We start from the raw sequence: 278,784 nt of genomic DNA, 5'->3' as shown, positions 1-278,784 counted from the left end.
CACCATTGTGACAGAGGTATGTCCGCACCCTCGCTCCGCTCACCTTATCTTAGGTACTCCCATATACCTACAGCACATGTGGATAGGAAGAGAGGCAGGGGGCCTAGATTTCCCGGGATTGGAGGACAGAGGTCTGGGTGAAAAGGAAGGATCCCGGGACTAATAAACAGGAGCTGAGGGGTTTGGCTCCTTCATGCTCAGAGCCCAAGTGTTCCTTCAACAATCTACCTAGAGATTGTTCCTCGACTGGCACAGTCCCGAGCTCCAGGGATTCGAAATATGTACAGTTCCTGCTCCCAGTGGGGTGTTAGAGCCTTGTTGGGTAGACTCAGTGGGTGAAAACGCCACGTGAGGAAGTGTGAAATGACTTGTTACCTCACACTGTGCAGTGACCTTGGACCGGTTATAGGGACAGGAAGGGGTGGCCGTTGCAGGAAGCCCCTCTAAAGAAACAGCCCTGGAGCTGAGACTGGAACATCAAGGGTTAACCAGACTAGGAGGGAGAAGAGGAACATTCCATCCTGTGTCAAGCTTTGCTGGGGGGCGTAGGGGTGTAGAAGAGAGATTTCAGAGGTTGAAAGACTCCTGAGCAGATCCAGAGGGAGTCAGCCGCTGGCCCGCAGGGGCTATGGCTGCACTTCCCAGCCATCCTTCTTGGGGGACCTGATTCTCTCACCACTGTTTCTAGGAACTAGAGTTAGAGCGAATCCTTCAATGAACTGACAGGCCAGTCAGGAGACTGTGACAGGAGGAAGATGAGGAAATGGGAATCGGTGTTTACTAAATGCCAGCTGAGTGTCAGGCACACGCGGGTGCTTTGCAGACACTGTCTTGTCGCCCTTGAGGGTGAAGCTCTCAGTCCTGGGGAGGAGAAGGGGTTTGGTGCAGTGTACGCGGTCAGTTTCACGGCTGGATCTTAAAGGAAAGTGGCCCTAAGTACAAAGTACAAGGGAGGATTTAGCCATAGATTCCAGGGAGGCTTAATAAAGGGACACCCTGTGAGCCCCACAAGTGCAGGATCCAGACATTGCTTCACTAGAAGACCTTCGCCTTGCAAACACACTCCCAGGCTGCCACTCGGTGGGTCTGGGCTTCCTAAAATCCTAAGGAATGCAGCCTCTTGATCTCCATTTTACAGTCATGACTTTCTTCTGAGGGCAGAGGTAGGATTTGAATCCAAGATCGTCTACACTATCTATATAGTTATTCAAGCAGTTAATGAATATTTATTCTGTATAAAACATTTGTAATATGCCAGACACTATTCTAAATGCCTTCCAAATGTCAGCACTTTTGATCTTTTTGACAGCTATTAAGTAGTTAGTATTCAAATCCCATCTTTCAGATGGGGAGAGGGCTCGGGATGCCAGCATGAGCACTGGGCGCCAGAGCTGTATCCCTGAGCAGCACATTTGCTGTACTCACGCCCCCTGGACCACACCTCTTCCCTGTCACAGCCATTATTTTTCTGCTCTGTGTCAGCCATAGTGTTCAGAACGCATCAAGCATCCAAAACATTGGGCGCATTGGTGTTATGATGCAGAACGCCAAGGCCACAGAGTCAAAGAAGACACTAGCCCTCCAGTAGCTTGGTCCAGTAGCTTGGTGGAATCTATATGGATTCACTGCTGTGTCCCCAACACCTGGAATAATACCTGGCACAGGGGAGGGACTCTGGGAAATAAATATTTGTGGAAGGAATAAATTCCATAATCTTAAGATTCTGAAAACCCAGTGAAGAGGTCTCTAACCAGCACAGGGCCAGGCGGTCCTAGAGGGCCCGTTGGAGTCTCTTGTAAAAGAGAAGAAAGAGGTAGGGAGCGAGCCCACGCAGGCAGTACACCCCAGATACAAGGCACAGAACGTCAAATGCAAAGTCACGGATGCATAGGCTGAAGGATAGACAAGAAGAGTGAGGCGTGGAGGCTATTGGACATGGGGCAGGAGAGGATAGCAGCAGGGCCTGGTATGATCACTAAGTCAAACTCATGCCTCTGTAACGAGGGGTGAGGAGCCAATGGATGTGGCAGTCTTTAAGAAGGTGTGTAGCAGACTCAGGGCACCCTCTGAGGAGCCTCACTCTGCAGGACAGAGAGTGGCTTGCAGGGAGAGTGTTAGTCTAGCAGCAGAGTAAGTTAATAGCAAACTGCATAGGACTCTGGGATGGGGTGACAGATAGATGGAAACCAGAAAAGACTGGGGAATTAGAATCCGAGGACCCGGCAACTGAACAAATGTGGGAGGAAAAGAGCAGATAGGAAATCAAGGACATGCCCAGAAGCTTCCCAGCGTATGCGTGACTTGGTATCCATCACTTTCAGAAACACAGAACCCAAGGAACAAACACCCTAAAGGAAAAGATGGGCATGGTGACACACACCTGTAATCCCCGTACTCGAGAGGCTGAGGCAGGAGTTCGAGGCCAGCCTAGGCTACAGAAAGAAAGAAAGAAAGAAAGAAAGAAAGAAAGAAAGAAAGTTCAAGAAAAGAAAGGAAGGAAGGAAGGAAGGAGAAAGAAAGAGAGAAGAAAGAAGAGAAAATTAGGGAAATAGGGAGGGAGAAAGGTGGAGAAGGAGAAAATGAAGGAAAAATAGGCAGGCTTACAAGGAATACTTAGATAGCCTCATCATGAACACAGTGTGTGAGGACATAGTACCAGATGGGCACAGGTGTATGCATGAGTTCATTTAATCCTCACGACCCTCGGAGTTTAGCGCCTTGATTATCCTGTTTGCATAGATGAGGACATTGAAAGACAGGTCCCTAGACAACAAGGTAAAACATTCACAAAGGGTAGAGTGGAGAACCCAAGTCCCTGAGGTGGAGCTCCAGAGGCCACGCTCCTTAAGGCTGCACAGAACCTGACCGTGAGACTGACTATCCACCCTTCACCCCACTGAGAAGGTTGGGTGGTCTGACTTGTTCGCAGATACCCCAACCCACGCGGCAGTAGCTCCTCTAGGACAGGAACAGTACCTCTCCCACCTACATCTGCCATTGCAGGACTAAGTATGCAGTAGGTGCTTAAGCAATGCTAAAGACAGGATAAGTTCCTCCTATGTCTACATAGGCACTGCTGACCACTGGGAAGCAGTTTCCTTTCCTGGTTGCTCCTTAGGTGGGCTTCTGGGAGCTATGCCAAGGGCAGAGCCTACAGGGCCTCATACCCAGTTAAACATCAGTTCACCTTTATCCCGGCCAAATTTCCAATCACCATTACATTCATTAAGATGACGTGAGTCTGCACAATTGGGGAATAGCAGTTCTCAGGGGGCTGCACCCTTGCCCCTGTCAGAGTTCATTTAACTCTGTGTTAAGCTCTAATTCCCTGGGGATGCAGCTATGGCAAACCCACAAGAAGGTTCTCCTGCCATGTCCAGCTACTGGAACATTAATGGGCAAACCCAACAAGAAGAACAAACACAGAGGCTGTGATATTCTGTTCATTCAGCCATGGCAAATACAGGCTTCCATCTGCTTGGGGTGGGTAGAAGAGAGTTCTGCCTCCCATGTGATAGAAGCGATCAGGACTTTCCAGAAAGAGCTTTAACTAGGACACTAAGAAGAAACAAAGACCTTTCTTTTATGTCTGGAAAGCATGGGAGCCTGGATGCTGATCCCTAGGTTCCCAGGAGTACAGCTCACAGCCGCATACACTGACGAAGGCCACAACCCTCAGGGCCTGGGCCCAGCCTCAAATGAGCAAAGTATGCCTTTCTAAGGCCCCTGGCCTTCCTCTTGGCTGTGTACCTTTCTGTCCTGATTCCATGATCTCTACCCCAGCCAGGACCCTTGCAGGGTCCCTGGCCAACCACCTCTGACCTCTCTAATCCTCATCACCGAATATCCAGTCTACCCAGACTCAGGACACTTCTGTTTCTTGTGTTCAGTCCCGCTCCTGCTCCACATCCCACTGGCTGCCCTCAGCCCTGCTCAGACACGCTCTGTTTCTACCTCTTTCTCAGACTCCGATCTAAATCCTCAGTAAGGATGTGGGAGTGTCACCCTGACTACATTTCTGGCCAGCCTGACCCCAGTGGCAGCCATTATGTAAAAAGTTCCTGATCATTTGCACAGAAGGGGCCTGAGCAATTCTGTAGTTCCCTAAACTCAAGAGCTCACTCGGTGGACATCTACTGCTCACGGGCCCCTGAGCTGCTGCTTCACTCTCCGCCGGTTGTGAGCAGGCTAGTCAGGTACTATCCTTACACAGCTGGGAGGGTGCGCAGGAGAGCCTAACTCCAGAACTGTACCCCATCTGCGGCAGCACATGTCACATTTCACTGGACATGTGACAATAATAATAATACGATTGTTTTGAGTTGAATGCAGTGTCTTTCAGATTTAGGGCTGGGTGCTCTTCATTCCTTACGTCATCCACAGCTCCAAGAAGTAGGCACCAGGTAGAGCTGAGGACTCTGACCACATAGAAGCTAAACATCTGTCCCAGAGCTAAAGAGGTGGCTCAGTCAGTAAAGGGCTGCATAAGCATAAGCATGAGGACCCGAGTGTCACCCCAAACACCCAGAAAAGCTGAGTGTTCGAGCCTGCAGTCCCAGCACTGACAGGATTCCCTAGGGCTGACAAGACATTCATCCACTGCGCAAACAGGAACAAACCACCCAGAGAGGACCCTGGTATTCAGAAAAGATTAGCAAAGGTCAGGCAACACTCCTGAGTAAGGGGGGATCCTAACATGTGGAAAACAGAAAGGAACCACTCGTTTTTATTGACTCAGAGTAAAACCTGATTGTACCCAAGGGAGTCCCATTCAAAGGAAGCACAGAAAACACTCCAGATGTCTTGAATATTCCATTCTTCTGCTACAGATTTTAATGGACCTTCTTAGAGACTTTGCACTGCAGGTTTTGCACAGGGAGTTCCACCAAAAGCATCCAGGATGCTCTAAAATCTTCCTCTTCCATCCCATTTGCTCCACACCCACTTCCTGTGTCTATTCCCAATCCCTTTCCCATCACCACCTATCAGGCCAATAGATCAACACACAGCAGAATCACACATTTATTTACAGCAGAAGTCCCCAAATCAGGTAGCTTAAAACAACCAAGATTTTATCATCTCACAGATTTGGAGGCAAGAAGTCTAAAGCCCACAGCATCAGTATGTTCTCCACACAGGCCCCACAAAGAATCCTCCCTGTCTCCTCTAGCTTCAGGTGGTTGCTCACACCTTGGCATGGCTTGGCTTGTGGGTCCCACTTTTAGCTCCACCTCCATCCTGTCCTGTCTGCACGTCTCTTCTCTTCCTACAAGGGTTCACCCTGCCCATTATGGCCTTGCTATAACTCAGTTAATTATGGCTAAACGACTTGATTTCCACTCTAGAAGGCTAGCACTTCGGTGTGTCTCTTGAGGGGACACAATCAACTCATAATGGCTGCGGGTCTCAGACCTGCACCCCACAGTTTGTGTTGCTCAGCAGAGTGGTCCTAGACACATTTTTCTCATCACTTATGATGAGCTTCATTACTCACGAAATCTCTGAAAACAATTTGCAGTGTAATTGAAGTTCACTTTTTATTTCTTTCTAGTGTTTAACCATAGAGTACTTCTTTTTACTTTTTCTAAAGATCACTCAAGCATGGTACTACTCCAGTGGATGTCATGTTGTATTATGAAGGTATCTCTCCTCACTGACGTAGAGCTGTGTCCTAGACACTGCCCATCCCACCCCACACATACACATCTCACCAAGGAGGCAGCTCTCCTCATAGAATTTGGAGTGCAAACCATGTGACTTGTCACGCATACATGAAAGGTGATACAAACTCCGTTTTCATCAGCAGCTTCTTGTTGCTATAGCAAAAGCTTCAACAGGAAGTCCTGGCTTGACTATTACTAAATAATAATAAAGAAGAGTTCTGAAAAAAGTAGCGTTCCAGACTGATGATTAGATCTACAGGGCCACCCAGGGACTCAGACTGACAGCAGCTCTGCCATCTTCAGGGCTGTAGCAGCCATCACTATGCCCACCCATAAGAAAGGAGAAAGCGATTATGCCCAGGCCAGGGAGTTCCTTTTACGTCAATGAAATACCACAGTGTCTTCAGCTTCCACTTTCTTATCAAGAAGCACATGGCTCCCTGCAGCTACTGCATCACACAGGGAGTGTGCTTTCTCTGTGAAGGAAGGTGAACTAAACTGTGTGAGTAATAAGTCTTTTCTTTAGATTTTCCTGAATGGCTTAAGACGGTGTGTCAGAAAGTACCAGAAGTCTCTCCAGACACTCCTGCCATGCCTCTCTCCATAGGCCCTCACCTGCTCCTGTATTCTGTTTCCTCCTTTGCCACCCCACACCATACCATGTTAGAAATGTCTGCCAGGATTCCTGGACCTGTTGGCTCACCTGCAGCTAGCTGAAGACCTGGAGTCCTCATCCACCCCATCCCACCTCACCTCCAGAAGAGAAAGGTAGAAAAGAACTCCTTGGGCTCTGTGGTCTCTCCCCACACTTTATTTCCAAAACACTTTTAGGAGGCATTTCTAGGGAACATTCTTCACTTCATTACGCAAGCGATTCAGGATGTCTGGAGCAAAGAATGTGTGCTGGGATTAGCAGGAGATTAGAGCAGACAGGTGCCCAGGCCAGAGCGTAGCTGGCCTTAGAAACCCTAGCCAACAAGAGGGAACCAGAGAACATTCCTAGCAAAGTAGGAAAGACTTGTCTACTTGTCACAGCAACCTGTTCGGAGCCCGTTTCCTCACCTGTGAAACGGAAACACAACAATGAATGCTGTGCAGGCTGAAGAAACGAAAGGACAGAAGAAGCTCAACTTAGGACAGTCCCTGGTACAGAGCCTTCAGCAAGCATCCGCTGCCACTATGCATTCAAAGGCAAAATAGTGAGGCCTATATTGCGGCAATTGTGACGAAAAGAGAGGGATTGGAGGATAGGCTCAACAGTGACGAGAGACTGTTGCTCTTGCAGGGGACATAGCTTTTGTTTCTAGCATCCGCATGGCAGTTCACAACCATCCATCCATAACTCCAGGTCGACAGGATCTGACATCCTCCTCTGACCTCTGGAGGCACCAGACACAGACGTGATAGACATACACATATGCGGGCAAAACACTCATACACACAAAAGACATAACTAGAAAAAATAGGGAAATCCAGTTTCAAAAACAAATACAGTTGGGTATGGTGGCACACACTTTTAATCTAAGCACTAGGTAGGCAGAAGCAGGCAGATCTCTGTGAGTTCTAGGCCAACTTGGTTCATATAATGAGTTTCAGGACAGCCAGGGCTATAGAGAGAGACCCTGTCTTATATATATTGTATATACTATATGTAATATATTATGTTGTGTATATTATATAATATATTGCATGTATTATATATATTTGAAACTTTAAGATCAAATGACTGTGGGTGGGGGTGGGGTATCTGTAAACACCAGAGCCCGCAGAGTTTTGATCTGAGGCATTCAGAAGTCTGGTTCAACACAACTCAGTAGTCTGCGTTGGTTCCGATTTATAGAGTCTGATCCCGGGCAGTTTATTTTAGGCATATTTAGTACAGCACAATTTTGGAAAAGTTTTCTGGTGACAATTAGCTCAATCTATATGCACAATAAAGCTTAAGGCATCATTCATCAAAACTCTTAGCACAATCCCTGTGATCTCTTCCACGAAAATGAGTTCTAGAGAAATAATGCTCACGATAATGATAATGGTCTAGGGCAGTGCTTCTCAACCTCCCTAGTGTTGTGACCCCTTAACGTAATTCCTCATGCTGTGTGGACCCTTCCAACCATAAGACCATTGCTACTTCATAACAGTAATTTTGGTACTGTTATGCGCCCTTTGTGAAAGGGTCTCTTGAGCTGACGAGTCGTGATGCACAGGATGAGGGCCCCTGGTCCAGGGTGAGTGAGTAAAGTAAGCATAAGAGTCTGGGGGAAGCTGGGTGTGGTGACGCATGCCTTTAATCCCAGCACTTGGGAGGCAGAGGCAGGAGAATCTCTGTGAGTTTAAGGCCAGCCTGGTCTCCAAAGCGAGTTCCAGGACAGCCAGGGCTACAAAGAAGGACCCTGTCTTAAAAAATCAAAAAGGTGATGGGCAAATTTCCATAGCAGAATTTTTCTTTGCATGTATATTGAAACCATGGCTGTGTTCTTCACAAGTGTCGTGTAATTAAGATTCATCTATTCAAAGTCACATAAATCTCAAAAACAAATATTTTCAAAAGCCAGGGCTTCCACTTGGTGTGCATGGGACCTTACAGAGTTGGGAGGCAAGTCCTGTTAGGTCTGGGATGGTCATGAGATGTTTTCAAGTAGGCCCAGACTCTGATGGTCTGAAGGCCAGAAGAGAGGCTGTGTTGCAAGAAAAGAACTAGTTAGAGGGAAGCTACCAAGGCCTAAGCCAGGTCAGGATGCAGAAGTTCTGTAGTGTGGCTGACAGAGAAGTTGTGAGTGGCTGTAGTGAGCTTGGCGCTTCCGTGTGTTGGTCAGGGCAGAACTGAGAATTGAGTGAAGGGGTGGGTGACAGCAAGAATGGGTTCTCATTCTGGAGAATTGGAGAGAATTTAGAAAGGGAAGGTTATGAGGAAAACCGATGAAGAAGAGTTAGGAGAGAAAGAGAGGAGGAAGAGAGAGAGAAAAGGGGGCAGGGAGGGAGAGACCAGAAGAGTAGACCTTAGGAAGAGGAGAGGTGAGGTCAAGGATACAGGTGGAGGGACTGGCATTGGAAATGTGGGGAAAAGGAGGAGCTGCAGGACACAGATAGACTTTTAGTGGAAGAGGCCGAGAAGAGAGATCAATAGGGCAGCTCAGCAGACTTCAACCATACAATACACTTGAGGGATGTTGTCATCATACAACCGTGGATCAAGGACCTACAGAACCCACACAGGTGGAAAAAATTAGTGCTTGGCAGTCAAAGACCAGGTTCAGGGAAGCCAAGGCATGTAAGTGCCTGCACACATACATGCGAGTGAGCATGCATGCGTGCATGCGTATGTGAAGGTAGGCTGAGCATAGCTGGGGGAACTGGACTGTGTTGAACTGGCATGGCCCTACCTTGATCTTGTGCAGTGGGACTTGGTGTGCAGCTCCAACAAACTGAAGGAGATGGCCCAGTCGATCTTCATGGCAGGCATACTGATTGGCGGGCCCGTGTTTGGAGAACTGTCAGACAGGTGAGGCTTGGGAACACATTCCACATACATTTCCTCATAACTCTGTTCTGACCGTGTACCCCAAAGAAGCAAAAGCTGGGAGAGGTGAGAAGGATGGTCCTCTATGGGCAGACACCATTCCCTTGCCAGACCATAGCCTTCTCTTTGTCCCGAGGTCCTGGTTTGAATTTTCTGGCCTCTCAACCCAGGTTCTCAGAACCAGTTTTGTGGCTACATAGCATAAAGCCAGGGCAGATGAATTGCTCAGAGATACGTGGTCTTTTGACCTCTGCTCAGTCAGCTAAGCTGAGGCAGAGAAAATAACTCATTAACTCAATGCTTCTACTGCAAACTTGTTGAAAAACAGCAATTACCAGCAAGGCTCTGTCTGGTGATGGAGTTATGTGCTCCGCCTGGTCTTCTGGTAGGGTGGGGGTGGGGTGCCTTTAGCCCTTTGCCCCAAAGCCTGAAAGTCACTCAGTTTGGCAGCTATGTAGTGGCTAACCCGACCCTTCCTCTCTTCTGAGCTGCAGATTTGGCCGCAAGCCCATTCTGACCTGGAGCTACCTAATGCTGGCAGTCAGTGGCTCAGGCGCTGCCTTCAGCCCCAGCCTTCCCATCTATTCAGTCTTCCGATTCCTGTGTGGCTGCAGCATCTCAGGCATTTCTCTGAGCACCGTTATCTTGAGTGAGCCACAGTGGGGACCCGAGCAACAAGGCTTTGGGGAGCAACAGTCAAAAGCCGAGAGAGTGGGTTTAGTCAACCCAAAGGCCTACCTTTGGTTTCTCGAGACACTTCTGAATTTTGCAACAATCACAAACATAATGACAGTGGCTAAGAAGCTATAGGACCTGCCTTGTGCCTGGATGCTCTGCTAGGCACATGATTCTGTTCAGTGCATCCATAGAGATGAGCGATACAGTATCTGTTGTAAATGAGTGTTCGCTATATCTGGTGAAGTTGAGGGCAAAGCAAGGGAAGTCACTTTCAGTGGGGAGATATAGTAAGACTGAACTGGGGTGAAGAGAGGCCCCGCTGTGAGTCCTATGTCCTTGAGTTTCAAGAGCAATATCTGCAAACTGGTGATAACTGAGTCCTTGGGATCAGATGGAGTCAGGTAGCTAATGGGAGGCAGAAGCTGATACTACTGCACAGGCAGGTGTCTGGGGCCTGACAAGACCCTAATCTGGTCCTTGGGCTTCTCTCACAGATGTGGAATGGGTACCCACCTCGGTACGGGCCATCTCATCAACATCAATTGGGTACTGCTACACCATTGGCCAGTTCGTTCTGTCCGGCCTGGCCTATGTCATTCCTCAGTGGCGCTGGCTACAGTTAGCTGCATCTGTTCCCTTCTTCATCTTCTCCTTGTTATCCTGGTATGTGGCTCTCTTCTGTTCTCTCTACCCAATTCCACCAGGGACAAATAAGGACTCCATGCCTAACCTGGCTATCCAACTCCACCTGTCCCCAGCTCCCTGGTGCCAGAGTCAAGAACGGCCCTCCAGGGTAGAGGAGTTACATGCGCTGAGTCATGTTGTAGGGGAGAGCAGGTGTTGGGAGCACTGGGAGCTGCCTGTAGCTGAAGAAGGGGCATGAGTTGAGATGGACGAGAGGGTGCTGGTCTACCGTGAGCACAGAAATCCAGGGAGGCCTCAACTAAACATGGAGGAGGATAGAAAAGTACAGAAGGTGCCTGTGGGGCTGGCAGGCCTACCCAAAGTTCTGTTTGTGGGGAAAAAATGGCCCAGAAATACAGACCCACATGGTGAGGCCAGGAACAGAAGGGACGGTACTGTGCAGGCTAGAGGATGTTGGAGGAGAAATCTGAAGGACCTTTGGAAGGAAGTATCTACAGAATTGGGAGACTGTCAGATGTAAAATACAAAAGAATATCCCAAGTGGAGCCTCAGCCAGGAAATCTCTTGAGAATTGAGGTGGTTTGGTGGGAGAAGCAGAGTGTGCAGAGATCTCATTACCAAGCTGTTGAACCCAAATCCACCCAGGAAGACAGCAAATTAGCCCAAGTGCTGGAAGTTGAAAACATTCTGAGGGAAACTGTGAAACTATGAAGTAACTATTTATAAGTTATGCATGCTATCCTACTCTGAACACTGATGAATGTTGCCTCTGATCCTTGCTGCATCTCTGGTTGATGGGAGCATTACTGTCCCTATCCAAAGAGGAGAAAACTGAGACCTGGGGAAGATTACATGGAAAAGTACAGACTTGAGATGGAACTTCAACTTGGAAATGAACATAGAACTGCCAAGAGATGAACAGCAATCTGAAAGGGAAGGGGAAGAGACTAGAGAGTGGGGGCAGAAACATGTACACAACCTGGGGTGGGAGCAGTCAGAGTCGGGGACAAAGGCCGCAGATAGTCAGCAGTGTACAGTCGAGAGATTGGTGCCCTTTGGCCTGTGGCTTGAGGCAGGTCTCACTCATTTTGAGCCTCAATTTTTTTCTAGATAAAATGGGGATGATATTGCTGGTTACCCTAATTTTGTGGGGCTGACCTACAGGAAGACTTGTTGACTGGGAGCCACTGCTGTCATTATTCTCAGGGAGGCAAAGCTAGAGTCCTGGGCTCAGCCATGAAGCATGAGAGGAGCCCCTTCACAGTCTTGATGAGAGCAGGCTCACAGGACTGTCAAGGTAGAAACAGAAGCTTGTAAGTCCATGAACAGCAGACTCAAAGAGCTGGGATCACGAGTCTAAGGCCAGGTATCAGTGTCCTCCCTCCAAAGGCCTTGAAGGAATCCAGACCAAAACCTACTACAGTCCCTAGCTAAGGAAGACATCTAACAACAACCAGCAATCTAGGTGTGGAACATTGGAAGGCTGTTTTAGATGTGGAGGAACAGAATGCTGGAATTTGTGCTAACTAGAAAAAGCCCAAGTACAAAGATGGGCCAGTGTGAGGTTCCATGGAAAGAGCATTAGGCACTTCAGGTTTCTGGGCCTCCTATCCCATGGCTCCAGAGGCAGAGGTCTTAAAAGGGACTCTTGAACAGGAGCCACTATGTTTTGACTCTGGCCCCCAGGTGGGTACCAGAGTCCATTCGCTGGCTGGTTCTATCTGGAAAGTTCTCAAAGGCCCTGAAGACACTCCAACGGGTGGCTACCTTCAATGGCAAGAAGGAAGAGGGGAGAAAGCTCACCATAGAGGTAGGTGGGGAGGGATTATAGCTGGGGCAGGACTATATGTCAGCCTCTCTGGTGTGTTTCCTTGACTGACAGTTGTATTCCATCTGCTCCCCCAATGCATCCTCTGAAAGAGCTAGGCTTGAACGACCTTCCTTTCCAGCAGCTAGGCCCACTAACAGCACCTCTCCTTCTATGTCTCAAGGAGCTGAAGTTCAGCCTGCAGAAGGACATCGCCTCAACCAAGGTCAAATATGGCTTATCTGACTTGTTCCGGGTATCCATCCTGCGCCGTGTGACCTTTTGTCTCTCCCTGGCCTGGTAACCTGCCACCTCTCCCTACTCATGCCCTGCATAGGGTTGATGAACATTGAGGTGTCCATCAGGGCAAGCCTAGGGTACCTGCAAGAAAAATCAAGAAAATACCTCCTGGGAGCCACCAAGACAAGCTTCCAACCCAGAAGTCCCATATTCAGTTGAGAGTGTCTGCTTCCACTGAGGTCGCACAGCCCCACACAGGGCAGGTGCTCTAGTCCCTTCTGAACATCCTGGTGACAGAACTTGCCCCACAGTCTGCCTCTCTGTCCCTGAAGCCTTTTAGCCTAGCTCTGTCCTCTGGAACCACACAGAGGAGAGCTGACCCTGCAGGCTGCAGACTTACAGGGAGCAATTATATATCCAAGTTTCCTCTTCTGACTGATCCTACATCTTCCCCAAAGCCCTTTTATGACCTAGTTGTGAGACCACTTTCCATCCTAGTCTTCCCCAGGATCAAATTTGTCCCACACTTTTCCATGATTCTGAGAGAGGAGGAGGAGTTGCGCTCACATGGTTCACAGTTTGACTTTCACCCCTGCCTTTCTGGACGCTGCATCTCAACTGAACAAACAGAGAGCGTTTCCTGCCTCCTCGAGTCTCTGAGAGTCCCTCCAGTCCTGTTATTCTATGGAATCAATCTTGGGTACCTCTGCCATGAACACCATGACCATACAAGACATGACCAATCAATCCCAGCACTTTTCATTGAGCTCAGACACAATCTCACAAAACTCAACAGTACTCAAGCAGTCTACATCAATCTGCTACAGATGACACAATCAACAAAACTATTTATCATCCTGGGAACCCAAGGGTCACTGTGGGAAGAGATCTCAGTTTGGCTGCAGGTGCTGACCCCATGACTCTCTGTCTCTCAGGTTCTCTACTGGTTTTGCCTACTACAGTTTGGCTATGGGGGTAGAAGAATTTGGAGTCAACATCTACATACTCCAGCTCATCTTTGGTGCGGTTGACATCCCAGCCAAGTTCATCACAATCCTCTCCATTAGTTACCTGGGCCGGCGCATCACCCAGGGCTTCCTCCTGCTCCTGGCTGGAGGGGCCATCTTGGCACTCATCTTTGTGTCTCCAGGTGAGAGGTTGAGGCTACCCTAGGCCCCTCTGGAAGAAGCTGCCACAGGCTGGAAAGTGAACTCCAACTTTGTTAGCCTTCCTCCGATTCACTGTGTTGGCCTTAAACAGATCCCTACTTTTTGTGGGGCTCAGGTTCCTCTTCTAGACAGCAATCCACTTGGCCCATATGACAAAGCATGAAGAGTAGCAGATGGGTTACTACTCACCTTCCCTTTTCCAAATGAGCTTCCGGGCAACCAAGCACAAAGGGAGAGAAAGTCTGCTAAGGAGTGAGAACATTCAGGTGCTCATGAACACCAAGGCCCATCCTCCAACCCCTTCCCATACAGAAATGACGCTCATGAGGACAGCACTGGCTGTATTTGGGAAAGGATGCCTGTCTGGCTCCTTCAGCTGCCTCTTCCTCTACACAAGTGAACTCTACCCCACAGTCCTCAGGTAGGTGGTGCACCTGGGTCAGGGGCTAACAGATGGAACTGTAGCATCCTCCTCCTGCCTTCTACCCAAGGGTCCCAAGAGTGTCCTTTAAAAAGCCCTCTGTAAAGGCTGCCAATCCCTTCTCTGAACCCTCCCAGGCAAACAGGTATGGGTATTAGTAACGTGTGGGCTCGAGTGGGAAGTATGATAGCCCCACTGGTGAAAATCACGGGTGAGGTCCAGCCCTACATCCCTAATGTCATCTTTGGGACCACGGCCCTCCTGGGAGGCAGTGCTGCCTTCTTCCTGCTTGAGACCCTCAACCGGCCCTTGCCAGAGACTATTGAGGACATACAAAACTGGTGAGTTCTCTGCCTCTGGCCCCCAGGGCTCCTCTTGGAGCAAACAGGCTTTTCCTAAGCTCTATGTCTCTAGGCACAAACATGCCAAGAAAACAAAGCAGGAATCCGAAGCAGAAAAGGCATCCCAGACCATTCCTCTGAAGACTGGTGGATCAGACCCCAGCTGAGAACAACAGAATCTGCTTGTCTGCCCTCCAGAGACTGATCCCAAGCAGGACCCTTCCAGTCAAGCACCTTGGGGACTCGGGGAGACCCTGGGTAGGCCCATGCTCTTAGAGCAAAGACTTCTGAGAGTTCAGAAAAGGTATCCTCACCTCACCATCTTCACCATAGCCCACAACCCAGACCTCACCTGTTCAAAGCTCTGGCCACAAGGCTTCCAATACTCACCTCCACACTCATCCTCCCTGCAACCCAGGCCCTGTCATTCTTTTATCTACCCTCTCTGTGTTGGCCACTTTCCTCCATTGTCCCATCTCCATCTCCATTTCCCTTGAGATGTCCTAGAAGTTCTTTCCTTCCCCAAATTCTTTCCTTAGTGGAAAATTTCAATAAATCACAATGAAAATCTCAGCCTATGCTGCTTTAGAAAGGGGATGGGAAAGAGGGCTGGATGCCATGTGGACATGTGAGCACACACACACATCCATCTGTACTGTGTGAACATACAGATATGAGCACTTGGCTGCATGCAAGCTGAGCTACTGTGAACACATACATGTATCCTAGTCTGTTTGTGCAGGTATAATAGATTACCACAGGCTGAACTGTCTAAACAATAGAAATGTATTGCTCATAGTTCTGGAGGCTGGAAAGTCCAACCAAGGTCAAGGTATTGGCGATCAGTGTCTGGTGAGAACATTCTTACAGCGTCCACACAAAGCTGGCTCCTTCCAGCTACTTCATCAGGCACTAATCCATTTCCTGAGAAGAGATCTGTGTTAGTCTGTTTTCTGTAACCATGACAAAACACCTTAAAAGGGAAATTTTATGTGGGCTCTCAATTTGACATTTTGATCCATACTCACTAGGCACCGTTGCTCCAGAGCTAAGGTAGAACTTCAAGACTTCACCCTTCTCCAACGAATTGTAGTCCCAAAACCTGCTAATCAAATAGTTCTGGAACCCTATGTGAGACCCTGCCTCTGTTAGAGTTTTTATTGCTATGGTAAAACACTGTGACCAAAAGCAACTCAAGGAAGAAAGAGTTTGATTCATCTTACAATAATCAGGTCACACTCCAACACTGTGGGAAGTCAGGACAAGGACTCAAGGCAGGAACTAAAGCAGAGGCCCCAGAGGAACACTATGTATTAGCTTGTTCCTCTTGGCTCTCTCAGCCTGCTTTCTTACAGAACCACCAACACAGAGGCCGTACCTTCCACAGCGGACTGGACCCTCCCACATCAATCATTAAGCAAGAAAATACCCCCACGAGTTTGTCTACAGGGCAGTCTTATGGGGGCATTTTCACGACTGAGATTCTCTCCTCCTAACTTGTGTTAGGTTGACAAAAAATGAACCAAGACACTTGATTTGGATCCGCTCCATTCAAGTGCTCGGCAGTGGCTATTGGTGACCATATAGGACAACGCCAACACACTCTATGATCTCCCATTATCATACACAGAGCTAATGACTACTCTCAAGTATGTATTTAGAGATTTGAGAGGGTGCTTAATAAACACTAAGAGAATTATACTGCACCCTGCCTCCACCTTTTGGTGATTTCTCATGGGGATAAAATTTCAACCCTCTTACAAGACCCAGCAGAATCAAGCCCCAGCCTGCCTCAGCAATTTTCAGCACTCTACTTTCACATGCTGAACCCCAGCCTCATTCCGTTTCTTTCTGCTCATAAACTGCCCCGGCCTTTCACTCCGCACTTGAGTTTTCCCCGTCTGACTCCTGCTGCATTTGGTTTACCCACAACTCATCTTGGGTGGAGGTGGGGGGTTCTCAACTATGCAAATTCCTCCCAAAGGACTTCTGAGGCTCTAAAGCCTGGGTTAGGTACCCTACTGATTGTAGAATGAATTGCAGTCTCTATGGCACCTTGGCATTGATTTCCCCAGAAGCAAACCCCCAAGATAAGGATTTGAATGTCAAATGGTTTATTGGGTAGGACAGTCAAGATCACAGGAAGTGGGAAAGTAAGTCTGAGAAAGAAAGCAAGAGCCAGGAGGAGAGGGAGCAAAAGAGCAGAAGGATCCTTCTGCTACTCACCCCAAGCCCCAACCACACCAGCCAGTCATCCATCCCCATAGGAAACTGCCATTTACACTTTGGATGAAGGAGTCTCCCTTGCCAACCTTTAGATAATTTGGGGATGGTACATAGACCATGGAGACCTGACTTTTGCAATAAGGCTATCAAACTTCACCTTACAACTTGATGTCTACTGATGGGGTTTCAACCTTGGTGCCTAAGGTCAGCTGACAATCAGGCCAGCAATGTCTCTTCTTGGTTTAACTGGATCTCCACCAGACAGAGAAGAGCTGGGCTCAGTGTGAATCAGTGGCCTCTGCCTTCTCCCCATCCATCAGTGGTTCAGAATTCAGGATGGCTCGGGAAATGTCCTAACCATGTCCATTTCTGCACTGCTACAAGGTGTTTCCTCAGACACATAGTGAGGTAAAGGAAGATACCCAGAAAGCACTTTCCATTGCTGCTGTCAAGATTCACAGTGAAACGCCAAATTCCATTTCTCCTTCTCTCCATTGCTGCTGTTCCTCAGTTGTCTCTATTCCCTTCTCTCTGTTCCCGAGCAGCGGCAACAACTAACTCAGTGAAATTGCCACCCAATGTGGAACACCCTCTGGGTCACCTCATGGGTGAATGAGCTCATATCTAGTTTGTGAGATTTTGCTGTTTTGTTGAGGCAGGGTCTCTTGTAGCCCAGTGTGCCCTCCAATGTATTGAATAGCCAATTGAATAGCCTTGAACTTCTGATCTCCAGCTTCCACCTCCTTAGCGCTAGGATTACTTGTGTGTCACAATGTCCCATGTTACATGGTTCTAGGAATCCAATTCAGAACTTCCTGCATGCCAGGTGCTTTATCAATAAGTTACATCCCCAGCTCATGTCTAGCTTATAAGCGGTGGCTGTAGATGGGCTTACACTGCCTGCTGGTTGGGATAGCCAGGAACAAGGCACAAGGTTCACTTTGGTTCTGAAATTTCCGGCTCAGATGCTGGCAGGCAGCTGGAGTCTTCTGAACTCTCCGGGTCATTTCAACCCCATGCTTCCAGAACATGATCTGAGCCAAAGTGTCTTCTTTGATCTGTAAATTATTTATTTGAAAGGTGTCACAAAGTAATAAAAATCACATGTAGTCCCACACTTTGAAACCCATTGACTTAACAGACGATAGCAATACAAGTCAGCACTTATCCCAGAAAATCTAACCTATGTGACAGCAACTCACACAGTAGAGAGAACAATGGAGTCAAAAGAGCCTAGCTCCAGACTTGCAGGGTGGTCATGGGCAACACTGGCTCCTGTCTGGGAGTCCGTCTCCTTATCTGTACTATGACATGTTTTCAGCTGAGTAATGGCTCTCAATTCTAGTGGTATGTGGGTCTGAGAAAAGAAATACATTTCTGTCCGATCTCTAAAGTTGACACCCTCCCTCTGAGCACAACCATAATTTAAGCCAATGATCCATTAGCAGAGGCATCCCATCCTGAATTTTAGTGACCCACAAGGTCAACAAGGGAAGTCCCCCTATCTGAAAATCCTGGGATCTCGCCACAGTTCAGTTCCTGGAGTCTCGAGAGGAGGTTTTTATAGACTCAACCAGACTTGGTCAGGAGCTGCACTGGCTAGTTTTATGCCAACTTGACACAAGCTATGGTCATCCAAGAGGAGGGAACCTCTATTAAGAAAATGTCTCTATAAGATGGGTTGAACATAATCCTGTGGGATATTTTCTTAGTTACTAATTGATGGATAAGGATCCAGCCTACTGTGGGTAGTGCCATCCCAGGACTGGTGGTTCTGAGTGCTATAAGAAAGCAGAATAAACACGTCATGAGGAGCAAGCCAGTAAGTATCACCCCTCTATGGCCTCTGCATCAACCTTGCTTCCAGGTTCCTGACATGGTTGAATTTCTGTGCTGATTTCCTTCAGTGACGGACTATGCTGGGGAAGTGTAAAGCAAATCAACCCTTTCCTCCACAAGTTGCTTTGGTCATGGTGTCTGTCACAGCAATAGTAACCCTAACTAAGACAGGGGCTGAGAAAGAAGTTCTTACCCAGAGCAGGATTAGGCACAAGCTTGGAAAGCTTGCTTGCAGGAGGTCACCCCACTACCCACAGCACTCCACCTACTTCCCTACAAGAGGACTAAGTCTTGGCAGGGAACTGACCCCACCGCCTCTGAGCTGTTTGTCCAGCTGTCCTAGCCTCCCCAGGCCACAGGTTCTTATATACCTTGGCCTGGAGAATGTATCAGGCATCTGGACACCCATTGAGCCCAAGCTAGAATCAACACACATTGGGAGGGGGAGGCTGGGATGAATTACAACCGCCTCTCTGGGCCTCTTCTCTACATACAAAGATAGCTCATCTCCAAAACCCCTCTAGCTTGGCAATGAACAGCTCGAGAGCCACAGTTAAGGGTTCAGCTTTTAGCCATATATAGTGGCTCTGGGCCTATAACCCCGGAGTGCTTGAGAGGCTGAGATCAGAGAACAATGAGTTTGAAACCAGCCTGGAACATATAATGAATCCCTGTTGGAGGAGGGAGAAGAGGAAGAGGGGGAAGCTAGCTTTGAAGTTAAGACTAATACCTCATTGCCTGAAGACCTAAGTAGGCAATAAGTCCCCCCCCCCCAATCTAGTGCATGCAAGTATGGTTTGCATAAGCATAGAATCTGGCCTTTTTTTCCTGGTGGGAGGTTCCTTAAGACAGGGTCTCATAGCCAGGTAGTGGTAGTGCACGCCTTTAATCCCAGCACTTGAAAGGTAGAGGTAGGAGATTATCTGAAAATTTGAGAGCAGGCTGGTCTACAGAGTGAGTTCCAGGACAGCCAGGGATACACAGAGAAACCCTATATTGAGGGGAAAAAACAACAACAAATAAAAAAACAGGGTCTCACGTAGTCCAGGTTGCCATCAAACTCACCATGTAGCCAAGACTAAGTTGGAACTACTATTCTCCTGGCCAGGCTGATTTTTAACTTCTGAGCTAATCCCCCTGCCTCAGGCTCCCCAGGAGCTGGGACTACAGGCATGAACCACCATTCTTGGACAAAGCCCTCTTTATAATCTTTACCTGCGTTGGGTCATTTAAGCCTCCAGGAACAAAATAAAGGGGGCATGAAAACTATCTGCATTTTGAAAGCAAGGGCACTGAGGTACACAGGCATTTGCTAACTTGCTCCTGGTCACACAGCCTGAGAATATGACAAGAGGACTGACTCCGGGGTTCAATATTCTACACCAGACGCACCTTGCAAATCAAAGCCATAGAGCAGAAACCCACCCTCAGCCTCCTCGGTCTGTGACCCAACCAATCAGATCCTGCAGAAACATCCAGTTAGTGTCCAACATTCCCTCTGATTGTGAGTAACCACAGTTCATGAGCCAAAACAAGTCAGGTCCTAGATTTGTGGCTAAAAATAAGATAGGTTCATGCTCATTGTTTAAAAATAATAGAAGAGGGTGATAGAGAGGTGGCTTCGTGGTTAGGAGCATTGTCTGTTCTTGCAGAGGACCCCGGGTCAATTCCCAGCACCTACAGAGTTGCTCACAACTGTCTGTAACACCAGTTCCAAGGAATCTGACACCTTTTATGGGTACCAGGCATGTATATGGTGCCCAGACACACACGTAGGCAAAACACCAATACATGTGAAATAAAGTAGGATATTTTTTAGAAATAAAAAACACAGCAAAGGGAAATTTTTTTTATTTAAATTTATTTATTTATTAAGGATTTCTGCCTCGTCCCCGCAACTGCTTCCCATTTCCCTCCCCCTCCCCCGATCAAGTCCCCCTCCCTCATCTGCTCGAAGAACAATCAGGGTTCCCTGACCTGTGGGAAGCCCAAGGACTGCCTACCTCTATCCAGGTCTCGTAAGGTGAGCATCCAAACTGCCTAGGCTCCCACAAAGCCAGTACGTGCAGTAGGATCAAAAACCCACTGCAATTGTTCTTGAATTCTCAGTATTCCTCATTGGCCCTATCATACAACAAAAGTATATGCTCAACTATGTTCATGGCAGCATTGTTTGTAATAGCCAGAACCTGGAAACAACCTAGATGCCCTTCAACGGAAGAATGGATGAAGAAAGTATGGAATATATACATATTAAAGTATTACTCAGCAGTAAAAAACAAAGACTTCTTGAATTTTGCATACAAATGGATGGAAATAGAAAACACTATCCTGAGTGAGGTAAGCCAGACCCAAAAAGAGGAACATGGGATGTACTCACTCATATTTGGTTTCTAGCCATAAATAAAGGACATTGAGCTTATAATTCATGTTCCTAGAGAAGCTAAATAAGAAGGTGAATCCAAAGACAAACACATAGGCATCCTCATGAATATTAACCTTCATCAGGCGATGAAAGGAGACAGAGACAGAGACCCACATGGGAAAATTTAAATAAAGGAGAAAAGAGGGGTCAGTGAGACGGCTTGGCAGGCAAAGTTGCTTGCTGCCAAGCCTAATGACATGAGTTCAATCCCCAAAGCCCACATAAAAGGTGTCAGATTCCTTGGAACTGGCGTTACAGACAGTTGTGAGCAACTCTGTAGGTGCTGGGAATTGACCCGGGGTCCTCCACATGATGGAAAGAGAGAACCCAGTCCTACAAGCTGTCCTCAGACCTCTGTGCACAAGTTGTGGCATGCGCACACACACGGGAACGGGAGAGAGAGAGAGAGAGAGAGAGAGAGAGAGAGAGAGAGAGAAAGAAAGAAAGAATTTAAAGTAGGGCAGTAGTGGTACATGGCTTTAATCCCAGCACTCAGAAAGCAGAGGCAGGTGGATCTCTGGGAGTCCAAGGCCAGTTTGATCTACAGAGCAAGTTCCACGACAGCCAGAGCTACACAGAGAAACCCTGTCTTAAAAAAAAAATAAGGTAAACAGTGCGGTGGTATAGATTTGAAATCCCAGCACTAAGAAGGTGCATCCAGGAGGAATCATTCATGGCCAGCCTTGGCTATGTATTGACCTGGAGCTACATAGGACCCTGTCTTCAAAAACAAATAAAAAAGAATAACGAAGAAAATGAAAACTGAGACCCCAGAAGAGTGATCTCCCATACGTCTGATTTTGCCCTCGGTCCGCAACCTCTGACCACTGCTGCTTCTTCCAGTTGTGCAAAGCTGTGGTTCTGCAAGACGTGAGCTGTCCTTGGAAGACCAAAGGCCAGTGTTACTCAATTTAGCAAATAAGAATTTAAGATTCTCAGTCAGAGCTGAATTTCAAATCAACACATAATTCTGGATATAAACATTGCCTATGCAATATTAGGGCTATACTTTTAAAACATTGATCATCAATCTGAACTTCAGTTTTAATGGGACTTGTCATATTGTCTCTGGTATTATTGCTGAAGATAGACTATGGTGTCCTCAGAAATCCATCAGGAGGCGGTCACATTTCCCGGAGACAAGATTCCTCAATAGAGGGAAGACAGAAGGTGCCACCTTGTGCCCCTTCTGCATCTAGGTGCCCAGATGGCTGCCCCCAGTGAATCCACTCTCAGTCTCAACATTCCCCTTCTGCCCTTTCTACCCTGTTGGAGAGATTCCACTGACACACGGAATACTCACAGGGTTAATCCTCCTGACACCAAGTCACTCTTTAACTCATTGTCTTCAGGCCAAAGATTAAAAGCTGCCTGCACAAGAGTCAGGGTTCCAGCAGACCCTGAAAGCTGAGCTGTCCAGACCCCCGAAGTGAAGAAAAGAGGCGAGGGCAAGGGAGGGCCAGAACCAGGGGAGAGAGAAAGGAGGGGCGGTCCACCAGCCCGCTGTCCCACCACAGAGCCGGCTCACGTCCAGCTCCAGGAGCCACTCAGCTGCGAAGGCAGCAACAGCCCCGCTCCTCAGGCAAAGGGCAGCAGGCGTACAGACAGAAGTCCTCGGACTGGAGGTCTTCAGTCCCGGACCACTCAGCCTGGCCCAGCCCCATGGCCTTTAATGACCTCCTGAAGCAGGTGGGGGGCGTCGGACGCTTCCAGCTGATCCAGGTCACCCTGGTGGTTGCTCCCCTACTGCTGATGGCTTCCCACAACACCTTGCAGAACTTCACTGCTGCCATCCCCACTCACCACTGCCGCCCACCTGCCAATGCCAACCTCAGCAAAGACGGAGGTCTGGAGGCCTGGCTGCCCCTGGACAAGCAAGGACGACCCCAGTCTTGCCTCCGTTTCACTTCCCCACAGTGGGGGCTGCCCTTTCACAATGGCACAGAGACCAATGGCACCGGAGTCACAGAGCCCTGCATTGATGGCTGGGTCTATGACAACAGCACCTACCCTTCAACCATCGTAACCGAGGTAAGGATTTGGGGCTCCCTCTCCATGCAACACCACTTCACTTCTCAGACAGACAGACAGTCCGACATACACACGCACACACACATACACACAAACAGTCAAGTTCCCCAGGGGCTAAGATCAGAAGAAGATAAAAGCATTGAGAGGAGGATGGTATTTGTAGAGGGTGGATGTGGAAGCTGCTGCGTGTTTTAAGTGTTCTTAGCTCCCGGGAACTGTGAAACAAACAGCGGAGGAAAGCGTGACTGAGAGGGTGGCATGGGCTGCAGAAGACCTTCCTAGAGGAGCCTGAGGGCCTTCCCTGCAGCTGGCCTCTTCTCTGTCCACAGTGGAACCTCGTGTGCTCTCACCGGGCCTTCCGCCAGCTGGCCCAGTCCCTGTACATGGTGGGAGTGCTGCTGGGAGCCATGATGTTTGGCTACCTGGCAGACAGGTCAGTCCTGGGTAAGCCAAGGAGCTGGGTTAAGCTGGGATTGGGGAGCCCTGACTGGATTCAAGGCAGGGGTGGCTGATTAGGTCCTCAGAAGACTGCGGCCTAGGTAGCTACTCCTCTCTGTGGCTCCACCTGGCTCCTGGCAGTCCTCAGACCCCTGACACAGGTTTCCCTCCCCCACAGGCTGGGCCGTCGGAAGGTGCTGATCTTGAACTACCTACAGACAGCTGTGTCAGGAACCTGTGCAGCCTATGCCCCCAACTATACCGTCTACTGTATTTTCCGGCTCCTCTCGGGCATGTCTTTGGCTAGCATTGCAATCAACTGCATGACACTAAGTGAGGACTGCTCACCTATCTATGTCCCCTCTCACCACCCCATCCTCCCAGTCTCCTCCCCCAGGCCTCCCCTCCTGAGGCCTCCTGCTTTCAACCCAAAACCCCCCCTTAGATCTGCATTTTCAGTCAACACCACCCTGCCTTCCTCAGCTCACACCATAGTCATATTGCAGACTGTGGTCAGAGCGACCAAGACAAACCAGGTACAGGAGACCTTAGGAGTAGTGAAGTGTATCCAAAGGAAATCCAAAGTCTAGTGAGACAGGCCAGGCATGGAGGCATGTACCCACAATCCCAGGGCACGGGAGGCAGAGGTGGGATGACCGTTCCAAGTATGAAGCCAGATGGGTTTATATAATGAGTTCCAAGCCAGTCTGAGCTAAATAGCAAAGAGAGTGGGGTTGGCAAGATGTCTCAGTGGGTAAACACACTTTCCACCAAATCTAGTGACCTGAGTTGATTCCCGGGACCAACATGGTTGAAGAAGAGAACCGATTGTTGCAAGTTAGTTGTCCTCTAACTTCCACACACCTGCCGTGGCATAAGCACAGAGAAGGAAAAGAAGAAGGGAGGAGAGAGAGAGGGAGGGAGAGAATAAATAAATGAATAAATGTAATTGTTTTAAAGGAAATATCCTGTCTAGAGATACCAAAGGCACTGACAGCCAAGAAGTCAGATCTCACTCCTTTCTTGTTGGTATTGTTTATTTGTTTTGTTATGATACAGAGTCTTATAATATAGCCTCCAATTCATGATACTCAGCTTCTCCCTCCCAAGTGCTGGAATTACAGGCATACACCACCATACCCAGATCTCTCTCAGTTTTTAAAATAAATATAGAATATCGTAATTATTTTAATATTATGGCTAGTCTAATATTTCTAAACAAGGATACTTAGTGACTGAGTTCAACACACACACACACACACACACACACACACACACACACATATTCCCCAGATAATGAATCTGAGACTGGGGAGAAGAAAAGAAATTTACCTGAAGTCATCTCTCAAGTCCAGAAAGAAATCCAGGGATTCACAATTTTCTAGACAAAAGGAATCAACAACAGCTGAGATGGAGCTGAGACATGCCATAATAAATAAATAATAAATAATGCTCAAGGGCATCCCAGCAGTAGCAGCAGGAGCCCACCGGGAACCCAGTGGCTTTTGAGACCTTAACAGAGTAGTGGTGGCCGCCCTGCCTGGACTGATCCTCCAGGATGGAAGAAGGCAGTGCTCTGACCACGGAGGCTGAATCTAGCCTAAGACTGAGGGAAAGGGAAGTGGTTTCTGTTGAGAACAGGCTGAGCGGTCAGAGTAACTCTGCAGGAAAAGGGGATGTAGTCAGGCCCTGGGGGCAGAGCCAAAAGCACGGAGAAGTCAGTTCCTGGGGACCCTACTGTCATGGAATGTCTCCTCTCTCCCTACCCTGGCACCCAACCTCAGACATCTACAGAGTTTTGGGGAAGAACACTCTGGGAGGGGGCAGGAGTGAAGTCTCTTTCCACCAGGCAGCTCAGTTACTTGCGCCCCTACTCTAACCCCTTTCCAGATGTGGAGTGGATGCCCATCCACACCCGTGCCTGTGTGGGCACCGTGATTGGCTACATCTACAGCGTGGGCCAGTTCATTCTGGCTGGCGTCGCCTATGCTGTGCCCCACTGGCGCCACCTGCAGCTTCTGGTCTCTGTGCCTTATTTCGTTGCCTTCATCTACTCCTGGTATGTGGGACCTAGGGTGGGAAGCAATGGCCCAGAACCCTACAGGGCTACAAGGGGCAGGCCATCTCTCAGAGCTGGGCACAAACCTCCCCAGAAACTTCATCCAAGACAGAAAGCTGACCCAATCCAGTGCTTCAGTTGAACAGACTGAAACCAAGGCTGTGGGGAGTCAGTTTTGTCCTGAAGGAGGGAGGCAGTTCTCTGGTCTGACCTGCCTGTTAACACTCCCCTTGCCTACCCAGCACCCAAGAGCTAAGTTCTGGGTTGGGGGTGAGTGATTATCAAACTGGCCACTGCTTGGTGATCCTTAAGGGGGCCTTGGCAAGGGCCCTGGTTCCCAAAACATAAATAAAACTCTATTACATGCCTCTAACCCAGAAGACTGAAACCGAGACCACGCCAACATCCACCCTCTCTCCATCCCCACCCTCAGGTTCTTCATTGAGTCAGCCCGCTGGTACTCCTCCTCAGGAAGGCTGGACCTCACCCTCCGAGCCCTGCAGAGAGTGGCCCGGATCAATGGGAAACAGGAAGAGGGGGCTAAATTGAATATAGAGGTAAGACACCTTTGTCCCTAGATGCTGCCTGAGCTCCCCTAGGAGGAGCTCAGGCCCTGAATCATGCCTGTCCCATCAGGTGCTCCGGACCAGCCTACAGAAGGAACTGACCCTAGGCAAAGGCCAAGCCTCCGCCATGGAGCTGCTGCGCTCCCCCGACCTCCGCCGCCTCTTCCTCTGCCTCTCCATGCTGTGGTAGGCTCAACCGGAAACACTGATGGGCAAGCAGGCTGATCAAAGGACAAAGAGCAGGCTGGGAGAGGGTGTGAATGCAACGGGTAGAAAGGCAGATAAGGGGGAGGTAGAGTCAGCAGATCTGCTAGGAGGAGATGTGAGAACCCTAAAGAAACCAGAGTCCTCAGGCTCAACCAGTTCCCATGCTCAAACTGACCTTGCAGCCTCTCTCACCAGTCCTGTCCCTATAGAAACCACCTCACCAGGACCAATGGGCTCCAGAGCCCCCAGATTTGTATTGTGAGGACAGACTGGTGTGCTTTGAAAGCTCTCAGCGATTTTACTGCTCTAGTGGTGCCTGGGGGAAATGAGCACAGGCATAAGAGGACCCACACTTATCCCCCAAAACACGCTTAGACCAAAGATGATATAAGACCAAATCTTCCTTTCTTGTGCAGTGTTCCCAGTATCTCTCTCATATGCATCACCATGGCAATCCATGACAGTTAAGTGGGGTGTAGTCAGAAAAACAATCTTGCCAAAGAATTTTTCACTGGCAATTTGTGGGTTTATTCTCTGTACTGTTCTATCCCCAAACCTAAGCTTTGTGAACCCCTAAAACTTCATCCCAGAAATACAGATAAGTCCCAGACAATTCCAGTCATTACCAGCACCTTGACGTGGCTTACATAGTAACCTCTGCCCTACAGATAAGATAAAGTCTGAAAGTATATAAGCATTACTTTGCAACTAAATGAAAGTTCCCCTGTTTCCTGGGGTGTCTAGTTAGCACAGGATTGGAGGACCGCCCCAATACTTCAGGTGTGCAGTGTGAGCCTGCAGTGGTTAAGTGTCTGAAGAAACAATAGTCAAAGCAGATCCTAGGTACCAAAGCAAGATACCCCAAGCAATACTGAATTTATGAAAAAGTACACTTGTGTAAGCCTGTCTAACCAACCGCACCTCCATCTCCCTCCTCACCAGGTTTGCCACTAGCTTTGCCTATTATGGGCTGGTCATGGACCTGCAAGGCTTTGGAGTTAGTATATACCTAATCCAGGTGATCTTCGGTGCGGTGGACCTGCCAGCCAAGTTCGTGTGCTTCCTCATCATCAATTCCCTGGGCCGCCGACCTGCGCAGCTGGCCTCCCTGCTGCTGGCAGGCATCTGTATCCTGGTGAATGGGATAATACCGAAGGGTGAGCACCTACCAGCATCTTCGTTCTCAGTCCCACCCACCATGCTCCTTCAGATATAACCCAGCTTCTCAGAAGAAGCCAATACCTCCAACCTCAATCCCTATGCTTCCTCTCTCCTGATTGCTTTCTCTCTAGACCAGACGATCGTACGCACCTCCCTGGCTGTGTTAGGGAAGGGCTGCCTGGCTTCCTCTTTCAACTGCATCTTCCTCTACACCGGAGAGCTGTATCCCACAGTAATCCGGTGAGTGGGAGCCCAGGGCATGGAGCGGGGGGTTCTTAGGGAAAGACAGTCTCCTGCACACACTAAATTCAGAACCCCTGAGCATAGTCCAGTACACAAAACCTTTCCCCACTCCCCCAAAAAAAAGCATTAATCAGGGAAGGACATATAGGAACTTCTCAGCTGCACATGTCAGGGTCTGGCTGGCAGAGATGTGACTGTCCAGCCCTCACCTAACCTTAGAAGGAGTCACCAGCTAGAACAGGGTAGAGAGCCACATCTCAGAAGCAATGAACTGAAGACTCCAGAACACAAGTTACAAGCTGTGGTCACATCTAAACTCCATCTGAAACCAACCAGTACATCTGAAACCAAAGACACAAACATGCATTCGACTTCCCGCAAGAACCACTCCTGACAATGTGCCAGTCGTATTAATAAACTCAGCACCCCTTTATAGCGAGATGGGAAAGGCACTAAGAAATAAAATAATATGTCTACTTTAAGAATTGAATGCAAGCCAGGAGGTAGTGGCACACACCCTTAATCCCAGCACTCAGGAGGCAGAAGCAGGTGAATCTATGTGAGTTTGAGGCCAGCCTGGTCTATGGAGCGAGTTCCAGTACAGGCTGCAAAGCTACACAAAAAAAAAAAACCTTATCTTGAACAAAAATAAGAAAGAAAGAAAGAAAGAAAGAAAGAAAGAAGAAAAGAATTGAATGCAAACGTCACATGAAATCAAAGACCCGAGAGTGCTATGAGGAGAACCCTGAGGCATCTTGGATGCTATCCCTTGCCTTTGTGGGTTTCCAGGCCAAGTGTGTACAGTGTACCAAGCACTCAGATAAAGCATGTACTGTGTACCAAGCACTTTCTTAATTTCACAAATACTAACTCACTATTTCTCAAAGCAGACCAAGGTAGGTCACTCTTCTTCCACAAGTGTAAAACAAAGACACACTGAAGTTAGGTCACTTCTGCAGGATCCACAGCTGGCAGTGAAACCTGCACTCAACCCTCCTTGGTTGCCACCTAAGTCAAAGCTTTTCTTGGTTAGCTCGACTTATTTATTTTTATTTCATGTATGAATGTTTTGCCTATGTGTATTATACACACCATGTACATGCCTAGTGCCACAGGGCCCAGAAGAAGAAGACATCAGATCCCCTGGCAATAAGTTCCATATGGGTATTGAGAACTGAACTTGGTCTTCTGTAAGAGCAGCCAGTGCTCTTAGCCACTGAGCCATCTCTCATAGAGAATGAATGGTTTTAACATACAAGCAATATGTAGCTTCCAGACCCTTCCCCTGGGGATTCTAACAAATAGGTCTCTGTGAGATGGAGACAAATATAACTCATAAGGTAGGCAGGCGTGCTGGGTATGGGTGTGAGGTCCTGAATTCCATCCCTAGCACAGCCAGAAAGAGAAAAGAAGATAAACTTTCCAGATGATGGTAGCCCAAGAATCACCAGTCTTACCCAATGATCTCATGTGACTGCTGGAAACTGGAACCCAGAGATGTAAAGAGATTGGCTGAAGGTCACACAGCAGCTTAAGGACAGAGGCAGAACTCACTTTCAAATTCCCCAAATCTGATGATAGCCCTTCTCGATTTCCCTTTTTGTTTAAAAGTCATCACAATGGCCTTGGGATGCAGGTCAATAGTAAAGGGTCGTCCTGGCTTTGATATCCAACACAACCAAGAGCAAAACACAAAAATGTAGAATCGTTTGCTAATCAAGTAGGAAAAAGGAGACACAGGGATGTCCAGGGCTGTCAGAACTGCCCTGCTCCAAATGTCACCATGGTACCCACACCGGAGCTCTAATCAATACCCCACCTGACCACAGGCAGACAGGCCTGGGCATGGGCAGCACCATGGCCCGGGTGGGCAGCATCGTGAGCCCGCTGGTGAGCATGACTGCCGAGATCTACCCCTCCTTGCCTCTCTTCATCTTCGGTGCTGTCCCGGTGGCTGCCAGTGCTGTCATTGTCCTCCTGCCAGAGACCTTGGGCCAGCCACTGCCGGATACAGTGCAGGACCTCAAGAGCAGGTGAGCACTCTCCCGGAAGAGCAGGTGAGCACTCTCCCGGAGAGGATCAGTGACTCACTCCAGGCCACCTGCCCAGGCTGGAGCAGCACTGAGGCTCAAACCCAGGACACCTCTTCCAGAATAGAGTTTTGTCCCTTTGTCCCTGGGTTCAGGATTGCCCCATAATCCTTCTTTGGGCTCTCAATTCCAGGAAGGAACAGTTGCCATTTAGGGTCAGATAGCAGGTGACTAGTCACAGACTGAGGGGAAAGCCCGCACCATCTCAGACCTGGACAGGAGGCCGCAAACCCAGATGTCTGCTTTCCTCCCTGCAGGAGCAAAGGAAAGCAAAGACAACTGCAGCAGGAACAGCAGAAGCAAATGATCCCACTCCAGGCCGCAACACAAGAGAAGAACGGACTCTGAGGACGGAAGGGGCCCCACACAGCACCAAAGGGAGTGGGGCTCTACAGGTCCTGCCACCTTCCTGAAGAGGGGCAGTGAGTGAAGGAACCAGACCATCCAAGTGTGGAGGCTGCCGGACAGAGAAATGCCTCCCAAGGGTCACTTCAGTAGACCCCAAGAGGAACAATAATTAAAAGTCCTGACTGTGTGCAGTTTCTAAGGTGGCAATCTTCCGGCTCAGTGTTCACATGGTCTGTCCCTCCCCCAGCTCCACGGCCCTCCACCTCCAGGACATGGCACAGAACCCCAGACCATTAAAAGACTTTTCTTCTACTTTGGTTCCCCTCTCTTCTTCTCTGCCTCCACCTCTCCTATCCACACATCCCTGTTTTAGTTAAATGCCTTATGCCCCCTCTGCTCCCCAGAAATCAGAACGCAGTGAGAAACTGAAATGAAAGCAGCCAATCAGAGGCTCTGCTTTGGGCTCGTCTCCGTCTGTATGAGCAGATGTTTCCTAGCAGGAAACGAGAATGATGATCATAGGTGCTGTCTGGATGCTGCCCTCTGCAAGTTCAGATCATTAGCCAACCTAATCCTTCCTGTGTTTGCTGGGTTTTCGGTGTTGCTTTGTTTTCTGTGGGTCTAGGGAGTACTGGAGGGGAAAGACGAGGACTGGACAGTATTGACCCAACCCTGGATGCTAAGTATGTGCCAAGCAATGTCTTAAGCAATCTCCCTTTCAGTCATCCTCTGGAGGGAGATGTTGTCTGAGAGCAATTTGGTTTGGTTTCATTTTTGGTTATTTTGTCAATTTGACACAAACTAAAGTCATCCAAAAGGAAGGAACCTTGATTAAGAAAATGTCTCCATAAGAGGCCTGTAGTCAAGCCTGTGGAGCATTTTCTTCATTAATGACTGGTGCGGGAGGGTCCGAACCACTGGGCTGGTGGTCCTGGGTGCTATAACAAGGCAAGCTGGGCAAGCCTTGGGGAGCAAGCCAGTAAGCAGAGCTCTTCCATGGCCTCTGCGTCAGCTTCTGCCCTGACTTCCCACAGTGATGGAGTGTAACCTGAGAGGTGTAGGTTCCCTTCCAAGCTGCTTTTGGTCATGGTGTTTATCACAGCAAAGGAAATACTAAGACGGTAGCACGTATCTCTAGCTAGCCTTAAACTGACTAAGTAGCTGAGGATGACCTTGACCTCGCTTCTTCTTCCTCCACCTCCCACGCGCTAGTATTATAGGAGTGTGCCACAACGCTCAAATCTGAGAGCAGTACTGTTTTATTCCTAGCTTAGTCTCTTTTCAGTCAGCTGTCAGTGAATTTGTAGCATTCTCTACATCCAGAGCAAAATGGAACATTCCAGAGATTCCTCAGCTACCTGGTCCTAATAGGGTGTTTCTCAAAAGTCCCAATCTCAGGGCTTCACCCTGTCACGCCAGGGCTTACACAGGCTTTAGTCCAGTCCAAAGCCCTACCTTATATGTTTCCATGCCCCTCCCCAGAAGCTTCATGGCCCCAGAGAAATTTAAAGGACAAGCGACTTCACCAGCTAAGCTTCCAGGTCCTGTGGCAGGCTGAATAGAGGAGCCCACAAAGGTGCCTATAGCCAAATCCCTGGAACCTTTGATCGTGTTGCCTGAAACAGAAAGGGAATCTTGCAGATTGTATTGCTTGTATTAAGTATTCTGAGGTGGAGAAACTATCCTGAATTATTTGGGTTAGCCCAGTGTGATCGCAAGGGCACTTAGATCAGTGAACAGGAGATGTAACAGCAGAATGGAGAGGCTGCGGTAACTTAAGAAAGGACAGAAAATAAAAGCCATTCAAGGCAAGACAGAGGCGATAATCTTCAATTAATTGTTAACAAATTAAAGGAGCTTCTTATCATTTTCAGTCAAATAAATAAATTTAGCATTTCCAAAAAAAAATTAAGTGGTGTGAGCTTCCAAGCCAAGGAATGAAGCTTCTTCCCAGAGCTGAAATGAAAGGAAATGGAGTCTTCCTTGGAGCCACCAAGAGAAACACAGTCCTGTTGACATAGCAACCTTAGCTATCCAGCCTCTATCTATATGAGAATAAATGGTTTAAGCTTCTATATTTGCAATGATTTCTTGCAAGCAGCAATAGGAAACTGATAAGCCTTTTGCTAGCTTCCTCCAGGAGACCCAGTAGAGACTTTATTTTCCCATGTACTGTATTTGTGGTTAGGGTAGAGCTGTAATGCCTAGGTAAACAAAGGTCCCTATTATCAAATTCACAAGGTTTGCCTTACCCCCCTGGTTCCTGTAGATATTGTGGAACTCCTAAACTCCCCTTTGCTAAATTCTCACCTGCCTACCCCCAGTCCCACAGTCCCCAAGCCCACAGCCCTCCCCCTGGCCCCACAGCCCCTACGGCCCCACAGCCCCACAGCCTCCCAGCACCCCAGTCCCTTGCTTAGGTGTTTCAAAGATGTCAAGAAACAGTGTCCATCATAGGTACAGGGGCAAAAGAAAAATATTGCACTGGGTCCAGAGGCGTAGCTCAGCTAACAGAGTACTTACCTAGCAGATATGAAGCCCTAAGTTCCAGTCTCAGCATTGAGTAACGCAGGCATGTGGTGTATGCCTATAATCCCAGGACTCAAGAGGTAAAGGCAGGAGGAAACAAAGTTTAAGGTCGCTCTGGCCTACATAGTGAGTTTGAGGCCAGTCTGGTATTCAGGATACACACTGTCTCAAGGTGAAAACAGAAGGAGATGACCAGGGAGAAGGGCAGAAGGGAAGGGAAGGGAAGGGAAGGGAAGGGAAGGGAAGGGAAGGGAAGGGAAGGGAAGGGAAGACTCATTGGGAAGAAAACATAATGGGAAGAAAACCCATTGTGCCTCCTCTTAAGAAAACCCTCAGTGATCTCTTGGGCAGTGGTTCTCAACCCATGGGTCATGTCCCCTTTGGAAGGTCAAATGACCCTTTCACAGGGGTCACCTATCAGATGTTCTGCATATAAGATATTTACATTATGATCCATAACAGTAGCAAAATTACAGTTATGAAGTAGCAATGAAGATAATTTTATGGTTGTGGCCATAACAAGATGAAGAACTATACTAAAGGGCCGCGACACTAGGAAGATTGAGAACCTCTGTCTTATGGCTATCTCCATGCGACTCAGATTGGAGTTGCAGACCATTAGCTGGATCTGTTGCAAACTGATGAAGTGCTAAACTAATGATCTTGAATTTCCTCCACCAACTCTAATTCATTCTCACCCTGTTCTTCTTAAATCCCTCATCAAGAGACGCCCACACCAGTCACATCTGTAGAAGCCACTATAAGTCACATCTGTAGAAGCCGAGCCAACTGTGAGGATCCAAGTCAGCTACAGTTTAGATGTAGGTGGTAGATGATATTGGATGTTCATATGAAATGTCTCCAATGGCAGCCACTAAGGAAAGCAAGGGCGGGGGGCGGGGGGGGGGGGCAAAACAACATAATGGAAAGCTAGAACCACCCCTGTATCAGTGTGTCATTGGCACATAGATTTAAACAATCCCAAAAACACTTGCTGATATCCTATTTGAACTCTCCACCTGCAATTGTACAAAGAATATGGTTGTTCTAAAAGCGTTGAGATTGGAAGAGAAAAAGGCTTCAACCATCAGGGAGAGCAGGGTCCAAAAATACTCTTCTGTTGTCAAAGACTGAAAAACAGAAGGACATGTAGTTAGACACTGGATACTAGGTAGCACCAGGCCATACTTGCAGTGAGAAAGGGAACAAATGATGAGAGAGATACCCTCATCCAGGGACCCCTTCCTGGGAGCAGATTATGGACCTCAGAACAGAAGCAGGATCCAAACAGAGCCAGGCAATCTCGTGAAGCTAAGAAGAACAAACAAAAGAGAAGTTCAAGGTGGCCAAGACAGCTAGAACTTGCAGAAGTGAGAACTATAAAACTTCTAGAGATGAGAGAGGTATGCGCACTGGGTCCCACAGGTTTGCAGAGTCTAAAGAGGATTCCTATTGGTGGAGATGTGGCTCAGTGGGTAGAAGGCAGCACCTACCTCAGAACCACGTACAAACCAGACGTCGACTGGGCCACATGAGACTGTCTCAGAGACTAAATGAATACGTGAAAAGACTTTCTGGGGTGAGTGAGATGTCCCGGGGGGTAAAAGTACTCACCACACAAACTTGACAACACGAATTCTGTCCCTGGAACCCACCATGAAAGTAGTGAACTGACTCCTGAAAGATATGCTTTGACCTCTATATGGAGAGAGAGAGAGAAGAGAAGAGAAGAGAAGAGAATTAAATTAAGTTTTGTTTTGTTTTTTGTTCTGTTTTTTGAAGCAGGATTTCTCTGTGTAGCTTTGGGGCCTGTCCTGGAACTAGCTCTTGTAGACCAGATTGGCCTTGAACTCACAGAGATCTGCCTGCCTCTGTCTCCCTAGTGCTAGGATTAAAGGCATGCGCCACAACCACCCAGCAGAATTAAATTAAATTTTAAAAAAAATTCCTAGAACTCAGTAAACAGAACTCAAGCACCCCAATTCAAATATAGCCAAAAATACATAAGCACAGAATTTGCCATAAAAGAGACAGGAACGAGTGGTCAACCTCAATAGTCATAAGGAAAATGTAAAATCGGATCACAGTGAGATGTCGGTTCACACCCATACAAACAGCTAACACGTAAAATGATGAATTCTATGCAGTCATGCGATGCCCGGGGCCTCACCTTGGGACTCTACAGGATCTCCCCACCACGAAGACTCTCACCAGATGTGCCCTCTTGACTTTGGACTTCCTACTACTCCACATGACCAAGATGCAGCCAGAAGGCTGAGGCTCAGCTAGTGAGACGGAGCCATGCTGGACTTTGACTCAGAGGACAGTGACTTGAAAACAGAGCTCACCAGGGAACTCCCCCATGGTGATAGGTCCACAGTTCAGAGGCAGACGCCAGTGTCTGCTCCAAACCAGTGTGTAGGTCACACTACTCACGTTGAGTTTCCTCTATAACTCTCCCAACTTTGACCAATAGGCTAGCAATAAATTCATTCTCTCCTTGAAAAATAAATAAGACTGACCACACCAGTGTGCTGAAAAGAAGAAACAGAAATCTTAGTTCCAGCCAAAAAAACAACAACAACAAAAAAAAAGAAACCTAAGTTTGTAGCCATTTTTTTAGCAACAGCAATAATGAGCCAAGGCAAACCTTTGCACTCTGTAAGCTGACCTACCTCAGGTGTTTGTCACAGTGGCAGGAAGCTGACTAACACAGAGAGTTCCAAAACAGAATACCCAGGCTAGAGAGCTTACTCAACAGAAAAATACTTTCTCACCGTTCTAGAGGATGAACGTCCATTATCAAAGAGTCAGCAGGTTTGAGCCTCTTCCTTTGGTTACCTTCCCAGTGTGTCCTCACACGGCCTCTGCTACACACACACACACACACACACACACACACACACATCCCTGCTGCTTTCTTCTTATAAGGGCATCAGATGTTTGGATTAAGAACTTATTCTTTTTTAATAGAATACTTTTTATTATTTGGCAATTCCACACATGTGAACAACTTATCATAATCCTATGCACCCCAACTCCCCTTCCCACTCTACCCAGGCACCCCCAACATATTCCCCTCTCTTTTACTTTCTCCACTTCAGTAAGGAGAGGGGCCCTGGAGGCCTGGCTGCCTCAACAGGAATGGCCCGAGTCCTGCATCCTCTTCTCTCCTTCAACAGGAACAATCCTTTCCCAACCACACAGAGGCCGGCGGCCCTGGAGTCACAGAGGCCTGCATGGATGGCTGGATCTTCCTTCCCTTCTGCCAGCACAGCAGTGAGGAAACCTGGGCCACTTTCCATCCTCTGTGCCCCCATCTGTTTCAGGTACCTTCCTCCACACTGTGTCAGAGTAACTGACAAAAGCAAGTGTTTGGTTTGGCTCGCAGTTAGAGAGTACACAGTCCATTCCAGCAGGGGATGCAGGAGCCTGGAGCAGCTGGTCACATAGCATTTGCAGTCAGGAACCAGAGAAAGATGGCTGCCTGTATTCTACTTCTCTTCTCCTTTTTATTCAGTCAGGAACCTCAGGCCATGAAACAGTGCCACCCAGAATCAGAGGGGGTCTTCCCACCTTTTCAGAAGTACCCTCATAGACACATCAGAAGTTTATCTCCCATGTATTTCTAAATCCTGCCGAGATGTCCATCAAGATCCCTTTTCCCCCAATCTTGCTCTCCCACGTACAAACACAGACTGTGTGACCTTGACTTGAGTTTGTCGGAATGAGGGAAGACCCTGAAGCTACAGTGTTTGCCCAAACACAGAGCTGAAAGAGAGGCTCTTCCTGGAGGAGACACAGTGATTCCTGCAGGAAGCAGCTCTCCACCCAGCCCACATCAGAGAAGACAGTGCAACAGGAAACAAATGCTCACCTTCACCTCAGAATGCCAAAGGACCCTGGGAAATCAAACACATCTGAAAGGTGGGTAGGTGGATGCAGAGGAAGGAAAAAGAAAGACGGAGGCTGGAGATTCTGAGCTCAGGGTTTCAGAGACAGAAGCAATTTCCTGACTTCATCTAGAAATTGCTCTCAGTAGCTCGAAGTAGGAGATGGAGCACAGCCAAGGAGCTAAGACGGGAAAGACAACAGGGCTGTGGGGTTCCTTTCATCTTGGTGATTTAGTGCCTCTCCCTCAAACACACAGAGAGAGAGAGAGAGAGAGAGAGAGAGAGAGAGAGAGAGACAGAGACAGACAGAGAGAGAGAGAGAGTGGATTATGCTAGCCTACTGAGCGCCTCACTGGGCTGCATTCTGAACGTCACAGCTGTAACATCTCTGTTTCAGTCAGTGGTCAGCAAGAATAGGGGACTGGAGAGATTGCCTAGCAGTTAAGAGCCCCTGTTCTTCTTCCAGAGAACCCAAACTCGGTTTCCAGCACTCAAGTTAGACAGTTCTCAACCATCTGTGACTCCGGCTGCTGGGGATCTACTTACTGTCCCTGGCCTCTGCAAGCGTCTGCACTTGTGGGCAGGAATTGTCCCACACTACACCCACGTGGCAGACACACCTACATAAAATGTGAAATACTAAAAATAGATGATTTTTAAGACTTCAGGAGCAGTAAATAAAGCACATGCACGATTTCTGGAAACTGGAACCAAGAACTGGAACACCAGAGGTGTTTCCGCATAGTCATTCTGGTCCTCCTCAGCCCATTTCATCAGTGGGCTCATCTTGTTCAGTGACCACCAGTCTTGCTCTGGTCCATTACTTCTCAGGCTTAGGGCTCAACATCAGTCAGAAGATTCTCAGGAAAAGTTCTGATTGGCTTAAAGCAACACACTGGTAAGGCTTGCCACCTGCATTTGGCTCATGGCCATACTTCATCTAATAAATGCACTAGTTGACTTTTTCATTGCTGTGATAACGCCTGACAAATGTGATGTAAGAAAAGAAAGTGTGTATGGCTCACGGCTTAAGGATAGAGTCCGTTGTGGCGAGGAAGCCACGGCAGCAGGAGTCGGAGGTGGCTGGTCACATGGCATCCACAATCAAGGAAGAAAGATGTATGCTGCACTTAACTCACTTCCTCCTTTTGATTCTGTCTGGGACCCCAACCCGTGGAATGATGCTGTCTAAATTTGGGGTGGGTCTTCCAGCTCAATTAGACTAATCTAGATGCCACCTCACAGACAGGTCCAGAGATTTGTTTCCAGGCGGATTCTAAACCTCATCAGATAATCAGTTTAGCCATCACTTGCACCTCCGGCTGTGCTTTGCAAAGAGAGGATTCCCTGAGAAAGAGCTGTGGTCAAGCATAGACCCAGGCTTTTCTCATACAGCATCTGTCTGAAACTGGTAAAAGGTAAATTATGTTCGTACTGGAAAGACCCAACACAGAAGCATCAGATAACGAAGTAAGGCATGCTAGTCCCTCCTCCCTATCACACACAGGTGCCCTGTAGAAGTCCCTCCAGGCACAGTCATAAAGACTTTCTTCTTTTTTTAAAGATTTATTTCCTTTTATTTTATGTGTATGGGTGTTTTGCCTGTGTGTATGTATATGCACTACATACATGCAGTGCCCTCAGAGACCAAAAGATGGTGTCAGAGCCCCTAGAACTGGAGGTGTGAGCCTCCGTGTGGACTCTCGGGGAGGGCAGCAAGTGCTCTTAATGCTGGGCCATCTCTCCAGCCTAGATATTTCTTCTTTATTTTCTGGCCTAAGGTGGTAAACATTCTCTTCAACTCCAGCACATTTTATCAATATTCCCAATTCTGCGTTCCCTTGGCTCTTCCTTTTTAACTTTTTAAAGGTTATTTTGCAGTGTGTGTGTGTGTGTGTGTGTGTGTGTGTGTGATGCAGAGGAAGAGGAGAACATGTGTGGAGGTCAGAGGACAGCTCTATAGAGTTGGTTCTCTCCTTCCACCTTTATGTGAATCCTGCACACTGAACTCAGATTGTCCTGGCAAATGCTTTTACCTCCTGAGTTCCTTGCCAGCCCCTGGCCTCAACTCACAGAAGCCACCTGCCTCTGCCTCTGACTTCTGAGTACGGGGATTAAAAGACAGTACACAACATGCCTGCCCCTTTCCACTTCTGTTTTTTCAGATTTTTTATTTTATTTTATTTTATGTTATTTTATTTTATGGGTATGTGTATTATGCCTGCATTCTTATATATGTGCACCACATGTGTGGCTAGTGCTATGGATCCTCAGTTGTGAGCTGCCACATGGATGCTGGGAATTGAACCCAGGTCCTCTAGAGGAGCACCCACTGCTCTTAACCCATGAGCCATTTCTCCAGCCACCACCACCACCAACCCCTTTTCACTTCTTAAAACTCTACTTTCTTTTTGGTTTGGTTTTTAATTTGGGGGTTTGGCTTGGTTTGGTTTGGGGTTTGTTTAATTTATTTACTTATTATGTATACAATATTCTTTCTTCATGTATGCCTGAAGGCCAGAAGAGGGCACCAGACCTTATTGCGATGAACATTTTTTTAAAAATATTTATTTATTTATTATGTATACAATAGTCTATCTGTGTGTATGTCTGCAAGCCAGAAGAGGGCACCAGACCTTATTACAGATGGTTGTGAGCCACCATGTGGTTGCTGGGAACTGAACTCAGGACCTTTGAAAGAGCAAGTGATGCTCTTAACCATTGAGCCATCTCTCCAGCCCCTAGTTTGAGGTTTTTTGAGACAGGGTTTCTCTGTGTAGCCCTGGCTGTCCTGCAACTCACTTTGTAGACAAGGTGGGCCTACAATTCAGAGATCCTCCTGCCTCTGCCTCCTGAGTGCTGAGATTAAAGGCATGCACTACCATGCCCAGCATTTCTTAAAACTCTGCTTTCAAAGCTGGGTAAGGTAGTGCACACCACCTTAAACTCTGTAAGTTCAAGGCCAGCTTGGTCTATAAAGCAAGTTCCCGGACAGCCTGGAACACAGAGAAACCCTGTCTCGGAGGGAAAATTAAAAAAACAAAACAAAACAAAAAAAAAAAACTCCACTTTCTGCTTTCCAAGGCTGACTATACTCTCTGAACTGTCAACCCACCTGCTGCTTTTCTGTCCCAAACAGCAGGCAGTTTGATTGAAAGCTCAGATTTCTGACCATCGGAAGAATCTCAACAAGTGAGACTAAAAGAAGACTGGATACTAAACTTCTCACCATTTTTTTTTTTTTAGATTTAATATCTGAGCAAAGTCAGACACACATTCCCTGCATTCCCTGAGACAGTTCCAAACACATCTGTATGGATGCCAGGACTGATCTCTCCTACACAGTGAACTGGGCTATCAACCACCAGCACCACATGCAGGCACGGACTGCTAGAAAGTCTGTTTTATAAACAGTCGCAATACTTTTTCCTTGGGTCAGTAATATCAAAGCCTGTGGCTGCCTCCCAAAAACATCCCATTAGGGTAATGGGCAACTAACATGCAAACCCACTGTGAAGCTGGACCTCCTGACATGTGAAGCAAATGAAATGGCTCACAAACCAGCAGGGACTACTTAAGCAAGAAACACAATTGCAGCGAAGACATTCACCCAGGACCACATGGCTGTGTCTGGTAAGTACCACAAACCAGGTGGTCATCTGAGAAGGACAAGTCTCAGAATGCTCCTTGAGAAAAACTCCTAAGCGTGCTCTGACCTGGGAGGGATGACTCAGCAGTCTGCATGCCATGCAATAGATAACCACAACAAGAAAAAGTTGCTAGTTGTAGGTTATTTTTTTTAAAAAAAAAAAAGAAAGGGCAGCACTGGGGCCAATGAAATGGTTCAGTGACTAACAATGCCTGCTGCCAAGACTGATGACCCACGTTGGATCTCTGGAAGCCTTATGAAGGGAGAGCGCCACCTCTTACAAATTGTTCTCTGCCCCTCACATGCATGCCTTGGTGCATGCACACACACACACATACAGTAAATAAACATGAAAGAAAATCTTAGCCCAACTTCAATTATTTTCTTGTAAATTAAAAATACTAGACAAGCCAGGTGGTGGTGGCATACACCTTTAATCCCAGCACTCAGAAGGCAGAGGCAGGCAGACCCGAGTTGGAGGCCATACTGCATATACTGCATATAGATAGATATGCAAGCATGTTTAATGTATGCGGTGCTATTGTATGTGTGGGTACATTCCTGTGTGCATGCCCTCATGTGTAAGTCTGAATTGATGCCAGGTTTCTTCCTCAGTCACTCTCCACTTGATTTACTTGTGGGATATTTGTACACTGTGTGAAGATGTATCGCTGTGGTCGGTGTAATAAAAAGCTGAACATCCAATAGCTAGGCAGGAGAGTATAGGCGAGACTTCCAGGAAGAAAGAAAGGCAGAGTTACCAGCAGGAGGAGCAGTATGGAGATGAGGTTACCATGTGGAAGTACATAGATTATAAAATTCGGGTTAATTTAAATTAAAAGAACTAGTTAGGAATAAGCCTAAGCTACAGCTGAACTTTCATAATTAATAGTAAGTCTCCATGTCATTACTTGTGAGTTGGAGGTCCAGATGAGTTACTGGGTGTGGCTTGAGCATATATTAGACCTCAAAGCCCACCTCCACAGTGACACTCCTACTTCAACAAGGCCACACCTACTTCAACAAGGCCACACCTACTTCAACAAGGCCACACCTACTTCAACAAGGCCACACCTTCTAATAGCACCACTCCCTTTGGAGGTCATTTTCTTTCAAACCAACACACTTGATGAACGTGATATGGTTGGAGAGAAATCCTTGTTTATAAATTTTGTTATTGTGAGATTTGATTGATTTAACTGTTTGCGTGGTGTACACTTTCTGTGTGTTATATATGTATGTGAGTGTGTGTGTGTGTGTGTGTGTGTGTGTGTGTATTTGTTCTTTGTGGGCTTTTGTTGTTTCTTTGAGACAAGGCCTCACTGTGCAGTCCTGAGTGATAGAGAGCCACTTGTCTCTGTCTCCCGAGTACTGGGAGCCTTGTCCTTTTTTTCTATTAACAAAGAAAATGACAATTTTATCTAATCTACATGGGAAGTAGAAAAAGACAAGATCTCCTAAGTAAATAGGGAGCATGAGGATCATGAGAGGGGGCAGGAGGGGGGGAAGGGAGGGGAATGGAGAAAAAGATATAGCTCAAAAAAAAATTAAAAAGAAAATAAAAGAAAATGACAGTTTTATAATCCATCTGAAAGAACACAAAAGTGAGTTCTTAATTTTAGAAAAAAATGACATATCTTTTCACCATTTCAACTCAAAAGTACTGGTACATCCTTTGGCAGTAAATTTTCTGTAGGCTGTGGAACCGTTTGATTGCACCTAGAGAGGAAATAATGTCAGAAGGAGAATTCTTTTCTTATCTTGATTTAAAAGAACAACAAAATTATTCAGTGATTAAAAAAAGAACTGAGCTACCAGGCCATGGAGAACCATGGAGGAAGCTTAAACGTATATTACTCAGCAAAAGAACCAATCTAAAAAAGCTATACACTGTACAGTGTGTGTGTGTGTGTGTGTGTGTGTGTGCACGCACGCGCGCGCGCACGTGTATAAGACAGTGTCAAACCATGTAGGTGCTGGCCTGGCATTCATAGAGATCCAACTGCCATGCCGTGCCAAACCTTTAAAAAAAAAAAGGCAAAGTGGTGAAGACAATAGTAATCAGTGATCCCCAGGGGTTGGGGAGGAGAAAGCGTCAAACAGACAGGGCACAGGGAACTGGGGGACCATGAGTCTTTCTGTTCTATGCTGGTGAATACATACCATTACACACTTGTCAGAATTTATAGAACGTGAAATGTTAAGCATGAACTGTAAGCCGGGCGGTGGTGGCACACACCTTTAATCCCAGCACTTGGGAGGAAGAGACAGGTGGATCTCTGTGAGTTTGAGGCCAGCCTGGTCTACAGAGTGAGTTACAGGATAGCCAAGGCTACACAGAGAAACTCTGTTACGAAGTGCACCCTGAGCTCTGGTGACAATGACGTGTTAACATGGGTCCCACTACTTGTAACTGGTGAAACCCACGCTGGTGTGGAATGCTGACAGCAGTAGAAGCCGCTGCATGTATGTGGCAGGAGCGCACAGCAAATGTTTATACCGTCAGGGAACCTAGAAACGCTTGTGTTGTCTGGCTTGCTGCTTGGCAGTTTTGCTTTATTCTTTTTTATTTTTGTTTAAGATTTATTATTTTATGTGTGCCGAAATTTTACCTACATATATGACCGTGTACTATATTCATGCCTAGTGCCAATGGAGGCCCAAAAAGGGTGTTGGATCCCCTGGAACTGGAGTTACAGGTGGTTGTGAGCATTATGTAGGTGCTAAGAATCAAACCCAGGTCCTCTGGTGGAGCAGTCCGTCATCTTAACCCCTGAGCCATCTTTCAACCCCCTTCTATTTCATTTTTGGCATGTGTGTATCTGTGTAGTATGGTGCAAGGGTGTGAGGGCATATACCAAGGCTGGAGTATGATGTCAGGTGTCTTTCTCTATCACTGCCCACCTAACTGGCTTAAGATAGGAGTCTTTCAAAGACCCGGAAGCTGCTGCACAGGTTAACCAATGAAGTCCCATTGATCAGACTTCAGGTGTGTACAGCCATGTCCACCTTTTTAATTGGATACTGGGAATTTGAACTCAGGTCCTCATACTTGCCTAGCAAGTGTTCTTACCCCCAAGCCATCCCCCCAACCACTGGTTTCAGTTTTTTGAAACAGGGGTCCACGTAGTCCATATTGACTTGAAGCTTGCTACAACCTGAACTTTTGCTTCTGCCTCTCAAGTTCTGGGATTACACGAACCACAAGGCCAGACACATAAAACCGTTTTAAGTAAAAAATCAATTACTCAAACTGAACAGAAATCCCAAAAAGTGCTTTCTATAAGAACAGCATTGTTTAAATGTTAGCTGTGGTAACAATTACTATTTATGTCAGGGCTTCAAAGGACCACAGCCCTCTCAAATGTGGTGTACAAAACTGGAAAGTTAATGGGAGTATCCAGGAAGGGTCCACAGAGCCCTTGATCTAGAACTCGGGCGCAGCCTCACAGGGGCCTGAGGGCCAGGCAGCTGGACTCTCCCTCCCTCTGTCAGTTAACCACAGAGCTCTTGTCATGACTTCTGGTTGAATTAAAATTATAGTTCTACTTTTTCTTTTTTTGAGACAGGGTTTACTCTGTGTAACAGCCCTAGCTGTTCTGGAACTAGCTCTGTCATCCAGGCTGGCCTCGAACTCACAGAGCTCTGTCTGCCTCTCCCTCCCGAGCACTGGGATTAAAGGCATGCACCACCACCGCCCGGTTTTTCCTCCTGATCTTAGTGCTTCGTTCTTCTCTCCCCCTTTCTTTCTCTCTTCACCCCTTCCAGCTATCCTTCTCTCCCCTCCACGTCCCTCTCTCTAGTTTTCTCCGCTGTACTTTTACATTGGCACCATTTCAGCCATCCAGCTCCATCTTTAGATGTCCTTACAAGTCCTGCTTGTCTGAGTCATATTTGCAAATTCATAAGAATGTAATTCGCTCAGACCAACCCTGGAGTCGGATGTCTTTGGTTGTGTCTAAGGAGAGACAGGTGCGCTGATGTAAGAATACTGCAGATGCCCCAGGAGAGTGAGCAGTTAGAGCTCAGAAACAGCAAACAGACTGAGCAGGCATCCCAAACAGCATTTTCTTCAAGCAGATGAGAAGTTATCTGTGGCAGCGAGAAGGTGGGAGGTACTCCTCAAGTGTTAGCTTTAGAGCTCTCAGCCTTCCCTCAGCCCTGCCAGGGGAGAGGGAATGGGGTTTGCGTGTAGCCATGTCGGTCTTGTTGACCCCAGTTCTTCCTTCCTGACAGGAGACTTGTGTGCACATCACCTTCCCCTGATGAATTCAATCATTTCCAAGGCTGTGATGGGAAGATTTGTGCATGGGAGTTTGGCCAAGAGGTGGGTGATGGACAAGCTGAATTGAAGAGCAAAGGCTGCTCTGACTATAGTGTTTGAACTTGTTTCATAATCATTCACATGCATTAGTTTGATCATTTCAAGCATTTAATGCTGATTGGAACAGAAGCAAAGTACAGTCATGTCACTAATGAATGAAAAGAGCAGGAGGGAATTCAAGATTCCTAACACCCATGGCTGGGCGGTGGTGGTGCACGCCTTTAATCCCAGCACTCGGGAGGCAGAGGCAGGAGGATCTCTGTGAGTTCGAGGCCAGCCTGGTCTACAAGAGCTAGTTCCAGGACAGGAACCAAAAGCCACGGAGAAACCCTGTCTCGAAAAGTCAAAAAAAAAAAAAAGATTCCTAACACCCAAAGTCACTCTTCACTTTTGTGTCATATGTCTTAGTAGAATGTCACAAAAACAAGCACAGTTAGCTTCCTTGGGTTGGGGTTTTCCTTCTAGTACTTTCTGTAAGGCTGGGTTTGTGGATACATGTTGTTTAAATCTGTTTTTGTCCTGGAATATCTTGTTTTCTCCATCAATGGTGAATGAAAGCTTTGCTGGGTATAGTAGTATTGGCTTGCATCCGTGGTCTCTTAGTGTTTGCAGCACATCTATCCAGGACCTTCTGCCTTTCATGGTTTCCATTGAGAAGTCGGGTGTCATTCTGATAGGTTTACCTGTATATGTTACTTGATCCTTTTCCTTTGCAGCTGTTAATATTCTTTCTTTATTCTGTATGTTTTGTGTTTTGATTATTATATGGCAAGGGGATTTTTTTTTATTTGATGTTCTGTAAGCTTCTTGTACCTTCTTAGGGATAGCCTCCTTTGGGTTGGGAAAGTTTTCTACTATGATTTTGTTGAATATATTTTCTGTGCCTTTGAGCTGGAGTTCTCCTTCTTCTATCCCCATTATTCTCAGGTTTGATCTTTTCATGATGTCCCAGATTTCCTGGATGGTTTGTGTTAAGAATTTGTTGGATTTAATGTTTTCTTTGACCAACGAGTCTATTTCTTCCTCTCTAGTATCTTCAGCGCCTGAAATTCTTTCTTCTATCTCTTGTATTCTGTTGGTTATACTTGACTCTGTAGTTCCTGTTCATTTACCCAGATTTTCCATATCCAGAATTCCCTCAGTTTGTGTTTTCTTTATTACCTCTATTTCAGTCTTCAAGTCTTGAACTGTTTTCTTCACATGTTTTCATTGTTTTTTCTTGGTTTTCTTTAAGAGATTTATTAATTTCTTCCATTTTTTGTTTGTCTTCTCCTCCATTTCTTTAAGGGAGTTTTTCATTTCCTCTTTAAAGGTGTCCATCATTTTCAGAAATTTTTCTTCTACTTCTTCTGAGTTAGAATGATCAAGTCTTCCTGTTGTGTGATCCCTGGGTTCTGGTGTTACCATGTTATTTTTTTAGGTTGTGAAGAGAGGAAGGAATGAGAATACAAACAAAGAGGTCAAGACCATGATGGGTTCACCCACTGAAACAATTTACCTGAGCTAATAAGAGCTCACTAACTCCAGTCAGACTGGGAAGGAACAAACATAGGACCAAACTAGTGCCTCTGAATGTGGTTGACAGTTACAAGGCTGGGACAGACTGAAAGGCCACTGACAGTGGCACCAAGATTTATCCCTACTGCATGTACTGGCTTTTGAGGATCCTATTCTCTTTTGATGTATAACTTGCTCAGCCTAGATATAGTAGGGAGGGCCTTGGACCTTCCACAAAGCAATGTGCCTTACCCTTTCTGAGGATTAGATGGGGCTGGGGTGGGAGGGTGTGTAGAGGGAATGGAAGGAGAGGAGAGAGTGGGAACTTGGATTGGCATTTTTTAAAAAATAAATCTAATAAATTAAAAATAAAACAAAAAAGAACAACCTGGGAATTTTCAGGTTTATAATAATAATAATAATAATAATAATAATAATAATAAGCACAGACCTAAGAATCAGAGGGGCTGGAGAGACAGCTCAGAAATTAAGAGCACACACCTCTTCCAGAGGACCCACTCACCTGTGTCAGGCAGCTTACAGAGCCTGTAACTCTTAGAGGTCCCCTTCATTCTCCCAAGTGCTGGAATAACAGGTGTGTGCCACCATGCTCAGCTGAAAATAATCACTTAAATGCACAGTTTCCTTTGAAAATAGAAGCTCCTTATTGCTTTTTATAATTACATCATCTTTTTTTTCTGATTCTGGGAAGCAAACCCAAAGCCTCATGCATGCTGAACAAGTGAGCGGTTTCTAGGCTGCATGCTGCCTTAACTTATTTCTTCTTCCTTCTCTCTCCTCCTTTTCCTCCTTCTTCTCATTCTCTCTCTCTCTCTCTCTCTCTCTCTCTCTCTCTCTCTCTGCTGAATGTTAAACCCAAGACCTTTCACAGCCTAGGTAAATAAATGTTCGACCACCAAACTACAACCCAACCTTGGTTTTGTTTTTTGTTTTTTTTTTTTTGAGAAAGTGTCTCACTATTTACCCCAGACAGGCCTTGAACGTGAAATCTTCCAGCCTCCAACTTCCATTACAGGTGTGTGCCCTCATACCGCCATGCTCAGCCCCTTTTTGTAAAATATTCACCTCTGTGTTTCCGATCATGTTCAGAAAGGCCTTCCCAGGGTTGGCAACAGGGCAGTACACTTCTGTATGGCCCTGGGTTTGAATACCAGCACCCCAAGACAAAAACCAAGCAGAAGGAAATTCCTCTCCCTTCAAATTAAAAACTATTTACCCACACTTCCTTCAAAAGCAGCTACATTTGTTTGGGGTTTGAGGTTTTATCATTATGTATATGAAATTTAATGCAAAGTGAAAAATATCTTTTTTATTTCTTTTTTGTTTGCTTGTTTTGGCTTTGCTGTGCCTAAATTAGTCATTTGCTGCCAGTCCATTTACTGATCAGCCCCATGTTTCCTGACTGGCATGAATGCTACCTATCGCACGTTGTTCCTAAACCTCAGCCCTGAGCAAGGTGTCTAATGCAGAGCCACGCAGCACTCTGATGGATTCCTCTTGTGAAACAGCAAGGGCACTCGTCGGGGATGGAGACACCACACACATTCTTAAAAAGTCACGTCTCTCTGGAGAGGAACGTGGCTTATATAAGAATGTCTCCCTGCACACAGATTTTTCTGTGCCCTCCACCAACCCTGAGGCCAAGAAGAGCCCTTCCTCTTGTCACAAAAGAGCAAATCTGTTCCACAAGTGCCGCTAAACAGCATTGACTTTGCCAAGACTCCACAGGGAGACAAAGGAGATGCATGCAGCGTACACAAGCACAGCGAAAAATGCTGAGCACACATTTGTGTTCTCCTTCAAACCCATCCTTGGAAAACAGCCATCGATCCTTCTCCTCCTCTCTGTCCTCTCCCTCAGTAACCTCTGAAGTCTCCTCCATTGTCGAAAAATCCAAGCAGCTATAAATTTACAAATATGATTCAGAAATTCAAATGTCCTATTACAAATGAAATCTTTCTTATAATTCATCAGTCGTTACTTGAGTTCCCTAGAAGGAGGCAGACAGAGAGGCACACACACACAAATGTACTCATACAGTCACAAAAACCACCAAAGAACTCAAAAACTTGTAAGGAGGAACTTGGAGAGATACCACTGGCTACTCTTGCAAAGAGCAAGGTATAGTTCCCAGCACCCACACAATGGCTCACAATCTTCTATAACTTTAGTTCCAGGGGATCCGATCATCCCTCTCCTGGCCTCCTAGGGCACCAGGTATGCACAAGGTACACACACATACATATATGTAAAACACTCATACACATTAAAAAATAAAAATGTTAGCAGATTTGACATGATTGAGCACACCATTAATCCTGGCACTTAGGAGACAGAGGCAGGTGGATCTCTGAGTTTGAAGTCAGTTTGTTCTCTGTAGACTTTCAGGCCAACCAGAGATACACACAGTGGAACCCTGTCTCAGAAAAAAAGGAAAAAAGATAGTATGGAAAAACTAGGCCAATACCCTAAAGAGTGGTTACCCAGATGAGTAAACCAGTCAGCTCAGCAGGGGAAAAAAGTGCAAACGAGGCTGCCTGCACACAATTTCCTCAGCAACAGTCAATTGTTTGACATGAAGCTAGGAACTTAATACATACTCCACTAAAAAAGAAAATTAGGAATTAAAACAGAAGACTTTAAAATGCCATTACTTAGAGGGAATGTGACCACTTACCTACTTAAGCCAACAAAATCAATGAACAATTAAAAATAATGAAAGATCCACACAAGAGTACTGAACTAAAAAATCAGATTATCAAAAGAGCAGTAGCAATAAGTTAGAAACTACTGTCTAAAAACAAAGTCTTGAAAATTAAGATGCAACTTAGAACAGCACCCAAAGCTCAGTGCTATTTAGGCAATTAAGAATACCCAAGCCTTCTAGAGAGAAAAAACTTTAAGGTTCTTTTTTTGTTTGTTTTGTTTTTCAAGACTGGGTCTCTCTGTATAGCCCTGGGTGTCCTGGAACTTGCTCTGTATACCAGGCTAGCCTCAAACTCACAGAGATCAAAGAGATCCTCCTGCCTCTGCCTCCCAAGTGATGGGATTAAAGGCATGCACCACCGCCACCCAGCGTTTTGGTTTTTTTCTTTAAGCTTCTTTTATGATCACAAATATTTCAACAGGTGGGAAGTATTTCATACTCTTTGCAATGACTTACTCCTCAAATTAATTTATAGAAATTTAATGTGCTATAATCAGAATTTTACTTGAGATTATATTTAGAAACGCTAAAACTTTTATGCTAAAATTTAAATTTTACATTGAAGAATAAGGAACCAAGATCATGGAGTCAATTTTGAACAGAAAAGTAAAAAGGCAGCCAGGTGTCCAGGTACTATGGCTTCTATGGTCACTGTCCCAGCACGTGGTGGGTAGGGAATGGGGAGCAGGGCTGAGTTTCAAGACCAGGCTTGGCCATAGTAAATTCAAGGCCATCCTGGGCTATACCTTGTCTCAACAAAGCTAAACAAAAAATAAAAAATAAAAAGGCAACACTAAAGGTTTGCTTTTATATATTATGCATATGTGTATGTCTATGTGTGGGTGTGTCTAAGTGTGGAAGCCCATGGGGCCAGAGATGACAGATCCTCTGGGGCTGAAGTTTCAGGGTTGTAAGCCACCTGATATAGGTGCTGGGAACCAAACTTGATTCCTCTGGAAAAGCAGTAAGAGCTCTTACTACAGAGCTATCCCTCCAGTCCCAACTCTGATGTCTTTTAAGAGATGGGACAAGACAAGAGGTATAGCCCAGTATATACAGTTCAGTGTCTAGCATATCTGAAATCCTGGTCAACATCCAACACACACACACACACACACACACACACACACACACACACTGAGAGAGAGAGAGAGAGAGAGAGAGAGAGAGAGAGAGAGAGAAAGGGCAGTTTAAAATTACTACAGTCAGGTGATGGTAGTAAATGTCTTTAATCCCACCACTTGGGAGGCAGAGGCAGGTGGATCTTTAAGTTCTAGGTCAGCCTAGTTTATATGGTGAGTTCCCGGACAACCAGGGATACATAAAGAGACTCTGTTTCAAAATAATGAAATTAAAATGAAAGTATTAGTGATTCATGTGTCTATAATAAAAAACAAAAGTACTACTGAGTGTGTCCTATTGTGCCCAACATGGTGGCAAATAACTGTAATCTTAGCACTCAGGAGGCAGAGACACAGGAGTCTTAATTCAAGGGCAGTCTAGGCCATTAGCAAGACTCTATCTCAAAAGAAAAGAAGGGGGGAAAGGGGTACCAAAGAAAAGAGAAAAGAGGTCAAGGAGATGTGGAAGAAAATGGGGACAAGTGCGCTACAATGGCAGGTGTGGTGGCACACACCTAGAATCCCATGTGCATACACCTGCAATCCCAGGACTCCTAAAGCTGATGCAGGAGGATTGGAAGTTCCCTGGTGGCATAAACTGTAATGCTAGCAGTCAGGAAATGGAGTCAGGCAGACCAGAAGTTCAAGACTATCACAGACTACATAGCAAATTCAAAACCAGCCTGGGCTACGTGAGACCCTACCTCAAATAAAAGGAACACCAAGATCTCTGAAACAACATGAATGAAGGGAAGGAAAATCTCCTCATAGAAGAGGAAATCCACGAAGCTAACCATAATATGACTATGATGTCACTGTGATGACCACGTTGTCACTGTGATGACCACGCTGTCACTGTGATGATGACTATGATGTCACTGTGATGACTACAATGTCACTGAGATGTCTACAATGTCACTGTGATGACCACGCTGTCACTGTGATGATGATTATGATGTCACTGTGATGACTACACTGCCACTGTGATGATGACTATGATGTCACTGTGATGACCACGCTGTCACTGTGATGATGACTATGATGTCACTGCGATGACTACGACGTCACTGCGATGACTACGACGTCGCTGCGATGACTACGACGTCGCTGCGATGACTACGACGTCGCTGCGATGACTACGATGTCGCTGCGATGACTACGACGTCGCTGCGATGACTACGACGTCACTGCGATGACTACGACGTCACTGCGATGACTACGACATCACTGCGATGACTACGACGTCACTGCGATGACTACGATGTCACTGCGATGACTACGATGTCACTGCGATGACTTCGATGTCACTGTGATGACTACAATGTCGCTGTGATGACTGCGATGTCGCTGTGATGACTACGATGTCGCTGTGATGACTGCGATGTCACTGTGATGACTGCGATGTCACTGTGATGACTGCAATGTCGCTGTGATGACTGCAATGTCGCTGTGATGACTGCAATGTCGCTGTGATGACTACGATGTCGCTGTGATGACTACGATGTCACTGCGATGACTACAATGTCACTGCGATGACTACGACGTCACTGCGATGACTACGGCGTCACTGCGATGACTACGACGTCACTGCGATGACTACGACGTCACTGTGATGACTACAATGTCGCTGTGATGACTACAATGTCGCTGTGATGACTGCAATGTCGCTGTGATGACTGCAATGTCGCTGTGATGACTACACTGTCACTGTATCCTCACCAAACAGTTCTACAGCAAACTCCAACCTGGAACAGACCCAGATTTCCCAGTTTCAAACCCACTTCCTTCTTAGTCAAGTGAAATGCAAGGTATCAGAAAGCCAGATAACGCTGAGAGCGCATAACCACATAGGATTGAGAGCCTGTAAGTCCATATAGGTCACTTGCATGGCTAATAGGAGTTAGTGTCACCGTTCTAGAAAGCAATAGGCAGTATGGAGCTCACTCACACAAACATACATACATACAGACAGACAGACAGACACCTCTGAGGCGTTATCTGCAGAGACATTCACTGCCATGTGTGTGAAGTTGTGGGTGCAAGTGGTCATCTAAATATCCATCATTAGTAGACTTAGGTAAAATGCAGAGAGAAGCATCCTAGGCATCCCACACAGAAGCACACTGTGCTGGAAACAGCTTTAAAACAGTGCTCAGTGAAATGAGAGCGAATGGAATGACTTCTGTGGCCTGTACCATGTGACTGCATTGAAGTAATTGTGCACAAGAAGACACGCAATGTGCACAGACGTACAAATGAAAGTGCACATTTAATGCAACTGTTGACTTAGCAGGAAAGGAACTGGGAGTTGAGCACTATGAAAAGGCAGAATAAACAAGAAGTCATAGGGCCTGGAGAGGTAGTTCAGTTATTTAAGTGCACTGGCTACTCTTCCAAAGGACCTGGGTTCAATTCCCAGCACCCACATTGCAGCTCAAAACTGTCTGTAACTCCAGTTCCAGGGGATCCTACAACCTCATAGGCAAAATATCAATACATATAAAAAATAAAATAAGCAGCTAAGAGCACTGACCGCCGTTCCCGAGGGCCCAGGTTCAATTCTCATAGATAGCGATGAGTAATAACTCACTCGCTATCTATGAATAATCGGGAAAAAATAAAATAAAAAGTTAAATGTTAGTTTAAAAATATGAATGCCTGGAAGAGACTGTTGTGAAGGCCAATAAGAGGGTCCTGAGATGATTAACTCAGCCCTCTGTACATGGGTCAAAAATGAAAAACAGACCATGAAAGTAGAAAGCAGGGTTAAAATTAAGGCAGCCAGTCCGGATCCTTCCCCTCCCTGAAGCAGGGGCAAACATATGGAGCCCAGAGAAAAAGAAGAAGAATGGGGGAGGGGCAGGACCACCCCTCCCGGCCAGGTCCTGCCTTAGAGAGCAGTTTGTCACCTCACACCTCAGCTAGCTCCCCTCACGGTGCAGCACACCGCTAACCTGCACTCCTCATCCATTTCTGGGCTTTTCTAAATTTGTATCTGGAAAGCTCTGAGCGAGTAAGGGTGACACATCAGGAAGATCACAGGGGAGACACAGAGATCCACCTCATCTGACCTTTCCTGACCTTCCTGGGCTGGTAGGAACCAGTATTGATGGCCTTGGAGAGATCAAGTGACAGAGAGATGGAAAAAGGCCATGATCTGCAGCTCAAAGCAGAACCCAGGGTTCCTGGTCCCTGTGCCAGCTCTGTCACTTCAGGAAGGACCCGAGGGTAGAAGCTATGAGGAGCCCTAGCAGTGACAACGACCTGGGTGGGGCCTCATTGCCCATGCACCCCTGCCTGGGCCAACACCATACCTCTCCCTGTTCTTTACCCAGCCAAACGTTTTCTTAGTTCCTCTGAGGCACATCCCAAAGGCCAGGAGCTCCTGTCCAGACGGATGCCACCACCACTCCAGGCCAAGATTGTTCTTCTTCCTTTGCCCTAGACAAGTTCACAGTATCCTTGTCTAGCCAATCTCTCCCAGACCCCCAGCCTCCCTCCCATCCCAATCCAGGAAGACTCTCTTGCTTCATCCTAATCCTAGCCCCAATAGCCCATTAGGTAACTGAGCATTCGTTTTTGTTTTAATATTGCACTAAGGCTTTGATGATTGCTTTCTGCCCCTCATTTGAGTCTGTTCTCAATCCTTCCCTGCACACACACACTTTCATGCAGGCCAAGGACTTTTTGTTTGCTTTTTTAATCTGTGTATGTACACGCTCACATATGTGAGTGGAGGCAGGCATGTGCCAAGAACACATATGGAGGAAAGAGGACAAGTCTGGATGTCGGTCTTCCATTTTGTGCGAGGTGGAGTCCCTTTTTCAACACTATTGGGAGGCTGGCGGGCCCGCAAGCTCCCAAGGGTCTTCCTGCCTCCGTCTCCCAACTTCCCATAGCAACATTGTGATTCTGGATGTGGGCTTCTGCCTCTGGATTTTTACAGATGTTCTGGGGATTCAAACTCAGGTCGTCACACTTTTGTGGCAAGAAATGTACCTATTGAGCCATCTCTGCAGTTCTCAAGGACTTTTGCAATCTGAGCCCTTTGTTTGTATGGTTCACTGCCCCAACCTCCAATCAATTGTGCAAACTCTATCATAATCTTCAGCTGTAGAAACTTAACAATACGGAGCTGCAGAGAGAACACAGCACCTGAGAGCACTGATTGCTCTTCTAGAGGATCAGGGTTTCATTCCCAACTCATTAACTGCCTCTAATTCTAGTTTGGGGATCTGACGCCCTCTTCTGGTCTCCATAGGCACTTTATGTACGTGGTGCACGGACATACATGCAGACAAATACTCATACACATAAAATAAAATTTAAAAGTAGGGGAGAAGAACAGAACAGAAATTTATTATTTAGCTTTTTTAAAGAGAAAGAAATTTGATGACTTGTTTATTCTAGGCAAAAGCAACAGTAGTAGAAAGTCCTTCAGGCAGCAAAGTGTTTGGCGCATCTGATGATAAACATGGTAGAACAGAGAACAGGTGTGGGAAGGAGGTCAGAAGGAAGCCGAGGCAGCTCACAGGCCATGCAGGTCACAATGGAAAAGATGGATGTCAGAGCGTCAGAGGACATGGCTTAGCTCACATATCAAAAAGAGCCTTCTAGATGCTATGTTGAAAACAGCACAGACCAATCAGGATAGGAAGCAAGAAGTGTGGAGGCAATAACTCAGGATGACACCGACAAAGCCACAGCGGCCACACGCTGATGATGTTCCAGGAAGAGATGATGGGTTTCCTAATGAGTTTGATTTGGGATGTGAGAGAAAGAAGGAAGGCAAGATGACTGCCCCAAGATTTTTGTCCTGAGTTTCTGGGAGGCCCCAGTTGTCATCTACAGAGAGAGATAATGCTGCAGATAGCTCAAGTTTGGGGGTTGAGATGAGTCATGTCGGAGATGATTCTAGACATCCAAATGGAGCCGGCTGGCAGGAACAATGACAGTGATAACAGTAATCACAGCTGCACATAGAGCGAGCTCCGGGTGGGGTGCAGTTCAGAAGTGGAGGGCTTGCCTAGCAGGAGTAAAGCCCTGAGCTTCATCCCTACCACCACCACAGTAGTAGTAGTAGTAGTAGTAGTAGTAGTAGTAGTAGTAGTAGTAATAGTAATAATAATAATAATAATAATAATAATAATAATAATAATAATAATGGAAAACTTAAAACCATCAGACTCACTCTGAGCCAGGCACCTTCCCAACACTTCACATGTCTGAATCACTTAATCCTCATAACATTTCTGTGATGTGGAACTGTCATTATCCCCTTCACAGACAAGGAAATCTACAAGTCTGGTGTTCAGTGAAGAGCCTGTACTAGCAATATAATCATAGAATTCATCAGTGTGGGGTGGCATCCCTGGCAGTGGGTGTGAAGGACCACAGGCCGAGGCCAGATTCCCCAAAGTTTAAAGAGTAGGGAGATAAGGAACACCAGCAGGGGAGCAAGGAAGAACAACATCCAGGGAACAGGAGACACTAGAGAATGGTATAAAAAAAAAAAATTGCACAATGCAGCCAGGTGGTGGTGGCACATGCCTTTAATCCCAGCACTTGAGGGGAAGAAGCAGGGGGATCTCTGTGAGTTTGAGGTCAGCCTGGCCTACAGAACTAGTTCCAGGACAGCTAAGACTGTTTCACAGAGAAACCCTGTTTCCAAAAAAAAAAAAAAAAAAATTTAATTTAAAAGGTTATGGGCTAGAGAGATGGCTCAGAAGTTAAGAACACTGACTGCTCTTTCTAGAGGTCCTGAGTTCAATTCCCAGCAACCACATGGCAGTTCACAACCATCTATAATGAGATCTGTTGCCTTCCTCAGGCCTGCAGGCAAACAGTCAGGTAAATCACTGTAAACATAATAAATAAATAAACTTTAAAAAAAATGCACAATGCCTCTGGAAGTTCCTTTATTGTACAGGATTGTTTGGGCTATCCTGGGTTTTTTGTTTTTCCTTATGAAGTTGATTATTGTTCCTTCAAGGTCTTTGAAGAATTTTGTTGGGATTTTGATGGGGATTGAATTGAATCTATAGATTGCTTTGCATAGAATCGTAATTTTTACTATGTTGATCCGACCTATCCAAGAGCATGGGAAGATCTTTTCATTTTCTGGTATCTTCTTCAATTTCTTTCTTCAAAGACTTGTTCTTGTCAAATAGGTCTTTCACATCTTTGGTTAGTGCTACCCCAAGATATTTTTTGTTATTTGTGGCTGTTGTGAAGGGTGATGTTTCTCTGATTTCACTCTCAGCTTCTTTATGATTTGTGTATAGGAGGGCTACTGTTTTTTTTGTTTGTTTGTTTGTTTTTGAGTTGTATCCTGCCACATCACTGAAGGTATTTATCAGCTGTAGGAGTTCTCTGGTAGAATTTTTGGGGTTGCTTATCTTCAAAGACCTTGAAAGAACAATAATCAACTTCATATGGAAAAACAAAAAACCCAAGATAGCCAAAACAATCCTATACAATAAAGAAACTTTCAGAGGGATCACCATCCCTGACATCAAGCTCTATTACAGAGCTACAGTAATGAAAACAGCTTGGTATTGACATAAAAACAGAGAGGTTGACCAATGGAATCGAATCAAAGACCCAGATATTAATCCACACACCTATGAACACCTGATTTTCGACTAAGAAGCTAAAATTATACAATGGAAAAAAGAAAGTATCTTCAACAAATGGTGCTGGCATAACTAGATGTCAACATGTAGAAGAATGAAAATAGATTCATATCTATCGCCATGCACCAAACTCAAGTCCAAATGGATTAAAGACTTCAATATAAATCTGACCACACTGAACCTGATAGAAGAGAAAGCAGGAAGTAGTCTTCAATGCATGGACACAGGAGACCACTTCCTAAATATAACCCTGGTAGCACAGACACTGAGAGCAACGATAAATAAGTGGAGCCTCCTGAAACTGAGAAGCTTCTTTAAAGCAAAGGACACAGTCATTAAGACAAAAAGACAGCCTACTGAATGGGAGAAGATCTTCACCAATCCCGCATCAGACAAAGGACTGATCTCCAAAATATATAAAGAACTCAAGAAATTAGACAGTAAAATTCTAAATAACTCAAATAAAAAATGGGGTACTGAACTACACAGAGAATTCTCAACAGAAGAATCTCAAATGGCCAAAAGATACTTAAGGAAATGGTCAACATATTTAGTCACCAGAAAAATGCAAATCAAAACAACTCTGAGATACCATCTTACACCTGCCAGAATGGCTAAGATCAAAAACACTAATGATAGCTTATGCTGGAGAGGGGAACACTCATCCATTGCTGGTGGGAATGCAAACTTGTACAACCACTTTGGAAGTCAGTATGGCGGTTTCTCAGAAAATTGAGAATCAACTTACCTCAAGATCCAGCAATACTACTCCTTGGCATATACCCAAAAGATGCTCAATCATACTACAAAGGCATTTTTCAACTATGTTCATAGCAGCATATTTTTTGTAATAGCCAGAACCTGGAAACAACCTAGATGCCCCTCAACTGAAGAATAGATAAAAAAAAAAATGTGGCACATCTACACATTAGAGTACTACTTAGTGGGAAAAACAAAACAATGATGTCTTGAATTCTGCATGCAAATGGATGGAATTAGAAAACACTATCCTGAATGAGGTAACCCAGACCCAAAAAGATGAAAATGGTATGTACTCACTCATAAGTGGAGACCAGCTATAAACAAAGGACATTGAGCCTATAGTTCATGATCCTAGAGAAGCTACGTAATAAGATGAACCCAAAGAAAAACATATACAGATCCACTGGGAAATTAGAAACAGACAAGATCACCTGACAAAATTGAGAGCATGGGGATGGGGGGAGAAGAGATGGTAGAAGGAGAAGAGAAGGGGAGAAGGAGAGGGTTGAGGAGAACTTGAGGGAATGAGATAGTTGACATGGAGGAAGGACAGAGATGAGAGCAAGGAAAGAGATATCTTGATTGAGGGAGCCATTATAGAGTTAGCAGAAACCAGACTCTAGAGAAATTTCCAGGAATCCACAAGGCTGACTCCAGCTAAGACCCAAAGCAATAGAGGAGATGGGGCCTGATCTTGTTTGCCCTGCAGTCAGACTGATGAATATTTTAAATATCACCATCGAACCTTCATCCAGTAACTGATGGAAACAGAGATAGAGACCCACATCAGAGCACTGGACTAAACTGCCAAAGTCCAGTTGAGGAGTGGGAGGAGTGAGAATGTGAACAGAGATCAAGACCATGATGGAGTCATCCTCTGACACAGTCTGCCTGAGCTAATAGGAGCTCACCAACTCCAGCAGGACTGGGAAGGAACAAGCATAGGACCAAACTAGTCCCTCTAAATGTGGTTGACGGTTGCAAGGATGGGGCAGACTGAGGGGCCACTGGCAGTGGCACCAGGGTTTATCTCTACTGCATGTACTGGCTTTTTGTGAACCCATTCTCTTTGGATGTATTCATTGCTCAGCCTAGATATAGTAGGGAAGGCCTTGGACATTCCCCAAAGTAATGTACTTTACCCTCTCTAAGGATTGGAGGCAGGTGGAAGGTGGAGGGAATGGGAGGAGGGAAGGGAGTATTTTTTTAATCTAATATTTTTTTTTAAAAAAAAATTGCACAATGCATGAAGCATCCTGGGTGACTCTGGTGAGGGCTCAGGTGACAGAGTAGGGATTTAGTCTCAGATATAAATGGAAATTCACTGGAAATTGAGCTAAAGGTTATACCATGTTATACCACAGAATGAATGTGGATGCATCATGTTCATATCCTAAGACTTTGTAGAAGCTGGTGGTGCACACTTTTAATCTCAGCACTGGTAAGTCAGTAGCAGGAGAAATTCTGTGAGTTCAAGACCAGCCCAATCTACATAGTAATTCTAGGACATTCAGGACTCTTTAGAGAGACCTGTCAGAAGAAGAAGAAGAAGAAGAAGAAGAAGAAGAAGAAGAAGAAGAAGAAGAAGAGAGGAGGAGGAGGAGGAGGAGGAGGAGGAGGAGGAGGAGGAGGAGGAGGAAGAGGAAGAAGAAGAAGAAAAAGAAGAAGAAAACAAAATTTAAAAAAAAGACTTTGTGGAAAGTTAAACTTAGAGATAATACAGTAGGTCACTGAGTGGAAATTCCACAACAGAACACTCTGTCTGTGGCATGAGTATTCCTGGCTATTCTTAGATTTCCAATGAAATGAAAAGCAGAGTGAAAAGATTTAGAAGATTCACAGCTTGGTCAAGGAAAAAAACAAGAAGCATGTTCAGGAGAGATTTCAAAATAGAGACTGACAGAGGTGAGAAGGGTGCATGGGCTAATGGGTGAGAAAACAGGAAAGGCCTCAGTGATGTCTCCCCTCTCCTCATGGGCCAACAGGCCTAAAAGCCCACTTTTGGTTCAAGGACTGAAGGATTCTTCCCACAGGCGCACTGCCTAGGGCTGCCTCCAGAACTCAGCTTTCCAGCCAGTTCCCTCACACAAGCCCAGATGAGTTTCTGTAGATGGCAAACCTCAGTATCCACATGGTTTTGTGGACACACAAAGTGTACAAACTGTGGCAGCTCCCACTTGGGTTTCACGGGAAAGCTTGGGAGGCCAAGCAGAAGTTTGCCACAGCATTGGTTCAAAGAATGACCGGTGGAGTGATATCTTGTAGCGCCATGGGAGTGGAACCACAGTGATGACCCCAGAAAGGGAGCACTTCCAGGCACACCCATCCAGGAAAGCTACCAACAACACATAGCAGTGCCTCCCCGTGCAGTTGTGATTTAGACAGCCACCAGCAAAGCCAGAGGAAGTTCGGCTCAGGGCTGACCCCTTCATACAGTGTAAGGTAACAGACTAGGGGATTTAGGACGCAATGTCTGCCCTGCTGGATTTCAGTCTTGTGTTGAGATTATCATTCTTTTCTGGGACCTCTCCTACTTTTCTGTGATAAAAACTGCCCAAAAGCAACTCAGTGGGGAAGGAATTAGTTGACTTACAGTCCATCATTGAGGGAAGGCAGGGCAGGAACCTGGAGACAGGAACTGAAGCAGACCACGGAGTCACACTGCTTACTGACTTGCTCCCTCAATACCTTTCCTATACAGCCCAGGCCTGTCTGCCAGGGGAAGCACATCCACAGTGACCTGGACTGCCCTACGTCAACTAGCAAGCAGGAAACTGTCCCACAGACAAGCCAACAGGCCAATCTGACTGAGGCAATTCCTTAACTGAGGCTCCCTATTCCTGGGTGTGTCAAGTTGACAACCAAGGCCAGCCATCACGGAGTGCACACACCTTGTGTCTGTCCTACCACTGTGTATTGGAGGGAAATAAATTGGTTTGATTTTACAGGTTCAGAACTAAACGAGATTTGCTTTGAGTCTCAGATGACCTTGAACTCTGGACTCCTTAACTGATGCTAGAACAATTTAAGAATTGGGGGTTATTTGGTGAAATACTTACTATATTTGTTAGGAATTGTGTTAAGGATGAGATGGGTCTCTCTTTTTCTCATCACTATGACAAAAAGTATCTGTCCAAATCAACTTGGAGAGAGAAGGGCTTATTCTGGTTCACAGTGGGGCTGAGGGGCACAGAGTACAGTGTATCATAGCAGAGAAAGCCTGGCAGCAGGAGGGTAGGCAGCTGGTCCTGCCACATCCGGTCAGGAAGCAAAGGGAGGCAATGCTGATGTTCAGCTGTCTCTTCTTAGTGCCATCCAGAAGCCCAGCCCATGGGATGGTGCCTCCCACACCTAGGCAGGTTTTCCCAGCTCATTGACTTAATCTAGACAATCCCTCACAGACGTGTCCACAGATTTGTCTCTTCAGTAATTCTAGATCCTGTCACGTTGACAACATTACAGGGGACCAAGGGCAGAATGCTGTGCTTTCAATAAGGTTTGTACCCTCCAAAATTCAAGTGAAAATCAAACCCCCACTGTGAGGTATTAAGGGGATGAAAATAATTCCGGCTCTAAGGCTTAGAGATGCGAACTTTGGGAAGTGATGAGGATTAGATCATGGCAGGCGGTTGAGATGGCTCCACGGGTAAAGGAGCTTTTACCCAAACCTGATGACCTGAGTTCAGTCCCTGGGCCTCACAAAACCTACACGTTGTACACAGATACACACACACACACACACACACACACACATATAATTTAATTCAAATTAAACAATAGATTAGATAACAATGGTGTGGAGCCCCTTCCCCACAATTTTTTTATTAAATTTATTTTTTTAAACAATGTCTTCTCATTTTACATACCTATCCCAGTTCCTACTCCCTCCCCTCCTTCTGCTCTCCCCACCTTTCTCCCACACAAGCCCCCCATCCATTCCTCAGAGAGGGTAAGGCTTCCCAAGGGGGGGTCAACAAAGTCTGACACATCACTTTGAGGCAGGACTAAGGCCCTCCCCGCTATATCTAGACTGAGCAAGGTATCCCTTCAAAAAGAATGGGCTCCAAAATGCCAGTTCAAGCACTAGGGATAAATCCTGGTCCCACTGCCAGTGGCCCCATAGACTGCCCCAGCCACACAATGTCACCCACTCCCATGATTTAATATTGGCATCTTTATAAGAAAATGGAGACCAATAGACACACACATGCATGAGATGAGACTCTGTGTCTCCTGCTGTGTGATACTCTGGACTGCCTGAGCCATCACCAGATGCAGTCCCTTAACCTTACCTCCAGGATCGTAAGCCAAAATAAACTTCTTTTTTTTTATAATTCATCCAGCCTATAGATTGTGTTACTGACAACAGAAAATCTACTAAAATAACCCAACTCTCCACTCTGACATCACACCTACCTGCCTAAACTGTTCCTGTTTGGTTTTGGTTTTGGTTTTGTTTTGCTTTGGGGCCTACAAGGGGTTCCCTCACCTTGAACCATGCTAGGGATGGGATAGGATTACTCCAAATACTTGTCCTATCTGGCCCAGGTCCAAAAGCCAAGTAGGTTGCAGCTGCAGCTGGAGAGAGAAGGGGACTGCTTCTTAACCCATAAGCACCAGAATCTCAGAAAGCACTTTGGACAGGAAAGCCAGATGCCATGGATAGGAAGCAAGATCGGGGCTTGCGGTGGGGTTAAAGAATAGTTCAGAGCTGGGAGCCAGAGGCTTTCATGCAAGAACCTGATTGAGGACTGCGGCTGGGACTTGAGACTTAGCCTATGAAGTTTGGGGCTAGGGTTTAAGGGCAATGAAACTACAGTCTGGTATAAGGGTGGCCACCATGCGGACCCCTGCCAGGGAACCTCAAATAGTGGCCCTCAGGACACTAAAGGCTCAAGGAAGGACCAGCAGGACTAAAGTCTGAGTCCTCTATGGAGCTAAACAAGGAGGCCACAGGAAGCCTGGCAAACAAAAAAAGGAGCACCCTCAGGAGAGTAGAGGAAACACCCAGAGGGGGGAAGCCTCCAGGAAAGGCAGAGGTCTGAGAAGGAAGCCCTTGAAGGGACAGGAATTCAGGCCTAAAACTATACTGACTATCCAGAGCTGGAGGATTTCTCTGTGCACTAGTCAGGGGTGACCCAACAACGATCCTCAGCAGCCAGGTCAGTGAAACACTCCATATCAAAAATACCCTGAAGAAAGGAAGACCTGGCTCCCACGTCTGTGATCCAAATACTCGGGAGATTAAAGCAGGAAGATCAGAATGCCCAGGCCTTCCTTAGCTGCAAATAAAATCCAAGGACCTCTGGGATCCTGTCTCAAAACAAAATTAATATACATTTGACACTGAAAAGCTCTGCTAGGCTCCCACCGGAAAGAAAGCCCTACTAGTTCCCCAAGTTTATTTGCTTTGTTTTGAGGGGTTTTAATTGCATTTATTGGGGGCCATTCCACAGATCATGTGTGGAGGTCAAAGGACAACTTGAAGGAGTTGGTTTCCTCTTTCCACTGTGTGGGTTCTGGGGATTAAACTCAGGCCATCAGACTTGATAGCAATAGCCTTTGCTCATTGAATAGTCTTGTATGCCCTGGTTTGCTTTTATTTTTAATTATTGTATGTTTGTGTGTGTATATACAATGGAGGGGTGTAGATGGAGCCTGCTCATTTGTTTCCCATCCTCCCAGACCTGAAATAATCACACAGAAACTATATTAATTACAATACTGGTTGGCCAATAGCATAAGCATACTTCTAGCTAGCTCTTACATTTCTATTATTCTGTATATCGCCACAAGGTTGTGGCTTACCAGGTAAAGTTCCAGCATCTGTCTCCTTCAGCAGCTACATGGCGTCTCTTTGACTCTGCCTTCTTTCTCTCTGTATCTCTGTTCAGATTTCTCGCCTATCTCTATTCTGCCCTGTTATAGGTCCAAACAGATTCTATATTAACCAATGGTAATAAAACATATTCATAGCATACAGAGGGGAATCACATATCAGAATCAACCTTATGAAGTCAGCTATCTCCTTTCATCTTTTTCATGGGCTCCAGGGATCAAACTTATCTCTCTAGGCTTACTAGGTAAACATCTTGAGCAACTAAACCATCTAGCTAGTACAGTTTCCTGTGAGGAAAATGATAAAGGCTTTTCCTCCTATGTATAACACATACTAACATCTAAAGTGGGCTTTGCTGGCTGAGCCTCCATTCTACTTCCTCGGAAACTGAAGTTCAGAGAAGAGGGGTCTGAGGAGAGAAAAACTGAGGAACTCAGACAAACCCAGGGAAACTATCTTCAGAGAATAAGAGAGACGGTAGAATACCTTGGCACCAGCTACTGTATCACTGCCTTCATCTGTACCAAGGATATGGGTAGACTAACAGAGGCTGGAAGGCCTAACAGGGGCCATGACTCCTCTTTCACAGCGTTCTCTATGGGCCCCATTTTGGCCCAGTCTGGTCTCCCAATGTGTTGCTCAACTTTTTTATTTTTTTTTAAATATTTATTTATTTATTATGTATACAATATTCTGTCTGTGTGTATGCCTGCAGGCCAGATGGTTATGAGCCACCATGTGGTTGCTGGGAATTGAACTCAGGACCTCTGGAAGAGCATGCAATGCTCTTAACCTCTGAGCCATCTCTCCAGCCCCCTGCTCAACTTTTTTAAATCAGGTCTTCCTCCTCCACCAGGCCTACCTTGTCCTCACTGGATCCAACTTCTACTGACCATCCTCTGGTTTGTTTTGTTGTGGGCTCTGCTGTTCCTGGAAATGTTCCCAAGACCATCTCGTCACACCTAGCTCAGGAAACTGCATGACATCTACCTGGGGCTTCTGTTCCCTTCCCAGTATTGACGGCAGGGCTTGGGCACAGGCTCCAGCCTGTTCTCTTAGGATAGATCCCCATTAGCAGTCCAGAGGATATAGGACATGCTATGGGCCGTACTGTGCGGCTTTTAGGTTAGTACACTTCAGTAGCCTGTTCCCCCGATTAGCAAAGAATAGCCATGAGGATTGTTAAGTCCACAACCTATTCAGGCAACTGTAGAACTACTCCACAGCCATTGTGGTTAAGAAAGCCAGATCAGGATGGACATGTGTGCAAGAGAAAAGTCCTTCACAGATCTGAAAGACATGGAAACACAAAGCCACCCAAGAATTGAGGAGGCTTGGGGCCCAAATACACTGGCCTCTCACAATCCAAAACCCAAACAGACAAAGCAGCTCCCTACATCGCTCCCTCCCTTTGCTGTCTTGTTGCATAGTCTCCCTGGGGAAAGAGCTTTTTTCCTTCTTGGTTAAGCACTGGAGCTCAGACATGCCCAGCCTCTGTGGAAAGGCTATAGGAAAAGCAAGGAAGGTTGCTACCACGCCATTGAGGTGCCACAGGGTTCCTCTCCTGCTGCTAAGCCCTTTGGGCTTACAGTACTCCAGGCCCCTACAAAACTGTACCAGTACCAAAGAGCTGCTGCTCAAGCCTACCCACTTCCGCGCGCCCCTCCCCCTTCCCTAGCCCAGTCCAGGAGCTTCTACCCTAATTTAATTCCTCAGAGTTAATCACCGAGTGTTCAGCGGACTGAGTGAACAGGCAGGCGGCCTGAGGTTCTCTCAGCGCATCCATTTCTGCCCTGGTCAGGCCCCTGTCACTGCTGAAGCTGACAGGAGGCGCCGGGTGAGGAGAGGTGGGGGGCGAAAAGGGGCATGCGAAGGGACCGGGTCTTAGCACAAAGGCAGATGCCCACAGACAGGACAGAAACAAATGAAAGGGGAGGGGGAAGACAATATGGACATATTGACATCTGGGAACCTTCATGATAAAGGCAAAAGCAATAATTAGAATTCAGCACGGCCTTGCCGGGGCCATGTTGGCACAAGTCTTTAATCCCAGCACATGGGAGACAGAGGCTAGCAGACCTCTGTGAGTTGGAAGTCAACCTGGTCTACAAATACTATAAAAATTAAGGGCTGGAGAGATAGACGGCTCAGAGGTTAAGAGGACCAGGGTTCAGTTCTCAGTACCCACATGATGGTTTGTAACCATCTGTAACTCCAGTCTCAGAAGATCCAACACCCTCTTCTGACCTTCCTGAAAATGCACAGTGTGCAGATATACATGCAGGCAAAATACCCATACACATAAAACAAAGTAAAAAACATTCAGTAGTGAAATGAGCCCGATGTGGTGATGGAGACCTTTAATCCCAGTACTCCAGAGGCAGGACCAATAGATCTCTCTAAATTCCCAATCAGGACTACATAGTGAGACCCGGTTTTTTGTTTTTTTTTTTTGTTTTCTGTTCGTTTTGCTTTATTATTTTTTTCTAAACAGGGTTTCCCTGCATAGCTCTGGTTGTCCCGGAACTCACTATGTAAATCAGGCTGCCCTCAAAATCATAGAGATCCACCTGCCTCGGCTGCAATTAAAGGGGTGTGTCACTGCCACCAGGCCAAAAGAAAATACATTTTTAATGAGTTAAAAACGTAAAACTCTGAAAAGTAGGCTGCCACATAAGTGGTGCACAGTTTTCATTAAAGAGCGTGCAGACAGGAGCTGCAGAGCCCAGTACTGTGTGGTACTCAGGAGACCTGGGTTCTGCCTCAAGCACCACATAAACCCAGTGTGGTCACTGTACAGGCCAAAGGATGAGAAATTCAAGGTCATTCTCAGCCACAAAGCAAGTTTTACACCAGCCCGGGAGACATGAGATCTTGTCTCAAAATAATCATTATTGTTGTTATTGTTGTCATTATTATTATTGCTGCAGAAAGATGGACAGTGGGGATTTTGTCTTAGATTTCCTGGAATGCCCTTTCTTCTTGCAAATGGTGAAGAGGGCTTTCAGGTACTTAGGCTCCAAGCAGGGGACAAAAACCGCAAACTGTGAAGGGGTAAAGACAGCAGATTGAATTAACCTAACCTCTCCAGGTCTGTTTCCTATCAGCAAAATAGGAAGCAAATTGCCCTGCGTCATAGGGCTGTTGTGAAGATTAAGTGAGAAAATGCAGCGAGGAGCTTATGAATGTGGGGCTAGAGACAGGATTCCCTGGGGAAAGGTGCTTGCTGCCAAGCCTGGGTTCCATCTCTGGCACACACACAAGTTGTTCTCTGACCTGCACATGGATGCCCTGGCTCCAGTGTGTGTAGTGCACCTCACTCATACACACACAGACACACACACACACATACACACAGAGGAAGAGAGAGAGAGAGAGAGAGAGAGAGAGAGAGAGAGAGAGAAGTTAGAGTGATGAACTGTACAGCCAGCTCCTCTCACCTTCTGAGGGTAGTGGTAACCCACTCCTTATGCACCTCCACCAAGGAAACATGTTATTGTTTTCCTTCCAAGGAGGGAGGAAATGGGGACATTGCACCCAACTCCAGGCACCCACCCAAGCACTCTGGGTACAGCGGACATTGGATGCAGTGGGAGGGATGGAGGACTGCTAGCGCTCCTCTGAGGCGGCTGTCCAACCATGCATGGCACTCGGTCCTGCACAGGACCAAATTCTTGCCCACTTTGGGTCCTTTCCAGCCCTCACTGTCTTGGATTTCGAGTTCTAAACTACACATAGGATTTAATCTACACATTGAGTTGTTAGGAGAAATGCAAGGAAACGGGGAGAACAGCAGGAGAGGACACAGGAACCCACACACACAAAGGGAAATTTTTGAAGACCCTGACGTCTGGTTTCTAGTCTGTCATGCTCCTAAAGCAGTTTCACATGGAGCTAGATCTGAGCCAGGATGCGTCTACGATTTGGTGGGAGCTTTGAGGCCCTGTGTCTAGTAACCAAGCGAAAATTAAACAGTTTCCGCCCTGGTTTTGGCTATAGAGAGCAGAAGGTTCCCCTCAGGCGGACTGCCTCTTCCCTGGATCTGAACAGCGCTTCTAGGTGCGGTCAACTCCAAGGCGGCCGCAAGTGACCTGAGCTCTGAGTCCTGTCCTCTAGGCAGAAATGAGGGTGTTTAGAAACGCCTTTTGAGAGCACAGATCTGAGGTTCAGTCCGAGATTATCTCAGTTCCCAGTGCTCGAATCCCAAACCAGAACCCGGCGCCACCTAGACTCCGCCGCGGGGGAGCGAGGGGCCCGGTAGGGTCAGGGAGAGCTCGTCTGAACCCAGGTCCCACGGGGACTGCTTCCCGGTCATCCCCTTGCCGGGAGCCAGGGGAAACATTGGTTGAGTAGAACTGTGTCTACGTTCGTTCATCTTAAGAACGGACTGTAAAACCTCGATTTCCTGACTAATAATTTTGTCGTGGCTGCGTCTGCCCCGGCCCATCTGCGGTCCCACCCTGGATTATAGCTTTGCCTTTTAAATCTAGAAAGTAGTCTACTGGGGTGGAGAGGAAGGTCCGGGAAGATTAAGGCTGAAGACTGGGCAACGGAAGAGGTGAGGTGGCGGACTGTCAGGTCGTCTGGCTGCCTTCCTGAGTGCTGACGCCTCTGACCCGCGGCCCTCCGCAGGGCCCGCAGGACCACCTGCACATCACAGGCCGGGTAAAACAGGAAGAATGGACCTCCCTTCCGAGGCCTCCGTCCTTTAGCGCAATGGAAGGGGCACCCTGAAGGGAAAGGTTTAGCGAGGTTTGAGATTGTCCTAGACTAAAGCCGGGGGCGAGGATTTAAGTAAGGACCCGGTGCGAGTGCTCTACGTGAACACTCCCCACACCGTGGAAGCCTTTCGGAAAAAGCTATCTTGACCTGAGGCGTGGCACTAGGATGGGAGGCGCCCGCCTCCAGCCTAACATATCTGAATTGAATCCGCAGGACCCACACGATGGAAAGATAGAACCGACTCCTACAAGTGTGTCCTCTGACCTCCACCTGAGCTCTTTGTTACACACACATGCGCCCACACCATACGCGATAAATAAAATTTTGAATTTTTTAAGGAAACTACTAGTCCTTCCTTTCCTCAGACTATAGCCGGCGAGCTGCCACCCGGTTTCCACCCCGAGGATAGAACCCGCCATAAAGCCCGAGGCACGTGAATCTATTCAATCTGTAAAATGGGAGTAATAAAGCCTACCACACGGTGCAGTGGGCGACAGGTTAATTCACGTAAAGCACTTAGCAGCGCCTGGGAGGAGTAGGCTCTTAATGCCAATTATAAATAACAAGAATGGCTTTGTCTTTTAGACACTGTAGAACCACCGTTTGATGTAACTGCCCCATTAAGGGAGGTCCTACTTCCATGTCGCTAATTATACAGACCTAGAAACAAGCTCTAACTTGCCTGGCAGTTCGAATGAACCAACCTAAAGTTGGACTCGAACCCAGGACAACTTCGTTCTTTTTCTACTTCGAAACATTTATGATTGGGCCGAGTCATCCAACGCTGATCAAAAATAGCAACCAGCAGGAGCGCAGACCCGGAGTCCTGCGTCGGCCCCGCCCCCACCTGAGCAGAGACAGGAAAGCTGAAGAGGGTCAGGGCAGCAAGAGAGGGGGGTCAGGCGGGGGCGGGGCCGGACCCCCACGTGCGCCGCCTGCAGCCGCTTAGCGAAGCCCTTTGTCGGGAGCAGCCGCGTTCGTGCCGCACTCGGCGGCTTAAAATAAAGACAATGTTCCCAGCCTCCCTGCGGCTAAATCCGGCTCGAGTGCGGGGGTGGTGAGCGAGCCGGGCGGGAGCGCTTCTCGCCGCGCTACCTCCCTTCTTCCCTTGTGCCTCAGTTTCCCCAGTTGGTAAGGGGAGACCTAGCCAAGTTAGGCAAGGAGCGCTGAAAAACGTGAAACAACAACGGGAGGGACGGGGCTATAGCCCCCTTCTTCTGAAGCTGCACAGACTCAAGAAAGCTGCGTGGGCCAAAGGTGGGGGCCACTCAGGAGGAGGCAGAGGAAAGCTGGACACCCTCCCCTCCCGCCCACAAAATAAGTGTTTTTATTTCTAAAGGGACATGTGCAGAGGCGGTGGGAGAAAAGGGAGACCAAGAAGATTGGGGGAAGGGGGCAAAGAGGAAGCTTGATTCAGACTCGGAAATGGATGTGGAGGCCTAACTCCCCCACTCTAAACCACGTGTACACGCACAAGTACACGCACCCCCACTGTTCTCCCAACCAGCAGCTCGCAACCTAAGGATGGCCCAGCAGGGGGCAGCCCGCCGCAGGGACTCTGAGTTCTGACCTAACCCTGAGGATTTAATGACCCCGAGGGTCCGAGAAGGAGCTGCTCGGATCCCGACCCCCGACCCCGACCCCCGACCCCCAGCTACGGTATCTGACCAAACCCAGAAAGAAGGCACTCCGGGTGCCTCTTGGCACCCTGGCTTCTCAAAAGTATCCATGTTCCCGCATGTACCTGCCACTAGTGCCCCGTGGTTGCTGGCCCAAGCCCCAGAGACGCCAGAGTCTGCCTTCCCTGGCTCCTTAGGCAACTGGGATCCAAGCTCAACACTGGGATAGGATGCTTGGTGGGGAAATGAAATGAGGAGGAAGGATGGGGCGGGTTGCCCCAGACTCCAAAACCCGTAGCTTAGAGCCCCCAGGACCTGACTTCAAACAGTGGCTCACCTAGTACCCACCACGCTTCAGCTTTCTCTTTTCTCACCCATATAAAGGTGATCTTGATTTCAGCCCTTTGCACCTCCCACCCAGGGCTTCATCACAGCCCACAGGGCAAAGAACACCGGCGCGCCGCGTTTATAGCTTTCCCAGTTCTCCTCCGTGGTCAACTCTCCAGGAAGCCTCTACTGGGGCTTTGCTAGACTCAGGTCTCTATGACAAAGGGTACCCCCTAGCCAGGGGTCCCTATCGCTGAGTCAACTCAACACAGGAATCTAACCTGGACTAGGGGAGGCTGCTGGCCAAACTGTAGGCTGAGAGGAGAGGCGAAGTGGCTCACACTCTCCAGGTACACACCTGTGAACCTAGAGTGGGAGTCAGGGGAGACAGAGTTTGACAAGCTGGGAGGAGAGCTGTCTGTCTCCCTGTCTGTCTGTCTTCCAAAGGGAAGCTGGGGGTGGAGCAGGCAAAGAGGTAGATGCTGCCTCGCTTGTCAAAATTAGCCAGTTCCACAGTTGGGCAACACTCAGACACACACTGAGTACAGACACACGCACGCACATGCGTTCTGGCTCGACTGGCAGGGTCACACCTGTATTTATGTAGGCTGCATGGTGACATGAGCACACATGGATGCACACATGTCGGACCCTAAACAGCATATGTAACAAACACACAGCCCCCCCCCACTCCCCACAAACAAGACACCCATATATCCTCACACCGGGGCTCTGCAGACACTAGAGCACGCTGTCCAGCATGTGGGCATGTCACTCAGCCCCAGGGCGGGTGCGCCAGCCCTCTGGGTCTGTTCCAAGTTGGAACCTCTCACGTGAGGCCCAATGTGTCATTTTCAAACAGAAGGAATCTAGCTCCCTCGCAGCAGGGAGGAAGAGCAGGGTGTGTGGCTGGGTGGGTGGGTGGGCGCGTGGGCATGTTCATGGGGGGAGGGCATGTGTGCAAAGGAAGCAGGCATGTGAATAACAGGGCATGTGTGTTGGGACATGGTGCACAGGAGTTGGGGGCTTTCCGGTCGGGGGCTTTCCAGTTGGGTGGGGGAAGAAGCCTAGGAAACAGAGTGTGCCTTTGTGAGGGTGTGTGTGTGTGTGTGCCGCCGGTCTGTGTGCAGTGGGTGTGGGTGTTTGTCTCCCTGTATCCGCCTTCTCTCTCCTCCTGGACTTTTAGCCTTCCAGGGCTCTCCTTCCTCATGTCCTGCCTCCTCTGTCTCAAGGCTCAAAGTGGATGCCCTTGTGGACAAGGGGGGCACACTCCAGGACTTAGTCCAACCCCAGATGCTGCCTGAGGCTTCCCTCCTGCTCCCCCTCCCTTTCTTTCCTCCCTTCCCTCCCTCCCTCTTGTTCCCTTCCTCCCTCCCCCCCCAAGGCTGGCGTGCCAGGGGGTGGGACATGCCAATCACTGGCTGTGCCTCTCCCGCTGCCAGCACAGGGCGCAGCTCCCCCCGGGAGCCAGGTGTTTGGGTCCCAGGAGACGCTGCAGGCCCCCGGAGAAGCAGTGAAGCTGAGGACCCCACAGACCCCTCTCCGGTCCCCTGGTGAGTACATTTGGGAAGGTTTGGGAGGGGCTGTGTTGAGCTGGGTGCAGAAGCAGCAGGGTCCTCTGGGACAGGTCAGGGACAAGGATGAGATGGAAATGGGGGTGGACTCTGGAGAGGGGAGGTGGCCAGGGAGGGGTCTAGAGGCCAAGAGGTCTCTGTAGCCGTGGGCATTGGCTGCTCCAAACACCCTGCCTGCTGGTTTTCAGTGGATTCTTCTGATGTTTTTCTGGGCTTCAGTTGGCAGAAGAGATGGAGACCCTCTTAGCAAACCCAAACCAGAGTTCAGAAGAGATTCGATGGCCATGTAGTTAGCAGATTGCCTAGCACCCTAAAGAGATTAGATGGCCATGTAGTTAGCAGATTGCCTAGCACCCTAAAGCAGAAAGGGAAAGGCAGGAGACAGCCCTTGCCACCAGCACCCCGCTGAAGGATGACCCGTGTACATACTTTTGGGGACACCTCCTTCTCTCCTCCTTCAGGACACCCTGAATCCCACCTCCCCCATCCACCTTCAGCCCCCCAAGATGGACTGAATGAGACTGCTGGCCAGATGGACAAGCTGGATGCCAAGGTGGGTGTTTGGCCAGAAGCCAGCAGGAGACCAGGCAAAGAGCCCCATTGCTTTTTGGAGACAAATAAGCACATGGGTAGCCACATCATCCAGAGGATATGGCCCTGGCGTGTAGGGGACCCAGAGAGCCCTCCCTGGGTTTTTAGTATCTTTGGCTTCCGGAAGGTAGGCTGCAGTCAGTGCAAGGGTCTCAGGCAATACAAGGATACTAATGCACACATGTGTGTCCTCAGACTCCAGGAAGGATGAGTTGAAACCAGGGGCTTTGATTCTTACAGTTGCCACTTCCAAGACGGGTGTCTGGAGAGAGAGCAGTTGGACCATGAAGACCTGGACACCTTAGGGGTTCTTAGTGCCAGTGGAAAGGGCTTCACTTCTTCCTACAGTGCACATCTATCTGCAGCTCCACCCCATTAGCCCAGTGTCCCCTGTCTCACTGGCTGGAAGAATTCAGGCAGTCTCCAGCAGCTGATCAGTCTCTTGTCCCAGGGTCACCAGCCGCTCCATGAGCTATGTAAGGAAAGGGCGCTACCCCCAGACTTTAGCTACTAGGTAAACCATGACAGCTGCTGGGATATGCAAGAGGAGATGATGGAACAGGGCTACGGAGGGTATCATTCTGGCTGGGCTGCTGGCTGCTGGGCTGCTGGCTGTGACTTTGGTGGATCTTGAAGAGCAATGGGGAGCCCTGAGTGTCCAGAAAGGTCTAGGCAGAGCTGTCCTAATGTACACTCGAGAGAATGAGGCTGAAAAGGGAGAGTAGATATGTTTGTGGCCATAGAAGGGAGACATAGTAGTCCCGTTCATACTTGAACCCCATTCCTCTTCACCCTCAGCACATTGCTGTGCTACCACCTCTGTGAGCAGGAAGATAGGATAGAATAGGGAAGGGAAGGACATAGTGAGCTTTGGGAGGCAAGAGCTTAGGCTCCCAAGCAGGCAGGCAGGGAAGAGGTGGGTGAATCGAGCTGAGTTTCTGCTCACTGTGATGCCATGGTGATGCCTAGGAGAATGGGGGAGGGAAAGAGAGAAGAAAGGAAAAGGGGGAGTGCCAGGAGTTGAGGCTCTGGAGACATACAGGGAGAAGGATGAGGGGGCCCAGCATTGCTAATGCCACACTTGGCAGAGCAAAGTCTAGGTTGCAGCCCGCTCACAGGTAGGCTCTTCCCAGCCTGCTCAAAGATGGTCAGGTAGTCAAGGTCCATCACCAGTGAGCAAATTTGGCCATATCTCTAGGAAGGATGCTCCTCTTTCAGATCAGCGGTGTGTTTAGGAAGCATTTAACTGATGGCCACTGACCTCCCAGTGGTGGCTTGAGCCTAAAAAGACCGAGATTAATTCCACTTGTTTACTTCCTTGTTTCCAAGGCCAGGGGGTCAGGGGTGGAAGTTTTGTGAACCTTTAATGAATCAAGAGCCACTTGAAGAGAAAAGTTAACCCGAGGGGAGTCACCCAGAAAGGCTGGCTTCTAGGCTGTGGTCCCTGACGAAGGGAGTAGTCAAAAGCCTGGACCAGAACCTCCTTCTTACTGCATATGTGAGACCCCAAGTTCCCATCCCTCAGCCCTCCCTGAAGACCACCTTCTCCCTAGAGTTATCTCTGCCCCAGCCAGGTTTTCAGACAGCTTCCAGCCCCAGAATAACAAGATGGCTCCACACCTCCTTCTTAATTCTTCCCCCACATTCTCTGTCTCCCCTTCTTACTCCTTGACCAGACTAAGGAAAGTCTCATGTTCAGGAATCCTTCTCCCCAGCCTTCCTATCCTCCCCCAGTGGCTTCTTTCCTTCGCCCTTCCTTTCACCAGCCAGATCCCCTGTCCCTAGGGATTGGTCCAGGGCACTGGCGGTCATCAGTCTGGCCTGCCTTGTGTTAGAGACTCTGACCTCATCTCTTAACTCTTGGAGCCCACATTAACACACACCACCACCACCCACATTAGCTTAAACACACACACACACACACACACACGCACACATATGCACCACCACCACCCACATTAGCTTAAACATACACACACACACACTCACACACACACACACACCACCACCACCCACATTAGCTTAAACATACACACATACACCACCACCACCACCACCCACAATAACTTACACACACACACACACCACCACCACCACCACCCACATTAGCTTAAACATACACACACACACACCACCACCATCACCACCCCACATCTATTCCTGAACCTCAGCCTCTCTTCGCCTCTCGATAAAGCAGGATTTTCTTCAACCACTGCACAAATTAAGAGGCTCTCCGTTTATTTTTCTCCTATGCTCTCATGCCAGACAGTCCTTTACCCAAGAGAACAAAGGCCTGGTGGATAAGGGGTCATAGAAGCAGAGGGGCCCCTAAACTCTGTTCCGGAACTGGTCTTGATCCCCACAGGCTCATCCTCAACCTCCAGAGCCTGGAGTCATTAAGGAGGACCCCCCTCCATGTATACATTCATGTATTTCTTCCACAAATATTTGTTGAACAGTTACTATGTAGCAAGCCCTAAGATAAAGCAGTAAATGAAGCAAGCAGAACCCCTGCTTTGCCTCTCCATCCGTTATGACTGGATCTCCCCCTCCCCCACACCGTTATTCTTCATCACACAGATAAATGACACAGACGCAGACCAGAATCTAAAGCAAGGACTTCTTGGCTGATTCAAACTAGGGTTTGGCCAAACCAGTGAAGATAGGTGGAGAGGCTATTGAGACTCCCCTCAACACCCCGTCAGGAACAGCTTAGAGTCGGGGCTCCCAGAGATGGATCTCAAAGACAGATGAGTGCATCACTGACAAGCTTTAAGGTCACCTCTTTTTGCAAATCGGAGATAATAGAATCTATTTTCAAGGAGTTATAACAAGCAAATTAAATTATACATATAATGCGTAGAGCCATGTCTGGTATACTCAAGCAGCCAGTAAATATCAGTTGCTATGATAATAATAGTAATATTATTAAGGGCTCCCAACAGTCTTCATCGGGAGGCCACAGTTCCAGGCAGAAAAGTACTCTCCCCGTTTCTTAACACCTTCTTGCGTCCAAACACAAAACGTTCCAAGATCCCGCCCCACCACCACCATCCTCTTGCCATTCAACAATGCACACACCCTTACTCACACACGCCTACTAGAAAGTCAGCCCCCTCCTACAAAATGTCGCTTGGGTCAGGATGGTGGCTTGCCTATGGTCAGTGAAACAAAAGATTGAAGCTAAGGGGTCTCTGCCTGACCCACCTTGCAATCCATATCACAGCTTTTTCTGTGAATATTTGTTTCTTGTTTATTTAAGAGTTATTTATTTATGCTGGGCGGTGGTGGTACACACCTTTAATCCCAGCACTCAGGAGGCAGAGGCAGGCATGCCTCTGTGAGTTTGAGACCAGCGTAATCTACAGAGTGAGTTCCAGGACAGCCAGGGCTACACGGAGAAACCCTCTCTTGGGAAAAAAGAAATGTATTTATTTTTATTTTTCGTGTATGCGTCTTTTGCCTGTATGTATGCATCCCATTCCTGCCTGGTGCCCCTGGAAGTCAGGAGAGGACATTGGATCCCCTAGGGCCTGGCATTACAGACTGGTCAGCCGCCATGTGCGTGCTGAAACTTGAACCCCAGTCCTCTGTGAGAACAACCAGTGCTCTTAACCACTGAATCCATCTCTCCAACCTGTCCATGAATGTTTTAACAGGATGTGCTATGTGAATGTAGCATCAAGTTCCCCTTTCAACCAGAGAGCTAACCCTGAGCCCCTAGTTCATAAAACTTCTGGAGCGGCCACTGAACCCCAGCACCCTGTCTCTCAGTCCAGGATGATCACAGTCATGGGAACCAAACTGATTCATGACCACCATCCTCCAGTAGCTATCAACATAGTGAACTCCCCAGTCAAGAGCAGAGATGTCTCAGTGCGTAAACATGCTTGTCAGGCAACCCTGAGGGCCTGAGTTCAAACCCCCAGGACCTACAGAGAAGCAAGCATCTGTAATCCTGGTACTCCTGCAAGGAGATGGAAGAGAGAGACAGGAGAATCCCTGGAGTTTACAGCCCAGTTGGCCTGGCGCAAGCAGTGAAAAAACAACTCATCCTACACACACACACACACACACACACACACACACAAGTTAAGGCTAAGGCCAGGCAAGATAGTGCACACTATACTCCCAGCACTCAGAAGCCTGAAGCAGGAAAGTTGCTGTGACTTCAAGACCATCTTAGGCTAATAGTGAGACCTCAAACTAAATAACTTAAAAGCCCCTATAGGAGGTGACTCACAACCACCTGTAACTCCAGCTCCAGGGCATCAGACACCCTCTTCTGGACCCTACCAACACCCATACATGTAGCTTGCACTCACACAGACAGGTACACACATAAATTTAAACTTTTTAAAAAGCAAAATAAAAAGCCATCTGAAAACGTAATCTCATTGGTAGTCTGCTCATCTAGCAAGCAGAAGCGAGTTTAGTCCCTAGCACCCTAAACTGGGTATGGTGGCACATACCTGTAATCCCAACTCTGGGGAAGTAGAGGTGGGACAATCAGAAATTCAAAGTCATTTTCAGCACATAGGGAGCTCAAAGCTAACCTGGACTACATGAGACCCTGTCCTAAAAATAAATAAATGAACAAACGAACGAACGCACGCACGAATAAATAAATAAATAAATGAAGGGTGACTACTAGAAATCTGGCATATGAAAGGCCCTGGGTTCTAGGCAGGGCAGAAAAAAATGAAGAAGCAAAAGAAATTGATTAAGGATAATAACATAGATGTATCATTTCAACACCTGAGAGGCTAAGGTGACAAAGACCTTCCAAGGTTGCACGGTAAGGACTACAGTAGGTCACTCTGCTCTCACTGTGACAGGAAAGCAGGTTCATGACCATCACCAGGAAGAGTGGAAGGTCCAGAGGTGGTGAGAATTACTCTCTCTGCCCTTTCTCCCTTGCCTCCCAGTGGGAAGCAAACGGTAGAGGGCCACAGAGCAATTAGCCAAGTAGAACAAACACAGACCTTGAATCCAAAAAGTTAGTGTCACAGTCCCAACACTACTGGCTCCTGTGGGATCATCAGAAAGCCACTTACCCCTCTGAGCCTCTGTTGCCTCACCTTACTACAGAGATGAGATTGTCCTGCAGATGAAGAGGAATAGCATATATCAAGCGCCTGGGATAGCCTAAGTATAGTGGCTACCAATTTGCCCATTAAAAAAGATTTGGCAGGGATTTCTAACCATCCAGGCAAGACTGCCAGCTTCCTCACCTCCAAGGATGTTTGGTTCATTTTTCTCTGGAGTCCTGTACTAAAGGTATTTGCTTTAACAAGGCATGATGGTTCATATTTATAATCCCAGCACCCAGAGGTAGAGAAGCAGATGGACCTCTGTAAGTTTGAGACTAGCCTGGTTTATAAGTAAATTCCAGGTTAGCCAGGGTTATATAGTGACATCCCGTCTCAAAAAAAATTAAATGAAAGCATTTGCATTATTCATGGCCGTCACTACAACCCTCTGAGAGGAGCTTGTGATGGCTACAGGTCACCATGTTCCCACCCAGAGTTGATGGTGCCGCAGCTCCCAGTGAAGGGACCTGAGTGAGCTTCAGCTTCACCTCTGAAACTTGGGTCCTCTATATGCAGCATCTGGAGATGTTGCATTCAGGACCCTGAACATCTGCCAGAGATGCTAGGATGGTCCAAATCCTTCTTTGTACAAAAGAGCAGATTAAGAACCAGGGAAGATGTCAGGCAGTGGTGGTTCACGCCTTTAATCCCAGCACTCGGGAGGCAGAGGCAGGTAGATCTCTGTAAATTCAAAGCTAGCCTGGTCTACAGAGAAAGTTCTGGGATAGCCAATGCTGTTACACAGAGAAACCCTGTCTCAAAAAAAAAAAAAAAAAAAAAAAAAAAACAGGGGAAGAGCTGGGGGTGGGGGCTGGAGAGACAGGACACTGTGACAAGTGGATCAGGACAGGGAACCGGGAAGAAGAGCAGGGGCCATGTACTGTGTGTCTGCTCTGGTACCCCACTCATCAGCTGTGGAGTGAGAGGCAGGAAGAGAAAGGGAAAGAATGAAAGGTTGGGAGATTGTGCCGATAACTTGTGGAGGAAGGGGTGGCACTGAGCTTCATTCCAGAACCAAGGGTCACAATGCCAAGACTTGGGCAAGTCAAGTAACACACTCACCTTGAAGCAAAATTTGAGGGAAATGGTACCCCAGTACCAATGAGAGAGAGAGCGCACTTCGTAATACAGAAAGATAAAGTTGCAGCTTTGTTTGTTTTGTTGCTTTTGTCCACCCACATCCCCCAGACAGGGTTTCTCTGTGTAGCCCTGGCTGTCCTGGAACTCTGTAGATCAGGCTGACTTTGAACTCAGAGATCCACCTGTCTCTGCCTCCCAAGTGCCAGGATTAAAGGGGTGTGCCACCACCATCTGGCCTTGTTTTTGTTTCTTAGGGCAGTCTCGAAGTAGGTCAGGTTAACAGCAAACTTGCTATGTAAACAAGGTTGGCCTTGAACTCCACACCCTCCTGCCTCTACCTCTAGGGTGCCAGGATTACAGTTGTGTGCCACCACACCCAGTCTGGAACTTTTAAAAAAAATTAAATAGCAAACCAGACTTGCAAGTAACCCCCGCATTTGGAAGGCTAAGGTAAAATAGTTCTGAGTTTGAGGCTAGTCTGAGCTACACAGGACTACATAGTGAAACTTTGTCTCAATCAATCAATCAGTCAATTAATACTACAGCAGGCTAGCTCTTTTTGTAAATAAAGTTCCATGGGAACTAAGGCCAGGTTTGGAGTAAAGCTAATGAGACAGGATTGCACAAATGTAGGGCTGGATCCTGCCTTTGATATTTTAATCATCAGATTATATTTGTATTGACTTTTTTATATTACATAAAATATTAGTTTATTTACTACCAAGTTTGGAACCATCTTTAAATTTTGTGACCAAGATACACATCACCCTCCCGCTAAGCCTGAGGAGGCCTCTGCAGGGGGGAAGGGCAGCCTCTCCGCCAGCCAACAATTCTAGTCTAGTTCCTTTACAGGTCTTTGCTCCAAAGCTCATGGAGGTGACACACGGGGAACCGTACTCAGTCTAAAAGCAAGGAGACCTGGGCAATGTCTTCTATCCCCTGTTGCTGGGCCTCAGTTACTCCATTTGTGCAATGGGTGTTAAGTGGCCCTGAGTTCAGAAAATCAAAGACAATGATTGCACAGGGCAAATTCCCAAGATAGTGGCCACCAGCCCCCTCCCCAGGGAAGGCCCCAGCCTGATCCCAGCCTCTTGCCCACTACCTGACTTTAGTTTAGAAAAGGGTGTGACAAGACCAGGCAAAAAAAGATAAACCTGATGTGGTGGTAACTCATGCCTTTAATCCCAGAATTCAGGAGGCTACGGACAGAGGCTCAATCGTGAGTTCAAGACCAGCCTGGATAGATGTAGCAAGACTCTGGCTCAGGGGCTGCACAAGGTTCTGGGTTTGAATCCTAATGCTGAAGGGGGCGAAGGTGGAAGGCAAATTGGGTTTTAGTGCTTGCTTTTAAAATTCAGATCAACGGGTTAGTCTCCACTGATGTTTCGTTCTTTTGTTGTGTTTGTTTAGAGTTTCCTACATTTTTGTTTGTTTTTTTTTTCTGTTTGGTCATAAGTTCTTGTAAATGAACTTTCACTTGAAAAAATGACTGGAGTCCAGTCTTGATGGTACATTTCCTGTGTGGTCTTCTGCGGGTTTTCTTGCTGTTTCACTTGGGTCTCACTCAGTTCTATTATCTGTAAACTTGTGTTCAGGTCATAGGTTCCTGCTGAGATACAGCTCAGTTTGTACAGTGCTTACCTAGCATAGGGTTCCATCCTCTATGCCATGTAAAACTGGCTTGGCACCCTATGCCTCACATCCCAGAATTCTGGAGGTGGAGGATCAAAAGTTTAAGATCTTCCTTGGCTACACAGTGAGTTCCAAGCTAGCCCACACTGCATGAGATAAGACTATCTTAAAAAAATAAAAAATAAATAAAAATAAAAGACTCTATCTTAAAGGAAAAAAATAAAAAGGAGGTGGGCAGAGAAATTAACCATGACTGCAGATCTTTGGCAGAGTGTTTGCTGAGCATGTATGAGGCTCCATGTTTGAGTCCTTACACCGCACACACACACCATACACAGACATACACACACACACACCACACACACATACACACACACACCATACACATACATACATACACACACACCATACACATACACACACACACCATACACATACACACACACCATACACATACATACATGCACACACACCCCATACACACCCCATACACATACACACACACCATACACATACATACATACACACACACCATACACATACACACACACCATACACATACATACACACACCCCATACACACACACCATACACATATATACACACACACCATACACATACACACACACCATACACACACACACCATACACACACATACATACATGCACACACACACCATACACATACATACACACACACACCACACACACACACCATACACACACACACATCACACACACGATTAAATAAGATAATGCATGGATGTATAGAAATACTTCAGCAGTGACTCGGGGTGAGTTGTCCAACAGTAACATTGCTATCCACCACCACTACTGCACTATCAGAGATTTAGGGCCCTGGGCTAGGGATGAAGCCCAGACCCTATGAGAGCTGGACAAGCTAGACAGGTGATTTACCACAACATGTACCCAAACCCTCTAGATTTTTTTTTTTTGAGACAAGATTTCTCACTGTAGCTCTGGCTATCTTGGAATTCACTACATACACCTGGTTGACCTCAAATTCACAGAGACCTGACTGTCTCTGCCTCCAGCATACAGAGTACTGGTGCGTTCCACCACACCCAGTCTTAGGAGAGTTTTCGGGTTGTTTTTTTTTCCTGTTGGTGTTGGTGTTGGTGGGTTTTTGTTTTATTTCGTTTTGTTTTTGATTTTTCCAGACAGAATTTCTCTATGTAGCTTTGGAGCCTTGAACTTGCTCTGTAGACTAGGATAGCCTCAGACTCACAGAGATCCACCTGCCACTGCCTCCCAAGGACTGGAATTAAAAGCATGTGCCACCACCACCAGCCTGAGACTATTTTTAACTTAAAATACAATTACATCATATTCTCCCTTCCGTTTCTTTCCTCCAATATTTCCTGTGTACCCCCAGAATTTTCTCCCTCTCGAAATCATGGCCCTTTTTTCTACATGTATGTATGTATACCCAAATATATAAATACAACCTGCTCAGTCCATTTAATATTATTTGCATGTATATGGCTTCAGGGCTGACCCCTTGGTATTCAATAACCAATTAGGGCCTCACCCCTGGAGAAGAGAATTACTTCCAGTCCACTCCTCAGCAGAAGGAAGCCCTCATTCCCACACAAACCAAATAATGTGGACCCAGTGCTCACTGGACATCAGGAGACATTCTAAGCACTTGATGTTCAAAACCTCATTTAATCCTCTTAACAATTCCTTGAGGTATTAACTTAAAGGTCTTAGCTAATCCCTATATCTCATTTGAGGAATTTATGGTTATAGACATTACATCACTTAATAGTTAATAACAATAAATAATCATAAATAAATAAATAAGGTAATAAAAAAGAAAAAGAAATAAAATAAGATATGGTGGTGCAAGGCTTTAATCCCATTACCTGGGAGGTAAAAGTAGGATCAAAAGTTCAAAGTCATCTCCCCTCTGCTATACAGATAGGGAAGCAGGCCTCTGCTACATGAGACCCTGTCACAAATAAATGAATGAATGAATTTTAAATATTTCTTTAATTTTTGAGATATATCATTTCTCCCTTCCCTTTCCTCCCTCCAAGACTTCCCAGATATCCCTCCTTGCTCCCTTGCATATTCATGGCCTCTTTCTCTTTTTCCTTAATTGTCATTGCATGTGCGTCTGTATGTGTGTGTATATGTATGTGTGTACCTAAATACAGAAGTGCCACTTGCTCAGTCAGTATAACGTTACTTTTGTGTATGTCTTCAGGGCTGACCATTTGGTACTGGACAACCAATTGGTGTGCTCTTCCTGGGAAGACGATTTCTCCTGCTCTCAGCATTCCTTAGCTGCCTGTAGATCTTTGTGTGGTGGTGAAGCCTTGTGGGCCTTCACACCCATCCTAGCATGTCTGTGGCTATTTTCCTTCTCCAGCTCATGTTTAGACAGTCACCTTGATGAGACATTATGGTGTAGCTTCTGACATTTCTGTCTGACACCATCTCACAGCAAATTCCCTGATTCTCTAGTTTATACAATCTTTCTGTTCCTCCCCCGATCTTTAGGTACCGGAGTTGTACTGTAATGACTTTTTTTTAGGATTTACCTATTTTTATTTTATAAATTTGAGTGTTTTCCTGCATGTATGTCCAGGCACCACTATGTGCAGTACCCACAGAAGCCAGAGGAGGGTGTGGGATCCTCAGAGACCGCAGTTAGAGACATTTGCAACCTGCCATGTGGATACTGGGAACTGAACCCAGTCCTGTGGAAGAACTGTAAGCACGCTTAACTGCCGAGCCCTCTCTCCAGCTCCTATGGGTGATTTTTTTCAGTAAATGGTAGATCATGAATTCATATCCAGACAGGCCTCACCTGCCATCCTGACACTCGGGATGGGAAGGTAAGGAGGAACTGGAGCTCAAAATAATCCTTGATTACATAGAAATTCTGAGACCCTGTCTCAAAAAAACAAAACAAAACACAGCAATACCAGTTTGTTATAACTTCTCCCACAGCCTTTTAGCTAATATCAAGTGTAGTACTAAATGCAGGTGGCCTAGCTTTGGAGTCTAGGTTCTTTAACTGTGGTGTCACACATACTCCCTCAAGTGTAAAGTGACTCAGACACACGTGTGCACACTGACAGCCACAGACCTTATTGCTCATATTGTGGCACACTGGTCTCCTTCCCTGTGCTGAGAGCTCTACCACAACAGTTCACCGAGAGCCATGGAGATGGCCTCAGCCACACACGGGTCATACATGATCACAGGCACAACACATAAGCCTCTCTGTCACAGACCAGGTCCCCACGCGACACTGGGGTTCAGAAGGCTTTTGTTCAACATTTCTCCCTTAGGATCTTCCCAACAGTATAATCCTAAAGGCCATAGCTCTACACTAGGAAGACCCTAAACTTCTTCTGTGGACAGATGGGGACACAGAAAAGGACCCACCAAATCACACAGCAGCTAGGCCATTGCTGAGTGAGACCTTCAGCCTTCCGGCTGCCTTTGCTTTGGCTATGGGCCTTCCCTGCCTCCTGGCCTTTCATTTTGCGCAACCTTAGTGCCTGGGCCAGACTCCAGATCCCAGAAAAGTCTGAGGGATCTTCCCGTTCCCCATGCTGCCCTCTTCTCAGCTGGGGCCCAGGAACAGAGCAGAGAGGGAGGGAAGCCTCCCACATCCCATCTGGGGCCAGACCCTCACCTAACTGGGAGCTGAGGCCATTGTCCCTGTTGCCTGCTTCGCATGCAATCCATGGAAGATTGTGCAGACATAAACACACATACATGCATTTCCATGTACCCACTCCCATTCTGCTCCCTCTCCGGAGCCTCCTGTAGCTCAGGCTCTCCTCAACCGCACTGTGTAGCAGGGGATGACTTTAAAGCCCTGATCCTCCTGCCTCCACCTCCCAAGGGTAAGGATTGCGGATGTGTACCACCACTCCCAACCCTCTTCTCTTCCCTGGAGCCTTCTCCTTCTTTCCATCACTTTATTTAATGAAAGAATTACACTGAAGCAGCCCATGCACAGCTAGTGAAAGAACTGGGCCCTAATCCCACTTAGTATCTTGTCACTATAGCAGAGGCTGAAGCTGCTCAGTCGCCATTGCCTCCAGCAAGAAAGGGATGACAAGGTCCTTCCTGCTAAGGATGAGCAGGACGGTTAAATAGATAACTTGATTAGGTGCTTAGCACTGTGTCTGGATGTAGCAAGCCCTTCTTAAATGAAGGCTTTAATAAGGCTGAGTGAAATACTTGGAAAATCTTGCAGGACTATATACGAAGTAATTCTCCCAATTCCTGCTGCATGAAATGTAAGAAAAACAGGGGTTAGTGGCTGGCTTAGCAGTTAGGAGCCCTGGCTGCTCTTCCAGAGGACTCAGGTTTAATTCCCTGTACCCACAAGGCAGTTCACTATGTCTATAATTCTAGTTCCAGGGGATTTGATGCCCCTCTTCTGGCCTCCCCAAGCTTACACATGGTGCACAGACATATATGCAGACAAAATACTCATACACATAAAATAAAAATAAACGAATATTTTTACTTTTTTTTTGAAGACAGGAATTAGTAGCAATTTTCCAAGGAGAAAATGGAGGTTCAAAGTTTGAACAGTGAAGCTGGAATTGAGAACAAGGCCACCCCATGCTGCTGGCAAATTTCCCTGTGGCTGGGAAGCCATTGTTAGCCACTGTGTGTAGGTGCCAGTGCCTGAGGGTGGTGCTGCCTGGCCTGGAGCTCTGTACCCTTTGACTCTTCCACTCAGAACTGTCAGAGGTGCCCAGTGGCCCAGCCAAAGCTTGTGTCCTCTCTTTTCAGGTGATGCCCTTTCTCTGAGGAAAACTTGTGACTGGAGGAAGGGGCTGCCCCTTCATCCCACCTGGCTGAAATGAACACCTCAGCGCCCCCTGCTGTCAGCCCCAACATCACCGTCTTGGCACCAGGAAAGGGTCCCTGGCAAGTGGCCTTCATTGGGATCACCACAGGGCTCCTGTCTCTGGCTACAGTGACAGGCAACCTGCTGGTCCTCATCTCCTTCAAGGTCAACACAGAGCTCAAGACAGTCAACAACTACTTCCTGCTGAGCTTGGCCTGTGCTGACCTCATCATTGGCACCTTCTCCATGAACCTCTATACCACATACCTGCTCATGGGCCACTGGGCTCTGGGCACACTGGCTTGTGACCTCTGGCTGGCCCTGGACTATGTGGCCAGCAACGCCTCCGTCATGAATCTTCTGCTCATCAGCTTTGACCGTTACTTCTCAGTGACCCGACCCCTGAGCTACCGAGCCAAGCGCACTCCCCGCAGGGCAGCTCTGATGATTGGCCTGGCATGGTTGGTTTCCTTCGTCCTCTGGGCCCCAGCCATTCTCTTCTGGCAATACCTGGTTGGGGAGCGGACAGTGCAGGCTGGGCAGTGCTACATCCAGTTCCTCTCTCAACCCATCATCACTTTTGGCACAGCCATGGCCGCCTTCTACCTCCCCGTCACAGTCATGTGTACGCTCTACTGGCGCATCTACCGCGAGACAGAAAACCGAGCCCGGGAGCTGGCAGCCCTACAGGGCTCTGAGACCCCAGGCAAAGGTGGTGGCAGCAGCAGCAGCTCAGAGAGGTCACAGCCAGGGGCTGAGGGCTCACCGGAGTCACCTCCGGGTCGCTGCTGTCGCTGCTGCCGGACACCCAGGCTTCTGCAGGCTTACAGCTGGAAAGAGGAAGAGGAAGAGGACGAAGGCTCCATGGAGTCCCTCACATCCTCCGAGGGCGAGGAACCCGGCTCAGAAGTGGTGATCAAGATGCCCATGGTAGACCCTGAGGCACAGGCACCAACCAAGCAGCCCCCCAAAACCTCCCCGAATACAGTCAAGAGGCCCACCAAGAAAGGCCGAGACCGAGGTGGCAAGAGCCAAAAACCCCGAGGGAAGGAACAACTGGCCAAGCGAAAGACCTTCTCACTGGTCAAGGAGAAGAAGGCAGCTCGGACCCTGTGTGCCATCCTGCTGGCCTTCATCCTCACCTGGACACCATATAACATTATGGTGCTGGTGTCTACCTTCTGCAAGAACTGTGTTCCCGAGACCCTATGGGAGCTGGGCTACTGGTTGTGCTACGTCAACAGCACTATCAACCCCATGTGCTATGCACTCTGCAACAAAGCCTTCCGGGACACTTTCCGCCTGCTGTTGCTCTGCCGCTGGGACAAGCGGCGCTGGCGCAAGATCCCCAAGCGCCCTGGCTCTGTGCACCGCACCCCCTCCCGCCAATGCTAATGGCCCCCTCTCCTGCATCCTTCCACCCCAGCTCCAGGGAGAGGCCGGTGGAAAGTGTCCATAGGCTGTATCTTCAGTCCCAGGGCCCTGCTCAGGCCTCCCCTGGCTTCCCAGGCCCCTGGGTCACCTTCCTGGACAGCCCAGAGAGACTAACTAGCTTTCCAAACTTTGCTATTCCCAGACAGGGAGTGAAACCCGGGGAACTGGTTTCTTTGTTCCCTGCTGTGTGGGAATAGGCTATTCACCAGGAAGAAGGTCCAGGAGGAGGATCCGGGTTTTGGACTCTGTTTGCGTTTAGGCAGGAAGTCAGGAGCCAGCAGGGCGGGCCAGTAGGTTAACGTTGTTGTCTTCCTTGGCCCGGCAGGGGGCCCAAACTGTCATGGGAAATAGCGCCCCCTGGGTGTATAGGCAGGAGCTGACACAAAGTTTGGGACTATGAGCTGGAGATTCCCCTCTCTGCACAAGCATAGCCCATCCAGGTAGGCCCTAGGCACACTCTTGGGATTGTCCAGCCTCCCTACAAATATCCCCAGGTCATCCCTACGTGAGTCACCTCCAAAGCAAATGTCCAAGTGTGGGGGGGACGATAATGCCAGAGGAGATTAGCTTGGCTAGACACACCAAGTCCAGAAACTGCAGCAGGACCAGATGTCAAGTGTCCTAACTGACCCACTATGTCACTTTCCGGGGTGGGGGGAGATAAGGTGCCTGCTATCCAGTCCCACACCTCTCTCTCTCTCTCTCTCTCTCTCTCTCTTTCCCTCTCTCTCTCTCTCTCTCTCTCTCTCTGCCCCAAAGTAACCTCAGTCCCTCCCTCCTGGCTCATAGCCACCACCTGGGTGGATCTGCTCTGGGCGGATCTAGCCAGGCCTCCTGCATGCTGCCTGCCTCCAGCCTTGCCCCACACAGGCCTGGCTCAGCCAGCAGGTTCTCTTCTGTAAACTCCCCAGTCCAACCCATGCATGGCCTCCCTGCCTCCCTAATCTCCAGACTCTGCCTGGCCCCAGATGTTCTCTCCTTCCATCCTCAGCGTATGCTGAGTCTGTGAATAAAAGCCACGTAACCAGCAGGCACTACGAGGAATTCCTCCCTGTTTTGGCTCAAGGCCCTGGTCCCAAGGCCAGGACTGAATGGGGCACAGAGGCACAAATGCTGCATGGAGAATGTGGGCAGCAGCATTTAAGGTGGATCCGGGAAGGGCAGCACTGAATGGCTAGATCAACTAAGCCTGTGGGCCCCAGCACCCTGGGATCCGTGGCTCAAGTGAGCGGTGCTGCAGAAGGCAGACCTGGCCTCTGGAAACGAGGGGACTAGGTGAAGCACCCTGTGTATCCCACACATAGCTGCTCTAGGACCTTCTCATACCCAGACAGAACACAACTCCTCCAAACTCCCATTTGCAGATGGGGAAACTAAGGCCCAGAGACCCAGGAGGATTGCTTAGGATTATCTCACAAAGCAACACCCAGACTTCTAGGTAGTCCACAACCTCCTGACCCCTAGGCTGTGGAGATGACAGACCTAGGACACCCTCAACCAGAGCAGTCCATCAGGGTAACCCTCAGGCCACAACGTAAAACACTGTATTAGTAAGGCAGGTTTCCAAAGTCTAAGGAAAATGGACCTAAAGAGATTAACTCCACATCCCTGAGCAGTCCAAAGTCTAAGGAAAATGGACCTAAAGAGATTAACTCCACATCCCTGAGTAGTGGCTATCAAAATGTAGCAGTGGCTAGGAGTCCCAAGACCAACCTTAATGTCCGTGGTTTCCTGGGAGAACATACAAAACTCTACAAAGTCACTAGAATCACTGTCATATCAAAAGAATGTCAGAAGAAAATGGGAACAGAAGAAAGTGTGCAGAGCAGAGTCCCGGGGTGACCAGGCACAAGATGCCAATTCTCTTTCCAGGGAGTCACAGAACACTTACTCTCCTGCAGTGATGTGTGATAGCCTGCATAACACACTGCCAGTCAGGAAAGGCCCACCACAACCTTGGTGTCTGGGGTTTTCACTAGAGGCTGGGCATGGGGCATGGCTGACTGTCCACATGGCTGACCTCAGTTAGTGTCCAGCCGCTCTAGAGGTTAAATGGTGGAATGTGGTCCAAGACCTCCACCACAAATCATATAGATTATCTGGTGCAGTCCAGCGTACAAGGATGAGCAAAGATTTTCTTCTAGGTTTGATAGTCCAATGGTTTGTCATGATTCCCAAGAGCCAGACAAGGCCTGCTGAGCTATCAGTGACCCAAACCTGGAGCACCGCTGTCACCTGGGAACTTATATAGGTAAATTCCTGGGGTGACCACAGATTTACTAAATGGAATTCTGAGCATGAAACCCAGCTATCTGTAACTAGCAGCCTCAAGGTGATTCTGGTACAGGCTAAAGTTTGAGGGGGGAAACTCTCCTAGAAGGCTGAGGTCCTAGGTGGGATTTTAAAAAAAAGCTCTGCAGAGGACGGAGTGGGGATTCACCCCACAGTTAGCTGCCTGGATTCCCAGAAACTACTGAACCTTGAGAGCTAATTTGGTGATTCTAGCTGGGAAGAGATTCTCTAATATATCCTGGACCCACAAAGGGTCCTCCTCTATCTGGCAAGGTCATCCTCTTCAGCTGAGCCGACAGCTGAGGACAGGATGAACATGGAGAGGTAAGAGAGGAAGAAGACGTCTCCTAGTCGGCCACTGGGGTAACGAGTGGGGTGACAGATGCCTCAGTCAATCACACTCAGGTCACCCATAACCTGTGGAATGGAATCTTCCAACACCATGGGCAAGGGCAAACCCCTACAGAGGTAGACAAGGAGAAGGTGGCCAGAAGCTGCAGGAGATACAGCAGTGTGGGGATGACCCTCAGCTATGAACCCTATACCCCTGTACCACCAGTACAGCAGCCTCCGCTGAGACCCTGTGGAGGCTGCTTGCTTGCTACTGCTCCACTGTAGCCCTAAGTCCCCTTCAGGGGTAAATGTGCTGCCTGTGTCGAAGGTACGGAGGTGGAGGCACTGAGGAAGGTGAACAGCCTTGGAAGAAGAAACACTTTGGGGTCCGTGTAACTTGCCTCCACTGAAGACCAGGAAGGAAGGAGTGGGACTGGCATTAGGATCAGTAATAGGAGTAGTAGTTCACACTGGTCCCTTGTTCCCTGTCCTGGGAACCTCACCATGGTCCTGCCATGCCCACCATCAAATAAACTTAGGCATGTCTTCAGTGTCTTCATTTCTAAAAAGGGAACAGCCCCTTGCAGGTGTCAGAGGGATGAGGCAAACTGGCAAAAAGCACTTAGTGGTTGTACCGTCAGTGACTCCACAGAAGAGACTGCCACAGTTAAAGGCCAGACTAAGTCTAGTTTCTGAGTCAGGTCCTATCCTGCACTCCCTCCTGGCTTTGGACCCCAGACCAGGAAGAAGAAATCTCATATCCTAACCCGACTGGGTTTGAAGAGAGTCCAGGAGCACCTGGGCAGGAAGGGGTGTAAACTCCAGGTGGAATCTGGGTCCTGCAGGCTCTGAAGGAGTGCTGCAAACCAAGGAGCATATGAACCAGAAGGGAGAGGGCCATTGCATGGGCATCCGTCCATCCCAAACACTGCACCCACTCCTGCCCTGAGGGAGCCTCTTCACCACAGGAGCAAAGACCTTATCATAAGGAGAGAATAAGGTTGCTTTGTGAATACCACCTCTTCCACCAATACCACTAGACTGGAGCCTGCCTTAAGGAGTGCAACAGGTTAGGTTCCCTCCTACACCCAAAGCCCCACCGCAGCTCCATCTCCACCATGTCACTTTAGCGCCACCTGCTGGCGATGCAGGAAATAGGCTACCCAAGAAACCTGATATTTGCCTTGGACCAGGTTCCCCAGACGACAGACCACAACATAAAATGATACAGTACGTGATCATGGTCACCCCAGCAACTACCCCCAAACTTCAGGAGAATCCGAAGACACAGAAGGCTCACAAGGCCTTATCAACATTCAGAAACAAGACCTTCCCTTTCTAACTAGTACGCTATCATCAGTGAAGCCGTGAATACCAGATGTCTTGACATTTGTGAGTAGCTCCATCCAAGTCTCAAAAACAAACGAAAGCAACCCCTTAGCCTGAAGCCTTTGTGTTCTTCCATTTGGGTGACCTACCCCTGCCGAGCCCCCAAGGCCTGTAGAGTCCTTGGTTTCGTTCTCAGCCTAGCTCAGGTTTCATAGGGCTCAGAACTGACTCCAAATTGAAATTGCATTTGGAACCCAGGACAGCTCAACAGTCTGATTATTCCATTAAAAAGGTTCAGCTTTCCCTTTCCTCTTCCATTCCCTGTCCTACCCTGGTATCCGGTATTTCTGCCTTCCTGAAACCACCACTGAGCACAGTTGCTCAAGCCAGAGAGCTGGAAGTCAGCCTAGACTCTTCTGTACCCAGCCTACCTCTAAACAGTTCTCAAACTAATCCTGTTTTCTTCACCTCACTGCAGGGCTCTTGCACAAAGTCCTGAAACAATCCTTCATTTCAAAAGTATCAACCTTTTTCTGTCAAAGGTCAGAGAGCAGACATTTTTTTGACCCTACAAACCAAGAGACAAAATGAAGGATACACATCAGCGCTAGTGTATTACATTGTCTCTGTTACTGCAGTTGAAGGCAGCCATAAATAATATGCTACAGCAGATAAGAATGGCTGTATACCAATAAATTTATTTGAATCTAACATAATTTTCATGTCACAAAATACTATTATGATTTTTATCTTTTTTTAGATTTATTTGTTTCATGTGTATGAATATTTGCCAGTGCTATAAGCCTCTGAGCTATCTCTCTAGCCCCAACCCTCATTTTTAGGCCTTTTAAAAGTCAGGGCCTAAGGAGATGGTTCAGTGGTTAAAAACATTTGTTGCTCTTGCAGAAGACCCAAGTTCAATTCCCAGCACCCACATAGTGGCTCACAACCATTCATAACAGCAGCTCCTGATCTCCACGGCACCAGGAATAAAAATGGTAGCACGCACATATGCAGACACGCAGGCAAAACTCATCCAAATCAAATAAAAAATAAATACATCTTTTTAAAAAAATATCACACACATACACACACATATAGTGATTTCTTAGGATAATCCCAGCATTCAAGAGGTAGAAGCAGGAGGATCAGTAGTTTAAGTCCTGAGCTATATAAGACCTTGTCTTGGGGGGGGGGGGGGAAGCTAACCCAAAGCTAGGCACATGTGATCTCAAATTGGGAAGCTAAGGCAGGAGGATCTCAAGTTTGAGGCCATCTTGGGGTAAGAGTTCCAGGCTAACCCAGGAGGCAAAATGAGACCTTTATCTCCAAAAACCAAAGCACGCCTCTTAGACAAAGGCCTTCGCATTCAGCCTCTTGGGTTGAGCCCTCCTACAGACTCTGTGATTCTCCTGGTCTTTGAGCAGGCTCTAGACTCACTCCTTCATATCTTTCCTCTTTCCAGTTCCTCTACTTGGACTTTTATTCTGCTTTGCTTCAAGATCACCTATGCTTCCTTCAGGATCCAGAAAGAAAAAAAAAACAGCACTTAACTCACACACTGGGGCTCAGGGCACCTCAGTAGGCATCAGCTTTCAGCCTGGAGGAGGGAGAGCTGATCAGAGAGGAACCGGAATGCAGGAGCACTGGAAGACACTGTGAAGATAGCTGGCTGGGAGGAAGGACTTGGCAGAGAAGGAAGGTGATGTGTCGGGATAAGCAGGAAAACAGCAATGAAGGGACAATGAGAGGACTGGGGAGATGTTTCAGTGGGCAAAGTACTTGTTACACAACTGTAAGGATCACAGTTTTGGATTCCTAGCACCTACATACGAGTCTGGCACACCTGTAATCCCAGTACTGGTGGGCAGAGATACTGGGGATAGGAGAACTCTCTAATCAGCCAGGCTAGCCAGAATGGCAAGATCTGGGTTCAGCAAGAGACCTTGTTGCATAATAATAATAATAATAATAATAATAATAATAATAATAATAATAAATAATAATAAGGCAGAAATCCAGCATGATGGTGGTTGCCTTTAACCCCAGCACTCAGGCAGAGGCCAGCTGATCTGCATGAGTTGTAGGCCACCCTGATCTACAGTACAAGTTCCAGGTCAGCCAGGGCTACACACTAAGACCCTGTCTCCAAAAGCTAAAATTAAGGTAGAGTGGTAAAAGGAGATATTCCATGTCAACCTTTGGTTTCCATATACGTGTGCACACATGAATGTATACATACGGTGATGGTTTGAATGAGAATGCCCCCCGTAGGCTCATATTTAAATGCTTGGTCCATATTTGGTGGAACTGTTTCAGAAAGATTAGGAGGTGTGGCCTTTTGAGAGAATGTGTGTCATGGGGGGGGGGAGGGCAGGCTTTGAAGTTTCAAAAGCCAATGCTATTCCCAGTTAGCGCTCTCTCTCTCTCTCTCTTGCTAGTGCCTGTAAATTAGGAAGTAATTTCTCAGCTACTGCTCCACTGCCATGTCTGCCTGACCGCTGCAATGCTTCCTGCCATGAGGATCACGGACTGTAACCCTCTGCAACCATGAGCCACAATAAATATTTCCTCTTATAAGCTTTGGTCATGGTGTCTCTTCACAGAAATAGGAAAGTAATTAAGACATACACATGTGCACACACATATAAATACATGCACACATGCACCCTCCTCTTCTTCCTCTCTGGTCCTCCCTAAAAATCTGTCCCCAAGTGGGTTTGTATGTGTGGTCCTAGAGAGGATGGATCTTGTCTTTCTATAGCTCTCTCTACACTCACCTCACCTCTGGTGCCATTCCACCATGCCCACTATAGACAGTCTCTGCCTTGAAGGAGCCTGGTTACCTGATGTCTTGGTTGTCACTGAAAAAAAAAAAACAATTTAAAAGAAGGAAGACAGTGGCTTCAGTCCATTGTCACTTGGCTGCACACTTCTGTGCCTCTAGTGAGGCAGACTGTCTTGGCAGAGAGGGTATGATAGGCAAAGGTACTCACTAAGAAAAGTCCACACAAGGGACATCCTTCAAAGACAACACCCAATGAATACTTGCTCCAACCAGGCCCCACTTTCTGGCATCCTATTTTTAAAGTTAGCATTCTCTTGATCCAGTTGCTTCTCATTGGAGTCCACTAAGGGTGGACCAGACTTCAATACAAAACAAGGAAGATGTTTCATATCTAAACAACAATATCCAGAGAGACATTTGCTAAGGTGATGTGAATAGAGGTCCACCCTTGGACAAGATGCTTTCTTTTTTTAGGATTTATTTAGTGTGTGTGTGTATGTGTCCTTGTCTGTGCCTGTGTGTGTGTGTGTGTGTGTGTGTGTGTGTGTGTGTGTGTGTACACATGCACAAAGAGACCAGAATCAGATGTCAGATCCCCCAGAGCTGGAGTTCCAGGCATCTACAGAACACCTGGTTTATTGCCTGAGTGCTGTAATCTGAACTCTGATCCTCATAATTGCACAGCAAGTACTCATAACTACTGAACCATCTCTCCAGGCACAGAGTGGTGCTTTCTTGGAACCAGACTGGTCATGGCAGAACCAAGCCAGGAAGGCTTTGTCTCAACATTGACTCCTCTTATGAGCTGGACGACCTGTGTGTTTCTGAGCTTTCATCCCCTTTCCGGGAAAGTAGAGCTGTTTTACCTGAAGAAATAATGACAGGGCCTCCACCCTTGAGAGGCTTGGTCTTAAGACAAACTTCCAAATGTGGATTGTAGCCCCAAGTGCAAGTCAGGATTAGCAATACCCTTTAAATATTTTATTTGAATGGGTGTTTTGTCTGCATGTATGTACATGCACCTGGTGTCCACAGAAGCCAGAAGAGAGAGCTGAATCCCCTGGAACTAGAGTTACATAGTAGTGAGCCACAGCATGGCTGCGGTGAATTGAACCCGGCCCCGCTGGAGGAGCAGCCAGTGTGTTTCACCACTGAGCCACCTCTCTAGGTCATGATTTGTACATGCTAGGAAGCACTTTGTTACTGATCTGCCCTTGAGACTCCAGAATTTTCTCTAAACGCAGCAGTTTAGGATACATTTGCACAGTGTGGCATACAGGAGTAAACAGTACTCTTTGAAGCTTTTGTCTGAGGGTTTTTGCTATATTTATTTATCATGTGTGTGTGCACACCACGTATACATGAGTGCCACGGAGCACATGTAGACATCAGAAGACAGTTTTGGGGAGTCAGTTCTCTCCTTCTAGAGATCAAACTCAGGTTACTGGGCTTAGTGGCAAGCACCTTTATCTTTACCTGCTGAACCTCCTTTTGAACTTACAAAGAGAAAAACACATGGGGTGGTGGTGCACATTTTAATCCCAGCACTTGGGAGGCAGAGGCAGGAGGATCTCTGTGAGTTCGAGGCCAGCGTGATCTACAAAGTGAGTTCTAGAACAACCGGAGCTGTTACACAGAGAAACACTGTCTTGAAAAACAAAGAAAAAAAAACACACACACACACATCAGGCTGGAGAGATGGCTCAGTGGCTAAGAGCACTACCTCCTCTTCCAAAGGTCCTGAGTTCAATTCCCAGCAACCACATGGTGGCTCACAACCATCAGTAATGAGATCTGTTGCCCTCTTCTGGCCTGCAAGCATATATGCAGGCAGAACACTGTATATATAAATAAATAAATAAATAAATAAATAAATAAATAAATAAACAAATAAATCCCACATATCTACCAGGTCATAATTTACACGGTTTTTAATGATGGATATGGTACAAGAAGTCTAAAAAAGTCTTTTGATAAGGAATTACTGAAAAAATTATATGAGAAGCGGTTCATGGGTGACTTCTCTAAGTGCCACACACTGGGTGATTCAGAATAACAGGGCTGATATCCAGGGCTCTGGAGGTCATAAGTCTAAAGCCAAGGTGTTAGCATGTTTGACACAGTCCTTTAAGATAGTCTCCACAGACAGCCATCTGAGAAGACTGACAGAGACACTGAAGCTCCTGAAATCCAGGCTATAGACAGGGTGGTCCAGGGGCAGAGTACCTGACCACTAGGACCACCAGTTTCCTCTTCTTGCTACCCAGTGCAGAAATGGGTAGCACCAGGCAAAATGCTGCATCACTGGGGCTGGAGAGACAGCTCAATGCTAAGAGCAGTGGGTGATCCTTTCAGAGGACCTGGGTTCCAGAGGACCAGTGGGCTCATTGGTTACCAAGCAAGCTAAGCTTGGGTAGAAGGTGTTTCTTTAGTCTGTTGTTGCTGTTCTAGCTAAGGTGAATAGAAATAGCCTTCCCAGAGAAAGTCACATAACACTGAATAACACTCTCAACAGTCTGGGACTATCCCATCTCCAAACAAGCCCACAGCAAGAAGACAAACATCAGATTTTCAAACTCCTTGTTTGCTTAAGAAGTTTCCAGATGCCAGGCATGCCTTTAATCCCAGAATTTGGGAGGCAAAGTCAGATGGATCTCTAAAGTGTGAGGCCAGCTACAGAGACATAGTGAGGCTCGGCTCAAAACACCAAAAAAGCCGGGCGGTGGTGGCGCACATCTTTAGTTCCAGCACTTGGGAGGTGGAGGCAGGCAGATCTCTGTCAGTTCGAGGCCAGTCTGGCCTACAGGACAGCCAGGACTATTTCACAGAGAAACCCTGTCTCAAAAAACCAAAAAAAAAACAAACAAACAAAACAAAACAACAACAACAACAACAAAATCAAAAAAGAAGGAAGGAAGGAAGGAAGGAAGAAAGAAAAAAGGAGTGGGGAAGGGAGAATGGGAAGGAGGGAGAATCTCTTTCAGACCTTCAGTTGATTTTTACTTCATGCACTTGGGAAAGGAGGGTTGTACAGATGTTCCCCCTCTGGCTTAACAAAGAAAATTCACAGGTATTTATACCTTCTAGAAAACAGAGATGAGAATTTAAATGGTATTGCCAAGGCAACGCATTATTAAATAAGACAGGCAATCAGAATCAGAAGCTTTTTAAGTTAAAGGTTACTTTCTTGGGACAAAGCACAGCTTTTTAAATCTGGCTGCCTGACAAGACTCCTGTTAGAAATAACATCCACAAGGATGTTGTATGATGCAGAAAAGAACCTGCTCTTATTTCTGCTACAGAACAAGGTAGCACGCCTTCTTGCTCAGGCTAAAGTGTTTTGTTTGGTTCTATTTCAGTTTGGGTTTTGGTTTTCTGAGACAGCATCTCACTGTGTAGTCCAGACTGGACTAGAACTTGTGGCAATCCCTCTGTCTCAGTCTCCCAAATACAAAGGTTATACAATGGAAGATTTTAGGTTTTTTTGGCGGGGGGAACCATGAGATTTTATTGTTGGCTTAGAGTTTGTTGTTTTGGTTTTAATTTTTGTTTGTTACCAACAGTTAAAGGCAGAGCCAGATAAACAAAGGCAGGTGAGGGCTGAGGCACAGTTCAGAGATACAACATTTGCCCAAGGGGCTGGAGAGATGGCTCAGAGGGTAAGAGCATTGCCTGCTCTTCCAGAGGTCCTGAGTTCAATTCCCAGCAACCACATGGTGGCTCACAACCATCTGTAATGAGGTCCAGTGCCCTCTTCTGGCCTTCAGGCATACACACAGAATATTGTATACATAATAAATAAATATTTAAAAAAAAAAAACAACATTTGCCCAACACCAACTGGCCCTAGTGTTGATCCTCGAGGCTAGAAAGGAGGACAAGTGGAGGAAGAAGGGAAAGGAAAGATTCAAAGTCTGAAAGACTGATCTTGGAGGGAAAGGAGGGGAGGGAGGGGAGAAAAAGGGAAAGAAGGGGAGGGGAGGGGAGCAAAGGAAGCCCAGCCCATGTCTGATGCCAACAGAGGCAAGGTATTATATCCTCTGGAACTGGAGTCACAGATGGGTGTGAACCACCATATAGGTGCTGAGAACCAAATCCAGGCCCCCTGTATTAGAATCCAGGCACATCTAGGCCCTGCCCCGTAGGAACCTGGCACAGTGCATCACACCCTGCTCTTCTGAAGAAGCAAGCAGGTCTTCCCCCCCCCCCCCCCTCTCTCTCTCTCTCTCTCCCTCTCTCCTCCCCTTTACCCTTCTCTCAATAAACTCCACACTCAAGCTCTGTCTGCATGGCTCATTTGTCTCCTGCCTGTGGCCCTCACCCACCAAGGTACTGGCTAGTGTCATAACCATACCAGCCTGCAAGAGCCACGAGTGCTCTTACCTGCTGAGTCATGTCTCCAGCCCCTACATAAATGGATTTGGGGGGAGGGGGGGGGAGGCATAAAGATGACTTGTCAGGTCAAGGTACTTGCTAGCAAGTCTGATGACCTGAGTTGAATCCGATCCCCAGGACCCTCTGGTGGAAGGACAGAACCAACATCTGCCCTAAACCAACACACATTCTGAAAGAAAAAGAAAAAATTCAAATCCAGCCTGAACTATATAGCAAATCTGAGGTCAGCCAGCCTGAGCCACATGAGACTTATCCTGAAAAAAAAACAAGGGAATGGAAAGATGGCTCGGCACTTAGGAGTATTTGTTGTACAGCTGAGTTGGGCGGTGGCGGTGGCAGCGGTGCACACCTTTAACCCCAGTACTCAGGAGGCAGAGGCAGGTGGGTTTCGAGGACAGCCTGGTATATAGAGATAGTTCCAGGACAGCCAGGGCCATAGAGAGAAACCCTGTCTTGAACAACAAAAAAAAAAACAAAAAAGCATTTGCTGTTCTTTCAGAGGACCAGGGTTGGATTCCCAGCACCCACATGGCTGCCTAGAACTGAGTATAATACCAGTTCCAGGGAATCTGATGTAACTGGACTAACACCTTAGCACTCCTCATGGAGGCCCCAACAGGAACCAAGACTTAATCCATCAAAGACCTGGTCTATAGTTCCTAGATCCAGGAAAAGTCCCTAAATATACTTCTTAATCTTGCCTTTTGGCTTCTGTAGTTTTGCTTCTCAATAACTGTTCTTGCTAACCAAGACTACCATAATGTGGTTTTTGCACATAAAATACAAAGAATAGACCAGGTGGTGGTGGTGCATACCTTCAATCCCAGCACTCGGGAGGCAGAGGCAAGTGGATCCTCTGTGAGTTCAAGGCCAGTTTGGTCTACAAAGTGAGTTCCAGGATAGCTATAGCTGTTACACAGAGAAAGTCAATCTGGAAAAAACAAAAACAAAAACAAAAAAAAAAAGCATTTTTGGTTTGTTTGCTTTGTTTTTACTTTTTACATATACTTATGGGGGAATGCAATGCACAAGCACAGGCGTGCACATGGAGCTCAAAGGACAACTTACAGGAGTCAGTTCTCCCTTCCACTCTGTGGGCCCTGCGGATCAAACTCAGGTCATCAGGCTCAGTAGCAGGCACCTTTGCCAACTGAGCCATCTCACTACCCTGATTTAATTTTTAAAAATATTTACTTATCTGTGCAGGCTGAAAGAGGGCTTTGGGTACCCTCCTCTATTGCTTGCCAACTATTCCTTTGAGGCAGTGTCTCTCCCTGAACCTGGAGCTAATACTTTCTTGTCAACAAGCGCCAGTAATCCTCCTCTCTGCTCTCTCCTTGAAGCTGGAGTTACAGGTGTGTGGAAGATACCTGTCTTGTTTCATGGCTGAGTCATCTCTCTAGCCCCTATTTTATTTTGTTTTGTTTTGTTTTTTAAAAAAAATAGAGAGCATTTAAAAAACAATAACCATCTTAGTCCTGAGACTCAGGACATACCAGGGTCATTCAAGCTGAGCACACTGTGAACTCCAGCACCACCCACACCCCACCCAGGGAGGCTATGCCTTTGTGCCCAGCCACAGGGACCTTGGCAGTACATCCTGTGGCAGCATCCCAGGCAGTTCCAGTCAAAAGACAATCAAACTTCCTGCTTCTTGGCGCTTTCTTCCTGCCCATTTCCCGACTCTGATCCTACTTTCTTCTGGCATTTCCTGATTGCCTTCCAATAAATTCTTTTAGTTCTTAGGACAACCAGGTACTCCAACTAATACTATCTAGAAACACATACATTGAGAAAACTCCACTTTTCCACTCTCCCCTGGAGGCTCCAGAGAAGATGATGCCCTGTGGACCACAGTAATACCCTTGCCACCAATCTGAAGGCCACCTGCTCTATCTGACACTGACCTGGCACCTTCTTGCCTCCTTATCGCCACACCTGGGGCTCAGTTTGCTTCTATTCTTCCTCTGTTAGAATCCCTTCCACTGTCTGTCCTATAGATCTGGTCAATCTTGGCTCCGACCTCTCCCTTCTTCCTTCACACTAGTATCATACCCCCACTTCCCGCCCAAGTGTTTCTAGATCTTGCCCTGTGCTGAGTTGTAGACTCTCCCGTAATGAAAACCTCCACCTGCAGGTCCTTCAGAACCTAAACCGAGAATGCCACCAAGGCACTGCTCACCTTCCTGCCTCTCATTGTCGTCTCCCCTAAGCAACTTGACGGCCCAACCTGCCCATCTCCCCTTACAGCCTGTTCACCCCACTTAGGCAATCATAAAAATCTTAAGTTTTTTTTCTATCCAAGGACTAAGGATGTAGCCCAGTGTTAGAGCATTTGCCTCCACAAGGTAATTTATTTTTAATCTTTGGCCAAGGAGACGAATCAGCAGGCAAAGGTGCTTGCTGTTCATCCTGATAACTTGAGTTCAATCCCTGAAACCCACATGGTGGAAAGAGAATAGACTCTTCAAAGTCGTCCTCTGACATACATATGTAGATCCACCTCCCCCTGCCCCTGGAATGCTGGATTAAAGGCAGGAGATACCATATGCCTTTTTTCATTTTTGACACTTAGAGTCTTACAGTACTTCGGTATTCCCAGGTGGCCTCCCAGACAATAAGAACCAGGCCAGGCCTTGCTTAGCTTTCAAGATGATTGCATGCGTCAGGGTCCAGAGCTTGCAGATTTCAGGGGACCGAGTTCCCACTTGTTTTCCCACAACCTGGAGGTCTGGAGGCAGAGTGTTGCCAGGGTCCTTCCAGACAAACTCAGTTTCTGAGGCTTCCCTGCATCATGGTAGCTGTATGGAGCAAAACTAGGTCTCATTTTGTTTTGTTTAGTTTATTTTTTTATGTGTATGACATTTTGGCTGTATGTGTCTACGCACATGTATACCTGGTGCCTATGGAAGCCAGAAGAGTTACACATGCTGAGAATCACACCTGGATCCTCTATTATAGTAGCTAGCGCTGAACTGATGAGCCATTCACCACCAACAAAGACGATAAACTTTTTAAAAAGATTTATTCATTTTTGTTATGTGTATGTTGCTTTATATACATGTATGTATTATACACTGCATGTGTACCTGGTGCCTGTAGAGGTCAGAAGAGAAGATTGGATCGCCTGGATCTGGAACTATGGGTAAACCACCATTTGGATGCTAAAACCCAAGTCCTCTTCAAGAGCAGAAAAGTGCTCTCTCCAACCCATAAAGTAGATAAATTAAAAAAAAAATTTTTAGCCAGGCAGTGTTGACAAATGCCTTTAATCCCAGCACTCAGGAGGCAGAGACAAGTGAATTTCTATGAGTTTGAGGCCAGCCTGGTCTACAGAGTGAGTTCCAGGACAGGCTCCAGAGCTACAGAGAAACCCTGTCTCGGGGAGGAGGGGGATTAAATAAGCAGAAAATTCACAGTAAACTGCCTGTCTTAGTTATGGTTTGTATTGCTGTGACCAAACACCATAACCAAAAGGCAATTTGGGGAGGGAAGGGTTTATTTGGCTTACACTTCCACATTGCTGTTCATCACTGTAGGAAGTCAGAACAGGAACTCAAACAGGGCAGGAACCTGGAGGCAGGAATTGATGCAGAGGCCATGGAGAAGTGCTACTTACCAGCTTGCTTCCCCTGCCTTGCTCAGCCTGCTTGCTTATAGAACCCAGGACCACCAGCCCAGGAATTGTCCCACCTACCATGGGTTGGGCCCTCCCCCACTAATCACTAACTGAGAAAATGTCTAGATTTCATGGAAGCATTTCCTCAACTGAGGCTCCTTCTTCTCTGATGACTCTACCTTGTGTCAAGTTGACACACAAAATCAGCCAGTGCACTGCCATAGCACATACCATAATACTTCAAAAGAGAGCCCATGAGGACTGGGCTTGGTGGTTCCATTTGGGAGGCAGAGGCAGGAGGACCTCTGTGAGGTTCAGGCCAGCCAGGGCTACACAGTGAGACCTTATTGCAGAGTAAAAAGGTAGCCAGCAAAGAGGGGAAAGAGAAATGGAATATCCTGAGGACCCTGTGAGAGAGGACAGAGGGAAGGGGTGGAGAGCCTCAGGAAGGAGTCCAGAATAGACAAAAGCCAGGGGAGAAGGGGGGGGGGCTGAGAGGAAGGTTGGTATGTCTTACTCTCTCAAAGGCCTCAGGCTCTGTCACTGAGTAAGAAGATGAAGAGACAAGGGTGCTGGGTCTTAGTTATTTTAATTTCTTGGGTCTGTCCTCTACACCAGCGTACCCTCAGAGGCCCAGGCCACCCCAAGCCCCAGCCTGCTGTAAAGGATGCCTGCACAGTGTCCAATGTGTTCTTTTCCCCAAGGCTAGGAGAGTCAAACTATCTAGAGTGTCGTTCCTAAGGCTTCAAAGGCCAAAGTTAACCCCAAGTCCTATGGGGTCCACCTAAGAGAGACCAACATGAAATCTGTGGACTGGTGTGTAAAATAATGCAAGATGCAATCACTTGACGACCTCCTCCATCACATATCCTTGGTTACAGTCCCAAACCAGCCTCCTCAACCTCCCTGCTCCCCAGCTAATCACATAACATCAAGCCTGTTAAAACCAGTCAAAAGTCACTCTGCTTCAGGCCCTCCAACTCCTACTCCACTCCCTCTGACCCTATGTGCATTTCAAAATGACACTTGCCCTCAAATCTGGCCTTTGTCCTCAGCTCTAGGTAAGTAATTTCTAGGCCTCTGGAATGTCCTGTCTTGGGAGTTGTCTTTGGGGATATTAGCCAGGCTGCCAAAGTTTAACATAAGGGAAATGGATTCTAAAGTATATGTCCAGAACCCTGGGAGGGGCTGGAGACTGAAGGTGTTATTAAGTAGTCTATCTGTGATTGCGCTCTAGGGAAACAGGAAACAGGAAACAGGCACGGTGATACATGTCTGTAATACCAGCACTCAGAAGACCGAGGCAGAAAGACAGTCTGGACTACATTAATAGATACTGCCTCAAAAAAAAAAAAAAAAAAAAAAAAACAGAAACAAATCCAAGTGAAGCCTGCCTGTAATTCTTTTTTTTTTAATATTTATTTATTTATTTATTATGTGTACAGCATTCCTTCCATGTGTGCCTGCAGGTCAGGAGGGGGCGCCGGGTCTCATCATAGATGGTTGTGAGCCACCATGTGGTTGCTGGGAATTGAACTCAGGACCTCCAGAAGAGCAGTCAGTGCTCTTAACAACTGAGCCATCTCTCCAGCCCCTGCCTGTAATTCTGTAGAGGCAGGAGGATCCAGAGTTCAAGGTCACTCTTAGCTCCCCTGAAACTCTAAGAAAGCCAAAACTCAGCCGGGCGGTGGTGGTGCACGCCTTTAGTCCCAGCACTCCGGAGGCAGAGGCAGGCGGATCTCTGTGAGTTCGAGTCCAGCCTGGTCTACAAGAGCTAGTTCTAGGACAGGCTCCAAAACCACAGAGAAACCCTGTCTCGAAAAAACAAAAAAACAAAAAAAAAGAAAGAAAGAAAGCCAAAACTCTGTTCACCAAAGGCTCAAGTGAGTTTTCCTGCTTCCTTGGTAGGATTTCCGGCAAGCAGGCATCGAGTCCTCAGGGAAGATATGGGAAACCGGGTTCCCCACACTCTCCGGCTCTACCCATGCACCTCTTCCTTTAGCTGGTTGTCTACCCTGTTGCTAATAAAAGTGCTGTGACTCACCCTAGCATACAGCCCACCCGAGGGAGCTCATGGGACCTCTGGCTTCCATCTGCTGCTGAAGAGCAGTCCCAAGGTCTGAGACCAAAGCCCCTGCATGGTCTACCAAACTTTGTACCCTCTGTGACTGCCTTATGAAGCCTTTGGTCATCTACTCACCCCTTGCCGAATATCCTCTATTTCTTACTCCTTCACTCAAGTACCAATTGTTCCCATTCAGATATTCAGATACCCAAAAGCTTCCCCAGACCTGCTGGATATGTCTAACCTTTGATATTGTAATGTAACAAGTGTAACCTACTATTTATGACTTTGTGTTGGGTCACACGCACACTTTGGTTGGCTGTGGGTTAGAAGTTTACCTCCTTGGTGGGATGGACTTCCTCCAAACTCAACCCCAAACCTCCTGCTCCCAAAAATACCTTTCCAGTTTCACTTTTCCTGCTTATTTATGTGTGTTTTGTCTGCACATATGTATATAAATCACATGCATGTCTGGTGCCTGCAAAACCAGAAATGGGTGTTGATCCCAGCTACCACATAGGTGCTGGGAACTGAACCTGGGTCCTCTGTAAAAGCAACTAGTGCTCTTAACCTCTGAGTCCTCTCTTCAGTGCCATTTTTTTTATCACTCATCACCCTATCAATCATATAAATGTTTATTCTTTATTTCTTCTCCATTTGCACACCAGAGACTACATATCCTAAAGAAGTGACAGTTTTGTCCTGTTGACTTCTTCTGGAGTGGGGTGTGCTGCTGGGGAACAGAGTCCTGTGCTCACTGGGTAAAAGCCTCACCACTGAATAGAAAAGGGACTTCTGGCCGGGCGATGGTGGCGCACGCCTTTAATCCCAGCACTCGGGAGGCAGAGGCAGGCAGATCTCTGTGAGTTCGAGACCAGCCTGGTCTACAGAGCGAGCTCCAGGACAGGCTCCAAAGCCACAGAGAAACCCTGTCTCAAAAAAAAAAAAAAAAAAAAAAAAAGAAAAGGGACTTCTGGAGCCGGGCGGTGGTGGCGCACGCCTTTAATCCCAGCACTCGGGAGGCAGAGGCAGGCGGATCTCTGTGAGTTCGAGACCAGCCTGGTCTACAAGAGCTAGTGCCAGGACAGGCTCCAAAGCCACAGAGAAACCCTGTCTCGAAAAACCAAAAAAAAAAAAAAAAAAAAAAAAAAAAGAAAAGGGACTTCTGTATTCTGTTCTCTGCAAGAAGTCCCAGGCCCTGGCACTGTGCAGTCTTCAGGTCATCCCACCCCCACTCAGTCCTTGAAGAGACAAACTGGCTAAATGCGAGAACTAAAAACCAGGGTTAGAGACCTGGTCTACAGAACGAGTTCCAGGACAGCCAGCCTTACACCGAGAAACCTTGTTTCAAAACCAGCCCCATCCAAAAAAATTCAAGAGATGAAGCAGCTGTATAGAACTGGCTGATGTAGTCTGAGGCTGCTCGTTCATTTCCCAGCCCCAGCCCCGAAATAAACACATAGAAACTATATTAATTGCAATATTGTTTGGTCAATAGCTTAAAGCCTATTTCTAGTTAGCTTTTACATCTTAAATTAACCCACTTCTATTAATCTGTGTATCACCACATGGTTGTGTGGCCTACCAGCAAGGTTCTGTCCAGTGTCCAGTGTGACTCCATGGCTTCTGCCCAGCTCCACCTACTTTCTCCCAGCATTCAGCTTAATTTTCCCACCTAGCTCTATTCTGCCCTGCTATAGGACCAAAGCAGCTTTATTCATTACTCAATAAAAGCAACACATATACAGAGGACTTCCCACACCAGGCCGAGACTATGGAGGGGAGAGGGGTGGGGAGGGTAAGCCAAGAGAGAACAGAGGAAAGTCCTGCTTTGATGAGGGATGAAGAGAAGACACAACATCATCAGGCAGGGTGACTTTTATTTGAAGGCAAAAACACCCAGTGTAAGAATTCATATGGAATCTGCAAAAGTTAACAAAAAAAACAAAGAGAGAAAAACTTGAATTCAAAAGACAAGGGAAGAGGGGAGGAAGGTAGTAGGTCCTGGACAGGTATGGTCAAGCAACATAGGGGAAATTCAAGAGCAAGCCCTCATGAGGATTCAGGCTCAGGTTTTCCAGCTTCAGAGAGGTGCCCTCCTCTTGGCTTAGCCGAGTACTGTTGGTACTAACCAACAGGTTAGCACTGGCTGGCAGACTTATGCCACCAGGGAGGTTAGAGGCCCCTAGCCTGGCTGACAGGCTCACATCCTGAAAGTTGAGTACCACCAGGTAACGCTCATTCTGGTCCCAGTGGCGAATGTAGGAGAAGAGGCCAGATGAGGAGGCCAGTGCATGGAAGTCACCATGCAACAGAGAGCGCTCCTTACCCCGAAGGTGACTCAACCGCTTGAACTGGGCCAGGATGGAGCCAGGGTCTTCATTCTGACCCTGAAAATGAAAGACACAGAAGGAATGAGTGAAGGGCTGGCTCTACTGGACATCTGTAAGCCACCTGCCCACCGTGAGGGTCACACCTAAACTGCTTACCTTCACTGTCATGTCGGGGCTTATGGGTCCTGATGTCTGTGGGAGGCTGGATTCATTCCATGGCATGACTGGGGCCTGTACAGGCTAATAAACAGAAAGTGTGGGTCTTTAAAAAGAGGTGGGTACACTCCCATTCCCTATTTTGCTTTATTTTTAATTTTATCTTATGTGCATTGGTGTGAAGGTGTCAGATCCCCTGGAACTAGAGTTACAGACAGTTGTGAGCTGCCACGTGGGTGCCGGGAATTGAACCAGCTCTCCAGCCCCCCCATCCCCTATTTTCATTTCACCATTTTGTATGTTTTTCTGCAGGCAGATGCCTTTGTGGCAGCACCCTATCATGGGACCCACACCTTGTACCTCTCTGCTTGTGTTGACTCTTGATAAACCGTGAGTTCACAGAGGGCTCAGAGTCTATCAAATGGGTGCAGAGTACCACTGTCCAACAAAACACTGGCTGTCATTCTGAACATATTACCAGATGCCAGGCATTACCTTTAAAAATAGGTTCTTGGAGTCTGGCGAAATGGCTCAGTGGGTAAAACCACTTGCCATGCAAATCTGAGTTTGATGCGCAGAACCTACTTAAAGGCTAAAGGCAAGAACTTATTCCACCAAGCTGTATTCTGACCTCTGCGCATGTACCTACACCACATACACAGAGGCATGCACAGATGTATTTCCAGCTGAGTTCCATTCCAAGAGAATACACTACATAGCTCCTGAAGCCAGCTCAGTATATACAGTGAATATGACAACAGGAAAACCCTGTCTAAAACATAAACACCTGCCACATTGCCCACAGGATGACAGACAAGGAATTTAACAAAGTTCCACCTCAGGACTGTTGTCTTTCTGCTGTTATCCACAGATGGCAAGATGTGTTACACAAACAAACACTATTTAAACACTGTGCTGGGCAGAAAACAAGTGGTACCTGTCCAGGAACGACAGCTGCCTTCAGGCCAATCTCATCCCCATAGCTGAAAATAGGCGTCCCTGGCAGAGTGAAGAGCAGCAGCTGGTAGAGTCGGAGGAGCTGAGCCGGTATGGAGGCTGTCAGGAGTCCTGCCTGAGACACCTGGAGGAAGACATGCCTGTGAGGACCCCCACCCCACAACCACCACCCCCACCACCTTCCCCCACACCCATCAGCACTGTACTCACACTCCAGCCGCACCAGCGACTGCCGGTGGCATTCAAATACCGAGTGACTAGCGATTCTGTATGCTCCCCAGTAAAACCGGAATTTGACAGATACGAGCTAGTCAACAGTAGGTTGCTGGTGGATTCGAGTATGCTCAGGATTTGCTGGAGATCAGAGGAGTCAGTCCCTGCAATCAGGAGCCTGCACAAACCAGGACAGGAGAATCATTAGCAAATGGCCGAGATAAAGAATAAAAGTGAAGAAACTCCCCTCTAAGGGCTTAGCACTCCAAGGGGCTCTCACAGTGGGCTCAGGCAGGCAAGGGTGTCAGGTACCTACCTATCCTCACTGAAGCTCTTGGTAATATTCTGCCACTCTGCCAAGTGTGAGGATGCATCCTAGCACAAAAACAAACAAACAAACAAAAAAACAGAATCAGAACAGGGAACATCTCCTAGCCCTGGCTGAGACCCACTCTTCTCACCAAAGCTTTGCTCTCAACATGGAAAAGGCACTCACCGTCAGCTTTCCCACATCCCGAACTTGGAACCCATAAACCCCATCCTGCAACCAAGAACTCAGAGCTTCCTGCGGGGAACAAAAGAATAGAGGAAAGATTAATACACAAAGAAGCTCTCACCTACCTCAAATTTCCCTGAGATTTCTACAAAATAGGGGTTCACCCTCTCTCTCTTCAAATGTTAGCCCTTGGTATGCTCTTAGTATATAATAGCATTTTTCTATTTTCTATTCTTGCCTTTGGCAAAATATATAGCTTCACCTTTAATAGCTATAAAAAAGACTCAAGAGAAAATAAGTATGCATAGTCTGACACCTAACACTTGGTATGTAGAATGAAAATACCCTCAAATTGGAGATGAAGAAACAGGTCAGAGAAGCAAGACTATATAGCCAAGATCATAATCAGGAAACAGATTAAACTGGAAGCAGAGACAGGACCTAAATGCCTAGGGCAAATGTACTTACTCTTTTCCAGTTTCCTGAGGCCTAGAGAGTGTGTGCTCGCCCACAAGAGCTGGTGGGAGCAAGGCCAAGGAGGAAAAGTTTCACATTCAAAACACAGCCTGAGGGCTGTTGAGACATCTGAAAAGAAGCCAGCTCTGCAGAACAGGTCCAGGCCTGAAGATTTAAGCCCTGGTTTCAACTGGCACTGAGCACAAAGCCACATCCCATGCTCCCTTTCTTTCTTTCTCGTCTGCTCTCCATCTTCATCCGAGGCTACCATCTGAAAACATTTTCTTTTTGGTTTAAGACCTGTCTCCAACTCACTACCTAGGCTGTCCTAACTTCTGACAGCTATGACTACAGGCTTTCTCCAGTACTTTGTTTTTGTTTTATTTATTTATTTATTTATTTATCATGTATACAATATTCTGTGTGTATGCCTGCAGGCCAGAAGAGGGCACTAGACCCCATTACAGATGGTTGTGAGCCACCATGTGGTTGCTGGGAATTGAACTCAGGACCTTTGGAAGAGCAGGCAATGCTCTTAACCTCTGAGCCATCTCTCCAGCCCCCTCTCCAGTACTTTGAACTTCCTATGATCCCAGCACTTGGAAGACAAGAGGACTAGGAGTTCAAGGTCATCCTCAGCAACAGTGTTCTAAAACACAAATCTCCCAACAACTGGCAAGAGCCAAACTGGATGATTACAGGCGTCCCACGTACATGCTGGGAATCCAAAGTCCTCCCTCAGAATCACAGCTGACAGCCAAGTGTCAGCATCTCCCTCTACTTTTGTTATACCCACCCTGGACGAGCCAGGGTCCTAAACCTAGGCACCAGAAGCTAGGGTGACATTAGAAGCTTCTCCCCAGCTTGGTGGCTGTACAGTTTAAACCACTACCACAAGGAAAAGCAGGTTAGAAAAGACTCATTAAGACTTCAAATTTGGAACAAATACGCAGACCAGCAACAACAGGGTTTTGTGGTGTTACAAAAGAACATTTTCAAAAGCTAGGAAATACTTGGGATGGGGGCTAGAGAGAGAGCTCAGTGGTTAAGAGTACTTGCTGCTCTTGTGGGGGACCCAAGATCACTTCCTAGCACCCACATGGCAGCTCACAACTGCCTGTAACTTTAGCTGCAGGGGGATACATCACCCTCTTCTGGCTTCCTGGGCACATGGTGTACATACATACATACATGCAGACAAAACACTCATACACATGAAACAAATCTTATTTAAAAACTCATAGGAGAGTTAAATAATAAATACTTGGCATGGTCCCAGATACATAGTAAGACCCTAGTGCTTATAATTGCAGACTGGGCTCCATTCCAAACACATCAAACAAAAACTGGGAAAGCAGTCAGATCAGGATTCCCACAGAGAAAGAAAAGACTTCCTACGACAAAAAGAAAAGTCAAACTTCCAGACTAACATCTGAGAAATTCCCTTCCTGGCACAGCCTTGCTCCTAGAGTAAAGGAAACACACACATACACACACACACACACACACACACAAAGAGCAGTCAAAAAAGAAATAAGGAAAAAAACACTGTGTACTGTGGACTATCCTTCAGGCTATGTATGGGAGGAAGTAGCCTTGCTTGTGAGAGCCACGCTAAGTGCACACAAGGCTTGCTGTGAATGAATCCACACAGTCTGCCACCAACCACAAAACTCACCTTCATTTTGGCGGCTACAACGTCAGCCTGAGCAGGAAGGAACCATGAATTCTGGCCCCGGTAGTTGGGAGTCAGGTCTAAAATGATGTGAATGCCTAAAACAACAACCCGTGGAGAGAAATTTTGAGGGGTAACAAAGGGAAAACAAGGAACCTCACAGAAGGCTACTAAGTGCACCTATGTATGGTTTGTATCTTAGACTTCAATGAACCCCACCAAATCCCTCAACCAATTTTACTGTGGTGAAAATAAGTTTGAGCTACAGGAACTAGGTTCTCCTCACACACAAAAAAAATCTTTCAACATGTTTCCATAGTGAGGTTTTGGTTTCTTGTTTTTTTTGCTCTTGAGAAAGGGTTTTATGTCTACGGGCTGACTGGTGGGATAAACCACCTGTATCTACTTCCCAAGTGTTGGGATTAGAGGTAGACACTTGTATATCTGTTTTCCATTGTTCTGAGGAATCAAACTCAGGGCTTTATGGATACTAGGCAAGCACTTTTACCAACTGAGCTACATTCTCAGCCCTCTATATTGAATTATAAAACAACAGTTAAACTCTTGCTCACAAAGGACTCATATTATAAATTTAAAAGTCATTGTTTTTAGCCAGTCATGGTGGCACACTTAAACCTAGCACCAGGAACCACTGGAGTTCTGTCAACTTTCATCCAGCCAGGTCAACTAACAAGAATCAGAGTGAGACCCTACCTCAAAACCAAAACAACTAGTAAATAAAAATCATCCAGCCAAGAAGAGAACACATGGCCGGGCGGTGGTGGCGCACGCCTTTAATCCCAGCACTAGGGAGGCAGAGGCAGGCGGATCTCTGTGAGTTCGAGGCCAGCCTGGTCTACAAGAGCTAGTTCCAGGACAGGAACCAAAAGCTACGGAGAAACCCTGTCTCGAAAAATCAAAAAAAAAAAAAAAAAAAAAAGAAGAAGAAGAAGAAGAAGAAGAGAACACATGAAACCATACTGTTCAGTGTGAATAGTAACATATCTCCCCGGAGCCTGCCCTAGAAAAACTCTGAACCAGTTAGGAGTAAACCAGACAAAGACTCTGTCCTGCTTCTCAGCCAGAATGCCAAACCCTTTCTGGTTTCTTGGCAAGACCTACTCTTCTTCTTGGCAGATTGCAGAAGGTCTTTAAAATCTTCCTGGGAGCCTAAAGTGGGGTCAATTTGTTTCAAGTCGGTTTCATTGACTTCATCCTTCTGGTTCTTGTGAATTGGGCCCAGCACCACGCCCTTCACCTTCAGGGTGCTCAAGTACTCCAGATGCTTCTTTAGCCCTGCGAGGAGAAGGATGAGTTAAACAGTGAGGCACGAGAAGCCTCAGGCCTCCGCATTCTCTCCACCACTTTCCCACTCCCTCAGAGGGGGCTGGATCAGCGAGACAAAGTAGCTGACGCAAGGAGCCTTGCAAGTTACTTCAGAAACTGGTTTGAACTGGCTCAGGCGCCTCGTGGTTCGGGGAGGAGAAAGTGGATGTGCTGAGTCAGCCACCCTTAGGAAGAAGTAGGAGTAGCGGGTTTTTTTTTTTTGGGGGGGGGGGTTGTTTTGTTTTTTGGAAAGAAAGGAAGGAGTGATTGTCAGGGAGTGGTCCCAGAAAACGGAGAGGTGGAGAACATCTGAGGTCGTCTAGAGAGGGTGAGGAAGAAGGAGGAGGGCAGTAGATGGCCCGGTTAAATGAGAGGCACAAAGGGAAAGGAATGACGGTGTGCCCCCCACTCACCAGCTATGCCTCCAGCGTTTGGGCCTACGAAGGCCTGAAGGTCGCCGACACGATAGAGGGCGCCCTCGTGCCACCACCTCTGTACCGGCAGCTCCCGGCAGCGCGGCGCCCGAACGATGATGACCACGGCGCCCGCCAGCATGCCAAGCCAGCCGAGCCAGAAGAGCAGGAGCAGCGCCCAGCGGGTGCGCACCCAGCCGGGGCTGCCGGCTACTTTCAGCAGCTCCTCCTTTGACAAGCCCGTGAACTTGGTCCCGGCCTCCGCCTCGTCTTCGGCCACCTTGATCTTCACCAGGCCATTCTTCTCCCCGGCCGCCGCCCCGGCCGCTGCATTCATAGGCTGCTTCTCCGGTTCTAGCTCGTTCAGCTCCACCTCCTTCATGTCCACTTCGGTGTCCTGGCTCATGGTGCCTGCAGAACCAGTGACACGACACGGCCTGTGGTCAGTGGGCGGCTCGAGTCCTGCCTGGACCTCCGAGTATGGAGAGACGTCCCGTGGCTCGGCTTTCTTAACTACTTCTGCCGGGAAGTGACTCCGGAGCTCCGCCCCGGCCCACCCCTTAAAGGGATGCAGAGAAATAGTCTCCAGAAGCTACAAAGTGTGCAGCCTGCTACTTGAACCTCGATCCCTAATGCTTCTTCAGTCAGAGTCTGGGAAGCTGAGGACCAGTCAGTCACTTTTAGGATTACAAACTCCAATTTGTCCTGACCAAGTTCCAAAGCCCTTCCTCCGACCTTCAGGCACCACTCCCTGAGAGGTCTCCATCCTCTCCTCTCACAGGATGGCACCAGCCTCCATCCACACCATCATCCCTTCGCCCCAGGCAGGGCTCAGGCTAACACCCGGTCTCCCCAACTTCACACAGACCCTGGCACGCAGAGGCAACTGCATCCCACTTCTGTTATCCCCACACCAGGTCTTCTGAGACTCCGAATTTAGCTCGGGTCCTGGATTTCTCCTCGGGGCTTACTCCCAAGCAACTTTCAAAACCCAGAATTAAATTCCTCAGGCAGCAACTAATTACTGAGCACCCACCCCAATCCTTGTTCATTAATTGCATAGAATTAACTTTAATCCGTTCTTCTCCCGATTTAAAATTAATCTGAGGAGAGAACTGCAGTTGAAGTGGACACTACCTTTCTTATCCTACCCTAGTTACCAGTGAGAGAATGTTGGCACTGGGAATCAGACATCCAGAAGAGACTAATGGGGCTGGAATAAGCATTCCAAAGGCATTCAGGCACTTTTTTGTTGTTGTTGTTGTTGTTTTGTTTTGTTTTGTTTTTCGAGACAGGGTTTCTCTGTGGTTTTGGAGCCTGTCCTGGAACTAGCTCTTGTAGACCAGGCTGGTCTCGAACTCACAGAGATCCTCCTGCCTCTGCCTCCCAAGTGCTGGGATTAAAGGCGTGCGCCACCACCGCCCGGCCTCATTCAGGCACTTTGAAAGTACATGACGGTACCTTGCAGTACGTCTCAAACCCTCCAGTGTGCCAGGCTTCCTACACCATTTTTGACTGTGCTGGGCCCTGGAGGCAGCTCACACTCTGAAAGCTTCCCAAATCCCATACCACCACCACCACCACCCACTCACCCATCCCACCCTACCCCCACCTCCCGCCAAGAGGTCCTTAGAAAGAGGAAAGGTAAATGGTGCAGGCAGGTTTCACAGCAGGAACAACTGGACATCCACACTAGGAGGTGCCAACACTCTCGGCAACTTCTTGTTCTTTACCACAGCCAGCTGAGTTATTTTTAGAAAGGAGCTGAAGAAAACAGGTCCTTTCTCCCTCTCCCACCTAGGCTGGCAGCCAAGATTGCTATATATTTGAAAGAAAGCAGACACCAAGATCTAAACAGTAGAGAGAAAGGGGTGTGAAAAGTCTCATTACCTGCCATTGCCCTTTCGAATTCCTCAAGATCCTCCCCAGCCTCACTAGAGAAAAGCCTACACACCAGCTCCTAGGAAGAGGCAACGTGGGTAGAGATTAAGGTTCATGCCAGTGCTCACAGATGATAAGAGGTCTACCTTGCCCTGGGCGTGCCAGATAAGAAGGGTTCAGGACGGAGTTATACCCAGCACGAAAGCTCAAGGTTTGTGGGCTGTACAAGCAGAAACACTCCTTGAGACGGTTCAATGTAATGCTCCTAGAAACACAGCGTCTCAGTCCAACCAGATGGCTCACTGGGTCAAGCCAACACAATGCTCATTTGGCAAAGGTGCTTGCCCACCAAGCCTGACAATCTGAGTTCAATCCACATGGTGGAAAGAGAACTGACTCCCAAAAGTTGTCCTCCGACCTCCACATGCTCACTGTCCCCCATGAAATAAATTTTTATTTTATTTTATTTTATTTTTTTGAGACAGGGTTTCTCTGTGGCTTTGGAGCCTGTTCCTGGAACTAGCTCTGTAGACCAGGCTGGTCTCGAACTCACAGAGATCCGCCTGCCTCTGCCTCCCGAGTGCTGGGATTAAAGGCGTGCGCCACCATCGCCCGGCTAATAAATTTTTAATATAGTATCTCCTAGCCCCACAGCTCCAGGCAGCAGAAATCAATTGCTAAGTGACTTAGAGAAGTGAACTCAACTCCTCAGTCCTTTCACCCAGCACACCTTTCCAATCACTACTGTCCAGTCACACCAGCCTTCCAGCACCTGCCAATCTCAGAACACGGTATTTCCAGCTTTAAGCCTCATATATGCTGCTGCCCTGCTGAGAGAGAGAGCACACACCTGGGATTACTCCCCTCATCTGTTGTTGATCACTGCTACAACGCAGGGCCCACAATTTCTTGTCTCTGCTTCCTTGTTTGAGTGTCTGCTCTTGAAGACAAGTGGTGAGAGAGCCTTGTGCTATTTGTCAATCACTTTGTCTTCTCAGATACCATACTCTAGGCCCTTCATACGTGTTTGTAAATGAGGGGATGAACTGTAGGATTCAAACCCACTCATCCCTTCCTAGAAGAAACTAAACAAAGTCAAGCACTACTATATCAAGATGAAGTGGTTTGTGTAGAAAAACAAACCAAGTCTTATTACCATTCAAACTAAAACAAAATGGTGACAATGGAGGACAAGAAAAAAAGTCTAGAGAGAAAAAGGTCAGAGGTACCAGGCATGGTGGCATATGCATACAATCCAAGCATTTGGGAATTGGAGGAAGGAGGATTAGGAGTTCAAAGGCAGCCTCAGAAGCACAGTGAGGCTAGTCTGGGCTACAGGAGAGTCTGACAAAGAGGCGAGAAAGACGAAAAGGAAGGAGTTCGAGATCCCAGAGGTGAACAGAGAGTCTCATACCTGCTAGTATGACTGAATAATTTAGAGTTGACTAAAATAAACTTAAAAGGCTGGGAATGCAGTTCAGAGGAGGGGTACTGGCTCACCATGTGCAGGTTCACGGTTCCATCTGTGGCACCACAGGCACTGAAGAATGAAGGGCTAGGGATGTAGCTCAGCTAATAGAGTGCTTGCTTAACACTTGAAAAGCCCTGGCTCTACCCTTACCACCACATAAGTCAGGCACAGAGGAGGCACAGCCCTTTCATAATCTTGGCACTCCAAGTGCTAAGGCAGGAGAAGTTCAAAGTAACCATCAACTACATAGCAAGTTTGAGGCCAGCCTGGACTACATGAAACCCCAACTCAGAAACAAGCTACAACAAAGACAAAAACAAAGTAAATACAATAGATATGCTGGGGTAAGCAGATTATGTGAGGCCATAGTGAGAACTGAAGTCCAAGAGAAGGCCCAGAGGAGACATGCACCAAAGTCAGTAGGAATGTACTGGTGAGAGGGGCATCTGCATCATTCAGAAGCTAAGTGGCGGCTCCACCACTATCTACTGAGGCAGAGACACAGTTGAGCCACTGACGATACAAAGATGAGTAGGAATGAACGACCACATCCATCACATGTAGCCACGGCACTAAGAAACACCGAGGCACAGCACACACAGAAGATCCTATCATGAGCTGAATACTGTCTGATCCTGTCAAGTCCTAATGTCACACACACAGCAAGTCTTTTTTTTAAATTATTTATTATTTATACAGTGTTCTGTCTGCATGCCAGAAGAGGGAACCAGATCAAATTACAGATGGTTGTGAGCCACCATCTGGTTCCTGGGAATTGAACTCAGGACCTCTGGAAGAACAGCCAGTGCTCTTAACCTCTGAGCCATTTCTCCAGCCCCACCCAGCAAGTCTTTGATAGCATGAAACGGTTCTTCCAGTCTGAAGCAAAACCAGAAAATGGAAGTAATAAAAGCCTAGACCCTATTGGAACCACCATTATTTATATGTCATATAAAAAGCATCTATGTAATAGAGGGTGTCTTGAATAGACTACATAAAGGAAGAAATGAAAAGAATTGTGGGTGCCAGTCATATTCTGAGACAGCCTTGAAAAACTAAGTAGAGGAAAGCTTGATGTAAGAAACACCTGTAATCCTAGCCCTTTGGAAGCCTGAGGCAGGAAGGTCACAAGAGCCAAACCAACCTGGGCTACAGAGGGAAACATGATCTCAAAAATAAAATAATCGTGGGAAATGGAGAGATGGTTAAGAGCACTGCTCTTCACAGAGGTCCTGAGTTCCACCACATGGTGGTTCACAAGCACCTGTAATGAGATCTGGTGCCCTCTTCTGGCCTGCAAGGACACACTGCTGGCAGAACACTGTATACATAATAAATAAATAAACCTAAAAAAAAAGCACTGACTGTTCTTCCATAAAACCGGAGTTCAATTTCCAGCACCCACAGGCAGCTAAGAACAATCTGTACTTTATCCACACTCCCCAGTGCATGCCTTCTGCCTGGCCACCTGATGTGCTTTGACCATCAGAACAATAAATGAAATGGAAGCAGAACATAAAAAAAGAAGTCTAATTCCAGTTCCAGGGGTTCCTATGCCAGTTCTGGCCTCCAAGGGCACTGTACACACATGGTGTACAGACATACATGCAGGCAAAAAACACGCATACACATAAGATAAATTTTTAAAAATTAATTAATTTTCCTGTCTATTAATTAGACTGGGGTGTAGTTCAGTAGTAGGAGCACTTGCCAAGCACACATAAGGCCTGTGTTCAATTCTCAGAACCACAGGAAACAAAATTAAATTAGGAGCTGGTAAGATAATCTTGCGTAGCCTCTGTTGTCAAGTATGACCTGAGTTTGAGCTGACTTATATGGTGGGAGGAAGAGAACTGACTCTCAAAAATGGTCTTCTGAACTCCACACTTGCTACATGGCTCACATGAATAAGTAAGTAAATACACAAAAAATGATTAAATAAAAAAATACAGTCAGGAAATTGTGGCACAAGCTTTAACATCAGCACTAGGGAAGTAGATGCAGGCAGATATCTGTGAGTTCGAGGTCAGCCTGGTCTACAAAGCAATTCCAGGATAACTTGGACTATACAGAGAAACCCTGTCTCAAAAAACCAAAAATATAAAACAAAATAAGGTCTGGAGATTTACTCAGAGGTTAAGAGTACTAATTGCTCTACCAGATGTCCTGAGTTCAATTCCCAGCAACTACATGGTGGCTCACAACCATCTATAATGAGATCTGGTGTCCTCTTCTGGCTTGCAGGCATACATGCAGGCAGAACACTGTATACATAATAAATAAATCTTAAAAAAAAAAAAGCTAAAATGCATAGTGTTAGGGGTCTAGCTCAGTGGTACAGTGAGTATTCAGCATGTTCAAGTCCCTGTGCTGGATCCCTAGAACAAACTAAGACTGACAGATGGACAGAGAACCTTTTCCCCCTGGGTCTCCCAGTACCAAGAGAAGCTCTAGTCATTTGCACATTTCCTTTCTTCACTACAGGGAGGCAGTGCCTCTTGCTACCAGGTGGGGGCAGGGTTGTTCTTTGACCAAACATTCATCAGCACTCTAACACCAAGCTCATTTGATTCATAACCAGTGATGGGGGATTAATTGAACTGGAAAAAGATCAGTTTAAAAGAAGTAAGAGGGAGATTGAGGCAGGAGGAGTAAGAATTCAAAGCCAGCCCAAGCTCTCAAAACCCAAATCTGTATATACATGCGTACAGCTTAGTGGTTAAGCACCGCCTAGCATGTATTACCTATCTAGCACCATCTGTCTCCATCTAGTACGGTCTATGCAGCTGAAGCAATAAACTAATAATTTCATATTGAATTCTATTTGTGTCTTATACCCTGCTAGGTAATAGGAAAATGATTCGCCTGCATAAGATTAAATCAGGAATTTTGTGGCTAGCAGCAATGGTGGGTCAGGCTGGGGGGGGGGGAGGACTGGGGAGATAGCTCAGCAAGTAAAGGCACTCGCTTCTGAGGCCCGGTGGTTAGTCTCTAGGACTCATAACATAGACATGACCTCTGTTTATCTCTGGGACCCATCTAGTAAGAGAGAAACGAGTCCTGAAAGCTGCCTTCTGACCTTTACATATGTACTGCGGCATACCTGCACACATGGGCTCACTCATACACACAAAATAATTGCAATAAAGATGTGGTAGCCATGTCTGTGGGGGAATGTCTTAATTAACTAACAGACGTAGGAAGACAAAGCTAGTGTATATGGCATCCTTCATTCTGTAGGGGTCCCATGCTGTCTCAAAGAGGTTGAGCTGAGCACAAGCAGTGACCATGTTCTAAACACTCCAGAACCAAAAGGAAGAAGAAAGAAAGAAGGAAGGAAGGAAGGAAGGAAGGAAGGAAGGAAAGAAATTGTTCAATGGTTAAGAGAACCAACTGCTCGACCAGAGGACCCTGGTTCAATTGACAGCACCTAAACAGCACTTCTTTACTTTTATTCTTGACTTTCTGAGGTTTGTCCTGACTTTCTGGTAATGACGGACTGTAACCTGAAACTGTAAGCTATAATAAACCTCTCTCTCTCTCCTAAACTGCTTTTTGTTAGAGTGCTTTATAATAACAACAGAAAGCACACTAAGGCAGAAACCAATTGGTAAGGAAGCAGTGTTTTTTTACAGCAGTAGCCATCAAACTGAACTGTACCCTAAGGACAGTGGAGAGCCACTGAAGGATTCGGAATTGAGATGGGAACTTAAAATTTTAAAAAGGTTTTATTTTCATGTAAGGATGTTTTGTTTGTATGTATGTCTGTGCACCATGGGCATGTCTCGTGTCCTTGGAGATCAGAAGAGTGCCTCAGATTCCCTGGAACTGAAATTACAGATGGTTGTTAGCTGCCATATGGGGCTGGGAATTGAGCACCCTAGCTACAAAGTAAAAATGGACTAGAAGGGAAGAAACTGCAGTGTGACCATTTATGGTTAAAATCAAAACACAAAACACTAGCAGGGGGGAGGCTGGAGATGTAGCTCAATTAGTAGAAGGCTTGCATACAAAAAGATCCTAGTTTTGGTCAGGCAGTTGTGGTGCACGCCTGTAATCCCAGCATTCAGGAGGCAGAGGCAGGTGAATGTGTGTGAGTTTGAGGCCAGCCTGGTCTACAAAGCATGTTCCAGGACAGTCAGAGATGTTATACAGAGAAACCCTGTCTCAAAAAAGAAAAAAAAAAGTCCTGGGTTTGAATCTCACTACTTCATAAAACCCTAGTCGGGCAGTCGTGACACACGCCTTTAATCCCAGCACTCGGGAACCAAAGGCAGGCAGACCTGTGTGAGTTCGAGGCCAGCCTGGTCTATAGAGTGAGTTCCAGGACAGGCTCCAAAGCTACACAAAGAAACCCTGTCTTAAACTCCAGCCCCCCCCCCAAAAAAAAACAAAAACAAACAAACAAAAACCAAACCTGTAATCCCAGTACTTAGAAGGTAGAGGCTAAGAACTGAGGAGGCAGCACTGATGGGACACTGGTCCACTCAAGCATATGGCTCTGGCAGGCCCTGCCCTTCTCCCCGTTCAGCTAGCCACTAAGGTCTAATATTTCCTTAGCATACCTAATTAAAACTAAAGACCTCATCCTAATACGGGGTTCCTCCTTTACCTTTATAAACAGCCATAAGCTTATGTGCCATGTCTGTCCCCCTCCACCCAGAGGCATTCCTTTGTCCTCCAGGACAAATACTCCTGCCCATTCCCTGTCCCCTAGCTCCTTTACCACCGCATCCTAGCCCATTCTAACAAAGACCTTCTCTTTTTCTCTTAAGAATGACACTTGCTGGGGTTGGAGAGCTGGCTCAGTGGTTAAGAGCACTGACTGCTCTTCCAGAGGTCCTGAGTTCAATTCCCAGCAACCACATGGTGGCTCACAGCCATCTATAATGAGACCTGGCACCCCCTTCTGGCTTGCGGGCACACATGGAAGGAATGCTGTACACATAATAAATAAATAAATATTAAAAAAAAAAAAAGAATGACACCTGCAGCCGGGCGATGGTGGCGCACGCCTTTAATCCCAGCACTCGGGAGGCAGAGGCAGGCGGATCTCTGTGAGTTCAAGACCAGCCTGCTCTACAGAGCTAGTTCCAGGACAAGCTCCAAAGCCACAGAGAAATCCTGTCTCGAAAAACCAAAAAAAAAAAAAAAGAGTGACACCTGCAAGGTCATTTGTTGCTGTTTTTCTGCTTCAGTCAGAAAGCAGCCACTTTAATTTTTCTTCCCTGCTTAATAAGGAATCTCTCTGTGAAAACACGTTTGGGTGTGGTTTCTACCTCATTCAAAGTCTGAAAGGAAGCCCCTGCTGCGCCTGATTCCCTTTCAAATATAGCAATCACAAAATGCCCAATTGATCCTGGTGCAAGCCTTTAATCGCAGCACGTGGAGGAGACAAACGCAGGTGGTTCTTTGTGAATTTGAGGCCCGGTCTGCGGAGCTAGTTCCAGGACAGCCAGGACTATTACACAGAGAAACCCTGTCTCAGAAAACCAAAAATAAAATAAAATGTCCAAGTCAGCAGACAATAAAAGATTACAAATATTTACTTCTAGAATAGACAGTCTCCAGTGAAGGTGGGCCTGCTTTTCATCAGCGCACTCAAGCTGGGATATTCCCAAAATCTGCATCATTTTCCTTAATTGGTCAAAAACAGAAATCAGAGTAACTAACAGTTCTGCCCCCGTGGCCAGGTAGCGATTTGGGGTAATTTAATAAAATATTCACTTCTCTCATCTGGAAAATGGGCTTTTGTTTTGGTTTGTTTTTCTTTTCTTTTCAATTTTAACTTATGTTAAGTCTGTGTGAATATATGCCATATATGCGCGAGTGCCAGGATGCCGAGAAAAGGGAGCTATGTTCCCTGGAGCTGAAGCTACAGGTGGCTGTCAGCAACACAACCTGGGTACTAGAAGCTGAACTTGGGTCCTCTACAGGAACAGCATTTGATTTTAACTGCTGAGCCATCACTTCAACCCCTGTTCTAAACACTCCAGAACCAAAAGAAAGAAAGAAAGAAAGAAAGAAAGAAAGAGGAAGGAAGGAAAGAAAGAGGGAAAGAAATTGTTCAATGGTTAAGAGAACCAAGTGCTCGACCAGAGGACCCTGGTTCAATTGACAGCACCTAAACAGCAGTGTACAACCATCTGTTAACTCCAGTCGCAGAGGATCCAAGGGCCTCATCTGGTCTCTATGGACACTGCATGCACATGGTGCACAGACATACGTGCAGGCAACACACTCATAGGAAATTGTTTGTAGTGGGGAGTGGGAGACAAAGGCTAGCCTAGTCAAGTCAAAAGAAAGAAAAGGGGGGAGGCTCTAGCCATATGTCATGGTACCACCCTCGCCTAGCCTCCTTGGGCACCAGGCACACACATGGTATGCCTGTATAGATATAAGGAAAACACTCACAGACATAAACTAAATAAGTATAAAACAAAACAAATCAAAATTTACAGGGGGTTGGAGAGATGGCTCAGCAGTTAAAAGGCTAAAAGCATTTGTTGCTCTTGCAGAGAACCTGGGTTCAGTTGCCAGCACCCACAGGGCACTTTACAACCATTCTTGACTCCAGTTTCAGGGGTCCAGTGCCCTCTTGTGTCTGTGGGTACCAGGCACACATGTAATGCGCATTCACGCATGCAGACAAAACACTCATATTCATAAAAACAAAATAATTTATTTAAATAAATGTTTCTGACCTGCTAATAAACATAGTTTATTTGTGGTATTAAGTTTTCATGTGAGAACTAGGGAAAAGACTATCCTTTTTCAGTGAACAGGAGCACAAGAAAGATAAGCAGGCCCAAAAATTTATTATTGTGTATTTGCTTGCTCCTCAAATTACCTTGCAAACAGAACTACATGCAAAAGCAGTAACATGAAATTTACACAGGTATGATAATTTCTGTCAGCCTATTGCCCCTTGAAGTGTACTCTCAAACTGTTCTTTAAAAAAATAAATTATACATATTTATGAGCCTGGCATTGTGATGCACACCTTCAATCTCAACACTTGGGAAGGAAAAGCAGAAGAATTTTCTTAAAGTTCAAGGCCAGTGTGGTTTGCATACTGAGTTCTAGGACAGCCAGGGCTATGTAGAAACCCTGTCCCCCAAAAATGTATTTTTTCAGTGTGTGTAGGCATGTGTGCACCCTCAGAGGCCAGTTGGATCCACTGGAACTGGAATTAGAGGTGGTTGTGAGTCACTTGACATGGGTGCTGGGACCAAACACAAGTACTTTAGACGAGTGAGTACGGGCTCCTAACCACTGAGCCATTTCTCCCCTCAGTGACCTGACTTTTTTTTTTTTGGGGGGGGGTGGCATTTTTCAAGACAGGGTTTCAACTATGTAACCCAGGCTGGCCTGAAACATTATGTAGAACATGCTGGTCTCAAACTCTGCCTGTCCCTGCCTCCACAGTGCTGGGATTAAAGGCCAAAATGTCCAGCATTTTTTTGTACTAAATTTTAAATTCATTTAATTTAGGTATATGAGTGTCTTGCCTGCATGCAAGTATGAGTATTGCATGTGTGCCAGGTGACCTTAGAGGTCAGAAATGGGTATTAGATCTCCTGAAACTCGAATTGCCAATGACTGTGGGCTGGGAATTGTACCAACATCTTCTACAAGAGCAACCAGTTCTGATTCTGGAATCAGGCTGTCTGGATTTATACCTTGGAACTAATATTGCTTATCTGGATAACATCCAGCAAACTAAATCTCTTTAGGCCTCAAGTTCCTCATCTATGACTTAACCTTAACACCTTCCAACTCGAATAGCAGGATTACTAAATGAGGTCATGCAGAAGAACAATTAGCAAGAGAGTAGTAAGTGTTGACAACTTAGGCACATGGATGTTTGCTATAAATGACTAACAGTGCTGGCCGGTGGTGCCTTTAACCCCAGCACTTGAGTTTGAGACCGGCTTGAGCTACAGAGCAAGTTCCAGGGCAGGCTCCAAAGCTACAGAGAAAACCTATCTCGAGAAAAAAAAAAGAGTAATGATGTGATGCCAGTCTATGGCTAACTGTGACCTAGACAATTGGTAAATTTAAGAACCTCCCCCAGAGCTCTCATATCTAAGACCATCCATGTGTAAATGAGGGTTGTCGATGTCCGATGTCCCTGCCTCTTGGTATTGTGGACAGACCATATAGGATGCTTAAAACGGTAAGCCCATTTGGGTGGAGAGGTGTCACACTCAGTAGTAGAGCACTTGTCTACACATGCACATAGCTTCAGGTTTAATCTACAGCACTGTTAAGAACAAAAACATGCAACATGCTCCATAAACGACACCTAGTGTTGGGCCTACTCCAATTCGGGACAAGATAAATGTCTCCAGAATGCCGCGGGGCATCGAGGACTGACTCCGTTTCCCTAAAAGGCTCCATGCAGGAGGTCTCCAACCGAGCTCAGCCAGGGGCCCAGTACCTGAGTCGCCCCCTGCGCTGACAGCCTGGACATCAGGCCCCGTCTGCACTCCGGGCGGCTGGCGGGGAACCGCGCCGCCGCCGGTAGAGTGTTCTTTGGGTTCGGGATCCATAGAGATGGATCTACAGGCGGCGTTAGCGTGAGTGAGGGCAAGGAATCACGTAAAGGGATGGGGACCGGAGACCGCAACGCAATCAAACCGCAGCGGTCACGAAGCCAACCTCCAGCGATGACGTTTCATCCGCAGTGGGCTGGAACCACCTCGCCGCAGCGCCGAGGGCGTGACGCCACACTCCCCTACAGCGCCTGCGCCACTTTCGCGCCACAAATTCGAGGTGGAGCGCTCTTCACGCGCCTTTGGTGGACCTCTCTACCCACAATTCCCCCGGCTCGCAATCATTTCCGTGGGCGCAAGCGTCCCTGTTGGTTCCGCCTCCAAATCCCGTGGTCCTCTGCGAAATGATATTTAAGTGTCGTCCGTTGTCCTTTTCGGTCTCATTTTTCCGTGTGCCAGGTAAGTGTTTTCTCTAGTGGTTTTTTTTTTTTTTTTTTTATAATAAAAAACAAACCAAACACACGCTGTAACGGCGGCTGGCTACGATCTCGCAGAGATCTGCCTGCCTTTGTTTTGATTAAAGGCGTGAACCACCACGCGTGGCTTTTCATTAAGAAGCAAGTATTTCTGACGGTTTTTGTTGCTTTAAGAGGCCGCGTGAACATAGCGCTTCCCAGACGTGATTCTGTGTAACGTCGGTAACTGGAGCAGGGAGGTTAATTACGTTTAGGGGTCTTCAGGACCTCGAAGCAGGAGGACTTTGTGAAGGACAAAATGGTGGCGGCGGTGCAGGGCCATCCCCGATGATGATTTCCTTTTCACAGACCTGTACTGATTTCCATGAGGATAAGTAATTCTGAGGAGGCTGGCCCAGTACCTAAAGTCTTTTGCCCCCACCCAGATTTCTCTTAAACGGAGGTGTAGAAATAACCAAATGCCAATTCGTTCCAGATTTGGGATGATTGCATACGGAAACATGGAAGTACGCGTCCTTTTTAAGAGTAAGTACTGGCTTAACTCCTTTTTGGTGACTGTAGGTGTTAAATGTGTTACCGGGATGATAATAAAAGCTGAACTCTCTCTTTCTGATGGTGCAGTGGAGAAAACAGAAAAATCTCTGAGTAGCACAAATCTGCAGCAGATAGCTGGGTTGGGTTTAGCGGAAAGTCTGTTGCTGAAGTGGTTTTGTTTCCATTTTCTCTTGCTCAGAAATGGTTGATGAAAGCGGAGTTTACGCTTTGGAAGCAGGCTAGATGGACCTTACAACTAAGACGTTTTGCTGGCAGTTGAGGTGGGTGTTCATGGTTCATGCACGCAGAGAAGAGGGAGCATATCTAGATGACCACTTAATGATGAGTGTAAATGACAAGCATATGCCTGAATTGCAGTGATGTCATTTCTCTGCTGAAAAGTGGGCTGAAAAGGATGGAGGGGGTACTGGGTGGCTATAAATAACGAAACTAAGTAATTTGGTTTTCCTCTGTACAGCATCCTGTAGCAATATTCTGAGGAATGCAGATGATCTCCCAGGATGATTACAGGTAATTGCCCAAATGAGGCTGCGACTCTCCCATAGCTGGAGAGTCTACAATAATGGGGAAACTTCGAAGCAGCACACAGCCCTCTTTCTTAGCTGCTCGTGTGCTCTGCTTTTTAAAGGACACCAGGTTAATAAACTCATTCATTAAAAGCCAAGTCACTGTCAGATGATTTGAATCAATGCGCTGATGCTCTGTGAAGGTTGAATTAATAGCATGTTAGAGTTCTGATGGCAGTTGGTGGTGATGGAGGAGGCCTGGTCCATCCTGATGGTTGAAAATAACTGCTTGCTACTCTTTTCCAGGTTGTCCTGATGGCTTGTCTAAAGGTGAGTTCGTTTTCTTTCTTTTTTTTTTTTTTTTAAGATTTTATTTATTACAAATACAATACAGTGTTCTGCCTCCATGTCAGAAGAGGGCACCATATCATTGTAGATGGTTGTGAGCCACCATGTGGTTGCTGGGAATTGAACTCAGGACCTCTGGAAGAGCAGTCAGTGTCCTTAACCGCTGCGCCATCTCTCCAGCCCCCTCTTTTAGTTTTTCAAGACAGGGTTTCTCTTTAGCTTTGGGGTCTGTCCTGGCACTAACTCTTGTAGACCAGGCTGGCCTCGAACTCAGATCCGCCTGCCTCCCGAGTCCTGGGATTAAAGGCGTGCGCCACCACCACCCGGCTGGTGAGTTCATTTTCATATTGACGGAGCGGAACATGTTTAGACTGGGTTTATAGCCCTCCTTTAGTCATAGTATCCTGGTGTTTCTCTGAGAGTTCAGTTTGGCTCCTTATTTCTCCTAGATAATTATCTCAAAATCAAGCAGGACTGAATATTTTGCTAGTGTGGTAACTGACAGAATTGGTTTCATAAGAGCCAAAGAACAATGAGCATGATTTATATAGCATGTTCCTGCTGGCTGTTAGGAGTAAGAGAACTAGGTATGGTGGTACTTTGCACTGAGGATGCAAGAGGATCTCTTGAGTTCTGGGGCTACACAGAAACGCTGTCTTAGGAAAAATAGACTAACGATGGGTATTAGCTTTCTGGAGTTTTAGCTAATTAACTTTCTTTATTTAGGAGAAGATAATTCCTGTATGTCACCAATCACCAGCATTCAGAGGTTAGCAGATTTATTTTTTATTTGCATAGGGTTCATGTAGGCAGTTTCTGTGATGAGTCAACTAGCTCACTATGACTACCAATGAAAACATATGAACACCTGAGAAACTGAGAAGTAGGCTGTGGGTATGGCTGTAAATCAAGCCTTTCATCCAACAGTTTGCTCTTTTTCGCAGGTTCTGTTAGCAGTGGCATCTTTGCTGGTTCAGAGGTAAGTACAGTGTGTTCATACATGTGACATTGGGTTTCAAGTTCCTAAAGGCACTTGAGTTTCATATGATGACTTTCATGGAATCTCGTTCGGCTGATGGTTGCTGTTGAGACTTGGAAATCTGAATTTATCACAGAAGAATGGGTTACATCAAGACAATTTATTGCACGGTTTTAAACATTTGACTTTTCTTGTTTCAGATCTGGTGTCTGCCCTAGAGCTGAGGAACCAACTTTGCCAGGTAAATGCTTTTGTGATGTTATTTGCTGTATAAACTGAGTATCAGTGTATAATGCTTTGATCTAGTGAATTCCTGCTCACCAGTGATGAGTTGAATACCGCCCCAGTCTGATAACTGTGGAGAAAGGTATTTTCTGAGTTGTGAGATCACCCTGGATCAATTGTGAGAACTATTTTTGAGTTAGTGCATGAATTCTACAAAATAAGCTTTCTTTAGAAGCAGTAAGAATAATGACCTTATTCTCTGCTCTGTCTTGCAGGAAAGTTGAGCACATCTTCACTCTGCTGGAATGAGGTGAGAAAGCATGGGTGTGTAAGGTGTACTGTGAACTAGTCTCCTCCCTATGAAGAAACTTTCACATGTCTTACTTCCTGTCCTAGCGCCAGAGCCTGAAAAGGTGAACCCACTGGGGCTGGCTGGGGGAAAAGAGGAAGATTTGTTCCAGAAGGAACTGTCTGAGGGATTGAGTTTTTATAGAGAGGAAAGAATTGTCAAGTGATAAGAGATAAAAGGTGGCTTGTCTTCCCAGGTCTGAAGAAAGGAGGAGCTTGTGAATGGTAAGTATGGTATTGAATATGGGCAGGTGGGAGTTTTGGTTAGGCAAGGGGTATCTGGAAGGCAGAGGATTGTCCATGTGGATGCATTTGGCATGCTACATTAACTTAATTAAAACTTTTACAGGAATGCAGATCTCCAAGAACAAAGATCTCTATTTCCTCGATAATTTGGAGTTGTGTGTCATCATTCTCTTAATAAAATTGTTTCTTTGCAATTTGTTGTTTGGTTCATCTGTTTGGGTTGATTCTAGGAATTACGGTCCAAAGGCCTGGTAGCGTGTGGCTTCTTTGAAACTTCATACTTTTGTCCTGTAAAATTATTTATTGCATTGGCTGTCCTACAACTGCCCCCCCCCCATGGGTATAGAATGTACCACTACCTTCTGGTCAAAAAGTCTACCTAGGTCAGTAGTACACGCCTTTAATCCCAGGCAAGGGCAGGTCAGCCTAGTCTATAACAGCTAGTTCCAGGACAGGCTCCAAAGCTGTAGTAGATAAACCAAAAGAAAGATGCAGTTGCGGGATATGGCAGTTACCATTTATATGAAGGTCTTTGGTATTTAACACTGAACTTTTGATGGCCATGCTTGCCTAAAGTGATACAATGAAGCCCCATCTCTACTAGCGTTTGAGGGCTTGGTGCATTTGGTCTACAGTTTTTGTTGATGCTTTTCCTGTTTGGATCACAGTGCTGAGGATCAAGCCTGAGCACTGCCAGAGTAGTACCGACTGAGCTACTTTTACTCATATCGCTTGAAGGTTGGTTGCATGGTTTCTAAGAATCTCAAAACTAGCATTGCTAGTTAATATGCTGGGAGGTTTTCTGGGAACTGGATTTGTTTTCCACTGTACCCTAAGATTGTGAGCTGCTATCAAGCTTGCCACACCAGTTTCCTATGTTGTAGTCCCCAGGTTAGGCTGTCCTTAACTGAAAATTTGTCTGCCAATACCGGTTGCTTGAGGGGGATGTTGAGCCCTAGGTTTCATGATGTCCTCTCGATCAATTCAAATTCCAGCTGCTAAACAGGATGGCCATACCCTATCGTGTAGCTTGCAGCACTAGCACAAAATTACAGGTGAATCTGTTAATCCCCCCAATAGAGAATAAAGCCAGATTTGAAGTAAAATGGGTGGATAGGGTCTAAGTCCATACATACACAGGTTACAATAGCTTCCAGCATTTCACGAACCATCTGTCCTTAGTCAAGGGACTTGTAAACCAGAGGCATTTTGTCTCATGCATACTAATCCAAACTTAGAATGTAATTTTTGGTGTCACGAGTCCTGTGCTAAAAGACCAAGTAGTAACAGGGCTGGAAACAGGCTGTCAAACTACTCTGTCTTGCTGTTTCACTAATCCTGCCAAAATGATAGACGAAAAGTAATTTGCCATTACACCAGGAAAAGGGACAGACCTTGGCAAAAAATTTTTAGGCAAGGCTGTGGACTATGAGGAGCCATTGTGACTCTTAACAGTAGTGTCGAGGTTGGGTGGGGTGGGGAGGCTGGAGAGATGGCTCAGCAGTTAAGAGCACATACTGCTCTTCCAGAGGCTCTGAGTTCAATTTCCATGGCAGCTCACAACTGTAATTCTATAATCTGTAAATCTGATGACACCATCACACAGAAATACATGCAGGCAAAACAATATGCATCAAATAAATAAAAAGTAGTTGGGGACAAGGCCAGAATGGTTGATTTATAGCAGCAAGGAGTTGGATGTGAGATTACTGGTGAGATCTGATGTCATATGCAATCCCAGTCAGTATCATCTTAGGCTACACAGCAAATTCAAAACAACTGGAAAAAGATAATGCACACCAAAGAAACTGCGGTTGTATTTCAGCTCTGTCATCTGGCTGTCAGAATTCATACCCAAGTTGTTCTTCCCACTCAAGCACCAGGGCATTCTGCCACATGTGCACTAATGGTTCCCGGGTTCTGTTCTTTTTTTTCGAAACGGTTTCTCTGTGTATTTTTGGTGTCTGTCCTATGACTAGTTCTTGTAGAGCAGGCTGGCCTCAAACTCAGAGATTCACCTGTCTCTGCCTCTTGAGTGCTGGGATTAAAGGCATGTATCACCACTGCTCGGCTCAGGGTTTCTTTTTTTTTTTTTTTTTTGGTTTTTCAAGACAGGGTTTCTCTGTGGCTTTGGAGCCTGTCCTGGAACTATCTCTTGTAGACCAGGCTAGTCTCAAACTCACAGAGATCCGCCTGCCTCTGCCTCCCCCGAGTGCTGGGATTAAAGGCGTGCGCCACCACTGCCCGGCCAGGGTTTCTTAATTTAAAGCTTTGCAGCATATATTTGGGAGAGCCTCTCTCTCTCTCACACACACACTTTTATTTTTAATGATTTACCTTTTTTTTTTGCTTTTAGTCTTTTTTTAAAAAAGATTATTTATTTATACAGTGTTCTTTCTGCATGTATGCCTGCATGCCAGAAGAGGACACCAAATCTCATTACAGATGGTTGTGAGCCACTATGTGGTTGCTGGGAATTGAACTCAGGACCTCTTGAAGAGCAACCAGTGCTCTTAACCTCTGAGCCATCGGTCCAAGCAAATGCACAGATCTTTGTCTTTCTTGAGATGGGGTTTCAGTTTCAGTCCTCCCTCTGTAGCCCAGACTGGCTCAGTCTTTTGAGTATTGGAATTAAAGGTGTGTTCGACCACACTTGACTTAGATGTTTCATATTAACCTTGCAAATTTGTTTTCCAAAGTAGAGCCTTTTTTATTTTTTCTATTATGGAGTCTCAATGTGAACAAATAAAACGATGTGGTCTCTACTTTTCAAAACTGATCTAAACGGATTGACAGTTTCACTTTCCATCTTTAGTTTTCATTTATAGCCAAGAATGAAGTCACACGTTGGGCGGTGGTGGCACTTGCCTTTAATCCCGGCACTCAGGAAGCAGAAACAGACCTGTGAGTTCAAAGGCCAGCCTGTTCTGCAAAGTGGGTTCACTAAAACCTGAGCAGATCTTGGTGAGTTTGAGGCCATCCTGGTTTACAGAACGAGTTCCAGGACAGGCTCCAAAGCTAAAGAGAAACCTTGAAATATTTAGTTTTCGTTTATGGTCAAGAATGAAGTCACGCGCCAAGGTGGTGTTGGCACACGCCTTTAATCCTAGCACTTGGGACACAGAGGCAGGCGAATTTCTGAATTTGAGACCAGCTCGGCCTACAGAGTCAGTTCTAGGACAGCCAGGGCTACACAGAGAAACCCTGTCTCGAAAAACAAAACAAAAGCAGAAAGAAAAAAGAAGGAAGAGACGGAGGGAGGGAGGGAGGTAAGAAGAAAAGAATGAATCACTTCTGAAATTCCTTTAATAGTGCGGAACATAAGCCAACACAGGATAGAGACCTATGAGAGCAGGCTCCACCCACCCAGGATTGCAGTTCAGAAAGGATGCTTTTCACTGACAGAGCGAAATGATCCTTACTTTTCAGTTCTCCATAAACAAGATTATCCTGTTTGTAGTTTTCCGTTTGTTTGGTTTTTGTTTTTTCCGTAAAGCTTTAACAAGGTGGGGTTGGCAGAGTTTTGCGGTCCCTACTTTTCCTGCTTCCAGAATGGAGCTGTCCGAACTGAGCCTGTTTGAAATCAGTCTGTAATTCCCAGCTACTGTGAGGCTGACTCAGGACTATAAAAATCAAGGCCCGTCTAGATTACAAAGTGGGTTCACGGCTTACCTGGGTTTAAAAAAAAAAAACAAAAACAAAAAACAAAAACAACGGACCTGAACTATAATTCACCGAGGTTGGGTTAATGACACGAGCGCTCTCCGCACTTTGTTTCTTGCGGTTTGTTTTGTTTTTGTTCGTTTGTTTGCTTGTTTTTTAAGACAAGGTCTCACTGTGTAGCCCTAGCTGGCCAGTAACCCATAGAGCTCTAAAGCCACAAAGAAACCCTGTCTCGAAAAGGTACAAGGGTGGGGCATGCGGGGGGGGGGGGGGGGGGGGGGGGGGGAGAAAGAGAGGAGGGGGGAGAGGCGGGGGGAGGAGACTGGTTCGTGTCGTCAAAATTTGAATCCGGCGCCCCCTGATTATGCAGGTGGTGGCGCGCCGGAAGTCGAGTCATCGGCTGCTCCGCGATGGCGGCCACCTCTGCGCTAGGAAACCATGTGTGGGTCGGCACCGAGACGGGGATCCTGAAAGGTGAGTGTTTGTGTTGTTCGTCCGAAAGTGTAGAAGTCGCTTGTCACCCCAGCGTGACTGACGTCCTCGTCCCTCAGGGGTGAACTTTCAGCGAAAACATGCGTCAAACTTCACGCCGTCCGGACAGCCGAGGCGTGAGGAGGCGGTGAATGCTCTGTGCTGGGGCGCAGGTGGCGAGACCCAGGTGAGTGACCACTCGCCCGGCCTGAGCTAAGAGACGGGCCCGGCAGCCCTGCTCTTCTCCCATCCTTCCCTTCTCTGCTGGCAGATCTTGGTGGGCTGCGCAGACAGGACTGTAAAGCACTTTAACGCCGAGGAGGGTACATTCCAGAGGCAGAGACACTGCCCAGGCGGGGAGGGCACGTTCCGCGGTCTCGCCCAGGCCGATGGGTAAGGAGTATACCCTAGCTCAGGTCACAGGAAGAGCATTGAGTCTCCCTTGGGTGAACTGAATGCTGAAGTTAAACCCTTAGATGATACAGCCTATGGGTGATTGCAAACCGTGTTCTTGCTTTCATTCATTCCTATAACATGCATTTATTGGAAAGCTACTGAATGCCAGATATCAGGGAAAAGTCCAAGGGTTTGGGTAAAATATGTGCCTTCATAAAGTTTGCATCCAACAGTTTTTGTCCTGGCTCCTGTATAATGTTCTGTGCAAGTATTCTCATGCTTTTGAGCATGCTTTTAAGTAGTGATTGACAAAAACCAATAAGATAATGAAACTTCCAAAGAGATAACTAGGAAGGAAGATTCCCGTAGGTTAGATTAGTTATCTTTAGTTATCTAGGTGCAGCTTCTCTAGAGAAGGCTGTGTTAGTGATTCAATAGGTGAGCTCCAGAAAGAATATGCAGAGGATGGAGTTTTGAACTAGGTCTTAACATACAAGAATAATCTTTTTTTTTTTTTTTTTTTTTTTTTTTTTCGAGACAGGGTTTCTCTGTGGCTTTGGATCCTGTCCTGGAACTAGCTCTGTAGACCAGGGTGGTCTCGAACTCACGGAGATCCGCCTGCCTCTGCCTCCCGAGTGCTGGGATTAAAGGCGTGCGCCACCATCTCCCGGCACAAGAATAATCTTGACAGACAAGAGACAAGAACATTCTAAAAAGCAGACACTAACTGAGCAGAGACTAAGTGTTAAAAGACTAAAAGGCTTTATATAAAGGACAAATAGCATTTGGAGGTTGAAGTCAAGGAAGCAGTTTTTATACATGTAGGTTTGGCTTTGGATTTGGTTGAGATTAAATGGAAAGGGCTTTTTTACTAAGTTGAGATTTTATTTCATAGGTAATGGAGAATATATTGGGTTTTGAACGGGAAGTGCCATGGACCAAGCTCTGAGCCTGTAGGAGTGAGGAGCATAGAGATGCTGTTTGCCACAGCCCAGGCAAGCAATATAGCGCTAAAATCTATGTAGGCAGATGTGAGGAAGAGCATAGGTTCAGGCTGTCCAGAGCCTGGGAAAAGGTTTGGGCTTCTTGATTAATATGCTATTTTTGTTTGGTTTGTGTTTGTTTGACTTTGAGACAGGGTCTCATATAGCCAGGATGGCCTTGAATTCTATAAGTAGTTCAGGCTGACTTTGAATTCCTGGTGCCTCCCCTCCCCCCACTTCCCATGCCCTTTACAGGTAGGTATGAACCACTAAACCTGGTTTACACTTTTTAAAATTGCAATGTTCCTTTCTCTGATTGTAGCACCCTCATCACGTGTGTGGATTCTGGGATTCTTAGAGTCTGGTGTGATGATGACAAGGAAGCATCACCTGACCCAGTAAGATTCACCTGCCCTAGTGGTTTGAGAGAGTTGGAGCCAGGGTGTAGGGGTCTAATGGGAAATTTGGTGGGTAGAAGATTAAGGGCTAAGGACTCTGGGACTGACTTGCCTTTAATTCTTTCCAGCTCTTGGAACTGAAGGTGGGTCCTGGGGTGTGTAGGATGCGCCAAGACCCAGCACATACTCATGTGGTTGCCACATGTGGGAAAGAGAATGCTTTGAAAGTATGGGACCTACAGAGGTCTGAGCAGCCAGTGTTCCGGGCCAAGAATGTAAGTGATGAGGGATGCGGGGGGATGCTTTGAAGTTGGAGGAAGTGGAGGCCACTGACTGTGATTGGGGCTTATGTGGGCTTTCGGGGGATGGAGGACTGAAGGAGCAGGTCAAGCTTACCTGTGTTCTGTATGTACCTTCACACCAGGTGCGAAATGATTGGCTGGATCTACGAGTTCCTATTTGGGACCAGGATATACAGTTCCTCCCTGGGTCACAGAAGCTTGTCACATGCACAGGGTACCACCAGGTGAGATTCTTTTGCTTATTCCTGGATTGAAACAACTTTCTAGAAAAAACTTGTCTCCTAGCAGAATAGTTCCCATGGTATCTCACTGTCTTCTTTCCTGGGTTTTCAAAGGAGCTCATGTTTCCTCAGCTGGTCAAGCCCATGGCTGAGCCAATGACTTTCCCTTTACTGCATTTTAGGATGGAATTTCTTGAACTATAACTTTCTATTTCTCCTACCTAGAAGGAAAAGCAAAGGGAGTATTCCTTTCACACTAGTTTCCATAGGGAACAGATATCCTGGGTAGATATCAGGTTGGCTGTCAAAGCAATTATATAGTCCTCCCATCTACTACTAACCAGGCTCATGAGATCTGATGAGATTGAGCATATTCTGGTCATAGAATTACTTTGTAGTCCTCATGTGTTGTAAAATATTGTTTATGCTGTGGAACATTTGTATAATGATGCAAACATGTATTGCATTTGTTTAACTCTGTGAAGCTGTGATCCTTTGCCTGTCTAAAGGACCTAATGGTCCAATAAAGAGCTGAATAGCAAGGCAGGAGAAAGGATAGGTGGGGCAGAAAGGCAGAGAGTATAAATAGAAGGAGAAACCTGGGAGAAAAAAGAGGAAGAAGGAACATGAACAAGGAGAGGAGGATTCTAGGGGCCAGTCACATATCCAGCCACAGAGGAAGAGTGAAAGTAAGATATACAGAAGAAAGAGAAAGGTCTAAGCCCAGAGGCAAAAGGTAGAGAGGATAATTTAAGGAAAGCTGGATAGAAACAAGCTAGGTTAAAGTCAGGCATTCATAAGTAAGAAAAAGACTTCATGTATATGGTTTATTTGGGAGCTGGGTGGCGGGCCCACCCCCAAGATTACTTAAAGAGCCAAAGAATAAAAGAAAAAGCAACAGCAATATTCATGTGTCTAATATACTTTGAGGACGCCTTTCTGGTGTCAGCTCTTGGCTAGGGATCTTTTGTGACTTATTTCATTTGAAGTTCTGAGACTCGAGCAGGTTGGGTCACTATTTGCCATTTGTATAGTCCCTCACATTAAAGTCTAATTTAGATACTAGGCCTTTGTTCATAACATATGAAGAGCTCCCCACCCCTCCCTTGGTAAGGCTAAGCTTTCATGCTTGAAATCCACCACCCTCTAGCTTTGGTTCAGCTTACTTTTCTGTTTCTCTGCTACCATCAGATGCACATATGAGAGACAAAAATGTTTACAAATTCTCAGACATAGACACCTGCCCTCAGCCTGTGCTCATGCTCCTAAGCAGTTCTTGCCCCGACATTCTGAGATGAGATGAGGGACATACCTCAAATGAGGAAGTTTCTCTGAGGGGCTTATAGATAGTAAGCAGTCTTGCCAGGCACTTCTTTAATCCGAGCACTCAGGAGGCAGATGCCGGTGGATCTCTGTGAGTTTGAAGCCAACCTGGTCTACAGAGAAAGTTTCAGGACAGCAAGTGCTACACAGAAAAACCCTGTCTTGAAGAAAAGAAAATTAAATAGTAAGCAGTCTTCAGAAGGCTGATGCTAGATATGAAGATAATGGGTGCCAGTGTAGGTAAGGATACTCTTGTGATACCACCGTCTTCCTCTAGGTCCGTGTCTATGATCCAGTCTCTCCTCAGCGCCGGCCAGTCCTGGAGGCCACCTATGGAGAGTACCCCCTGACAGCCATGACCCTTACTCCTGAGGGCAAGTGAGTATTGAGGGGAGGGGAGTCTGGAATGACTCCAGAAGTTGTACTGAGCCCCTGTCTGGTCTCCTCCATAGTTCTGTCATCGTAGGGAACACTCATGGGCAGCTAGCAGAAATTGATTTTCGGCAAGGTGAGTGGACAGTGGGTTGCTTGGGGGGGAGGGGGGACAAACAGGTAGTACGGTGTCGGGGCGGGTCACTGAGCCCTGACAGTGCCACATTCCTTCCCTGGGTTTAAGTTCTGGTCTTACCAAAAACTGACTTTGGATTAGTTATTTGCTCCCTGTGTCTTTGTTTCCTTACCTGTAAAATCGGAATATCACTGGTAACTCCTGTTTCTAGGGTATTTTGAGGATTAAGTACTGAAACATAAGTAGTTTGAACAGTAACTAATTAGATGTCCATCAGCTAGGCAATTAACACAGATGCCTCCACCTTCTCCAGGGCGTCTACTGGGCTGTCTGAAGGGGTTGGCAGGCAGTGTCCGTGGGCTGCAGTGCCACCCTTCTAAGCCCCTATTAGCCTCTTGTGGCTTGGACAGAGTCTTGAGGATACACAGGATCCGAAATCCACGTGGGCTAGAGCATAAGGTGAGAGCCCAGCCCTCCGGCATTCACTTCCGCTGACATCTTTTTCTGGAGCCTCTCCTGCTCCCTGTGCCCCACGTTCAAGTTTCTGTCTCAGCTCATCTGGACTCAAGACCCCTTTTATTTTACAGGTTTATCTCAAGTCTCAACTGAACTGCCTCCTCCTGTCAAGCAGGGATAACTGGGAGGTGAGCAACTACTTAGGTGTAGGAATGTGGGAGCCAAAGGCATGATGGCAAGGGATTCTCGGTAGAGAGAATGGGAGGCAGTTTAAACATAGACCCCGGCTGTCTCTTTACTGTAACTTAATTTCCCTGAGGGATGTTCAAGCTTATCGCCAAGGGTGAGGTCTCCAGAACACAATAGCTTTGGCTTCTAGATCAAAGTGGTGTTGTCCAGAGGCATTATCTTTCTGCCAGTCTCTCCCTTGACACTGATTCTTGAGTTTCCTTCTCACTCATCAGGATGAGCCCCAAGAACCTCAAGAGCCCAACATGGTGCCCCCAGAAGACACAGAGACAGATGAACTTTGGGCATCTTTGGAGGCAGCTGCCAAGCGGAAGCTCCCCAATTTGGATCAGACACAAGAGACGCTCCAAACAAGAAGAAAGAAAAAGAAGCGGCCTGGATCTACCAGTCCTTGAAGGCCCTTGCTCATTTTGTTAATAAACAGTCCAACACACACAGATCCTGAACCTTTTGTGATGGGAGAAAGGAGAGGTGGCTTGTGCGTGGGAGGGGTTCCCTTACCTGGGCTGTGGGAGACATGACGTCACAAAAGCTAGGCACAGAGTTAAGCAGGCTGGGGAGGGTGGCAGAGTCCTGCGCCTCTCGGGGCCATGGGCTGCTGTCAAGACAAGGACCGTCAGACCTCTGATGACCAAGCAAGAGAGGACGGGAACGAGGAAGGTAGGACCAGACTCACAAATGGGTCGCGGGAGGGGGAATGGGAGTGGGAAGTAACTAAGAAAGGGCTGTCCCAAGAGGTTGGATTAGAGACATCAGAACTGGGGTTGGAGAGATGGCTCAGCCATTAAAGGCGAGGCTCACAATCAAAACTATAAGAGCAGAACTGAACAAAGTGGCTTCGTGGCCTTTGCAGACACCAGAGGCGATTTGGACAAAACAGGCCGCCGCAAACAAAGATCTAACGAAAGTCTTCTGATAACCGTGCTGTGGCGCAGGCTATCCATGTTCAGCCGTCGGGGGTCAAGCAAGAGGCCCTCAGAACAGACTCAAAAGCAGGACAGTCAGATCCAGGAGCGCAAACGTGAGGGAAGCCACAACGAACCAGAAAAGGGCTGATTCCAACCCTGTTCTCGTCCTCCCCAACATCCAGAGAATAAAACTAATATTGTGGATCTGCTGAAAGCACTTAAGCCTCAGCTTCCAGCTTTGTAGGTGCAGGGACCATGGGTTCTTCAAGGCGCCTGTAGCCCAGCTCCTTGGGATCTGTTTCTGTGCCTCGGGGGCGGGGCCGCGGCGGCAACCTAGCCAATGGGAAAGCGGAGGTGAGCTCGCAGGGGCAGGGGTGTGTTCTTCCTGTCTCCGGGTTTAGAAAAATAGGCGTGGCGCGGTAGCACGTCACGGGGGTGGGGTTACGCGTGGGTGACGTGGCGGCTCCTGCTCTTGGGTCCGATTTCGGCGGCTTACAAGTCCGGCGAGGAGGCGGCGACGGCCTGGGAAGAGTGGCAGTGACGGCGGCGGTAGGCAGCAGAGGAGGTAGGGCTTCGCTCAAATGTGGGTCCAGTCTTTGTCGGTCGTCTCAGCTCAGGGGCAGCGGCTTGACGGTGGGGGAGGGGGCAAAGAAGGGAGCCAGGGGCAAGTCCTGCTGGCGGCTCCGCGAAAGCGCATACCTCGCTGTCCAATCAGGAAAGGCCTTGTTGAGAAAGACGTCGGCCCTGTCCAATCGGTGGCTGCAGTCTTCCAACAGGCGGAACTTTGATGGAGGTGGGACTTCCTGTTTTAAATAAACACTTTAGAGGTTCCCCCCCTCCGCCCACCCTAGTGTGTCCACCTCTGGAGGTCGGTTGTCGGTTTCCCGTGAGGGGGTGAAGGAAAACACGTAAACCAGAGGGCACGTTTAGGATCTGGGCCAACTGCAAAGGTCTGGCTAGAGGCTCGGGGCCGCAGGACCAGGCTCTGGCTGTTTTCTCGACTTTAGGGCCACCGGCCGGTGCTTTGGCCATCAGAGCCAAGTTGGAAGGAGAATCAGAGGAGCTCGCCTTGGGCCTGGAGGAAGCTGACCCTTCTCGCCGTGGCCGGGCTGCAGGATCTACGGGTGGCCTTGGGCTCGAAAGTCTGTCAGATACGGGAAAGGGCCTGAGGATTTGCTAGTTGAGGGAAGAGTTTGGGGAAAGAGGCTGTCTGGAGAATGACGTTCTCCTCTCCACAACAGTCCGAGGTTATGCGACTCAATGATCCCGCGGAAACGCTACGGATCTAAGAACACGGATCAGGGTGTCTACCTGGGTCTCTCAAAGACACAGGTTCTGTCCCCTGCAACTGCTATCAGTAGCAGCAGCGACATCGCTCCTTTGTCCACCCCGGTGGCCCTGGTCCCTTCCCCTCCCGACACCATGTCCTGCCGGGATCGGACCCAGGAGTTCCTGTCCGCCTGTAAGTCGCTGCAGAGCCGTCAGGTAAGGTCCCGGAGTGGAAAGACAGGTGTGAGCCCAACTAATGCTTACGTTTTATCTGCTAGTTACCTAAATTTACTTCACAGATCTTAGATTATCGAATGTTACCAGTAAGAGTGGAAGAATTGTCTTCAGTAGAGATTAAGAATAGTTTAAGTAACTTGTTCTGAATACCACAAACGATGAGTCAAGATTTAAAGCTGCATCTGCTTCTATGTTATGTTGTTCCCCAGCACAGCGAAACTGTTTATTTAAATCTTCTTGCTCTTATTTGAATTTTTCTACTACATAGCCCTGTTCTTCTGTAGCTAGCAACAGTTCATTAATTTTAAACTCTAAGCCTTCTCATTCATGGAAAAACTTTTTTTCTTAGCTATAACCCCCTGATAAATTTATAGATTGTCTGATGCCAACAGCACTAGAGTGTTTAGTGGGATTGTGAGGGAGCGGTGAATCGTGAAGGGAACTAAAGCAGTCACTTTTTGACATTACCTTTCAGAATGGAATCCAGACAAATAAACCAGCTCTTCGTGCTGCCAGACAACGCAGTGAATTTACCCTTATGGCCAAGTGAGTTAAGAGAGGCTTTGTGATGGGGTGATATAAAGGCTGAGAAGTCAATTTGCCTGTGTTGATTTGGCTGAGTGGGGTAGGTTGTGTTGGGGCTTATGGAAATAGCCTGCCTCCTGCCCTTTACCACAGCCTTTTCCCTGATGATCCTTTACAGGCGCATTGGGAAAGATCTCAGCAATACATTTGCCAAGCTGGAGAAGCTAACAATCTGTGAGTGTTTGGTAGATCTTTCCTAGGTGGGAGTGGGACAGTGAAACCGTACTAGGAAGTGAGGCTCATGGAGGTTTTGTTTTTCCTATGGTGCTGGAGATTTTAAATCAGGCCTTTGTGCCTTAAAGCAAGGCCTCTACCACTGAACTGTATTCCTAGTCCTTGTTATTACCCTTACCTGTAGTAACACCTCGTCTGTCTCTGCAGTGGCAAAGCGCAAGTCCCTCTTTGATGATAAAGCAGTAGAAATTGAGGAGCTAACATACATCATCAAACAGGTGAGCTGCTAGCCGTCAGGAGAGCCCAGCATTCTAATTAGATTACTTCCATCATTTTCCATCGCCATGAATCCCTAGGGTAAGTACCTAGACCTGTGTCCACACACCCTGCCCCTCCATTGAGTCAGTAGACACTTAGGAACATCTAGCATTTATAAAGCACTGTTCTAGATGCTGATGGAACAGATGGGAAGCAAGATGATTTTCTTCAAAGGCTCACTGTTCTTAAGAGTTACCCAGCATAAGGGCCTGCACTTAAACTGGGTAGGTGATAGTACAGAAAAGATTCTACAAAAAGATGGATGAACAGGATGCTGAGAAAGATTGACAGAGGATATGAAATGTGAGCTGGGTTCAGAGCTAGGTGGAGGTAGTAGAAGGACCTAACAAACAGTCTGAGGGGTCTATATGTAGAGGTGTTGATTAGAAAAAGGAGAGGTCAGCCAGAGGATGGTGGCGCACACCTTTAATCACAACACTCAGGAGGCAGAGGCAGGGGATCTCTGAGTTCAAGGCCAGCCTGATCTATATAGTGAGCTACAGGACTAGGACAGCCAGAGTTATACAGAAAGATCTTGTCTCCAAAAAAAAAAAAAAAAAAAAGAGGAAGAAGAAGCAAGTCCATTGTCTATAATTTCCTTATGTTTATTTGTCTTCATTTCCTCCATCCTTTAGACTTTTCCAATAGAAGAAAAAGAGTGGGAGGGGAGACAAAAGGTTTTTCAGATACCCCAGGAACAGGTTCTTTGTTTCCAAGACTGCCAGGCATGTGTTTTTGTTTGTTTGTTTGTTTGAAGACAGGATTTCTCTATATATCCCTGGCTGTCCTAGAACTTGCTCTTTAGACTAGGTTAGCCTCAAACTTAGAGATCCACCTGTCTTTGCCTCTTGAGTGCTGCAATTTAAGGCATATACCATGCCTGGCTACTACATGCTGGTGTTTGTGATTCTTCTGCCTCAGCCTCCCAAGCACAGGGATTTTACCATGTATTACCATGCCTGTCCAGGATTTTCCTTTCTGCTTGTTCACAGGTATATTACAAGTGCTTATATAATAGTATCAGGCCTGACTGTTAGTTGCCTAAATGAGTGACCAGCAAGAAGTTGGTTGTTTGCCGGGCAGTGGTGGCGCACGCCTTTAATCCCAGCACTCGGGAGGCAGAGGCAGGCGGATCTCTGTGAGTTCGAGACCAGCCTGGTCTACAAGAGCTAGTTCCAGGACAGGAACCAAAAGCTACGGAGAAACCCTGTCTCAAAAATCCAAAAAAAAAAAAAAAAAAAAAGTTGGTTGTTTGACTGAGTGGCTAGTTGTAAGAGTGTTATGGACCTTGATAACCAAGTGTAGAATCATGTGTCGGGGCAACATGTAGAGTCTGATCTGAAACATGGATGGGGTGGGGTAGAGGCTAAGGAGGCAGTTGGTGTGACTATATAGTACAAATATGGTGGCAGAGGTCAGAGAGCAAATGCATTTAAGAGGTGCTATGCTGGTGAAAGAGTCTGGGGTTGCTATTGGGGTTATTAACCACTTAAGAACTATCTCACTGGTTTCTGAAAAATCTGAAATTGCTTTGTCACCCACTTAGGTTGTGACCATATGTGAGCTCCTAAATTCTGAGCTGCCACTGTCTTATCAGTAAGTTAGAGATAATAAAAGTACCTGCCCCAAACATGGGCAGTGGTGGCACATGCCTTTAATCCCAGCACTTGGGAGGCAGAGGCAAGCCTGGTCTGCAGAGTGAGTTTCAGGACAGGCTCCAAAAACTACAAAGAAATCCTGTCTTGAAAAACAAAAAAACAAAAAAAAAAAAACAAAAAAGGAAAGAAAGAAAAAAAGTAATATCTGCCCCACAGATTTTATGAGGATCATTTGTTTGTTTGTTTCTTTTTTGGGGGGAAAGGTTTAAGACAGGATTTCTCTGTATAGCCCTGACTGTTCTGGAATTCAATCTGTAGTACAGGCTGGCCTCAAATTCAGAGATCTGTCTGCTTTGTAGACCAGGTTGGCCTTAATTAAATGCAGAGATCATCTGCCTCTGCCTCCCAATTTTCTGGAATTAAAGGTGAACACCCCACCGACTGCCCATTTGTTTGCTTTTGTCAGTTGCTGACACTGGATTTTCAAAGCTGAGAATATTTCAGGTTGGTTGGCTGAAGAAGTAGTATTTGAGCTGTGTCTGAATAGTGAGGAAAAGGAGCTCATCTGATGATCTGGTGAGAATGTATTCCAGAAAGTGGGAATGCAATGCAGAAAATGGGCATAGCAGAAGGAAAGGTCTCAAGTGTGGATCGTATACCACAGGGGCAGAATACAGTTAGAGAAGTAGACAGTGGCCAGACAGAGGACCTGCGTAAAACAACTTAAACATGAAGGTTGTATTCTAAAGTTGAGTGATGAGTTCTTGGGAGATTTTCAAGCAGAGAGATGACAATACCCTGGATTTTCTTTTTTGTGTTCTGTTTGTTTTTTCTTATATTCTTTATTTATTTTTAAGTATTTATTTGGATTTGGTTTTGAAGATCATACTAGCCACATTTAGGCAGTAGATTAGGCAGACTAAAAAGAAGGCAGTCATTAAAAAGGCTCTTGGAGATTTTTCGAGTAGAGAAGATGGTTAGAGTATATGAGGTAGAAAAGAAGATAATGTAGATAGGTATAGAATATATACTGGAAAATAAAGTTTAAATTGGAATCATTTGGGTTCATTGTGAGCAAATGATAGTTCCATGTGGATTTGAAGAAAAAGGGAATAGAGGTGTTATTTGGTTTTGTTTGCTTTTTTATTATTGATTGATTGATTGATTGATTGAGGCAGGGTCTCACCGTGTAGACCAGGTTGGCTTTGAACTCATAGAACTACTTCTGCCTCCCAAGTGTTGTGATTGAAGGCATGTACCTCTAGCCTGCTTAAAAACATTTTTAAAAATGTTTATAAGTGTTTTGTGTACATGTATCTGTTTGTACCATGTGTGTGCTTGATGCCTATGGAGGACAGAAGAGGACATTGGATATCCTAGAACTGCAGTTACACATGGTTTTGAGCTAACAAACATATGGGTGTTAGAAGTTGAGCCTGTCCTCTATAAGAGTAATGAGTGCTCTTAACAACCGAACCAACTCTAGAGCCCATTTGTAGTTTAAGATAGAGTCTCGTTCTGTAACTTAGGCTGACCTTAAATTCATTGCAATCCACCTACCTCTGGTGGGATTTTAAGTAAAAACACAATGACCAACTGAGCATCTGATGAATGGTGGTGCCATTTACTAAAATGGAAAAAGACAGGGAGGGGATGTGACTTTGAGGGGATTGATTACAGTGTTTCTCTGTAGCTTTGGAGCCTGTCCTGGAACTAGCTATTGTAGACCAGGCTAGACTCAAACTCACAGAGATCTGCCTGCCTCTGCCTCCTGAGTGCTGGGATTAAAGGCGTGCGCCACCACCCGGCAGTAGAAAAGTTTTCTATACTGATTTAAGAGAGAACGTTGTCAGATGCTTAAACAGTAAATAAATAAAAAGCAGTTAATGGGCTTTTTGTTGTTGTTGCTTTTTAATTTTTTTGTTTGGGTGCAGGGAAGAAATCCAGGGCCTGTGTTTGCTGCCCTACACCCCCCGGCCTCTCGTTATATTTGACACAGTACTGAGTACACAATAAGCACTTAGTAGATTATCGTTCTGGTCAGGTGATCTCATTTGTCAAGTGTATTTTAGCTTATAGTTTTTGATAGTATGTAGGTAGACTAAGGAAATGTGGGTGATCAGAAGCTTTCAGTTTGAGTTTCTGCATGGGAAATAGTACTTCACCTAAGCTAGAACCCAAAGGAAGGAGCTATTATGACAAAGAAACAAAAAGTGCATTTGGTCAGAAACTCTAGAAAGGTAGACCTGTCATTAGTGAATGTGAGTCCAGGGTTATAGAGAGGTGTGTGGTTGGGCCTACTTAGAAAGCCTCTAGAAATGCTTGAATTTTGTCTTCAATGTATTTCTCATACTCACTTTAAAAATTCTAAAATTAAACCAGGCAGTGGTGGCGCACGCCTTTAATCCCAGCACTTGGGAGGCAGAGGCAGGCGGATCTCTGTGAGTTCGAGACCAGCCTGGTCTACAAGAACTAGTTCCAGGACAGGCTTCAAAACCATAGAGAAACCCTGTCTCGAAAAAACCAAAAAAAAAAAAAAAAAAAAAAATCCAAAATTATATTTGTTTGTGGTTTTGGGGGGTGGTATCTGAGTGTCATGGCCTGCATACATGTTGAGAGAGTTGGTTATCTCTTTCCCTTGTATGCGTCTCTGGGGTTGACTTCAGGTTGCCAGGCATGGCAACAAGCTCTTTTGTCTATTGAGCCATCTTGCTGACTCTCATACTCTATTCCTGATGCCTGGGTAATAGTGTGTTGGGACAGGTTTTCTCTGCCGTCACTGTGGAGAATGGAATGTAGGGGACACATTGTCAGTGATATGAATTCACTGTATGTGATTTTGAATAAATCACAGCAAGTCTTTTGCAGTATTAGAAATTCTGTGTAAAATTTTGCTTCTTTGATACTTCTAGGAAAATAGGCTGATTCTTGCCTTTTCTTGGGTTTTATTCAAGTACTCTGTCAGCATGCTACAGGTACAAGATTTTGGCCTTTGTAAGGGTTCTATGCCCTCACAAGGTAAAGTATAGCAGAAAGGTGGAGGGCAGATAAATCATTCACTTACAAATGGTGAGACCGTCAACTTCCTTATTCTGCAAGGAATGAACAGTCTTTGAACAGTCCCAGTGCCACCTTCTGATCTGACTAGACACTTGACTAGTAGGTTTTATCTTGTCCTCTCTGCCAGGGGTAACACAGATGGGGTCAATGACTGGAGACTTCTTGCTTAATACTCTTCTTCTGGTCTCTTACCAGGATATCAATAGCCTCAACAAACAAATTGCTCAACTTCAAGATTTTGTGAGGGCCAAGGGTAGCCAGAGTGGCCGGCATCTACAGACGCATTCCAACACTATTGTAGTTTCATTGCAGGTGAGACCCTGGGGATGGAAGAAGTGAGGAAAGGGATAACAGAAAGTACCTTCTTTGAATGACCCAGTTGTTCTTGCTTTTTATAGTCAAAACTGGCTTCCATGTCCAATGACTTCAAATCAGTTTTAGAAGTGAGGACTGAGGTAAGTGGGATCTATATAGGTGGGAGGAATCTGTGGTATGGACCCAAGAGGAAAAGGGGAAGGGACAAGTTATCCAGAGTCATAGGGTCAACATACCCACTTTCCAGAGAGACTCAGGACCTTTGCATTTCCCCCTAACATCAGAACCTGAAACAACAGAGGAACCGTCGGGAACAGTTCTCCCGGGCACCAGTGTCGGCCCTGCCTCTTGCCCCCAACCACCTTGGTAAGTCAGAAGCAATATGGAAGCCTATTAGCTAAGTTCTGGCTGTTGTAGCATCCCTATTGCTAGTATAACAGGCATATGCCACTATTCCCCGCTTGAATTGCTTTTTTGTTTTTTTGTTTTGTTTTGTTTTTTTGTAAGATTCATTTATTATGCATACAGTGTTCTGCCTGCATATATGTCTGCAGGCCAAAAGAGGGAGCCAGGTCTATTACAGATGGCTGTGAGCTACCATCTGGTTGCTGGGAATTAAACTTAGGACCTCTAAAAGAATAGCCAGGACTCTTAACTGCTGAGCCGTTTCTCCAGCCCCTTGAATTGCTTTTTGTTGTTGTTGTGAGGCAGAGTCTCTCTCTATAGTCTTGGCTGTCCTGGAACTTGCTATGTAGATCAGACTCAAACTCAGATCCTTTTGCCTTAGCCTCAGGAGTGTAGAGGTTAAAGTCATGAGTTACCATGACAGGCCCTGAACCTGCTTTTAATCATTAAAATGTGCCATGTCCTGTTTCTTCTTCAGGGAGTGGTCCCATAGTTTTGGGAGCAGAGTCCCAAGCCTCCAGGGACGTGGCCATTGACATGTTGGACTCTAGAACAAGCCAGCAACTTCAACTCATTGACGAGCAGGTACCCAGGCTCTGAAATGTTGAGGATCAGCTCCTCTGTTGTCTTATGTTCTCCTGGGGTGTTTGGAATGTGATACAGTGAAAAGGTCTTAAAAACTCAGGCCCTTTTATGGTGCTTTCTTCTTCTGAAGGATTCCTACATCCAGAGTCGGGCAGACACCATGCAGAACATTGAGTCTACAATCGTTGAGCTGGGTTCCATTTTTCAGCAGTTGGCACACATGGTTAAAGAACAGGAGGAAACTATTCAGAGGTGAGCCACTCTTACTCCATACAGTGGAACTTTCTCTTCTCCAGGGATTAGCATCTTGAAGTTCCCAGGTACAGCTTGGGGGGGTCTTTGGAAGAGTGAGTGAATCCTTAACCCCCATGAGTACTAATTCACCAGCTTCTTTTTTTTTTTTTTAATTTATTTATTTATTTATTATGTATACAATATTCTGTCTGTGTGTATGTCTGCAGGCCAGAAGAGGGCACCAGACCTCATTACAGATGGTTGTGAGCCACCATGTGGTTGCTGGGAATTGAACTCAGGACCTTTGGAAGAGCAGGCAATGCTCTTAACCACTGAGCCATCTCTCCAGCCCCCAATTCACCAGCTTCTAATCACTTAATAAGAGGGCCTGATGGGGTGATGCACACCTTTAATCCCAGCATCCTGGAAACAGAAGCAGGCAGATCCCTATGAGTTTGAGACTGGCCGGTTTACATAGTGAATTCCAAGACAGTCTGGGAGGGCTACATAAAGAGAGACCCTTTTTTAATTTTGTCTTTTATTTTCTGAGACAGAGTTTCTCTGTGTAGCTTTAAAGCCAATCTTGGAAATGCCTGTAGACCAGGCATACACCACCACTGCCCACCTTTTTTTTTTTTTTTTTGGTTTTTCGAGACAGGGTTTCTCTGTGGCTTTGGAGCCTGTCCTGGAACTAGCTCTGTAGACCAGGCTGGTCTCGAACTCACAGAGATCCGCCTACCTCTGCCTCCCGAGTGCTGGGATTAAAGGCGTGCGCCACCATCGCCCGGCTCCTTTTTTTTTTTTTGAAGACAGTTTCTTTGTGTAACAACCCTAGCTGTCCTGGAACTCACTTTGTAGACCAGGCTGGCCTTCAACTTACAGAGATCTATCTGCCTGCCTCTGTTTCCCAAGAGATGGATCAAAGGCATGAGCCACCATCACTCAGCAAGAGACCCTTTTTAAATATTTATTTATTATGTATACAATATTCTGTGTGTATGCCTGAAGGCCAGAAGAGGGCGCCAGAACTCTTTACAGATGGTTGTGAGCCACCATGTGGTTGCTGGGAATTGAACTCAGGACCTTTGGAAGAGCAGGCAATGCTCTTAACCACTGAGCCATCTCTCCAGCCCCAAGAGACCCTTTTTAAAAAAGAAAAAAAATTACTGAGGGCCTGGAAGTACAGTCTGGTTGTAAAGTGTTTGCCTACCATACATGAAGGCTTAAGATCGGTCTTCAGAATCATAGACAAAAGGAAAGAAAGCAACTGGTGGAACCAACTAGCTGGCCCATCGGGTATAGGAATTTTCTACATAAGCCTAGTGACATCAGTTTGATCACTGCCATCAGGTAAAGGAGAAACAAGAGACCAGCACCACAGAGTTGTCTTTTGCTGCTGTATCTGTGCCCCCCGCATAGTAATAAAAATATAAAAAAAAGAAACAGCTAAGAAGGGAGCACAGTATGCAGCCTTTATTCTTGAGCACTCTTTGAGCTCAGGAGTGCAAGGCCAGCTCTACAAGTGTAGTCAAGCTCTATTTCAAAAATTAAAAGGGATGGCTCAGCAGTTAAGAACACTTGTTCCTTCTCCAGAGGACCTGGGTTCAATTCCTAGTACCCACGTGGTGTTGCACAACCATATTTAACTCTAGTTCAAGGGGATCCAGTGCCCTCCCCTGGGCTCCACAGGCATCAAGCATACAAGTGATATACAAACATGGAAAGCACACATTAAACAAGTTAATAAGTGAATAAGTCTAATTTTAGAAAAACTTAATAATTATATGAGAACGGGTATTGTAGCATATGCCTTTAATCCCAGTACTCCAGAAGTAGAGGCGGGCAGATCTCAAGTTTTGTCGTCGTTCTGGTTTGGTGTTTTTAGATTTATTTTTTTATTTTATGTATATGAGTGTTTTACTTGCATTTGTATAAGTGCCATGTGTGTGCCTGGTTCCCACAGAGGCCAGAAGAAGCCATCAGAATCCTGGAAACGAGTTAGAAATGATTGTGAAGCACCATTGGGCACTGGTAATTGACCCTAGGTCCTCTGCAAAATAGCAAGTGCTCTTAATTGTTAAGCTCTCTCTCCAATTCCTCGATATCTGCATTTGAGGCTGGCCTGGTTTACATAGCACATTCCAGGCCAGTCAGATCTAATGGTGAAATCTTGTCTCAAAAAAACAAACAAACAAACAAACAAAAAACCATGTTTTCAATGTTATCTTCATTCTGTTGTTTAAGCCAAGAAATTTTAAATTCCAAATAGTGAATTTTTATGTCTGTCTGTTTGAGACAGGCTCTCATATCTTATCTCATGCTAGCTTTAAATTCACTATATAATACTTCCTATGTAACTGGCCTGACGCCACCTCTTCAATGTTAGGGTAATAGACAAGTGCCACCCTCCTGATTAATTTCATGAAACTCCAGCATGGGCAAGGTGGAGAGCTGAGACAGATGGAAGGGGCTCACTGGTTAGTCAGCCTAGCTAAAGCAGCAGGGCTTAGGTTCTTCTCAGGAAAATCAGAGCCTGATAGAACAGAATACCTGACTGTTCTGGCATCTGTTTGCACACACATGCACACATATCCATACACATACATATACACAACAAATCTGAGGCTGAAGAGATTACTCAGTGCTTTAAGAGCATTCACTGTCCTTCCAGAGAACCCAAGTTCAGTTGTAGCCTTCATATCAAGTGACTTACAACCACCTATAACTCTAGCTGTAGGTGATCTAATACCTCCACAGACAAATACATATAATTAAGAATAAAACGTTAGAGAGAGGCACCATGGATCTGCCGGAGACAGACACTGGGAATTTTACTCGGTAAGCCACTGCCACGTGGCAATACACAGATTAATAGAAATGGGTTAAATTAAGATGTAAGAATTAGCCAATAAGAAACTAGAGCTAATGGGCTAAGCAGTGTTTTAATTATACAATTTCTTTGTGATTATTTCGGGGCTGAGTGGCCAGGACAAATAAGCGGCCCTCCTTGTAACAATTGGTACTCCAACGTGGTCGTCTGTATTGACGTAAAAACTGAGAAAGTTTGAAAAAGAATTCTAGACACAAAAATACAGAGTTTAACACAGCTCTTTGCTGTTTGCTGGCAGCATGCCACAGCTCCTTTAAGAGAGGTTTTCCTGCCGGGTGATGGTGGCGCATGCCTTTAATCCCAGCACTCGGGAGGCAGAGGCAGGCAGATCTCTTTGAGTTCGAGACCAGCCTGGTCTACAGAGCTAGTTCCAGGACAGGCTCCAAAGCCACAGAGAAACCCTGTCTTGAAAAACCAAAAAAAAAAAAAAAAAAAAAAAAGAGGTTTTCCTGACTCAGCCATAGCAAAAGAAAAAAAGCCAAGCCGCACAGTTTTAAAATGTTCGCTTTCTGGGTTGTGCTGCCAGCATGACCTCTGGCTCTTTGAGGCTGGAGGTCCAGCCACAGAGCATTTGAGTAGGGTCTGTGAGCAGGCTGCTGCAGCTTGCTTAATGGTGGTTTGGACTGGCTGTGTGCCTAGAAGTGGGGCAGTGTGCATGGCTCAGAGGCACCCATGTTGGACTGGGTGGCCAAGCAGACACTAACATGTTAAATTGATTAATGACACAGCTTAAGTTTTTAAGAAACACTTAGCAGGGGCTGGAGAAATGGCTCAGCGGTTAAGAGCACTGACTGCTCTTCCAGAGGACCCGGGTTCGATTCCCAGCACCCACATGGCAGCTCACAACTGTCTGAAAATGCAGTTCCATGAGATCTGACACCTTCACACCAACGAACATAATAAAGTTAAATAAATAAAAAGTTTAAAAAAAAAAAGAAGCACTTAGCATTTTAAGAAGTGCTCCTGGACAGTAAAGAATTACAGATACACAGATATACAGTAGGACAGATTCAGACATAAAAGACCTCTAAATGGGTCAGTGTTGGATAAATGTACATAGGCTTGGGAGAGAGAAGAAAAAAGTATAGTGTCATCAAATAAAGTTAATGCTTTAAATAGGTAAAGTCTTTAAAGAGACAGAGTACAGACAGTCATAGATTAAAGGAGTAAAAAATAAAATAAATATTAAAAAGTAATAAGAGTAAAAAATGTTAAATAAAATGTGAGGAGGCTGGTGTGGTGCACATGGGAGGTGGAGGCAGAGGAACCAGTTGTTTAAAGGTCATCAGCTCCATAGGAAGTTCAAGGCCATGGTCTGGGCTATATTTTAAGACCCACTTCCAAAGAACAAACTAAGGATGTCCACAATAATAGAGTGCTCACTTGCCTGTGGTTTACTGGGCTTGTGGATTCAATTCTTGGTACCACAGAAGAAAAGGGGTAAGCAAAAAGAATAGACAACTTTTTTTAGGAGTTTTGTTTCAGAATGCAGCAAGAAAGTCATGTTTCATTGCTTGTACTTATAATTCTGGTACTCAGGAGGGCTGAGGTTGGAAAGATTGTGAGTTTGAGGCCAGCCTGCTTGGACAACTTCATAAAACTCAGTCTCAAAAAGAATTAAAAGCTGGTGACTGGAGAGATGACTCAGTGGTAAAGAGCACTGACTGCTCCTCCAGAGGATCTGGGTTAGAGTCTAAATACCCACATGGTATCTTACAACCACTTGTGATACCAGTTTCAGGGGACCTAGCACACCCTCTTTTTGCCTCTACAGGTATCAGGCATGCATGTGCTACACAGATTTTACACACACACCCATGCACATGTCAGAAATAGAGCTGACAAACGGATGAATGATAAAGCACTACATCCAGCCCTCGTGCTGCAAGGAACTGGAAGGGAAGGAAGGGAGGAGTGGAGGAAAGAAGCCAAAATCAAACATGTTCTTCTTATCCACATACCTCTTTGAAAAAGTAGTGGCCCAGCCAGGCGGTGGTGGCACACGCCTTTAATCCCAGCACTTGGGAGGCAGAGGCAGGCGGATCTCTGTGAGTTCGAGACCAGCCTGGTCTACAAGAGCTAGTTCCAGGACAGGCTCCAAAACTGCAGAGAAACCCTGTCTCAAAAAAAAAAAAAAAAAAAAAAGCGGCCCACGTCTTTAGTCCCAGCACTCAGGAGGCTGGGGCAGGCAGATCTCTGTGAGTTCAAGACCAGCCTGGTCTACAGAACAAGTTCCAGGACAGGCTCCAAAGCAACACAAAGAAACCCTGTCTTCAAAACAAAACAGAGAGAGAGAGAGAGAGAGAGAGAGAGAGAGGAGAGAGAGGAGAGGGGAGAGAGAATGAAAGCAAATGTTTAAGGAATATAAGTATCAGAGGCAGGCCTGATCTCTGTGAGTTCGAGGCCAGCCTGGTCTACAAGAGCTAGTTCAAAGACAGAAACCAAAAAGCTATGGAAAAACCCTGTCTCGAAAATCCAAAAAAAAAAAAAAAAAAAAAGAAATATAAGTATCAAGGTCATTGTAGAAATTTAAAACAACAATAAAGAGAACCTGTATGGATTGTAATCCTAGGAGACAAAGGCACAAGCATCAGCTAGCCTCAGCTGTGTACTTCTGGACCAGCCGCCTTTGCAAAAAACAACCCATCAGTCATAAGGATAGTGAAGTTAAAAGAATCTGGTGTGGGGACTGAAGAGATGACTCAGAGGTTAAGAGTGCTGGCTGTTCTTCCAGAGGTCCCAAGTTCAATTCCCAGCAACCATATGGTCACTCATAGCCACCATAATGAGATCTGGTGCCCTCTTCTAGTATGCAGACAGAACACTGTATACATAGTAAATAAATCTTAGAAAAATTAAAAAAAAATAATCTGGTTAAGTTTCTCAGGAAGGGGAAATTACAGTTACAAAGTTGGTTTGGTCATTATGTTGAAAAGTCTCAAGGTGTCATCCGTCTCTTCTCACTCAACTAGAGGTGGACATCAGAACAGGGTGCAAGAGGGTTTCCTGTCTGCTGCTCCTTTTTTGTTTTGTTTTTGTTTTGTTTTGTTTTGTTTTTTTGAGACAGGGTTTCTCAGTAGCTATGGATTCAGTTCTGGAGCTCACTCTGTAGACCAGGCTGGCCTCGAACTCACAGAGCCTCTGCCTTCCGAATGCTGGTATTAAAGGCATGTGCCACCACCACCTGGCTCTTTTACAATTATTTTGTGTGTGTGTGTGTGTGTGGTGGTGGTGGTGGTGTGCCTGTGTCATGGCCCTCATTTGGAGGTCTAAGACCAACATGATGTGGGAAGCAGTTCTCTCCTTTTACGGTGTGGGTTTCAGGGACCAGGCTTTATGGCATCCTTACCTGCTGAGCCATCTCTTAGGCTCTTGCCTGGAATTTTTAATTCAAGAGGAAAAAAAGCTACGAACAGTGACTGAGTATGCAATTCAGTGGTAGAGCACTGACTAGCATGTACATGTCCTGGGTTTGATCTTATAGCACAAAGGAGGTGGGGGTACTATATCTGATATCTGTTTTCCCTGATATAAAGGCAGTCTGACATTAAATGCTTCCTAATGCAATACAAGATACGTAGCATCTCCTTTCATGTATCCCATACAAAATAATTTAAGCAAGGGTCACTGGAACCTGTGTTTGATTTTCTAAGTTAACATTGTAGAACCAAAATTTTTTCTTTTTTGGAAGAACAGTAACAAGGCCAACAGAAAGCCAGGCTATAGGACACTGCAAGGAATGCAGCCTTTTTTCTTCACAAGGCAGTATAGTCAGGAAGGAGCACCAGACTGTAGAAAGGGCTCAGAGGTTAAAAGCACTAGCTGTTCTTCCAGAGGACCTGGGTTCAATCCCCAGCACCCACATGACAGCTCACAGCTGTCTATAACTCCAGTTTCAGGGAATCAGACACCCTCACACAGGCATATATGCAGGCAAAACACCAATGCACATGAAAAGGAATAAATTTTAAAAATAAATTTTTTTTTAAGATTTATTTATTAAGTATACAACATTCTGCCTCCATGTATGCCCACATATCAGAAGAGGGTGCCAGATCTCATTACAGATGGTTGTGAGCCACCATGTGGTTGCTGGGAATTGAACTCAGGACCTCTGGAAGAGCAGTCAGTGCTCTTAACCTCTGAGCCATCTCTCCAGCCCCCTAAAAATAAATTTAAACTGGGTGGCAGCGGCACATGCCTTTAGTCCTAGCATTTCAGAGGCAGAGGCAGGTGGATCTCTATGAGTTCAAGGCCAGCCTGGTCCACAGAGCGAGTTCCAGGACAGTCAGGACTGTTCACAGAGAAACCCTGTCTCACAAAAACAGCAGCAACAACAACAAAAACCCTCTACCTGGACACAGATCACATGTACTTGATTGTGAAGGTTTTTCAACAATCTGCTTTCTGCTTCCCATTGCTTTTTTTTTTTTTTTTTTTTTGATGAGACATAGTCTCATTATATAGCTCTGACTGGCATGGAACTGAGTAACTGCCTCTGCCTCCCAAATGCTGAGGTTAAAAGTCATGTACTACCACCCCTTCCTGGCCTTATTTGTGACATCTTTTTAACTGAAAAACAAAATAAAAAACAAAAAACTTTTTTTTCCACCAGGTATGGTCACATGCCTTTATTTCCAGCATTCTGGAGAAGGTAGATCTTTGTGTGTGTATATAGTGAGTTCCAGGTCAGCCAGGGCTATGCAGTGAGACCTTTTCTCAAAAATAACAAAAACCCAAGAGGACTATGTGTGCAGGTGTGTTTAGGTGCATAAGTAGCACAGCGACTGTGGAGTTGTTTCTCCTATCATGTGGATCCCAGGGATTAAAGTCAAGTCCTCAGACAGGTACTCTACCCACTGAGCCATCTTTCCCAGCCTCTATAATCTTTTTTTTTTTTTTGGATATTCAAGACAGGGTTTCTCCGTAGCTTTTTGGTTCCTCACGCCTTTAATCCCAGCACTCGGGAGGCAGAGGCAGGCGGATCTCTGTGAGTTCAAGACCAGCCTGGTCTACAAGAGCTAGTTCCAGGACAGGCTCCAAAGCCACAGAGAAACCCTGTCTCGAAAAACCAAAAAAAATAAAAAAATAAATAAAAATGTAGTTACGGTGGTGGCGCACTCCTTTAGTTCCAGCATTCTGGGAGGCAGAGGCAGGCGGATCTCTGAGAATGAGGCCTGCCTGGTCTACAGAGTGAGTTCCAGGGCAGCTAGGGCTGTACACAGAGAAAGCCTGTTTCGAAAAACCAAGAGAGAGAGAGAGAGAAAACACACTAAGATTTACATAGATATAATCTACATGGGAAGTAGAAAGTTAGAAAAAGACAAGATCTTCTGAGTAAATTGGGAGCCTGCGGACCTTGTGGAAGAATTGAAACGGGTGGGGGGAGAGGCAGGGAGGGGAGCAGAGAAAAATGTAGAGCTCAATAAGTATCAATTTAAAACAAAGATGCATTACTGGTAAAAAGAAAAAAAAAAGGAGAGTAAGGCTATGCATGGTGGCATATGTCTTTAGTCTCTCAAGTACTCAGAGGTGGATGTCTCTGAGTTTGAGGCCAGCCTGGTTTATGTAATAAGTTCTAGGACTCAAGGCTGTTCAGAACCTATCTCAAAAAGCAAAATAAAGTAACTATTGCCAACAGCCGTGAACCTGATATTTTAGCCTCTCCAACATAAAAACGAACCACAATTCAGGTTTCTGAATTGAGATGCTGAGTTGAGCTTAATCCTTTTGCTTGTCTTTTCAGGACTTTAAGCTTGCAGCCCCCTGTCCAGCTCTTTTCCATTTCTAGCCAGATTGCTAGGACCCAGCTGGGCCATACTCAGCTCCTAGAGGGTTCTAGGTCAAGTACCTCTGCAAAATTTAGGGTGTGTTTCATCATACGTTGCTTACTGATGGGGTTATGTTTTGAATAATTTGCCATGAGATGATTTTACACATGACAGAATGTAGTTACATGAGTTAAAATAGGTTTTATGTCAGTAGGCAGTACAGTCCTAGTAGATCACCATGTTTTCTAGGTAGGCAGGGTGTCTGAAACATCTGAAACAGACAGGGTTTCCCTGTGTAGCTTTGGAGCCTGCCCTAAAACTTGCATGTGTGCTGTAGGCTAAAGGAAAGCGTCAGATGTCCCCTGTTACTCTGTTCTTCAAGGTAGGGGCTCTCCCTTAGCCTGAAACTTTTTTGGGGGGGGGGTAGCCAATGAAACCCAACCTTTTTCCTATTTTCTCCACCTACCCACTGTATTGTGGGTATAGACAAGGTAAAACCATGGCGAGCTTGTTATGTGGTTACTGGGATCCAAATTCAGGTCCTCTTGGTTGCCAAGCAAGCACTTTTCCTACTGAGCTATCTGCCCAGCCACAATATTTGGGTTTTAGGATTGTGTGCATAGATTGTCCGGGGAAGGTTTTATTTTCTTCAGTAAGTGTTCAAAATCATCCTTCCCCTGAGGACTTGTTCCCCAGAGACACTGCTCTCTGGATGTAAGGTTTGTATTATTCTTTGAGTTCCTGTCTATATTAAGTTGTCCCCATCCCCCAGCCAGAATTTTCTTACTGTAGTGGTCTGAACTTTACCCCCATTATAACAATGTTCACCGGTGTGGTGGCACACATATTTAATCCCAGCACTTGGAACACAGAGGCAGGTCTGGTCTACATGAGTTCCAGGACAGCGAGGGCGACACAGAGAAACCCTGACTTGAAAATGCTAAAAAACAAAACAAAACCAAAAAAAAAGAAAAAAAGAAAGAAATGTTCATTACCTGGAAAAAAAAATCAACAAATGCTAGATTAAAAATTATGTATTTTATGTCGGGTGGTGATGGCACATGCCTTTAATCCCAGCACTCAGGAGGCAGAGGCAAGTGGATCTTTGAGTTCGAGGCCAGCCTGGTCTACAGAGCAAGTTCCAGGACAGGCTCCAAAGCTACACAGAGAAACCCTGTCTTGAAAAACCACACACACAAAAAAGGTATTTTAGGTGCTCATATGGATTGGGGTGCATCTCATATTTAACTCACTGAAAATTGAAACCTCATGAAAGGAGGTAGGGTTGTTTATGGCAATCTCACTTTTCAGATGTGGAAAATAAGACTTTGGTTAAATAACTCAATCTTAAGATAATAACTGACAGAAAGGTTTCAGACTAGAGCCAAGCATGGTCTACTACCCTAAATACTTGTATATACTCTTCTATATACTCATACATGTACACAAAAGAGATCACATGACATGAAACACTTTTTATTTCTGTGTATTGTGATCACCTTTCCATAGCAGTAAATAGATGACCTCAGCTTTCTTTTTAATCCGATGTCCTGTTTTCTCTCCTGGCTGTTTCCAGGATCGATGAGAACGTGCTTGGAGCCCAGCTGGATGTTGAGGCCGCCCATTCAGAGATCCTCAAGTACTTCCAGTCAGTCACCTCCAATCGGTGGCTCATGGTCAAAATCTTCCTCATCCTCATTGTCTTCTTCATCATCTTTGTGGTCTTCCTTGCCTGAACCCTCACTCACTCTGAGGCACTCCATGGAGGGTTTGGGACCCTCCTGGGAGGGCAGGTGGCCACTGTTGCCATTGAGCCTGTGTAAGGTGGTTGGGAGAAAGGCCATTTCCTTGGAACTGCTAAGAATGGCCAGTGTCCCTGTTTCCCACCCTTGTCTCTGGCCACTCTGTCCTACCCCTCAGGCCCTTGAAACACACTGGTTCTGGATTTGGACTCTGCTGTGAAGTGGCTGGGAGCAGAAGCCAGCTAGGGGCCAGTGGAGGAGGTTGTCTCCACAAGGAGATTTTTATAAAACCTTACCAGCCTCCCCCAGAGGTAACTTTGGCAGCAAGGGGAGATAATGCCCTCCTTACCTCCCTGAGAGTGAGGCAAGGAGACAAAACTATCCCAGGGACCAACTTTACCATCAGGTTAGAACTTGACTGCCTCCCTCTATTCACCATGTGAGTGAGGGGGCTCTGAGCCCTTCAGTTGCCTGCACAAACCTGACTTTGGCTACTGGTGACTCTCAATCTGCCAAATGTGCTGCAGCCTGTTTCCTCCCAATTACAGCAAGACTGTCAGCTTCACTAGTGACGTTGTCATTTCTGGGTGGGGTCGTGCCCGATACCAGAACCAGTAGGGTAGAGTTGGTGGCTCTGAAGGGCCCCACGGGTAAGCAAGGTACTTTTGGGCTCTTTACCCACAACTCCCTCCTAGAAAGGGGACAAATACAACAGAATTTCATTAGAAGAATTTTCCTTTGAACTGGAGCCAAATGGCTTCATCATTGGGTGGCAAGTTCCAGGACCATCTCAAGCAGTGCTGGGTCTGTTTTCATCTGTGTTCTCAGATCACTTAGCTTGATTCTTGAACTAAGTGAAGCAGGACCTCTGTTGCTGGGAGCAGAAGAGAACTTGTTCCCAGTTTTTGGCACCTTCTAAGACCCTCAGCAAATGGAAAATGGAGGCGACCCACCTACCACAGACCCTCAAGGGAGGTTAATGAGCTGCTCTGTCCGAACTGATTAGTATTGAAGCCACTGTTCCATGCCTACTGCTGTCCCCTCAGCAGCATCTGGATCCCAGGAACCTCAGGCCAACATAGAGTGTGTCCTAGCCACAATGAAGGCCTTGAACTCACAGAGGTCCACCTGCCTCTGCTTCCCTCAGTGTTGGGATTAAAGGCATAAGCCACCACCTCCCAGCCTGAAGGTTATTTCCTATAAGAGCTTTTGGGTTTGCCATTTAAAAATTGTAATCACACCGGGCAGTGGTGGCACACTTTTAATCCTAGTGCTCTGGAGACAGAGGCGGGTGGATCTCCTGAATTTCCAGAGAAACCCTGGAAATTAGAAACTTAGGAAAGTTAGAGACTTTTCCTGCCTACTTAGCTGAGAGGTCTACCCAGTAGGGATGATGACAGTTAGGTCCTCGAGTGTAAAGACCAATGCTCACTATATCCCCGACAGGTTTTTGTTTTGAGACAGGATCTTGCTATGTAGCTTTGGCTGCTCCTATATTCGCTATGTGGACAATGTTGGCCTTGAGCTCCCAAGTACTGAAGACCTACACCACCATACCCAGTTGTTTTGATTTTTTTTTATATTTATTATTTATTAGGTATATATTATTCTGTTTGCTTGTATGCCTGCAGGCCAGAAGAGGGCACCAGACCTCATTACAAATGGTTTTGAGCCACTATGTGGTTGCTGGGAATTGAACTCAGGACCTTTGGAAGAGCAGGCAATGCTCTTAACCACTGAGCCATCTCTCCAGCCCCCCCCCTTTTTTTTTTTTTTTAAAGCAGGATATCTCTACATAGCTCTGGCTGTTCTTGAAAGTTCTGTGTAGACCAGGCTGGCCTCAACTCTGCGACCCAAATATTAGGATAAAGTTGTGGCCCATCTTTCGCGGCCTGATTCTGTCTTTTTTGATCGGGCAATTTGTGAAGGACCTACAAGGAACTAGATTTTAATTCACACGGGTTTTTACGCTTGGCAAGATACTGAGCTAGGAGTGCTGCAGGAAGAAAAGCTGTGCCTTACTTAAAGTTCCTGTTTCGGTGGAGCTTACATTCCATTTTCTATTTCGTCATAATCCATCGTAGAGTCGAGGAAAGCTGGGAGGACTTAGGCCTGCGGCTGGCAAGGAGTTCAGCTGCGACTTACAAGCTGCCGGGATCTCAGCAGGGACTGTGAGCCGTTATTCCCACTGAGGCCAGGTCTCCATTCTTCTGTGTAGCCCTCGTCCCTGCTCTGAGTTCAGGGCTATAGCCACCAGCTCGGCTCTAGGGAGACCCGCGAATCATCGGGCACGGTGGAGAAGCGGGAAGGCGGGGCCGGCCAGCAAGCCAACGAGCCCGGAGCTCCGGCTGTGGGCGGGCCTCGAAAGGCCTGGCCCCACCCCCGCGAGGCCGTCCTGCTTCTGCGCAGGCGCGGAGAGCGCGTTCCCGCCCCGCGGTACCGCCCACATCCTGGGGACGTCGGCAGCGCGCGACGTGCTTCGCCGGATAAATGCGGTGGCGCCGGTGGTAGGAGAGCTTCTGTCTTGAGCGCCGGAGCGTTCGGGCGTTTGGTGGCGTCAGGTACTGAGCCTGAGTCCGCCTCTGTACCTGCCTGTGCCATGGCGGACGAAGGGAAACCATACAACGGTTAGTGCGGGGCCTCGGGCCGGGAGGCGGCGCGGTGGGCCGGAGTGGGCGGCCCCGGCCTAGGCCGCAAGCCCGGGGGCGGGAGGCCGCGAGGAGCTCTGCGTTCATGGGCATTGGTGGCCGCGCGGGCAGGGGGCACGGGGCGCCGCGGGACCCGGGGGCTCCAGACTCGCTCAGATTCTGGCGTAGGAGGACCTGTGGCTCAGGGGTGGGGTGACAAGATTCCTTTGAACTTCGAGGGTGGTTGATGCCTGTCAATTCAGTTTGGCGGCCCGACTCTTCTTTTAAATGTGAGTCAGTAGTGCCTTGTTCGTGGGCTGGCTGCTCTGGTCCTCCGGTCAGGCGGTTTTGCAGCTTGCTCCTTAATGTTTACCAGTTTTCTAGCCCTAACAACTACCCTGACTTGTTAATTCGTCGTGGTGGTGAGGACAGTATGACAGCTGAGGTTTAACTCTCGAGTTGGCTGTGCTAACCCCAGTGAGTTAAGCGCTAAGGTCTTGTTTTCTACCTCTTTCATGTGTGTACCTGTCTTCCCAAGTTTGTGGTGTGTGTCAATGAGATCTTTTCTACCAAGGACCTGGAACACAGTGACTCGAAGTGGAGATTATTCAATGAACCTTAGTTGCACTGTTTCTTTATCTTACTCCTTTTCGCTAGGGTCACTTGGTTGAGGGTCTTTGTTTTCAGGACGCTGGATATTAGGTAGATTTTTCTTGAAGTTATGAACCTTTTTGTGTTTGTGTGGTGCTGATTTATCCAGGGCCTGAAAAATCCTCAGCCCAGTAAACCTTTATTTTAATTGAAATATAATTATATGCTGGATAGTGGTGGCCCACGCCTTTGATTCCATCACTTGGGAGGCAGAGGCAGGCAGATCTCTAAGGGTTTTTTGTTTTGTTTTGTTTTCCCCAAGACAGTGTTTCAATGTAGCTTTGGATCCTGTCCTGGAACTGCCTCTTGTAGAATAGGCTGGCCTCGAACTCAGAGAGATCCTCCTGCCTTTGCCTCCCGAGCGCTGGGATTAAAGGTGAGTGCCACCACCAACTGTCCAAATCTCTGTAAGTTCGAGACCAGCCTGGTCTACAAACTGAATTCCAGGACAGCTACACAGAGAAACCCTGTCTCAAAAAACCTCTGTGTGTCGAGGCCAGCCTGGTCTACAGAGCTAGTTCCAGGACAGGCTCCAAAGCCACAGAGAAACCCTGTCTCGAAAAACCAAAAAAAAAAAAAAAAAAACCTCTGTGTGTGTGTGTGTGTGTGTGTATTTTAACATGATCTCCCTCCAATCACTTCCATGTCTTGCCCCTCCCCCAAATTCATACAACCTGCTGAGTCCATTTAGTGTTACTTGCATGTACTTGTTTTTAAGGCTAACCATTTGGGTTGAATAACCATTTAGGGACTCATTACTGGGAAAGGCTAATTATCCCTAATAGGGTCAGCCTTAGTACCCCAGGCTGGCCTTATAGTCTTTCTGTGCCTACTTCCCAAGTTTGGTATTGCAAACATGTGCCACCATGCCTGCCTCACACACTTATTTATTTTGTGCTGGGAGTTGAACACAAGGCCTTGCATTGTGCCTGGCAATCCCCTTCCACAGAGCTATAGTCCCATCCCATCCTTTTTTGATATCTTTTTTAAGTTGCCCAGACTGACTTGAGGTTTCAAATTCTCCTGCCTCAGTCTCAGTCTGGTGATCTTTTTGTGTGTGTGAAGGATAGGTAAAGCACTTTATGTACTGAGCTGTACCCTCAGCCCTCCTTTTGTGTATGTGTCTAAATATATATACACACAAATACATATATGTAGACACAGAGAGAGACAGACTGACAGGGTCTCAGTCCCAGTCTGGCCTTGAACTCTACCTATGAGAGAATGAACTTGAGCCTCTCTGATCATCTTGCATTAAAAACAGTGTACTAGGGGGCTAGAGAGATGGCTCAGTGGTTAAGAGCATCGCCTGCTCTTCCAAAGGTCCTGAGTTCAATTCCCAGCAACCACATGGTGGCTCACAACCATCTGTAATGAGGTCTGGTGCCCTCTTCTGGCCTGGAGACATACACGCAAAACAGAATATTGTATACATAATAAATAAATAAATATTAAAAAAAAACAGTGTACTACTACGCTTGGTTTTATTTACTTACCTTCCCTGTCCCCTTTCTTTCTTTTTTAAATTTTGAGACAAAGTTTCAATGTGTAGCTCTGACTGTTGTTCTGGAACTCACTGTGTAGACCAGGCTGGCCTTGAAAACTCAAGAGATCTGCCTGCCTCTGTAACTCTTGGGATTAAAGTTGTATGTACCTATGTCCAGCTTACTTTCCTTTTTAAAGCAGGAGCTTAACTGATATGGAACTTGAAATCCTCCTGCTTCAAACACGGTTTGTATTAGAGAACATTCCAGGACCCTGATACGGAAATATCACCAGACCCCGAATCTATAAGTCCCTTGAGGTGCAGGGCATTTCTGCTCAAAGAAACTAGCATTTTTTAAATTCAGAGTAACAGTTTAAGAGCAAGGAGGTAGTGATTATTATTAGGGGGTCTTAAATAGGTCATATTTGTACATTTTTTTTGTTTTTTGCATTTGTATGTATGGCAAAAGATCAAAAATTTCAAAAGGTTTCCATGTATTGATATTTTATTTGACTTTTATTTTAATAAATAAAGCTTGCCTGAAGTTCAGAGAGTAAAGCAGCCACACTGGTCAGCCTTACAGACCAGGCAGTGGTGACACACACCTTTAATCTCAGTAGTCACACTAGTTTGCCATAGAAACCAGTTGGTAGTGGTGCACACCTTTAATCCCAGCACCAGAGTGGAATATAAGACAAAAGGAGACAGCTCTCAGACACAGTCTCATTTAGAGATTTCTGGAGGCAAGATCACAATTTCAGACTGAGGTAAAGGTAAAAGCCACTGGCTGGGTATTTTGCTTTTCTGACCTTCAGGTTGAACCCCAATTTTTCTCTCTGATTTTTATTAATCGTGCTACATTTCCAGGTGTCAGGTTACATTTCCATGTTTTTTGTTTTTGTTTGCATAAAGGAACTTGTTTCTGCTTAACTTTTTTCTTTTTTTTTTTGACAATTTTATACATATACATAATGTGATATATTTATACACATATGTATATATACATAATTGTGATATATTCACCTTTTGTTACTATTTTAAGGATTTGTTTATTTTATTTTTCTGTATCTGGATATTTTGCTTGCATGTATGTGTCTAGTGCGTGCAGAGCCCAGAAAAGGGTACTGGATTTCCTGGAAGTAACTACAAAGGCTACTTCCATACAGACACCTGTGCCCTGGCCAGAGGAAAGAACTTTTTATAGGACATCAACATCAGGACCAAGTTATTGAAAAACTATAGGGATACTGAATATCGAAGAGTCAAGAATGTACCTTGGGCTGGAGAGATGACTTTAGAGCTACTCTTCCAGAGGACCAGGTTTGATACCCAGTATCCACATGGCAGAGCACAGTTGTGAGAAGCTATGTGGGTACTAGGAACCAATTTTGGTTCCTCTAAAAGAACAGCAGGTACTCTAATTATTGAGCCATCTCTTCAGCCTCTTAATCCACTGATTTCGAAGGTTGTTCATATGAACTTGTAGAGAGAATTCCCACACCCACCATGCCTTTTTAAACTTTTAATTTGTTTTAAGACAGGATCTCATGTAGCCTAGGTTGGGTTTAAATTTGGTATGTAGGGGCAAATGATCTTGAATTCCTGATTTCCTGCCTCTACCTCCCAGCTGTTGGTATAATAAACATGGTCTACCATACCCAAATGGAAAATTCTCCTTTTGCTGTTGTTGTTTGTCTGTTTTGAAGCGATGCTAGGGATTAAACCCAGGTCCTTGAGTGTGCTAGGCATGCACTCTACCACTGAGCTACATTTTTTTCCTTTTTGACTTTTTTTTAATCCATATGAGTGTTTTGCCTGCTTGTATATCTGTATACCACGTGAGGGCCTGGCGTGGGGTGCCCATGGCAGCCTCAGGAATGACATTATGGACAATTGAGCATGGCAGTGTGGGTGCTGGGAATCAAAGCTGGTCCTCTAGAAGACTGGCCAGTGCTCTTAAATGTGGTGCCTAGCCCAGTAGTCATCAGAGACTACTCCTCCAGCCGCTGGTGGGAGCAGGTGTAGGGACCCACACCCAAACATTAGGCAGAGCTCAAGGAACCCCATAGACGAGGGGGAGGAAGGATTGTAGGAGGCAGAGGAGTTGAGGATTCCACCAGAACACGGCCCATAGAATCAATTAAGCAGAGCTCATAGGGGCATGGAGACTGAAGCAGTGATCATGAAGCCTGCATGGGTCTGTGCTAGGTCCTCTACGTGCATGTTATGGTTGTTTAGATTTGGAGTTTTTGTGAGACTCCTAACAGTGGGAGATGGGATGTTTCTGACTCTCTTGTCTGCTCTTAGGACCCTTTTCCTACTTCTGGGTTGCCTTGTCAAGTCTTTTTGTTTGTTTGTTTTGTTTTTCAAGACGGCATTTCTCTGGTTGCTTTGGAGCCTGTCCTGGAACTACCTCTTGTAGACCAGGTTGGCCTTGAACTCCCAGAGATCCACCTGCCTCTGTCTCCCTAGTGCTGGGATTTAAAGGAGTGCGCTACCACTGCCCAGTACTTGCAAGTCTTAATATGAGGGTTTTATCTTGTCTTACTGTGTCTTGTTATGCTGTTTGTTTAACATCACTGGAAGACCTGCTCATTTCTGGGGAGGAGGAAACTGGGAAGAGTGGTGGGAGGGAAAGCTATGGTTGGTATGTACTGTATGAGAAAAGAATAAATTTAAAAAAAAAAAATCATCTTGCCAGGTGGCTGGGGGTGCACTCAGGGAAGCAGAGGGAGGTGGATCTCTGAGTTCAAGGATAGTCAGGGCTACATAGAGAAGCCCTGTATCAAAAAACTAAACCAGGGGCTGGAGAGATGGCTCAGTGGTTAAGAGCACTGACTGCTCTTCCAGAGGTCCTGAGTTCAATTCCCAGCAACCACATGGTGGCTCACAACCATCCGTAATGAGATCTCATGCCCTCTTCTGTCCTGCAGGCATACATGCAGGCAGAACACTGTATACATAATAAATAAGTCTTAAAGGGGGGCGGGGGAGGCAAAACAAAGAATAAGTCATCTTTCCAGCCCCTTGAGGTACATTACTGACCCTTTTATTTTTCAATAGCCCTGCAGTTTTCCAGTAACTTGTTCTTGATGTTGACGTCCTACAGAAAGCTTTTTACTCTGTCTAGGGCATAGGTATGGAGGTAGTCTTTGTAGTCAGTATGTCTTTCTCAGGAGTACAGACAGTGGCTGCAGACCACTGATGTATTACCAATTTCTGTATCTGTTTCTGATTCCAGAGCATGATGACCGTGTTAGTTTCCCTCAAAGAAGAAAGAAAGGCCGGGGCCCTTTCCGATGGAAGTGTGAGGGGAACCGTCGGTCTGGAAGGGGTGGTTCTGGTATACGATCCTCCCGGTTTGAGGAAGATGATGGAGATGTGGCAATGAATGATCCCCAAGATGGCCCCCGAGTAAGATAGTAAGTGACTAATTGTTCTGCTTTAAATAGTGGCCCACTGAAATATATTTTATATATATATATATATTCTTTCTTGTCTCACTTTGTAAAGCGGTACTTGATCAAACCAATTTAGTAGCTGTAGTCTTTCGTTAGTAGGTCAGGTTCATCTTTCCTAGTGTTTATGGAAATTTAATTCTGCTTCCCAACAGCAACCCTTATCCCAATCGGCCTAACCGTCAGGGGGATACTTGGCATGAGCGAGATCGAATTCATGTTACTGTAAGGAGAGACAAAGCTCATCCAGAGAGAGGAGGGGCTGGGACTAGCCAAGATGGGACCACCAAGAACTGGTTCAAGATTACAGTGAGTACCTTGGGAGAGTAGATGATTTGGGGAATGGGACTGGACTCTGTAAAGGTGTTTGACACTCACCCCCAGCTCCTCAAATCCATGTAGTCCAGTGTTTACTCAACAATCAAGTATCACATTTATCCACCCTTTCCTCTTGGAATGAGTTTCTTAAGAACGGGGGGGGGGGGGGGGGCTGGAGAGGTGGCTCAGAGGTTAAGAGCACTGACTGCTCTTCCAGAGGTCCTGAGTTCAATTCTCAGCAACCACATGGTGGCGCAAAAACATCTGTAATGAGATCTGTCACCCTCTTCTGGCGTGCAGGCATACATGCAGGCAGAATGTTGTATACATAATAAATAAATAAATCTTTAACAACAACAACAACAAAAAAGAACAGGGACGGGGCTGGAGACATGGCTCAGAGGTTAAGAGCACTGGCTGCTCTTCCTAGAGGACCTGAGTTCAATTCCCAGCAACCACGTTGTGACTCACAACCATCTGTAATGAGATCCGATGCCCTCTTCTGGAATGCAGGCAGAACAGTGCTCACATAATAAATGAATGAATGAATGAATGAATCTTTTAAAAAAAAGAACATGGCTAAAAGGGAGTTGAGGGTAGGCACAATGACAATTGGAAGGGGAATCTGCTGAGTGTGCTCAGGAGGGTCAGGAGGTAGAGAAACACTTAAGCTAAGAATGGCTTATGTGGCTGTGGAGTTTCTGTGGGGCAGGTAAAGCACATATCTTAGGATTTAGAATTAATACATTTGATGTGTGGCCATGTAGTCTGAGGCATCTTGCCAAAAATAATAAGTATATGGAAAAGATTTTTAAGGAACTTTTTGTATCTCAAATGGAAACCTACATCTGGTCCTTTCTTTTTTACTTTTTTTTTTTTTTCCCCAGAATTTTCAAGACAGGGTTTCTCTGTAACAGTCCTGGCTGTCCTGGAAGTCACTTTGTAGACCAGGCTGGCCTCGAACACACAAATCCACCTGCCTCTGCCCTTTTAGTGCTGGGATTGAAGGCGTGTGACAACACGCCTAGTACATCTGATCCTTTCTTTAGGAGCAGGAGGCTGGTAGAGCCAGCCTCTTGTATATAAGCATGTGTCATGCCTTCTATCACTGAGCCTCATGCATGCCATGTTAAGTATGTCTTCTATCTTTGAGCTCCACTCTAGAGCTCTAGAAATCTTTTCAGTCTTGGCAGAAAATACAGAAGGAGAACTGAAATGTACTGTCCTTCTCTCTCACTTCCAGATTCCTTATGGTAAAAATCTTTTCAGTCTTGGCGGAAAATACAGAAGGAGAACTGAAATGTACTGTCCTTCTCTCTCACTTCCAGATTCCTTATGGCAAAAAGTATGACAAAGCATGGCTCCTAAGCATGATTCAGAGCAAGTGCAGTGTCCCTTTCAACCCTGTTGAGGTAAGACGAGGTCAGGCTTGGGAGGCTGGCCAAAAGCCTGTGGACTCCAAATCTAATGTTCTTGTTTTTCCTTCTTCTAGTTTCACTATGAACACACACGGGCCCAGTTTTTTGTAGAAGATGCCAGTACTGCTTCTGCATTAAAGGCTGTCAACTGTAAGATTCACGATCGAGAAAACAGAAAGGTATGTTAGATAAAGGGCCAGAGGTGTGGGATAGGTTGATGCTGATGTACTGAGTAAAAAGGACTAAGTATTAGTTCTGGGGACAGACTTATTTCACGTATATTCTTGCCTGTCTGTGTTCTCTTCAGATATCCATCATCATCAACGCCTCTGCTCCACCCCGCACCGTACAGCTTGAACTGAAGCCTGAACAAATAGAGCAGCTCAAGGTGAGTCCAGCGTAAGTGGTACAGCAGTCCTTAAATCTCCTTCGGTGAGCACTAAACCCTTTCTCTATTTTCTTTCCTCTAGCTGGTCATGAGCAAACGATATGATGGCTCCCAGCAAGCACTTGACCTCAAGGGCCTCCGCTTAGACCCAGGTATGGCTGACAGTAGTGGTCCTGACTAGATGGAGGGGGGAGCAATCGGTCTTTATAAACACTGAGGTTGGCAAGCCCTCTCATACTTTTCTTTGTGTTTACTGAAGATTTGGTTGCCAACAATGTTGATGCTGTCCTAAACCGCAGAAACTGTATGATGGTCACCCTGCGGATCATTGAAGAGAACATTCCTGAGGTAAAGCAAAGTGGGATAAACAGGGTAGGGTGAGGGACCAGAGTTACCCTTGCTCTGTGTGTGGTAATACTTGTAAACTTTGTTCTGTTCACAGCTATTGTCTTTGAACTTGAGCAACAACAAACTATACAAGCTGGATGATATGTCCAGTATTGTACAGAAAGCGCCAAATCTAAAGACCTTAAATCTCTCTGGAAACCAAGTGAGGACCAAAAACATCGTGTTGCTTTTATTTTTTAATACTTAGTTGTTACAAGTGAGTGGAAGTCGGAGAACAACTTTTGGGAGTTGGTTCTCTTCTTCCACTGTGGGTTCTTTTGTTGGAACTTGGGTTGTGAGGCTTGTGCAGCAAGAACTTGTGCCCCACTGAGCCATCACACACTGACCCTGGCTGGCTTCATTGCTACAATGGTGGGGGTGAGAAGAGTTTGGCTGACCATGGTGGGAGGCAAGAAAGACAACTTAGGTAGGTTGGGAGTGTGGAGATCCAGCTGCTATCCTTACTAGGGTCTCTTTTTTCCCTTTTGCCTCCCCTTATCCTTCATAGTTGAAGTCTGAGCGGGAATTAGACAAAATAAAAGGGCTGAAGTTGGAAGAGCTGTGGCTTGACAGAAACCCCATGTGTGATAACTTCCGAGACCAGTCTACCTATATCAGGTCAGTTGTAGCCTCTGTCTCCCCTCCTGGGGACCTTCACCCCCTTGGAGGCTGAGCTAATGCACCCTGACCAGTGCCCGTCTACAGGAGAACATGCAGCCCTGAGCTGGAACCACCTGTCCTTTGGGAGGAGGATCACGTACTCCTTTCTGCCTCTCTGTGTCTCTCACCTTTGTCCCAGATCTCCTTTCTTTCCTTCTTGCCCACCTACTGTTCTCTGGCCTTTTTTCTTCCTTCTTGAACACAGCCTTTTCTAGATTCTCCCTATCTGTTGTTCCAGGAAGGACACCTCCTTTTCTGTTCTGATGTGGGGGTGTCATATATATGTCCCACCCATATGATTGTCTTCACCCAAAAGCCTAGTATACTCAGGGTGAGAAAGTCCTCACTAACTGGGACTACCTACTGAGGTAGACCTTTCCTTGTTTGTCCTTTGATGTTCCCTCTTGCCATTATGCCAAGAGGGACTCTTTCCATGATTGACTTATTCAAGGCTGTGGCCTGGTCTTTCCTGTTCGTGCTGAGGTTGATGCCTCTTGGAGGCTGCTACCATGCTATTGGTCTCTCTTGCCCAGTGCTGTGAGCTGGGCTCTTCTGGAGAAGAAACCTGGGCTCCCTAAGATGTGACCTAAGCCGGGGCCCCACCAGGAGGCGTGGGGATCCCAAGGCAGGTGCTGGGCGTGGAGGCCACAGGGGCATCTGCTACCAAGGAGACAAAGAAATGACCCTGTCAGGGGCATTGCCCCTTCCTCACTTGCATACCTCACATCAGCCTGTTTGGCCCCGGAGGATGGCTGGTTAGCCAGAGACGGGTAAGATTCCTCAGGGAAGGAACAACCTAAGACAGGCACAGTCGCAGAGGGGCCATCAGGAGAGAACTTGGGGGCCAACTGAGGTGGGGCATAGACCCTCACCCCCCCAACTCGGCAGGAGCCTAAACCCTCATGTCTTCTGAGGGAGGTCTTCTGGCCCCATGGCTGCTTTACTTCCCACGCCTAGCTCAGACCTGGACCCAGGGAGCAGACAGAGACCTGGCCAACAGCAAGCGACTACAAGCCACTATAATAGGATTTGTTCTTCATTTCTACCTTGGAACCACAGGAAAGGGGCAGCTGAAGGAAAGGGCTGTATCAGAAGGTCTTTCTTTCTCCCTATCCCTTTCTTTTCTAAGTGCCTTTGCCTTCAGTTCTGTCTCTGTTGCTTTGCTTCCTCTCCTTATCTCCCCATGTCTTCCTGTCCTTGCCCTGCCCTGCCTACTTTCTCTTTTTCTCTTCTCCTTTCCCTTGGTCTCTTCTCTTGCCTTCTTTTCTCTTGAGCCCTGTCTTGCTCATCTCCCTGCCCCAACATCCTGTGCCATACTTGTGGTGTGTTCTGGTCTTGGCCAAGGCCAGACCTGGCAGAACTGGTGGATACCTGTTGAGGCAGCGGAGCCCCTGGGCTCCCACCCTATTCCCTCCTCCCGGGGCTGCACAGGTGAGTAGGTGGAAGGTAAGGGGGGCAAAGTGGGGAAGGCAGCCCTAGGCTTAAAGCTTGGGCTGAGTGTTCTTCCCGTGGCACTCGGGATCAGGTACTGAGAAGAGACAGCCAGCCTTCAAGGCAATCCAGAGGGGTACCCCTTGTGAGGAAGGGAATTGGGGTTCTTATCTATCTCCAAGTGCAGATTGGGAAGGAGTGGGCGATGAGGATGGGATGGGCTGTTCCTCGGGTTTTTGGTGTATTTGCTCCTAGAGCAGCCCAGGAGGCATGATGGCTCTGAAGCGTCACTTACTTCTGTCCCGTTCTTGACAGCGCCATTCGCGAACGATTTCCCAAGTTATTACGCCTGGTAAGTTCAACAGTTCATTCTCAGGCCTGATGGTGATGGTGCATGCCTTTAATCCCAACACCTGGGAGTCAGAGGTAGGACAGATCTCTGTGAATTCAAGTCTAGCCTGTTGTACTAGTGCTAGTTCCAGGACAGGCTCCAAAGTTACAGAAAAACAAAACAATTTGTTCTCTTCTAACAAGCACAACTGAGGTCTTGCCTCTGTTTTGTGACTCCCAGTGTAGATCCCAATGAGTAGATCCCTTTTGAGAATATGCTAACAGTGGTAGCCATCATCCTAGAAAAGTTCACACCAGATTCCTGCACACTCTTTATGCCTTTTTTTTTTTTTTTTTTTTTTTGGTTTTTTCGAGACAGGGTTTCTCTGTATCTTTATGCCGTTTTATGATTGACTTCTGACTCTGCTCTTTGCTCTTTTGTGTGCTAACAAATTAAGTCTTCTGCTTCACATGTTACATTCACTGTTTCCACAGGATGGCCACGAGTTACCCCCTCCAATTGCCTTTGATGTTGAAGCCCCCACAATGCTACCACCCTGCAAGGTCAGAATTGGGGATAGAATTATAAACTCGTGAGTGGAAAGCATACTGGTCCTGTCATCCTAATGTCTTGTTTTATTTCAGGGAAGCTATTTTGGAACAGAAAACTTAAAGAGTTTGGTCCTGCACTTCTTGCAGCAGTGAGTATCCCAGGGGCCCTTAGGGCTGGGGATAGTGACTGGCCTATGCATAGCTCACTACTGTGTTGCTTTGGTTTTAGACACAACTCAGACTCTTCCTTTCACTTTCCTTACAGGTACTATGCAATTTATGACTCAGGAGACCGCCAGGGTCTCCTAGATGCCTACCATGATGGGGCCTGTTGCTCACTAAGCATTCCACCGAACTCTGTCCGGTGAGTGTCACATGTCAAAACCTAGAACCACAGGGTTTTTTGGTAGATACAGGCTACTCTTCTGACCACCACCATATTCCTCCCTATTTTCCAGAACCAACTTATCTGAATACTTCAAAGACAGCAGAAATGTGAAGAAGCTTAAAGATCCCAGTAAGTATATCGTGTGAGCAGTCAGAGTGAGAGACAGTCAGGAGAGCTAGCCAGGGCAGACACGTGTGCCCTAACTTTGGTTTCTCTTCCTTCTACTTGCAGCCCTGCGGTTCCGGCTATTAAAGCATACACGTCTCAACGTTGTTGCCTTCCTCAATGAGTTACCCAAAACTCAACATGACATCAATTCCTTTGTGGTAGACATAAGTGCCCAAACAGTAAGCACATACTCTCCTGACAGAAGCCCAGAACTGGGGTGGGGAATGGGTTTAGCACTCCTTGGGTGAGGAGGCCCAAGCTCTGGTTAGGAACCTTCTTTGCTTCAGGTGCTTTTTTCTCTTTCAGAGCACATTGCTGTGTTTTTCTGTCAATGGAGTCTTCAAGGAAGGTAAAAATCTTGAGTCCTGAACCTTTCTCCGATCCTTCGTTTCCCAGCTATCTTCTTAGCCCTTTTCTGCTCTGACCTTCCTACTTTATCCAAAGCATCTTGGATTGATCTTATCTCCTACCTGTCTTAGATGCAGTGTGACAAAAACCTAGGGACCAGAACAATGTAGATGGAAAAGTCAGACAGGTCTCCATTTCCATCCCTGTGTTTATTCTGTGGGTCTAGCAAAGTTACAGTACCTCAGAACCATTCTTTTCTTCTGTTTTGTTAGACGAGGTTCATAATACTCTTGCATAGTGGTGCTTTAGGAACTGAAATGACTTCAGATACCTTTGCCAAGCCACAGGATCAAGACTTTCAAAGTTTCACTTACTTCCTGTTCCTGTCCTCCTTGATCTGTCCCTTCATTCCACCTCTGTTCTTCTGTGTCCTAATAACCATCCTTACCTGACCATGATGTGAGAACCTTTTGTACACATCAAGCTTGAGTGACTCTAAGGAGCCATTGCTGCTGTTCTCATTGCAGTGGATGGGAAGTCTCGAGACTCTCTACGTGCTTTCACGAGAACATTCATTGCTGTTCCTGCCAGCAATTCAGGGTAAGTGCTCAGCTTATCACATTGGGCATCAGTCTCAGTCTCACACCAGTAGTGTGATAAGTGGAAAGAATTATTCCTCAGGGAGTTAGCAGAATTGTAGAAAAGCAATAAATATGAAGTTCATGAAGCTTGAGTAACAACTATAATAATTCTAATGTGTTTGGGAGATAATCCTCCTAAATACGTAGTCTGTAGTCAAATGATGAAAGGTAACATTAGATGGGCACCAGATCTGAGAACAGAGACAATGTAGAAGTGAGAGGTTGTCTTATTTATTTAAAATGTTCTTTGTCCCCAAGGTTATGTATTATAAATGATGAATTATTTGTGCGGAATGCCAGCCCTGAAGAAATCCAAAGAGCCTTCGCCATGCCTGCACCTGCACCCACACCTTCGTCCAGTCCAGTACCCACGCTCTCCCCAGAACAACAGGAAATGTTGCAAGCATTCTCTACCCAGTCTGGCATGAACCTCGAGTGGTCCCAGAAGTGAGTGCCGAGCATGGATAGGACCAAGAGAAAACAGCCAAAAAAGATTTCCACCAAGACTTCTGCATAAATTATATAATTCCAAAGCAGTTGGGCAGTGGTGGCACACACCTTTAATCCCAGCACTTTTGGGAGCCAGAGGCAGGCGGATCTCTGTGAGTTTGAGGCCAGCCTGGTCTACAAGAGCTAGTTCCAGGACAGGTTCCAAAGCTACAAAGAAACCCTGTCTTGGGGGGGGGGGGGGATTCCAAAGCACAAATTAAGAATGAATTGTTGCCCTTTCGCTTACATGTTGCTCCCTTCTCCCCACAGTAAAATTAGGGATTAAACCTAGACTTCAGACTTTATATATGCTAGGCACTCTACCACCAAGCTAATTTCCCTGGCCACCTTTTTTATTGAGACAGGGTTACACTATGTACTTGTACTTGTCTGGCCTTGAACTCATAGAAACCTGCCTGCGTCTTCCTCCAGAATGGTGTGGCTAAAAGCATGAGCTATTGCTACCCAGTCCTCTTTTTACTTGTCATTCAATTTGAGACAAGGTCTCATTAAGTTACCAGAGCTGTTCTTGAACTCTTACCAAGCCCCGGACTGCAGTAATCCTCATCATTTCAAGGGAGGTGGGACTATAGGTGCATACCTGGAGCAAGAGTCCTCTTATATATGGTTCTGCAACAGTTTTGTTTTGAAACAGGGTCTTGCTATGTGCTTTGGCTGCCTGAGAGTCACTGTGTAGCTCAGAATTGCCTCCGACTCAGTGATTCCCACCTACTCCTGCCTCCTGAATGGTGGGATGGGATTAAAGGCCTGCACCATCTTGCCATCCTGCAACTTAGTTTTTAAATTATGTAAATCCTTCCATTCCAGTGTAAAATTTTGGTCATTTTTGTTAGACATTTTAATGTTTCATTTGCATAAGTGGTGCAACAAAGTATAAACTTAGTGAAAAACTTGGGTGAAGTTCTTCATGACATGGATTATAGAATGAAGACATCTTCCCCCTTGAGTAGTCAGATTCTCACGTGGTTTCCTATTCTAATCTCACTTCAGGTGCCTTCAAGACAATAACTGGGACTACACCAGATCTGCTCAGGCCTTCACTCATCTCAAGGTAGGGTATGGGAATTTTGTGGCTAGAACCAGGGATCTCTGAGCTTTTCAAAAGGGTCAAATGAAGGCTGGGTGTGGTGGGCTTGTCATTAGTCCCAGCCCTTGGGAGGTAGAGGTAGCCAGATTGAAACTGAGGCCAGCCTGGTCTATATAGAGTTCCAGGACAGCAGGGTGTGGGATGGGGAGTGTCAAATGAGCTGGTGAGAAAGGAATCATCTGGCTCTACTTACCTGTTCTCTTTCTGCAGGCCAAGGGAGAGATTCCAGAAGTAGCGTTTATGAAATGATCACAGGAAAAGCCCCCTTGTAAATAGCCCTTGGATAATATTGTCTGGCTGTCTGTCATCTGCCGTCTCCTGTGCAGCACCGAGGCCAGCCTGTAACTGTGACTGAGGAGGGAGGGCTGCCTCATCCTCCTCACCTACCTTCTGGAAGACTTACAGAAGACTTCCGGAAGATTGAGCCTCATGGTGCCAGGAAGCCAAAGCTTACTTTGTAGAGCTGACACTAAACTACCCGAAGGACTTAGGTGCTCTGTGTACTTAACCCCAGATTCCCTTTACTTTTTAAGATAAAGAGTGATATTGTAGTTTGTGTCCTATTACTGGCTTGTTTTCCCTCGCTGCAGGAAGGGGTGGGAGAATGTGTCGTAACAGGAAGTCCCGCCCCGGGGACGGAAGTGCCGCGCTATGGCGGCACCTTGGTGGCGGGATGTCCGCGGTCTGTTTTCCTTGCTGCGGTCCCAGCCTGTGTACCGGCATTTGCAAAATGAGGTCCCACGAGATGTGCTGCTCTTCCGAAATGAACGGGGTCGCTTCTTTGCCACCCTTGGACTATTCTGTGCCGGCCAGGGCATCTTCTGGACCTCTCTGGCTGTTGCAGCCTTGTCCCGACCTCTTATCCGAGGTCCTGCGGAGGCTCCCAACCAGGGCAACACCGACCTGCGCTCTGCACTCTGGCGCTACGGGCTAGCTGTTGGTTGCGGCACGATGGGTAAGGGCATGGGCTTCAGGTTGCCGTGGGGCTGTGAGCACAAAACTCAATGAAGGGTTCCCAATCCTGGATGAGCGGAAATGTAAGCGGGATATCCAGTACAGTTGCGATGAAAGTCCGTGAATGCTTTGCTCTCCAACTCCCCACCTCCGCCCCACACACCATAAGCCAAGGTCTGCCCTTCCCTCTGGCCGTGAGCAGGCTACTGAAGCCACTGGCTCACTTTCTCCCTTTAACGACGAAGCTGGCCATCTATAAGAACGTCAGTATGGCTCAATTTGTAGAGTGCTCGCCTAAGGCATGAGGCCTTGGATTCAATCCCCAGCACTGCATAAACTGTACATGGTGGCACCCAGATGTAATATTAGCATTTTGACAGTGGAGGGAGGAAGTTTTTCTGTATAACTCTGGCTGTCCTGGAACTCACGCTGAAGAACAGGCTGGCCTCGAACTCAGATCCTCCTGCCTCTGCCTTCTGAGTGCTCAGATTAAAGTTGTGCACTACTACTGCTTAACTTGTCTAAGTGATAGGTTTAGAATTAGAAACACAAAATTCTGTTAGAGCCATTACAGCAATGTGTTGCTCTAACAGGGGTCTGTATAATCCTTTACCCCACTTTGCTTCTCCTGCAGGAACCTTGGTCCTGGGTGCTGGTCTTCTCTACTCTCTCCGATCTGTGCGTTCAGTCATGCTCCTTGCAGGAGGGCAGCAAGTGACACTCACCACTTATGCCCCCTTTGGCTTGGGGACCCGTTTCACAGTTCCCTTGAACCAGGTTTCCTGCATGGCCCACAGAGGTGAAGTTCCTGCCATGCTGCCTCTGAAAATTAAAGGCCGACGCTTCTACTTCCTTTTGGACAAAACTGGACACTTTCCCAACACTCAACTCTTTGACAACACTGTGGGTGCCTACCGGAGCCTGTGAAAAGTGGCTTACCCTTCTCAGATGAGGATGCAAACCCTCAAGATGAGACAACCAAGCCAGGGCAATGAAAACGCACCCAGGATTCACTACTAGCCAATAAATCTGTCTTCTAAAGGGCCCGATAAGCCATCATTCTGTCTTCTCTCCCATCTATTTTCTTTCACATTAAGAACGCTATACCATGATGAAGAAAAGTAATATATATTATTTTGGTACAAAAAGAAATGTTAAGGTGAAAAGGTATGGCGGGGGGGTCTATTCTAATGTTTCCCTCCTGGAGGGAAAACTGAGGCTCTCAGTATAAACAGGGCTGTATTTGAGACAAGATTGAAAGCTCTTGGGCATGGAGCTTCTGGCTGCAGAGAACATGCTGAACATTCTTCAGGAGCGAGATGGGCGGTGCCCAACAAGAGCAGCAGTCTCAGAGCTCCACTCTGGGTCACCCCTCTCTGGAGCCTGGGTGGCTTCAGACTTGCACTGCACGACCTGGAGCATCCAAACCAGACACCACAGTACCAGATTCACCCAAGAAGAGGTCTGTGAGAGAAAACAGGAATATGAGGAAGGACGCCATCTCCAGTACTCAATATCCTCTATTGAGAATCAGGTGACACACCCACGGATACTTGGAGCTTTTGGCTGAATTACAGCCAAGCACATATTACATGGAGAACACTCCATACTTGAGCTACAGGTATTTAATCTTAGTATATCCCTTTGTCTCACTTCAGCATTTCGTAGGTTGGAGTAAAACTGCACAGCAGTTCCAGGGGGTGTCCATGAGATTTTCTGGGCATCAGAGCAGCTGTGAGGATAGAGAGAGGGAAAACGCTCTAAGCACATTTGTGTTCTTAAAGGACCAAAGGATGGGGATAAAATGGGAACGTAAATGACTTGTCCCCTACAGAGGGAAGATAGTCCCTGCCAGGTTTCCCTCCCTCTCCCATTACCTAATTGTATGGTTCAAGGAGATGATGGAATTGCAGAGAGAACGGGTGCCAAATCGAAGTATGCAGGCAGACACTAAGATGAGGAAGATGGCTATAGCTGAGATGGCCAAAGCAATTCGGAGCCCTATAGAACCTCTGAGGGAGAGAAAACAAGCTGTGAGGCTTAGCTGGAACTCACCTCACCTCAGCCCCTTGTCCTCAGTAGGGCAATCACCTGTGGGAATCCTCGATGCAGCTGCTGTACACCCAGAAGAGGAGAAGCAGAAGGCAGTAGAGAGCCAAAAGGCCTGAAGCCACAGCTACAAAGGAGCAGAGGGAAGGGGCTGAGGGACTTGACAAGGCCAGAGAGGAGCCATTGAGGGCAGCCACACCATACAAGGGGCAATTACCACCGAAGGAGCCCTGTGGAGAGAAAGCTGTTTAGTCCTTCCTTCCAGTTTAGTGTCCCGAGATGCAGGTTACTGCCAGATGTCAGGGCTAGTTCACAAATTAGGAGAAACGGAGAGACTGATGTAGATCTGCTGGTAACCAAGTCTGCAGGGCCCCGAAGGGATCAGAAAATTCAGTGGGTTCTAATGAACCCAAGAGATGCCGGACAGTGGTGGCACACTTTAATCCCAGCACCAGGGAGGCAGAGGCAGGTAGATATTTCAGTTCGAGTCCAGCTTGGTCTAGAGGGAGTGCCAGGATGGCCAGGGCTAGATACATAGAGAAACCCTGTCTCAAAAAACAAAAACCCAAGAGAAATCACAAGTTGCAGCCTTCTTTGTGAGCAGAAATTCTGGAGTAAACCCTGACCTTGTGTGCCCTTAAACAAGCAGCTCTCCTAGCCTGTAGTGTCCTAGACTCCTATAGAGACTCAAAGTACTCTATTACCAAGACTGCCCAGCAGTAGTAAATCTTAAATGTACGTAGGTATTTACGTTTCCTCATTTCACACACCTCGTTAGAATCATGTGGTACCTCGATCACCTCCTCTACACTACATTTTTTTTTTTGGTTGGGGGGTGGCAAAACGTTTCTATTGGATAAATGCAAAGACGGCTTGTATGTCTCAGTACCCAAGCAAGTTTATGCAGCAGTTTAACAACCGGCTCATCTTGGGCGGGAAGGAAACAACTTTGGGACTTCTCAGCCCCTAAGACCGGTGGAGCTACCGCGGCCAGTCCCGGACGTCGGCCTGCTCCAACCCAAGGCTAGCCCACCCCGCAGCCGCACCTGGGTCCTGGTCAGTGCCGCAGCCGCCACAGCCCCGCACAGGAAGGCGGCAGCGAATAGCGTGAGCTCAACGCGCTGCAACCAGCGCAGCGCCATGGTGCCTGGGCCACCAGGAAGCCAACCGCCCAAGCCCCGCCCACGAGCCCGGACACGTCACTTCCTGGGGAGAATTTATTCTTGAAGGGGCGGCAGCTTTACAGGGGCAGGTACAGCGAATAGTCCGAGAGCGCCCAGCGGCGGGCCGGGCGGCCGGTGCGGCCGATCATGGGCAACTTCTGCACGTAGCGGGACGCCGGGCTGGGCCCGTAGGGCGCGGGGAAAGCAGTCTGAAAGAGACGCCCGCGGCAGCGCCGACCGGCCTGACGCCCAGCGATGATAAAACGGAAGTGGGGGGCACCGCGGGGCGCAAAGCGGCTCTTCTGGAAGACGTCGCGCGTCCCGGTGCCAGGACCCTGCTGACGAGGAGCGCCCCGCGCCCGGTGCACGCGCGGCAGCGGCCTGCTCTCCGAGGCGGCGGAGGCGGTCGCGGGGCCCCCGCCGAGCGGGCTCTCGTCTCCCTGCGGGCTGACCACGGCGCTAGCGGTCAGCTGCGGCATTTTCCGCACCGAGTCTGGGGCGGCCACTGGCTCCTTCTTGTCTCCGGGTGGGCGCGGGACCGTGGGCGCGGGCTGGCCAGTGCCGAAGCGTGTGGCCAAGCTGTCACCAAAGAAAGCGTACAACTCCCGGTAGATTTCTGCCAGGGTCAAGGAAGAAGGGTCCTCTAGCCGGGCGCCTCCTGGCGGCAGGGGAAGACCAGACCCAAAGCCTGGTTCGGCACCGCCTCCCGGGGAAGACTCTAGGAGAAGGCTGTCCCAAGGCAAGTCCTCAGCACGATGGTACCCTCTCCCGCCAAGGCCACTGCGATTGGGCTCTGCTGCCTGGGCTTTCATCTTCAGTAGTCGCTCAACGGCCACCTGTCAAAAAAAAAAAAAAAAAAAAAAAAAAAAGAGCTAGAAGGTACCTGGGCCAGCAGGCATCTCAGTAAACCTGCTGAGCTGTAGTAAGGGGCGGTCCACTCACCAGAATAGCTCCATAGACTTTGTGCCCATCTGCTTTAACCTGGGCATTAGATACCGAATAGTCATCCAGCACGGCCTGCAAGTTTGTCCAGTAAGTGGGTAGATGTGGGTAGAGAACTCGTTCTACAGCCTAGAAGGGAAAAAGGAACGCAGTAAACAACCTCGTTCCTTGTTCCATGTTCCATATGCCCTCTTGAGTGTCCTTCCCCACAAAAGATCCTCTCAGATTGTTATCTCAGTCCTCAATTTCTCCATTGGGATGTCCAACGTTTCTCTGGGATATGTAAAAGCTTTTGGTAGGCATGAGGATAAAGACATAAAAACACAGGCAATGAACCACAGAGAAACCCTGTCTCGAAAAACCAAAAAAAAAAAAAAAAACCACAGGCAATGTAAAAAGTCTCATTACTAGCATTTACAGTGGGATAGTAAGACATAATTAAATCATTACAACATAGAAATTGTGATTCTTAGCGAATACAATCAGCAGGAAAGTGCTGTTCTTTATTTTTATTTTTTTATTTTTTTTTTTTTGGTTTTTCAAGACAGGGTTTCTCTGTGGTTTTGGAGCCTGTCCTGGAACTAGCTCTTGTAGACCAGGCTGGTCTCGAACTCACAGAGATCCCCCTGCCTCTGCCTCCCGAGTGCTGGGATTAAAGGCGCGCGCCACCACCACCCGGCTGAAAGTGCTGTTCTTATTAGAGAAACAGGAGTGGAGTTCAGACCACACACAAGAACAATCCAGAGACCTTGTTGAAATGACCCTGCTGGGAGCCCAGACTGGGCCTTGGATTCCTGAGAATTCCCTTTAGTTTTCCAAACTCTGGGATTAATACACAGTGTACTACCACACATGGCTTTGATTATAGACTTTTAAATACAATAGTTATCTGGGGAAAAGCAACTAAGACTAAACAAAATATATTGATATTTGAGATGGGCTTTGACTTGTAAGGTAGACTTGGATCACTCATGCACAGAGCATGAACATTTGAAAATCCCATCACCTACCTGTCAAATTCGTAAGAAAAATAGCGAGAATTTTTTTTTTTTTTCCGAGACAGGGTTTCTGTAGCTTTGGAACCTGTCCTGGAACTCACTCTGTAGACCATGCTGGCCTTGAACTCAAAGAGATCCACAGGCCTCTGCCTCCGAAATGCTGGGACTAAAGGTATGTGTCAACACCACCCAGCTGGAATTACATTTTAAATAACTGTGAAAGACACTGAAATATCTTGCTAAAATTTACGGACATAAAAATACACTCAGAAAAGTGATCTCAATCATAATTTTTTTTTTAAAGCAAGATTTTGAGGTGCAAGTATGTAACCCTATCATTCACAAGTCTGATTCCAAATTTAAGGTCAGCCTGGGCTTCACTTTGCCCGTTTGTATAAAAACAGGCAGACATAGTGGCTCACACCTTTAATTGCAAGGGGGTGGGCTGGGAGGAGCAAAAGAAGCAATTAGATCTTTAGTTCATGAGGCTAGGAAATCCTGTTTAGAAAAACCAGTAATAAGGGACTGGACAGATGACTCAGCAATTAAGAGTACTGGCTGCTCTTTCAGAGGACCTGGGTTCAATTCGCAGCACCCACATAGCAGCTCACAACTGCAATTCCATTTCCAAGGGACAATGCCTTCACACAGACATGCAGGCAAAACACCAATGCACATAAATTTTTTTTAAAAGATAATTTTGTATAAAGGCCAGTAATAATAGTAAAAAAACCATCAAGGGCCCACAGGATATATTATCGCATCAAGGTATTTGCTGTACAAAGCTGGTAACCTGAGTTCAATGCCCTGAAACCAGGTAAAGTTGAAAGAGGGCCCTGACTACAGAGTCATGACCTCCTCTGACCTCCACAAACGGCAAACATCATATGCTTATGCAATCATAATAATAAAGAGTTTTTTCAAAAGGAATTAAAATGGCCGGGTGGTGGAGGCACATACCTTTAGTCCCAGCACTTGGGAGGCAGAGGCAGGCAGATTTCTGTGAGTTTGAAGCCAGCCTGGTCTACAATGCTAGTTCTAGGACAGCTACGGCTGTTAATACAGAGAAACCCTGTCTTGAAAAACAAAAAACAAGCAAACAAAAAAAAAAAAAAAAAAGGAGCTAAAATGTAGCTCGGTTAGTTGAGTGCTTGACTAACATGTTCTAAGCCCTAATCTTGCCCAGCACTGCATAAACCAGGTGTGATGTACATGCCTATAATCCTGAAACGGCAGCATTCAGAAGGCTCAGATTATCTTCAGCTACAAAACAAATCGAAGGCCAACTTGGGATAAATCAGCAAATAAAAATTCAGTTTGAACCAATAGAAACTTTTGTTTCGGGGGCTGGAGAGATGGCTCAGTGGTTAAGAGCATTCCCTGCTCTTCCAAAGGTCCTGAGTTCAATTCCCAGCAACCACATGGTGGCTCACAACCATCTGTAATGAGGTCTGGTGCCCTCTTCTGGCTTTCAGGCATACACACAGACAGAATATTGTATACATAATAAATAAATATCTTTAAAAAAAAAAAGAAACTTTTGTTTCTTTCTCTTTTATTTCTTTGGTTTTTCAAGACAGGGTTTCTCTGTGTAGCCCTGGCTCTCCTGCAACTCACTTTGTAGACCAAGCTGGCCTCGAACTCAGAGGCCTCTGCCTCTGCCTTCCTAGTGTTAGGATTAAAGGAGTGCACCACCACTACCTGGCAAACTTCTGCTTCTTAAATTACAACTAAACTGAGTTTATCCTATGAATGTAAAGATATCTTACTAACAAAAATCTAGGTTGGGCATGTTGGTTCATACTTGTTAATGTCAGCACTGGGGAGTTTGGGGTGGGAGGAATAAAGTTCCTGGCTATGGATCTGGGGAGATAGCTCAGTTGGTAAAAAGTTTACCATGGGGGTATGAGGACCTGAGTTCAGATTCACAGCATCCATGTAAAAACAAACTAGGCCCAGGGATGCACATTTATAATTCCAGCACTGTGGCTTGCTGGCATCTTGTCTAATAAACTGGTGAGCTCCAGCTTCAATTAACAGAAACTGCCCACCATCTCATTAAAAAAGTTAAAGTGGACAATTCGTAAAAGATGTCTGACATGAACCTGTAGCCTCTCTATATATATAAACATGCATATACCAAAGTTCAAAGTCAGCTTGAGACCCTTGTTTCAAGAAAACCAAACAAGATGTGGCACACGACTTTAAGCCAACACTTAGGAGGCAAAAGCAGATGGATTGCTCTCAAATTCAGAACACCCTGGTCTACATAGAGAGTCCCAGGCCAGTGAGGGCTAGAGTGAAACCCTGCCTTAAAAAAAAAGCTGGGGGGGGCTGGAGAGATGGCTCAGAGGTTAAGAGCACTGCCTGCTCTTCCAAAGGTCCTGAGTTCAATTCCCAGCAACCACATGGTGGCTCACAACCATCTGTAATGAGGCCTGGTGCCCTCTTCTGGCCTGCAGGCATACATGCAAAACAGAATATTGTATACATAATAAATAAATAAACATTTAAAAAAAAAAAAAAAAAAAAGCTGGGCATTGGTGGCACCTTTAATCCCAGCACTTGGGAGGCAGAGACAAGCGGATTTCTGTGAGTTCAAGGCCAGCCTGGTCTACAGAGAGAGAGTTCAAAGCTACAGAGAAATCCTTGTCTTGAAAAACAAAACCAAAATTTCAAATATAAATAAATAAATAAGGGCCAAAGATACGATTCAGAGTAGAAGCCCTCAGCTTCAAAATTCATGGAAAAAAGAAAAGAAAGAAAAAAAGAGTAGAAGTCCTTACTGTGTAATCCTGGAAATCCAAGTTTAATCCCCAGAGACCATGAAAGGCGAAGGAAAGAGTCAACTGCACAAAGCCACCTACCATTTCCACATACAGCCCTCCACCATAACAATAAAAGGACGAAAGGAAAGAAGGGCGCATAAATGTAATCCCAGGACTAGAAGAAGCAGGATTAGGAGTTTCAAGTCATCCTCTCATTGCATATGAAGTTCAGCCTGGGTTAAATGCGAGGCTGTCTCAAAACAAAACAAAACCCAAAAAGAATCAGCAGTGATAGTTTAAGGAAGTAGGTAGATCACACAAAAAGTGGCCGTCTCGAGCCGCCTCACCATGAGGTTTGTTGGGTCTGTCCACTTTTCTGGGGACCAAGGTGCAATTTTCCCTCTTTCTTTTTTTAAATTTTTTCCCCCCAAGAAAGGGTTTCTCTATGTGGCCCTGGCTGTCCTGTGCTTCTGTAAACCAAGCAGTCCTTGAGATCTGCCTGCCTCTGCTGGGATTAAAAGGTGATACCAAAACACCTTTTTTTTTTTTAATTTATTTATTTTACATATATAGTGTTCTGGGCACCAGATCTCATTATAGATGGGTGTGAGCCATCATGTGGTTGCTGGGAATTGAACTCAGGACCTCTAGAACAGCAGTCAGTTCTCTTAACCTCTGAGCCATCTCTCCAGCCCCAAAACACCTTTTTTTGTTTGTTTTGTGTCTAGCACTATTATTTTGAAATGCTGGCAAGAACTTAATTCGCTTTTTCTGATCATTTGGACTTCCTTATTCTCTAAAACCCCTCCCTTACCATGTGACTACCTACCACTCTGCCAGTTTAGCACAAATGACATGTTTTTTTATCCTTTGGGAGGGGCTTTTCAAGGGGGGGTTTCTCTGTATTAATAGCCGGGGCTATTCTGGAACTTGCTCCTTTAGACCAGACTGGCCTTGAACTCACAGAGAGTGGTGGGTATAAGGGCATGAACCAGGCATATTTTTTCTTCTTTCCTTCATCTTCCACATCTGGGAAGTGTCTGAGATTTACAACTGGCCTACCCTAGGATATTTTCCTCTTAAAGGCTAATAAAACTGTCCTTGATCTTAAAACACACACGTACCAACTATTTCTATATACTAACAAGGGACAGCCCCCTTGAAGCAGCACCACAGCAAGAAACTGGGAAGAAACATAACAAAAGAGTGGAGGGGAGGGAGATGGGGGGAGCACCTGCAAAATGTGAACAAGACCCAGAATCTGACGGCCAACACTGCAAAAATAAAGTGTGTTGGTTCTCCTTAGGGCAACCCTGAAAGCACCCTAAAAGACTGAGGACATTAAGAAAAAAAAAAAAGTAAATATGAAAGTATGACATGGTCAAGAAGTATGGTGCAGCCGGGCGTTGGTGGCGCACGCCTTTAATCCCAGCACTCGGGAGGCAGAGGCAGGCGGATCTCTGTGAGTTCGAGACCAGCCTGGTCTACAAGAGCTAGTTCCAGGACAGACTCCAAAGCTACAGAGAAACCCTGTCTCAAGGAAAAAAAAAAAAAAAAAGCATGGTGCTTGAGGCAGGAGGATCACAAACTGAAGGCCAATATGGGCAACAAAATAAGCACTGTCTCCAACAAAAAACCCAAAGAGAAAAGGAGAGAAACAAAGAAAATGAGGGTATTTACTAACATGGTGTTAGGGAATGGGCAGGGATTCATTAAAAAAACACGAGCATACTATAGAGACCACCAAGCAAGAGTTCTGAAAGGATGACTGACACATTTACACAGTCAAGGTATACGATAAACCTGGCCCAAGGCAAGGTCTCAACACACAGCTGCATCAAGCACACCACTTTTACAATAAAAATATACATGAATGCTATTTCTTTACCATACATGGCAACTGTCAAAGATGTGTGAGAAAAGCCAGGTCCTCACCTTCCAGCCCAGAGCATGCAGCCCTACCACAGCCCCATAGTGAGAACAGAGAGGCCGAACAGGGTCTGTCAGGACCTTCTGCAGGGATAGCAGAATCTGCTGATAGAGGCCACTTACAAGGTCACCATGAGTCCTGTGGGAGCAACAGTCAGGAAAGGCAATGAGGTACCGCACACAAAGACTCGAGGATTTGTAGGGCACTCTGGGACAGGCTGCCAGGTTTGACTGACTCAGTATCCAAGGGACAAAAGATGGATATCTTAGTATATTTGTACTGGACCATGACATGCCGGCTAGGACTCTAAGGGAAGGGTCTACACTCAACATTTGATCTCAAAGCCAAAGGCTTCACAGTTTCCTACCACAGCCCAGCTGACTCTGTAAGCCATCCCATCCTCTATTCACTTCCAGCCCAGTGGCTACCAGAAGATGTGGCTGAGAAGAAGTGCAGCCCCATCCCGAAGAGTCCAGTGGTCATTCAAAGGGTTGATGGAGGCGGCCAGGGGCTCCAAGACGCAATAGAGCACACTCCCCACCAGGGAGCGGACATAGGGCCCCAAGCAGAGGTGTGGGTTCCGTATCAAGCTCCGTGCCACCTGCAGTAGTCGGTGTAGCTGCTCCAGGTCATGGCTTACAGATTTGACCTGTTGGTAAAGGCGGGTGGCTTAGAAAGACATGGAGAGACAGGAGCCTGACATTCTGACAGCATCTGCTATGAGCCCTAAGCACTGCAGGGCCATCTCCATTAGAAAACTGGTCACTTACCCCACTGACCACATAAACAAAGTAAGGCAGGAGTGCAGCAATCTTGGAGTTTGTCTGCAGGTCCTGGAGGGCGACCTGAAAGGAACCATCCCAATAAAAGAGAGCCACCATTCTGGTGGGTTAGCACAGCACCACGTGTTATGTTAAATGTGCATGCCCTGATGTGGAAACCTGCTGACACAGACAACAATACTATCTGTTAATAGAAAAAGTGAACGCATGCCATCCATGAGTGACCAAGAGCTAAGTTTTTATTTCCCTTTGTTCTCTACTGAGACAGGGTCTTATAAAGTACCTATCCAATCCAGGCCTTTGCACACGCTAAACAATGCATGGCTAGCCCAGGAGCCAAGTTCTGAGGACAGAAGTGGATGGTGACAATGTTCCTAGTTTTTTAAGTGAAATAGCAGCAGCCAGATGTGAAGGTGAGGATCGTGTCACACAGAAAAGGCACATGACTGTGGACCAGAGAGTAAAGCCTCCGGTGATGTCCAGAGGCTAAAGAAGCAGCTCAGGGAGCAGTCCAGGAACTACGCTTGAGAGCAGGCCTGGATGGGCACCTGGAGGCACCTGACCTGGACCTGTATTTTCCCTTTCCTTACCAAGAACTAGCTAGTTCCAGGACAGTTATGACTGTTAATTAGAGAAACCCTGCTTCAAAAAAAAAATTAATTAATTAATTAATTAAATGCCTCATTTGGCTCCAGATCAATAGACACCTCAAAAAAATGGGAATCAGGAATGAAGGTGTGAGAATCCAATCATTAGAAGCACCTGCTCTGCTGCCCACTGCCCGGGAACAATGGTTTCTACTAGAGCATGAAGGAGTTAGGACTGGCATAGCAGGGGATCACACAGAGGACACATGCCACTAGAGAATGGGTTCCACCACAGTAAACAGTTCATCTACAAAGGACACGAACTAGACAACTGAAATATTCATGGGGATCTCAAACTCTGACTTTATGCCTCGTCACTGTTTCACCTTCATCAGCTGTGGATCGTCCCCCAGTACAGCCCGCGTGACTTGCTGGTAGTACTTGAGAAGGTCATCTGTCAGTGAAGACACTGCGCTGGGCACTGTGATGAGGTAAGAAGGAAGTGGTCACACATGAAGGGACAGCCTTCTCAAGGCTTCCTCAGCCTGCCACCCTACAGCTACCACACCCACCCACACGGGACCCAATCAAGCAGAAGGCGCAGGCGCAGGCTCCAGCTGCTCCCAGTGCACTCTGATCAGGCAGGTTCCACTTGCCTCGGCTCTATCTACTCCCACCCACCCTCTGCCATACAGATTCCTGCTCAGTTCTAAAGCTCCGATTGCGATTGCCTATGACTTAGGCTCTCTGAAGCTCCGCTCAGCGTACCCTGGAAGTGAAGCACTTCTTGGGGATCTCAGAATACAGCACAGACTTCTGTCTTGGCCTCTAACATACATTATGGCTGCTAATAGGTCTGGGTCCTGCTTCAGGTAAAAGGCATGTGTTCCTTTAGAACATGGCAGGCATCTGGAAATGCTTGGCAGATGCAGATCAAAAGGCACAGATGCCCCTCACTCCTACAGAGTTCTTCAGGACAGTCCATTCTCCACACTGCCATTTACCTGATCCCTGAGGTGCCAGGTTTCCTTTGCCATCCAGATAGGAGACATGGACTAAAATTAAGGGAAAGAGATGGATGTCAGTTGGGATTTTGCCCCTCCAAATTCCACCCTTCCTAAAAGTTGGCCCATCAGCACCACTCAGACCATCCAGTTCCTGTCCCAAGCCCAAGGAGGACCCTAGCAGCCACCTCTGACTGCTGTCTCTGCACAGCCCTTGGGGATGTTGGTGGCCAATGCCAGCTCCACGAGGTTCACTTCTCGATCCTCTGGAAAGTAGAGCTCACCCTCTCTTGTGGGGCGCAAGGGCAGGGCCTCCTGGGACCCATAGCCACACACAGCCTGAGGAGAAAGAAGATTAGCAAACAGAGTCAATCCAGTGAAGGAACAAGAGCAGGGATGGGGCGCTCCTGATCGGGGCAGGAAGCTTATGCTGGAGGACAGTCCCTAGGTCCCGGGATGCTATGGCTCACCAGGTCAAGGGCTGGATGTTACCTTCCTCTTAGAACTGTAAGAGTTCTATGCCCCACTAAGGTGCCAGTCCCTCACAGCCAAACAACTCTAAAAACACTACCTTCCTCTCTCAACTCCCTGACCCAGAACTACACCAACACAGGTTAATACCCCATGTTTCCTTACCCAGCATGCCTTTTTATTTCTGGAGTACTTCAAGCTCAATTTCCTCAGCACTCTTTAAGGCCTAGCTCAAGCTCTATCTCTTTTACGAATCATTCCCCACTGTCCAGGATCCCGGGGGCCTTTCCATTCTTTCAGAACTCATATTGCTTTGGTCTGGGTCCAGCACCTGACCTATTTATCTCCATGTCTCACAACATTGCCAGCCCTGATCTAAACAGGGGTGAGGTAGCCCTCTGTGGCCGTACTCCACTCACCTCCACACTGCTCCACCTGAGAGCCCTGTTGAAATCCTCTACCGTCAGCTTCCTTCGTTTGGTGTGCTTCATGAACTGAGAGCTATTCTGGGAGGGGATGAACAGAAGCCAGAGTCAGGACGCAGGGAGCAGGTGTAGGAACCCCCAAAGGAAATGGGTTAGATTGAAGAGACAAAGAGGACCCCACACCAGCAATCAGAAAGCCTGGTTTCTCCAGCTCAGCCTTTGCAAACTTTCTCACATCACGACCCAGCTGTGTGCCTTAGTGTATCCTGTGCGGGGTGTCACTATCTATCAACTCTGCCTGGGTGGCAGGACATTGTAAGAAGTGTCATAAGAAAATGCTCAGCTAGTGTTTTCTTTTCTAGATGACTAACTGGGTAGAAAATGTTTTTGTTCATTTGTCTTTTGTTTTTTTGTTTTTTTTTTTTTTTTTCAAGACAGGGTTTCTCTGTGTAGCCCTGGCTGTCCTGGAACTCACTCTGTAGACCAAGGTGACCTCCAACTCAGAAATCCACCTACTTCTGCCTCCTGAAACATGATTCTAATTAGTCTAACATACACGATCACTGCCTGGCTTAGATAAGGACTCTTTAAAAGATCTAGACTGTCTCCTAACTTCAAAACACAAGGTACCTAACATACGTTCATTGAACCAGCCAGTGTGGGAGGGGGTAACAGGAAAGAACAAAGGGAGAAGGGCTAAAGAGAGCTGAGAGCAGCGCACCTGTGTGGCCTCTCTGAGACGGTAGCACACATCTTCAGCAAGCAGAGCTGCAACCTCATCACTCAGCTCCAGCCCTGTGCTCTCTGCCATGAGTCGAACTGACTCCCGAGGGATCTCCACAAACCTCCGCTCTTCTCTCTCCGACATGGTCCCAGTGGAGCTGGGAATGGAAACAAAAGGAAGGATTAAAAACTGTCCAATAGCCGGGCGGTGGTGGCGCACGCCTTTAATCCCAGTACTCGGGAGGCAGAGGCAGGCGGATCTCTGTGAGTTCGAGGCCAGCCTGGTCTACAAAAGCTAGTACCAGGACAGGCTCCAAAACCACAGAGAAACCCTGTCTCGAAAAACCAAAAAAATAAAAAAAATAAAAAAATTTAAAAAAAAAACTGTCCAATATCTCTAAGAGTGCCCCCCAAACACAGGACAAGCAAGACCCTCTCATCCGTGCCTGCTCCTCTTGCTCTATAATCCACAAACAGGGAGTTTAGAGGCTCAACAAGGCCAGGTCCAAGATGATCCACCCAGACAAGCTCCCAGAACTCCAGCAAAGATTCATCATTCTTCATCTCTAAAACCAATGGGCAATGCATGTAACCCCCATCACTCTCCTCCCAATCTCCCACATTGCTTCTGGAAAATAAAGAACAAAACTGGCGGGGCTGGAGAAATGGCTCAGTGGTTAAGAGCACTGCCTGCTCTTCCAAAGGTCCTGAGTTCAATTCCCAGCAACCACATGGTGGCCCACAACCATCTGTAATGAGATCTGGTGCCCTCTTCTGGCCTGCAGGCATACATGCAGACAGAATATTGTATACATAATAAATAAATGAATATTTAAAAAAAATAAAGAACAAAACTGGCCCAAGCTGGAAAGGCTGCAGACATGCTGTCTGCAAATCTTCCTACTACCTTTCATGTGCTTATTTCAGGACCTCAGTCCATTCTGTTTCTTCTTTGCGTCACTCCCCCTTCTTTATTCTCCTCCTTAAATCTCTTTAACTGAGTGATCCAGCATCTATTCCCTTCGCATCACTGTTCAAATGTCACTTGCTCAGGTTGTGTAAATATCCCTGTCATTTGTCCTTAAAGCAGTTCTGAGGCAGGAGCATGGATAGTTCCAAGTCCACCTTGACTATGAAATGAGTTCAAGGTTACCCAAACAACTCAGACTATCTCAAAATAAAAAGAAGGCTGGAGTTGAAGTGATGGTGCACACCTTTAATCCCAGCATTCAGGAGGCAGCGACAGGAAGATCTCTGTGTTTGAGGCCAGCCTGGTCCACAGCCAGAACAAATTCTAGGGACAGTCAGGGTTACAGAGGAACCCTCTCAAGAAAAATATAAAAAAATTTAAAAAGAAGGTTGAAGATATAGCTCAGTGGCAGAACCTTAGGGCCAAACAGTCTGTAACTACACAGTTGCACAACTTCGTGGGTAGTGTTTGCAGAGTTCACACCAGAAGACAACCCTGGTTATCACTCCTCCTGAGGAGCTGCCCACTTTGTTTTTTGAGACAGGGTCTCTCCCTGGAACCTGAGGCCCACAGATTAATTAGTAGGCTGGCTGGTCAGCGAGCCCCAGAGAGCCGCCTACCTTGGCATACGCAGAGCTGGGTTACAAGCTCACTACACACGGCTTTTTACCATCATTCCCACTCTTTTTAAGGGGGTGCTGCAGGCCAGCATGTGGTCCTCAGCAGACTGAGCTGCACACCAGCAAAGACCATGGTCTGTATGCTCACCTTTGCGGCCCAAGCATCCAGCAGCAATGTCAGCACATACTATGCCCTCATTAACACTTGCTGAAAAAAGAAAGAACAGTTATTCTTCATTCCTTTTTCTGTTTGCTTGGTTCTTTGAGCCAGGATTTCCTCTGTAGTTTTGGAGCCTGTCTTGGAAGTAGCTCTTGAGCCAGGCTGGCCTCGAACTCATAGGGATCTGCCTGCCTCTGTCTCCCGAGTGCTGGGATTAAAGGCGTGTGCTACCACTCCTGGCTTTTAAAGATTTATTTTTATGTACATTGGTGTTTTGCCTGCACATATGTCTATGTGAGGATAACAGATCCCCTTGAACTGCAGTTACAGACAGTTGTGAGCTGCCATGTGAGTGCTAGGAATTGAACCCAGGTCCTCTAGAAGAGCAGCTAGTGTTCTTAAACAATCACCGAGCCATCTCTCCAGCACAGCTATTTTTCTAAGCACATAAATGTGGCTTCCAGCTAGCAACACTCTATAACCTCATTCTAACCTATGAGATATATACAGTATACATTTTGTTCATTTCACCAAGTCACAAAAGCCATAGCTCAGAGAGATTACCTGGACTGTCCAAGGCCAACCAGTGGGCATTGAGTAATTAGATGGCAGGGGCTCGAACCTTTGTAGTAAATTAACTCAGAATACTATATTTACAAGCAGCAGACTTGTGTTTGAACTAGGCCTGGCTTAGTAGCTCAAGGATTTGGAGTCCCACAATTAGATGCACCACTGGATGAGTATGCTTCAGTTTTCCCATCTCTAAAATGGGAGCACTCAGTATTGGGTGTGTGGAAAGCCAGGAGGGACTTACTCTATCATATCCCCCTATTGAGACCTCACAAAATCCAGTTTGTGACCAGGGTCTCCCACTCCTCAGTCTCCTGTCCTGCACATCCTCAGTTCCAAGTCCCTCTGCCCAGAAAGCGTGGGAGCCGACCTCCTAGGACCTCAGGGTTGCGCATCTTCCAATCCACCTTACTTCATCCCAGATCCGGAGGGCGTGGGGTGGAGTGGGAAGGTCAAGGGTTACGGAACTTGTGTCACGTGCTCGATGAAGAGGGCGGGCCCCCGCCGGCTCCCAGGCTCTGGTGAGCAGCCCACCGCGGGACGCGAAGCCCTGGACCCCAGCAGGGCCTGCTCACCTGCAGACTCCGGCGCTGCGAGGGCGCCTGCCGGAGAGGCGGCGGCAGCTTCTACTCCCCGGCTCCGGCTAATTCCCTCTCTCGGAGCTCAGACTCCGCCCTCAAAACGCGGAGCCAATCGGTGGCCGTCTCCTGAGTTTCCCGCCCACCAATGGGCGTCCCGCCTCAAGATTGGTCAGTGTGAATGAGCGCTGAAGGCACCAAGCCTTCGTTGGTCACGTGGGTGGCGCTTCTTAAAGCGACAGCTCTTGGTTGGCTAGAAGGTGGTGTGCCCTAGTTTACATAGTCCCCAGAGAGATAGTCCTCCTCCCGGACCTTGCGCCTGCTATTGCAGAGTCTTTCGCAGCAGAGTAAATCTTTAGGCTTTTAGTGCCTGACTTAGCTTTCCTCTCTCTATTATCCCTCCAATAATACCTCCAACAGCAACTGCTACAGGAACAGATGGGATTCACAGGAGCTGTTCCCTATGGACAGAAGAGACTTCTGGCCGGGTGTGATGATGCATTTGCACATCTTCAATCTCAGCGCTGAGGACGCAGAAGCAGGAGCATTTTTATGAGTTTGAGGCCAGTCTGGTTCACACAGTGAGTCTGAAGCCAGCTCAGGAATATCGTGAGAAACAAAAATCCAAAGAGGGTACAGCCTTGGTGGCGCGCGCCTTTAATCCCAGCACTTGGAAGGCAGCCTTAGGCAGATCTTTGTGAGTTCAAGGCCAGCCTGTTTCATAGTATGAGTTCCAGGACAGTCAGAAAAAATAAATAAATAAGTGAATAAAAATAAAGATGGTACTTTGGCTGGGCCAGACACTTCAATAATCCCTGGATTCTGCTCATTGGGCTCATGTCCCCATTCTCCTGACTCGTGCCTTATCGTCCATATTATAGGCTACAACTCATACACTGCCCTAACAGCTCTTTCCTAAACTCCTGTTGAGACAGTTACTGTGTGCTCTCTCTTCAGTGCCCCACCCTTCACCCCCTTCCCTTTGGGAAAAGATCTTCTGCCTGGCCAGGAACTCATTATGTAGACCATGCTGTCCCCCAGCAATCCTCCTCACAAGTCCCCCAAAGGCAAGACGTATAGGTTTGTTTCCGCGTATCTGGTTCATCAACAAGTCTCAGTTGATAAACAGTGAATTTCACCCAGCAAACAACCTCATTCCAAGTAAAAGAGGAAGTGGTGATGAGGCAGAAGGATTACCAATTTCAAACCTGTAAAGGAGGAATTGAAGGTTAACCTGATCCATTCTCAAAACAGAGACAGTTATTTACCAGTCTTCACTGCTAACCCAGCCCACAGAAATCGTAATTTCTGCCACACCCAATCTCTCTGTCTCTCTCTGTCTCTGTCTTTGTCTCTCTCTGTCTCTCTCTCTGTCGTTGTCCTGGAATTAGGTCTATCTACCAAACTCTGGCCAAACTCTTTTAAATACCAGTCAAAATCCTAAACATGCTTGCCCTGGCACTCTTTCTCTGAAGATCATTCCCACCCCTGAATCCACAGAAGCTTGCAAACCTCTATTGCTAAACCAGCCAGGTTTTTTTGTTTTTGTTTTTAGTTTTTTTTTCGAGACAGGGTTTCTCTGTAGCTTTGGAGCCTGTCCTGGAACTAGCTCTAGTAGACCAGGCTGGCCTCGAACTCACAGAGATCCACCTGCCTCTGCCTCTGAAGTGCTGGGATTAAAGCCATGTGCCACCATCACCGGGCCCAGGTTTTTGGTTTTTTGGGGTTTTTTGTTTTTTGTTTGACTTTGAGTGTGTGTGGGGGGGAGTGGTTTGAGACGGGATTCTTTGTGTTGTAGCTCTAGCTGTCCTGGACCTCCCTCCATAGACAGGCTGGCCTTGAACTCTTAGAGTTCTGCCTCCCTCTACCCTGCCCCAAGGGTGGGGGTCAAAGGCGTGCCACCACACCCAGCCAGCCAGCTTTTTTCTAAAAAGGGTATAGCCCCCTTTCTTCTTCCTGAACATCACCTCCCGGCAGCTGCAGAGATTTAGTTTGCCTGCCCTGCTATTTTTCTCCCAAACTTTAATGAAAGAAAGTATCCAGCAAAGTTAGAGGTTAAATTTTATTTCATCCCAAAACAGTAGAAATTTTAAAAACTTGTGTATGTGAGTGGAAGGCAGAGTGCATGCACACGGAGGTCAGTTTACTTTCCAGAGCTGGTTCTCTTCCACCTTGCTTTTGAGGCAGGGTCTTGTTTCTAGGCAATGGCGTCCAAGCTAACTGGTCCACCTGGTTGGCCAGTCTCACCTCTCTTCTCACTGTAAGTATACTAGGATTTCAGCTATTGGCCCTCACACCCAACTTTATTATTGTTTTTTATGGGGGGGGGGGGTTTAAAACAGGGTGTTACTGTGTACATGTCTGTCCTAGAATTCACTGTGTAAACCAGGCCTGTTTCTATCTCTAGAATGCTGGGATCAAAAGTGTGTGCCACCACACCCAATTCCAGTTTCTGATCTTTTAAAAAAAATTGCGAGGTGGTGGTGAAACATGCCTTTAATCCCTGCACTCTGGAGGCAGAGGTAGGCGGATCTCTGTGAGTTCCAGGCCAGCCAGGTCTACAAAGTGAGTCTAGGACAGCCAAGCCTATACAGAGAAGCCTTGTTTCAAAAAAACAAACAAACAAAATGTGTTTTTTTGTTTTGTTTTTTTAAAAATCTGAATGTGTGCATACACTTGCCAGTCAGAGGACAACTTGCAGGAGTTGGGTTCTCATCACAGCAAGGAGGGACCAAAAATTGAACCTCAGGCCATCAGGCAACAAATTCTTTTACTTGTTTCACCATCGTCTCAGGCCCCTTGGTCAAGTACTTGTCTACTACTTGTAGGACGTAAACTGGGTGACGTGATACACGCCTGCAATGCTGGCTCTTGGGAGGAGGGAGCGAGAGAAGCACAAGTTCAGTATTATCCTCAGCTACATATCAAGTTTAAGGCTAACCTGCGATATAGGAGCCCCAAGAAAGTAAAATAATCCCAGCACTCGGGAAACAGAGCCAGGTGAATCTTGAGTTCGAGGCCAGCCTAGTCTACAAGAGCTAGTTCCAGGACAGGCTCCAAAGCTACAGAGAAACCTTGTCTCGAAAAAAAAAAAAATAAGGAAAATAAATTTTATTTATTTAATGCAATTCAAGTGATCAAACCTCCAAGTTTGCATCTGCTAGACAAAAATGTTCTACCACTAAGTTACATCCTCAGCATTTTATTAAAGAATTTTTTTTTAAATTTAAGATTTTTTTTTATTAGTGTTTTGCTTGCATGTATGTCTGTGTACCATGTGTGTACCTGGTGCTTGAGGAAGTCAGAAGAGGGCATCAGATCCCTGGGACTGGAGCTATGTGTCAACATGTGGGTGCTGAGAATGGACACAGCTGGAAGAGCAAGTTCTCTCAACTGATGAGCCACCTCTCCAGCCCCAAGATTTACTTCCCGCTATTTTTATTTGTGTATGTATGTGTGCACATGAGTGCAGACTGTGCTCCAGGAAGCCAGAGGAGTCAGATCCCCGGGAGGTGGTGACAGGTGTCGTGAGCAGGCAACATGGTGCTGGTGATTGAACTCAGGTCCTATGCAGGAGCAGCAAGAGCCCTTAAGCCATCTCTCCATCCCTTATTTTTTAATTCCAGAAGAAATTCCTACATGAGAACCTGGACAGGCACGCTTACTCCTCTTCCTTTCAGGGCTCAATACTGCTGCTTGGGAAAGAAAATCCTCTGGAACTAAGCTGTGAAAGCCAGATGGATGGAACTGGGGTTGCCATGGCAACTCCACCTTAGGCTACTGACCCTGCTGGGTCTCTCCCAGTTACATGGACTTGCAGTGTGGTTTCCAGGCTTGAACACCAAAATGTCTGTCCATCTATGAAGGCCTTAGTTTATCCGCCCATTAGCATTGGGCTGGGCTGCTGGCTGGTACTGCTCACATTTGTGAGCCTAAACCACTACTGACAGCTTGAAGGCAGGAGAGGGCGGAAGAAGGCCCAGGCCTGTCAGGGCAACATCATATCTAGTGAAGCTGTATATAATCTGCCTAGAGTTTACTTGCTCCCAACTGGAGTAGAAGCAAGAGCTCAGGGAGGCAGCAATACGATCCACATCACCAGAGGAAAAGAGGAGGCTACTGTGGATGCCATCTGGGATGGATCACCGCTGAGCCATTCTGTCCTCAGAACAAAGCTACTTTGGCATTAAAGTGGGTCTAAGCTCAGGGTAAGGGTAGCCCTGGCTGTTTTTTGTTTTTTTTGAGTCACAGTTTCTCTGTGTAGCTTTGGAGCCTGCCCTGGCACTTGTTCTGTAGACCAGGCTGGCTTTGGACTCAGAGATCCACCTGTCTCTGCATTCTGAATGTTGGGATTAAAGATGTGCACCACCGCCTGTTTTTTGGGGTTTTTTTTTTGTTTTGTTTTGTTTTGTTTAAGACAGGGTTTCTCTCTAACTTTGGAGCCTGTCCTGGAACTAGCTCTTGTAGACCAGATTGGCCTCAAACTCAGAGATCCACCTGCCTCTGCCTTCCGAGTGCTGGGATTAAAGGCGTGCGCCACCACCACCTGGCTACTACCACCTGGTTTAATAATTATTTTAATATTTTTATGGTCTATTTAACTTTATTTATATGCATTGGTGTGAGGGTATCAGATCCCCTGGAACTGGATCTTCAGACAGTTGCGAGTTGCCATATGGGTGCGGGAAATTGAACCTGGGTTCTCTGGAAGAGCAGCCAGTACTCTTAATCCCTGAGCCTTCTCTCCAGCCCTTGTTTTGTTTTCTTTTGAGGCAGAATCTCACTATATAAAGTGGACTGACGCCCAGTTCCAATTAAGAACATTTTAGATATAAAACAGAACATGAAGGGAGATAAGAAACTACAAAACCGGGCTGGAGAGATGGCTCAGAGGTTAAGAGCACTGACTGCTCTTCCAAAGGTCCAGAGTTCAATTCCCAGCAACCACATGGTGGCTCACAACCATCTGAAATGAGGTCTGGTGCCCTCTTCTGGCCTGCAGGCATACACACAAACAGAATATTGTATACATAATAAGTAAATAAATAAATATTTAAAAAAAAAAAAAAGAAACTACAAAACCTTGTTCCAGGAGTTGTGATAGACAAGGGAAAGGGAAAAGGGAGCCATATTGTGGTGCCTTTCTCTTGCCATGTTCTGACATCATTCTGGATACTTCAGCTCTCTATTTATTAATTTGCTTACTTTTTTATTATTTTTGTTGTTATTATTGAGACAAGGTCTCACTGTGTAGCCCAAGCCAGCCTGGAACTCTTGTAGACCTGATTGTCTCTGCCTCCCTAGAGCTGATAGTGAAGAAATGAGTCACCACACCAAGGAGCATCGGCTCTTTAATTTCTGAACCTCAACACAATTAACACTGGGACCATATTATGTAAGATGCAGTCTTTGAGCAGCTGGGCTCACAGCCCTTAAAATAAACCAGGAATGATCTTGTATACCTGTAGTCCTTACACCTGGAATTCAAAGGCAGCCTAGGATACACAGTGGTTCAAGGTTAGTACAGGTTTGAGAACCCATCTCAAAAGCAAATAAATAACAACAATACTAAAAGCTCTTATTCCGACCAAGAGAAGACAACATTTCCATGAGAACCAAAGACCTTTTATGGTTAAAACACAGAGTAAAAAGTCTTGAGAGCACAGCTCCGCTGGAAGAAGTAGCCATAGCCTTCTGTGGACAAGAGATCTTCCTTGCCTCCGTAACAGTGGCCAGACTGAACCTCTAGACGATATATCAAGCAGGAAAGTCACGTTCTCTAAATCAGGACCAAACGAGGCTGGAGGCTCCCTTACTCAGCTCACGAGTCCTATGATAAATCAGGAAAACCATGTAAGTTAGACACCAAGGTCTCTGGCAGCCAAAACCATAGACTTCCCACCCCAAGGACATATGTCTTGGACTTCCAAAAGAATAGGATGAGAACTTACACGTCTCTGAGACATTAAATCCTACAGTTTCCCCCTCTCCTGTATACCCCTTCTTCAGAGAATAGAACCAGAACCCATGTCAGAAACTCACCCAAGTAATCGTCCATCAGAGAGCCAATAGCAAACTGTAGGAAGAATGGTAAAAAGGGCGGTGAGGCCAAGGCACAAGGATATCCTCGACCCACCCGACCCGACTCCAGGCTTCTATCATCAATCCCCCTTTCAGGGAAAAATAGCACAGAAATAGTAATTCAAATAAAAAGAAAGAAAGAAAGAAAGAAAGAGAAAACAAGAAACCAACAGCTCTCAGCTGGGAATGACAGTACTGACTTATTTATAATCCAACCACTTGAAAAGCTGAGGCAGGAGGATTATGAGTTCCAGGCCAGTTTGGGCTATATCATTAAGACACTGCCTCAAAAATAAAATTAACCAGCCGGGCGGTGGTGGCGCACGCCTTTAATCCCAGCACTCGCGAGGCAGAGGCAGGCGGATTTCTGTGAGTTCGAGGCCAGCCTGGTCTACAAGAGCTAGTTCCAGGACAGGAACCAAAAGCTATGGAGAAACCCTGTCTCGAAAAATCAAAAAAAAAAAAAAAAAAAAGAAAGAAAGAAAAAGAAAATTAACCAAATAGCTCCAGGCCTGCCCAGTAAAGGCAAGAAGTCAGGCAAGAGACTCACAATGTCATTCTTGTCCACACGTGTCCCCACAATCTTGAGGCGGATCTCATCATCCTGTTGAATCACAATGTCCTGTGGAAGGAGAGAACCATGTACTAAAACGTACTCCGCCCACAGTCTCAGGCCGTCTTACTCTCTTCCCTCGCTCACCTCATCCATTGTCTTGTAACAAGGTGGGTTGGAGTTCGGGTCGAACTCCATCTCCGATGGGATGGACTAGAAGGAAATTGACATAAAGATTAGCACTTCAAATGGCTTTGTCAAGAGATGATATCAGGACTATGTCTCCTCCTTGGACCCTACCCAGTATACCGACTTACATGTCTAGAGATGAAGCAAGACATAGGCCCAATTTCTGTGAAAAGTCCAACCTAGGAGGAAAATGAATGATCACACTTCAAAGGCTTTCAGGAACTAATTTTCCCGCCTTTAGCTGATATCTAATTATATTATTCATGTTTCCTAAGAGTCTGAATTGTAGCATTTGTTTTCATTTCTCTTTCACACAATCTTTCATTTCTTTATGTAACAAGTCTTTTTCTGTCCTGCCAGCCAGCTCCCAAATAATGACACAGACACTTATTATTAATTATGAAAGCTTAGCCTTAGCTTAAGCTTGTTTTGTTTTGCTTTTCGAGACAGAGTTTCTCTGTGTAACAGTCCTGGTTGAGCTGGAATGAACTTTTAGACTAGGTTGGCCTTGAACTCACAGAGATCTGCAAACCTCTGCCTGATTCTGCCTCCTGAGTTCTGGGTTTTAAGGTGTGCACAGAAAGAGAGATAGGAAAGGAGGGAAGGAAGGAGGGAGAAAGATGTGCACCACCACGACCCTGATGCTTAGGCTTGTTTTTTTTTTTTTTTAATATTTATTTATTTATTTTGTATGCAGTTAGTCAGAAGAGGGCACCAGACCTCATACAGATGGTTGTGGACCACCATGTGGTTGCTGGGAATTGAACTCAGGACCTTTGGAAGAGCAGGCAATGCTCTTAACCACTGAGCCATCTTTCCAGCCCCCTTAGGCTTGTTTTTAACTAGCTCTTATAACTTAAATTAACCCATTTAACTCTTTACCTTTCTTTCGTTCTATATGTCCAACTCTCTCCATGTCTCCTTAGTGTCTTACTGGCATATTTTGATTGCCCACATCTTCCTCCTCTTCCTCTCTCTCCCCAGAAATCCCACCTATCCTCCCTGCCTAGCTTTTGGTCATTCAGCTTTTTATTACACCAATCACAGCAATGCATCTTCACAGAATACAAATATCCCACATCTTTACATTTTTATTTTATTTTTTCATTATTATTATTATTATTATTATTTTTTTTTGGTTTTTTCGAGACAGGGTTTCTCTGTAGCTTTGGTGCCTGTCCCGTAACTAGCTCTTGTAGACCAGACTGGCCTCAAACTCCCAGAGATCCGCCTGCCTCTGCCTCCCGAGTCCTGGGATTAAAGGCGTGTGCCACCTCCGCCCGGCTTTTCTTTTTTTTTCTTTTTTTTTTTTTTAAATATTTATTTATTATGCACACAATATTCTGTCTGTGTGTATGCCTGCATGCCAGAAGAGGGCACCAGACCCAATTACAGATGGTTGTGAGCCACCATGTGGTTGCTGGGAATTGAACTCAGGACCTTTGGAAGAGCAGGCAATGCTCTTAACCTCTGAGCCATCTCTCCAGTCCCCCGCCCGGCTTTTTTCATTACTTTTATGTGTGTGAATATTCTGCCTGCTTGCAGTGCCCATGAAGGGGAGAAAAGGTTGTTGGATCCTGTGGAATTGGAGTTACAGAAGATTGTGAACCATAATGTCGGTGGTGGAAATCAAACCCAGGTCTTCTAGAAGAGCAACCAGTGCTCTAAACCACTAAGCTATAATCCTTAGCTTTCAAAAACTTTTAGGTTTAAGACATAAACATTAAGGGTATCACTAATTTGCACTTGCTAACCTTGCATTTACTATATAGCCCGAGCAGGCCTTGAATTTGTGATCCCTGTCTCAGCCTCCCAAATAGGGAGGATTACAGGCTTGTGTTACTAAGACTGAATTTTACCAGGGTACCAGGGATCAGAACTCAAGTCCTCATGCTTGCACAGGAAGCACTTTACCCACTGAACAATATCCCAGATTCCCACTTTGTCTGAGACAGAGTCCCAACTCTATAGCCCACGTCAGGTGGATTAAAACCTGCAGAGGCAGGCAGCCTGGTCTACAAAGGGAGTTGCAGGATAGGCAAGGCTATAGAGAAGCCCTGCCTCAATAAACAAATAAATCTTAATAACAATGCCAGCCAGTGGTAGCACACACCTTTAATCCCAGCACTCACTCTGTGAGTTCAAGGCCAGCCTGCGCTGGAAGAGCTAGTTCCAGGACAGAAACTAAAGCTACAGAGAAACCCTATCTCAAAAAAAAACTTAATAAGCCGGGCGGTGGTGGCGCACGCCTTTAATCCCAGCACTCGGGAGGCAGAGGCAGGCGGATCTCTGTGAGTTCGAGACCAGCCTGGTCTACAAGAGCTAGTTCCAGGACAGGCTCCAAAACCACAGAGAAACCCTGTCTCGAAAAAAACCAAAAAAAAACCAAAAAAAAAAAAAACAACAACTTAATAACAACAACAAAAAATTTAAGACAATCAGTAAGTGACTACCCCACAACCTATGAATGCTCTTACCTTGTTGACCTGAGTGACCACAGCGTCCACCACCTCACCTTTAAAAGGCCGGAAAACAATAGCCTTGTACTTAACTGGATAAAGAACAAAACCTCGTCCTGGCTGGATCACACCAGCACCAATATTGTCGATGGTGGTGACAGCAATGACAAAACCATACCTGAAAGAAGGATGAAACAACACAGCTACTATGTGTGAAGATCCTCTAACAATCCATCAGCAACATTAGTCTGTGTGTGTCTGTGTGATAGAACTTCTGCTCTGGGAGCTCAATGACCAAGAAAAAGCCAGGCCCACCGATCAGTATCTGTAAGAGCAAATGATGCTCTCATATTTGTACAATAAATGCTCAAGAAGGCTGACATATCCCTATTATCTCAGCACTGAGGCAGAATTAATTGGTCAGGGTCGGAGGCCAGGCTGAGACAACATGGTGAGACTGAGACAGATGTTTCAAAAAACTACAAACAGGGATGGACTGGAGAGATGGCTCAGCAGTTAAGAGCTCAGCTCTTCAGAGTTCAATTCCCAGCAACCATGTGGTGGTTCACAGCCTTCTACAATGAGATCTGGTGCCCTTTTCTGGCACGCAGGCAAAACACTACATAATAAATAAATACAAACGAGCTGTGGCGATGACACAAGCCTCTAATTCCAGCACTGAGAGGCAGGCAGATCTCAGAGTCGGAGGCCAGCCTGGTCTACACAGTGATGCTACCTCAAAAACCAAAAACATTTGCATAACTGTCTGAGCTCACATAAGGGCTGGAAATTTGGTTACCCAACTCTGCAGAGGGCCCAAAGCAGGCAAAAACTGGCTGCCATGGGTGCCTGGATGGGTGAAAGGGCTCCTCAGAATGAGTGACAAGCCCGTTGAAAAGAAGTTGGGTTCCAGGCTAGGGTCATTGTAACTTACTTCCCAGTGCAGGTCCCCTCCACCTCGGTGAAGAGCTTCTGCTTCACCGTGTTAAGTAAGTTGGGACCGAAGTAGCGTGGGTGCAGCAGAATCTCGTGCTCTAGGGAAATCTGCAGACAAAGTGGGATGGAGATTCAGTCAGCCGCATTGAGAATATGGGGAAACTAGTCAGCCCTTCCCGGTCTCCTGGCTCCTCCTGCCCCGGCCCTCGCCGCCACCCCGCGTCCGACTCACGTGATAAAACATTTTCTGCAGAAGTTTGGAGCTCAGAGCCACGAACTCAGCAGGCAGCAGCCTCACCGGAAACACTTGCAGATGTGTCGAAGCCACTTCCGCGGCGCTGCTGAAGCCTAACGTCATGGGCGGATCCACGAAGCCCCGCCCCTCAAGCCTGCTCATTTGGCGCTCAGACTTCCCCCTTACATAAAGCAAGTTCCAGGACAGCTACGACTACACAGAGAAACTCTACCGAAAAATCAAACCAAACCAAACAAACAAACAAAAAGATAGTTTACTATAGGCCTGGCTTGATGCCGCACCCCCTTAAACCCAGCAGAGGCAGACAAGTCTCTGTGAGTTCGAGGCTACCCTAGTGTTACATAGTGAGTTCTAGGAAAACCAGGGCTGTGTGTGTAAACCCTTTCTCATAAAACAAAAACTAAAAAAGAGTTAACTGGGTTTTTTTTTTTTTTTTTTTTTTTTGGTTTTTCGAGACAGGGTTTCTCTGTGGCTTTGGAGCCTGTCCTGGAACTAGCTCTTGTAGACCAGGCTGGTCTTGAACTCACAGAGATCCTGCTGCCTCTGCCTCCCGAGTGCTGGGATTAAAGGCGTGCGCCACCATCGCCCAGCAAAAGAGTTAATTGTTAAAGAAAGCTGAAACAAAGTGCATAGAAAAGCAAAAGGTCCAGGACAGCCAGAGCTACACAGAAAAACCCTACCAAGCCGGGCGGTGGTGGCGCACGCCTTTAACCCCAGCAATCGGGAGGCAGAGGCAGGCGGATCTCTGTGAGTTCGAGGCCCGCCTGGTCTACAAGAGCTAATTCCAGGACAGGAACCAAAAAGCTGCGGAGAAACCCTGTCTCGAAAATCAAAAAAAAAAAAAAAAAGGCAAAATGCTTTTGTTGAGCAAATATTTTTGAAGACTGCTTTATTTCCTTGTTTGTTTTGAGATAGGAGTTTCTCTGTGTAACAACTCTGATTGTCCTGGAACCTGCTTTGTACACCGGATTGAGTGTTCAGATTATGAACAACTGATCTGTTCCAAAGCTGTGTTCTTGATTAATATATATTCTACTTCAGATTTAATCTGACCAAAAAATCCAGAACATTAGGGCTGGAGAGATGGCTCAGAGGTTAAGAGCACTGATTGCTCTTCCAGAGGTCCTGAGTTCAATTCCCAGCAACCACATGGTGGCTCACAACCATCTATAATGAGATCTGGTGCCCTCTTCTGGCATACAAACATACATGGAAGGAATATTGTATACATAATAAATAAATAAATCTTTAAAAAAAAAAATCCAGAACATTAGCAGACCATCATGTCTCCTCTGAAAAACGTAGATGGAATCTCAGAGCTTAGAACAGTTCTCCAAGTGTGGTGTGGAGGAAGAAACATTCATGATCTTGGGGACTCCTCTTCCAGCTGCCTATCTGTGAGATTGGGTTTTCTTTACATGCTCCAGTCCAAACAATAACCCATAATAGCTCAGAAACAGATGTAAGAATCTAGCTATCTTTTTGTTGTTGTTTGTTTGTTTGAGACAGGGTCTCTATCGTAGCCCTGACTGGTCTGGACCATGCTGGGTTTGAACTCGGCAATCTGCTTACCTCTCCTTCCTGAGTGCTGAGCTTAAAAGCACATGCCATGACGCCTAGCTTTTATGACAGATATTAAGAAAATTTGCAGCTGGGCGATGGTGGCGCATGCCTTTAATCCCAGCACTCGGGAGGCAGAGACAGGTGGATCTCTGTGAGTTCGAGACCAGCCTGGTCTACAGGAGCTAGTTCCAGGACAGGCTCCAAAACCACCGAAAAACCCTGTCTCGAAAAACAAAAACAAACAAAAAAAAAGAAAAACCAAAACAAACAAATAAACAAAAGATATTGTGCCTTTGCAACTGTAGCTCAGTGACTGTTGTAAGACATTATTTCAGGGGAGTCCTGAACAAACATCTACTTTTGCCCAGGTAAGGAACCAAAACCAAAAATAAAAAATAAAGTCACCCGTGAGAAACTCAGCACTGCACACACAAACAGGAACCCAACTTTAAAGAAAAAGATATCTGTCATGTAACTTTTATGAAAGAGTCATTTGTGCCCACAGGGCTCTCAACCCACAGGTTGAGGAGTTCTGTTTTTGCCAGCCTCAGCCTCAATGAACCTCTCTCCAAGGCAGAATGTTTCCTAAGAGGAAACTGCTACACACCAGTGGCAGAGGGCATGTTTTGTATGAGCAACGGAGGGAGACCCTGTGTTCAATTCCCAGCAAGAGAAAAAGCAAAAGTGAGAGATTAAGATTACTCTCAGGGTGTTGGTGGTCCACACCTTTAATCCCAGCATTCAAGAAGCAGAAAAAGATGGATCTTTGGGTTCTAGGACAGTAGGCATGCCTTGGAGTTACTGTCTTTCTTTTTGAGGGAGAGGGTATTATTATGTAGCCATGGGTGGCCTGAGATTTGCTTTGTTTGTAGCTGGTTTTTTGAGACAGGATTTCTTGGTATAGCCTTGGATGTCCTGGAACTTGCTCTGTAGACCAGACTGGTCTTGAACAATCACAGGGATCCTTCTGCCTCTGCCTCCTGAGTGCTGGGATTAAAGGCCACCACCGCCCAGCTGGTTTGCTTTATAAACTAGGCTTGCCCTCAGCTTTTGACCATTCTCCTGTCTTTGCTTCTGAAGGCCTAGGACTACATGTCACTAAGGGGTGCTTGGTGTGGAGTGACAGGATACTGACACACTCCTGAAAACCTTATGCAATAGGGACAGGAATCATTCTACTCTACAGCCCTTCCCTCTGCGAATCTTGGGACTCTTAAAAATTTATACAAGTGAACACCTGTAATCCCAGATTTGGAAACTAGAAAGATTAGGAATGCAGATCTGGCTACAATATCACATATGAGGACAGTCAGTGCTAAGTGAGGCCCTGTCTTAAAAAAAAAAAAGGAAAAAAGTTGTGTGTATGGGGGGGAGAGTTCTTCAGTAGTAGCCATCTTTGACAGCTGTGACAGTACCTGCCTACAGTTCCATCAGGTGAGGTAGCGGCACACCAAGTCCTGAGTCAACTTGGGCTACATGAGCACATCCTTTTCAATCACAAAAGTAGCTACACTGAAAAAGAAAAAAGAAAAAAGAGAGGGAGGAAAGGAAGGAAGGAAGGAAGAAAATCACAAAAGAAAGAGAGAAGCCAGGCAGTGGTGGCACACACCTTTAATCCCAGCTGGTTTGAGACCAGCCTGGTCTACAAGAGCTAGTTCCAGAACAGGCTCCAAAGCTACAGAGAAACCCTGTCTCGAAAAAAAAAAAAAAAAAAGAAAGAAAGAAAAAGAAAAAAGGAAAGAAAAAAAAGAAAGAGAGAGAGAAAGAAAGAAAAAAGGCAGGCAGAAAGGAAGGAAGGGAGGAAGAAAACCCTCCAGTCTTGGGACTATTTTATTTATTTATTTATTTATTTGTTTTTTTGAGGGGCTCACTGTGCAGCTCAGGCCTGCCTGGAAGTCACTATATTGACCAGGCTGGCTTTTAACTCACAGCCTCTGCTTCCCAGGTGCTGGGATTAAAAGTGCATTACCATCTACACCTGGATTTTATGTCGTCCAGGCAGTCCTGGAACTATGTAGTTTGGGCTGCCTTGAAAATCGGATGCTGTCTTCTGTCTCCTGAATGCTGGTATTGCAGACATGCACCATAACATGTGGGTTATGTGCCCATACAGGACTATCCTCAGCCAAACTGCCATCCTCTTCAGGACTCTGGCTAGGTCTGCAGGCAGATCATCTCAGTTGGGCTTGCTGACTATTGACTTTCCCTTATAGGAGGAGTTGTGGACAGTCATGGGACCTCACCTGAGTATCCAGCTACTCCCCTCAACCAGTTGTATACAATTCTAATTGCACAGGGCCCGGAATCTCTAGGAGGCGCTAAAATATGTAGGTGTAGGATGACTGGGGAGGAGGCTCTGTCTATGAGGCTGTAAGGAAAGTTATCATTTATGCTAGGTAAACACTTTCCAGCAGGGCTTTCTAGGGTGACTCATTCATTCTCTTGTAACCCCTTACCTATGCTCTGTAAATCCAATAAATTCACCGGAGCCCAAAGGTGAGCTTTGGTGGTCTAGTACCTTGGTTTATCATTGGAACTGTTGAGAAGAGATTTCTAACAACCAAGACATTTTTAAACTCTGGCCCACTCCTGTCCACTGGCGCTTGGGAAGTGGTCATTCTCTGACACCACCGCTGAGCCTGGAACTAAGTGGGGCATGCCGGAATTTTTGAAGAAGTTCACAAGAGTGAACTGCACTTTTGAGAAGTGTAGCTTACTGTTTTCGGCAGAGCCTACACATTACACACTGTGTCTCCTAAGAACTCTGCCGCAGGAACGCGCAGACACACTGCGCAGATGCTAACTTGATACCCCATCCAGGCGCGTAATCTCCCTAGGGAAAACAGGTAAGTGAAGAAATTCAGCCAATCCTGAGGGGTCTGAGGCAAAGAAGGCGGGATGAGGAAGAAAAAGTTTAGGACGGGAGCAACAACCAATCGGGAGCCTTGATGCCTGAACGATGGCAGATACTACCCATTTGGAGAAGACGGTTACCGAGGGGCGGGGTAGTGGACGGTGAGCCAATCCACGATGGGAGAGGGCAAGCTGAAGCCAATTAGGACAGCGAAGGTGGGAAGGGGCGGAGCTTTCCTGGTGGCTGCTAGGTTGTGGATGAGGGCTCATCTTTCTCTGCTAGTTCCTACGCTCGGAGTCCTTATCCTTGGAATGTGAGAGGAAGAAGCGCAGGAAGTTCCGGAACCGGGGCGTGAAGGCATCGCCCTGGAAAGCTTGGGCGCGAAAGACAGTCCTAGTTGAAGGAGTCACTGGAAGGCATCGTCTGGGACCGAGGAAGCAGAGGCTAGTTAGGGGCGGGACTTCCGGGGGCAGGGCTTTTTTTTCGAATAGGGGCGGGGACGATCCTTAAGGTTAGGTCTAGGGGGCGGAGCCAACAGGTCTTTGGGTGTGACCTGGGAGAAAGATAGGCATTTAACTGAAACATGGTTGGGGGTGTGGGATGTGTTGCCAGAGGCCTTGGGTGGTAAGCCCTAGTTAAGGGCTGAAGTGGAGGTTGCTGTGGAAATTACCTGACCTAACTCAGACTTATTTTTGCAGGGGAACTACTGTTGGGGAACTTTCTTGGGCACCCTTCCCCTTCTTGGGGTGCTATGGAGTTCCCAGAACACAGTCAGCAGCTGCTTCAGAGCCTGCGGGAGCAACGGTCCCAGGGTTTCCTTTGTGACTGTACTGTGATGGTTGGTAGCACCCAGTTCCTGGCCCATCGGGCTGTGCTGGCTTCCTGCAGCCCATTCTTTCAGCTTTTCTACAAGGAGCGAGAATTGGACAAGAGGGATCTGGTGTGTATTCACAATGAAATTGTCACGGCCCCAGCCTTTGGGTTGCTTCTGGACTTCATGTATGCTGGCCAGCTGGCCCTTAGGGGAGATACCCCTCTAGAAGATGTGCTGGCTGCAGCTAGCTACCTGCACATGAATGACATCGTTAAGGTGTGTAAACAGCGCTTGCAAGCCCGGGCTCTGGCGGAGGCAGACAGTACCAAGAAGGAAGAGGAAAGCAATCCTGCTAGTATGGAGTTTTTGTCAGGCAGTTCTCGTGGCCCCCAGCCTTTACTGGCATCTGTTGAGCCGTCAGCCCGCTGGAGCAAAGAGGAATGGAAGGGTCCAGCCACTCCCTTACCTATTGCTCATTCTGCAGATGAGCCGCCAGTGTCCGGTGGCGCTGACACTACACAACCAAGCATGGAAGTCGACCCACCACATCTGCGGGCACCTCCCCCACAAGTGGCTGATGTCTCTGTCTCTCTTGCCAGCCCCAGTAGCTCTACAGAGACCATTCCTGTAAACTACTTCTCTTCTGGCCTTCCAGCAGTTTCCGTGGAGCCCTTGACTCCTCTAGATGTGGTTCCTGAGAGTCTGAGGGTGGTGGAACCAAGGGATACTGGAGGACCATTGCAAGGCTTCTATACTCCAGCTCCAGCCCCACCCCCAGCTCCAGCCCCAGTTGAAGCTGAACTGGTGCAGGTGAAAGTAGAAGCTATTGTCATCTCTGATGAGGAGACTGACTTGTCCGAGGAACAGCCTCAGGGACCTGAAGGGCTGTTCACATCTGGAGGTGCAATGTATGGGGGACATGGGGGACAGTCTTCACAGCCAGACACTTTTGAGGAGCCAGGGGCAACAGGACTAGAGGAGGTGGGGCCAGGTGACCACTTCCTGCCTCCAGAACCTCATCTTCCATACCATCTGCTGCCTGGTCCTGGGCAGTATCATCGGGGACTGGTGACCTCACCCCTGCCTGCACCACCAGCCCTGCATGAGCCACTCTACCCTCCTTCTGAGTATGAAGTAGCTCCAGGGAGCTTTGGGGGTTTTACAGAGGATGTTCCCACCTGTAAGACATGTGGAAAGACCTTCTCATGTTCTTATACATTACGGAGACATGCCACAGTGCATACACGAGAGCGACCCTATGAATGCCGCTATTGCCTACGTAGCTATACACAGTCAGGGGATCTCTACCGCCACATCCGCAAGGCTCATAATGAGGACCTGGCCAAACGCAGCAAACCAGACCCGGAGGCCAGCTCCAATCTTGGGGTGCATCCCCTCTCTGGCTCCCAGACAACAGAGAGACAGAGCAGTGGTGGTGGAGTAGCACCCAAAGATTTTGTACTTGGTCCCAAAAATTAACATCTGGGGAGCATGAGCTGATGCCAGGCCTGCGCTTACTACTGTTAGATGGCTACAGAGGAAGTTGGAGGCATCCCATCATTACTACAGGGTGGCAGAATGAAGGTTCTTCTCAAGCTGAAGGTGTCTACCCATCTCTTTGTCAAGCCAGATAAGTAGGACATGGGGCAAAGCAGGTCAGCCACAACACTCCAAGGCACTGGGAATTTTCCTGAGGTGCGTCTCATCCCACATTCTGGAACATAAAACTAGCCGTGAAATTATCCCTTTGAACCGGTGTTAGCTGGTTCCTTCCACAAGTCCGATGGGTTCATGTCTGCCCTCTAGGTCTTTTATTTGACAACTGCATTGGGTAAGCATGTGACTGCTTATGAGGCAAAAAGTGAAACGCAGAGGGCAGCATAGACTTAACAGGGAAGGTACAAATAGGGAATCTCACACATGCTTTACTACAGTTGAACTTGTGTTCTGGGCTCTATTGGGTACTTCATACACTCATTTTTAATCCCTGACAACTCTTTAGGCTCTTCTGCTTCAGATGCAAAGAAACTTGAGACTCAGGACTCATTTATTCAGGGTCATTGAGCTGGTTAAGGAGAAAGCTAGAATTTGAACTTGGCTTGTGACTCCAGATAAAATTCATGATAAAACCATACATTTTCAAAATAATGTTCAAGGCAAATAGTTAGCCAACAACTAGAAGGTTTTTCTTTCTTTTTTTATTTTTATTTTTTTTTATTTTTACTTAAAAATTTCCACCTCCTCTCATTTCCCTTCCCCTCCCTCCATCCCCCTCCCCCCGGTTTTTTCTTTCTTTATTTGAAGATTTATTTATTTGCCATGAGGTGGTAGCTTATGCCTTTAATCCCAAGACTGGGAAGCAGAGGCAGTTCTCTGAGTTCCTGGACAGCCAGGACTACACAGAGAAACCCTGTTTCAAAAAACAAAATTTATTTTATGTGTACGGGCTTTTGGCTACATGTATGTCTTTGTACCACACATGCATGGCTGTTATCTGCTGAGGCTACAAGAGGGCATCAGATCCTCTGGAACTAGCGTTATGGACGGTTGTGAACCACATGTGGGTGCTGGGGATTGAACCTGGGTCCTCTTGAAGAACAACAGGTGATCCATCCTCCAGCTCCAGAAGTTGTTTTTTTTATTCTTTTGAGTGTGTGGCTTTGTTCCCTTACCTGTGTCCTCTGCATTGGACCTAGAAAGATCTTTGGTTGTGTGTTTTGACAATAGACGTATTGATAAACTTGAAATTTCTGCCTTTTTGTCAATTTGAATTGAGGTCTCTGAAGATGAGAAACTGGTGAGAGAAAACTGTGTGCCCATGGAGAGGGTTGTTTACGGGGGCTGAGAACCTGAGGAAATATTGAAATGACAGCTGCTTGGGAAAGCTAAGGCAGGAAATCCCATGAGGATTTTATAGTCCTCTAAGCTTGGACCCTTACTTCCAAATGTGGGGCTGGGGACTGATGGTTTACCTAGCCTGAGACCTTGGGATCTGGATCCCTAGCACTCCGAAAAGAAGTAAAATTGTGGGGACTGATGGTTTACATAGCCTGAGACCTTGGGATCTGATCCCTAGCACTCCGAAAAGAAGTAAAATTGTGGGGACTGATGGTTTACATAGCCTGAGACCTTGGGATCTGATCCCTAGCACTCCGAAAAGAAGTAAAATTGTGGGGACTGATGGTTTACCTAGCCTGAGACCTTGGGATCTGGATCCCTAGCACTCCGAAAAGAAGTAAAATTGTGGGGACTGATGGTTTACATAGCCTGAGACCTTGGGATCTGATCCCTAGCACTCCGAAAAGAAGTAAAATTGGAACAACAGCTGTCTAAAAAGCTTAAAGCACTCACTAAAGTTATATAGGGAGTTACTGGCACTAGCGGTAGTAAAAAATGAGAGTTTAAAGTGTTGAGATAGGATGTGGGGAAAGCTCACAATGTAAATGAAGTAACTTTCCAGGCTGTGGAGAGTGGAGCTGTAGAGTGAACTAGCCAGGTGCCCTACAAACACCCTCTCCTGGCACACAAGGACCTAAGTGCAAATCAAACAGGAAGCAAAACTGAAAAAAGGCCAAGATAAAAGCAGGCTTTCTTGACTTCTTTAGCCTCCTCTGGGGTCACACGCAGGGCTGTAAGTTGTTCCAACTAAGCTACTGCTGGTTTTGAGATAGGAGACTGAGCTAACAGTGACGATTTGGCCAAAGGAAGCTCCCTTGGTGAGGCATCATGGGAAGCAAGAGTTGATTTTTTTTTTTGTTTTGTTGCTGAGAAAATTCTAAAGCTGAGTACAACTACAGTGGCAGCTTCCTATAGTCCTAGCTACTCAGCAGTTGGAGGAAGCTAATCTGAGAGAAAAAGCAAGACCCCATCTTCACCATAATGAAGAACTTGTATACATGTCACACTCCTTTTCCTCCCTCTTTGGATCCTTCCTCCATTCCTTTCTTCCTGCCTTCCATTTTTGGAGACAGGGTCTCTTATAGCCCTGTCTGGCCCTGAACTTGCTAAGTAGCTGAGGATGGCCTTGCCCTCCTTCCAGGTACACGTGCCTCTAACCCAAAGGTCTGATGTTTTAGGCATATACCACTATGCCTACCTCTTTGGTCTTTTGAGACGGGGTCTTGCTATGTACAACAGGCTAGCCTGAAATTCTAGATCTTCCGCCTTAGCCTTATCAGTACTAGATGTACAACCAGGTCCTGTAGCAGGACTAATAAAAACCCAGAGACAGAAATTGGGGTTCAACCTGAAGGTCAGAAAAGCAAAACAGCCAGCCACTTAGCTCTACCTCAGTCTGAAATGGCGATCCTGCCTCTAGGAATCTCAGAATGGGACTGTGTCTGAGAGCTGTCTCCTCCCACCTTATTCCTCTCTAGGGCTGGAATTAAAGGCGTGCACTATTATCACCGGTTTGGCAAACTAGTGTGGCTACTGGGATTAAAGGTGTGTATCACCACTGCCTCATCTGTAAGGCTGATCAGTGGGGCTGTTTTACTCTCTGATCTTCAGGCAAGCTTTATTTATTAAAATACAAATGAAATATCACTACAAGGTTCAGCTAACATTCCTTATATTAGAATAACTATGTTCCAATTTTATTTATGCTAATGTATTACTGCCTTAATTTCTCCAAGAAAGGGCAAAATATGAATAAAAATAGTAAAAGCCATTCTAGATGAGTGTAGCACCTTTTCCAGTCTTTCCTACTGTAAACATCAAAGCCTGTGAGAACCAGTTCCCTTCAAAAGGGTGGATTTTATAGCTTTTGATTTCTCATTTAAAGAAGTAGGGGGAGCTGAAAAAATAAGTTGCCTTAGAATATCAGTTCCTCAAAGTAAGGAACAAAGCCCTTATGGAACTGACACAGATTCTCTAAACTGTGTGAGTAACAGTCACTCCTGGGCTAATCAAGTCAGCCTTGCTCCAGCCAGTACTTAACTGACGAGTCAGTGGGCCGGGGTGTGATTCAGTGGGAGAGTATGTGCCCCGAGTTTCCACGCCTAGCCCACACAGAGAAGGAAAAAGAATTCATGAGTAAGTAAATTCACCTCCATTTTTACAGACTAGTGTGGCACTAGTAGTTCTAGCTCAGGCAGAAGGCTCACGGGCTCAGTAGACTAGGCTAGCCTGGGCAACTTAAGAATGTACAGAATATAGCTGGTGTGCTGGCTCATGTCTGTAATCTTAGCACCTGGGAGGCTGACCACAGGAGGATTGCCATGATGTCAAGGGCAGCAAAGGCTACAAAGACATTAAAATCATTTTGGGACAGTGCTAGCCAAGAGCTCTCCCACAAAACTACACCCTTAACCCTCACATATTGACTAAACACTAATACAGGTAATGTGTAAATAGAACTTGAGGCAAATCTATGGAACTGGTAGGTCTCAATGTGGGAAATACTTGTCAAACTGCCTTCTGTGATCTTCAAATACATCACAAAGCTCCTCTCTCCAGATCTTGTTGGGAATGCTTACAGCCTCTTCCTCTCCTGAACAGATATTTAGGGATTCACTGTGGCTGACCAAGATGTAGGCTTGTCAGACCTGTGTCAGGCTACTTTCCTCTGTCTACTGTTCTGTTTCTTAAAGTCTCTGTTAACTGCCATATACGTCTGACTACCATGTTGGTATCACCTCTTAGAAGGCTAAGAAAATGATCAGCAAAATAAATTTCTAAGATGTATTTGTGAATATCAGTTTTATTTTTCCTCAAAATGTAGTAGACAGCTTCCTTGAATATCTAATTTTTACAGAACAACCAAGAAGTAAAACCAGCTCCAAAGGAGTGAAACATGTGCCAGGATTAGAGCACTTGGGGACAGAGGCGGTGGGTCTCTGGGAGTTCAAGGGCAGCCTGGTCTACAGAGTGAGTTCTAGAATTGTCGGCACTATGTAGAGAAACCTTGTCTTGAAAAACGAAACAAAAAGTGAAACATGCAAGATGATAAAGATTTTAAAATTAACTTTTAGACACAGATTGGACCTAACTGACTCCAAAAAGACAAGTGGATATGGATATTTATAATTGAGGGGTAGTGTTAAGATTTTTAAATGGAAATTTACTCAGAGAAAACTTCAAAGATAAGGCCCTCTGGCCAACCAAATGTGACAGGATTCGCCATGACAAAATGTTGCCAAACCAATATAGGAATTTTTTCCATCTATTTTTGAGTTTTTAAGACATAATCTTGGCCAGGCTGTGGTGGCACACGCCTTTAATCCCAGCACTCAGGAGGCAGAGGCAGGTGGATCTCTGTGAGTTTGAGGCCACCCTGGTCTACAAGAGCTAGTTCCAGGACAGGCTCCACAGCCACAGAGAAACCCTGTCTCAAAAAACAAAACAAAACAAAACAAAAAGACATGATCTTGTTAGGGAACCCAATCTAGTCTGAAATTCAGTATATAGCCTCATAGCAATCCTCCTGCCTCAGCCTGAGTGCTGAGATGACAGGCAAATGCTAGGTTTAACAGTTTAAGAAGTTTAAATAAAGAAAATATTCTACTTTACTTAGTTCTTGCCTTGGATTTTTTAGATTATTTGATAGTAAGCCTTTTGCTGTACTTTGATGCATGTATTATTTAAACTATAGGGAGGAACAAAGAAGAGTAGCGCATTGGGAGAGTTTGGGGTGTTATTAATAAAGCAGACTGACCCCACCCCAAGAATCATATTTGTTTAATGATTACATGATGGCTAATGAATACCACATGCTTATTATCTCCACTTTTAATGGTAGAGACCTACTACATGGTTTTAGCTACTAATTGGCACCCATAATATAGACACAATCCACAGAGTAAACAGAATGACAGGGCAGCCATTGGCTGATGGATGCCACAGAGGCAGGACTGCACTAGGTCTGCACCCTGCACCCACGAGCACAGCAGCTTCCCAGGTCCTATCAGAATTCCAAGACTAAGCAATAACCGTCTTTCCTTGTGGTTTCTTTTCTCTGAGAGGTCCTGAGCTCTTACAAAATAAGAGCGACAGATGAAGAGGAGACTTGGGTTCTGTCATGCTTTATTATGATATTCTTTCAAGAAGACACTGTAACGCTTCTGAGAAAAATGGACACACTTTAGAAATGCACCTATTAAAATTAAAACACGGACAGGCAGGGCTACACAGAGACACCTTGTCCAAAATACAAACAGAAACAAAACCACTTTGAGGCTGACTATGTAGCTCAATGATAGGGTGCTTGCCTAGCACGTGCAAGATAGGTTCAAACTCCAGCCCCACACATACATACAGACCCATAAAAAGCTCACTAGCACGTGGGTTCCTTTTCGGCAGGAGGACAGAGAGTTATTAGATACTTAACTATTTACGTGCTTGACTCCCAGAAACATTGTTTTTAAAAAACAGGGTTTCATGTATTCCAAGCATTTACTTCAGAAGCTTTAAAACAGAATAAAGACAAATAAATAAGTTATACTATATTAATGATCTGAATATAAGCAATATCAAGGACTAGAAATTACTGGGAGAAAAAAAATTAAAGAGTCAGGCAGTCGTGGTGCACACCTTTAATTCCAGCACTCGCGAGGCAGAGGCAGGCGGGTTTTGTGAGTTTGGGTCCAGCCTGGTCCACAGAGATAGTTCCAGGATAGTCAAGGCTACACAGAGAAACCCTATCTTGACAACAAACAAACAAAAGAGAGATTAATTTAAATAAAAGTTGGATTTTGTTGTTTAGTTTATTTCTGCAACACTGGGGAATCAAACCCAGGACCTTGTACATGCCAGGCAAGCATTCTACCACTGAGCTACATCCTAGCCCCAAAATGATTAATTTCAAATCTTTAATGTAAATGTACATATACTTGGGCTCAATTTATATTTATCTAGTTTCACAAATTATATATATTTCCCACTGGGAAAAACAAAGGCATCTGAGGAAACAGTAAAAGATTCCTTTCTGCCTGTCCTTATTATTTTATCCTTCACTGGCCTTCTCCTCTGTATCTGAACACATCTAATACCATCTCATTTTATCTACATCACAAATATAGTTGATTGCATCCACAGTGGATGAATGCTTTCTAGTCGATTTCTCAAGGCAAATAATATGGATTGCCAGCCACACTGAGGGATAGACAATAAGGAATGCAGACGGCCTAAGTAGCAGAGAGCTTGTGCAGAACAGGAAAATAGAAATCCACCTGGGTCAGAGGTTAAGGGTGAGTTTCTCTTGCTGAGGTTCAGGTCTCTCTTGACGGGTCTTTAGTGGTCCACTTGAGCTCAAGTAGAGAAGCATCTTTTTTCTTCATTAACCAAACATGCCCAGATATAGCTGCTTCTCTTTCCTGTGGTAGCTGCTGAGTTCTGATTGTGTCAACTGGAGGTATCGCCGGACATTGGCATCTTCAGAGACAACAAAGAAAAAAGGCAATTACAGACACCACAATGACCCAGTGGACCAGAGAGCACTGGTAACACTCCCAGTTACTCTAGTTCCCCAAAATCTGAATCTGAATGTATCACAATTACTCCATGGAATAATAACTTCTGTTACTTAATTTATGTCACCGTGAATTACATTTTTTTTTCCCTTCAAAACAGGGTTTCTCTGTGTAGCCCTGGCTGTGCTGAAACTCATTTTGTAGACTAGGCTGGCTTCGAACTCAGAGATCTGCCTGTCTCTGCCTCCTGAGTGCTGGGACCAAAGCTGTGTGCCACCACTGCCAGACAATTTTTTTTTTCTTTCTTTTGAAAGTCTTGTAGCCCATGCTGGCTTTGAATCTGATTTGTACCTGAAGACAGTCTTGCTGATTTACCCATCTTAAAATTATGACTTAAATAAACAAACAAAATCTCTATAGGTCAGAGCTAAGTTTGTTTGTTTGTCAAATTCACAGTCCTCCTGCCTCCACCTCCCAGGTGTTGGGATTATAGTCATGAACCAGCATGCATTATTCACTGATGGGGATCCAGACAAGCAACCCACCAGTTGGGCTATATCCCCAGCCTTTTTCTAATTTTTGTTTGTTTGTTTTGTTTTTTTTCTTGACAGGGTTTCTCTGTGTAACCCTGGCTGTCCCGAAACTCTCTGTGTACAAGGCTGGCCTCAAACTCACAGAAATCTGCCTACCTCTGAGAATGCTGGAGCTAAAGGCGTATGCCACCTCCGGCTGGTTATTTTTGAATTTTTTTTTTAAAGATGTGGTCTGCTGTGTTGCCCAGATTGGTCTTGAACTTACAGGCTAAGTGACCCTCCTGCCTCAGCCTCTCATAATAGTTGGGACTAAAGATGTGTGCCACTGTGCCCACTTAGTAGCATTTCATCTGTATACCTGAAGTCAGAAACAAAAACAAATGGCTCATATACCTTCATTACTTCATAGTGGCTTTAGTGTTCATTTAAATTAGTGAAAAGTTTTATTGCACTGTTATGTTTGGGGTTCCTTTGCTACTAGCCTCCAATAGCTGCTTTAAGAATGAAAGGGGGGGTGGGGCTGGAAAGATGGGTCAGTGGTTAAGAGCACTGGCTGCTCTTCCGGAGGTGGTGACTTCAATTCTGTCTGGCATCCTCGTCTGGTGTGTGGGCATATATGGAGGCAGAATGTTGTATACATAATAAATGAAGAAGAAGAAAAAAAAGCCAGAAAGTGGTGGCACAAGCCTTTAATCCCGGCATTACAGAGGCAGAGGCAGGTCAGACTAGTCTACAGAGCAAGTTCCAGGATAGCCAGGTTTACACAGATAAACTGTGTAACTTCTCTTGAGAAAGAGAAGAAAAAAAGGGAGAAACAATGTTGCCGGGCGGTGGTGGCGCACGCCTTTAATCCCAGCACTAGGGAAGCAGAGGCAGGCGGATCTCTGTGAGTTCGAGACCAGCCTGGTCTACAAGAGCTAGTTCCAGGACAGGCTCCAAAACCACAGAGAAACCCTGTCTCGAAAAACCCAAAACAAAAACAACAACAACAAAAAAAAACAACAACCAATATTCAGTGTTAAACCAACCAACACAGAAATGAACCTGCCATCTGCTTCACAGTTTTCTTTCTGTCCTGAAAGTGCCAAATCTGAAATTTTCCCAGTCAGTGGTTTCTTTTTCTAGGTCACACCTGGAGCTAGCTGAGCTAAAAGATAAGGCTAAAGTGAAGGCCAGCTCCTATCTGGAGAGCAGGCCAACTGACGATGATCAAGTTCATTCACTGGGATTCACTAACATACTCTTTAAAAGGTAGGGGGGCTTTAAATATTCCTAAGGATGAAGACAGAACTAATAGTTGCGTTCCTGTAGAAACAAGGACAGAGTATTGCAGATGAGGTGGTAAGAAACTATAATCCTAGCATTCCTCACAGTGGCTGGCACTAAGGATGCAGCTGCAGGCCACCCACATGGTGGAAGGAGAGAAGCAGCTTCTACAGGCTGGACTCCACATTTGCTGTAGCTTGCAAACATCCACCCCAACACACAAAGTAAGTAAAAAACAAAATCAAAAACGCCACAGAAGTGGAAAAGTTATTCATGTGCACATTTTTGTACACATTCTGTTTGTTTTTTGTTTTTTGTGACAAAGTTTCTTTAGCAGTCCTGGCTGTCCTGGAACTCACTTTGTAGGCCAAGCTGGCCTTGAACTCTCTTGAACTCAGAGATCTGCCTGCCTCTGCCTCCCAAGTACTGGGATTAAAGATGTGAGCCACCACAACCCAGCTCACTTTCTTAAATATATGAATGCTATCTATTTTATTTATTTATTTATTGTACAATATTCTGTCTGTGTGTATGCCTGCAGGCCAGAAGAGGGCACCAGACCCCATTACAGATGGTTGTGAGCCACCATGTGGTTGCTGGGAATTGAATTCAGGACCTTTGGAAGAGCAGGCAATGCTCTTAACCTCTGTGCCATCTCTCCAGCCCCTGTTATCTATTTTTTAAAAAAAATATTTGATTAATTCTTTGAGAATTTTACATTTTTGTCATACTCACCTACCCTCCTCTCTGCCCTCAAACTCCCACCCCACCCAAGTTTAAGCTTTAGTCTTCTTTTCCCAACCCCATCTACTCTAGTTTGTGTTGCCTAGATACTCTTGGGAATGGTGCCTGCCCTGGAGTGTGGGTGACCTACAAGGGGGTAACATCATTAAAGAAAACTAACTCTCCCCTCAACAGCTATCAAATAGCTCCTCGGCTGTGAATTTCTTTCTTCTTCTTTTTTTTTTTTTTTGGTTTTTCAAGACAGGGTTTCTCTGTGTAACCTTGGCTATCCTAGAACTCATTCTGTAGACCAGGCTGGCTTCAAACTCAAAGATCCTCCAACCTCTGTTTCCCAAGTGCTTGGATTAATGGCATGTATCTCAGCTAGGAATCCCATGACCATCTTCCCCACTTCCTCCTTGGATTTTGTTTGTTTGTTTGTTTTTTGGTTGTTTTAGACAGGGTTTCTCTGTGGCTTTGGAACCTATCCTAGAACTAGCTTTTGTAGACCAGGCTGGCCTCAGACTCACTGAGATCCACCTACCTCTGCCTCCCAAGTGCTGGGATTAAAGGAGTGCGCCACCACCATCACCAGGCCCTCCTGGGATTTTTTATCTGGTTTGTAGTATCTGTTTTTTAAAAAGTTAAAAATTGAGGGTGAAGAGAAAGCTACAGAGAAACACTGTCTTGAAAGATAAAAAAAAAAAAAAAATGTGAAGCCAGGTGGTGGCAGCACACCCTTTAATGCCAGCACTCGGGAGGCAGTGGCAGGTGGATCATGAAACAGTTTTGCTTTGCGACAGGATCTCATGTAGTCCAGATCATCTTCAGACTCACTAACCTTGAACTCTGATCCTCTAGCTCTACCTCCCAAGTGCTGGGATTACAGGTGTGTACAACACTATGTATGCTTTTATGCAATGCTGGGGATTGAACCTGGAGCTTTGTGCATGCCTACCTACTAAGTCAACTAAGCTATATATATATTCATTCCCACCTCTTCTTTTTCTTTTTTCATTTATTTATTTATTTATTTATTTATTTATTTTGGTTTTTCAAAACAGGGTTTCTCTGTAGCTTTGGAGCCTGTCCTGAAACTAGCTCTTGTAGACCAGGCTAGTCTCGAACTCACAAAGATCCGCCTGCCTCTGCCTCCCAAGTGCTGGGATTAAAAATTAAAGGCATGCATCACTATTGCTCGGCTTCTTCTTTTCTTTAAGAAGTTTTTTCTGTTTATTTGTAATAGCTGTATATATTAACAGGAATACTGGATATAATTCAATACATGACATATACAGTGTGTAATGTTAGAGCACAGCAATTAGTCTGTCATCTCTTTAAACACTGATCATTTCTTTATACTAACAACAGAACAATTTTATATATGCTCACCACCTTAATGTTCCTCTCACTCACCTTTAGGTTGCTTATTGACAGCAGCCAGCAGGTAGTGCCGAGCCTGGTCATAGTCCTGCAGGTGGAAGAAGGCTACTCCAGCCCGATACAAGGCCTTGGCATTATCAGGTTGTCGTTCTAGGACTTTCTGACTGTATTCCCTCACTCGTTCATAGTTTACTGGCTCCATCTGGAGGAGACAGGCTAATGGATCAAGTTAAAAGGAGAGAAGGTAGGCTTATAGGAGATTCCACTAGCCAACTCAAGGCATTCCCCAATATTCATTTATTCAACTAATTCTAAAGTGTCTCCCATACCCATACCCTCATCTAGGAACTGTAGATATAAAAGTTTTGACTGACAAGCTGGCTTAGTGGGTAAAGGCTCTTGCCAGCAAGCTTGATGGCATGTGTTTGATTCTTGGGAAGAAGAGAACTGACTCCCACAAGTTTTCCTTGGCCGTTCCCAACATGTGTCCAGTGTCATGCTTGAGCACATGTGCACACACAATAAATATATCAAGTTTATATATGTATTATATGCATGCAGGAGCCCGAGGTGGTCACAGAGGCATCAGATGCCCTGGAACTGGAGTTACAGATGACTGTGAGCTGCGATACGGGTGCTGAACCAAACCCAAGTTGTCTGTAAGAGGAGTAAGCACTTTTAACTGGGAAGTCATCTTTCCAGTCTCCATACTTTAAGTTTTGTATTCAAAACTCTCTCAAGCATGGCATGGTGTACACATCTGTAATCCCAGCACTTGAGAAGTAGAGATTCTAGGAATTAGGGATTAGGACTCTAAGGTCATCTTCAGTGTGGTGGTTTGACTACCAATGGTCATCAGAGAGTAGCACTATTTGAGAAGGAGTAGGAGGGTGTGGCCTTGTTGGAGAAAGTGTGTTGTTGCTGTAGGGGGTGGGTTCATGCCAGGCCCAGTTCTCACTTTTCCTGCAGCCTGTAGATCAGAATGTAGCTTTTAGCTACTGCTCCAATGCCATGCAGGCCACCATGCTCCCTGCCATGATGATAATGGACTAAGCCTCTGAAACTGTAAGTAAGCCTCCAATTAAATGCTTTTCTTTTTAAGAACTACCTTGATCGTGATGTCTTTTCACAGCAATAGAACAGTGACTAACACTTGGCCACATGGGGAATTTAAGACCGTATAGGCTACTATATAAGACCCTCTCTCACAGTCTACCCTCCCCTTTTCCTCCCCTCTCTTTGGTGCTGGGGATCATATGGAACTCATCATTGTATCTCTTCTACCTAGTGCTGTGTCCTAACTTCTTGGTCTCATCAGGTCTTATAGTGCAGCATTGTTAATGTTTGCCATTATGTGAGGAAAGAACAAACTATTCTATCTTTTCACCCACAGTCCACAATCAGTGTTAGTCTCCATTTAATGGATGAAAAACAATCCAGGCTCAGATAAGCAACTTGCCCAAGATCTCAGAGCTTGTAAGTGAAATGAGCATGAAATCTGAACCAAGTCCTGTCATCTTTTGTTTTTTATTTCACAGTGTTCTGAGGTAGGGGATCTCATATAGCTGCAGCTGGCTCTGAATCCTCTATATATTGGAAGATGATGATCTTGTTTCCACATACCCAATCAGTAGAATTACAGGCGTGTACCTACACACCCAAATGTTTAGTTTGGTTTTGTTGAGTCAGTGTGGTGGTTTGAGTAAGAATAGTCTACACAGGCTCATGTGTTTAAATGATTAGGGAGTGTCACTATTTGAAAGGATTAGGAGGAGTGGCCTTATTGGAGGAAGTGTGTCACTGGGGGTGGGGTTTGAGGTTTCAAAAACCTACATCAGGCCCAGTAGTTCTTGCTCTTCCTGCTGCCTTCCGATCCAGAAGTTGAACCCTCAGCTACTTCCCAACACTATGTCTGCTGCATTTCGCAATGCTCCCCACCATGACGACAATGGACTTAGACCTCTGAAACTGTAAGCAAGCCCCCAATAAAATGCTTTCCTTTATAAGAGTGGTCATGTTGTCTCTACACAGCAGTAGTACTGACTGAGACTGTCAGGTTCTCACTTTGTAGCTCAGGCAGTCCTGAAACTCCAGTATGGCCTCAAACTCCTATTGTTCTTCCTACCTTGGGCTTCCAGTACTGGGATTAAAGTTCTGTGCCACCATGCCAACCTCATTTCCAACAACATCATATAGTATTAATACACTATTTTCTTGGATGATTAATGGAACCCAGAATAAATCTTGGTTAGGAAGCAATGTTCAAGACAGTGTTCTGCCTTAAAGAAGGGTTTTTAGCTTAGCAGACTGATTGATTGCCTGGCATACTTGAGACTCTTGAGTTCAGTCTCAACACCACCAAAAATAAATGTAAAGGAGGTATGTTGTGGGACAATGATCTTGTACCCTGTAAAGATTTGTTAGTTGTATTGGTTTAATAAAATACTGATTGGCCGGTAGCCAGGCAGGAAGTATAGGTGAGGCATCCAGAACAGGAGAATTCTGGGTAGAAGAAAGGTTCGGTCTGCAGTCATCACCCAGACCAAGAGGAAGCAAGGTGAGATTGCCTCACTGATAAATGGTACCAAGCCACGTGGCTAGCACAGACAAGAATTATGGGCTAATTTAAGATATGAGTAATAGTTAATAAAAAGCCTGAGCTATTAGGTCAGCCAGTTTATAATTAATGTAGACTTCTGTGTGTTTCTTTGGGACTGAACGACTGCAGGACCTAGTGGGACAAAAACGACTGTCAACAGAGGTGGAGTGATGGTTCAGTGGTTAAGAGCACATATTGCTCTTGCAGAGGACCCAAGTTTGGTTTCAAGCACCCACACTACATGGTTCACAACCACCTGCAACTAAAACTCCAGCAAATTTGATGCTTTCTTCTGGACATCAAAGGCATCTGTTTTGACATGTACACATACCCACATAAACACATACACATAATTAAAAATAAATAGTTGGGTGTGGTAGCACACACCTTTAAGGAGGCAGGAGCAGGTGAATATCTGCGTTCGAGGCCAGCCTGGTCTAGAGAGTGAGTTCCAGGACAGCCAGGGCTATAAAGAGGAAACCTGTCTTGAAACCCCGCCTCCCAAAAACCAAACAAATATTTTCTAAGTTAAAAAAAGAAAGGGGAAGATACACCCTATTTCACAGCTATTGGAATAAATATATTAAAGTTAAATCATGCTCAGATGGTTGATTCAGGTATAATGAAGTCAATAACAAGCTTGGACGATACTTGCATCCCTGCTACAACACCCCCACACCAAGCAGGCTTTTCACAAGGTATTCTCCACAGGTCAATTAATCCAGCATTTTAGCTTCAATACTTTAACTGATAACTATATACCTATCACTAACTATGTTCAAACATTAAACTAAGGACTAAGAAGAACAAGGAAGGTATCTTGATGATTATTTTTATAAGATATATGTTCTTATGTGTATGAGTGTTTTGTATGTATTTATGTATGTAAACCATATGTGTGCCTGGTGCCTGTGGAGGTGAGAAAGGGGGTGTTGTATCCCTTGGGACTAGAGTTAGAAATGGTTGTAAATCACCATATGGGTGCTGGGAATTAAGCTCCGATCCTCTGCTGGAGTAGCCAGTGTTCTTAACTATTGGGTCATTTTTCTAGCCCTGTTTAGTCTAAATAATACCCCCCGGTTTGATGGGGGATATACGGAAACCGATTTCAAAAGAAATACCTTTCTGTAATACTGGCCATTAGGGGATGGGGCTTGGTTAGGTAGGAGACCCAACAACAACCCACAAAACAGAGGAAATTACTTTAATAGACTTTAGAAGGCGGAGCTTTTTGAGCTTAGAGAGGGGTCTGAGTTTAACAGCTTAGTAAGTGATACAAGCTAAGATATAAAGCACAAATCCTATTGTCCCACTATACCTTTGGGCTCCAGCTATGAGCTAGGATTTTAACAGCTTAGCGAAAGTACACTAGGATATACTGCCTGACTGATCTTGACAGGGGTAGCAACTGAGATCGAGCAATGATTAAATGCCATTATCCTGCAATAAGAATTTAAGCTCTGGGAATTAAGACTGCTTGCCGGGTATAATTTTAAACCCATTTGTTGCTAGATTAGTTCTAGTTTCCTTAGACTAATCTGGAAGAATTATGACCCTTAACATAGATCATGTCACATCTATGAATCCTATAGAGCCATCCTTTCTTAAATTGAACCTCTCAGGACTCTATCTACTTCCATTTTCCAGTTTATTCTTACTTGTTTGAGACAGGGTCTTAGCATACATCCCAGGCTAGCCTGGACCTCAGACTTGAAGTCACTCTTCTACTTGGACCTCCCCAGTGTGGGGATTACAGTATAAAGCACCACGCCATCTCACTTAGTCTCCTCTGCAGTACTTACTGTCTGATATACCATGTTATTTCCTTTGTTTCATGAATATAGGGATTGTTATCTGTCGTGTTACACTGCTAATCCTCAGCATTTAATAACTGTTGATCAGAATTAAGTTGAAACAGGTACTGTTAGGGGATGGGCTATAGTTCCAGCACTGTAGAGGCAGAGGCAGGCAAGTTCAAGTCAGCTAAGCTATCCAGAGCTGCACAGACATTGTTGCAAAAAGAAACAAAACACCACCATAATTACTATTATTTGAGTCCCAAAATTATTGCTGGACACACTGGGGAAAAAATACCCTTAGCTTCTTATCATAACTAAGGAATATTGTAATTTCAAAATTTTTTAGTGCTGATATTGTAGATTAGTGGCACAGTTTTTGGTTAGCATGTGCAAGGCCCTGAGTTGCACAGCTCCACTCCAACACTGCTTGTATGTGTGCATGCAATATATGTGCGTGTATACATATTTAAGTTTATACATCTAAGAGTGCTTTATTTTTATATATATATGTGTATATGTATGTGTACATCTAAGAGTGCTTTATTTATAAATGTGTGTGTGTGTGTGTATGTATGTGTATTTGTTTGTTTGTTTGTTTGAGATAGGGTCTCTATGAAGCTCTGGCTGGTCTGGCCTCAAACTCACAGAGATGACAAAGATGTTTACACACACACACACACACACACACACACACATTTGGTTTTTCGAGACAGGATTTCTCTGTGTAGCTTTGGAGCCTGTCCTGGAACTTGCTCTGCAGCCTTGAACTCACAGAGATCCTCCTGCCTCTGCCTCCTGAGTGCTGGAATGACAGGTGTGCACCACCACCACCCGTCCACAAAGATATTTTTAAAATAAGCAGCCAGATAATAAACAAGCTGACACCTATAATCTTAGCACTTGGGAGCCAGAGGCATAAAGACTGCCAGGAGTTTGGAGCCAGTTTGGTCTACAAAGTGAGTTTCAGGCCAGGCTGGGCTACATAACTGAGACTCAAGAAAAATCAAAACAATTTTAAAAAAGCAACCAATAGGGAACATAACAGCTCCTGATAAAATACATAGCCTCAGTTTACATTGTTAGAATTTCTTACTCTGCTATAAATTGATTAGTTCTAAGCTTGATTTGTCTATCATAGAAAAGACTAAAAGGTCTCTTATCAATTAAGGTTATTCCTAGCAGAACTGTTCTATCTTCATACAAAGCCATAGGGAAATGGAAAATACTAATTATCCAATGTCCTTGATTTCTACAAAAAATATACTATCAAGCACAATTGATCTACACTATCTAGAGCCAGTAACGTGTTTCCCAAATGTTAAATTTCCTTTAGACAAAAGCACTTTTTCTCTACAGTAGGCAAAATATTCTAAAGTTAGCAACATTCCTCCAGATAAATCAATTGGCAGTCGCACCCTAGATCTACTAGATCAAAGATTCTGGAGTTAGGGCCTAAGAGGTTCTATTTTTACAAACATCTGGAGAGTTTGTAAAAAATCCTGCCTGCTTAAGAGTTCTCTACTGATTGGAAACAGGTTTCAATTCATGCCGAATAACCAGATGACAGCGAAGAAGAATGTATTTTTTTCAGTGTTCACAGGGTTTGATAGTCTCTTTTTTGTTTGTTTAGGTTTGTTTTTTGAGACAGGGTTTCTCTGTGTAGCCCTGCCTATCCTGGAACTCAGTCCGTAGACCACTCTGGCCTCAAACTCAGTGATCCACCTGCCTCTGCCTCCCGAATACTGAGATTAAAGGCGTGCGCAGCCTCTGCTTTGCTGGATGGTCAAGTCTTGATGTTCTACCCACCCTCCAGCCCTGCTCTTACCAGCTAGGTTGTTATAGCAGTCCATCTGAGTGGTGTGCAGTATGTTTTCCTGCTCCGGCGTGAGAGCTGGGCCCTCAGGTCCTAGACTGGGTATCGGGGAAGGCAGACTTGGATCCAAGCCCCGCAGCTGAAGAAGAGCTCGGTGGTACCTACTCACAGCATCTCGGTACTTCCCTTCCCGGTAGCGTTGGTTCCCTTCCTCCTTGAATAGCTGAGCCTCTTGCAGGCGCTTCTCCATGACTGTTAGAATTGTTAAATGAAGGATCAACTGAGGCTGTGGTGTTGGGATCAAAATTATTGCTTTGGGAAGTCTACTACAAAGGAGCAGAAAATTACTCTCCTTCGGGAGGATTTGAGCTTTGATGTTTTATAGGACTACAGTCCAATTGACCCCCTTTTCAGTTTCCACAAGTTCCGCAAAAAAATGAATAATGTGGAGGTAGTGAAGCCATAGGCCAAATGATGATTTCCAAAAGAAGAGATCCTGGCGTGAGTATAGACTCTAGGAAGATTCAAAGGCCCAGCTAAACATCCGAAGTGTGTGACAGCCCGCAAAATTCTTTTCCTTCTTTCTCTGAGGCACACCCCCTGACCTGGAAGAAGATGGAGTAGGCGGGAACAACTGAAACAGGTCAAAAAGGTTTCGCTCCTTCCCAAGCTCTTTATTTCTCTTTATTCAACAAGCATTTGTCGATGTCTCTGCTGTTAACTGAAGGAGCGAAGTGAATGAGGCCTGAGCCCCTGTTCCGCTGGCGAGGCAGAAGAGGCCGTGTGCACTGGCAAGTCCTACAACCGCACTACCGCAATGGCCCAAGCCCGGAAGTCTCCTGTGATTCAGTTTAAGGGCCGGCGCTCGGACAGGAAAAGACCTGGCCTGCTAGCAGTTTGGCATCTAACGGGGCGCGCGCATTGCGTCACATCACCCAATCAGAAATGAGTCCAGAAAAGTAATCCCGCAGAAACGACCCCGCCTCCCCAGCGGACCAACCCGGAAAAAAAAAAAATTCCCGGCTACTTCTCCAATAGGAAAAAAAGGCCGCACGATATCAGACGACCAATCAGAGCAACAGACTACGATTCAAGCTGGCCAATCAGAGAGGCAGAAGGCGGGGTTGGCGCGTCTGTTGCCGGGTAGAAGTTTAAGCCCAGAGAAAGAGACCAGGGCATTGCTCGTTTTTCCTTGGTACTGGAAAGCCCTTTGCCTACGAGGCACGAGAACAACTGCTGTGCACCCGCCAGCCCTTCGGCTTGTCTTCGTTTATCACTCTTAGAAGAGGCGGTCAAGGAATAAGGAGGCGAGGACATCAAGCTAGACCTAGGGTGCCTCGGCAATTGGGAGCGATCAGGAAGTAAGAGTATTGACAGGGTGGGCGGGGCTCTGGTGCGACTGCGCAGAGCCTCCAACTGAAGTACGGAAAGAGAGGCTCACTCCCGCTTCCGGGCTGCGAGGCACTTGAGCCGCAGCCAGCCTTTTCGGCGCAGGCCCCCTTGCGGCTGCGCAGTTAGGACGCCTCCGCTGATTGGCCCGGATCTGTGAGGGGAGGGAGCAGAAGTGAGGGAACTCCGTCGTTCTCGGCGCGCACTCGCTCGCGGTCGAGAGTCGAGTCCCCTGGAAGCTGCTCCTCGCCGCCTTGTTTTGGGCTCCGTGAGCCGAAAGGGGCAGGGCAGAAGAAGGCGACACAAACACGCCGCGGGAAGAGCGCGGCCCCTGCCGCTGCCGGCGTGCGCTTACTAGCGCGGGCTCAGTACTGGCGCGGGAGGCGGAGGCGGGCGGCGCCTGCGCGGTCGGGCTCGGTCGACAGTTCGCAGGGGAGGAGGCGGCGGGAGGCGGAGGAGGCGGCGGCGGCGATGGAGGTGAAGCGGCTGAAAGTGACCGAGCTGCGGTCGGAGCTGCAGCGGCGGGGCCTGGATTCGCGCGGCCTCAAGATGGATCTGGCGCAGCGGCTTCAGGAGGCGCTGGATGCTGAGATGCTGGAGGACGAGGCCGGCGTTGGCGGCGCCGGGCCCGGCGGGGCCTGCAAGGCGGAGCCTCGGCCTGTGGCCGCGTCGGGCGGAGGCCCGGGCGGGGACGAGGAGGACGACGAGGAGGAGGAGGAGGAGGAGGAGGAGGAGGACGAGGAGGCGCTGCTTGAGGACGAAGACGAGGAGCCACCTCCTGCTCAGGCTTTGGGCCAGGCCGCGCAGCCTCCTCCGGAGCCCCCGGAGGCGTCAGCCATGGAGGCCGAACCCGAATCCTCCGACACACCGGCGGAGGCCACGGCCGGGTCAGGTGGGGTAAACGGTGGTGAAGAGCATGAGACCGGCAAGGGGGAGGAAGACGGGCCGGAGGAACGGAGCGGGGATGAGACGCCGGGATCCGAGGCACCGGGTGACAAGGCCACAGAGGAACAAGGTGAGGAACTTGCAGCAGAGCAAGGCTCCAACCTGCCGGGTGCGTCCCCGATCCAGCACCCCACCCCGCAGCGCGCGATCTGATTCCTTGTTTCCACTTGCCCGAAAGCGCACGATTCCCGCGGCTGTGTGATGGGATTCCCCTGGGAGCGGGGTTTTCACTTGCCCATCTTTTGGGGGGTTTGGGTGCGTTGTGGCTCCACGGTTCCTGTCTAACGCGATTCCTCAGTGTTAGTGGATAGAAGTGTGTGGTATGGTGTGCGCGCGCGTGTGTATGTGTGTGTGTACTGCTTTCGAGCTACCTGTGGATCAGCCTTTAGCGGAAAATTTGCTGGGAAATTGGCGGACTGCAGGTACCCGTTAGAAGCTTAGACCTTCGGTCTAGCTGACAGTCAATTTCTTACCGTCAAATCGTTACCCAGTGAGCAGTCTGTGAAGTGTTGCTCTGTCAAACCCATGTTAGAGCACACGCCTCACAGAGCCTCTGGATAGCTAACCTTGCTCCTTCCTGCTGCAGCGCTGGCAGACAGTGTCTCTGTGAGCGGTTGGGTTTAATCATTAACTAGCAAAGAGAAAGAAAGCCTTAGGCTGGTAACTTTTAGTAGCATGTTAGTTGCTTGAATGGAGCTTTTTCCCTTCTCCCAATTGTCGTTGTATTTTAATTCTCCTTCCGAGTCGGTAAATGAGCATATTTATAGACTTATCCTTCCGCACTGGGGCCTTTAAGGTCCCTAACTTCCTGAGGTGGAATGATTGAGGGGTTCTAGTGGGTAAGTTGAGTAACCTTGTGGTAGAATATGTGTAGCGACTTTTCCCCAGGAGTTAATGACCTTTCTCCTTTCTTTTGAAATGCTGGCATGGTTAGAGCTAGTCCATAGTGTCTGTCAGGAAGGAGAGCTGCTTCCCAGTCTTACTTTCAGTTGGATTGCCTAAGGTTTTTTTGTTTGTTTTTTGCACTTTTTTTTAAGGCTGTTATTGTCCTGTACTTGGAATCTATTTTTCAATGACTGTATACAGAGTATAGTTTTTTTTTGGGGGGGGGGGTTGTTGTGTCTAACGTTCTGGAACAAAATCTCTATTATATAACCCTTGACTTGTTTGTATTCCAAATAGCAGATAAGATATTGACAGGTAAGAGAGCACTTTAGAGGAATTGTCAAAGACTATTAAGCCTTCAAAACATGAAAGCCTAAGGGGAAAAACCGTGTGTACTTCTTGTAAAGAGTGGTGCTGCCGGGCTTAGTGTCACACCTTCAGTCCCGGCACTTGGGAGGCGGAGGTTGGCACATCTCTGTGAGGTGGTTTTTTTTTGTTTGTGTTTGTTTTGGTTTTGGTTTTTCCGAGACAGGGTTTCTCTGTAGTGTTTTCTTTCATTCATTCATTCTTTCTTTCTTTATTCCTTTATTTTATTTTATTTATTTATTTGAGCCTATCCTGGAACTAGCTCTTGTAGACCAGGCTGGCCTGGTTTACGTAGAGAACCGCCTACCTCTGCCTCCCGAGTGCTGGAATTAAAGGCATATGCCATCGCCTCCCAGCTATATTGTGATTTCTAAGACAGCCAGAGCTACATAGTGAGACCCTGTCTAGAAAACAACAACAAAAAGAATGTCACTAAATGTACACCACCACCTTCCTGCCCCAAATTCCATGCAGTCAAGATGTAGTGTTATTTATGGTTCACGTGTGACTTAATCATTTGCTCTGGTAACTTTCAGTTCAAATTCCTGTTAAAAAATACAGCTGCCATAGTGTGGTTGTGCATTTTAAGGCAAAAAAGACAGTCTCTTAAAGAAATTGTAAGGCTTCTGTGCCATGTACCTGCTGAGAAATGTTAGAAAACAGTCATTAAGTACTTGCTGTGAATTCAAATCTGATGAGAACTGGAAGAAATTCACCTGTGAAGGTTTTTAAACGACTTCAGGGATATTTTTCTATCCTATTAGTGGGGAGATCTGTCAGGTTGGCTTGAATGAAGTAGATACATTTAGAATGGAAAATTTGCCCAACTTTTTCTATTTCTTGACTGTATTTAGCTCACAGCGCCCCCCCCCATCTTAATCAATAAAAAGATACTGGAAATAAAACATACGGATATAAAACATATGGCTATAATAGGAACACTTTCACTCAGATACCCTCTGTTTCCCCATATTGGTTAACTCAGATTCTCTTAGTTCTGAGCTTATTCTATGCTCCAGTATAAAAACTGCTGATTTTCTTTCCCTCCCTTTTATAGGAGATGACCAGGATAGTGAAAAGTCAAAACCAGCAGGCTCAGATGGTGAGCGGCGGGGGGTAAAGAGACAGCGGGATGAGAAGGATGAACATGGCCGAGCTTACTATGAATTCCGAGAGGAGGCTTACCACAGCCGGTGAGGGAAACACTCCCTTGATGGGAATGTCTGCTCTGCTTTTGGTATTCCTGGCGTTGATTGGACAGTCTGGAAGGAGGGGTGGATTGAAAAATGGAATAGATCTTTATAGGTATAAGTTTTAGAGTAAATAAATCTATGATGAAAGCTATTTCCTTTTCTCATTGACTGAAAGAAGCTGTCTGCTGGAATTTGATAATTCACTGATACTTTAAAATGAACAGTGCCACACAAACACCTCCAAGAAAGCAGCTTTGGTTATATTGCATTTGCTCTCCTCTCCTACCTGTAGCTCGAAGTCTCCACCACCTCCAGAAGAAGAAGCAAAAGATGAAGAGGAGGATCAGACTCTTGTGAACCTGGACACATGTATGTATAAAGCAAATTGCTTTTTTTTTAAAATATTTATTTATTTATTATATACAATATTCTGTCTGTGTGTATGCCTGCAGGCCGGAAGAGGGCACCAGACCTCTTTACAGATGGTTGTGAGCCACCATGTGGTTGCCGGGAATTGAACTCAGGACCTTTGGAAGAGCAGGCAATGCTCTTAACCACTGAGCCATCTCTCCAGCGCCTGCTTTGTTTTTTTTTTGTTTGTTTGTTTGTTTGTTTGGTTGGTTGGTTTTTTTTTTTGAGAGTGGGGCCTTGCTATTTATCCCAGGTTATTTTCCAAATTGTGATCCTCCTGCCTTAGTCTCTGGCATGATCTAGAACTGACTTTTGAGAGTAAAACTTGATGGCTTGAGTATTTGGACAGTTTTTGTATCCATTCATGATAATTGGGCATAATGGTGCTCTCAGCACTTGTCAAGTGTTGAGTGTTGTAGTAAACCGGCATATCTTTCGTGTTATGTTTCTTTTATTTAGATTTATTTACTATGTATAGAGTGTTCTGCGTGCACACCAGGAGAGGGCTCCAGATCTCATTATAGATGGCCGTGAGCCACTGCTGTGGTTGCTGGGAATTGAACTCAGGACCTCTGAAAAAACAGCCAGTGCAGCCAGGCGGTGCACGCCTTTAATCCCAGCACTCGGGAGGCAGAGGCAGGTGGATCTCTGTGAGTTCAAGACCAGCCTGGTCTACAAGAGCTAGTTCCAGGACAGGCTCCAAAGCCACAGAGAAACCCTGTCTTTTTTTTTTTTTGGTTTTTCGAGACAGGGTTTCTCTGTGGTTTTGGAGCCTGTCCTGGAACTAGCTCTTGTAGGCCAGGCTGGTCTCGAACTCACAGAGATCCGCCTGCCTCTGCCTCCCAAGTGCTGGGATTAAAGGCGTGCGCCACCACTACCCGGCGAAACCCTGTCTTGAAAAACCAAAAAAAACAAAACAAAACAAAAAAAAAAAACAAAACAGCCAGTGCTTTCAACCTCTAAGCCATCTCTCCAGCCCTGTATCTTTCCTTCTTAACAGATACCTCGGATCTCCATTTTCAAATAAGCAAAGACCGATATGGAGGGCAGCCACTTTTCTCAGAAAAATTTCCTACCCTTTGGTCTGGGGCAAGGAGTACTTATGGAGTAACAAAGGGAAGAGTATGCTTCGAGGCCAAGGTAAGGGCTCTTTCAAGTCAGTTATTAATTTCAGCTGTGTGTTGGCCGCCTAGCCAGTACTTTATTAGTGCAGAGAAGGCACCTGACTTAACATACCTTAACTCTGAGCAACAAAATTGACCCTATGACTTTGTTTTGTTTTCTTGTTTGTTTTATGTGTTGGGGATTGAACTCAGGGCCATGTACATATATCATCAGGTGCTTTATTTCTGAGCTATATACCCAGACCTACAAATTTGGTCTTTGGTTTAGGTTTAGTGAAAATTGTTTTTCTGATATTTAGCTGTGATCTTTTTTTTTCTTTTCAGTTTGTATACAAATCTTATCTTTGTAACTCAGACTTTGTACCTGCATTGCTCAAAGTACCTAAGAATTCCTTTTCTGACTTGACCAGGTAACACAGAATCTCCCAATGAAAGAAGGCTGCACAGAAGTTTCTCTACTCAGAGTTGGGTGGTCTGTTGATTTTTCCTGTCCACAGCTTGGTAATGTTATTTTTTAACTTCTTGCTGTGTTTATTACCATATTGCTCACACTGTGGGAACTTTACAGCTAGATAATTGATTGTTGACTATCCTAGGTGAAGATGAATTCTCTTATGGTTTTGATGGAAGAGGACTCAAGGCAGAGAATGGGCAGTTTGAGGAATTTGGCCAGACTTTTGGGGAGAATGATGTCATTGGCTGTTTTGCTGTAAGTGTTCCTGTAAATTGTGGATTTATAGCAAAGAGTAGATGAAAGGCTGAGAGGATTCAGCTGTGCTTCCTACCAACTACTGGCTCTTATACATTCTATGCATTGCTTGGTTGTTTGAGCTGTCCAGTAACCCCAGTATTTATCTGCTTATTTCTACATGTATTGGGGGGCATATCAGAGTGTATATGTGAAAGTCAGAGGACAGTTCTCTCCTACCATGTGGGTTCTAAGGACCAAAGTCATGTCATCATACATGGTGACATGTGCCTTTACCCACTGACCCATCTCTCCATCCTCCCAACTGAAGAAAAAAAAAGTAAGCTGTAAGATGTCATTGTTCTTAAAACCTGTACCAACCTATAAGTGCTCTTGTGCTTTTGTCCCTGTAGAATTTTGAGACTGAAGAAGTAGAACTTTCCTTCTCCAAGAATGGAGAAGACCTGGGTGTGGCATTCCGGATCAGCAAGGAATCTCTAGCAGATCGAGCCCTTCTACCCCATGTCCTGTGCAAAAATTGTGTCATAGAATTAAACTTCGGTCAGAAGGAAGAGCCCTTTTTCCCACCACCAGAAGAGTTTGTGTTCATCCATGCTGTGCCTGTTGAGGAGCGTGTACGGATTGCAGTTCCTCCTAAGACCATAGAGGAGTGTGAGGTATGCCAAATTGCAGAAGTATGAGCCTTTTTAGAATAGTTTTAGAATAGTGAAGGCTGGTGGCGCACGCCTTTAATCCCAGCACTTGGAAGGCAGAGGCAGGGGGATCTCTGGGAGTTCGAGGCCAGCCTGGTCTACAAGAGCTAGTTCCAGGACAGGCACCAAAGCTACAGAGAAACCCTGTCTCAAAAAACAAAACAACAACAAAAAAAATAGAATAGTGAAGGCTGTGTCCTTTCAGGTGTATTCCGAAATTACTGTCAAATTTGGATAGGGAAAATATAAGAATATTTTCTAAAGAAAGTTGGATTTTAAAAAATGACTCTTTTATTACATTCCTAGTTTCCTTTTATTTGCAGGTGATTCTGATGGTAGGACTCCCTGGATCTGGGAAGACCAAGTGGGCACTAAAGTATGCAAAAGAAAACCCTGAGAAAAGATACAATGTCCTGGGAGCTGAGACTGTGCTCAATCAAATGAGGGTCAGTTGCTGAAAGGTGGGGGAGGGATGGTTAATCGGCAGTGATGTTTGCTCTGGAGACTCTGGGAATCTTTGATAAAACCTGTCCTCAGTCAGGGATGGAGGATGTCTTTGAAGTGTGTGAGAACAAGGGCTACACATGTAAAAATGTAACTTTCTGTCATGTGTTAAAATATGCTCCATACCTGCTGGATTGTCAAGTCTCTGAAAATGTACAATCTGGAGTATGTACGGATTAAGAATGGAAGTAATTACTATAGGAAATTAGTAGTGTGATGAGTTGGTCTTATCCATGTAGCATTTAAAACAGGTGACTTTGGGGATCTTGAACTTGCTGTGTAACCCCTTATCTTACTCCTGTTTTCTTGCACTTATCAGATGAAGGGGCTGGAAGAGCCAGAGATGGACCCCAAGAGCCGAGACCTCTTAGTTCAGCAAGCTTCCCAGTGCCTTAGTAAGCTAGTCCAGATTGCTTCCCGATCAAAGAGGAACTTCATTCTTGATCAGGTATTCAAACATTCAAGAGGAACCTTTTTAAAGGAGGTTCAGAGATAAAATTTTGCGACTTTTTAAAAGAGTGAAACTGGGATACACACGTAGGACTGAATTAAGAATTAAGAAATAGACTCAGGTTTGTCTGCGCTGAGTTACTTACGTAATGTACTTGAACTCATCATACTATTATCCTGAGAGTATGAGCTAGATGATAGAGGAATAGGAGATCTGGGTTCATTTATTTATTTATTTATTATGAATACAATATTCTGTCTGTGTGTATGTCTGCAGGCCAGAAGAGGGCACAAGACCTCATTACAGATGGTTGTGAGCCACCATGTGGTTGCCGGGAATTGAACTCAGGACCTTTGGAAGAGCAGGCAATACTCTTAACCTCTGAGCCAGCTCTCCAGCCCCATTTATTTATTTCTTTTATTTAGTCAATATCTTGACCTACTTACATTTGTGATCCTGAACAAGTCTTTTACCTCTCTAACTTTAGTTTTCCTGATGTGAAATATTTATCAAGTAGAGTCTCAAAAATCAAAGGAGAAGCCAGGCAGTGGTGGTACATGCATTTAATCCCAGTACTCAGGAGACACAGTCAGGCAGATCTCTATGGTTCAAGACCAACCTGATCTACAGAGCTAGTTCCAGGACAGCTAGGACAACACAAAGAAGCTCTGTCTAAGAAAAAGAAAAGTCAGAGGAGACTGGGGTTATAGCACAGTGATAGAGCAGTTTTCTAGCATGTACAGAGCCCTAGGTTTGATCCAGATTACTACAAACAATAGTAATAATAGTGATTATTAAAGAAAATTGTGTATTGACTTCTAATCTGATGCTTCAGCTGTAAGTTTAGTGGTGATTTTTGTTCTTAAAACATGTTATTACTCTCATTGCTAGTGTAATGTGTACAACTCTGGCCAACGAAGGAAGTTATTGCTGTTCAAGACCTTCGCCAGGAAAGTGGTGGTGGTTGTCCCTAATGAGGAAGATTGGAAGAAGAGGCTGGAGTTGAGAAAAGAAGTGGAGGGAGATGATGTGCCTGAGTCTATAATGCTGGAGATGAAAGGTGGGCTAAAATTGCATAGATTAGAGAATCTTGTCCCTGGTTAGTACAACCCCACTGGAACCTCGTAGCACCAAGAGTGACTCTCTACATCTAAAGTATAAATTTAAAAACAATTTAATGGAGGCAAGTGCTTGACAATAGACCCCTTGACTTGTGGCTAAAATACAAAAGGGTAATGTCTGGGCATAGTAGGTAGCACATGTTTGTAATCCCAGCACTTGAGATGGTCAGGAAAGAAGATCATGAATTAGACTAGCCTGGATTACATAACAGGACCTTGTCTTGGTTGGGAGGAAAAAAGCAGGGTGGTGATTGCTTATAATCTCAGCATCTGGAAATTGAAAGCAGGGAGGATAAGAAGTTGGAGGCTAGTCTGAGCTAATGATGCTGTCTCAAATGGAAGAACGAGCTGGGCAGTGGTGGTGCACACCTCAGACCCCAGCACTCCAGAGGCAGAGGCAGACAGATCTCTGTGAGTTTGAGGCCAGCCTGGTCAACAAGAACTAGCTCCAGGACAGCTAGGACTGTTACACAGAGAAACCCTGTCTTGAAAAAAAACCAAATAAAATAAAAAAGAAGTATGAGAAATAAGATGTTTAAATCCAAACAAGATACTTAGATGTAAAGGGAAGGGGATTGAGTCAGTTACCTATTAAATAGGTATTTATAGTGTATACTGTTTGTCCATCATTTCCCTAGTTGTAGAAAAATATCAGCATATGAAATGAAACTTCACAGTAATAAATACTATTTTAAATTAATATTTATATTCCACAAAAATGGCAAGAATGATTGTTAACATTTAAATGAAAACACAGTAATTGTAGAAAATTGTCTGTACCATATGTTGATTTCTGTTACAATAATAGTTTTATGTTTTGTTTTCCTTTTTGCTTATTTTTTGATTTGTTATTTGCCTAAGTATACAGTCATCTCAAGGCAGTGTTAGCTATGTTGATTGGTCTTGTTTTATGGTGTTCCCTCAGATCATATTCTTCATCATGTTTCCTTTCACTCATGGCTTCCCACTCACCCTCTCAGCTGCTGGCTCTGGAAACTCTCCATAACCCCTGGTTGTGGGAATCACTTCTCACATCTGTGGGCTGTAGTGTCTGAATTTATACAGAATGAATTATGCAAGCCCATAGCAAATACTCAGGCACTTGGAGGAATTTGATGCTGTTTTGTAAAATAGGGATAACTGGATTCATCTGAGAATCATAATTGAAGTAAAACTCACTGGGACACAGTCTATGAACTTGATGTTCATAGAATGATAGATGTGTCTGGCTATCATGTATAACTAACTGTTCAGTGACCGACCTTGCTGTCAGTGCGTGTGTGTTATTAGAGATGATACTTTTAGCGTGCGCACGTGAGTGTGCATGTGTGTGTATGTGTTAGGGTCTACTGGGAATTGAAACTCAGGGCCTTTCTACATGTTAGGCAAGTGCAGTGCCCCTCACCTATACCCTCAGTCCCATCTTGAAGTTCTGAAAATGTTACTTCTTGACCAGGCATGGTGGTACATGCCTTTAATCCCAGCAGATCAGATACAGGTGGGTCTCTGAATTTGTGACCAGATTGGTCTAAACAAGTTACAGACTAGGCAGGTTACATAATGAGACCAAGTTCTTTTTGGTTTTTTCAAGACAGGGTTTCGCTGTGGCTTTGGGGCCTGTCCTGGAACTAGGTCTGTAGACCAGGCTGGTCTTGAACTCACAGAGATCCGCCTGCCTCTGCCTCCCGAGTGCTGGGATTAAAGGCGTGCGCCACCATCGCCCGGCTTGTTTTATTTCTGTGAATGTTTTGCCTATATATGAATGGTGCCCTTGGAGGTCAAAACTGAACTACTACAGTTAGAGACAAGACAGTTTTGAGTACCTCTGTGGGTGCTGGGAACTGAATCCAGGACCTGCAAAGGGCAGTGAGATGCTTTTAACTACTGGATTAGCTTTCCAATTCCTGAGACCAAGTTTTTAATCTAAGCAACACCAAAACGTGTTCAGTTACAGGGTTAGCCTGTGTTCCTTCTGTCTTGATGTATTTTGGATCACTTAAGAATTTGTTAACCTGGGCTGGAGAGATGGCTCAGTGGTTAAGAGCATTGTCTCGACTTCCAAAGGTCCTGAGTTCAATTCCCAGCAACCACATGGTAGCTCACAACCATCTGTAATGAGATCTGGTGCCCTCTTCTGGCCTGCACACAGACAGAATATTGTATACATAATAAATAAATAAACAAATAAATATAAAGAAAAGAATTTGTAAACCTATCTGGCATAAAGCCCTTTGTCTTCATATACTATTCAATTTAGGGAAAAGATTTGCCTTAGGTATGTACCACAAGTCTTGCACTCAGAAGACTAAAGCAAAAAGATTGCTTTGAGTTCTAGGTCATTCTGGAATATATAGACAGACACCATCTTTAAAAAGAAAAAAGCCATGGTGGCACTTGACTCTAATCTCGGATTTTAAGAGATTGGAAGCAGCCAGGTGGTGGTGGTGCACACCTTTAAATTCCAGCACTCCAGAGGCAGAGTCAGGTAGATCTCTGTGAGTTGAAGGCCATCCTGGTCTACAGAGCTAGTTCCAGGGCAACTAGGGCTGTTATACAGAGAAACCGTATCTTGAGGGCCCTCCCCCCAAAAAAAGAGATTGGAAGCAAGAAAATCAAGGTCATCCTCAATTATATAAGGGAGTTCCAGGTCTGCCTGTGCTATACATGAGACCATGTCTCCAAAAAGAAGTTAGTTTTGTTATCTAAGGATGAATTGGTATGAGCCTAGTACATTTTAGTGTGTTACTAAGTTAAACTTTGAAAGTATTAGGCTTGTCTTGCTGTTGTGTTCAGACCTATATTCTACCACTTGGGACAGTAAGGCAAAATCTTCAGTTTGAAACTTGCACAGACTGTATAGCAAGCTGAAGTCCAGTCTGAGCTTTATAACAAAACAATCTCAAAGGAGAAAAAAGTAAAATAAAAAGAGAAGCTAAGTGCAGTAGCAACAACTATAATTATAATCCCAGTTTTCAGAAGCCAAGAATCAGGAAGATTCAGATCAGCTTGGGATACATGAGACCCTATGTGTAAAAAAACCAACAAGAGCTAGATGATGCAGTCCTTAAAGACTTAGCTGCATAGCATGAAGCCTGAAGTTTTGATCCCAGCACCCACATAACAAGTCAGGTACTCTGTATACTCCCAAATCTCACCACTGAGCAGGGTGGCAACAGGATGGTGAGTCTCTAGATTTTGAGAGGGACCATGTCTACAAAGGAGTAAAGTATGGTAGACAATACCTGACATCCTACACTAGCCTTTTTGCACTAACACATACTCACTTAGACATATACTATTAACAGCAAAACTGGGCATGGTCCCATCAGAGACAGGTAGATTTCTGAGTTCAAAGCCAGTCTGGTCTACATAGTGAGTTCCAGGACAACCAGGGCTCTGTAGAGAGCTCCTGCCTCAATAAATAGCAAACTGAGTGTTGACTCAACTGTAATTCCAGCACTCAAGAGCCTAAGGTACTTGAGGTTAGCCTGGGCTATAGAACTAAAGCAGAACCTACCATACCATTGCATTATGAAATTGAAGAGGAGTGGCCTAAGGTTATTTAAAAAAAACAACCTTAATTTATCCAGTTATCATATGAGAATGACCACCAGATATCTGATAGATAGCCCCGAGGTTATGCAGAAGTTAATTTGGATCCTATGGAAATGTGAAGTCTGAAGAGACAACAGAAGGAGGAAAGCAGTGTAGACAGTATGTAGATGAGGAAATAAACAAGCATGTGGCGGCACATAGATCATTGATAGAAATGGAGTAAGTTAAAAGTGCAGCTAAAAAACAAGCCTAAGCTATCAGCCAAAGTTCCTAATTAGTAATAAGTCTCTGTGTTGTGATTTGGGGGCTGGCTAGTGGGACAGAGAAAGTCTCAAAAAATGGGAAAAACAAAGCAATCAAAATAAAAACCCTTGGATATATAGCTCAGTGACAGAACACTTGATTAACATTTGCAAAACCCTGGATTTGATCCTCAGAGCCACCAAAAACTAAAGTATACTTCCTGTAGTAGATTTTCATGCATTCTTACCTTGTCTATACTTTCTAGGCCCACAAGCTTCTCTCTTATTCTTATAGCCAACTTCTCTCTACCTGAGAAATGCGATTATATGGATGAGGTGACATATGGGGAGCTGGAAAAAGAAGAAGCCCAACCCATTGTTACTAAATACAAGGAGGAAGCAAGGAAGCTGCTGCCCCCCTCTGAGAAGCGGACAAACCGCAGGAACAATCGCAACAAGAGAAACCGGCAGAACCGAAGCAGAGGCCAAGGCTATGGTGAGTCCTGGAGACTTGGCCGCCCACAATGAGCAACTTTCCTAATGAAGCTTATTTCTTCTTGTCTTTAGCACTTGCTTCCTATGCATTCCCCATAATCCTTCAACCAGAAGGGAGTTACTGTGGGGCAAAAAATATGTTTCCTTGAAACACAGTCCTGTGCTTCATCATCTGTCTAGCTTCTGTGTGAGCAAGTGGGTTCCAGACTTCACTGCAGTCTTAGGATGTGTGCAGTGAAAGCCAGTTCTCCCCTTAAGATTTCTTGGTGTTTTATGAAATCAACCCAATTGCACAGACAAAAAAGTATTTCTTCCATCCTTTTAAAGCGTTACAAAGTAAGTTAGTTATTAGTGGAATTAATTTTTCCTCTGAATGTCTAGGTTGCCAGCTAAATCCCCAGGGTGTATTTAAGCCAGGCGGTGATGGTGCATGCCTTTAATCCTGCACTCAGAAGGCAGAGACAGATCTCTGAGTTCGAGGCCAGCCTGGTCTACAAGAGCTAGTCCTAGGGTAGGCTTCAAAGCAACAGAGAAATGCTGTCTCGAAAAAAAGGGCAAAAAAAAAGTGTGTATGAGTATACAATTGTATGTAAATCAACAGGTAGTTAGTGTTAAATATTTCTCAGACACCAGGAATAACAACAGTTCTAGCCTTGAGTATTGAGTATTGTGTAGATTGTTTTGTTTTGTTTTGTGGGAGGATAGGTTTTTTGAGACAGGGTTTTTCTGTAGCTTTGGAACCTTTCCTGGAACTAGCTCTTGTAGATCAGGCTGGCCTTGAACTCAGAGATCCGCCTGCCTCTGCCTCCTGAGTGCTGGGATTAAAGGCGTGCACCACCACTGCCTGACTAGATTTTGTTTTCTTTGTGTGCAGTAAGTGAAGGGTATAGGTTACCTGATACCTCAGATCCCTTTTTGGGCTGAGAATCTGATTGGTGAATGGCAGTTTTTATTCATGTCTGTAACTCTGCCGTGCATCCTTTTGTCATCTAAAATATTTTGTAGGGTTGGGGAGCTTCAAAAGCAGGGTGGCTTTGTTATCTTGTGTCTATTCTTCTGCCCTCCCCTCTCAGACTCTTTTAATAAAAGATCCTGGCTGGTGCTTTACTTAACATTGTGTGAGCCTGGCCAGAGCAAGCCTCCTCCTCCCATAGAATTGCCTTGGGCTCCAACTTTTTGATTTCCACTCAGATGTGGAGCCAGGACCCCATGCCAGCTGTCTGAGCGCCCTCTCCATTTCTCTTCCAGTGGGCGGGCAGCGCCGAGGCTACGACAACCGGGCCTACGGGCAGCAGTACTGGGGGCAGTCTGGAAACAGAGGGGTGAGTGCAGCTCTCCTTCTGCTCCTCCCTCTGGGCTGTGAAGCCATTCCTATTGACTTGGGGGAGCAGAGGGGTTTGGGCTGTTTTCTTAGGTCTTTAGGGTTTTGCCCACTTAATATGTTCATCTGGAAGAATTTAACCTGGGGAAAAAATTTACCCTGCTTCTAGTATCAAGATGAAATAATGTCTTGTTCAATGATGGGTAACTGTGGGTTGTGCTTCTGGAGACCCATGTGTCACCACCACTCTTGTTTCTCCTTCCTCAGGGCTACCGTAATTTCTATGATCGATACCGGGGTGACTATGATCGATTCTACAGACAAGACTATGAGTACAACAGATACAGAGACTATTACAGACAATACAACCGGGATGTGAGTATTATCTTGGCATAGATTGAGGGTGAAGGGGAAAGGACCAGCTGGATGAATGTCATGCCTCTTCATCCTCAGCCAGCTCTGGCTCTAAGTGATGGGGTTTCCCTCTCTTCTAGTGGCAGAATTACTACTATCACCACCAACAGGACAGAGACCGATACTACAGGAACTACTACGGTTACCAAGGGTATCGGTGAAGCCCCTGCTGTTTTCACCTGTCAGCCATGAAGCTGAAGCTCTGGGGATGCCAAGCATCCCCCAAAACACAACCAAGGAAAACAGGGGCTGTTGGGGTGGGGCTGAGCTGCCGGGGAGGGGTGGATGGGGGGAGGGTATGCAAGCAGGGGTGGGGGAGGGGGGAAGTGGAAGCAAAACAAAACTGTACATTTTTTTTTTAAAGTTTGTTGAAAAGAATATTGTCTTATTCTATAAAACATTTCAAACCTAGTTAGGTTATTTGTAATCAAAAAACATTTGCACAGAAAGCAGCACTTAGGGCTGCCTGTTCTGTACCCTGCAGCTGGATAGGAAAAGAACTAAAAATGACACCCTCCAGCACTCTAAGGCAACTGGAATAGTAGCCCAGCAAGGAGAGTGGTGTGGGGAGAAGGGAACACCTTGAGGGAACTCTGCATAGCAGGCAGGAGTACGGATAGAGGAGGCAGGATTGGGGGCAGAGGGAGGGAGCGCCTGTGACCAGGGCAGTGAAAATAAATGATTGGCTCTATCAGTCACTTGCACCAGTTAACCGTTTGTATTTTCATTACCAACCCTTCTCTCTTGGGATATCTGATCTGTTAGGCTGGGAGGCCCAAATGTCCCACTGTCCACTTTGTTGTGCCTTTGTACTGTCTGCCTAAGGCACAGAGACTGCTACTTGGGTGGTTCTATTATATAGGATTCCCAGGCCGTGGGGACTGTTGGGGACTACAGATCAGAATAGTTTTTTTCCCCATCCAATGTTTTATGCAATGAATTCCCATAAAGTCTGGAGGAGAGTGGGAACATAGCCCTCAGTCTAAAGATGGTGATTTGCCAGGCCCTAGACTCTTTGTCTTCTCAGTTGATAGAGGCACGAGATCTCTAGATCATTTGCTAAGATTGCCGGCCTCTTTTAGTGTGAGGGAAGGAATGATTCTCAGGGTGTCCGCTCACAGAAACGCAGCAAGACGATGTTCACTGCGTCAGGATATATATATAGTAAATCTGTGGTGTGGGCTGTCAGGCCCAGGTGCTGAGAATAGCAAGTATTTTATACAGTGGGGGACGCTGCCCTGCTGCTGTTTTTGTTTTTGTTTTTGTTTTGATACACAGATGAGAGTGAGTAGAAAAGGGGGGGCAGCTCAGTAGGGCTGCAGAAACTTGGGAAGACTGTGTGAATGTGTGTATGGGTGCCTGCAGGGGAGCACTTTTCCCAACTTAACTGAAACAGGATTCCTTCTGGGGTGTTTCCTTGTGAGCCCCAGAGAGGCCTTTCATAGAGAGACTTCATTTGGGATCATTAAATTTGTAACTTTACCAACACCCTCCCAGTTCTTGACAGAACAACTACAGGTTGCTGGGTTCAAAAATATGGGCAGGATATGTGGCAATGCTCTTTTAATACTGAGCTTCAATTTAAATCATCCTGCTTAGCTAAAGCTTACTCAGCAGCAGCATCCTACAGTACTTCCTGGTGAGAGAAACCTCTGGGCTGTGCTACTAGAACATATTTCACATCCACTTCCTCACCTGAGCATTTAGTTCTCTTGTTTAAACTTGTGCTGAGATTTGGATCTTCCCTGTCCTGATGTCCTTTCTGTGCAGTTCTTCTCTGGGTGTTCAGACCCTTATTCTGACTCTCTGGTCTGTTAGGACTCAACCTTCTATTCAAGGACCTCTTTCCAAAGGTCATTTCAGGCCTGGAAGGAGATAGCTTGCTTATGTTGTGTCTTTTCTATCGCACCTGTCCCTTATGGTGCCACAAATGGATTTGTGTGTTACAGTGGGTGGAATGACTGCATGTATCTTTGTAACTCACTGGCATCAATAAGGGAATTTGAGAAAGCTTTGTTTATAATGTCAGGGCAAAAAGGTAAAAACTGGAGCCCAAAGAAATCCCCTTAGGAAAAGATTATGTTATAAAAGAAAACTTAGTTTCCAGAGGCAGAAGCTGACCGTTCAGATGTTCAGTCCTCCAACAAATAACACTTTTATAGTAGTCTGTGACATGGATTGTGGATGGTTGGACCCCACAGATGGGGGCATAAACTTAACACTGAAGTTTGGAGCAACGGGTTAGAGAGTATACTTATTATTAATTTGATAATAGAAAAGTCTTCTTTTTAAAAAGCTGTTTTTCTAACTGAATGGAGAATAAAGCTGCCACATCCTTGTTGGGTCTGTCCAGGAGGTCTCTTGCATCAAAGTGAATGTCTGCATTTTGTTTCTGTCTCGTGTTTTTATTATGAAAAGAAATGTTATGGTGGGGGGGTGGATTATGGTAACAGGAGGGAACCTGGCTTTGTTTCCCTTAGAAGACTTGTTTAGTGTTTTATCAGACTTCTGTTGTAGTTGTAGATGGAAAAGCTTGTGAGAAAAACAAACACCACATGGAGCCTGTAAATGTTTTTGCACAACCTGTAAAGCATTCTTGGAAGTGGCCAGTAAAAAAAGAAAAAAAGGGTTTTACCATTTAAAAAAAAAATGTAACTGTGTCATTGTTTACATCTGTAACTCTTCCCTGTTCTCATTACATCATTCTGGCAACAAATGTAGGCACAGTAGTTCCAGTTTTAGAATAAATGACCATTTGGATTGAATTTTCCTATCTCCTGTGGCTGCACTGACTGGAGTGATCCTGGGGGTGTTTAATAATGTATTTTTTTAATGTTTATTTTGAGATAGAATCTCATTGTAGCCTAGGCTTGATCATCCTGCCTTAAATCCCAAAATGTTTTGGTTATACGTGTTTGTCACCACCCCCAGCTTATTCACCCATTTTAAATTTTGGTGTATGCACAAAGGTGCACAGGGAATCAAGTGTTCATGCAGATGGGGAGGGGAGGTCACGTGGAAGTTGGAGAACAACTTTGTGAAGTCTTTACCTACCTTTATGCAGGTTTCAAGGATCAAACCCAGATTGTCACACTTAGATGAAGTGCTGAGCCATCTCATCAGTCCCTTCATTTTCGTGCTTAGTTACCAAGTTGTACTCGATACAACCAAGGATAGCTTCTTTGCATGGCTGCTGTGCCCTTTTCTATAATGGGACCCATCTATGCATGGATTTGTCTACCTAGTGTTTGCTTAGAGAAACATTATTATTTGAAATTTTATGTGTGTGAGTGTTTTGCCTGCATCTAAATCCACCCACCACGTGTGTGCAATGCCTTTGGAGGCTATTAGAGGACATTGGAGCCTCTGGAACTGGAATTAACCCATGGGTCTAGCTGCCATGGGGATACTGGGACTGAATCCTGGTCCTCTGCAAGAGCAGCAAGTGAGCAAGTACTTGTAACCACTGAACCATCTCTCTATCCCTCTTTTTTTTTTTTTTTTTTTTTTTTTTTTGAGACAGGGTTTCTCTGGTTTTGGAGCCTGTCCTGGAACTAGCTCTTGTAGACCAGGCTGGTCTCAAACTCACAGAGATCCGCCTGCCTCTGCCTCCCGTCTCTATCCCTCTTATACTAACATCTGGAGCCATTAGGGTAGAAGGATCAATTGTCTATTTGAGGTTAAATGAAAGGTTCCATTTATGAAAGCCATTAAGTTTATGTACAAATAATTATTACCTAAGAAGAAAAATTTTCATTTTCCCTGTGCATTTGAAGGATGGAAGTTATAAAAAACATTGCAACAGCATTGCAGTGTACTGACTGAACTGACGAGGCTTAGTGTTAACATGCTGCTGCTGGCAGCAGCAATCAAACCCATTGCCTCGTGTGGGTCACTGCAACCTTTTTCTTTCGGTCTTTTAAAAAGGGTATATTTCCTATTATAGCCTAGGCTGCTACCATACCAAGCTCACTAGGATTTTTGATTTTTTTACCTGTTAATGTTATACACCTATGAAGATCAAGATGATTTGGGGGAGTTGTCTGTTAACATGTAGGTTCCAAGGATTGAACTCAGGTCATCAGACTTAATGGCAGGTACTTCTACCCACTTAACTGTAGGTATTTTTCTGTCCTGCAACAGCTCAAACACACTGAGGCTTATATTAATTATAAATGCTCCGCCAAAAGCTCAGGCTTATTACTAATACTAACTAGCTCTTACATTTTAAGTTAATCCATATTCCTTATTTACGCTCTGCCATGTGGTGGTACCTTTATTAGCATGTCATGTTCATCTCCTCTGCATCTGGCTTGTGACTCCAGACTCCGCCCTTCCTAAAGTTCTCAATTTGGCTTTTCTGCCTATCTTTATCCTGTTCAGCTGTTGGTCAGCTTTTTTATTAAACCAAATCTTCACAATGTACAAAAGGATTATTCCGCAGCACTGAACCATCATCTTAGCACCCATTGTTGGGACATTTTAAACTTAATGTTGGAGCTGCTTATAATTAGAGCATAGCTGGGCATGATAGCACTTGCCATTTGTCCTAACACTAGATAGGCCAAGGCAGGAGGATTGCTGTGAACTCAAAGCCCGTATATACCAGATCAGCCTGCATTACAGAGCAATACTATTTCAGAAAACAAACCAAGAACAGCTGGGTTATTGGTATGTGTGTAATCTTGGCACTGGGGAGTTGGAGGCAAGAGGATCACAAGTAATACCCTCTCTCAAAAAAATCCCTAATGGTTCACCCCTCAGCTTACTTTTTTTTTTTTTTAGTTTTTTGAGACAGGGTTTCTCTGTAGCTTTGGAGCCTGTCCTGGCACTAGCTCTTGTAGACCAGGCTGGCCTCGAATTCACAGAGATCCGCCTGCCTCTGCCTCCCAAGTGCTGGGATTAAAGGCGTGCGCCACCACCGCCCAGCTCAGCTTACTTTTTAAAAAAAGATTTATGCATGTTTTGCTTGCACATATGTGTATGTGCCATGTGTGTGCCTGGTGCATGCAGAGCAAGAAGACTATTGGATCCTCTCTAACGAATTAAATTCAGTTGTAAATCATGTGGGTGCTGAGAACTGAACCTCAGTTCTCTGCAAGAACAGCTGCTTATAACCACTGAACCATCTCTTCTAGCCCCACTCTATTTTTAATGGGTATAGTTTGTTTGTAGGGCTGCTAACCTAGGTTTTCTCCTCAACCAGCTATTCACCCATATGACCAGGTATCAAATTGGATGAGGAGAGTAACCTGGGTTTTTTAGTTGGTAAGGTGGTGTGACCGTTATCCTAATGCCAGTGGTACATCTGCCATATCTGAGCTGATAAGATTTTCTTACTACCCTGGTACTCGCCCAACACTGATACAGTAGGAAAGGTATTAAGCACCCATTGCATACTGGGTATTGTGAGCAAGCAGGGATTATAACAAGGATCCTTCTTGGATAGTTACCACAGGTATCAAGAAATAAAGATACTAAAATACTGAAACTTCAGCACTGAAAAGTGTGGTGGTAATGTATACAGGCATACTCTTGTGAATGGAGGTCAGAGGAACTCTTCAAACAAAACACCTTCTGGAAGGTACTCTGGGTCTCCTAAACTTGCTAGGCACTCCAGGTACGTGTGATCTCTAGCCAGGATAAAGGTATGCATACCATGCCAGGCTGTGATCTTTCTTTTTTGTTGTTGGCTGTGTTTTGGGCCTTTTTGGTTCTTCCAGACAGGGAAGAAACTAAAAAAGACAAGAAAACAAACTGAAACTGATTGTTTATTTAGCTCCCAGAGAGACCAAGGAACCACGCTTCAAGATGGACTCTGTCACATTTGTATTATTACAAATAATCCCTCAGAGAGAACCTCTACTTGGAAAGATGTAAAGATTCTCTTGCAAAGTCCACACTGTGCTTTTTGAGCCCAAATCCTAGTGAACTAGAGTACCCATGACTTCTTTAGTGCCCCTGGGGCTCGAGCTCTCCAGAGGATGTCGAGTTCCAGATTCTATGGGACACAGTGCCTGGCTCTGACTTCGAGAGGGCAGGGGCAGCCATTTTAAGACCAGAAGCGTTCGTAAGGGATCGTTCCATATTGGGAACGCTGGGGGCCGCCATTTCAAGAGCAGTGCTGTACGGCAGCTTGCAGCTTGCCGCTCCCCTCCGTGCGGTTCGCACAGGCAGCCGCCATCTTGGACAGCGGCTGCGGCGCTGCCAGCCCGAGCGCCGAGACGCCCTGAGTCGCCTCTCCGTTCCTCAGGGCACCTCCACCCGGCTCCTGTCTTTGTGCCCGCGGAAACCCACCCTACTCAGTCTGTGTAGTTCTCACTGCTGTCGTGGCGAGCCCGTGAACGCCCCGCAGCTTGTGGGCACTCTTGAACAACCCCACACTGGGGGCGCTCGCGCGCCTCACCCGCGATCTCCAGCCCTTATTATGTCTAACTGGCTCGACTGGCCCTGTTCCGGGGATATGGCAAGTGTATCGACTAAGGATCCTCTTTCCCAAGAACGCTAACACAGGCGCTGTTCTTTGAGGCTCTGGATGACTTTATTCTTCAAATGCCTTTACCTTTCCAATAGCTCCAGGTGAGACTGAGAACAAGCACCCGGGTATCCCCCTCTCCATTGCCTGAACGGATCACAGAGGGAATCAGGCAGGATCCTGGCAGTTTAGCGGGGGCCCTCTGGATGGAGTAAAAGGTGTTTGCAGTTGGCCTCAAAGGGTGAGGAGATGGGGGTAGACATGGGTAAGGAGGGCTTGTGCTTCAGCGGATCTCATGATAGGTATGGGTAGAAACGGGCTGCTACAATTAACGATCTAAGGGCAGGTCTCAGAGGGGAGATGAGTTCAGAGGGACAGAACTCTTCAGAGGAGGGCACAGAAGAACTTCTTCTCCCGGAATGGGTTTTCCGAAGTGGGCACAGGAGTGATGAGGGGATCCTCACAAGCGTGGGCATCACAGTAAGTCATCAGGTCTGCTGCCGCCTTGGACACCTGGGGCACAGCCACGAGGGGAAACATTAGCCAGAATTCCTGAAAGGGCCGCAGCTCCCTTCGCCAAATAGCTATCTTTTAGTTTCTAATGCCCTTTGAGACAGTCCTATCCCCCAGCCCCACAGTCCTCAGAAACAGCTATACTGACAATGCCCAGTCTCAGCCTCTGACCTCAGGGTGTCAAGAAAAGAAGCATCTTTTTTCCAAGGTTTATAAAACCTACAGCTGAGGCCTGAAGAACTAATGGGAGCCAGGGTCGCACCCACCTTTATTCGGCACAAACTGGCCTCAATCTTAAGCTGTTCCACCATCTTGCGTGCTTGGCCAATACTCATAGTGCTGTTCACAGGGGTCTCCCCTTTCATCCTGGAGGAAAGACAGACAACTCAGTACTCTCAGCTAAAACACTCAGCTCTTCAACAACTGCACGGCCGGGATTGGGCCAGTATTTTGTACCCATATAATCTTCACTCTCCAGTGGCCATCCCATCTCTTTTTCTCAGTGGGGAGAATGGAGAAAAGATGAAGTGTTCTCCAAATCCTTGGGTCACCAAACTATACAAATGTTTTAAGGATTCCCAGTCTTTGAGCCAATGCGTTATCAGGAATGAAAGCCTCAGTCAGAACGAGCCCCACCCTGATGAAATCACTTTGGCCACCTGTCCCCTTAAGCCCTACTGAGAGAGAAACAGGCTGCTCTCTACTCACCTGAAATGACAGGCGGTGGTGGCAGCCTGGGATGTAGCGTCCGTGGGGAGGGGGCACCAAGCTCTGTTTCAGATAGGTGCCCCACCCTGCGGGAACTTGCAGCTAAAAATAACTGTAGCAGTGTCAGCTAATGCAGAGAAGGTCACTAGAGATGCTCAGACTGGAGGTCCTTGGAGGGGTGGTCTCAGGTTCTGCAGCTCAAGCACTGTCCAGATGGCTGGTACCTGAAGGATGAAGGATGCTAGAAGGAGCTGCTCAGATTCTGGAGCGTACCAACTGCCTGGCTAGTGGGGGGATCTGACTGCTGCTTGCATCCCCTGTACACACCCCCACTGTTACTGTCTCACTACCTGCCCCTGCCCATTGGAGAAGTCTTTAGTCTGAACTAGAGCCCTCCCTAATGGACCTGAAGCGGAAGCAGGCTCCCCTCTTAAATGGGGTGGTCTGGGCCTGTGACAGCCCCTGCAATAGAGTCTGTACCCGCTGTGGGAGACCCTGCTCATTTGAAAGTCTGACATCAGCTGGACTGCTCCCCCCACAACCCTGACACAGCACTCAGCACCTGAATCTTCGTTTCTTTCACAGTGGCCCTCCATTCTGCAGATCCAGGAAAATGTGACGCTCTACAAGTGATCATCTTCTAGGTCACCACATTCTAGCACAAGTGACTTGAGTGGGGCGATCCAGGGCAGCAGAGGTAACCATCAGGAAGATATCTAAAGATATGATACAGCAAAGAAGAGAAGCTGGGGGAAAAGAGACATGCAGAGACCAGATCAAAAAAGGATCAGATAAAGAGGAGGTAAGGGAGATACGGGAACCAGTGTGACTATTATGAACACAGGTGGGCTTCTTGGAGTGGGAAGAAGCGGTGGCAAGTGGTGGAGTTGGGGAGATAGCAACTTGATTCGAATTTTCCAGGTAATTGGAGTAGATTGTTACTATTCAAAAAGATGTGCACTGGCCTTGCCTCCTGGAGGACATTGTCCAGAAGATGCCACCTTCAGAGACCTAGTCTCATGTTTTGTAGGGATTCTGAGGTTGACTGCATCACGTGGGTCACTGAAGGTCGATCACGCAGCATAAAAACTGGAGAAAGGGGCTGAAAATGCTGCTACGCTTGACTAGCGGACAGCAAGCCATCTGCGAAACACACAAGATTCGGGTTCTGGCAGGGTGCAAGGTTCTCGGGGCAAGCCCCCCACCACACACACACACTCCCTTTGGGCGCCTCCAGGCTCAAGCAGCTCTGCTGAATAAAAACAGCACCCATTTCACCACCACTCCACCCACCCTGCCTGCACCCAGATCCTGTCTTTTGGGGTGAAAAGGCTGGTGGTAAAGGTTTCGGAAGAGGGCCTTGATTGCGGCCTCAATGGGAGGACCAAAGGGATGCTGCTGAGTCTCAGCCTGCCTCCGGGATTATAGTGGGATCTAGATGGGGAAGTGCATTGCTGAACTGGCCTATAATGATCCTCTGGCAGGGACAGTGGGAAGCACAAAACAGGAGCAAGGCATCTCACTGGCCCTGCCCCCTGCGCTAGGGCCCCGCCCCTGCACGAGCCCTTCCCCTGCGCTTAACTGGCGACTGCCCGAAGGGGCCGGGCTCTCTCGGCGGCCGGAACTCCCTTCTCTAGGTTGCTTGGGCTAGGGGAGGCTGCGGTGACAGGGTGGTGTCAACCGCGTCACCGCAGGGGTGGGCGCCTCAGCGTCACTCCGCAGGTGGGCTACAGGGCTGTGTGGTCGCTTGGTGAGCGATCACAGGTCCGGGAGGAGGGGAGAAACTCGGGAGGTTGTGCGACCTTAGGCAAATCACTCATCCTCTCCTTGCGCATTGTGGATCCATGTCATCTGTGCTTTGAGAGAGGTTTAAGGGCCTGGTCCTATGTATGGAACAACGCTGTGAAGGTAGCAAGGAGGTTTCCCCCGGCTCCGGTGACTGAAGGAAAGGCTCCACTGGCAGCGCTGGAAGGAAACTCGGTGAAGGAGTGATTGGAAGAGAAGTGCATGGGAAACAATGACTTTGCTTTATCACGCTATCTACTTCCTCAAAGCCAGTTTAATAAGCTTGACTTTTTTGTTCCCAGCTCCCTGAGGGGGGAAAAAAACTATTTTTTTCCCTCTTCTTTCTCCAGGAACCTCCAGCTGCCCTATCCCATGGCCAAGGGTATCGTCCCTGTGGAAGACCAGCCAGGAGCTCAAAGCCTGAAGCTGGGGGCAGATCCTCTGCTGTCCCCATCATGGTCAATGACCCACCAGTACCTGCCTTACTGTGGGCCCAGGAAGTAGGCCATGTCTTGGCAGGCCGTGCCCGCAGGCTGTTGCTGCAGTTTGGGGTGCTCTTCTGCACCATCCTCCTCTTGCTTTGGGTGTCTGTGTTCCTCTATGGCTCTTTCTACTACTCCTACATGCCGACTGTCAGCCACCTGAGTCCCGTGCATTTCCACTACAGGTGAGGACACTGTTCCGCTAAAGTAGAAAAATCTTTTCTGAGACAGGGTTTCTCTGTGTTTCCCTGGTTGTCCTGGAACTCGCTCTGTAGACCAGGCTGGCTTCGAACTCACAGAGATCCGCCTGCCTCTGCCTCCCGAGTGCTGGAATTAAAGGTGTGCACCACCGCCGCCCAGCTAAAGTAGAAGAATCTTAAATTGAAATGACCCCAAGGACTCCTGGTGCGTCCTCTGTTGAATCCCATTATTGACAGAGGATGAAATCTTATCCCAGTGTGCTAACAAGACTTCTCAGCTCACAGGCCAAGGCTGGAGCAGGTCTGGGCCACTAGGGCTCTAGGGTTCCAGGTCTGCCTGCACTGCTGAATTCTGATGAAAAACCTAGAAAAATAGCCTGGTCACATCTGTAATTCCAGCACTTGGGAGGCTGAATTGGGAGAATTACCCTGAGTTCTAGGCCAGCCTGGGCTACAGGTTGAGACCTTGTTTCAAAGGAGTTAAAAAAAAAAAAACTAGAAAAAGAAAATAAAATTCACTTTTAGATTCAGGTAACTAAAGTCCGCTCTGTTTAGGTTGTATAAAACCTTTTAAGCCACTGTAGAGTTTTGAGCCAACTCAACCCCTTATGCATCTAAGAATTACCCTGGCTTTTAGCGTAGGGAGCATTAGGAAATTCCTCCTTTCCCTTTTAGTTTACTGCCACTTACCCGCAATGGTCTGCATCTGCACAGTAACCCAAATAACTGAGTCCTCATTCATTCCCATTTCACTCATGCCGCCCAGTTCTGTCTGTCCCAGCAATGCTGTAAGACCAGGCAATCAGCAGACACAGAAAGCGGTTTTTTTTTTTTTTGGTTTTTCGAGACAGGGTTTCTCTGTGGTTTTGGAGCCTGTCCTGGAACTATCTCTTGTAGACCAGGCTGGTCTCGAACTCACAGAGATCCGCCTGCCTCTGCCTCCCGAGTGCTGGGATTAAAGGCGTGCGCCACCACCGCCCGGCTTAGAAAGCGGTTTTTTTTTTTTTTTTCAAATATTTATTTATTATGTATACAATATTCTGTCTGTGTGTATGTCTGCAGGCCAGAAGAGGGCACCAGACCTCATTACAGATGGTTGTGAGCCACCATGTGGTTGCTGGGAATTGAACTCAGAACCTTTGGAAGAGCAGGCAATGCTCTTAACCTCTGAGCCATCTCTCCAGCCCAGAAAGCGGTTTTAATACCATCAATTTTAAATCTTTCTTCCCTCTCCCTGACCCCTAGTCATAGGCTGTCATTTTCAAGGTAGATCTTCTTAGCCATTTAGGGAATGTGATTCTTATATAGACGAGATACCAGGTATGAGCTGTGCACCCATGTACCATGTGCAATTTTGCCTATAATTTTTCTTAAGATATATTCAGATACTTTTGGAGGAATGTTTTCTTTTTTTCTGATTAGACCCCCCAGCCAGGCGATGGTGGCGCACACCTTTAATCCCAGTACTCGGGAGGCAGAGGCAGGCGGATCTCTGTGAGTTCGAGACCAGCCTGGTCTACAGAGCGAGTTCCAGGACAGGCTCCAAAGCCACAGAGAAACCCTGTCTCGAAAAACCAAAAAAAAAAAAAAAAAAAAAATTAGACCCCAGATCGGAACTGCTTGAATCAGAATCTGTAGGGGTGGGACCCTGAAATCACATGCCCTGAGCTTTTTAAGGGATCCTGTAAGAACACCTGAGTGTCCTTTGGTTCCTACCTAGAGGTGCTCTTCTAATAGGGACATAAACTGAAGTAGTGGGAAGAGAATGAAAGCCTTATTTTGGTATCTTGAATCTCCTGGCCACGGTTGTTGTCCACTTCTCTGTAATGGAGAAAGGGGGTGGATGACAGGAGGGAGCCCTAGAGACCAGGTATGGGGGCAAGCAGGCAGAGCAGGCTGTGGAACGGCACCAACTGTCATTCGTCCCTTCTCGTCTAGGACAGACTGTGATTCCTCCACCGCCTCACTCTGCTCCTTCCCTGTTGCCAATGTCTCGCTGGCTAAGAGTGGACGCGATCGGGTGAGTATGAGAGCTAGAGAAGAAGCAGGAAATGTCTGATGGCCTGAGAAAGATGTGGAGAGCAGGATTGAGCAACAGAGATTTAAGAGAAAGGTTCTGAAGCAAACGGAGGCTGAAAAGAAAATCTAGATGTTGGCTCTAGTCACTGTGACACATACTTGTAATTTCAGCACTAGGAGGAAAAGGTAAGAAGATGAATTCCAAAACTGAGACCAGCTTGGGCCGCATAGCCAGACCCGATATCCTCCGAAAAGAGAAAAAGGAGGGTTGGGTAAATCCCCGTTGATGGAGTACTTGCCTCCTATGTATGAGGCTCTAGATTCAATCTCCGATATAAAATTAGAGTCCAAATGAAGTGTGTGCAGCAGGCGTCAGGAACGATCCCATCTTGAACTTACCGTGTGAGCCATAGCTCCTCCATAAAGCTTGTATTCCTGGCCCAAGTGAACAGGCAAGCTAGCTGGAACAGCATGGCATCCACTCAAGGATGTGAAGCTAATATGACGTCTGTGACTTTAATAATTCCAGCACTTCTGAAGCAGAGGCCAGCCTGATTACACTGAGTTCCATGCCAGTCAGGGCTACATAGTGGGACCCTGTTTGTTATTGTTGTTGTTGTTTTGTTTTTCTTTTTTAAGCTGCAAGGTTACACAAAGAAACCCTGTCTTGAAAAATAAAAACAAAGTAATAATACGAATTAATTAATTAAAAACTGACCATTGTGGTGGTTGGCACATACCTTTAATCCCAGCACTCAGGAAGCAGAGGTAGGAGGATCTCTGTGAATTTGAGGCCAACCTAATCTACATTGTGAGTTCCAGGATAGCCAGGACTACACAGAGTAGCCCTGTCTCAGAAAACAAAACCAAACGAGAACCTGGTATATAAAATTATGAAATTATTAACAACTATGTGTTACCTGTTATCACAAAGGGTACTATGCCAGAGGACTGGCCAGATGCCAGTGTGCCTTCAACAAACCTGGGAACTGTGGCAAGTGTGCATAGACACAGCCTTCTCTACTTGGCAGGCTGCGGATGCTCAGATGAAGGATAGGATCCCAAGCTTTAAAAGGACCTGGAGGATCAGTGTCAGTTTTGATTACATGAGTTCCTTTAGTTGTCAATCTTAACTTGAAAGTTACTTTTTGAACTTAAGAATTTAAGAAGAGCCGGGCGATGGTGGCGCACGCCTTTAATCCCAGCACTCGGGAGGCAGAGGCAGGCGGATCTCTGTGAGTTCGAGACCAGCCTGGTCTACAGAGCTAGTTCCAGGACAGGCACCAAAACCACAGAGAAACCCTGTCTCAAAAAAAAAAAAAAAAAAAAAAAAAGAATTTAAGGAGAGCCGGGCAGTGGTGGCGCACGCCTTTAATCCCAGCACTCGGGAGGCAGAGGCAGGCGGATCTCAGTGAGTTCAAGACCAGCCTGGTCTACAGAGCTAGTTCCAGGACAGGCTCCAAAGCCACAGAGAAACCGTCTCGAAAAACCTAAAAAAAAAAAAAAAAGAATTTAAGAAGAAACTAACTTTATGCTGGGGCGTCGAACTTTTTTTTTTTTTTAAATATTTATTTATTTATTATGTATACAATATTCTGTCCGTGTGTATGTCTGCAGGCCAGAAGAGGGCACCAGACCTCATTACAGATGGTTGTGAGCCACCATGTGGTTGCTGGGAATTGAACTCAGGACCTTTGGAAGAGCAGGCAATGCTCTTAACCACTGAGCCATCTCTCCAGCCCCGGCGTCGAACTTTTGAACTTTTTTAATTTAATGCTGGGGCATCGGCCCTTGCACAGTGGCGCACATCTGTAATCATAGCTGTTTAAGTTGATGTAGGAGGCGTTTGTTTTTCCAGATAGGGTTTCTCTGTGTAGCTCTGGCTGTCCTGGAACTCATTCTGGAGACCAGGCTGGCCTCAAGCTCAGAGATCCACCTGCCTCTGCCTCCAGAGTGCTGAGATTAAAGATGTGCACTACCAATACCTGACTGAGGATGTTTTGTGTTTAGGATTTTAAGTGTATCCTGGGCAAGTTAGTTCCAGGCCAGCACATATTGATAGCCTGTCACAAAAAAAGAAAAGAGCCCATACTTGAGAGGTAGAGGCAAGAAGGTTAGCCTGGATCACATGAAAAACAAACAAAAAATGGTTAGCCTTGAAGTTGTGATCATCTTGTCTCAGCTTCCTGTGTGCTGCAATTATAGGCATACAGTACCAATCCAGCCTGGAAGTGGGTGATCTAAAAGCTGCCTCTGCCTCCCACATGCTGGGATTCTAAATAAGTACAGCGCAAGGCCTGGAGATAGGATTTTCAATCACCACTTTTCTAGGTTTTTGTTTTGTTTTGTTTTTTAGTAGGTTTCTTTTGTTTTGGTTTGGTTTTTTGAGCGGGATTTCCATAGCTTTGGAACTTGTCCTGGAACTAGCTCTTGTAGACCAGACTGGCCTCGAACTCGCAGAGATCCGCCTGACTCTGCCTCCCAAGTGCTGGGAGTAAAGGCGTGTACCACCACCGTCCAGCTTTTCTTAAAAGGTTTATTGAGATAGAATTTATATAATATATAGTTTACTCTTACAGTCTGCAGTTCTATCACTTTATTTATTTACTTTGAGATAGTTTCATTATTTAGCCTTTGGCTGGCCTACAATTTGCTATGTAGACCAGGCTGGCCTTGAGTTTCATGGAGATCCTCCTGCCTCTGCCTCCGGAGTTCTGGGGTAAAAACATGCGCTGCCGTGCCAGGCAGTCGTATCATTTTTAATAAGCTCAGTGTTGTACACACACAAATAGACTAATTTTTTAAAACCGAATTAACTCTGGATAACAAGACGATCTGCCGCTACAGTGATTGTGCAAGAGCTGGCTAGGAGGCCGAGCAGAACTTGCTTAATTAGTAAGTGCGGGCAGGCTGGGCCCAGGGGGCCAGCTCCAGCATCACACAGGCCTGAATCACAGATGGCCCAGTTGGCAGTGTGTCTGTTCACTTTTGGGAAAGAAAAGCAACAGGGTTCTTTTCGGAACAGTGTAGTAGTCTGAGTCAGACCCAGGATCTATCTGACCGGGTGAGTGTGGTTGTTCGGGCCCCAAATTTCAGCACCAAAGGCTGAGGCAGGAGAAGTTCCATGAATTTGAGACTATATAGTGAGTGCTAGGCCACCCAGAGATACATAGCAAGACCCTGTCTTAAATGCTGGGTTCCCTACCTGACAACCCCCACCTCCAAATAAAACCAAGTCAGCAAACAAGAAATCTGGAAAGTCAGGTGTTCAATGACCAGGAGGGGGCAGCATTGAGTCAGGATGTACTTTAAAAAAAAAAAAAGATTAAAACAAGTCAGGCCAGGCATGGTGATGCACGCGGTTAATCCCAGCACTGGTGAGGCAAAGGCAGTCGACACTCTGATTTTTGAGGCCAGCCTGGTCTACAGAGTGCTTCCAGGCCAATCATAGCTACATAGTGAGACCCTGTTTCAAAACAGCACAAACTTTTTTTTTTTTTTTAACAAAATGGTGTTGTTCCCTTGGGCAGGTGCTGATGTATGGACAGCCATATCGAGTCACCTTAGAGCTTGAAATGCCAGAGTCCCCCGTGAATCAAGACTTGGGCATGTTCTTAGTCACCGTTTCATGCTATACCAGAGGCGGCCGAATCGTCTCTACTTCTTCACGCTCAGTAAGTGTTTGAAGACAAGTCTGGGAAACTGGGGACAATGGTGACTGAATCAGTATATATGGCTGATACTTCAAGAGAAGACCACCTTGGCTCTGAGATCAGGCCCCAACCAGGATAAGTGAAGAATCCAATTAACAAACCAAACATTTGCCCAAAACACCTAGTGTCTGATGGGCATGCCCAGCTTCGGAGTAGTCTAAGAGTACCGCTGCTCTCAGAACAAGAAGATTCCAGAAACATACCAGCTTTATAGTAATTTCCTCCTGACCAGACCAGCAAGAAATGCAGAGTTCTTGTTAGCATGTAGCAGACACATTCAGCGCTGGACCTCATTTAAACCACACGATGATTATCTGCATTTGAGGACAGCTTCAGGTGGTGCGTTGGGACATGGATCCCAAGCCAGATAACAGACTATGGCTGGAAAGGTACATGAGAGCAGACTGCTTACCTGAGCAGGTGTTTTAGAGAAGGGAACTTTGCCGCATTAGAATGGAGAAATGAGGTCAGGTACCAGGGGAAGTTACTGAAACAAACGGAATGGTTGGGTGGGCACTGGGGTTAGGAAGGGAAGGGGAAGGAACAGAATGCACTTCTTTGCATACATGGACTGCTCAAGCATGGGGCAGACCGGAGAGAACAGCTGTCCCCACCTTCCCGTATGGCCCTGTCAGGCGATGCTGCACTACCGCTCCCAGCTGCTCCAGATACTTGACACACTGGTGTTCTCCAGCCTCCTGTTGTTTGGCTTTGCTGAGCAGAAGCAGCTCCTGGAGGTAGAACTCTACTCGGACTACAGGGAGAATTCGGTAAGTGGAGCGGAGAGATGGAGTAGGAGACAACCCTCCCGCTGGCCCAAGACTGTACCTGAGAAGCCCACTGGCAGCCACCTGCAATGGCACAGAGACTGGAAGCGGTCTCAGACTGGGCCCTGCTGACTCTGCTCTCCCTCCCTCGCAGTATATGCCCACAACTGGAGCAGTTATTGAGATTCACAGCAAGCGCATCCAGATGTATGCAGCATACCTCCGCATCCATGCCCACTTCACTGGGCTCAGGTAAGAAGCCGCAGAGGGAAACCTTGGCAGCTTTCCCATGACCTGCCCTGAAATGAAGAGGGTTTCAGGCAGAGCTGACTAGTAACAACATCACATCATATTTTACAAAGGCCGGAGGCGCCTCCCTAGTTTGACTAGGCTTTCAAAAGAGCTTCTTGGCCGGGCGGTGGTGGCACACACCTTTAATCCCAGCACTTGAGAGGCAGAGGCAGGCGGATCTCTGGGAGTTTGAGGCCAGCCTGGTCTTCAAGAGCTAGTTCCAGGACAAGCACCAAAGCTACAGAGAAACCCTGTCTCGAAAAACCAAAACAAAAGAGCTTCTTCCCTCCCCCCTCAAAAAAAAGAGAAGAAAAAAATGTAATCCCATGTGAGGGACTGGAGAGATGGCTCGGGGGTTAAGAGCACTGGCTGCTCTTGAAGAGCTGTGTTCAGTACCCAGTACTCACAAGGTAATAGTTCACCACCATCTGTAACTCCAATTCCAGGGTATCTTAGGGGGACACCAGGCATCCATGTGGTGCATGCAGAACAAGTCAGGCAAATGCTCAATATACATTAATCCCAGCACTTGGAAGGCAGAAACAGGTGGATCTCTGTGAGTTCAAAGCCAGCCTGGTCTACAAAGTGAGTTGGAATGGCCAGGGCTACACAGAGAAATCTGGTCTTGAAAAGAAAAAAAAAATTTAATTTTATTGTTTTGTGTGTAATAGTGTTTTGCCTGCATGCCTGTATGTGTACCACATGTGTGTCTGGTGTTGAAGGAGGTGGGAACCCCCATGTGGGTACCAGGAATTGAACCTGAGTCCTTTCCAAGAACAGGAAGTCCTCTTAACCACTGTGCCAACGCTCCAGCCCCATTTTTAAAATCCCATATGAGATGACACACCCTGACATTTCAGCACTGGGAGGCCTAAGGCAAGAAATCTTGGGTTACAAAGCAAGACTCTCAACATAAATAATGAAAAGCAAATAAGAGGCTCGATCCTATGAGCCAGGTGTAGTGTTCTGTGTCTAGTCCCTGCTACTCAGGCAACATAGTGAAAGGCACCCGCCCCACCCTAATAACAATACCCACGTAATCCAGCTGCCTTGTTCCATCGGCTCAGCAGGAGTGGGAGTGTATGATGCTGTGGCCCTGTGATACTGCGGCTACCTGAAGTCCTTGGCCTTTATTAGAACCTGGTGGGGTGTCATCTGGTAACTGGACGGGGGAGTAGATGCCATAGTGGCAGAGGGCAGCTCCAGCCACACTCACTCAAGTTGTCCTACAAGTATTTGTGGAGTGTTAGCAACTCGAGCTATCTGGTAACTGCTGCTTCCTTCCTGGCCCTGTTTCCCACCTAGGTACCTGCTGTACAACTTCCCTGTGACCTGCGCTTTTGTGGGTGTCGCCAGCAACTTCACGTTCCTCAGCATCATCGCGCTCTTCAGCTACATGCAGTGGGTGTGGGGGGGCGTCTGGCCCCGACACCGCTTCTCTTTGCAGGTCTCACAGGGCGAAGACCCTGTTCTTCCTCAGTCCTTGTTGGTGATCATGGCGTGTTAGGGATAGGGCAGGATCACTGTGAAGGGAGCCAGGCTTCACCACTCGGTGCTTACTCCTCCACAGGTTAATATCCGACAAGGGGATAGCTCACGACAGGGTGCCCAGCGTCGCATTGCTCGCCATCAGCCAGGTAAAGGGGTTGGTTGACAGTATCCTTGAGAGGTATTTTGGCTGGGTTAGAGGGACTGCCTGCCTCCAGTACAGAGTAGCTAACTGAGGGTGTAAGGAAAGGCTGAAGGAGGTAGAGTTGGCACTGCAAACCAAGCTTCACCGCTGAGTCTAGCTGTCCTCCGTTTGCCGAACCTGCAGGCCGGGAGGAGCCTACCCAGCGGTCAGGCATGACAGAGGATGGTGAAAGCCCTGAAGATCCCGCAGGAGCAGGTATGATGCTGTCCCTCTTCCTCGCTCCTCCACAGCACTCCCCTTCAGTGCCTGGGTCTCACCTCTATCACACCTCTGTTCCCCTTTTGGCTGAAGAGGGCCAGCTGTCTGAGGAAGAGAAACCACATCGACAGCCCCTGAATGGAGAGGAGGAGCAAGAGCCAGAGGCTAGCGATGGTGAGTGAAGTGTGGTGGGGACGCCCCTCTGTCCCTGCTAACCTGTCTCATTTGCAATTTTGTTTGGCTTTTTCCTGCCTCAGGTTCAGGCTCCTGGGAAGATGCAGCTTTGCTGACAGAGGCCAACCTGCCTACCTCTGCCTCCACCTCCACCTCTGCCCTTTTCCCTGAGACTCTGGGTAGCCGGGAACCTTCTGCGGGCACCATCAGGCAGCGTCCAACATGCTCCAGTTCCTGAACAAAAAGACTCCTCACATTCCAGTGCTTCCCCATCTGACCCTTCTCCCCTTGTCGTCCCCTTAATAAACTGTTTTGTGTCAGGTGCTTGTGTGAAGGTCAGAGGACATATTTCAGGGATCAGCTCTTTCCTTCCATCATATGGGTCCTGGGAATCAAACTTGCATCATCGAAGATTTTGCTGTGTGTATATGTATGTGAATGAATCTACATAACTATATGTGCACCACATGCGTGCAGGAGCCTATGAGTCAGAGAAGATGTCAGATTTCCTGTTCTGGAGTTACAGGCAGTTGTGAACTACCATATTTGATTCTGGGAACCAAACCCAGGTCTTCTGCAAGAGCAGGATGCTCTCTTAACCATTGAGCCGTCATTCCAGCCCTGGGAATCAATTTTTGATTACTTACTTTTGGTTCTTCAAGACAGGATCTCTCTGTGTAGTCCTGGCTATCCTGGAACTCACTCTGTAAGTCAGGCTGGCCTCAAACTTACAGAGACCCACCTGCCTCTGCCTCTCGGGTGCTGTGATTAACGGCATGTGCCACCACCACACAGCCTTCTTGTTTCTGTGTATGGGTGTGCTTCTCTGTGTTTATGGACATGTATGTTACTATTTCTCTCAAAGATCAGAAAAGGGTGTTGAAGTAATAAGGGAGGCGGCGGGGCTGCGTCCCCAACACCCCAGCCGCCTGCCCAGCTAGCTTATGCCCCGAAATAATTACACGGACACTGTATTCTTTTAAACACTGCTTGGCCCATTCTCTTTTAGGCTAATTCTCACATATTAATTTAGCCCATTTCTAATCATCTGTGTGTAGCACCCCAAGGTGCGCTTACCGGGAAGATTCTAGCCTATGTCCATCCTGGGTCGGAGCTTCATCCCAGGAGCGGGGCATGGCGTCTCTCTCAGGCATCTGCTCCCGAGAGCTGTCGAGACTGACCTCACTTCCTCTTCCTCCCGGCATTCTGTTCTGTTTACTCCACCTACCTATGTCCTAACCAATAAAATGGGCCAAGGCAGTTCCTTTATTAGCCAATGACCTTCCTCCATCATTTCCCCTTTTTCGGTTTAAACAACAAAAAAAAGGCTTTAACTTTAACATAGCAAAATTACATATAACAAAACAGTTATCAAGTAAAAGTTACAATAATCTTTATCATAACTAAGGAAAACTATAACTATAACTAACTATTCTTAACTCCATCAAAGACTCCAGAAAGAGACAATACTACCTAAGCAAACAAGAAAAAAGCAACTTTTAAAACTCTAGAAATGATAGAGACATCTCACTGCCTGGACAGTCACCCAAAGTTCCTCTGTACCGTTGGGGCATCCATCTTCAGCCTTTAGGCCCATGCTATCCAGCAGACATTTCCATAAAGCAGGAAAATTCAAAGTCAGTTCAGTCACTATCTGTTGTGTCCTGCAGAATGTCTCGCAGACTCTTTCATGAATCAGGAACCCTGAAAGATCATCTCACCTTAGGCAAGTTCAGTAGTCCTCTCTCTGCGGGTTCTCTGTGTCCAGTTTATTCAATAGTCCAGGCAAGAGCAGTTTCTTGCCCAAATGGCTATCAAACTCCATAAGGTGCCTCTTCGATGCCCATCTTCCTCTTGAAGTACATTGGTGCTGTCAGGAGCAGAGTGTCTCATTGTCATGAAAAGTCCTCAGTTATTAAAACATTAAATGTCCTATTCTGTAATCTTTGAAAGACATGAAGAATGTCTATCTAAAATATATCTCTATATATCTAGAAAATCTAACTAACGACTACAAGCTTTACTATTATCGATGATTAACCATTAACAACCTATATTTCTTAATTATACAGTACATATTTAAATGAACTACACAATCACAATACCTTAATCAAAATCAGAAACACACACACACACACACACACACACACACACATATATATATATATATATATATATATATATATAACAAAATTGAGGGGGCTGGAGAGATGGCTCAGCGGTTAAGAGCATTGCCTGCTCTTCCAAAGGTCTTGAGTTCAATTCCCAGCAACCACATGGTGGCTCACAACCATCTGAAATGAGGTCTGGTGCCCTCTTCTGGCCTTCAGGCATACACGCAGAAAGAATATTGTATACATAATAAATAAATAAATATTAAAAAAAAGAATCTTTTAAAAAAAATGACCTTAAATCTCTATCAATAAAGCAAAATCTATACTAATGCAAATTATTCATACCAATATCATATCCCCCTTTAAATGAAAAAGAACGTTTATAAACCATATTTGGGAACATGGGCGCAGTTTTTTCTCTCCAAACTGCTTCCTGCTGAATGGGGGCGTCGTTAATTAGGTCTTTCATGGTATAACCTGTGTGCTAGTTTCATCTCAGTTGGCAGTTGAGCGAAGCAATTTTCTGAAGATGTTCACTGCAACCCTTCAGGAGGGCGTGGTCCATCATACCAAATCAGAATAGAAGAAATGAACAGCATCTCATCCTCTGTGAAAACAAAATAAGAAACTCCTTTCCAAAGTATCATATCCTTAGATCCAAATTCATAATATCTATGTTGGATTAGTTCAGCAGTATTTATAAATAAATATCTTTTAGCAGCTGTTGCTCCTTCCACAGCATTCAAACGATTCAAAGAGAGCATAATAGCATACAGTATCAAGATTCTCTGTGTATTTTCCATCTTTGTACAGCTTTGTGTTTTAACTTCTATTTCGTTTATTTTTACTTTTAACTCTTTGCTTTTTGAGACAGGTTCTCTGTATCTTTGACCTGAAGTAACTCTGTAGACCAGGCTGTCTTTGAACTCTCAGAGATCCGCCTGTCTCTGCCTCCCAGGCATTCGGGATTAAAGGTGCACACTACTACACCTTGAACTCACAGAGATCTGTTTGCCTCTGCCTTCTAGGCACTGGGATTAAAGGCGTGTGCTACCACACACAACAACTCTCTTCCTTTTTTTATGTTTTTTACTTTAAGAGCTTCAACTTTTAGTCTGCATATATTTTTAACACACTGTAAACCATTTAAAAATTTTCTTTGTCTTTGAATCTCTCTTTACTGTATATCTCTCTTTTTCTGACCACAAGAGCCTTTAATTTACCAAGCAATATCAGTAGGATTAAAGGCGTGGCTTTGCCGGCTGGATCCAGCCCATTCCTTAGCTTTCCAGCCTCATGGCTGAGGTACTGGCTGTAGCCAGCAAGCGAGCTTCAGCAGCCTGTGCTTGCAAACCGCACAAACCACCTGCGTAAAAGAGTCAGAGTTTGTCCTGGCAGGACAGCCCAGAAAGCCGGCATTTTTAAATGGCGCAGCTTTTTTCCTGCTACAGCTGAAAACCGAAAAGCATGCGTTCAGCTTTTCGTCAACACCGTTTAAGTGTTTCGTGGCAGGACCTCTTAATGAGCTGCAGGGTTTGCAGCTAAAGCTGAATCAGGAAGCCTCTCTTAGATGAGGCGCTTGCTTGCCTCTAGCAAGCAGAGTAGACCCGAGAACACAGTGAGTCTAGTTGCCATCAAACAAATCATAGCACTTTACTCCAAATGCTCTATTCAAAAGCTCTGTCTCCCGCAGGAGCCAGACAGAGATCGCAATGGCGGCACAGCCCCAGGAAGTCGCACTTTAAAATGACACAGCGTTTTTTCTGCTACTGTTGCCGAATCAGGAAATCTCTCTACAGCACACCACCAACAAACAGCAAAAATCTGTGTTAAACTCTCTCTCCCTTATTTTTAAGTCTTCTCAGGTTTTTTAAGTGGATTTAGTCCATCATGTGGGCGCCATATGAAGTAATAAGGGAGGCGGCGGGGCTGCGTCCCCAACACCCCAGCCGCCTGCCCAGCTAGCTTATGCCCCGAAATAATTACACGGACACTGTATTCATTTAATCACTGCTTGGCCCATTCTCTTTTAGGCTAATTCTCACATATTAATTTAGCCCATTTCTAATCATCTGTGTGTAGCACCCCAAGGTGCGCTTACCGGGAAGATTCTAGCCTATGTCCATCCTGGGTCGGAGCTTCATCCCGGGAGCGGGGCATGGCGTCTCTCTTAGGCATCTGCTCCCGAGAGCTGTCGAGACTGACCTCACTTCCTCTTCCTCCCGGCATTCTGTTCTGTTTACTCCACCTACCTATGTCCTAACCAATAAAATGGGCCAAGGCAGTTCCTTTATTAGCCAATGACCTTCCTCCATCAGGGTGTGAGGTTCCCAGGGGCTGGAGTTGCAGGTGGCTGTGAGCCTCACATGAGGGCTGGGGACTGAATTTCAGTCTCTCTGAGAGCAGTAAAGATTCTTAACTTCTGAGACACCTCTTCAGCTCCCAGCATGTTCCCTTTTTAAGTTTTTTGGTTTTTTGAGACAGGGTTTCTCTGTAGCTTTGGAGCCTATCCTGGAGCCTAGCTCTTGTAGACTAAGCTGACCTTGAACTCACAAAGATCTGCCTGCCTCTGCCCCCCAAGTGCTGGGATTAAAGGTGTGCGCCATTAGCGCCTCTTAAAGTATTTTTAATTCTGTGCATGGGTATGTACATGTGAGTTCAGGTTCCCATGGAGGCTGGAAGAGGACACTGAATCCCCCTGTAGTTGGAGTTACATGGCTATGAGCCACCACTAGTTAGGATTGCTATTGCTGTGATGAAACACCGTGACCAAAAAGCAAGTGGGGAGGTTTATTTAGCTTACACTTCCATATTGCTACAGATCAAAGGAAGTTAGGATAGGAACTCCAACAGGGCAGGAGCTGATACCAGGAAAGGAGTTGTTTACTGACCTTCTCCACATAGCTTGTTCAGTCTGATTTCTTATAGAAGCCAGGACCACCAGCCTGGGGATGACCACAATGGACTGGGCCCTCCCCCAGCAATCACTAATTAAGAAAATCCCTTACAGTCAGATCTTACAGATGCATTTTCTCAGTTGAGGTTCCCTCCTTTCAGATAGCTCTAGCTTGTGTATCAAATTGTCATAAGATCAGCCAGCACAGCCATCATGTAGGTGCTAGGAACTGAACCTAGGTCTTCCTAGATGAGCAGCCAGTACTCTTAACCACTGAGCCATCTCTCTAGCCTCTGTATTGCTTTCTTAAAAAGGGTAGTAGTACAAGGGCATTACACACTCTGAGGAGATTATGATCTAATATCCCCAATTATATGCAAAAATTTTCTTTATACTAAGGAATTGATCAGCATCTGTATCCCAACTATTCAACTGAGACAGAAATGTTATTTGAGGGGCTGGAGAGATGGCTCAGTGGTTAAGAGCACAGACTGCTCTTCCAGAGGACCCGGGTTCAATTCCCAGCACCCACATGGCAGCTCACAACTGTCTGAAGATCAGTTCCAGGGGATCTGACACTTCACACGAATGCACATAAAATAAAGTTAAATAAACCATAAAAATATTTTTAAAAAAATGTTATTTGAGCCCAGACGTTCAAGGATGACCTAGACAATTACTTTGTTTTCTTTCTCTCTCTCTTTTTGTCTGTTTGATTTTTTGTTGTTTTGCTTTTCAAAACAGGGTTTCTCTGTGTAACCTTATCCGTCCCGGAACTAGCTCTGTAGACCAGGCTGGCTTTGAACTCAAAGAGCCTGTCTCTGCCTCCCGAGTCCTGGGATTAAAAGCGTGCACCACCACCACCCAGACTGTTTTCTTTCTTTTTGATATATTTTGTAACAGATCCTTAGAGGCTGGCCTCAAACTTTTAGCAACTCTCCTGCCGTAGCATCCCAAGTACTGAATCACGAGCTTGCAGCACCAATCCAGATGTTTCATGATGTCGGTCTCACTATGTAGCGCAGGCTGTTTTCTAATGATTCTGCCTCGGCGTCCCTTGGGCTGAGAAATTCAGACAAGCACCTCCACACTCAATGCAGCTGTTTCCATCCGTAATCAAGGGGAAAAACCCTATCCTGCCCAGTAGTAGGCTTCCTGCTCTAGCCATGTGATTCTCATCTCGGGGAGGGGGATAGGATAGGGCGGGTCTGGAGAGCTAGGATACATCATTCTGGCCTTCACACCCCTCCCTTCCCTGTCCATTGGGAGGCAGAAGACGGGAAATGACTGCCATGAATGTGGTAGGACTTTTCACCGAAACAGCATTTTGTAATTCAGGCCCCATACCATCCACAGATGTTTTCCTATCTGACACCAGCCAGGTGCCCTCCCTCCCCTGATAATTCTCCTCTCCCCACCCCTTCCCATGACTGCAGCCTTTGGAGCCTCCGCTCCTGGCTGCTGTCCACATTTCGTTCCTCTCAGAACCCAGGCGTCCTGGCCTCCAACTGAAACCACTGCCTGTAGCGTCCCCTATTCTTGGCCCCGTGACTCAGTCCCTCTGAGGGAACCAGCCCTCTTTGGCACTCAGGGGCTAGGTGGTGACATCAGAATTGAGGGGTATAAAAGTTCTTAGCCAAAATAGAACTGAAGACGCAACCTGGCATTGCCTGTGACAGGGACCTCTCCGCCTGACGTCCACAGATGTCTGGAGGCAGATTCTCCCTGTGTCAAGGCCTACCCACTGGTGAGAGGCTGCTGCGGGTCCTGGGAAGAGGGTGGACAGGGAGGAGCCTGGATTGCTTGGACAACATTTGCACAAATGCAGGTAGGGAGTCGGGACTCCCATGCCTGTCCCCACCCCTGCTCTTTCTTCTCTCCTGGGCTTTTCTGGATTTGTGCATCTTACTGAGCGCTGTTTAATTAGGTCAGTTTGCTGAGTGGCTGCCGATTCCTTCCACCTTTCTTCTCTGAGCCGAATAAATCTCTTTCTTCCTCCTCTTTCCGCAGCACTTTTGTTTATCCACTAGCTGCTTGCTTCTAGCACTTTGCCTGGTGCTGCCCAAACATCTGTCTCTCATGTGTGGGACTGTATTTTATTATTTTTATCCCAAACCAAGCACGATCAGGCCTAGCGACATTAATCCTAGTGATCTGGAAGTGTAGACAGGAGGACCGGGAGTTAAATACCAGCCTCAGACCAGGCTCCCACCCCCACTCCCCCCCAAAAACTGCATTCAGAAGCCAATAGACAAATAATTGCATGTCTCAGTCCCACCTCTTTCCTTTGCCCATCTTGGTTCGGTTCTGTGCTGTGCTTTTCCCAGAGGTCTTGTCCTGGAAGGCAGGGCTGACAGTATTTACCCTTTCACCCTTCCCTTTCCAGACTCCATGGTGGGCTCTCTTTCCCTTCTGTGGCTTGTGGCCATGACCACCTCCTTGGTTTCTAAAGCTCAGATCTTGACCCCCCAAGACTACGAGGAAGAGGACTATGAGGCCTTAACCACACTTTCTGGGGCTGTCCGATGCGACTATGACCGTTGCCGCCACCTGCAGGTGTCCTGCAAGGAGCTGCAGAAGATTGGGCCAGTAGCCTGTCTGTGCCCTGGGCTCACCAGGGAGGATCAGCAGCCAGACCCTCCGCGGCTGGGAGAAGTGCAGATCTTGGCGGAGGAAGGCTGCGCTGTTGTCCACTGGTGCGCTCCCTTCTCTCCAGTCAATCACTACTGGCTTCTGCTTTGGGAAGGCAACAGCGCTCCACACAAGAGTGGCCCCTTCAATGCGACCATTCGAAGAGCGGAGCTGAAGGGACTCAAACCTGGAGGTTCTTATCTTTGTGTGGTGGCTGCTAATGACGCTGGCGAGAGCCGTGTTCCTGGAGCAGATGCTGAGGGTCCTGAGAACTGGGCTGAGCCTTCTTTTGGGCCTTGTCGAAAGCTTATCATGCCTCCTAGACCTGTCACCCTGGTCCACGCAGCCGCGGGAGTGGGCACAGCTTTGGCTCTGTTGAGCTGTGCTGCCCTAGTTTGGCATTTCTGCCTTCGTGAGCGGTGGGGTTGCCCCCGACGTCACGGTACCACCCAAGATTCAGAAGCTATTTGATGGGAATCCCACCGACTAGAAACAGCTCTGGAACATTCCAGCCACATCTGGAGAGCCCAACCCACTCCCAGGAGGGGTGCGGGGCCTGCAGCCACCTGGCACCGGGGCACAGCCAAGTCAGAGCCGAAGCCGGGGCAATTGGCCTCGGGGCTGAGAGTTTGTTTAGTCCCTAACTAACTGGTCACTATGTTCCCTGGAGTCTAGGAAGGGATAGCAATTATTCAGATGTAAACGATTTAAACTTAATGGGCTTGAGAGGGTAAAATCGCATACATTACATAGGTACTTATATATAGTCAGTTAAAACAGGGCTATTTAAGGTTCTTCATGGTGTTCTACAGTTTTGTTTTGTTTTTTTTTTTTTTTTTTTGTTGTTTTTTGTTTTGGTTTTTTCGAGACAGGGTTTCTCTGTAGCTTTGGTGCCTATCCGGGAACTAGCTCTTGTAGGCCAGGCTGGTCTTGAACTCCCAAAGATCCGCCTGCCTCTGCCTCCCGAGTGCTGGGATTAAAGGTGTGTGCCACCACCGCCCAGCGGTGTTCTACAATTCTAATCCAGCATTCTGGAGGCAGAGAGGCAGCCTGAGCTACACAGAAAATTCCAGGTCAACCCAGATTATATACTGAGACCCTGTCTCTAAAAGAAAATAAAGCAAAAGTAAAAACCAACAAAGAAGGGGCAAGAGAGAAAGATGATTCGGTAGTTAAAGGCTACTGGCTACCTCCAGAGGAGCACAGTTTTAGTCCCAGCGCTCACATGGCAGCTCACAACCATCTGTAACTCCATTTCCAGGGGATCCAAAGTCTACTTCTGACCTCTGCCAGCAATAGGCATGCGCGCACACACACACACACACGTGCAAGCAAAAACTCATACACATAAAATAAAAAGTTTGAAAATGTCAACTGTCCATAGCTCATAGGCCTTCCACAGCAAGTGGCAGGCCAGGTTCAGGCTGTTGGCTGGGGTTTGCCAATGCAAGCAACACATTCTCCAAAGTGCTCTGTGACTCAGGGTGGCTTCCACATATATTCTGAGAATAAGCCTCTGTAGGGTAGGAGTTGAGTTCTCCTACCTTCTGCTTTGTTACTAAGGATGAGCCTGCTCAGAGTCCAACTGTGTCTGGGAAAACTGGAGAAGACAGAAGGCCCAAGCTTCAGTCTACAAAAGTGAGTGTTTTTGTTAGTTATTAATAATTTATACCAATAACTCCCCTCACATTTGTGTAATTGTTTATCCACTGTAATAACATTAAAGGCAAATTAGAAGCATTGTATTTTCGGTTTTCATGATCCTGTTTAATTCCCTATATACATATACCTATTTTTTCATCATGTCTCAGTCTTTCGACTAAGATCAAGTATATAACTATTTTTTAAAGATATATATATATATATATATATATATATATATATATATATACTTTCAGTTTGTGTTTGTTTGAGACAGGGTCTCACTGTGTAGCCCTTGCTGGGCTAAAACTCCCTATGTAGACCCCGTGGACTTGAAATCCAGAGATATTCCTTCCTAGGCCTCCCAAGTACTACTTTCCACATAGTTTACCAGAGCTTTGAATTTGTGATAATCCTCCTGCCTCAACCTTCTGAGTGCATATGTCACCATACCCAACTTCAAAATGTATTTGTTATTTACATTTTTTTATTTTTTTAAACTTTTTAAAATTTTGGGGGGCTGAAGAGATGGCTCAGGTTAAGAGCACTGGCTGCTCTTCAGAGATCCTGAGTTCAATTCCCAGCAACCACATGGTGACTCACAGCCATGTGTAAGGAGATCTCGTGTCATCATCTGGCACATAGGCATACATGCAGGCAGAACACTGTATACACAGTAAATAAATAAATCTTACAAATCTTGTGTGTTTCTATGCATGCCATGGCATGCATGTGGTGGTCAGAGGACGACTTCCAGGAGTTCTTTCTGGACTTCCGTGTTTCTCCCTGGAATGTGGGTTCCAGGGCTCAAAGGCAGGTGGTGAGGCTTGGCAGCAGCTGCTTTGCCTGCTGGGCCATCTCAGCAACTCCTGAAGTTTTTTGTCCCCCTCAATTTATTTTTGAAATTATGTGGATGTAGAAACGTTTATTACAAATTGCTGCACAGTATAAACTTCACTTTTACTAATTTGATAACTTTTTGAGGTTCTCGAGCTGAATCCAGAGTTCTCGAAGTGGTGGGCATGCATTCTACCACTGAGCGATCCGTGTTCCCAGCAAGGCCACGGACTTAGTCTCCAAATGCACACTGTTCCAGGACAGTAGCTATGCTGGCTGCATTATTCTAGCCTCAGAATGAAACTCTTATTACTCAAGGCCTCCGTACACTGACATAGGGGACCTAGGGAAAAAATTAAAAGTCATTCCTAGGCCGGGCGGTGGTGGCGCACGCCTTTAATCCCAGCACTCGGGAGGCAGAGGCAGGCGGATCTCTGTGAGTTCGAGACCAGCCTGGTCTACAGAGCTAGTTCCAGGACAGGCTCCAAAGCCGCAGAGAAACCCTGTCTCGAAAAACCAAGAAAAAAAAAAAAAGAAAAAAAAAGTCATTCCTAAAGCCGGATGTGGTGGTATGAGCCCTTAATCCCAGCACTCTGCAGGCAGAGGCAGGTGGATCTCTGTAAGTTCCAGGCCAGCCTGGTCTACAGAGTGAGTTACAGGACAGCCAGGGCTGCACAAAGAAAGAAACCTTTTTTGGAAAAAAGTAAAAGAAAGAGAGAGAGAATATAACTCTACCATCTTTAATTAAAAAGAACATGCATTCCCAGCTGAATATGCTGGATTCACAGTTAATTAAGAAAAAATTTTACTGTAATGAGTTATATATGGAAGGAAGGCTGGATGTTTACTGATTACAAAATCCTTCACCAGCTTCTGGTATAGTGACTTAATATGGCAGTCAGTCCTGGGCAGTGGTGGCGCACACCTTTAATCCCAGTACTCTGGAGGCAGAGGCAGGCAGATCTCTGTGAGTTCGAGGCCAGCCTGGTCTACAAGAGCTAGTTCCAGGACAGGCCCCAAAGCTACAGAGAAACCCTGTCTCAAAACAAAACAAAAACAACAAAAAATGGCAGTCAGTTTTGCTTTTTAAATTATTTATTCACTGTATATGAATGGGTATTTTGCCTGCATGTATGTTTGTGTGCTTGGTTCCAGAAGCAGCCAGAAGAAGGCATTGGACACCCTGAGACTACACTAACAGATAGTCAGAAGCTGCCATGTGGGAGCTAGGAATTGAACCTGGGCCTCTGGAAGAGGACAAGAGTTCAATTTCCAGTACCCACAGGGCAGTTACCCATCTTCTGTAGCTCCAGTTCCAGAGATCCATCCCCTCTCCAGGCCTTCGTAGTGGTGCACAGACCAAGCAAAACACCTATGCTAGTAAAATAAAAATACATTTAAGTTAGATGTGGTAGTGCATGCCTTTGATTTCAGTACTCAGGAGGTAGAGGCAGGGGGATATCTATGAGTTCATGAGTTCTAGGACAGCCAGCGCTATGTAGAAAAACACTGTCTGAAAGCAAACAAAACCACACACACACACACACACACACACACACACACAATTAAAAATAAATCAGGCTGGGGCTGGAGAGATGACTCAGAGGTTAAGAGCACTGACTACTCTTCCAGAGGTCCTGAGTTCAATTCCCAGCAACCACATGGTGGCTCACAACCACCTATAATGAGATCTGGTGCCCTCTTCTGATGTGCAAGCAGAACACTGTATATATAATAAAAAAATAAATCTTTTAAAATAAATAAATACATAAATCAGGCCGGGTAGTGATGACCCATGCCTTTAATCCCAGCACTCCCAAGGCAGAGACAAGCAGATCTCTCTGAGTTTGAGGCCAGCCTGGTCTACAGACTTAGTTCCAGGATAGCCGGGACTGTTACACAGAGAAACTCTGTCTCGAAAATAATAATAATAGCCGGGCAGTGGCGATGCACTCCTTTAATCCCAGCACTCAGGAGTCAGAGGCAGGCGGTTCTCCAGGAGTTTGAGGCCAGCCTGGTCTACAAGAGCTAGTTCCAGGGCAGCCAGGACCGTTACACAGAAAAACCCTGTCTCGGAAAAGAAAAAACAATCCAGTATTGGGTATAGAGCCTCAAGTTTGTAATCTCAGCCCTGGAGAGGCAGAGATAGGTGGGTCCGTGGAGCACAAAGACAAAACAGGCCTAATAGGTTCCCAGCTAATAAGATACCCTGTTTTCTGAGATAACACCCAAGCTTGACCTCCTGCTTTTACATATCCCCTCACACATCCATACAGATATGAACACATGCACACACATCTACATACAAGCACTAAAATCTCCCACAACAGCATTGCCCATCCACAATTCCACTTCTTTTGTTTGTTTGTTTGTTTTAGTTTTTCGAGACAGGGTTTCTCTGTAGCTTTGGAGCCTGTCCTGGCACTAGCTCTTGTAGACCAGGCTGGCCTCGAACTCACAGAGATCCTGCCTGCCTCTGCCTCCCGAGTGCTGGGATTAAAGGCGTGCGCCACCACCGCCCAGGCCAGTTTCAATTTTAAGACACCAACTAGACTCCTCGCTCTACAAACAACCTTTTATTAAAGTCTTTTACACTAGGTTTCTCTGCAATTAGAGCCAAAGGCTCATCTCTCAGTACATCATGTCACTGGGACAGACAATATAAAGTCCATCACTGAGTGCCAGGATAAACACAACCCTAAGCCAGACTCCACCTTTTCAGAATCACCACCTCCCTTTAACAAGAAGGATTTGGTCTGTCTTAAAACTTTCCCACAGAGCTAGGCATGGTGGTTCATACCTTTAATCTGAGCATTCAGGAAGCAGAGAAAGGCAGAGCTCTATGAGTTCAAGGTCACCCTGGTCTATGTAGCAAATTCTAGGACAGTCAGTGCTACGTAGAGAGGCCCTTTCTCAAAACACAAACAAAAACAAAACAAGCCCCCCTACATAAGAAATGTTGCAGAATATTCCTGTACCCCGTGTGAGGATGTGTCACCGTGACTGGTTTAATAAAGAGATGAACTATCAATAGATAGGCAGGAAGAGCTTATGTGGGACTCATGCGGACAGAGAGGTCTCAGGGAAGAAGAAAGTTAGAGTCACCAGCCAGATGGAGAGGAAACAGGAGGGGCCAGATAAAAGAAAGTTAAAAGGTCATGAGACAAAACATAGATTAATATGAGTGGGTTAATTTAAGTTATAAGAACTAATGGGAGCCGGGCGGTGGTGGCGCACACCTTTAATCCCAGCACTCGGGAGGCAGAGGCAGACGGATCTCTGTGAGTTCGAGACCAGCCTGGTCTACAAGAGCTAGCTCCAGGACAGGCTCCAAAACCACAGAGAAACCCTGTCTCGAAAAACCACAAAAAAAAAAAAAAAAAAAAAAAGAACTAATGGGACAAGCCTAAGATACCAAGCTTTCATAATTAATAAAACATCTCCATGTCATTATTTGGAAGCTGGATATACAGAGTTTCTTGGGAAGGGGTGGAATTTTCCAGGGTAGAGATTGGTGGGATTTCATGTCCAGAGACTGGGCTTTTTTTCTCTGTAGGGTGGGGGCAGGGTCCAGCAATTAGAGTATTCTTTGGGTGGAACCTGGCAGTTAGAGGTCCTCAGGGGAAGGGCCTGGCCACTTGTGTGGCTCGAGGGTCTTACATTTCCCCCATTTTTGTTTATTATTGATGACAGTTGGGTCATGAGAAAGGGGGTGATTATAACCCCTAGACTACGTCCTGCTGAATCAGGACATTGAGGTTCTTAGAACAACCTCGATCTTAACCCGGTGCAGCAGGTCTCTAGTTCTGTAGCTAGGGGCTGGTAATTCTGTAATAGTAACTGGTTAAAAGTCTGGATAGAAATCTTTTGGATCTGCTGTTGAAGAAATCTAGACAAAAAATTTAAAAGGCAAGGTGCAACTGGTAAGAAAAGCAGAAAAAATTATTGGAGGAGGCAGCTTGTTGGTTCCCGGCCACCCAGAACCTAAATAATCACACAGAAACTATTAATTACAGTGCTGCTTGGCCTATAGCTTATGCATATTTCTAGCTCTGTTATCTCTTAAATTAACCCATTTCTATTATTTTATATTTTACCATGAGACCCATGGCCTATCGGCAAGGTTCCAGCTAGCAACTTGTGTCTTTCTCCTCTGGTGGCTCCACAGCATCTCCTGACTCCACCTTCTTTCTCCCAGCATTCAGTTTAGTTCCCCCCCAAACTCCCTCCCCACTTAGTTCTGTTCTGTCCTGCTATAGGCTCAAAGCAGTTTCTTTATTAATCAATGGTAATCACAGCATACAGAGGGGGATCCCATATCACCTCCCCTTTTCTTTCTTTCTTTCTTTTTTTTTTTTTTGTGGTTTTTCGAGGCAGGGTTTCTCTGTGGTTTTGGAGCCTGTCCTGGAACTAGCTCTTGTAGACCAGGCTGGTCTCGAACTCACAGAGATCCGCCTGCCTCTGCCTCCCAAGTGCTGGGATTAAAGGCATGCGCCACCACCGCCCGGCTCACCTCCCCTTTTCTGTCTAAATGAAAAGGAAGGTTTTAATTTTAACAAAGTAAAACTACATATAACAAAAGTTATCAAGTAAGAATTATAGTTACAATGTTTATATATATTTTATCTTTTATCATAACTAAGGAAAACTATAACTATCTCTTCTTCAACTCCATCAAAAACTTCAAAAGGATATAATATTACCTAAGTAAACAGGAAGTGCATTGTAAGCAACTTCCAAAACTCTAGAATTGATAAAGACATCTAGCTGCCTGGTCACCCAAAGTTCTTCTGTAACATTGTGGGTATCCATCTTCAGCCTACAGGCCCATAGTATCCAGCAGAGTTTTCCATGAAGCAGGAAATTTCAAAGACAGTTCCACCTATATTGGCAGTTTGTCAGTCACTTTCAAAAGACCGTCTTACCGTTAGTTCAGCAGTCATTTTTCTGTGGATCCTGCATGTCTAGTTTACACAGCATAACATCAAGCAGTCCAGGCAAGAGCAGTTTCTTGCCCAAATGACTAACCAACTCCATAAGGATCCTCTTCAATGTCCATCTTCCTCTTGAAGTAGAATAGTACTGCCAGGAGCAGATGTGTCTCACTGCCATGAAAAGTCCTAAAATAATTAAAACATTTTAAATGCCATATTCCGTAAGTCTTTGAAGGTTTTGAAGATTATCTAACTAAATTATATCTCTATATATATATCTAGAAAACCTAACTAACATGATTACAAGCTTGATTATTATGGATGACTCTCTATTAACCTATATTTCTTAATTATACATTACATTTTTAAATGAGCTGCACAAACACAATACCTTAACCAAGAGCAGAAATATACATATAACAAAACAGACCTAAAATTTGTATCAATAAACCAAGATCCATACCAATGCAAATCATTCATATCTATAGCAAGAAAGGGGCTTAAGCAGGGTAGTATTCAGTTTCATATATTGGAAGTCAGACTATACCTGTAGGTGCTACAGTTCTTAAGGGAAAGGTATCTTGGCTGTCAGCAGCACAGTTATACCTATAGCTGTGAAGAGAAGGTATTCTGGGTACCAACACCTTGAAAAGAAAGGTATCCTGACTATCGGGAAGTCAGGCTATACCTATGACTTGGAAGGGGAAAGCATCCTGGCACACCTGTGTGGCATTGTAGTAAAGGTAGACAAAGCAGGGAGCTCTGTAGTGACACACACCCAGTAGAAGGGGGGAGACAGTGATTAGAGCAGGGAGCTCTGTAGTGACACACACCCAGTAGAAGGGGAGAGACAATGATTAGAGCAGGGAGCTCTGTAGTGACACACACCCAGTAGAAGGGGAGAGACAGTGATTAGAGCAGGGAGCTCTGTAGTGACACACACCCAGTAGAAGGGGAGAGACAGTGGTTAAAGCAGGGGGAGGGGAGAACGGCTGCAAGCCTCTTAGTGAGCAGGATTGCACATGTACTGGGGCTCCCAAGGGTGTTGCAGGAGTATGCCCATGTGGTGGGTAGCCCAAAGATTCTTCCGTAGATAAGAGCCTTGAGTCCCTTGGAAGCTACGGAGAGAGAAAGAGTTTTGAGCCTGGGTGATATATTTGGTGAGGTTTGATGAGGCTGGTAAAGCTCAGGATGCTACCCTGACAATAGGAAAACAAAAAGATGTAGGTCCCTAAAACTCCATCAGGACTGTATAGGTGACCCCAGTATCCAGGAGAGAGATGACCCTGTTACTGTGCCGTCTACCTGAGGCTCCCAGTGAGAGGTGGCGGTGGTCAGGCCAAGGGAGCCCAGGCCCCTCCCTCGTCCATGGCCAAATATAGGAGGTCGGCTGAAGGGCCATCTAGGCTTGATGTCCCCATACTGTGAGGGACATGGGAGCAGTCAGTGAAAGATTTCGACATGAATGACCCTGGCAGTTCCCAAGCTGGGAAGGGGACTGCGGTGGGCAAGAAACAGAATACACCATGCTGACAGAGACTAAGGGTGAAGTTTCATTAAAGGGGAGTGTAGGGTGGAAGGGAGGGGAGGAAGACAGAGAGGAGAAAAGAAGAGAAGAAGAGAGAGAGAAGAGGGGAGGAGAGAGGCAGAGAGCTGCCTCTGTGGAAGAATGACACACAGAGGAAGAGAGAAGGGAAGAGAGCAGAGACCAACTTGCCTTGGCGGGAAGGCAGAGATTAGGCATGAGTGGAGTTTGTCTCATAAACAGACAGGGTACTGACAGGGAAGGCCAACAAAATCTTAACAGTCAGCACCCCAATATCCTTTTTTTTTTTTTGGGGGGATTTTTTCGAGACAGGGTTTCTCCGTAGCTTTTTTGGTTCCTGTCCTGGAACTAGCTCTTGTAGACCAGGCTGGCCTCGAACTCACAGAGATCCACCTGCCTCTGCCTCCCGAGTGCTGGGATTAAAGGCGTGCGCCACCACCGCCCGGCTTTTTTTTTTTTTGGTTTCTCAAGATAGGGTTTCTCTGTGGTTTTGGAGCCTGTCCTGGAACTAGCTCTTGTAGACCAGGTTGGTCTCTGCCTCCCAAATGCTGGGATTAAAGGCATGTGTCACCACTGCACGGCTCCTTCTTTTTTTGTTATTCGGTTTTTGTTGTTGTTTTTGAGACAGGGTTTTTCTGTGTAACAGTCCTAGCTGTCCTGGAGCTAACTCTGTAGACCAAGCTGGCCTCAGACTCACAGAGATCCACCTACCTCTCCCCAGTCCCCTTCTTGATGGCACCTTGGACTTGGCCAGGGTGGTTTATGAGGAATCATACAGGCCCAGGCCCAGTGAGCCTCCTGACTACATTTGAAACAGGAACCAGGAGGTTCTCAAGCTTTGGGAGGTCAGGGAGTCTGGGCAGTTACTATGGCCAGACAAAAGGCCTTTGCTAGTATCAGTAATTTTGTGTTTGGGCTTTTTCATCTCTCCCATGGTACACCTTAAAGGCCGTTGCTGAGACATCTGCCTGTGGGGTCAGGGGTCCTTTCTATAGACGTTTACGTGTGGCTCTACGATCAGGGAAACTGGGAGAGGTGGGTCACATGGAGCTGGTTTCCGTCTGGGTCTCAGGATGCAGACTGGAATATTGTAAGAGCCTTTGTGAGGCAGCCTAGAAAGTGAGATGGGCCATTGTGTTTGTCCTGGGTGACCTCTTGGATTTTTTTCATAATTTACCTCTTTAAGGGTGGCCAACCCAGAGGCAAGTTGCAACCTGATCCCTAGCAAGGATGCTCCCTGGGGATATGGTAATTTCATTCAGAGTCTTGTTCAGGGACTGCCTCAGCCCTGACTGGGTGGGCAGCCTGTGCCTGAGAAAGAAGAAAGAGAAACCAGAGAGGCTGGAGGGGAAGAGCAGGGACCGTGGCTGAGGCTTGTTAGTGTGACTGAAAACAGTGGAAGAACCGTCTGGTTTGGGCCCCACAGGTTGGAATTGTTTTTCCTTGATTGACTTATGTCGTGTGGTCACTTTATCATGATGGAGTGAGGCCACATGGCAAAGTCCACCTTCCCAACCCAAGAAAAATGACTGTCAGCCAGGTGGCTACCTCCATCCCAGTGGGGAAACAGCAGCTAAGGTGGCAGCGAATCACATGTTTCCTTTAAGTATGTTTCCCTAAGCTTGTTTGTTTAGTTTTGTTTGTTGAAACAGGGTTTCTCTGTAGCTTTGGAGCCTGTCCTGGAACTAGCTCTTGTAGACCAGGCTGGCCTCAAACTCACAGAGATCCTCCTGCCTCTGCCTCCTGGGTGCTGGGATTAAAGACGTGCACCACCACCACCCAGCTAGTTTACCTATGTATAGATTTTCGACTATCATTCCTAGTGTTGAGTTTTAAATTAAACCTTTTGTTATGGATTTTACAGGGTTTTAATCAGACCCAATATGTTTATAAATCTTGAGATACAAGAAGTTTACACAATAGTTTTACAAGTCCAATCTGGAGCCAAGAAATACCACAGGTCACTGTAAGAATAGCAGTTTACAGCTCTGCTCCAGGGAAAGATTTTAACAATGTAACAGCTCTGTCTGGGCGGGGGAGGGTTTCCCCAGTTGTTCCAATTCCGTTCAGGTCCCCCTACCCATGCACAGCCCACCTTATGAGTGTATCAACAGCTTGGCTAGGGGAAGGTTTCCCCAGCGAAAGTGTGTTATTGCCTGGCTCTGTTCCACTCCAGCAAAAAAGTTGTTACTTCTCTCCTGTGCTCCTATCTGGAGAAGGAATGTCTCACCCAAACCTCATTCAAGAGATTTATTGGGAGGGAAGAATCCAGGAGAGTGGCTGTTTCAGCCAGAGTAGAACAAGGCAGCAGCAAACAGAACAAGTGCAGGGCTTATTTATGGCTTCTTAGGGGTAGAGTTTTTTCAAGAAAAAGATTTTGGTTTGTTTCCCTGCACAGGGATTAGTTTGTTTTCTGTTTAGTTGGCTAGGGGCAGATTTATTTCTGGTTTCAGAGCCAAAGTGTGTTTCTTTCTCTGGCCCTTTTCAGCCTTTTGACTCTGGTTTCAGAGCCAGGGCATATTTCTTTCACTGGCTCTGATTCTAGGACCAAAGTGTGTTTCTTTGGCTCTGGTCAGGGTGTGTTTCTTTGGTTGGCCCTTTCCATATAGTCAGGGGTTAGTTAGCCTGGCTAAGCCAGCTAAGTGACTCTCGGTGCCTGGTACCAGGGCTTTCATAGAGGCGAGAAGGCAAGAATAAAAACTCAGCTCTAGGAAGAGTCTCATCCACAGGAAAGGGTCAGGGAACTGGGGGGAGGGAGTCATAAAAACCATGAAGGACCAAAGGATTATGGGCAGATTCAGGGGGAAGGTGGGAGAAGAGGGCAGGAAGGGGTGCTGCAGCCTGGTTTGGCTAAGGAAGCTGCAGGATTGCAGCTATAAGGGTGGGTGGATGGAGTCAGGTGAAGAAGGCCAGCTGTAGCCTTAAAGACCATAGCTGGGGGTACATCCACCCCCAAGAGTAGAGTGGTGCTGGACACTCAACAGTCACTTCCTCAGACTCAGGGAAACCTTTACACAGACCAAAGGGGAAACTTACCTAATTGCTGCTGTTGGATGGGGTGCTGAGTGATCACTGAGTCAGAAGGTGAGTCTGTTGGGGGTAGACTGGAGATGAAGGGCAG

General features: G+C 46.3%; 18 protein-coding genes, 1 long non-coding RNA gene and 7 other non-coding genes across 38 annotated transcripts in view; 20 read left to right on the top strand and 6 right to left on the bottom strand.

The window, feature by feature from the left end:
• Window positions 1-15,057, top strand: part of Slc22a8 (solute carrier family 22 member 8) — a 16,164-nt gene extending 1,107 nt beyond the window's left edge. Inside the window, exons 2-11 of the mRNA XM_041661778.1 lie at window positions 1-16; window positions 9,062-9,165; window positions 9,678-9,832; window positions 10,356-10,524; window positions 12,193-12,316; window positions 12,498-12,613; window positions 13,489-13,703; window positions 14,035-14,143; window positions 14,281-14,484; window positions 14,558-15,057. The exon at window positions 1-16 is cut by the window's left edge and continues 341 nt beyond it. Of these exons, the coding sequence (XP_041517712.1) occupies window positions 1-16; window positions 9,062-9,165; window positions 9,678-9,832; window positions 10,356-10,524; window positions 12,193-12,316; window positions 12,498-12,613; window positions 13,489-13,703; window positions 14,035-14,143; window positions 14,281-14,484; window positions 14,558-14,651 (1,306 nt within the window). The 3' untranslated portion in view covers window positions 14,652-15,057. The remainder of the gene's footprint in view (window positions 17-9,061; window positions 9,166-9,677; window positions 9,833-10,355; window positions 10,525-12,192; window positions 12,317-12,497; window positions 12,614-13,488; window positions 13,704-14,034; window positions 14,144-14,280; window positions 14,485-14,557) is intronic.
• A 7,441-nt stretch (window positions 15,058-22,498) lies between these two features.
• Window positions 22,499-30,395, top strand: Slc22a6 (solute carrier family 22 member 6). Its single transcript, XM_041661924.1, has 10 exons — window positions 22,499-23,005; window positions 23,335-23,438; window positions 23,622-23,776; window positions 25,334-25,502; window positions 25,936-26,059; window positions 26,139-26,254; window positions 27,218-27,432; window positions 27,568-27,676; window positions 29,509-29,712; window positions 30,027-30,395. Exons 1-10 carry the CDS (start codon window positions 22,637-22,639, stop codon window positions 30,115-30,117), a joined length of 1,656 nt encoding a protein of 551 aa, XP_041517858.1. The 5' UTR covers window positions 22,499-22,636; the 3' UTR covers window positions 30,118-30,395.
• A 40,348-nt stretch (window positions 30,396-70,743) lies between these two features.
• Chrm1 (cholinergic receptor muscarinic 1) lies at window positions 70,744-87,058 on the top strand. Of its 2 annotated transcripts, XM_041661527.1 has the most exons (3): window positions 70,744-71,315; window positions 71,798-71,889; window positions 84,527-87,058. In XM_041661527.1, the coding sequence occupies exon 3, from the start codon at window positions 84,597-84,599 to the stop codon at window positions 85,977-85,979; it is 1,383 nt and encodes a 460-aa protein (XP_041517461.1). In that variant the 5' UTR covers window positions 70,744-71,315; window positions 71,798-71,889; window positions 84,527-84,596; the 3' UTR covers window positions 85,980-87,058. The 2 variants fall into 2 exon arrangements, with proteins under 2 accessions (XP_041517461.1, XP_041517462.1); XM_041661528.1 differs by lacking the exon at window positions 71,798-71,889.
• A 17,644-nt stretch (window positions 87,059-104,702) lies between these two features.
• Window positions 104,703-122,902, bottom strand: Slc3a2 (solute carrier family 3 member 2). Its single transcript, XM_041661630.1, has 10 exons — window positions 122,660-122,902; window positions 110,865-111,275; window positions 110,248-110,421; window positions 109,129-109,223; window positions 106,995-107,063; window positions 106,815-106,873; window positions 106,496-106,676; window positions 106,266-106,409; window positions 105,329-105,412; window positions 104,703-105,229 (listed from the first exon to the last, which is right to left on the bottom strand). The coding sequence occupies exons 1-10, from the start codon at window positions 122,769-122,771 to the stop codon at window positions 104,858-104,860; spliced, it is 1,701 nt and encodes a 566-aa protein (XP_041517564.1). The 5' UTR covers window positions 122,772-122,902; the 3' UTR covers window positions 104,703-104,857.
• A 120-nt stretch (window positions 122,903-123,022) lies between these two features.
• On the top strand, window positions 123,023-126,591 carry LOC121454340. Of its 5 annotated transcripts, XR_005975218.1 has the most exons (10): window positions 123,228-123,715; window positions 123,924-124,005; window positions 124,203-124,255; window positions 124,558-124,581; window positions 125,326-125,368; window positions 125,544-125,578; window positions 125,779-125,819; window positions 126,079-126,113; window positions 126,349-126,376; window positions 126,501-126,591. It is a non-coding gene; the product is annotated as an uncharacterized LOC121454340 (long non-coding RNA). The 5 variants fall into 5 exon arrangements; XR_005975216.1 differs by adding an exon at window positions 123,023-123,173 and having other exon boundaries at window positions 123,666-123,715; window positions 126,079-126,591; XR_005975217.1 differs by having other exon boundaries at window positions 123,225-123,715; window positions 126,079-126,376.
• Window positions 123,764-123,840, top strand: LOC121454829. The gene has a single exon (XR_005975347.1). It is a non-coding gene; the product is annotated as a small nucleolar RNA SNORD26 (small nucleolar RNA).
• Window positions 124,059-124,127, top strand: LOC121454828. The gene has a single exon (XR_005975346.1). It is a non-coding gene; the product is annotated as a small nucleolar RNA SNORD27 (small nucleolar RNA).
• LOC121454827 lies at window positions 124,416-124,488 on the top strand. Its single transcript, XR_005975345.1, has one exon. It is a non-coding gene; the product is annotated as a small nucleolar RNA SNORD28 (small nucleolar RNA).
• Window positions 125,413-125,476, top strand: LOC121454826. Its single transcript, XR_005975344.1, has one exon. It is a non-coding gene; the product is annotated as a small nucleolar RNA SNORD29 (small nucleolar RNA).
• LOC121454830 lies at window positions 125,640-125,708 on the top strand. The gene has a single exon (XR_005975348.1). It is a non-coding gene; the product is annotated as a small nucleolar RNA SNORD30 (small nucleolar RNA).
• Window positions 125,895-125,962, top strand: LOC121454832. The gene has a single exon (XR_005975349.1). It is a non-coding gene; the product is annotated as a small nucleolar RNA SNORD31 (small nucleolar RNA).
• Window positions 126,158-126,283, top strand: LOC121454833. The gene has a single exon (XR_005975350.1). It is a non-coding gene; the product is annotated as a small nucleolar RNA SNORD22 (small nucleolar RNA).
• Window positions 126,592-130,434: 3,843 nt separating the features above from the next.
• Wdr74 (WD repeat domain 74) lies at window positions 130,435-135,799 on the top strand. Its single transcript, XM_041661726.1, has 11 exons — window positions 130,435-130,534; window positions 130,612-130,718; window positions 130,803-130,924; window positions 132,233-132,308; window positions 132,437-132,583; window positions 132,733-132,834; window positions 134,432-134,532; window positions 134,607-134,662; window positions 134,976-135,121; window positions 135,250-135,306; window positions 135,583-135,799. Exons 1-11 carry the CDS (start codon window positions 130,471-130,473, stop codon window positions 135,760-135,762), a joined length of 1,158 nt encoding a protein of 385 aa, XP_041517660.1. The 5' UTR covers window positions 130,435-130,470; the 3' UTR covers window positions 135,763-135,799.
• A 158-nt stretch (window positions 135,800-135,957) lies between these two features.
• On the top strand, window positions 135,958-136,423 carry LOC121453855 (testis-expressed protein 54-like). Its single transcript, XM_041660802.1, has 2 exons — window positions 135,958-136,049; window positions 136,228-136,423. Exons 1-2 carry the CDS (start codon window positions 135,958-135,960, stop codon window positions 136,421-136,423), a joined length of 288 nt encoding a protein of 95 aa, XP_041516736.1.
• A 278-nt stretch (window positions 136,424-136,701) lies between these two features.
• On the top strand, window positions 136,702-156,023 carry Stx5 (syntaxin 5). 2 transcript variants are annotated; one of them, XM_041661386.1, is made up of 11 exons: window positions 136,702-136,840; window positions 137,517-137,760; window positions 138,257-138,327; window positions 138,485-138,540; window positions 138,748-138,818; window positions 143,712-143,828; window positions 143,915-143,971; window positions 144,116-144,197; window positions 144,715-144,821; window positions 144,952-145,073; window positions 155,293-156,023. In XM_041661386.1, exons 2-11 carry the CDS (start codon window positions 137,536-137,538, stop codon window positions 155,450-155,452), a joined length of 1,068 nt encoding a protein of 355 aa, XP_041517320.1. In that variant the 5' UTR covers window positions 136,702-136,840; window positions 137,517-137,535; the 3' UTR covers window positions 155,453-156,023. The 2 variants fall into 2 exon arrangements, with proteins under 2 accessions (XP_041517320.1, XP_041517321.1); XM_041661387.1 differs by having other exon boundaries at window positions 136,708-136,840; window positions 137,283-137,760.
• Window positions 156,024-157,445: 1,422 nt separating this feature from the next.
• Nxf1 (nuclear RNA export factor 1) lies at window positions 157,446-172,846 on the top strand. Its single transcript, XM_041660705.1, has 21 exons — window positions 157,446-158,085; window positions 163,464-163,644; window positions 163,836-163,989; window positions 165,327-165,410; window positions 165,491-165,595; window positions 165,724-165,804; window positions 165,887-165,956; window positions 166,064-166,152; window positions 166,247-166,354; window positions 166,700-166,809; window positions 168,598-168,634; window positions 169,108-169,176; window positions 169,258-169,313; window positions 169,430-169,528; window positions 169,623-169,681; window positions 169,784-169,899; window positions 170,027-170,069; window positions 170,596-170,668; window positions 170,968-171,156; window positions 172,210-172,270; window positions 172,517-172,846. Exons 1-21 carry the CDS (start codon window positions 158,058-158,060, stop codon window positions 172,553-172,555), a joined length of 1,851 nt encoding a protein of 616 aa, XP_041516639.1. The 5' UTR covers window positions 157,446-158,057; the 3' UTR covers window positions 172,556-172,846.
• Window positions 172,847-172,904: 58 nt separating this feature from the next.
• Tmem223 (transmembrane protein 223) lies at window positions 172,905-174,306 on the top strand. Its single transcript, XM_041660708.1, has 2 exons — window positions 172,905-173,261; window positions 173,895-174,306. The coding sequence occupies exons 1-2, from the start codon at window positions 172,958-172,960 to the stop codon at window positions 174,185-174,187; spliced, it is 597 nt and encodes a 198-aa protein (XP_041516642.1). The 5' UTR covers window positions 172,905-172,957; the 3' UTR covers window positions 174,188-174,306.
• Window positions 174,307-174,372: 66 nt separating this feature from the next.
• Window positions 174,373-176,509, bottom strand: Tmem179b (transmembrane protein 179B). 2 transcript variants are annotated; one of them, XM_041660707.1, is made up of 6 exons: window positions 176,356-176,466; window positions 175,527-175,539; window positions 175,352-175,436; window positions 175,138-175,272; window positions 174,914-174,992; window positions 174,373-174,724 (listed from the first exon to the last, which is right to left on the bottom strand). In XM_041660707.1, the coding sequence occupies exons 1-6, from the start codon at window positions 176,449-176,451 to the stop codon at window positions 174,569-174,571; spliced, it is 564 nt and encodes a 187-aa protein (XP_041516641.1). In that variant the 5' UTR covers window positions 176,452-176,466; the 3' UTR covers window positions 174,373-174,568. The 2 variants fall into 2 exon arrangements, with proteins under 2 accessions (XP_041516641.1, XP_041516640.1); XM_041660706.1 differs by having other exon boundaries at window positions 175,352-175,539; window positions 176,356-176,509.
• Taf6l (TATA-box binding protein associated factor 6 like) lies at window positions 176,496-190,089 on the bottom strand. Of its 4 annotated transcripts, none has more exons than XM_041660701.1 (12): window positions 189,998-190,089; window positions 188,841-188,900; window positions 187,101-187,260; window positions 186,374-186,460; window positions 185,672-185,822; window positions 185,484-185,534; window positions 184,866-184,960; window positions 183,881-183,955; window positions 183,539-183,759; window positions 183,116-183,248; window positions 177,415-177,543; window positions 176,496-177,308 (listed from the first exon to the last, which is right to left on the bottom strand). In XM_041660701.1, exons 2-12 carry the CDS (start codon window positions 188,855-188,857, stop codon window positions 176,550-176,552), a joined length of 1,878 nt encoding a protein of 625 aa, XP_041516635.1. In that variant the 5' UTR covers window positions 188,858-188,900; window positions 189,998-190,089; the 3' UTR covers window positions 176,496-176,549. The 4 variants fall into 4 exon arrangements, with proteins under 4 accessions (XP_041516635.1, XP_041516637.1, XP_041516636.1 ...); XM_041660703.1 differs by lacking the exon at window positions 189,998-190,089 and adding an exon at window positions 189,793-189,869; XM_041660702.1 differs by lacking the exon at window positions 189,998-190,089 and adding an exon at window positions 189,667-189,800.
• A 5,244-nt stretch (window positions 190,090-195,333) lies between these two features.
• On the bottom strand, window positions 195,334-200,549 carry Polr2g (RNA polymerase II subunit G). Its single transcript, XM_041661701.1, has 8 exons — window positions 200,451-200,549; window positions 200,217-200,326; window positions 199,301-199,460; window positions 196,952-197,002; window positions 196,782-196,847; window positions 196,632-196,703; window positions 196,043-196,076; window positions 195,334-195,830 (listed from the first exon to the last, which is right to left on the bottom strand). The coding sequence occupies exons 1-8, from the start codon at window positions 200,460-200,462 to the stop codon at window positions 195,817-195,819; spliced, it is 519 nt and encodes a 172-aa protein (XP_041517635.1). The 5' UTR covers window positions 200,463-200,549; the 3' UTR covers window positions 195,334-195,816.
• A 4,641-nt stretch (window positions 200,550-205,190) lies between these two features.
• Window positions 205,191-207,935, top strand: Zbtb3 (zinc finger and BTB domain containing 3). Its single transcript, XM_041661936.1, has 2 exons — window positions 205,191-205,334; window positions 205,590-207,935. The coding sequence occupies exon 2, from the start codon at window positions 205,643-205,645 to the stop codon at window positions 207,182-207,184; it is 1,542 nt and encodes a 513-aa protein (XP_041517870.1). The 5' UTR covers window positions 205,191-205,334; window positions 205,590-205,642; the 3' UTR covers window positions 207,185-207,935.
• Window positions 207,936-210,138: 2,203 nt separating this feature from the next.
• On the bottom strand, window positions 210,139-225,330 carry Ttc9c (tetratricopeptide repeat domain 9C). The gene is made up of 3 exons (XM_041661773.1): window positions 224,242-225,330; window positions 218,052-218,234; window positions 210,139-214,075 (listed from the first exon to the last, which is right to left on the bottom strand). Exons 1-3 carry the CDS (start codon window positions 224,477-224,479, stop codon window positions 213,981-213,983), a joined length of 516 nt encoding a protein of 171 aa, XP_041517707.1. The 5' UTR covers window positions 224,480-225,330; the 3' UTR covers window positions 210,139-213,980.
• Window positions 225,331-225,779: 449 nt separating this feature from the next.
• Hnrnpul2 (heterogeneous nuclear ribonucleoprotein U like 2) lies at window positions 225,780-240,319 on the top strand. Its single transcript, XM_041662227.1, has 14 exons — window positions 225,780-226,633; window positions 228,872-229,007; window positions 229,300-229,376; window positions 230,419-230,558; window positions 230,953-231,043; window positions 231,139-231,251; window positions 231,644-231,907; window positions 232,267-232,389; window positions 232,767-232,895; window positions 233,790-233,958; window positions 238,112-238,312; window positions 239,560-239,633; window positions 239,900-240,007; window positions 240,127-240,319. The coding sequence occupies exons 1-14, from the start codon at window positions 226,090-226,092 to the stop codon at window positions 240,205-240,207; spliced, it is 2,250 nt and encodes a 749-aa protein (XP_041518161.1). The 5' UTR covers window positions 225,780-226,089; the 3' UTR covers window positions 240,208-240,319.
• A 5,917-nt stretch (window positions 240,320-246,236) lies between these two features.
• Window positions 246,237-259,411, top strand: Bscl2 (BSCL2 lipid droplet biogenesis associated, seipin). Of its 2 annotated transcripts, XM_041661585.1 has the most exons (12): window positions 246,237-246,625; window positions 248,328-248,544; window positions 249,878-250,194; window positions 252,148-252,229; window positions 255,759-255,902; window positions 256,577-256,711; window positions 256,863-256,960; window positions 258,305-258,446; window positions 258,570-258,636; window positions 258,816-258,887; window positions 258,984-259,064; window positions 259,148-259,411. In XM_041661585.1, the coding sequence occupies exons 2-12, from the start codon at window positions 248,467-248,469 to the stop codon at window positions 259,300-259,302; spliced, it is 1,371 nt and encodes a 456-aa protein (XP_041517519.1). In that variant the 5' UTR covers window positions 246,237-246,625; window positions 248,328-248,466; the 3' UTR covers window positions 259,303-259,411. The 2 variants fall into 2 exon arrangements, with proteins under 2 accessions (XP_041517519.1, XP_041517520.1); XM_041661586.1 differs by lacking the exons at window positions 246,237-246,625; window positions 248,328-248,544 and adding an exon at window positions 249,334-249,464.
• On the bottom strand, window positions 246,546-248,011 carry Gng3 (G protein subunit gamma 3). Its single transcript, XM_041661587.1, has 3 exons — window positions 247,743-248,011; window positions 247,301-247,400; window positions 246,546-247,034 (listed from the first exon to the last, which is right to left on the bottom strand). The coding sequence occupies exons 2-3, from the start codon at window positions 247,397-247,399 to the stop codon at window positions 246,906-246,908; spliced, it is 228 nt and encodes a 75-aa protein (XP_041517521.1). The 5' UTR covers window position 247,400; window positions 247,743-248,011; the 3' UTR covers window positions 246,546-246,905.
• A 6,322-nt stretch (window positions 259,412-265,733) lies between the features above and the next one.
• Window positions 265,734-267,470, top strand: Lrrn4cl (LRRN4 C-terminal like). Of its 2 annotated transcripts, none has more exons than XM_041660682.1 (2): window positions 265,734-265,821; window positions 266,461-267,470. In XM_041660682.1, exons 1-2 carry the CDS (start codon window positions 265,779-265,781, stop codon window positions 267,174-267,176), a joined length of 759 nt encoding a protein of 252 aa, XP_041516616.1. In that variant the 5' UTR covers window positions 265,734-265,778; the 3' UTR covers window positions 267,177-267,470. The 2 variants fall into 2 exon arrangements, with proteins under 2 accessions (XP_041516616.1, XP_041516617.1); XM_041660683.1 differs by lacking the exon at window positions 265,734-265,821 and adding an exon at window positions 265,883-265,902.
• The last annotated feature ends 11,314 nt before the right edge of the window (window positions 267,471-278,784 follow it).

This window comes from Microtus oregoni, unplaced genomic scaffold (genome assembly GCF_018167655.1).
Source record: "Microtus oregoni isolate MIOR12 unplaced genomic scaffold, Mior012 000012F_ref0000307, whole genome shotgun sequence".
NCBI classification, from domain to species: domain Eukaryota; kingdom Metazoa; phylum Chordata; class Mammalia; order Rodentia; family Cricetidae; genus Microtus; species Microtus oregoni.
The sequence above is the reverse complement of the archived record's forward strand: the minus strand, read 5'-3'. Positions and strand labels throughout refer to the sequence as shown.

Coding starts and splice junctions, on each gene's coding strand:
- Slc22a6 (XM_041661924.1), top strand. CDS start 22,637: ATGGCCTTTAATGACCTCCTGAAGCAGGTGGGGGGCGTCGGACGCTTC. Junction 23,439..23,621: donor TTTGGCTACCTGGCAGACAG/GTCAGTCCTGGG, acceptor CCTCCCCCACAG/GCTGGGCCGTCGGAAGGTGC. Junction 27,677..29,508: donor CTGTATCCCACAGTAATCCG/GTGAGTGGGAGC, acceptor ACCTGACCACAG/GCAGACAGGCCTGGGCATGG.
- Chrm1 (XM_041661528.1), top strand. CDS start 84,597: ATGAACACCTCAGCGCCCCCTGCTGTCAGCCCCAACATCACCGTCTTG.
- Slc3a2 (XM_041661630.1), bottom strand. CDS start 122,771: ATGGATCCCGAACCCAAAGAACACTCTACCGGCGGCGGCGCGGTTCCC. Junction 111,276..122,659: donor CAGCGCAGGGGGCGACTCAG/GTACTGGGCCCC, acceptor CTGGTTCTGCAG/GCACCATGAGCCAGGACACC. Junction 105,230..105,328: donor GCCCCGACATGACAGTGAAG/GTAAGCAGTTTA, acceptor TTTCATTTTCAG/GGTCAGAATGAAGACCCTGG.
- Wdr74 (XM_041661726.1), top strand. CDS start 130,471: ATGGCGGCCACCTCTGCGCTAGGAAACCATGTGTGGGTCGGCACCGAG. Junction 132,835..134,431: donor CATGCACAGGGTACCACCAG/GTGAGATTCTTT, acceptor GTCTTCCTCTAG/GTCCGTGTCTATGATCCAGT. Junction 135,122..135,249: donor CACGTGGGCTAGAGCATAAG/GTGAGAGCCCAG, acceptor TTTATTTTACAG/GTTTATCTCAAGTCTCAACT.
- LOC121453855 (XM_041660802.1), top strand. CDS start 135,958: ATGGGCTGCTGTCAAGACAAGGACCGTCAGACCTCTGATGACCAAGCA. Junction 136,050..136,227: donor AGGACCAGACTCACAAATGG/GTCGCGGGAGGG, acceptor TGCAGACACCAG/AGGCGATTTGGACAAAACAG.
- Stx5 (XM_041661386.1), top strand. CDS start 137,536: ATGATCCCGCGGAAACGCTACGGATCTAAGAACACGGATCAGGGTGTC. Junction 143,972..144,115: donor TTTTAGAAGTGAGGACTGAG/GTAAGTGGGATC, acceptor CCCTAACATCAG/AACCTGAAACAACAGAGGAA. Junction 144,198..144,714: donor TCTTGCCCCCAACCACCTTG/GTAAGTCAGAAG, acceptor TTTCTTCTTCAG/GGAGTGGTCCCATAGTTTTG.
- Nxf1 (XM_041660705.1), top strand. CDS start 158,058: ATGGCGGACGAAGGGAAACCATACAACG. Junction 166,153..166,246: donor TTGAAGAGAACATTCCTGAG/GTAAAGCAAAGT, acceptor TTCTGTTCACAG/CTATTGTCTTTGAACTTGAG. Junction 169,682..169,783: donor GAAGAAGCTTAAAGATCCCA/GTAAGTATATCG, acceptor TTCTACTTGCAG/CCCTGCGGTTCCGGCTATTA.
- Tmem223 (XM_041660708.1), top strand. CDS start 172,958: ATGGCGGCACCTTGGTGGCGGGATGTCCGCGGTCTGTTTTCCTTGCTG. Junction 173,262..173,894: donor TGTTGGTTGCGGCACGATGG/GTAAGGGCATGG, acceptor CTTCTCCTGCAG/GAACCTTGGTCCTGGGTGCT.
- Tmem179b (XM_041660706.1), bottom strand. CDS start 176,451: ATGGCGCTGCGCTGGTTGCAGCGCGTTGAGCTCACGCTATTCGCTGCC. Junction 174,993..175,137: donor TCCTTGAACCATACAATTAG/GTAATGGGAGAG, acceptor CTATCCTCACAG/CTGCTCTGATGCCCAGAAAA. Junction 174,725..174,913: donor CCAACCTACGAAATGCTGAA/GTGAGACAAAGG, acceptor TTTCTCTCACAG/ACCTCTTCTTGGGTGAATCT.
- Taf6l (XM_041660701.1), bottom strand. Junction 185,535..185,671: donor TGCAGAGACAGCAGTCAGAG/GTGGCTGCTAGG, acceptor CCTTAATTTTAG/TCCATGTCTCCTATCTGGAT. Junction 177,309..177,414: donor AAGTCTATGGAGCTATTCTG/GTGAGTGGACCG, acceptor TTTTTTTGACAG/GTGGCCGTTGAGCGACTACT.
- Polr2g (XM_041661701.1), bottom strand. Junction 199,461..200,216: donor GAGGGGACCTGCACTGGGAA/GTAAGTTACAAT, acceptor TCCTTCTTTCAG/GTATGGTTTTGTCATTGCTG. Junction 197,003..199,300: donor TGGTCACTCAGGTCAACAAG/GTAAGAGCATTC, acceptor TTTTCCTCCTAG/GTTGGACTTTTCACAGAAAT.
- Zbtb3 (XM_041661936.1), top strand. CDS start 205,643: ATGGAGTTCCCAGAACACAGTCAGCAGCTGCTTCAGAGCCTGCGGGAG.
- Ttc9c (XM_041661773.1), bottom strand. CDS start 224,479: ATGGAGAAGCGCCTGCAAGAGGCTCAGCTATTCAAGGAGGAAGGGAAC. Junction 218,235..224,241: donor CTGCTATAACAACCTAGCTG/GTAAGAGCAGGG, acceptor TTGATCCATTAG/CCTGTCTCCTCCAGATGGAG. Junction 214,076..218,051: donor TGTCAATAAGCAACCTAAAG/GTGAGTGAGAGG, acceptor TTGTCTCTGAAG/ATGCCAATGTCCGGCGATAC.
- Hnrnpul2 (XM_041662227.1), top strand. CDS start 226,090: ATGGAGGTGAAGCGGCTGAAAGTGACCGAGCTGCGGTCGGAGCTGCAG. Junction 226,634..228,871: donor CAAGGCCACAGAGGAACAAG/GTGAGGAACTTG, acceptor TCCCTTTTATAG/GAGATGACCAGGATAGTGAA. Junction 231,044..231,138: donor TTTTTCCTGTCCACAGCTTG/GTAATGTTATTT, acceptor TGACTATCCTAG/GTGAAGATGAATTCTCTTAT.
- Gng3 (XM_041661587.1), bottom strand. CDS start 247,399: ATGAAAGGGGAGACCCCTGTGAACAGCACTATGAGTATTGGCCAAGCA. Junction 247,035..247,300: donor CCAGTTTGTGCCGAATAAAG/GTGGGTGCGACC, acceptor GCTGTGCCCCAG/GTGTCCAAGGCGGCAGCAGA.
- Bscl2 (XM_041661585.1), top strand. CDS start 248,467: ATGATACAGCAAAGAAGAGAAGCTGGGGGAAAAGAGACATGCAGAGAC. Junction 250,195..252,147: donor CCCGTGCATTTCCACTACAG/GTGAGGACACTG, acceptor CTTCTCGTCTAG/GACAGACTGTGATTCCTCCA. Junction 259,065..259,147: donor AGAGCCAGAGGCTAGCGATG/GTGAGTGAAGTG, acceptor TTCCTGCCTCAG/GTTCAGGCTCCTGGGAAGAT.
- Lrrn4cl (XM_041660682.1), top strand. CDS start 265,779: ATGTCTGGAGGCAGATTCTCCCTGTGTCAAGGCCTACCCACTG. Junction 265,822..266,460: donor GTGTCAAGGCCTACCCACTG/GTGAGAGGCTGC, acceptor TTCCCTTTCCAG/ACTCCATGGTGGGCTCTCTT.